Below are 288,358 nucleotides of genomic sequence, written 5' to 3'. Positions count from 1 at the left end.
TTAGCCAGGAACAACCACCGGTATTAACAATCAATGTACCGCGGCTGAAAAAAACGAATTCAATCTCGAGGAGAATATAGCGAGAAACCTGACTCTGTATTTCGTAACGTTTTCGTTAATGATACCATATCATTTTACAGTTTGTCCTGTGAATCACTACGTATTAAATGGAAACTGCATTCAATGTGGGAACTGTAGAGATGAAAGTCCATGTAACAGAAGAACAGGGGGATGTGGCAATGGTTGTAAAAACCAATGGTTTGAAGACACATGCAAGTGTATGTAATATTCATCGCACTGAAAGTATCATGATTTGCAATTTCCCCAAGTTCAAAAATACCAAAAAAAGTTTTATTTCTTAAAAATCGTTTGCAGTTTACTAAGTCGAAACATGATTTGTCGAAAGACTCATTCATGTTTTCAAAGTAACTATTCAACTGTTCAATGATCTTGATGAAAGGTGCTACTTTTCATTATTCAAAGTTGTGAGGCATTGCCTATCATAGAACATATCGGATGGTTACATATATGATATATGTTTTCATCCATATTGATCATTGATTTACACTGTTATCAGCACAACAGACTGATTGATAAGCTTACTACACTAACTGTTTTCCCCTAAATTTAAAATGTATTGTGGTTATAACATTCAATGTCACATTGCCTTATCGTCATGCTATATGTAGGTTTACTTGTTAGGATTAATTTACATGCAAACCTGAACGGGTTGATTTACTTTGGTTCAAATTTATACACAAATCATTGCTTTAGATTCGAATGAGATAGGAAGAAAGACTATCTGGAGGAAATTTCGAAAAAGAATGACCTCAAATATACCTGTTCACCCTTCCACCGTTCTCATCTCGACATATACTGTATAATGTAATGGCTTAACAGATTGTAAATACACCTTTTGCATCCTAGTTTGTAGGCCAGGATTATATGGAGGAGATTGTAGTGAACAGTGTTTGAAATGTAAATCAGGAACTGTTTGTCACAACATAACTGGGGTCTGTCAACAAGGATCCCAGGTGAACTGGAAGAGTACCAGATGCGATGGTAATACTAAACCCCACTAGATCATTCACATTATTTACTTAAGAACACTTGTTTCCAGCTAAATATGGATATATGGGTTGGTATATCTATATTTCGGCGTAGTTTTGTTCTAATATATACTATATATATATACTTGCAAAATGAAGAAATGCATTTTATATTTGAATGGGTTTTTTTTTTTTCATGATGGGGGTGACCTCAAATGATTTTTGTATTTTACAACAACTTTTAAGATGGTTCTTTGGGCAAAAGTGGATATAATGGCATTGAATTGCCTCAACCAAGTGTTGGGGTGTACATGCTTTGTATCACTCAGTCGTACAGTCTCGAACTCATTGAAGGGATTTTTGTGTGTGGAGAAATATGAGCCTGATAGAGGTGAGTGAGAGTGCGTGTGTAAATATGGGTACATAAGAGACGGTCTTTTTGAGGCATGACATATATATGTGTGTGTGAGAGAGAGGGGGATAAAGAGGGGGGGAGAGAGAGAGAGAGAGAGAGAGAGAGAGAGAGAGAGAGAGAGAGAGAGAGAGAGAGAGAGGTATTTTGACTTCAATTTTATTTCAGGTTTTTTTTTTATTGTACGTCCTTTCGAAAAACTTGTCACAAAAATTTAGAAATCACCAGCTGTATGTGAAGTAACACATACAATACCTATGCTTAGCACTTAAAGATATATAGCATTTAATGTTTAACGTGCTAACGCCTGTTGTGACACAGGACCTCCTTTTTTTAAGGTCATGAAAAGCTGAAGATAACACATAGTGATCAATCTGCATAATTCCTTTAAGGAATACAAAATAAAGAGTAGGACAAACACCGGCTCCTGGGCAAACTTGAAGAGGCATCAGGTGCCCATCTGAAAGACCCGTGAATCTCACTTTTGTCGAGCGTTTGTCGAAAAACACATGCATGTCTGCATCTCAGGTTTGATGTGGCCATGGTATGAGCGGGGTTCGAACTCACTATACCTCCCGGTTACGGAGCGAATGATCTACCACTGATCTCCGTAACCGTTTCATGATGATCTCCCCTTTGAAGTTATGTTTCTAGTTTCTCAGATACACTGCGCTTTTTCCTGAGTATACCTATGAAATGACATTTTGCTCCAAATACCACGCACATAACATTGAAAATATACATGTATGCTGTTTTACCAGCAAAGTTGATGGAATATTGCGTATATCAATCACAAACAGATACCGTTGAATCCATTGTGTTCCTATTCGTGAAGAATTACATCGGTGATAACCCAAAATTCGCATAAAATTCAATGATTTGAATTTGAGCCACCTTTGATGTCGTCATATTTTTTTTCGAATGCACGCAAGACTCTAACAAATATGAACATATTTTTTTCTTAAAATCCTTAAAAGTCACAATAAAGGAAGTTGGAGACAGGGATAAGACATCGCTGTTACCGATATATTGGTGTTCGGACTAGTATATTTCTGCACCAGAAAAGCTTTCCGCGAATACCTGTTGTTTTTGCCCCTGCCTGACATATCTGATGTGGTTTTAATTTCCATTTTTACCAATTCAAATCAGTACAAAAATATATAATTTCGCATTATTAAAATTTAATATTTCTATGTGTGATAGAATTTTTCATTTTCCTATTCAAAACAACGCTTGGGGAGAACTCTCGTATAATACGTCAAAATTAACGTCAAAGTTGATGACGTCGACACTTTCCCGTTGAATATATTACAGCTGCTATTGTAGATAAAGGATAGCAATGACCATTTTCATAAATGACACATATCTGATGGGTTTCAATTTCCATTTTTACCAATTCAAATCAGTACAAAACCCAATAATTTCGCATTCATTAAAAATTAATATTTATATGTGTGATACAATTTTTATTTTCCTACTCAAAACATCGCTTGGGGAGAACTCTCGTATATTACGTCAAAATTAACGTCAAAGTTGATGACGTCGACAGTGTTCCGTTGAATATATTACAGCTGCAATGGTAGATAAAGGATAACAATGTCCATTTTAATAAATGACACATTCTCAAATACCAGATTTAGTATTTTGGTGAATTTTCTTGACAGGGCAGATTTTGGCTAAAACCGTACCTTGTTCTTTATATTAAAAAAATACACAAACCCTTGGATACAACGGAGGCGAGAGTAGGTCCCTGGAGGAGTAAGCGATTCCTATTGAACTTCCCATTTTCCAATGTAACTGGAGTATTGATAAAGTAAATGAAGAAATTGGTATTAACTGCCATAGAGAGGTATACGGTTTGAAATGTCATGATACGATTTTGTATCAAGAAAACTTCTCTGGTATGCCCAGGGGTCCGTGTTCGCCCAACGCTCTATTTCGCATTGCTTATGGGAGTTATGAGATTGATCACTGTTCTTAACCTTCACCTTTCATTCTGATCACGACCATAAAAATTGAAACTATTTCACTTTACACAAAAATACTGAAATTGTTAAAACATCATCTAGGGTTAAAGTAGCCTGTCTCGAATAAAAAAAACAAAACAATACATGTACTTAAATTCTCCTTTTCCGTTAAGAGACATTAAGGTCATTTACAATATTGGACGGAGAATGCTATGATAGTGTACATTTTGCTGATAATGTCTGATAATTACTGTTATTGTGTTGTTGGTGCTGGCAATGTCTGATAATTACTGTTATTGTGTTGTTGGTGCTGGCAATGTCTGATAATTACTGCTATTGTGTTGTTGGCGCTGGCAATGTCTGATAATTACTGTTATTGTGTTATTGGTGCTGGCAATGTCTGATAATTACTGTTATTGTGTTGTTGGTGCTGGCAATGTCTGATAATTACTGCTATTGTGTTGTTGGTGCTGGCAATGTCTGATAATTACTGCTATTGTGTTGTTGGTGTCACAATCTATATACAAACCAATGCTTCAAATTTGAATAAGAGAGGGACAGAGGGAGAGTTAACCAGTTTGCGATGTGTTAATAGTCCCAAATATTGTTTCGCATCACCTCCTGTGCCCCCGGTGGGAAAGGTATAAATGGTTTCAAATATTATAAACTTATCTCTTGCATTACAGTTTGCAGACCAGGATTCTATGGAGGAGATTGTAACCAGCAATGTGGAAACTGTAAATGGGAACTGTTTGTCACAATGTCACTGGAATATGTCCACAAGGATGTGAGGATAACTGGAATGGGACCATGTGTGACGGTAATAATAAAACCCACTTCATTAGTTACATAATTAACTTAGGGATACGTAATACCAGTGAAATAGCGGTACATATGTTGTTATTAAATGTTGGCTTAGTTTAATTTAAAAAATCCCTAAAGCAAAAAAAGTGGGTTTTTTTTTTACAAGAGTTCAAATATAGTAGTCTTTACTATATAACGCTATAACAATTATCCACTAATACGGGCTACATTGATCAGTAATTTGGATACATGCGGGGATTTGTTAAAATTTTACTGTTGTCAAAACATGAATATAGTTTTTCATTTTCATCATTTTTGAAAAGAAAATAAATGTGTATAACGTGTCTCTGATAGGCACTTTCAATAACAGAAGGCACGTGTAACAACGAATAATCAATAAAGATACCAAAAAGCTATTCATAAATACCAAAAAACATAAGCTGACAGACATACCAGTTCATGTGCTTATGAAGTGTATTAAGTCGATGTTGACCGGTTACATCTGTTCTGAGCTATATAATGGCGAATCAGATAAGAAATGCCAAATAACGATGTAAACGTTGATATGTCATAAGGCGACTTCATAGCAAGTACGATGATTATGACGATCATGCAATAAAACAACTGGGCGATCCCATAGCTGCTGTGACAATTAGGTGACCGGGAATATATGTAAGCGTATGCAAACGAAAAAAACCCTTTTATTTCCCGATATTTCTTTAGGTTCGTGCATCTAGTCTTTGGTCCGTTTAAAGTAAATATTTAGCCAATTATTTGTAATGGAAAGGTGGAGTTATCAAAGAGAGATCAATCTGATAACTCCTGTAAGGAATACAAACTTAAGACTTGGGTAAACACGAACCCCTGGAAACGAAACATCTCTTAAATCACATTATCAAGGCACAAAGTGTAATGGGGTTTTATCGGATTTTAGAGCAAAAGTATTTTTATGCAAGACCGTTGCATATCATATATTTCGATAAACATTCCAGTCACCAGCAAAGTGGATTGAGGAAAACGTACTTTTGAAATGTATCAATATTTACAAACCGCGACTGGTTTTAGTATGTGTTTTGGACGTTGATTGTTGATTGTGATTATCTATTAGCGAAGAAAACTTCATGTTTCACTCTTCCCAAATGTTCCGTCCTACTTGAAGTCCTACATGTTTTATAGGCTTAACGAATGATTCAGCAATTAATATATGGCCTACAGTTTGTAATACATGCAATTGTTCTTGAATAGGAGATAATGAGAATAAAAAGCAAATCCACATTACAGTCACGCTTTAATGAATTTGGGATACACGGATCATTTAACTGGGTCTGTTTGAGGCTTGGTGCAATTTCCCTTCTCGTTTTTGAAAATCCACAGAAAAATAAAAAAAATATTGTTTTAATGATATTGCTGATTTTATGGGTTTATGATTACAAACACAATCATTGTGGTTATAGGTGACGAAATATGAGACACTGGTCCTCTGTGCTTCAGCTGAATAAACGAAAATATTCAAAATCCCTGCTAAAACATATTTGTGTTATCTAAATATAATTCGTCTCTTCTGGAGATACTTTTTCTTAGTTTTTAGATCTAAGGATCTTTACTCCCTGACTTACATTAAAGGAGTTTTGAGAGGGTTCTATGCAGGGAAAAATTAAATGTACGTGTACATCTACAATACCTAATTTACATCAGATTCTATTACATGTTTCCATGTGGAAAATGTTATGGGTTTTAATTTCAAACTGTACGTTGATGTTATGCAATTAAATGGTTATTTACATATTGAAGACCTTTTCTGAGACACCGATCATTTCACTTTTATTATAAAGTATGCCAATCATATAAATGTATGAAAATTTGAAAAGTTTTTTCAAAATAGTTTTTCTTTCTATTTTGGAAACTGTAAATCAGGAACTGTGTGTCACAATGTCACTGGAATATGTCCACCATGATGTAAGGAGAACTGGAATGGAACCATGTGTGATGGTAAAACACAGTCATACTTATGCATGGATGAAATGTGAAGAGTAATGCCAATAGACTCCGAAACTTTTGTTCCGTCTCTACCCATCGTGATTTTTATAGAGTGAACTATGTAAGCTGTAATTGAATTACATGCGTTTTCAACAAACTGTTTTCACAGAGTCAAAAGAAAGTAGTGAATACACTCTGTCAGATCTAAGCCAGTGATTTTTTTTTCTAGAATGGCAATAACAAATAACACCATGTGAAGTAAATTCGTAAATAGTTTGATTTTGATCTTCCAGACGAAATCAGTTTTCATAATTACTGAATGAATAAAATATGTCTGCTCGTTTCTACAATCTGTGCTTTTGGTCTTCAATAAGCCGTATGAAAATTTTCAGAACGAAAGATGATCAATTTGAAATATATTATTGAGTTAAACTATAAAGGCCATTAACAGCATGCATAATACTGATTTACCGTACCGACATGTTTCCCTATGATTAGCATATTCATCAATGCAGTAGGTGATTTCCACATCATTAGCAATATAGGTCGCCCGAAAACTCAAAGTCAATGGAACCACAAAAGTAGTTTAAATATCTAGAGTTTGAGCTTTTACAAAGTGTATAAAGCGTTCTTCCAGAAAACCTCAATATTCATATCACCTCATGTAAATGTACTGTGTAAATATTTCTGTAACAAAATCTGTCGATTTTAACTTACACTAAGACTGATGGTATCCCAATATTGATTTATCATTAAGAACATTACCTAAGACGAAAATCACTCATCTAAACGTCGTTCACTTCAATGCACCCATTAACATTCCGATATATCTACCAATTCCCTATAAATGTGCCTACAAACAAAACTTGTTAAAAAATTAATGTATTCCTTACTCTTTATGTCAGTCTTCATGTGAGTAATTCTTTAATTCCTTAGACATTCGGTTGATAAATGGGTTTCTGGCATTCTCCAAAATTCGTAGCAAAAATCCCTGTCACATATAAAATTGGATAAGGACGTCATGGATATTTTTTTTTCGATATGAATGCTCTGGAGTTTGTTCGTGTGGTGTTTCGATGAAATCTACCAAAAAATTATACATGCATATATAATTACGTATGTGTTACTGTTCATTGCAATGTTTTCTGATTCCTTTGGAAATTGTTTTGTGTAAAAGTATTGATTGATTGATAGTATCTTGCTTAACGTCTCGCTCGTTAATTTTTCACTCATATGGAGAAGTCACCAAGACCGATGAAGGGCTTCAAATTTAGGCCTATGCTCGGCGCTTACGGTCATTGAGCAGTCAGGGTTCTTTAGCGTGCCATACCTACTGTGACACAGGCCATCCGTTTTTAAGGCCATATCCGAGGACCCGTGACATTCACACTTGGTAACGAGCATTTGGCGATGGAACTGTCACTACCCGTTTTAACGACTTGGGTCTGTCGCTGCCGGGATTCAAACACCGGCCTACTGCATGCGGGGCGAACGCTCTAACATCGGCGGTTTGCATAAAAGTACAGAATTAACAAATACTATGTGTGTGTATGATTACCTGCATCAGTTTCATTTCCCATCGGTATGCCTCTGTTGTGGTTTCTCTCTGTCTGATATATGTAAAACTAAGAATTATTGTATGTCGTGATACTGCAATATACTAAACTATCCCCTCATTCCGATAAAACAAACAGAACGATACACGCATGTTTCAATAATCATTCCAGATTGTATATTGTTAATAGGGATTATCTGTATTTATTCAGAGTTTATCATTTTTAGTATCAGAAGATGAAGATAACGAACTGAAATCATTGTCATAAATTGTATAAAGCATACAAAATTAATCCTGAACATTCGAGAATGTAAAATGTATACTTAACATTAACGGCAAACTAACAACTCAACTGTATGACAAACGGGATGATTTCAGCTTCTCCATCGTCAACTTCCCACATTTATGTAGCAATATTCCATTATCACCTGCATATGGTGTTTATATATCTCAACTGATTCGATATGCAAGAGCTTGTTCTGCGTATAGTGAGTTTTTAAATCGAGGTAAGCTACTGACAAACAAGTTGATGGTACAGGGATTTCAACAGTCTCGATTGAAGTCAGCATTTCGCAAATTCTATGGTCGTTATAACGATCTAGTTCGTCAATACAACCTTGCATTGGGTCTAATGCTGTCTGACGTGTTTCATACCGATTGTTAAGCCGTTCTTGGCACACTGATTTTGACTGCGGATAACTCCGTTTACCTGATCAGGATATGGGGCTCACGGCGGGTGTGACCGGTCAACAGGGGATGCTTACTCCTCCTAGGCACCTGATCCCACCTCTGGTGTGTCCAGGGGTCCGTGTTTGCCCATCTATCTATTTTGAATTGCTTGTAGGAGTTATGAGATTGATCACTGTTCGTTATCTTCACCTTGCATGATTAATTGTGTTTGCAGTGTGCAGCCCTTTTAAGTGTGGACCTAACTGTGAGTTTGATTACGGACATTGTAAAGATAAAAGTCCTTGTTCAAGAGGCAGTGGAAGTTGTCTAAGTGGTTGTGAAGAGGGATAAAAAGATATATCTTGCTTGAAAGGTTTGTAATGTTCCAAATACTGCAAAATTTACAATGTTTGATTTCTACCAGTTTTATTATATAATCCGTTTGACACATTATATACAATATGGCCGTATTTCAAACTAGCAAACATGAGGTAAAACACATGATTATCCTGTTGATTAAAACGGAAGACATTATGTTAATGAATGAATATGAAGCATATCCCCACTTTAGCTGTAGCAATCGGATTGATTGAATATTGTTTAACGTCCCTCTCGAGAATATTTCACTCATATGGAGACGTCAACACTGCCGGTGAAGGGCTGCAAAATTTAGGCCTATGCTCGGCTCTTATGGCCATTGAGCAGGGAGGGATCTTTATAGTGCCACACCGGCTGTGACACGGGACCTTGGTTTTTGTGGTCTCATCCGAAGGACCGCCCCATTTAGTCGCCTCTTACGACAATCAGGGGATACTGAGGACCTATTCTAACCTGGATCCACACGGGATTCTGTTAAAAGAGAAATATATTTATTTATTACAGTTTTTGGTAAATATGAAACACTGGTTTTCGACATTGGATGTGATATTGTAAAATCCACGAAGACATGTACTTCATTTCTTAAATCAATGTTGTTTTTCAACACACTTTACCGTTACCTAGATTTCCAAGTTACGTTTGCCAAGTATTTTACATGTGACATATTTTAATTCACAAAGAGCTCTTTATTAATGTGTAGTGTTTTGAAAATTGTTTAACAAACCTGTTTCACAATAAAATGAAATAATTAAGTCAGAAAAATTAATATAATCAATATATTTTATATGATTTACATATGTACTCGACTTATATGAAGTATATTTTTCTATCTAGCATCATCCGAATCGGATAGACAGGGGTCCATCATCACTGGTAAGAACCTTGTTGATTTTATCTTTACCATTGGTATTGACTTATTCTAGTAGTGTGTGGTAAACAGTATTAGTATTAAGTTTAATATTGAATTTGTAATTTTTTTTTTCTCCGACAAAAGTCCCATCACGGGACTGTACGTAACTATTGGAGTTTTATCAACACTTCTCACTATAAGCGTGGTGGCGGTCATATTTCTGGTACATATAGTCCGCAAATAGAACCGTCAACCCTCCCAGCAGCATGATAACAATCCACCACAAAGCTTTGTTAATCAAATAGAAATAGAGGAAACACATGATTACGATAAATTAGGAGTCAGAGATACTGATGATTATCAGGAACTACCAAATGTTGTTGCAGACCAACTTACACAGGAGAAACAAGCGTCAGACTCAAACTACAATAACTCAACGTTGCAATAACAAGAATATTGCAGAGTTACCAAAGATGGAGTCTGAAACTTGCTATTGAACTTTGAACCATACATGCATTATTTCTGTCAAATGATCAAAATAAAGCTATACATTAATACAATATGGGGAATATTTTTATCTATAACAAATATTATTTAATATAAATTAAACTGATACGTTACCAATGTTGATGCACCAGATGTGCACTTCGACAAATAATGTCTCTTCAGTGACGCTCAACAGAGACTTTTGAAATCCGAAATAACAGTAAACTTGTAGGCCCTAAAAGCTATTTTAAAACAGAGTGCCAAAAAAGTGGAGTCAAATTCGTCTAAGGATAAGAGTTATGCATGAAGGAGATAATCCTTAATTTTGAAATGAATTTCTAAATATTATCACAACAATTGAATATACATCCGTATTTTCAAGCTAGTAACGAAGTACTTAGCTACCGGGCTTTAGAGACCCTCGGGGACTAACAGTCCACCAGCAGAGGTCTCGACCCAGGGGACATAATGTAAAACGTATACGGTACGAATTTTGATGTACCAGATGCGCATTTCGACAAATAATGTTTCGTCAGTGATGCTCAACCGAAATGTTTAAAATCCGAAATAACAGTAAACTTGTAGGCCCTAAGAGCTATTTTAGGGAAAAACAGAGTGCCAAAAAAGTGGAGTCAAATTCGTCTAAGGATAAGAGCTATGCATGAGAGAGATAATAAGATATGTTTACAACGGTTAACAAAATACACAAATAGTTTGACGTTTCTCAGGAAAATAGCATAATTTCGCCAACTTTAGTTTTGAACTTCGAATAGGTCATGCTTTTTACGACTCATTTTTCAAAAATGAAATCAAAATACAGAGTAAGATTAACATTTATGATACAACCTTTTAAACATTGTGATCTTTCCGAAAAAAAAGAACAAATGTCATAATCCCAAATATTGAGGTATTTTACTAGAATTGTATTTACTAGTTACTGAAAGCCTTATATGGTGTCAGTTCAGGAAGCGTATTATTAACACTTTTCTATATTCAACATATTGATATTGATGTTGAATAAAACAAATAAAAACAGATTTTGAATACTATGGTATGTCTTTTCAATCAGAGTTCGCTTTTATATTTCGAATCAATGCATGAATCGTATTGTTAGAGGATAAACACCCTTGATGTATTTAAGTTAAATGCCATAGCCTTGCAGAGGATTTTGAAGAATTCTGCCCCTTAAAAAGGGTCAGTTGATACTAACAGACAATTAGTGTCCATGGAATCCTCAACAGACTGTTCGAAAACTTCATCATCAAAGATTACGTAAGTACTGTAAATGAGGGATCATGGGAAAAAATCGTTATACATTGTTTTTGTACTGATAAACGTGGAAAATACTTTATATGCCTACTTTTTGAGTTATTTGTATTCGATTTTCTGTCTTTTTTATAGGTAAACCATATTCATGAAGTTGGCTATGACCTGGCTTCATTAGATCCAGTTATCTTTTATTAAAGAATTGGACAAATGATTCATAATCTGAAAGTGGTCAAGTGATTTTACAGTTATGTACTGTTCATTCCAGAACTGTTAATTATAAGTTGTCACAGAAAGGTTTCTGAAAAAAAAAAAATCCTGAACATTGATTGAATGCATATACAGATATATGATTGGGCCCTATAAGCATCGGTTCAAAATACCTGACAACGCATGAAAAATGTAATGAACAGTGTATGGAAATTGTTTCAAAAGAGGTTGAACAATAATGAAACATGAACACAAGCTAAGTGATGATTGATATATTGCTAAAACTGACTGAACTGTCGATAAAATTGAAAAGCTAGAATGTGACTGAATGGTCACTGAACGATAAATAAAGTGTTTTCAATGAAGACTTAAGGTGACGGAATGTCAGTATAATGCGACTGGATAATACATGGACTGTCAATATAACGTGCATGATGATTGAAAGACGACTGAACGGTAACTGAAAGGTTTGTAACTAAAAAATGAATGAATAATAACAGAATGACTACTAAAATGTAAAAACAGAATATCAAAACAACTTCCATTTGCTTCTACTAAGAATTTCTAAAATATCTAGCTGAAGCCTTGTTGTCTACAGACAAGTTTTGAGTATTAGTTTTGACATTTACTTCATGTAAATTGAATATTTGGGCGAAATAATGATTATGATTATGACTGGTTGATGCATTATAATTTCAATTCGTGCTAAGTTCAATGCTCTGAAAAGCATGTTCCGTCCATTATCTATGCCATGTGTTATGTATTTGAGGAGTGTATATCATCATTTTGTACATCATGAATGCATTATAGAAATGGTCATCACTAAAATCACCCATTTTTATATCGTCACTGATATCAATGCATTTGAGTTTCATTTTTTTTTCAAACATAAACGTGAATGTTATCTTAAATCGCAACAGCGATAAAAACACTTCCTGGATAATTTGTAATGCGGAAATTTTCTACAGACATACATGTGTGTGAGACAGAATGGTGGTAACTGTGTGTCATCTGTTCTTTGGAGTTCTGTTCATTTTTCTAACAGAAGGTCTGGGTACGATGTTTTACTTACATTCCATCTATTTTTGCCTAACATCATTTTGTCATTTTGCAATGTGTTATATACCTCTATATATTATAATCACGATATCTTTTGTTTTGTTCTGAGAGAGAAGGTCTAATAGTCACTGCAATGTATCTTTACACAAAATAATGGACTTCATGGTTATTTCAAATTTTAAAAAGTGTGTGAATTATATGTGGTACAGTATAATCTGTCTAAACTGGCTATGTGTGGTTCCAAAAAAATTGGCCGGTTTGCACAGAGTCCGGAGTGCAGAATGTTGACAAGAATGAGAGTTGCTTCCCTTGTATTCACTATATATGCATACGTGTGTAATGATTGCTAACGTTTTAATATATATTTATCACAAAGGAATTCAAAATGTAAAAAGATAAATGTTAGTGTTTTATTGTCGTGTTCATTTGAAAAAGTTTCATTTTTTATTAAACAGTTTAAAATCTGGGAATTATTCGCGCAATTTTCTGTTGGTAAATTGTCGATTTCGTCTACATCATCGCCGTTATCAAGTGCTACATTATGTACGTTCGTCAAGTTTGTGTTGTGTTTGTTTAAAATTTGTCTTTCCCAGCTTTCAATGTAAATGTATCGCTTTCAACTGTCTCAAGTTGTGAAACGGAAACTAATACAATGCCGAGTGATCGACCGGACATGGCGAGTTGTGCTAACTAATTGTATATCATCACTGTCTGACTCACCACAGAGCTCCGAGAAGTCCACGAGGGGAAACCCTGCTTTTGGAAAACATAACGGGATTGTTGCCGATTTTGCTTTATTCCAAGAATGTATCGAATTCATCGATTAATTGAACTTTGTCTTTTAATGTCAGTTCTCGTATCTGTCGTTAGAGGGAGGCCGCCATTACCTCGTGCGTGGTGCTGTTATAATTGAAAAGTACACTCCCTAAAAATCAGGTTTTATTTTAAACTGATCGCGACTCATCGCCAGTTGCACTCTTTTGCTTACATGTGGCTTCCCTTGAGATGCCCTTTGTGTACACCGCGTGTGATCGACCGAATACCGACAGGTTGGTCATCGTGGGGTGGCTGGTTTAAATGCGATAATCAGAGCTAATTACGAGCAGTTGGGACCTTGTGTACACCGAATACAATTGACCGCAACAATTAGGGTGGTGTATCATCGAGGGGCCGGTTTACACAAGATAATTAAAGTTAATTTATAGCAATTGGGACTGTGTAAGCCGGCCGATATACAGAATACGCAGTATCCGGAGTACAGGGAATTATTAATAAAGGATTTGTTAAAGAAATGTTAGGGACTATATTTTGTGGCCGGAATTGACAGAGCGCCGGAGTACTCAGAGGCCGGTTTGGACAAATTATACTGTATATGTGAATTACGTTTTCATGTATTTGAACTATGACATTTTCCGCTATATAATCTTTAATAGATAAAGTTTCATATCCATTAATTCAAAATATCATTACCATTCCATGATATACTTGAAATGAAGTAAAAAGCGGTAGGGGCACCAATTATGATTTTGTTTTATAATAAAAGGTATATCTACCATTACTATTAATGGTAGTACGTAGGCGACGTTCCATTGGTCAATGATTTGCCTGCATGATTCTTTGAGGAATTGTCTGCAACTCTTCCAACAACATGCTTCCCATGTTATTATAGATTCTGCGACCGAGGCTAGCGGGTGTACAAAAGTCTACCTGGTCGTTCCCAAACATGTTCAATTATATCAATGTCTAGAGACATGGCGTGTCTGTCAAAATCATTGATACCTTTTCCTCGAAAATGTCGACCTCACAACATGTGAATGATAAAAAAACTGATTTGTTGCCTTGTCTATGCTGTTGTATCAATGGTGACAACACAGGCTGCAGACAGTCGTCTATATAGGGATGATCAGCTACGTTTATGTGACAAATGACCAATTGAAAATAAAATAAAAACACGCCTTTGACCTCCGCCAAATTGCTCTCTTTTAAAGATGCAGTAGTATATGAGTTCATACACACGTCGATATATTTATATATTGATTTCGCAAGTGGCGTCGCCGTATGAACACACCCTGACGTTGTGTTGTCATAAATGGTTGAGTGGGTTATGGTCGAGCATTGATGAATCTTATTTGGCATTGACTTCGTATTAATCGATTTTCATGAAAAGATGAAGGTTGAACGTCTAGCTATCCCCCGCTAACTGACGACTGTTTGCATTGTGCCGAGTGTTTGATTTCGGAAACCACTGCTTAAGCGCTAAATTGTTTATCTTTCTAATGTTTTTAGTTGTAAGTGCATTTGCCATCGACGGTAGGGTTAACAGTTATGTATATGTTCATTGCTTTTAATCAGAGTCTGAAAACATTCCATACATTGTTTTTCAATATGTATAAACAATGAGTATGTGTGGCGTTGAGGACGATGTATGGTGGGATGGATCTAGCAATCAATTCGGTAAAAAAGAATACGTGATTGTTACATATTTAGAACAAAAAAAAAAAAAAAAAAAAAACCCACCGAGTCTATGCGTTGTGTTTTTGAAGTCCGCCAGAATATATACATCATTATTAATATCTGATCCTATAATATCATAACTTCAGAACTAGGAAATGGTGATCTATATACTGTGAAACATACTGAAATGTAAGTTTTGTGAAAACCTTTCTTAAAGTAGACATTAATGGGGATTATCGATAGCGTCTATTCTCTAAATGTATGTAGTTACCAACTTACTAATTACTACTAAGCATACCCGAAGTGGTGTAGATGTATCAGTTTGGAAGTGTTTTATTTTTTTCTAAAGGATGTGGTGATATATTTTGTAGATAATCTTGCAAGTCTCAATAACTATAAAGGCCAGGCGTCACAGAGTTCATCATACCTGGATAAATGGCATGCTGACAATGCTGTGGATGGCCAGTCTGATCCGGGGCATAAAGAATCCTCATGCAGTTTCACGAAAAGTGAAGAAGAATATCAGTCTGCGTGGTGGAAGTTGGCATTGAAATCCATGTCAAATGTGGCCTATTTACAGATTTTCTTCAGACCAGGCAGTAAGAATTAGAATGATAAACCAGGGTCGAAATTCCAATATAGCTATTCTACAAGATGGAGTTTATTATCAAGCGTTCTTTGCATAACTTTTAAGGATATTGTAATATGACAATGTTCAAATAATCATATCCTCTTCTTGTTAGCGATTTGTGGGAAATTCGTTGTATTGTTGTATCGTTGTATTATGCTTATAAACCATATACTGGGTGCATATATATTTCGATTTAAAAAGACAAATAAAGCAGATCTGACCTTATTCTCTGTGATTATATTCAGATCCAGATAAAAATATTTTGGTTGTTTGATAGTTTGGTCTAATAAGACGCCGTTAGTGTTATAGTACATATTATGAATATCTATTTTAAAAAAAAAAGATCAAAATATAGCATAGGTTTGAATTAAATGATGGTCAAGATAATGTACGCATATTAATGTCCGTGGCCAGAAAACTGTGACCAGTCTCATAATTTCATGAAATATTTCTTTCACATCAATAAAACTAAAATCAGAGACAAACAGATACATATAATTTCACCAACACATTCGTGTGGTAATATTCAATGCTACGGTAAGGCAGGTCATCAAACCCTGCATGGCTGGGGTAATTCTGTGAAACAACATGCGGTCATAATTGAAATAGTATGCACATTCTATTGGGATTGTTTCCCATTTTAATTTTTGTTTATACATGGAATAAACCGTTTAGCTACCAAGATCAAACGTTTAATTCATATTGATCACTGTTCGTTAACATCACTTTTCGTACATGTAACCTGTATGACAGTATTTGTTAATTGAAAAGGTGAAGATAAAGGACAGTGATCAACCTCGTAATTGTTATTAAAATTATGAGTAGAGCTAACACAGACCCTAAAAGATGCAAAGCTTTTTTGATTTTATTTCGTAAATATAAATTGCTTGCATCGCGCAATAGTTCACTTTGAAACAACTACGGACGAACATCCGTGGAAAAATCCATCTTGGCTCTTCGCATATCGGTTTATGAACTTTATTTATCAGATTTGAAAACATATGGTGGAGTTTGTAACGAATTTTGATGACATAAATTATGATTATGAATGTGTAGGTTATGTAGGCCTGGCGTTTACTTCCGTGTGTAAGATGAACTTTGGAGTTGTTCCTACCCCATGTGCTTGTTTCAGCTATATGCATAAATACGTCGCGTCATGGACCAGAACATACAAGATCATTTGTGATTCTAATTCAATAAAATATCTAAGGTATATAATGACTTATCGTAGCATGTAATATTGTCGCCAGTAAAATCCGACACAGTAAATCATGTAAGCGATTCATAGATTACTAGATAGCGATCCAAATGTTAAAATCGGTGAGACATGACGTCATCTGGTGTAAGACATTCATGAAGCATTTCAGGCTTCGATAGACGGGTCAAGCGCCACCCCCCCCCCCCTCCAACGTAAAAACAATGAAACAGCAATTTAGCAAATACTTGATACACCGGTTTCCTTTATTTGATATATGACATCCTAGCACATAACGGGGTGTGTTTTTTAATTTTTTACCCGTATTTTTAAGGTGAATTTACTTGTAATCAAAGGCTCTGCCTGTTGTTTGAAAATAATACAGGAATAGGTGTCAAATAGTACTGTATTTTATTGTGCACATTTAATTCCATTGATTTTCAATTCCATATGCTTATGTAGAAGACCTATCACCGTCACAGTCTTCCATGGTGCAGTGTACATTTAGAAGAAAAAAAACAGTACCATGGTGATTGTCAACGGGGTGTGTCCCAATACCAAGTTACGTTTATAATATCAAAATATCAAAATATGAAGAATATACGGTATTCTGCTGCTCAACCAATCAAAATGTGCGTTACAAGTAACATCAAATTATTTGTCAGTAGCCTGCATCGATTTAAAAGCTGATAATGTGCAGAACGTGTTCCTGTGCATCGATTCAATTTAGAGACATGGTTGATAATGTAATGTTATGACAGTGGACAATGAATAAGTAAAAGTTCATGTTCTGTTTGTTGAGCACATTAGTCGTTGGTTTGCCGTTAACATATATCTTCTATAAAATATCAAAATAGGAAGAATATGCGGAATTCTGGTGCCATTTATTTCCAGTTTATTAGGATATACCGAAGCCGTGTATGAACGGAAAGGTTTTCTTAAAAGATAAAAACATACTCTCTCTTTCTCTTTATATATATATAAAGTCAAGAAATAAAATCCAATACTCAAACTTTTATCTATAGCGCTTTCGCCCAGCGGATTCGTCAGTAGATTTTTAAACAATGTAAAGAAGTTCCAGTATGACGTCATCCTCGTGACGTTATGTGGGCAACGTTAAACATAATACAGTCCCGATTGTGATGTCAGAACATTATACAATGCTAATGTTAGGTACTTTTAAAAATACAGACATATTTTAAAAAGTTCAGTCTATAAGTTTTAAGCGTCTCTAAATTCCTCTACATTGAAGGAGACATTCTATGTAAAATGTACATGTCAAATAACATGAAGTAAAATATTAACAGTTTAGTATTGGCTTAATTAGTTTTATGAAATAGTTTTCCATGGCTTTGCGTAATTGTTCATTTTCCTCTTTTACTTTGTAAAATGGGAAAATATAAAAACTGCCTTCCCCGCACGAATCAAAATGTCCGCTACACGGTATGTTTCTTATTGAAGCATCTCTGATCTGTTGTGTACACGAACACGGTCAGTCAATTTGGTACCTGATTGTTCTATATATTTTTCTCCACATGTAGGGCACGTTATATGCTAAAGTAGATTTTTAGATTTACACGTCATAGTTGAATTTGCATTGGAGTTCATTCCGTTTTTGAAAATCTTTGTTGAAATGTTCAATGTTGAGGACGAATGTCCACCATATATACCATTATTCAGATATGTTTTTTTTTATTTCGGTGACATGTTTTCTTACTCCTTGGCATCTGATACCATCCCTGTTGTGTCCAGGGGTATGTGTTTACCCCACTATATATTTTGTATTGCTTATAGGAGTTATGAGATTGATCTCTGTTCGTTATCTTCGCCTTTTAGATGGAGGGTCGTGGATTTTTCATTGTTATGTATGCTTCTATTTCTTACAGGAATATGTTGTTTAAAAAGTTATCCAATCATTGTGTGTGCAGTTGATTGGGGCGTATCCCTGGTTCATTAGGTGCTTGCAGTTGGAAAGTTCAATTCCACTATATAAAGGGGGTAAATATGGGATACAAAAATTTTCCTCGCTTCCTAATGTGCACTATCGGCTTTTCTAAAACCCAAAACGATTTCCACAGGAAGGCATAATCAGTTATTATAAGGGTGGGGTCAATAGAACGGCTTTCGTTTTCAGTTTTACTCTAAACGATTTCAGTTAATATCATCTAGAGTGATTTTGTTATTTAATGTATGTTTGCTTTCTTACTCATTGAGAATATTTCACAATCAATACAAAACATGATCAGGGAGTATATGCAACACCGAGCTGCAGATTGTTGCACCTTTTTGAGACAATACCTTGGCATGTTTCTTCCCTTGGACGTAACTAATTACTTACTTTTGAAGAATTTAACAATATATAAGCCACCCTCGTCATTTTTTTTTGTTGCTGTTGACATTTTTCGATTATTTTTTCCCCACCTTCATTCAGTCCATATGCGCATTACGGCTCACCGTGCAGAAACACCTACTTTGTAATACGAATAATTTATCGCATGAGTAATATCCATAGGAAAAAGGGTAACGTGATATGACTATGGGGTAAAAAGCTTCAGCAAGAGGTATTTTCTTCTCGTGTAGGGAATTTCAAATACATTATCATCACAAGAATATAAATCAAGTCATTATTAAAGGGTATAATTCGTACCAATTAGAATTGCAACATAATGTTTGGAGCCCTGATCACGAAAGATTACGGAGGAATTGTCAGTCAGGAACTCCGGCACATTTTTGATATCAATTTCAGAGTGTTTGTGCATGGAAATTTATAACATCGTAGCTGCAAATCGAGGGCAAATATCAATGAAATATGGAATATTTAAAATGTATGCCATGGGATATATACATCGTGATACATTGGGGATTCATTGAATTCGTGAAGGTATGCCGAATGAATTGATTTACAATTTGTTGACAATGATCCGTTCAGCATGTCAGTAGAATCAGACCGACATGCTGAACGGGTCATTGTCAACAAATTCCGTCTTACATTGAGATAAAACTACAAACATATAACGATGCACCACATGCTTTTAATTGTAATGTAGTTACTTTAGGGTGTCTTTTAAAGAAATTTGTAAATCGTAGATGTAAATTGTAAAAACAAAAAATCGATAAAAAAAAAAACATAGCTAGTTTTCTGTTAAGATGTTCTATAATTATTTCTGAATGAAGTATAATTCTAACAATAGTTTTGATAAATTAAGGGTGTTTTACATACCGTCAATGTATCGATGGTTAAAAATGTGTGATATCCACAGAGTCGTCCACTTCTGCTTCATACTTCAACATTTTATTTAAAGTAGACATTAACGGTAAACTGACAAATCAACTTTTTGGCAAACGGGATGCTTTCAGCTTCTCAATCGGCAACTTCCCATAGTTATGTAGCAATATTCCATCATCACCTACATATGGTGTTTACATATCTCAACTGATTCGATAATACACCTTCACACTCACGGATTTTTCTTACGAGCCCTTACGGATATCCGACTCGTAGTCAATCGCAAGCAATCGTAAATCACTCGTTGGTATCCGTTAATAACTCGTCACAGCTCGCACACACTCGTAAGGATCCGTGAAAGTAGGGGCAACGTTTTTGAACATGTCACCAAAAAAAAAATCACGATTGTCCACGGATTTCATTTTCCGTAAATAACCCGTAAATCAATCCGTAAGTATCGTAAACTGGTCGCAAGAACACGTAAACTGCTCGTAAGAATTCGCAAAAACTCGTATTTTTTTTAACGAATCATTGGGGTTAGTTTACGATATGTTACGGATAGTTTACGAGCTGTTTATGGATTATTACGAATGACTAAGTGATATTCACGATTTCATTCACGTCGGGTTACAATCGCTTTACGGATTGTTCAGAGTCATTACAAGCACTTTACGTATATACACGATTACTTTACGAGTACATACTTAAACTTTACGATTAAGGAAAAATATAACAGACGCAAAATCTGACAGTTTCTTTTATTTGTTATCAAGATATCAAAGAAGTTACACATCTTGCTTGCACTATACATACATGCTGTTACAAGTAATGTCAGTTGTCGAATAATGATACAAAGCTAATTGCAAACACTTTTGAGTTAAAAACGTAAACAATCGTAACTAACTCTTAACTATTCGTAATAGCACGTTAACAACACGTTAACAGGTCGTGATTTACACGTAAAAGCTAAACTAAATCGCAAATGTCCGTAATATACTCTAAACAAACCCTAAAAAGGTCGTAAAATATCGTAATTTGCTCGTATTTATCCGTGCTCACTCGGAAAAAATCGTAAATGTGTGCCGTAAATGCATCGCAAGAACTCGTAATAAACCGTAAAAGGCGCGTATATACTCGTAAATACTCTTAAAACTTTCTTAAACAGCTCTTTAAAGTGCCTATATCATAACAATCCGTGTACTTTTACGGATTTGTGGAATACGTAAGGATGCGTACGAACAATCCGTGAGTGTGAAGGTACCATAAGCAAGATATTGTTTTGCGTATAGTCAGTTTTTAAATCGAGGCAAGCTGCTGACAAACACGTTGATGGTACAGGGGTTTCAACAGTCTCGATTGAAGTCAGCATTTCGCAAGTTCTATTGTCGTTATAACGATCTAGTTCGTCAATACAACATATCATTGGGTCAAATGTTGTCTGACATGTTTCATACCGATTGCTAGGCCGTTCTTGGCACACTGGATTTGACTACGGATAAGTCGGTTTACCTGATCAGGATATAGGGCTCAAGACGGGTGTGACCGGTCAACTGGTGATCCTCCTAGGCATATGGTCGAACCTCTGGTGTGTGCAGGGGTCGGTCTTTGCCCAACTATCTATTTTGTATTGCTTGTAGGAGTTATGAGATTGATCACTGTTCGTTATCTTCACCTTTCATTTATAAGAACCACGTGTGTACTCACTCAATGTTCAGAAGTTTCATCCCTTTCTTTCAGACGTATTTTAAAAACTTTGCTATTTAAATGAGTAAATTGGGTATCGCCTGCCTTAACATGTCGGCGTGGTACTCGTAGAATGTTTTCGGTGAAGTAGTGTTGGTTATAGAGTGATATATTTGAAATGCAACATGTATTATTTTACACCCAACATGACACGAAAAAATGCATGATTTTATAAACTTTTCACAGACCATTTGCATATGAAGACAAATACATACATTTACACGTCCATCCTCTTATACTATATGTAGAAATACTAATACCATATGTTATTTTTGCTCTATTTCAACTTTCACCATGAAAGCGGTAGATCGGCATACAGGTTTCTCCGTGTTTGTTTTCAACGACACAAACATCAAACCACCTAATGGATCCAAAGTATTCACACATAATCCTGCTACATGTCCACAGAATGTCATGAATGTCACGGTTAACAGAGTGACGACAGGAGTGGCGATATTCAATTCAAACAACGCTAGTCTGAAACAATATTGCAGAGACTATAAAACACAATTCGCATCAATCGAACTATGTGAAGTTTACGTCATGGGTATGTACTCTTAACATTCAAATATATAAAGTTTTATTGTTGTAAAAAATAAGATAATTAACAATGTCCAATGTCATATTCCTATAATATTTACATTTGCAACTGTTTTCTCCTACATAACACTATTACGAGCAATACGTATTTATTTCTGGATAAATCTACTACGGGGTCAACAGAGGTCACGGCTGTGCGTATGAACATTTGTTAAAAGTAGGTAACAGGTACAACTTTTACTAAGGCAATACACATCTAGCAATCGCTCTCACTTACTACAGAAATCTTTCAATAGATGAAATCAACATCACAAAATGTATTTACGGTTTTATTTGTATTCCAAGCAGTGGACTTTCATCAATAATTGATAAAAGCATTTCTGTAAACAATGTCTTTAGTTACTAGCCTACTAGGCCTAATGTATGTCTAAAATTTCGTCTGCTACAACTTCACCCTGGTCATCGGTGATGCGGAATTGTACCTACTGCTAGACGATGACATTAGGCTTTAGCAAAAAGGTCATTCACAGGATGTATGGCCGATAAGTCGTCAAAGTGCATTAAGACCTACACACCACACTGCTTCCGTGCCACAGCAGCCATAGTGCTTGATGTCGGTTTCCAAGTTTATGTCGGGACATCGAAGCGAGGGGTCGTTAAAAACCTATTACAAAAAATTATCGAGTCAAAAGAAGCGTTCAGTGAGCTCATGTTTATCAACAATTACATATCCAAATCCAAACCGTCCCTTACCTTCGTGCAGTTCCACATTCTCTGCGATGTTCAGTTCTTTCCGGAGATTCATCTGAGCTGCGTCCTCTGTCCTGTCTATAAATGATTTGCCTACACCTGACGACTGCCGCCCTGTTCTTCATGTTCCTCCATCTCAGTCTTCTGTTAACTCCGTAATATCCACAGAATATCTTTCAAAGTCGGTCTTCAACGTCTTCACTTTTTAATAGTCAAAGCGCATCACAACTCTAAGTGTAACACTGCGCATCCCCGTTTAAATCATAATTCCCCCACCCCCTAAAATTAGACATATGGAAGAGTTTTCCATTATATACTCCCGAGTTAATGTATAAGTATATGTTGATATACTTGCTTTCTAGCGTCTTAATAATTAAAACAGTTCTTCATTTTATAGAACTTTGTTTTGTGTTGTCGTCATTTTGAACATCTATGACGCTTCGTTGTGGACGTCAACAATTTGAAATGTATGGAAACGTGTTGTTAACACAATTCAGCAATGTTACCGACCAAAAATGTAAATATAAGTAATAAAGTATCATTTTAAAATATTTATCGGGATATAAATACGGGTTGGTACATGATTAAATTTTCCATAAAACCCTTCGGGCTTTATGGAATTTGATCACGTGACCAACCTGTATTTATATCCCGATAAATATTTTTAAATGATACCTTATTTCTTAAAAAAAATACACAGTTTGGAGTAAGACAGACACGGACCGCTGGTAACACGAGAGATAAGTAAATTGTTTAGGATGAGTGCTGTAATGTGCTATTGAAAACCTTGATGGTTAAGGGACGAGTCCACATACCAAGTTACATTATGGAAAATTTTCAGTGTGATTGATTGATTATTGTTTAACGCCCCACTCAAGAACATTTCACTCACATAGAGACTTCGCGAATGCCGGTGAAGGGTTGTAAATTTAGGCCGATATTCGGCCTTGAAGCAGGAATACATCTTTATCGTGGCCCACCTGCTGTGACACGGGACCTCGATTTTTATAGTCTCACCCGAAGTACCGCCCCATTTAGTCGCCAATTACAACAAGCAAGAGGTACTGGGGGACTTTTTTAACCCGGGTCAATCAAAGTGCGTGTTACAACTAAAAATAGAATTATAAGTATACAATACCGATTATCAATATTAAATATTTTGACGATATTTACACCTATATATCATAACATTCAACGTGTTAAAGGGCAATTGTGCGAAGTTAAATAGCATACTTGTTTCTCTTTTGGTTAAATGGGGACTAAACATTATACAGAAATATATATTCGTGTAACAGAACCTGTACAAACCGGTATCGGGTAGGCCAGAGCGCCTGTTCCTGTTTTAAACAAGTTACAAATTTCAATTTGTTACATCGTTTGGTTGGGAAAACGTAAACATGATAACCTGATTATCTTATTTTATGTCTTGCATGCAAACAAAACAAAATATTTGGCCGATGAAAAAAACTTAGCACACTGTTTTCTGCTCATCGATCCGTGTTGTAATTGTAATTGTAATCAATAGATTTATAAGCGTCCTATCAACATTAGTTCTCTAAAGCGCTTTATAAAAGTGATAGATAATATAAAATCGATGTACACATGTATCTGAATAAATATTCATAGTGTTAGAATTGAAATGCAAAGCTATTATCATTATTATACAGCGCCTAATGTATTGATATGATTACCCTGATGCCATATAAACAATTTGAAACAACACACAGTAATAATTAAATACAAATGAAGGACATAGATACAACAACAAACTACAATTTAAATAGCAACTGAAAGTATTTTTTAAATTTGATATGATATGATATAACGTCACAGTAGTAACAAAACCATCCCGTTTTTTTTAGAGGCTATTCCTTTTTTACTTTTAACCAGAAGAAAGACATTTCAATACCATTTTGATATTAAAGGTTGCCCAGCAGGACAGTTTGGATCTCTGTGCGACATGTGTGACATTAGATGTTTGAACGGACAATGCGATGCGTTCAATGGATCCTGCATTTACGGGTGTCATAATCCTTTGAAGACGCCTCCAGGCTGCAATGGTGAGTTTATTAACGCTTATAACCAGGTGTTCACATAGGTAACACATCCCTAATGATATAAAGAATTCCTTGACATCACTCGTACACTGTGTATTCTTTTTAAACTAACAACTCAATCCATGATCATCATCACGCTGTACTTGATTATCATCCGCAAGGGTATGCCATCATTTAAGTAACAAGGGCCACGATATAACTTCTTAAACTTATACGTACACAGCAACTTCTGAAATACGACAAAAAGACTGCCCCCCCCCCCCCCCAAAAAAAAAAGACCCATTATGCACAAATAATACCCAACAATTTTGATACAAATTAGCAAACAGATACATAAATAGATAAATCATATAAAATAAAACTCACCATTACCATTATCTTTTTAACAGTCATAATTAAGTGGTAATCAATTTGCACGTGATACTGCACTCTGGAATAATGAAAACCATACTAAGATATTACACATTCAATGCAATAATCCGACACTCTTATCTGTGAGCAATAAATACAATACACCCTTACAAATGCACCAGCGTACAAATCAAATGAATATGATTGTTTTACGAACTCAAATAAGTGTGGATACACATGTAATTTATGGAAAATAGTCATCGATGTATGTAATTATATCAAATCCTGCATGGTTAGAAAAATAACCATGAGGTGATCTTTAAAATCAATATGTTTAGATGCAAACATAATTGTCCCCTTTATTAACACCTGCTCATGTCGAAAATAAACTCAAATGACTACGTTTGGTTTAATTCCAACAGGCTTGATTTCTGTAGTCACATTGATCAGGTTGTTATTTTGAAATAAAGTAAAATTGAATAAAAATAAAAGCCAAAATATAGATAATCTTAGACTTTAAAATAGTGCTGTATATAGCTGTCAGTTGGAAATCTGTGGTACAGAAAAATATGCTTCAAATGGAATAGGTGTCGTTTTGAAAACGTTATGTAGTCATGGCACCCTGTCACGTTATCCCGTATCGACTATTGACCGGCCAAACAATCGGTATGATATATATGAGACAGCATCTTGTGAAAATAAAACTTGATTTTATAAAATCCTTAAAGCGGTTGCTACAACTTTCAAATGATGTAATTTTCTACTGCTCGTGGTACTATTTACCAGGTACATGAGTTCTATATATAACTTTTTTTTATTTTGTTTTTTTATATTTTGTACTGCTGTACTATTCGTTATCTTCTACAGGATATGAATGCATTATTCAATAACGTTAGATTAACAACGAGTAATGATCCACCGAAGATGGATGAACATATGTTAAAAAAAGATTCAGCGAAAAATTCATAATATGCTATTTTTTTGTATATATTCAAAAGAAATATAGCAAGGAAAGCCCTTATACGATATAAAAGTAAATCGTGTTTGATATATTGATAGTTAGGGTTTCCAAATAAAAAGGAGTATATATCACATTTAATGATATTTTTGTTCTGAAGATAGAGACGTTCGTCATCATAATTCCACGCATTCATTAAGACAATACGGAATATTTTTGCACTGATTTTGAATTTTTCCATGTGTGTCATTCTCTTAATTGTGTACGTTTTCTAAGATTGAAATGGTTAACTACTGTTCGTTATTTTACCTTTTCATAATGATAATGCTAAAAGTAATGTGCATCATAGTTCGTATTGAAGAACTATCTCAGTTTTCAAAGCTAAATATTTTAACTGAATTCTAGTTTGCATCGATGGCTATTACGGAGAATTTTGTGAACAGTGTGGTCACTGCGAGACTCCAAAAAGTTGCAACAGAGAAAACGGACGATGTGGGACCTGTCAGCAGCACTGGGATATGCCTGACTGTAAACGTGAGTACACTATACTTCGGATATCTCCGTCTACCTAATCAGATTATAAGGCTCTCGGCGGGTGTGACCGGTCAACAGGAGATGCTTACTCCTCCTAGGCACGTGTGTCCAGGAGTCCAAATCTGCTCAGCTATTTATTTTGTATTCCTTATAGAAGTTATGGGATTGACCACCGTTTTTTTTTGGTGTTCACCTTTCATACAGCAGTACCTAATCCCACCTGTAAATTGTCCAGGTTCCGTGTTTGTCCGGTTCTCGGCTTCAGTGCTTGAAAAGCCCACTTTTTTACACCAACGTATCATATAATTACACTTTGCAAACATCAGTTAAGTATATTTTCCTTCATTCAAAGATATGAAGACATACTGATTTTGACTACGGATAACTATCTATGTTGTAATTGAACTGTATATGAAAGGAGTCTATAGGGATAGGGATAGCAATATACGTTTTTGTTTTGTGTCTATATCCACATATAATGTTTAACCGTTCTTGGCACACTGATTTTACTACGAATAACCCCATTTACCTGGTCAGTATATAGAGCTCACGGTGGGTGTGAACGGTCGACAGGGATGCGTACCTGATCCCACATCTGGTGTTCCCATGGATCCGTGCTTGCCCAACTATTTATTTTGTATTACTTATATGAGTTATGGGATTAACCACTGTTCGTTATATTCACCTTCCATGAAGGGCATTTACCACAATACCAGAATATTGAAACATAACAAACTTAAAAGGATTGCCTATTAAATTTGATGTATTCAGTCAGGCAGTGTCAAATTTCATCTCTCGGTATTTGAAATGCGTTTCGACAAAAAGAACGAAAAACATTAACAATAAACAACACTATTCCATATGAAAAACTCAATAGTACAACTAAGTATATACCGCGTTAAAAATGCTGGATAGGTTCTTAATATGTGAACTGGAGTACAGCTGTAAACATAACGTTGTGGTAAATTAGAATACAAATTACCTGTACATTTTCTCAATAACTGCTTTGTACATATTGCATTAGAGCGATGCTGAGGTTCACCATCATAACGAGTTTTAAAGATTAGAACATATACTTTTCGCGTTCACACATATGTCCAGTGAATGTACTCCAGGACGCCCAATGATATCACCATCAACATATTATTGATTTTCATTCTATATATATATCTACCATTTTTTTCAGCGATGAATAAAGGAAATCACAAATAGAAAGCACTTTACTTGTTCTGCAACTCCCACCAAAAACAAAAACAGTAGCTATACTTGAAATATGTATGGGTATTTGGGTAGTAAACTGAATTATTTCCCCTCAATGGAAGCTTAGCTAAAATGTCGATTTATAATACTGCAGTTCTTGATATAATATTGACTGGTTGTTTAATGACTTATTTTTGTTCCTCTATGCAGAATGCAAAAAAGGTTATTTCGGAAATAATTGTTCATTGGAGTGTGGACATTGTTTGTCGGGAACTTTCTGTGACAACATAACTGGAGAGTGTCCAACAGGTTGTGAAGACCAATGGAGTGGGACCCATTGTGATGGTATGATTCTTTCTTGAATTAGTATTAGCACCTATTGTAATACATTGTGATATAAATTATATGTTCTGGTAAATGTTTTACCGTATTATCACTTAAATACACCATAAACTAACGCATTAACTAGTCATTGTTTGCATTAGTCAGTCATAATTTTAAAGTCTCAACTCAATAACATTCCCCCTTTATGCAGAATGCAATAAAGGCTATTACGGAGAAAATTGCGCATTGGAGTGTGGACATTGTTTACCTGGGACGTCCTGTAACAACATCACCGGACAATGTCTAGAAGGATGTCGAGATAAATGGAAGGGGACGAAATGTGACGGTATAATGTTTGTTTAAAAACTATTAGTAATGCACATCGTGATACATTGTATATATGTGTATATTGACAATCCTCGATAACTCACTCTTAAACCTGTATATCAAACTACAGAGACTATGCTCTAAGAATAATAAAAACACGTTATAATGGGCCGTTTCTGCAGTGAATACCATGGGGTGGAAGATACATCGCATGTAAAGGAACGTACATATACATGTATATAACGAATGATGCCTAGCATACCTGTTGTCGACTATAATGTTTTTCAGAAGTGTCACCATCTAACGTATACAATTTTAAATCCCCTGTGTTCTTATTTAACGTCTCTTTCGGTTTTCATATAGCATCCATTTTTACAACTACCTCAACAATGCACATATACGAAGTGTATATGTGGAATACACTCACAATAAAATAGTTGGCCTCTTTTTTTGAAGAGGGAAACTTGGTTTTAGTTGACGAAAAATTAAACCACAAGTTTTTGGTAAACATTTCGGAAATATAACAGGGATGAACAACGATAAATTTACTCACAGAAATTTTAAACGAAATAATGGATAAACAGGTTATATCTCAGAAGACTATAACTGCAGGTCAGCTAAAAAAGGAACATAATTCGTATCTCTAGGGATTCCAACATACTGTTGCAAAATCCCATCAGAAAGGATAACGAAGAGGAGGGAATTAAGCATATATTTGATATTAACTTCGAGAGCACGTGTGCGTAGAATGGGAGTTGTGTTTAAGAAAGTAATATTCCGAATGGCTTATCACAGGAAGTTTATTGCTCTGATTTGGATACATGTCGTTCAATTCAGCAACTTGCATATCAATTTTTGTTTACATACATCGACTTTTCATCATTTGATAGTTCTTGGAACAATAAACCACCTATTAGGTTTGTTAATGTCTAAGGATATATGATCAACCTAATATGTATATGCAGATAGTTATCAACAAACCTAATAAAGTGATGGTATTGAACTAATAATGACATATATCCATGCAAAGTGAAATATTGGTCACGGTGGGTATTATAAGGATTTTTTTCTAATACCAAAAACAATGTTTCTGTTGGTTACAGCTGTGTATAAGATGACAGATGATACAACGTTAAGCTTTCAATATATTTGTATATATGCGTGTCGTTTGATAAAAAAAAATCTATAGCAGTTATGTTCAATTGAAACATATATTAACAAAGTTAGGCAAATAGTATAGCCTGGTTAGTGCAACGATACATGAGGTTAAATCATTTTATTATACTGTCATATAAAATACTCGAACCTGATTGGTTGAGAAGCATTTGAAAAAAACATATTGTTACCCTCTGAGAACAGAAAACAAGCGTCCCAGGGTGATAGTATCTAGCAACGGGTAACAGTACTTGACAACGGGTGATATTATAAAAAAGATATCACTTGCGTCAAATTTATGCGCGTACGGTTCGCCGTAGATTGCTAGACGACGTCGTTTGAGCGTTTGTAATAAACGCGAGTACCCGCATCGAAATACGAAATATCGCACGACAGTGATTGATCAAATGTCAACAGACGTAAGTTTTTCTGCTTTCCAGTTTACATAACATTCAGTATAATAAAACAAATAATGCATGTATTTGAGGGTAACATTGAACTTTTCACCCCTCGATTAACCATTGTCAACCTCGGCTACGCCTCGGTTGACAATGGTTTTCACGGGGTGAAAATTTTTGAATGTTACCCTCAAATACATGCAATATTTATATAGCATCTCATTGTAGAATGTCAGGACGGATTATACGGTCATGAATGCAATTCAATGTGCGGAGCGTGTAATATAACAAACCCCGCCTATGTGAAGGACTCGGGGGTTTGCTTGTTTGGCTGCAGACCAAAGTGGAAGGGAACGAACTGCAACGGTAAAGTTGTTCATGCAATGCGAGGTGTATTTTAACGAAATAAAATACAAAAGTATGCTGACGGACATATCAAAACGCAACAGTAATATTTCATTTCTAAATATGTAAAAAAAAAAAAAAAAAAATACAGATGTCTTGCTGATTTTATTTCCTGATGTTTAAAAGCTCATTACTTGTATTACTCGTCTTAATTGTTTGGTACTAAATGGAAAGATTATGTAAAGAAACATCAACATAGCTACTTATAACATCACTTACATGGTCATTTAATTTATTTTTACTATCACTCAGAAGAAATATTTATTGAACTTATTTTTATTTGTACGACAGTGTATATATGTTATGCTCATGTCTACTAACATTCATTAAAAGAGCGACAAGGGAGATTATGTTGAGGCAATGTTACCATTGTATGAAGAAGATTTTCTCTGCGACAGCTTTATAATGAAAAGGCACTGTTGAGTCCCTAGTTACTAAGTTAGCTCCATACCTGAGCTTTTATCATCAACATGATTGTATGGAAACCACACTTGAATTTTGTCAAACATGTCTCTGCACAGCTAACGCTACAAATATTTGCAAATATATTTGGAGTGTGAAAGGCGACAGTTTTCAATTATGTGATACAGTCTGTTATATATTCTCAATTAATTTACATGATTTTTCTTTGCAATGATCATCAGTAATGTGCTCAATTCGACCAATCCTGTTGGAGACAAGTGCCGCGGTCCAGTCTCAAAATTTCTACAGTTGCCATGTTGAATAAAATTAAAACGGCCGTAACTGCATCCGGAAGTGGTTTCAAGTTTTCAAGAAATGAGTTTCAGTCTAAGACCATTAAATTAAAGAAAAACTGATTATGGATTAATACTGGTTCAAACCAGTTTTGAGAATAAATGGGCAGTTGAAAAACTATCGAAACGCAGATTGCATTATCCACAATACAAAACGTCTTTAATTACAAATAAAAAATAGAAAGATAATTAACGCAGTGTTTCAGGAATGCTTTGCGGAATCAAGCATTTTGTATGGTTCTAGCAAGCGTCAATCATCAGAAAGTAGCTAAACATTTGACGTTCACTATTGTGCGATTAGCCAGTATACGATACGGTCGTCCGGAGCCATGTTTGTTACAACGTCATATCAACAAGAAACTACATAAGATTGCAACGTAAGGCACAAAACCAATGTTACATAATGCAGCAATACAGGGTGAGGAATCTTGTTATTCGACGAGCCCAGCTTTAAAATTGGCTATTTTAACGATCAACCTAGTGTTTAAGGTTATGCACGAAACGTATAGGCGCTTGCGGTCTTGAACATGACAAATTCGGCGAAAGTAGCAACATGGTCTGAGATGTCTATATTTACACCAGTTGTCGCAGCATTTGGTTGGTTAGAGCTTTAGCTACTTGGCGGTTTGTAGAATATATTATACAACAACATAGGCGGCTCGATGAATTATATTTGATTAGAAACCTATGCTCACAGGCGATTGACTCAAAATATCCTTCAAACGATCGCCGTAAAAGGTTCTAGGTTGACCCGTCGTTTCCCTAACATAACTCAGATTGGGTATATGATTAATATTTCATGGAAGAAGCTAGGTAGAAGAGTTAACCAATGTTAAAAGTTGGCATACCCGGTAGCAGTGACAAACAACACGTTCTAAACTCACATTCCCTAACTTTCATTGTATTAATAGTCTCTTTGGGAAAGAAAGGGGCGTTGAAAATCAATGAGTATATGAAGTAGAATTTATTCAAAAACTTCTATGTGAGAAAAGTAAATCTTGCAGTTACCTTCAATACAACCTTTAAATGTATCGACGACGTATTATCAATTAACAATGTTAATTTTCATTTGCACATCCATTGCATATATCCCTATGATCTCGAAATGAAATAAATCACAGAGTCATATACTTCTTCGTCATACAAATATATTTTATTGAAAATAAATATTAACGGCAAACTAACAACTTAACGGTATCATAAACAGCTCCTCCTCAACACTCCATATTTGTGTAGCAATATTCTATTATCACCTACACATTTGTTTACCGTTGATATCTACTTTCAATAAAATGTATAATATAATACTAAATGATAAATAGAATATCATGTGACTTCAACACATTCAGAAGTCTCGATTAGGGTTCAATCCCTGTTAATCAGTTTAATTCTAGTTAGTTATACATATCCTGGAGTATGTCTCTACATACCTTCAAGGGAACGATTGTCTATCTTATACTGAACGCCGAACGGTTTGAATGGAACGATGACTGGTGTGCACGGGGCAGTAATCTTCATGGGTCAATGGATGGTCCAAACAAAATAGTCAACGGTTTTAACTCAAATCAGAACGTTTGTATGGAACTACAACCGCTTTGCACTAAGTGGTAGATATGTTTTGAGCGCTTTATGAAATATCTGCAATAAAAAGTAGGCATGCTATATGCTATGTTTTCGGTATTATTTTGTTGAGCACGATGCAATTTGAACATACTGTAATAATATGAAACAAAACTATAAAAGAAAGAATAATGATTTATTTGAAAAGCATGCTTATTCATGTCCTGCTTGTTACAGTAACCCTCATTCAAAATAAATCTTTCACTAAACCATTTTATTTTCAATGCTGTGAACAACGGACGTATGGTAAACATAGAGCGTTGTTTATTTTGACACAAGGAATTAAAAAAATGAAATTAAAATGTAAACATAAAGATCAAATTAGATGAGGACATGCACTACACCGTCATATTGCTCATGGACCTTGCATGAAGTATGGAATGGTTTTCCCGAAGCCCAAATGTGTTTCCTGAAGTAAGCTGCAATCCGTGTTCTCATGTATTGAAAATCTTTCTCTAATCGATCAATTGTAATTATTTGTCATCCTTTATGCATAAACATGTCATCATCATTATATTGACATGACCTTCGAGTAAACCGTTCAGCATTACTGCAAATCGTTCATCAGTCAGCGTTCAGTATATATGTATATCGTTTACCTTTCCATGCCGACAACTCAGTACTTCATTCAACATCCATTTCATACCATTTCCTGCAGGCGCGTTACTTGCAAGCTTCACTGTCGGTAAATTAAGGTAAATAAAACATTTCAGATCCAAATATACATTGAAATACTTGATTTTTCGATTTCAGTCGGGGCAGATCTTATTGAGGATCCTGAAAATAAAGATCAAGACAAATTATTGGAGGTGTTACAGCAGTGGTTGTGGTATTAGGGTTAATGGGGATACTGTTTGTACTGGTTTATAGGCATGCATTCTTAATTACGCATTTACCATCTACCTCTCTCTATTTCGTTCTGTGTCTCTCTCTCTCTCTCTCTATCTCTCTCTCTCTCTCTCTCTCTCTCTCTCTCTATCCAATAATAAAAGTCAAGAAACACAAAACTCGAACAGCATTTCACTGTTAGCGCTTTCGGCTTTAATGCCTCTTCAGACAGTTAGAAATGAAATAATATTGCTAAGTAACATCAACATATAACGACGTAAGTAATTGTCCTTTGTGACGTCATAATAAGTTACACTGGTAGTGGTATAATACACACAATATTAGACAATACTTGGAAATCAATTACAGAGTTCATTTCAATGTAGTTTCAATTATATATATATTCGGTTAGTGTTAATATGGTCTTCTTAGCCTCGTGCAAAAAAAAAAAATCAGAGATTTAAATCTTTACGATCAAAACATTATATGGGAATTTTGGAAAAGAGAAATGCAAGTGAATATAAATATTTCAGGAACCATTTCATTTGATTCTATAACAAATTGGCCATCATGCTTTTTGCTTTAACATAACGGGAAAATAAAGTCTATAATAAAACAACAAAGTAAATATGTCTAGCAAAAGAGCTAAGCCAGTGCGTTGTTGTTTTTTTTTCTAAAATGACAGCATCAAATAATACCATGTGAAGTAAATTCGTGAATGGTGGTTACATGTATCAATGTCTGATTTTACTATTGGAGACAAAGTTAGTTTTGATAATTACTGAATAATTAAGATATATGTCTGCTCGTTTCTTCAATCCGTGTTTGATCTTCAATAAGCCGTATGAAAATTCCAATAGCGAATGATGGTAAATCACATTTGGAATATATCATTCAGTCAAACCAATTAGACCATTAACAGCCCGTGTATTTCTGATTTGTCGTAATGATATGTTTCCGTAGGCTTATCATATTCATGCTTTGTGGTGGGTAAGTGTCACAACAATAAGAATATAGGTGACCCAGAGACTCGATGTCCATGGATATCTGTTAAAGATAGTAATCAATGTATCAAGCGTTCCTCCAGAAAGCCTTATAATTTGCATCACCTTATGTAAACGTATTGTGAAAATATTTCTGTAACAAAGAAACGTGCGGCGATTTTAACTAAGCATAAGACTGATGCTATCCAAATATCAATTTATCATTGAGCACAATACCTAAGACAAAAATCGATCATCTAAAAACCGTTCACCTCAATGCACCTATGATAATTCTGAAATATCTACAGGTGTGCTTACAAATATCACTTGTTTTTTCAAGATTAATTAATTTGTTACTATTTATGTAAGTCTTCATTTGAGTTAGACATTGTGTTGATAAATTGATTTCATGCATTCTCAAAAGCTCATAGGAAAAAACATCCTGATAGAAGCCAACATGGATAAAAAACGTAAGAATATTAGTTTTCATAGGAATGTCTTGGATTTTGTCGCTGAAGTGTTTCGTTAAATTCTGCTAAAATTACACAAATATATGTTGAGACAGGTATTACTATCCATTGTGGGTTTTTGTTCTGATTAATTTGGAAATATTTTTGTGTAGAATCACAGGATTGACCAAATACCATGAATGTGTATGATTACATGCATCAGTGTGACATACCATCGGCATGTTTCAACTTAGTGTTATGTCTATCTTGTATCTAATATATGTAAAACAAAGACTTATTATAAGTCGTGGTACTGCAATATCGAAGACACAAAAGTATCCCCTCATTCCTAAAAGACAAATAGAACGATACACGTATGTTTCCATAATTATTCCGTATCGTATATTGCTAGTAGGGATGCTTTGTAGCTTTTTAGTATTAAAGGGTAAAGATTGCGAACGGGGATCAATGCCATAAATCGTATCAAGGAAACAAGATTAAGTTTAAGTTAACCACGGAATCCTGGGCACAACATAATGCATTTCAAAATTCCTTTATTACACGGATGCACTTATTAAAGATAAATAGTCCTTATCATGCTAGGTATATTGCAAACTAATTCGCGTTCTTCCCCGTCATTGTGTATAAACTCTACAAGTATTAATCTAAATGTATGATTGATTGTGTTTACAGTGTGCAGTCCTTACAAGTATGGACCTAACTGTGCCTTTGATTGCGGACATTGTAAAGATGGAAGCCCTTGTTCAACAGGGAATGGAAGCTGTCTAAGTGGTTGTGAAGATGGATGGGGAGATATATCTTGCTTGAAAGGTTGACAATGTCCTGAAATACTAAAAGATTTACAATGGTTGATTTCTACCAGTTTTATCATATAATCCGTTTGACACATTATATACAATCTGGTCGTATTTCAAACTAGCAAACATGAGGTAAAACAGATGATTATCCTGTAAATTAAAATGGAAGACATTATGTGAATGAATGAATACCAAGCATATCCCACCTTAGCTCTAGCGTTCCGACCTTTTTTTAACACAACTCTTTTAAAATGAAAATATATTATATTGATAATGCATGTAGTTGAGGGTAACATTGAAAGTTTTCACACCGAGAAAACCATTGTCAATCGAGGCGTAGCCGAGGTTGACAATAGTTTCTCTCAACCACAATCAATATTTGTTTTATTATACTGAATGTTATCTAAACAACAAAGCAGAAACATTTACGTCTGTTTACAGTTGATCAATCACTATCATGCGATATCTCTTATATCACGTTTATTACAAATGCTCAAAAGACGTCGTCTAACAATTTACGGCGAACCGTACGCGCATAAATTTGACTAGTGTGGTATTTTTTTATAATATCATCCGTTAGCAAGTATTGTTACCCGTTGCTAGATATTGTCATCCTGGCATGTATGCTTTCTGTTCTCAGGGGGTAAACATATTTTAAAAAAATGCTTCTTGACCAATCAAATTCGAGTATTTTACATGAAAGTATAGTGAATATTGATAACACTTTTACATGTAGGTACAAATGAAATCTTGGTTTTCGACATTGAATGTCATCCTGTAAAATTAACGAAATCATGTACTTTATTTCTTAGGTATTTGTTTATCAACATTTCCATGTATCATGTGTGTTGTTACTTCGATTTTCATCAATCTAATTAAAATCAGAATTCTTATATCAGCATCGTATACTCTGCGTAAGAAGGTCTGACATAACCTGACTAGGGGTCATGTTCATTTGAACATTATGTTAGCCAATTAACCTGTCGCCTATGAAGTCGTCGGTGTTCACAATTCAAGGAAAATGGATGCGATTGTTTACTTTAAAAGAAAACACATTACAACTAGATGTGACATCACAATGTACTGTTTACGTCGATTGGCGTTATATTCCTAGCGTTTATTCAGTAAACAATCTTGAAAACTATCAAATTCGTACCCTTTTATATCCATACTTAATTTACATTCCACAATTAATTTAATTTGGATGTATTTTATATCGTACGTTTTGTTGTTTGAATGAAAGGAATAGATTAGGCATTGGTGCGAACGTTTGAAATTCCTTATGTGAGATTAAACAATATTACAAGGTGGAATATACTTCGTGGAAGAGAGGTTACTGCAATTGATTTACGAATTGCTGGTAACCGCCCAAATAACCATCATTGTATGACGCAATCTGACTGAGAGATAGTTCTTATAAATATTCCATGCGAAAGGTAATGCGGACATGACCTCCTATGGGGTTATGCCAGCTAGCATTTTAGCGATTGTATGCGGATCTTAAAATCTGATTTTAATTAGATTGGAATTTCATTTGCCGAAGTTATGTTTGCCGTGTAGCATTTTTAAAAAATGTGTAGCAAACCTGTTTGATAACAAAAAGAATAATCATCAAGTCAGAAAAATAAAGAAAATATATTTGATATGATATACATATACATGTATACTCGACTTACATGAAGTATGTCTTTCCATCTAGCATCACCCAGATCGGATAGACAGGGGTTAATCAGCACCGGTAAGAAACTTATTCATTTATCTCTGCCATTGCTATTGACTTATTCTAGTTTTATGCGATAAACAGTATTAGTATTAAGTTTAATCTTTCTACTCAGACAAAAGTCCCACCACAGGACTGTACGTAACTATGGGAGTTTTATCAACACTTCTCACTATAACCGTTGTCGTGGTCATAGTTCTGGTACATATAGTCCGCAAACAGAACCGGCAACCCTCCCACCAGCATGATAACAATCCACCACAAAGCTTTGCTAATCATATAGAAATGGAGGGAACACACGATTACGATAAACTAGGAGTCAGAGATACGGATGATTATCAAGAAATACCAACCGTTGTTGATGACCAACTTCCACAGGAGAGACATGCGTCAGACTCAAACTACATTAACTCAACGTTGCAATAACAAGAATATTGCAGAGTTACCAAATATGGAGTCCGAAAATTGCCATTGAACTTTGAACGATACATGCATTATTTCTGTCTAATGATCAAAATAGAGCTTTAACTTAAAACAGTGTGAGAAACACTTTAATCTATGACAACATACTATTGTTTGGGGGCGACCACTCTCTAATGTGTGATGTTTTAAGGGATCGCTGTGTGATGTTTTAAGGGGTCGTTCCTTGTTCTACAATTAATTACGAGATTTGCATTCATTTTTTATCTCTTTTGTAACAAAATAAAATTGCATATCCATGAACGTGTGTTTTCTATATTTCTTTTCTTTTCATTTGTATGACTATTTTGATGTATGTTCAAGCTGACTGGTTCTAGAGATTAGGCTCATACGATCCCTATATTCTTTATATTTAATCCCATTTTCCGTCGCCTCAATGGTTAGTGGGTTTGATTCCTTCTGTATGCTTCCATAAAATGAACTTCTTTGAATTCTCGTGAGTTAATTGATTATGGGGATTTACTACTCCTCGTTGCATTATCTCATACAGAGCTGGTATCATGAGTTTACTACAGTTTAAAATCGAATCAAGAAATGCAAGAACACCAAACCGTCAAATAAAACATGCCGACCGGTATTTCGGTTATCAAAACCGCCCGTTACATCAAAGCATTATCTTTACGTGAAATAAAAAAAAGCTTAAAAAAAACAACAAAAAACAAAAAAAACAAACAACCAACATGTGTTGTATATTTTTCTTTTCAACAAACTAGAGGCATGTGGCAGAAAGCCAACGTTGGAAGAAGGGAGACGCTTATCCCAGATTTTTACATGACACTGGCTAATGAAAGGTGAAGATAACTAACAGTGATCAATTTCATTACTCCTACAAGGAATACAAAATATATAGTTGGATAAAAACGGACCCCTGGACACCAGAGGTGGGATCAGGTACCTAGGATGAGTAAGCATCCCCTGTTGACCGGTTACACCCGCCGTGAGCCCTATATCCTGTTCAGGTATACTGAGTTATCCGTAGTCAAAATCAGTGTGCCAAGAACGGCTTAACAATCGGTATGAAACACGTCAGACAGCATTTGAGCCATTGGTAGGTTGTATTGACGAACTAGATCATTATAACGACCATATAATTTATGAAGCACTGCTTTCAATCGAGACTGTTGAAATCCCTGTACCATCAACTTGTTTGACAGGAGCTTACCTCGATTTAAGAACTAACTATATATTGTATATTACTATATTATATTAATCTATACATGCGCGCACGTCAATTCAGATACTACGTCATCCCGTGGTTTGTTTATTGGCACAGTATATTGTTTGATAAGAAGTTAGTGTCATGTACAGGTGTAGTTCCATTGTGGTATTGAGGCAACTATCTCACTACATTTTCAGCAACGACCCCCCCCCCCCTTGATCAAAATCAATGTATGTAATAACGCAAACACTGATGCAGATATGCTGTTATAAAATACCGTACATTGAACAAACAATTTTCTACCACCATGTAATCTGCACGGTTATTGATTTAATCATCAATGTACACGTACGGCTTTTAAATTTGAAACAATTATCTACCATCATGCAATCTGAACATAGATTTTTTTAATCATCCATGTATACATACGTATGGTAATTTTATTTGAATTATACCTCCCTTAGATATCACGGACGCGTTGTGGCTGAATGGATATACTGAACTCACTGAAAAAACGTAACAGACCGAAAAATAATGGTGCAGATTTTTCTTAATAGCTCTAAAATATATACCGATACTAGAGGAAATCACACGCAAGCGCGGTAAATCACTATTGAATATTATTACATAGAGGAAGGACTTGCATGTTCAAATTGTTGCGCACATGAATTGAATGTCAATAAAACTAGATTATTAGGAATTCCTTTGGAGTTCCAAATTTGATGTTCCTTATGTATCATGAATGATATCTCCGTATTGGAAATTACATTTTAATGATTTTACGAATGCAATTGCAATCCGTCATGCCGATAGTTGAATACAGATAACATGAATGGACGTTTATAATTTCAAAGTTCAAAACTCGGTATTGCCAATGTGTTTATAGTGTCATTGCTTGTCCATTGCATGTCGTCTCTTCTCGTCAAACGCAGTAATCGAAAACTTAAAGCAGTAAATGTATATTGGGGAGGATTCAGAGATTTTTGAAAGTAAAGAGGGTGGGGGGGTTCAATTAATTTTGGTTTAGAAAAGGAGGGTTTCACCCTCAAAATAGATTATTTTTACCCCCTTTTTAGCAAATTTTCTGACGAAAGGGGGCTCCCAGGACCCCCTTATGGATCCGTCACTGGAATGGTATATTGTAAACAGTGACCAGATTTTGTGTTTGTTTAAGTAGGGTGCAGTCTAATTTCGGTACAGGGCGCAAACTTCCCAGATCACTCCCGGAGCATTCGATATGTGACATATTGGACAGTTTTCGAATTATTACTTATTTCAAGATTTTTATTATCACAAAACATGCTCATCCAAATAGAAACTTCATTTGTGTTCATCAATATGTTTCAACATATCAAGAATTGTTAATAAATTACTTCAAAAATCTAGTCGTAACAGTGACTTCTATAATCACGGAAAAATTAAGAATATCGAAAATATCACACGGATATCGTATTTAAAATTGTAACGATGTGGCAGATCGTTGGTCTTGGGATGGGGTGTCCTTCGATGAATGAGATGTATATAAGTAATATAATCACGAATCTTCATAAAATTATAAATTTAGGCCTAGTAAACTTTGTTATAAGTATAACTAACACTGAACAGCTGTACACAACTTTATGCTGATTGCGATTTAAACCAATTGAAATTTCTCGGCTTGCCTGAAAGGTCCGTGAGTGCGATTGGTTGTAGACCTGAGCCTCGCTGAATCATTCGGAAAATTTCCATCTAAGGCTGATTCATACGGAAGCCGATAGGTGCCAGGGTATAGAATTAATATTCATTTAACTGGCGGCCGTCTCTCTCTCTCTCTCTCTCTCTCTCTCTCTCTCTCTCATGAGATTAATCACTATTCCTTTTTTCCACCTTTCATTGATACGAATTACACCCAAACAAATACTCTCTCTCTCTCTCTCTCTCTCTCTCTCTCTCTCTCTCTCTCTCTCTCTCTCAGCCCTTCGGGCTTTATGGAATTTAATCACGTGAACAAGCCGTATTTTTATCCCGATAAATATTTTATAATGCTACCTCGTTTCTTTAATACCTTCATATTATCTTCATAATATCATGATGACCCAGCCAAAAATTAAGTACTTATTTCTTGCATAACAGTGTATATCTTAATGCATTCATTCGTATGCAAGGTTAGTAGAACTCAATTGGCTATATTTCTTTCTAAATTAAAATCAAAGTTACCTAGGGTCACATGTGGTTATGTTTCTAAGCAACCTATCCTGAGTAATCGGGATTGATGCAACATTGAAAATATATGCTGTTCGTATGGTGTGTTTTTTCATCGAAATCGCTGTGTAGCTTAGCATGTGTCCTTGATATTACAAATTATAAATCCCAAATCAAGTTCTCGAATGATAATCTTAGTGGTTTGATATTGTTTAAAATCATTGAGAGGGACGATACCATTGTTATTTGTTTATTGACCAAAGGAGCCCTGTAGCTCATAGGTACACTGTATACAATACAGGCAAATGGCAGAGGATTCAAAATTATTACAATATGTAAACATATATTATCAGTATACATGGAAATCAAGGATAGAAAAAATCAGCAAAAGACACTTTAGATTTCACCCCAAGCATAGGCCATTACAGGGTGTTCGTGGCTCGAGTCCTTTAGAAAGAAATAAATCTAAGCAACCACAAAAGAAACATTCTTAATGACAGTTAACAGATAGTGCTTCTCTTTGTTTTGTAGCTTTCAATATATACTGACAAAGCTTATGAATAGTTTTAAAGTTATATACACTAAAAAGTTCTACAAGTTTGAAAAAGGCAAGTTTTTTTGTAATAATAAGGTTTGATATAGTTGTCACGTAAACCAAAAAATGATGGGCGTATTTAATGCGGGGGGGGGGGGGGGGGAGAGTTCTGAAAATGGCAGCTCAACTGTCCACGGATTATCGCAATTTATAATGGTTATTCTAGCATCCTGCGGCACCAGTAGAACTTATCTGACCTCCCATGTAAAACTATTTTTCCGGAACATTATACCATGAAAGCCATATATATTATTAAAGAATTACAAAGACAGGTTTTATAAATAATCACACCATCTACACCCCCCCCCCCCCCCACCGACTCTCTAATAATTCATGTAACTCTGTAGAAATTTAAAAATAACCTACACGCTAAGTGATATGACTTTAATTGACCTAAAAGTTAATGATCTAACCTCCGAATCAAGCAACCCCCCCCCCTCTCTCTCTCTCTCTCTCTCTCTCTCTCTCTCTCTATATATATATATATATATATATATATATATCTGAAAGAAACCGCCGCGGCTCTCTAATGATAAAATGGTAGAACGTTCGTCCAGCATACGGAGGGCCGGGGTTCGAAACAGACCTAAGTCATTAAAACAGGTAATGACAGTTCCATCACCCAACGCTCGACATCAGGTATGAATATTACGGGTCCTCGGAGGTGACCTTAAAAACGGATAGTGGAGGTAGCACGCTAAAGAACCCTCACTGCTAAATGGCCGTAACAGCAAAGGCCTCAATTTGAAGCCCCTCAACGGTCTTGGTGACGTCTCCATATGAATGAATTTTTTGAGAGGGACGTTAAATAAGATACAATCAATCAATCTCTCTGAAAGACCCTATGATATATTTATTATACAGGTTTTGATTGTTTATTTATCTTCTACAGATATAGTGGTATGTCATTAAAACGGTAAACAACTGTAAAGTGATTGTGTCTTTTTTTTTTCGTGATAGGAAAATAAGTATGCAATTAATAAGTATACACAAAACACACTGAAAAACGATAAAATGATCTTTTTTCGAACATTTCGTAAACGAACGAATTCAGCACAGGAATGGTAAACGGAGTAGATGATTATTGTATATACATGCACGAATCCAGGTATTTTTTCCTGTGGTAGTCCAACGTTTCCTTCCCACGCAAAAGTAAGAGCTCAGCGCAAAATGTGGCCTTTCGGGTTGACTGATGCGGTCCATCAGATAATTCAGGGGTTTACTTGTCCGAGTTCGGGGAAATATACCAAAGAAGGGGTGGGGGGGGGGGGGGGGGGGGGGGCGTCGTCAACTGTGGATCCGTTTTTTTTTTTTGGTGATATACCGGGTACATGTTTCATTTTTTTTTTTGGCTTTAAAAATAACTGTATGTATACCTTTGGACACTGTTTGCTTAGAGGGGAGACAGATGAATTGGTACAGATGTTCTTGCATATATGGGTCTTTTTAAAACACCGAACGGAAAACGGAACGGAAAGGACTCGAGCCACGAACACCCTGTAATGGCCTATGCTTGGGGTGAAATCTAAAGTCTCTTTTGCTGATATTTTCTATCCTTGATTTCCATATATACTATTTACCCAAATCACATGCCACCTTAATTTGTGAAACCGGATGTTGATTACTTGAAATTAAACGTCAAACCCATACATTTATTTGATTTTTTCCCGGATTTTACCACCTCTTTTTTTCACTTTGAGGCAATAATTTTTATATTGCGTATGTTTCGCTCTAAGATTTAATTCTATTGAATAAACATTGGTAATGAAAGGTATTTTTTCCAATGAAAAAACCTCGCAGCGACGTTCTAGTTGCTATCGAAAAATAACTTTTTTGAAATATCGCGAGAGGAAGAGGGATAGTCGTCTGAACAGCTGACATCAGTATATGTGATGCATTGTGATTACTGCGGATACAGGTGCCAATTAAAATGCTTCATTATGTTGATTCCTAAAAATTAGATACGCGAATATTACAGAATTTCCATTCTACAGCAAGTATTACCAATTATATAGCTGGGAGTTAACATTTTCAACCAAATCTTTTAAAGTTTTGCACCTCGAATCAGTACACTACGCGGGGTTATCACTAGGCTGACCACTCATGGGGACAGTGATATATGTAAGTGCATATGAATTGGAAGTGCGGGAATAGTAGTAAACACTTCTTGTACATTCACTTTTATTTGAAAATGATAAGTAATCTTTCTGATTTTGTCTGGGGAAAAACAACATACAATATCCCTCACACATAATCTTGCTCATTTACATAAAATGTCTCCAGTCATTCACCTATTTTGATATACTTTGAGGTAATATACTCCCGCACATGAATTTAATCAAACATCTTCCTTGCTTACATACATATGTTCTGTCATACTGAAATCCGTGTCAAAATTGTTACATATAGTGTTTTGTAATGCATTTTCTTTACTTTTAATTACAATGAGAAGTAACTATATGCATATTTTCAGACATAAAGACTTAATTCATTAAATTTCTTAATTTATTTTTTAATTAAATAGAGTAGTTGTTTTCACAAATGATCATTTTACACATTCAAATGACGGTTTTAAGGAGTGTAATTCATATTTGTAAAAATGCAAGGGAGGCCACTGTAAGTTAAAATAAGTGACGGATCCAATGGAAAGTACACACAATTTTCAATAGAAAATGGAGGACAAGAATATATAAATGGAATTTATTAATATTTTCATAGTATAATATTACCCCTTCATTTTTTTTAAATCAAGACATCCAAACCTGTGATATAGATCTACCATAGTATAATGATTATTGTACCAGTATTACATGTACTGGTCAGGGTTAAATAGTGCATTTCAGTTTAGAAGTACGTGGAACATATTGTGTTTATATTTCTACCTAGCCATTTATTATTGAATGTGAAGAGAGCGATGCCTTAATTGAAGGTCTAAGTTATTTATTATTATTTATTTTTTAAAAATATTATTATCCCAATTTTTTTTTACCTCTCTCATTTAAAGTTCTGCACTATTACATGTACATGACTTTATTATTATTCCTAATGAAACAAAATCCAATGATTTACATCCAGTGTTTTTCACACCAAATTCAGAAGCTACGATTATGCCTTACTGATTTGGGAAAATTATCAACTTATTTTGATATTAGAATTTTTTAAATATTGAACTCCTCCATAAATAAATATGTGGGTAAATGGGTGTGTGCGTGTGTGTTTGTGTGTAAACTATTGGAATTTTGTAACTATAGATTTTTAAAGAATTTTTCTTTTTACTACTTATTCGTGCGACATGGCATGCATCTCGATCATGAAATGGAAATGATACAAGGTTATCTTGATTTTGTCCAATATTCACTTTATGGGGATGTCATTAATGCAATAGTAGGCCATACGTAAAATATTTGTAACATATTGTTTTAAAAGTGCAAATAATTTTGACACGATTTGGGGGGGGGGGGGGGATTTGACAATTTTTAAGCGGAAACGGCCTGAATAATGTTTTAATACTTTAAAAGTATGTATGAATAACACTGACATAATTTACTTCAGCGTGCATTTGGAGAGGGTTAATATAGACAATGCCTGTTGTCCAATCCATTTGTGTTTTCTGCATATTAAGATTGGTATTTTGATTTATTTCCGTTTCCAAATTGATTTGTTACAGATGCCTAGAAAAAAGTCCTATAAGTGTTTTAACTGCCCTAGAATTACGAAACAAACTGATATATGTTATATATCAAAGATTCATAGGAATTTAATAAGCAGACTATCTGGAAGAACGCCTAGTCACCGTGATTTTCTGTGTGACAAATGCAGACATATATACAGGTCCTATGTACAGAAATACGGCAAGTCAAATCCAGAACTCAAGAGGAGTAATCTGTCATCTATAAACCAACCATTATTTTGTACGCCCCTTAGTCCTCCTTCTGTTCAATTGTCATTCCCATGTACAGCTAGAGGTCACTCTTCTTGCATACTTAAGATATTTATTTTAGTTCATACAAAAACTTTATGAGGTAGCCGAGAGGTTAGATCGTTCGCCCTACATGCGGTAGGCCGGGGTTCGAATCCCGGCCGCGTCAGACCTTAGTCGTAAAAACGGGTAGTGACAGTTCCATCGCCAAACGCTTGGCATGAAGGGATGTCCCATGTCGCAGTAGGTGTGGCACGCTAAAGAACCCTCACTGCTTAATGGCCGTAAGCGCCAAGCATAGGCCTAAAATTTGAAGCCCTTCACCGGTCTTGGTGACGTCTCCATATGTGTGAAAAATTCTCGAGCGAGACATTAAGCAAGATACAGTCAATCAATCAATCAATCAATCAATCAATCAACAACTCTAATATATTATGTATAATACCTTCTATTTAATGATAAGAAAAGGGTGATATCATGAATTTGTATCTGAATACCAATAGTACATAAACAAGTTTTTAAATGATTAACCCAGCTAATCTGCAATTCTGCATATATTTGCATAACAATAAGATATCATGAAATTATATAAATATATACAAGTCGCCGTTTTATATGTTTTAATTTTCACCCACTGATAACATTTCGCTTAGAAATTATTTCTTTTATTTCTTTGTTTTATCACACAGAGGTGCACGGAGGCACAAAGGAGGCACAGGTGATATCGACGGAGTTCCTCCGCGGAATTAAAAGTCTACTTCGCTCAGAAAAATGACTTCAGATGTGCCTATAATTTTAAAGGTCAACTGCGTTTTATAAAAAAAAATTGGTTCACGAGGGGGATGTTTAAAAAATCCATTTTCCTAATTAATTACTATAATTACTCAAGTTTAACCAAAATTATAGAGTTGTCTCTCTTTTTATCGTCAATTAATATCAATTTAATGGAAATTGATACAAATAGATATACAACTTTTAAAAAATAAACTCGTCTCTGAGGTAGACGGCAAAACAATATTGTTTGCTGTGGTCCTTTCACCGCAAGGAATTTTGATTTTTGATCACGATTTTTCAATTATGTCCAATACAGCGAAAAACAAAAATGTAAAGTGGGGGTAGGGGGCAATATATCTCAAATCTAAACGTCGTGATAGAAAATATACAAGTTCCTAGTATTTTAACAGTTCTGATTTACAATCAGAATAAGCCCCAAAAATATATATTAACCTATACGTCCATTTTTTGTTGTTGTTTGTGTTTTACACTGTGATTCTCATAACGTCAACACCATGACGTAAGCATCATGACATTATTTAGTTTCCATGCTGAAAAACAATTCAAAGTTTAAACGACTGTAAAACGATAACTAGAAAAGATATTGTTATAAAATAAATTGTTCTATGACCTATAAATCTTAGAGCATCAACTGTGGAAGTCTCATTGATTTTTGCGAAAGGGCCAATTTTAGTACTTTGTGGCTCTAGTCCTTTAAGAATTAGAACAATTTGTGTTGCTATGTTTCTTACACATACAAACACAAAATAAACAACTACGTTTTATTTTCATTCAAATGAAATAGAAAATTCTTCACAAACCAATTCTATTTAGACATTATGTATCATAAATTGATTTGGATAACTTATATGTTTGTGTTAAAGTTTTCAAAGCGTTTCACAATAATATTGTAATTTACTGATATGATGTGTAGCGAACAGAAAGTAGAGAATAAAAAGAACACACGACTCGTCGGTAAAAAGGCGGTTTCATATTTGCATAGGAAAAATATGTGGACGCTGTCGTCGAAATGGGGACGTTCTGAGGTAACGTCGTTGGTTTCTATAAAAGTACATGTTAGGAGTAGTGTTAATTTCTAAAAAAAAAAAAAAAAAAAAAGTTCACATTCTTTTCAAGATCGGGTGTTAAAATATAAAAGGGAAGTAAAAGTAGAGGTTAGTGACCATGATTTTTAATAAGGGGCAAAATGTTAAATTCTGATTCTTCATACAAAATGTCGAGAACATCAATTATTAATTCAAACGTTTTGAGAATCGGTGTTGTGTTTGAAAAAAATATATCAACTAAATTAATAAATTACATCATTTGAACTAGCACCAAGTCTCAACTACTTGTATCATAAAACTGAAATACACGTGTAGAAATATAATAATAGGAAATATATGGTATGGGACAGAAAGTGTAATATCATACGTATTAAGAACTTTGACAAATCAATCCTCCCGCCAAAAAATATAGTCCCTGCCTAACCCTTTCAAAATTTCATTCGATATATTTTTTTTTAAATCGTGGAATTGGATATGGTTCAGTAATATATGCGTAATATGTTTGCATCACTGGGATCAATTTTGAACCCGTATATACGTAGTTGTAGCATATTGCGTACTTGTGCTCAAGAGCTCAAGGGCTAACTTCCTTTATATACGTTCATACTACAATGTCGCGCAGCTTGAGGCTATAGGTGCGAAGTCTTGTTATCACATATCAGTTAATTTTTAAATGAAGATTTATTGATGGCCCCTTTACTTTTTTTGTAGTTCTAAACCGATTGTCCAAAACATTATCAAATATTCATGAATGATTCTGTTTATGTCCGTCTTACAACTTACAAACGTGAAGTGACCTATATACGTCATTTGATGATTGATAACTTTTAACTGTAATGAATGAATGAAATCAAATTCACTTTCGATACTGTTATCAGCGAATAATGCATGTACGGAGTTAATCTAAAACTTGCAAACGGTGAATTGTCAACATTGAAATTTATCGATATTTTTTTGAGGTATCTTTGACCTTAGTATATAAATATTATATTCTGCCTGATGTGTATCACTTTAAATCTGATGACATATTGCAATCGAGACTTGATTAAAATTGATAATGAATAAATATTATCTGTCAACATGTTTTGTCATCTCTCTCTCTCTCTCTCTCTCTCTCTCTCTCTCTCTCTCTCTCTCTCTCTCTCTCTCTGTTTCTTTCTTTTATTAAGTGTTATCATAAATAAGTGGTTTAAAATGTGTAAATATTACCCGTGATTTAATACCAACATTCTACCAACTACAGATAATGGAACATCCGCACATGGCAATTAGCTGATAACGTTTACTAAAGAGGTATCCATACTTATCGGATTCAAATTCAATTATCATCGATAAATAATGCATGTCGCAGTGTCTTGGTTAACAGCCTGACTTGTCGTAAGTATTACAGATTCGGTTTAAATGTTAAGGTATGCTTCAAAACTTAAAACTCAAAATTAGTCATGTTATTAACCACATGAGGGGAACATTCTCGAGGGGGGCGTTAAAAGATATAAAGATATATATATATATATTTTAAAATGTAACGCCTGAGGATTATAAAATGAAAGCGCTTGCGTTAAATTTTTAACTTTGTGTACTGTTTATTCTATTTCTTTTAATATTTTATACCGGACACTGTGATTTTTTTTAAAAACACAATTTGGATATATATATATATATATATATATATATATATATTTCTGAATTAGTTTTGAACATTATAAATTCTTTTATAACTATTATTTTTTTTCTGGGAACTTTTGAATTGATATATTTTTTTTCAATTTGCCAATATGTGAACCGTGTGAGTAATTGTTTTCCTATTTTTTTTTAGCCTTTTACCACTTCATAAAGTACACATACATGTTAACACACATGTATTTGTGTTGTCATTGGTTTGCTAGCTGTTTGCACCAGCATATATATATATATATATATATATATATATATATATATATATTATAGGATGGAGTATGTGTTTAAGTAGTGGTTTGTCTGTCTTAATAATTAATTTGTCTGTGTTCACTTGTACATGTATGCAGATGTGTATCACCCTCGATTTTGAGTTACTCCTGGGGACACCTTGATTATTTATTGTTCAAATTGATATAAAAATGTAGCCATTTTAGATTATTCTGTGGAATTCACATGCATGTAGCATGATGTACACTTATAAATGCAATATAATCCATGCAATTTAAAACTGCAGAGGTTCGTGATGTCAATGATGTATATATTCAATTTCGCATATACAAGGCGAAGATCTAACGAACAGTGATCGATCTCATAACTCCTATAAGCATTACAAAATAGATAGTTGGGCAAACACGAACCCCTGGACACATCAGGGGTGGGACCAGGTGCTTAGGGGGAGTAACACCCGCCGTGAGCCCTATACCCTTGGATATATGTATAGAAGTTGATTTAGGCCTATAATCTGATAATTAATCCTGCAAGATTGTACATACTAAACATACAAGCTCATTTACGTTGGCAGTCAACAATGTACTGCACAAAAAAATTGTAGATTATACTACTTCAGTATCTTAACATGAGTAATGCGCATATAATTATATAATTATAGATATATACAGTAAACTTATATGTATTTTTCATATCCTATTTCAAAGTTATTAAATATACCGATTTCTGAACTCCTATATCGGTGTTGTGTTATTATTCATGCTAAAAAAAGTCTACATGTGCATGTAAAGAAAAAGAACATTCGATACTTACTATTAGATGATTACAGTACTCTTGATTTAATCAGGTTTCACAGCAAATCTTTGTTCAACGTGTACTTCCGAGTAAATTCGAATCGAACGTTTTGATGAGACGCAGTGTCAACTTAATTCGGTGCCATTGGTGTCGATACTCGGTCATTGTAGTACCAAAACAGCATGGAATAGAATATCAAACAGAATTGTTCCACTGATTTACCTTTTCACCATGTAAATAGACTATGTACTATATATTTTTCTTGTTTTTAAATATTATATATTAAATCAAATCAGTATAGTTTAAAAATAGATTGGACGAATTTGGCTCCACTTTTTTGACACGCTGTTTTTGGGTATATTTAGCTCTAAAACTTCATAGTTATTTCGGATTTCAAACATTTCGGTTGAGCATCACTGAAGAGACATTATTTGTCGAAATGCGCATCTGGTGCATCAAAATTGGTACCGTATAACTTTTATATTATGACCCCTGGGTCGAGGCCTGAACTGGTGGACTGTTAGTCCCCGAGGGTCTCTACAGCCCAGTTGCTAATTACTTTGTTACTAACTTGAAAATACGGATGTATATTTAATTGCTGTTATAAAATTTAGAAATTCATTTCAAAATTAAGGATTATCTCCCTCATGCATAGCTCTTGTTCTTGGACGAATTTGGCTCCACTTTTTTGGCACGCTGTTTTTGGCTATATTTAGCTCTAAAACTTCATAGTTATTTCGGATTTCAAATATTTCGGTTGAGCATCACTGAAGATACATTATTTGTCGAAATGCGCATCTGGTGCATCAAAATTGGTACCGTATAAGTTTTATATTATGACCCCTGGGTCGAGGCCTCTGCTGGGGGACAGTTAGTCCCCGAGGGTCTCTACAGTCCAGTTGCTAATAACTTCGTTATTAACTTGAAAATACGGATGTATATTTAATTGCTGTTATAAAATTTAGAAATTCATTTCAAAATTAAGGATTATCTCCCTCATGCATAGCTCTTATCCTTGGACGAATTTGGCTCCACTTTTTTGACACGTTGTTTTTGGCTATATTTAGCTCTAAAACTTCATAGTTATTTCGGATTTCAAACCTTTCGGTTGAGCATCACTGAAGATACATTATTTGTCGAAATGCGCATCTGGTGCATCAAAATTGGTACCGTGTAAGTTTTATATTATGACCCCTGGGTCGAGGCCTCTGCTGGTGAACTGTTAGTCCCCGAGGGTCTCTACAGCCCTGTTGCTAAGTACTTCGTCACTAGCTTGAAAATACGGATGTATATTTAATTGCTGTTATAAAATTTAGAAATTCATTTCAAAATTAAGGATTATCTCCCTCATGCATAGCTCTTATCCTTGGACGAATTTGGCTCCACTTTTTTGGCACGCTGTTTTTGGCTATATTTAGCTCTAAAACTTCATAGTTATTTCGGATTTCAAATATTTCGGTTGAGCATCACTGAAGAAACATTATTTGTCGAAATGCGCATCTGTTGCATCAAAATTGGTACTGTATAAGTTTTATATTGAACAATCACAGCTTTAAGATTATCTTTTCCAAAAATGTTTTATTTCTAATTTTCTATTTCTCAAAATTGGCCATAAATGTTATAATTAATGCTTATTATGATAATTGAACAAGCCACCTTAGTTACTCTAGTGCACATAACTTGATACATTTATTAATATATAGGTTCACGATCATTGTACATTGTATTGGACGCTATTGTTGTGACATGTATCCCGAAAAGGCATTTTTTAAACATGCAATAGCCTGATATTAAATGTCATAGTAAGAGAAAAGTATAAAAGATATGGGAAACAGAAAAACATTTCTAGAAAGCCTATATCCCGAAAGTTATTATACACGGAAATCATCAATATCCCAGGGTAGGCCATTTTTCATGGTTCGTGGATCATGTTCTTTAGGCCTAGGTTCGGCGCTTATAACCTTTGAGCAGGGAGGAGTCTTTATCATGTAACACCTGCTGTGATACAGGACCTTGGTTTTGGGGTTTGATCCGAAGAACACAATGATTTGGTCACCTTTTTCGACACACAGGGGGTATTGCTGACCTTTTCTAACCCTGATCCCAAAGGGATAAAATAACAATGGTGAAAATAATAAAATTTATAAAGCGCCTTATATCAATCAAATTACCGTATCACGCTTAACGAGAGTTCCATGGAATTTGAAATGGAACAGAAACAAATACCCACATTCCGATACCTAGATGTTTTGTTTGGGCTATGTAGGATAAATCAGCCTCCATAGCAAATCAGATAAATACATCAATTTGCAACTCTCTTTTCGGAAGCTATCGTTACGGAATATCCACCAGGTACAATCAGAACCAACAAGCGAGTATTGCTAACTCATATTTGATTAGGAAAATGATCAGTTGCATTTTTTTTTAAACTTAGAAGAATATACTTGTAGTAAGTGTTTTAGTGATGATGAAAGACTATTTCTTTCGAAATATGAAGGAATCAAATAATCACTTCGCTGTGATATTTCAAAGAAATGTTGGTTTTTTTTTCTGTTTGGTAGGCTATCCTGCAAAATCCATGAATATCTGTATTTCGTCTCTTAATGCAATGTTATATTTCTATCAACATTTACGCATTGTTGTGCCCAAGTTATATGTGCCGAGTGGTTCATGTATGAACTGTTTTATTTTCCAAAACAGCTCTTAATAAGAATGTAGCAGGTTGAAAATTGTTGAACCAAAAAAAAAAAAGAATAATCACCAATTCAGAAACGAAAAAATAAGTTTCGTATAATATATACCAATGTACTGACATGGTATTAAGTATTTTGTTTTTATCTCTAGTATTGTCCATACTGGATAGCCAAGAGTTTCCTAACAGCGGTAAGAAACTCGTCAATTTTATCATTACTGTTTTAATTAAAGTCATTTTTATTATTGTGTGATAGACCGACTTACAGTTCAGTTCAATGTTTCGTTGACAATCTTTCTTCTCAGGCAAAAGTCCCGTCACCGGATTGTACGTAGCTATTGGAATATTATCAACACTTCTCATCGTAACCGTCACAGTTCTAGTATATAAATTCCGAAAACAGAGACAGCAACCCTCTCTAAGGCATGACAATAACCCGCCACAAAACTGTGTTAATCATATAGAAATGGAGGAAACACACGATTACGATAAACTAGGCGTCAGGGATATGGATGAGTACCAAGAACTACCACCCATTGTTGCTGAGCAACCTCCACAGGAGAGATATGCGTCATACTCAAACTACATTAATTCTACACTACGATAGAAAGGGAATTGCATGTATAACATACACGTACCCCCAACAAGAATACAACTACAATCTTGAATCATATATACCTGATATTTTTTTAACTATTACATTCTTATCTCTGGATATGACATATCATTATCCTCCGGTGTTTTCATTTGTTTAACAGTGAATCATGGGAGTTATATTCACTTTTGTTACTCAGTTGTAATGAAAAAATAAACATCCATGTCTTTGCACATTAAACAGCATGTACATGGATTTTTTTTATTTTTTTTTTTCATTTGCAGAAATGAAATATAATGTAAAACATACAAGGTGAAGATAACGAACATTGATCAATAGCATAATTCCAATTTTCAAATGGACCGTTTCTAAACATCTGCCTCCAGATGCTGATAAGTTCCATAAGATATTAGTTTCCGTTGTTTCCGTGTTTAGGGAATATTCTTCGATAGGGAAGTTTAAGTTCCTCCCTATCTATTAATTGTCCAGATAATGAAATAATTCGAATTTTTACGAGCTCATTTATAGTCAAAATATGTTAATCCCATCGTGGACAGTATGCAGAACACTTTGCATGAAATGTGAAGATGACGAACGGCGATTAATCTCATATTCCTCCAAGAAATGAAAAAGATAGTAGAACAAAAACGGACCCCGGATATACCAGCTATGAGAACAAGTTACTAGGAGTATCATGCATCTCCTGTCGACTGGTCATGTCCAGCCTGAACCCAATATCTTGATCAGGTCAAAGGAATAATCTTTAGTCGAAATAAGTGTGTTAAGGATCATTGATTGATTGATTGATGTTTTCCGCCACACTCAGCACTTTTCCAGTTATATGGTGGCGCCCAGTTTTTTATTGGTGGAAGAGAGAACCCAGATATAATGTAGTTGGGGAGAGACCGCTGACGTTCCGAAAGTAAACTGGGAAACTTTCTCACTTACCGGTGCAAGTGGGATTCGAACCCGCGCCGACCAGTAGTAAGCGGTCGTGTGTTTATCAGCGCGATGATATATCCACTCGGCCACCAAGGCCCCCAATAAGTGTGTTAAGAACGGCATAACAATCGGTTTGAAACATGTCAAACAACATTTGACGAAAGATAGGTTACATTGGCAAAGTAGATCGTTATAACGATCGTATCATTTGCATATGATTTTCGAAATTGGAATTTAAAACAATATCTCTGAGCAAGCAAATCCTTAAATGAAAGTCGTGTCGTTGCACTCCATTGTTTAATACTTTCAGGTTTACTGTTACATGCAGGTCATCTAAAAACAATCAAAATAGTGTGGGGAGGTAACTGGTTCCCTTTTTAAATGTCAACACTATATCAATACCAATGATGAACTCCTATGTTTATAGGTTGGACATGAAATGTAATTATGCTTGACAACTTGTGCTAAACTTTCTCTCGAAATATTATGAGGCTATTGTGATGAGCGTTCGAAACCGGCTTCCAATGCGGAAATGGCAAGTAAGAGTAAGGGACGCATGTGTGTAGTTGTAGGAAGCAACAGCAGGCCCTTGGACACCGTTTCCGTCCATGTTTTCCCGAAGGACGAGCGACAGAGAGCAGCATAGACTCGATTTGTGAGACTTACCCGTGCAGACTGGACAGGATCGTCCCAGTATACTGTTGTTTGTAGTGTGCATTTCACGGACGGATTTTTCGAGGCTCAGTTTTCACTGATGAGAGAATTTGTAATTCCTGCGAAAAAACGCCTTTGCCCTGGTGCGATTCTATCGCGTTATCCTAAGCGGAAAGTGGACGACCTCAACCTTGCCCCCCTCTCTTCGCCCGAGCCTAAACCCAAGCGCCAGGCTGTCGTCAACATGGAGAAAAATAGGGTAGGTCGTGTATAACTTTATTATGAAGATTCCATCGGTTAGAAAGTTGATAATTTTTATTGTAGTTTGTGACGTTTATTAACCTTTTTCACTTTATAAGTTACAATACACGTACCATATGACGAGTTTCTTGCATGCCCCCATCTGATCAGGACCCTGGATTAGATTGTCGTTTAAACATATTCTGTCATATTAATCCACTGACCTATCTTAGTAATGTTATCAAGAACTTTGCATAATTTAAATATACGTAGACTTCTATTACTATTTTAGTGGGCAATATTATTTTTCCAACACGATTAAATGTTAACATTGCAAATATACCAATTCTGATCAATCAAGTGAAGGCTGAGGGTGTGGAGTGGTTGGCCTGTAACCCCTGTTATAACTCCTACATGTACATCCTTTGGATTTATACGTTAATGAACATTAAATTAAATTAAATTATGTCCAAAATGACATGTGATGGAAACCCCTCTTCACTAATTTAATTTACACAAATCACGGGCAGATCCAGGAATTTTGGAAAGGAAGGGGGGTATACCATTATTAAATTTTAGTTGTTAAAGGGGGGTTCCACCATCTATATGTGTGGGTGTTTTTTAGCAACATTTTCTGATGAAAGGGGAGGGTTCCGACCTTCGGGATACCCCCCCCCCCCCCTCTGGATGATCAGGATCCCCCACTGCAAATTATTTCAATATTTACATGGGGACATTATATTTCAAAATAATAAAAGAATTACAGTAAATACATTGTAAAGCACTATCGTAACAATTATTTTATCCTTTTTTATTGGGAACGGTTGATGGTTGCTGCTCTACATTTTAATGAGAATTTCTCAAGGCTGCATGACATAAAGAAAGGGGGGGACCAACAATTTAAAATCAGCTTCCCGAAGTTCAAGCGTGGGGAATGCAGTGTTCGTAGGAAGTCTGTTGATCCAACAATTGGTAAGAATGTACTTCTAAAGATAATCCACTATCATAATTCATATCAAAATTAATTGGCATGGCATTTTTAATATTTTTGCATTTGTCACTTTTCTTTCAATTAAGTTTAAAACAGCAATAACAAAGTTAATGAATTTTTCTTTTATTATTTATCAAAATACAATACATATAGTAAAGAACAATTTATTTATAAGGATATAAAGCCTACATAAAATTTTAAATAGTGTCCATTTATTCCAGCCCATAAGTCCTGATGAAAGAGAGTTATTTGGTTTTTCAAGGGTCATCAGAACCATTACCATGCTCATTGCCAGCTCAACCACCTTCACTGTGCAGTGAATTTTTCCATCCTGATAAAAAAGAAGCAATGCTACATTTTACATCGAGGTTCAGTCGGAAGGAGACATCCGTGTGAATGTGAACAAAACGTAATACTAGCTATTTGGACATTCTAGGAAAGCAGATGAAAATATGTTGGTCATACAGATGTGCTCTATTTTAATCTTGTTTAAAAATGTTAAATCATTGTGAAACACTTTTATCTTTGGTTTTGTTTAAATCTGAGCCAAAGTCATATAGAGTAGTAGGTTGTGAAAACAATTTTTCTTATTTTTTACAAATAAAAAAAGACTGTGAACAACCATAATATAGGGTCTGACCGTTTGGTAACAATTTGTTTGGTCTTTCATGCAACAGTGTGTTTTTGCAAATAATTTATAGAATAAAATATTAGCATAGCATATGTAGTATTAGTTGTATATATAATAGTTGTAAGAGTTAGAAAATGGGAACATAAAAGCAGGATCCTCGTCCCGTTCCTGGGTGCAGACACATTTTATTTGAAATATTGTTTGTGTAGCTCATGCTTTCTAGAAAATTGATGTATTATTTCTGGGCCATTTCTGTTAGAATGTTGTGCTCGAATTTTTTTGTATACATCATGTATGAATCGTACATTTGTTTTCAAAAAAGTTGCTTCAACTAAATCATACCATCACTCAGGTGCATTGAATCCTTGATACTCCTCAGAGGCAAAGGAATTCTGTCACAGCACATGATGGTAGAGGGACTCGCACCTTGTGCCCTAGGTATCCTTAGCACCATCAAACAAATTACCTGTGTGTTATGTATCTGTTACGCCTGTAATTCCGGGAAATGTTTGGATTTATTCACTAATGATAAACTAGCAATCAGACCCAATGGTCATGTGAATTTTGTATTGATTAAATCAATAAAAAAATGACTTGCTCTTCAATTGTTGCCCTCATTTCTCCATACTTGGTATTGGTATTATGCCGTCTCGAGCTCATACACATCTAAACACACTGATGAAAACCCAGGGTGTTCAGTAAAGCAGGCCAGTTCCTTGTTGAATGACTCCCCTCTTCTCAGCAACCCTTGGCAATTCGGTGCAGTATACACTTTCCTTGGCAGCTGGAATATGGGGATATAATCCACATTGACACCTAAAATGATTTGTAAACCATGTGGATTTGTGAAAGAATAGAGAACTCAATAATGGGGAAAAGATAAGACAATTTTCCTCTAGATGATAATTTTTAAAAATTCCTAGAAAAAATGTAAGTACAAATATAACAGTATAAAGGGGGTGTCACATGAGAGGATAGGAAAATCAATGTTATTTTTCAGCTCATTCCCAATGAAGTAATGAGTGAAAATACGCCACAGGAACAAATAATTTTTTCTGTAATAATAGTAGGCCTATTGATAATGGAGGGTAAATACCATACCACTCCCTAATTACTAAGGGGTGGTACGGTACACACCAGTGCGACCACTAACATTGTTATTACAGACAAAATGACATATTCCTGTGAATACGACGCGGACAGGCGTAATATGGTGATTATACATCTGTAATGTTATCATTAAAGTAATTAAGAATGATGTACATTTAAAAATGATTGATCAATTTCGTATTTCCCAAAATTTATTTTATAAACAATCTAACGGCGCCTTACCATTCAGTGCTTCCGAGGCGAAGTTCAAGTTGTTCACGTTCAGCATTCTCCCGATTTAACTCGTCGAAATAATCGGAATCCATTGCAGCTGACTCTTATTGGTAAGGGACGATGTCCTGTACGTCCTCGTTACGATGATCTTAAAAGGAAGACGCAGCAAATGATATGTGGAGGTTGAATTCGTCCACAGAAACGGAGGTATCGCTCGCATTTGCCATACTGGCCTGTTCGAGACTGATGGGTTGTGACGTAACACGTCATTATGGCTAAATATAGTAAAACCGGAAGTTCAGCTGATTGGTTTCGGGCAGGTGCAAAAATAGCTAGCTTTGAGGGGGAATATCTCTGTATTGAATGCACGCACGATCCTCATTTTTTATTCTTATATTTTCAATTGTATTTCTGAACGAATTTACTATTTTTGCACCCATGACAATATCTGGATGTTTTATAGTACTTAGGGGAAGCCAAACAAGACCAAATATTATATGATAAATAATAAGTTTAATTATATGAGAATGAGTTATTTGCGGGAACTCTTTAGAAATGTGTATCGTCAAGCTATTGGGTTATGGTTTATTGGTGCAACGTTTGCAGTTTTGTGCAGTTCTAAATTGATAGCCCAGGTACTGCAATCTCATGAAACGATGCTGACGAGATGTAATTAATTTGTGTGGGTCAATACGATGGCAGTTGACGGTTTTTTTATAAAGTATATCCTTTATTTATTTTATTTTTAAAAGAATAAAAAACAGAAGCAAAAATTAAAAAGTGTCACGATATTTTAGGGGTTTTACAAAATTGTGATGACCTATACACGCTATTTGGTGATTTATTAGTTTTAACTGTAATGAATGTAAATAAATACAATGTTGATATTCCTATCAGACAATAATCCGAGTACGGAATTACCTTAAACTTTACTAGCAATGACTTGTCAATATTTAAAGTTATTGATATTCAATTGGTGTTTCTTTGTATCTTACTATATGCAGATTATATTCTGCCTGATGTGTATTCCTTTAAATTACATGATACTAATATTGACATATTTTCATCAAGAATTTACCAACACTTTATACTGAATCAAGATTACTTGTCAACATGTTATGGAAAAGGGCCATTTTCTAGAGTTAACGCGTGGTACCCTTTTCTCTCTGTGTTTATTTCTCATTAGATGTTATCATGGAAAAGTAACAGATAATGTGTAAATATTAACCGTGATTCAATACAATCTACAAACTACAAGTAACAGAACATCCGTACAAGGAGACTAGCTGATAACGTTCACTACATAATTATCCATACTTAGAAACTTTCAATTTCATCTCTTCTTTTTTCTTTAAAAGTTTGCAGGCATATATCCCACAACATATGCCCGGAAACATTCCGGCTCGCAATCATTACATCACATTCAAATTTCTACGCCGTTAATGTTCAAGTTTATCGTGTTTTTCAACTTTTAATTAGTTAAACCAATAACGAAATTGTTAAAAATAAAACTATTTGTTAATTTCTAAATGAAATTCAAAGTATATAATGAAAAGGTTATATACTTTGTATGGTGAATTATTACGACCTCTTTTTTTTTTGTCGCGAACGGACCTTGCAAGCTCGGTCCGTCTAAGCGCCAAAACATTCGGTCGTCATATTTTCCCATACGAAGTCTTTAAGCTATGATTATTGAATTTAAGCTCAAATATAATCGGGAAAATATGCCTATCACGGTATCATGGCCAACAGCCCAACATGTCGTAAGTATGGTATATTCAGTTTAATTTGTTTCTTGTTTAAGATATTGGATGCATACATTTGCCTCCAAAACCGAAACAAACAACCTGGAACACGACATGTATCCTTAATCAAATACAGGTGGTTTTCTTTCTTATACTTTGGAAAATCAACAGTTGAACATTGAGTGGGCAATATTATAGCATATTAATTCTTGTTTGAATGGCAAACAATGTAAACCCCTTTTTCATCGTTCTATTTGAATGTATTGGCTGTCTTATTTAGGTTTTGATAAATGTAAAAGCAATGCAAATATGCGTTCTGCACGGCAAGCCCGGAAGAGAACATATTCAGTGTTATTCTGTCCTACGCAAATGTTCAGATGTTCTCAGAATTAATTGCAGAGATTATGTTGATACAGTTTGTATCAAAGACAACGTGTTTCGGTAAATACCCCTCTCTCTCTCTCTCTCTCTCTCTCTCTCTCTCTCTCTCTCTCTCTCTCTCTCTCTCTCTGTGTGTCTCTCAGTATCTCAGTATTTCTTTTTCTAGCATTCTTTCTCTTACTTTTTACTTTCTCCCACTCTCCAAGGATCTATATAAATGTTAAAGTTCATGACAAGTTAATTTTTATTTGGAATCAACTTACTAGCGAATAACTGGATTCGGGACTTTAAAGATCGCTGTATTATCAAATTTCTATGAACTTTATGAACTTTCAGTTACTGTCCGAAACATTGATCTTCGTGACGATACATTTAACAGTGACGAATTTAAGGAATGAAGGGGGAACTGGTCTCACCTCTTAAAATATTAGTGGTTTCTAGTTTATAAAAATGTAAACGATAAAAGAAGCAACAATTTCTCCTTATCTCGGGGAGATGAATGACACAATATTTTGTATTTATCAAATTACTTATATTAAGAGAACGTTTACCCCCCCCTTTTTTTTTTAAATTACCTTAATACAACTGACATAAAATAATAAGAATTAACACATATTTCGAAACTATAAAATATGTAAGACCCCAGGCGGCCACCAGATACCTTGCATCATAAAGTTGCGCCCCCTCCCACAATTCGTGGATCCGTTCCTGTTAATTGCATGCTTCACTAATGACACTTTCAAAATATGTCTTTAACATCATTTTTTGTGGTGAATATTTTGTATATTATTATCTTCAAAAAATCTAGGCGTTTTCATAAAGATGGGTATTTTCTCGTAATAAACCTGGCTCACACCACTGCGCAAATCCTCCAGGGAAATGTGACAGTGAATAGATCGCCTTTTAAATCCGAGTGGAATGCTCAGCGTGCAGTTGATGGAAGTACAGCTCAGCTTTATTCATATAACTCTTGTGCAATTACTTCACTGTATTCTGAACCTCTGTGGTGGAAGGTGTGGTTACATAGGGGTCCGTGTTTGCCCAACTATCTATTTAGTATTGCTTGTAGGAGTTATGAGATTGATCACTGTTCGTTATCTTCACCTTGCATAGTAGATTTAATATTTCTTATTTAGAAATATACCTTAGATAAGATAGTAAGTATTTGTATTTACAGTGTATATGTTTGTTTCTCATGCTGAAAACAAAATGCTATATGTGACTTTGCATTAAAATTGACACCTGTCACCAAGATTGTTTTAGAGCCTCAGACTATTTAGTAGAAAGATTACTTAATGGTTGCACCATGGACTTTCAAAATTGTACTAGAAAAGTTTATCCCCATTATATATACACTGATATGTTTTGACTAGAAATAATCTGGTTATACAGTTTCAATTCAATTGGGATTTATTACAGACCCTGAATCGTGCTACTACACCTCCAAAGCGCTTTGTTTTGTTTCGTACAAACCGTTCACTGTTTCGTGCAGACCGTTCAGCGTTCCGTACTAACCGTTCAGCGTTCCGTACAAACCGTTCACCATTCCTTGCAAACCATTTAACTTCCCGTGCAAATCGCTTAGTGCAAATCATTTTCGCATGGAATTTAGGGCAGGTAAACATTGTTGGGAAAGTGAGCAATTATTTCAAAATGCATCTTAAAAGACAAATTTTCAACAGTGAAAATCTGCAAATAAAACGAATCACTTTATCATAAAACTACCAGGCAGAGGAACATATAATGCTGTTTTATTGTATCACCCTTGGTAGCTTATAGCAAAGGCAGAGACATGTATAGCACTGCCCTCGATATATTTTTTTCGTATCAATTTATTTGTCTTCTTTTATTTGTATGATTAAGTTTTTCCTTTTAAATAAAAAAAAGGTATGTACATCAAAATTGTTTATCGGAACTGTCTGAACAATTCAAAGACCGACCTGTGTATTACGTGTGTAATATACGTAAATTCGAAAGGTCCTTTTTGGCCACAACAAATGTTAGCTAATCCGGGTTTTGAAATTAACATCCGTTCAGTAGGTGTGAAAATCGGCGGGGATATTTAAATATCACAAAAGAGGAGTTTATATCTTTCTGTCTGTATGTTTATAAATTTATTGACATTTAATTGGGGTTTCTTTGTATCTTAGTAGATAAAGATTATATTCTGCCCGATGTGTATTCCTTTGAATTTCATGATACCTATTATTGACATATTTCATCAAGAATTTACAAACACTTTATATGATTCAAGATTACTTGTCAACATGTTATGGAAAAGGGACATTTTCCAGAGTTAACGCGTGATACCCTTTTCTCTCTGTGTTTATTTCTCTTTAAATATTATCATGAAAAAGTGACAGATAATGTGTAAATATTAACCGTGATTCAATACCAACAATCTACAAACTACAGGTAACAGAACATCCGCACAAGGATACTCGCTGATAACGTTCACTACAGAAGTATCCATACTTATTGAATTTAAGCTCAAATATAATCGGGAAGGTATTCATATCACGGTATCTTGATTAACAGCCCAACGTGTCGTAAGTATGGTATATTCGGTTTAATTTGTTTCTTGTTAAAGATATTAGATGCATACATTTGCCTCCAAAATCGAAACAAACAAAACGAAACACGACATTTATCCTTACTCAAATACCTGTAGTTTTCATTCTTATATGTTGGAAAATCAACAGTTAAATATTCAGTGGGCAAGATTATAGCATGTTAATTCTAGTTTGAATGGCAAACAATGTAAACCCCTTCTTCGTCGTTCTATTTGAATTTATTGGCTGTCTTATCTAAGTTTTGATAAATGGAAAGGCAATGCAAATATGCGTTTTGCACGGCAAACCCGGAAGAGAATACATTGAGTTGCAAATGTTAAGATGTTTTCAGAACTAATTGTGGAAATTATGTTGATACAGTTTGTATCAAGGACAACGTGTTTCGGTAAATACGTCTCTCTCTCTCTCTCTCTCTCTCTCTCTCTCTCTCTCTCTCTCTCTCTCTCTCTCTCTCTCTCTCTCTCAGGTTAATTTTCATTTAGAATCAACTTACCAGCGAATGACTGGGTTCAGGACTTTAAATATCCCTGTGTTATCAAATTTCTATGAACTTGATCAACATTCAGTTACTGTCCGAAACATTGATCTTCGTGACGATACATTCAACCGTAACGGATTTAAGGGGTGAAGGAGACATTTTGCAAACCCCATAAAATCTGTAAGACCCCAGACGGCCACCAGATACTTTGCATCTTAAAGTTGCGCCCCCTCCCGTAGTTCTAGGATCCATCCCTGTTAATTGCATGCTTCACTAATGACACATCCAAAATATGTCTTTAACAACAGTTTTTGTGGTGGATATTTCACATACAATATCTTAAAAGAAATCTAGGTGTTTTCATAAAGATGGTTATTTTCTCGTAGTTAACCTGGCTCACACCACTGCGCAAACACTTCAGGGAAATGCAGCAATGAATAAATCGCCTTTCAAATCCGAGTGGAATGCTCAGCGTGCAGTTGATGGAAGTACAGACCAGCTTTATTCAGATAATTCTTGTGCAATTACTTCACTTTATTCTGAACCTCTGTGGTGGAAGGTGTGGTTAACCAGGAAATTTAATATCGCTTATTTGGAAATATACCTTAGAGCAGATAGTAAGTATATATATATATATATATATATATATATATATATATATATATACAAAGCACTCGAATGACCAACGACACGAACAACGAGATTGTCAAATTTTCGGGACGACCCGTCCCTTCTTCAGGAAAAACGAATACAATTACATAATGTGGTCAATATCAACAGAGCATAATGACAAAAACTGCATATAAATACATCTAGCACTACAACTAAACTAATCTACAAACGTATTTACAACGCAGACTACATGTTTTTGGTCTTTAGGCTTGCCAATCAATGTTAAAAGTGGAGCGAATTAGGACATGCCTTATTCGTCCAAAGAGCTGATCCAAAATATCCGAAAAGAAAAACAATAAACTTAATTAATCTCAAGTGGAACGAGTTAACCCAATTACGTTGACAAATAGCAAAGCTAACTCGTACCCAGAGAGATTCTATTTTAATTGAATTGAAAAGAAAAAAAAATGTGTTCAAAAATGGTCATAGTACCACTGTTAGGGACATGATCAGACGAGTAGGTCTAGATGAAGCTTAAAATCTAGTAAGGGTTGAGCCCGTATTCATCCTGGTGAAGTCAGTAGGTTTGTTGATACCAGGTTGAAGTCATTTGAACCGCATGGTATCAACAAACCTACTGACTTCACCAGGGTGAATACGGGCTCAACCCTTACTAGATTTTAAGCTTCATCTAGACCTACTCGTCTGATCATGTCCCTAACAGTGGTATTATGACCATTTTTAACACATTTTTTCTCTTTTCAATTCTGTTTACAATCAGTCCATCTTTTTTAATTTTTTTGAACTTCATAACCGATTGCTTACATGTAAAACCCATTTATCAGTTTCCGTGATTCTATGTTTTTCTTACACATCTACTCTAGACATGATCAGTACGGGAATGTCTGATGTTGATTCAATTTCCTGCCTATTTTTTGTTTTTGTTTGGAGTTGGTCCATTTTGTTAACTTATTCAAACTTTTTGTTTACATTATCTTTCTCTCAAACTTTGTTCATCTCTTACTTCGTTTACAAAGCTTATTTTCATTTATTTATTTATTTATTATTTATTATTTTTTTTTTTGTAATTGTTACTTATTATTATCTTTTATAAATTATGCATGGTTAAAATAGAATCTCTCTGGGTACGAGTTAGCATTGCTATTTGTCAACGTAATTGGGTTAACTCGTTCCACTTGAGATTAATTAAGTTTATTGTTTTTCTTTTCAGACATTTTGGATCAGCTCTTTGGACGAATAAGGCATGTCCTAATTCGCTCCACTTTTAACATTGATTGGCAAGCCTAAAGACCAAAAACATGTAGTCTGCGTTGTAAATACGTTTGTAGATTAGTTTAGTTGTAGTGCTAGATGTATTTATATGCAGTTTTTGTCATTATGCTCTGTTGATATTGACCACATTATGTAATTGTTTTCGTTTGTCCCGAAGAAGGGACGGGTCGTCCCGAAAATTTGACAATCTCGTTGTTCGTGTCGTTGGTCATTCGAGTGCTTTGTATATTTTTTTGTATTTGACCTTGTATCCATGCTGTGCATCCGACACTTTGAGGTTTCGGGTGTTGTTGGAACTTTAGTGCTTATATATATATATATATATAAAAACGAGGCAGTTTATCAACATCTGTTATTGTTTCAGCTAGAACCAATATATATATATATATATATATATATATATATATATATATATATATATATATATATATATATATATATTGGTTCTAGCTGAAACAATAACATATGTTGATAAACTGCCACGTTTTTTTTTTATCTGTTTGACACTTATATATATATATATAAAAACGAGGCAGTTTATCAACATCTGTTATTGTTTCAGCTAGAACCAATATATATATATATATATATATATATATATATATATATATATATATATATATATATATATATATATATTGGTTCTAGCTGAAACAATAACATATGTTGATAAACTGCCACGTTTTTTTTTTATCTGTTTGACACTTAGGATCATTGCAGTGATATACCTTTAATTCACGAAGACTTAGTTTTAATTCGGACATTACAATCTAAGACATCATCCGAAAGTCATCACTTTTAAATGCATAACGTTTAGTGAATGGTCAACCAATGCTTATTCTACGTTATGATTTTAACGGTCATGATCCACTAGTACGAAGGTTCATTGATTCAAATGTCTACTAATTCGGAGGATTGTCTGCAGTGGGCGGCATTTTAAGGGTGTGGCTAAAACCACAGGCACCTGAAGTGTGGATAGCTTGTGTATAGTTTATGTACATACACCCTTTTTCAGAATGAAATTAATTTATACAGATCCAAAAATATTTCCAAAATATGTTATTTTCCCACCGACCACCCTCATACGTCGTTCTAGATTGTCAATTTGTATCTTCTCTAAGGTTTTCAGATGACCACTTGTGAGATACTGATACATGTAAAGATGTGCAACAAATAAAATAACCCCTTTACGGCTATCAATGGAAGTAAAAGCTGGGTAAGATGAAATAAATGGCAGAATATGACAAATAGAATGGATGACATGGGGTTTCGATGAAAAACATAAATAAAACGATATTAGTCTGACGAGATGTTCGCATAAATTTATTCGATTAAGTTCATTAATACCCGGTGAATCGGTCTCAAAGTAGGTAACCCCCTGTGTATTTATATGCTTTGTTGCACACCTTTACAAGCTCGCATTGGGTCAAATGCTGTCTGATGTGTTTCATACCGATTGTTAAGCCGTTCTTGGTACATTGATTTTTACTGCGGATAACTACGTTTACCTGATCAGGATATAGGGCTCACGGCGGGTGTGACCGGTCAACAGGGGATGCTTACTCCTCCCAAGTACCTGATCCCACCTCTGGTGTGTCCAGGGGTCCGTGTTGGCCCAACTATATATTCTGTATTGCTTATAGGAGTTATGAGATTGATCACTGTTCGTTTTCTTCACTTTGCATATATTAGTATCTTGCAAGTGGTCATCTTAAAAGCTTACAGAAGGTACAAACTGACAATTCAGAACGACTTGTGATGGTGATCGGTGGGGGAAATAACATATTTTGGGGTACATGTTTGGTCCTGCATCAAATAATTTCATTCTAAGGGGGGGGGGGGTGCGTATGATCTACACAAGTTATCTACACTTCAAGTGCCCGTGGCTAAAACGTGGAACGGAAAACGGAATGTAACAGAAAACGATCATAGTGTACGTAATATTATGATAAAGAGTTCTGCATCTTGTAAAATCAATGGTTTTCTTATGTACAAGGGAGACAGGAAATGCAAAGAGAACCGAGAGTCATCCTCAAAATCCACCATTCCATATACTTAATATAAATGTATATGCATTGTAAAACATTGCAATTTTTCTTAGAAAAAAATATTTAGCGATATTGTATGTGCATCATCCCTTTTTCCTGACGTTGTCCTTTACTTACCACCACCCACCTCCTCAATTGTGACATTATGTTGTTTCAAAAACAGATGATGGCGCCCAAAGTCTCTGAGAGACAAAAAGCTCGAATGTACTGCATATTTACAAAACATAAGTAAACAATCAGAAAAAAATATTTTTAAAAATTATAGGCGATATGATTTGGGCTGGGATGAAATGATTATGACTCCGCCCAAGTATATCTGAATAAGACTACGTACCCGAAGAAACCACTAACTAATTCAATATCTAGCCAGGCTATTTTGACAAAGCTTACTCTTGCAAAGTGTTCTGTCTCCTGCCTTAGCAACGTACGATAGTGGATAAATGTGGATTTTTCTTGCATAAGTCTTACATTTTATGCGCAATCTTCAATTGCACTTCGTATACCCTGTCTTAATATGTTCATTACGATAAATTCTCTTAAACAATGTTCATTTTAGTGAAATGATCAAATGAACGACAACAGGCATATAAGCTCTTAGTTTAGTAGAAATTGAAATAGATTTCCTTTTAGGCATAGTTTAATAAATATTCGAAAGGAAGTGGCCTGTTGTTATTTTCTTCTTCATTCAGGTTAACAGTGAGAAATGTAGGCTCATTGCTTTGTAAATTTTGGACTAGTGGGTATTTGGACTATTGAAGGGCATTGGACTGTGGATCTTTGGATAGGTAGTTGTTACCATTGTAAGACCCCAACGCATAATCTGGTCTCGAACATCCATTTTTCCAGCCATGACGTGAACGCATTAGACATGGTCCACATTCATAATTATAAAACATATGAGATAGAATTAACTGGAAACAGCAAAAAAAAAAAAAAAAAAAAAAAAACATAATTCGAGATGCATTACATCATAATGACAAAATAATGCTGATCTTTTTGTTCTACAATTCGTAGATATTTATTTACAGACCCTTCCTATTCGAAGATTATCTCAAAATGTGTCGTTTTTCAAACAAATAAGTTTGTTTCTATCTGCTTTATATTCAGTTGCGACGCTAAAGTGTTCAAGTACAACATTTAACGGTTGCATCTTTAAGGTGACTCCCAGTTAGGTTTGAAGGCGGAAATTTAAAAGTGAAGGTGATTGGAGCAGGTTCGTCAAGTCACCAATACGACTGCTTCGTTAAATGTTGTGAATGAGATATCCTAAATGTAAATCCAATGATATGTGATATTTGAAATTCTTTATCAAATTGACCGGTCATGGTAGGTCAGTGGTAAAGGGTTCGCCCCGCTCATGCAATTACTGCGTCAAACCTTAGAAATAAACACAACAAGTAGTTGCTCCTTCGCCAAGAGCTCGGCATTTGGAAGCGAGAATCACCGGCCTCTTGGATATGACGTTAAATACGGGGTCCCATGTCGCGACAGGCGCCATTACTTTGCCCAATCACACTGCTATGGTTTTGAGTGCTTAGCATGAGTCTAAGTTTGTAATATCCCATCTATAACTGATGGCGTTTCAGTATGAATGACAACTATTCGACGGGAATAAAACAAGCAACCAAAATACAAACTTTTTTTTCAAATCTAGAGATCACTGAGCCTAAGAAACTTATAAGATTGAATGCTTGTCCATCCTCCATATATTGCCACATGATTCTGATCACAGGGTTAAATTCACTATTATATATTGTTATTTGATAATCATATAACTGTATGATACCAATGTAATGTTTCTCAAGATTTCAGTAAACTAAACCAAACACAGTCAAACGAATGATAGAGAAATGTATACACTTTAATTGATTGTAGCGCATGATGGTTATGATTAACAATCATTTTGTCTTTACATGCAGCATATAAGAGATCTACAGGATTCCATATTTACACATATGACGATGAATCGTTTACGCCACCATATGGCGTTACAGGAAGTCTAGTGTATCACCACAATCCAATGTCGGACTGTCCGGATCCAATAATGAACATCACAGTGAACAGAGTAGCACGGGGTGTAGCATTTTACAACGAACGCCCACTGGGATTCTCCACATCATGTCCAGGTGTAGATGCAAGCAAGACGTCTCTGGATATTTGTGAAGTGAAAGTAATGGGTGAGATGCAATTTGCTTCCCTATTCTATAATTACTTCAAATATTCAGTTCATATCAGCTTTGATAACAGCGATACACACTTTAACGCTGTTTAAGAAACTTTTCCTAATGTTGGAAATAATTGATTAAATGGGACTTAATCAAGGTTTTTTTCGTTGAGTTAAGCTATATTAGCACCAATGCAGACGGTCAGTGTCCTCCTAAACTACTGGGATAGCAAATATAACTCTATTGGATAGGAAAGACCAGGGCTGACTAAAGCAGTGGGTTTTTTTTAAAATTAAATTTCCCATCGAAGGTATAACCTATGTTTTTTTTTTCCTGATATTGATCCAAGTGTTATACATTAACACGGACCTAACTCAAAACGAAGTTGCATATAATTTTCTCGTCCCGTCTTCAAATCCATGTGCAAACTCAATTTGGGAAAAGCAAAACACATGTCTCGATATAATATACCCATATGTATAATAAATATAGAGAATATTAAGTATGGTTTGGGAGTGATCGTTTTGAACAGTTTACATATATGCAACATGATAGATGAATTAACTTCTGATCTCACAAAAGAACTAATTTCTGATTGTTGTCAAATATATAAATAAAACGTCTATGTGAGAAGAAAAAAATATCTCGCCGTGACCTTCAATTCGACTTTTAGATATATCGATGACGTTTTGTCTATTAACAATGATAGCTTCCATTCATATGTCGATTTGATATATCCAGTTGAGCTCGAAACAAAGGACACCACAGAGTTGTCCACTTCTGCTTCATACTTGGATATTTTATTGAAAGAAAACATTAACGGCAAACTGACAACTCAACTGTATGACAAACGGGATGATTTCAGCTTCTCCATCGTCAACTTCCCACATTTATGTAGCAATATTCTATTATCACCTGCTTGGTGTTTATATATCTCAACTGATTCGATATGCAAGAGCTTGTTCTGGGTATAGTCAGTTTTTAAATCGAGATAAGCTACTGACAAACAAGTTAATGGTACAGGGATTTCAACAGTCTCGATTGAAGTCAGCATTTCGCAAATTCTATGGTCGTTATAACGATCTAGTTCGTCAATACAACCTCGCATTGGGTCAAATGCTGTCTGACGTGTTTCATACCGATTGCTAAGCCGTTCTTGGCACACTGATTTGACTGCGGATAACTCCGTTTACCTGATCAGGATATGGGGCTCACGACGGGTGTGACCGGTCAACAGGGGATGCTTACTCCTCCTAGGCACCCGATTCCACCTCTGGTGTGTCCAGGGGTTCGTGTTTGCCCAACTATCTATTTTGTATTGCTTGTAGGAGTTATGAGATTGATGCCTGTTCGTTATCTTCACCTTGCATCCATCTAATATTTTCGATATTTATTTTTTTTCTCTGTGATGATGAAGTCACTGTTACCATTGCTTTCCAATAATTAATTAACAGTTGCTGATATGTACAAACATAAGGATAGACACAAAACAAGTTTTTATGTTGAACATGTTTTTTTGATAATATAGATCTTGAAAGTATTCAGTCGAAAACTGTCCAATATATCAGATATCGAATCGCTCAGGAATTTTTTTTCTTGAAGTTTGCGCCTTATACCTTCAATTATTTTCCTAACATTAGGTTATATATTGCCAAAATATCCAGGAAATCAGGCAACTCTCTATAATGAAGCAGTGTGCATTAGGATTTTGAATATTGCGTTTAGCGAAAAACTAGAAACCAGGTGTCATCCTAATTTTCCCCGTGAATTGTGGTACTGGCCAAAACTACCATTAGAAACAAAGGGAAACTAAGTTTCAAATTTTGAAATTAAGAACGGGGTTCATTTTGTCTTAAGTCAACTATTAGGCATTAATTCAATACTAGTATCGAATGGTCCGGGGCTGCTCTGGGAAGTTCGCACCGTATAACATTAAAGTTAAAACATGTTACCGAATAAGGTTGTACAGTATATGATAAAGTCCAAGAAATTACGCCAATGTTTACAACATAGCATTTTTTTCTGTTTGTCATTCATATAGTGCATTCTTTTTTCGATTCTTTGCATTTGACGGGGCGAACCTATCTGTTTTCATAATTATGTCCTTAAATTGTCGCACAGGACAAAACTACTATGTAAAACACATTCGCAATACTGAGTTTTAAAATTTGAAATTATGAACGACCGGTCACTTTTTGGTATATGGTCAATTATTCGCTAGACGGAGTACAATTGTATTGGTAATATCATTATCTAATTATCAATACGGATCTCGTATGTTACATAATGAACATTTAATTTGGGATTACAAATGACTTCCTAAAATCATGTTTTATTCCTTGCATATGATATTAATGAATATAACACAATATGATACACGCAATAATTCCAAATAAATAATGAATTCTTCTGAAATTCATTTCGATTAAATGCATAGTTCATCCAATCCATGTGCTCAACCATTCAAACACGCATTACAGCAGTACCCCCCCCCCCTATGTACTATTATCTGATTTTGATTTTCCACTCTATACATTGCATGGATTCTGTTATTTAAACGTTTTTCCTGTAGTATATATATGAGAAATGATGTTGTGTATTTATTTCTGTGAACATTATTGTTAAAAGATAATGCAAAAATATTGCTTTGAATTGGGGCTGTGTTGCACACGTGCAAATGGTTCATAAAATGGTGAATGGCGTTCAGTTGTTATGGACACATTGAATATGTACATGTGTACATGTGTCATTTTGAAAGTGATCAGACATTCTTTTAAAAAAAATGCGTGTCGATTAACTTCGCATTTTTTTATCATATCTTACAATATTTATTTGACATCCTTCAGATCTTGTACAACTGTTATTGAAATATTGAAAATGTGGATGTACCGTATGGAAGTGATAGGACTTTCTATAAAAAAATACCTGCACCTGATGCAGTTGAACTATATCATTATTCTTAAGCAAGGTGCCTACCTTTTTGTAATCAACGCCATCCACAGCGATTACTTGACATTTTTCAGACCTTGTACACCGTTATGATATAGAAACGGGATCCGGATTATAATATGTCCTCAGTACCCCTTGTATGTAAAACTTATACGGTACCAATTTTGATGCAACATATGCGCATTTCGACAAGTAATGTCTCTCCAGTGATACTCAAGCCAAAATTTTGAAAATTCGAAATAACTAATAAACTTGTAAGAGCTAAGAGGAAAACTAGAGTGCCAAAAACTGGAGTCAAATTCGTCCAGATATAGCGCTATGCATGGAAATATAATCCTTAATTTTGATATGAATTTCTAAATTTTATACCGGCAATAAAAATATATATATCCGTATCTTTTAGCTAGTAACGAAGTATTTAGCAACTGGGCTGTAGAAACCCCCGGAGGCTAACAGTCCACCAGCAGAGGCCTCGACCCAGGGGTCGTAATGTAAAACTACGATACCAATTTTGATGCACCAGATGCGCATTTCGAAAAATAACGTCTATTGAATGGTGTTGAAGCCGAAAGTCTGGAAATTCGAAATAACTAATAAACTTGTAAGAGCTACACGAGTGCAAAAAACTGGAGCCAAATTCGTCCAAGGATAGAGCTATACATGAAGGAGATAAATCTTAATTTTGAAATCATTTTCTAAATGTTATCCCAGCAATTAAATATATATCCGTATTTTGAAGCTAGTGACGAAATACTTAGCTACTGGGATGTAAAGACCTTTGGGAACTAAAAGTCCACCAGCAGATACCTCAATCCAAAAGTCGTTATTTAAAACTGATACGGTACCAATTTTGATAGACCGTTTGATGCATCACCTTAAGAAGCGACAGTAAGGGACGGTCCTTCGGGTGAGACCACAAACACCGATGTCCCGTTTCACAGCAGATGTGGCACGTTAATGTAGAATGCAAAGATACACTTCCTCAAAATCTATATTATTCCAAATCCCAGATGCACATTTCCTTAATGATGCCATGTTTCTAATTCCCATTAAAGGTTGTGATGCTACTCGATATCATCCTGGATGTACCAAGGCATGTCCAACTAAATGTAAAGATTCCCATTGTGATGCCTTCAATGGATCATGTATTTATGGATGTGCTTCCCCCACAGCTGTTACCACAAACTGTACAGGTGAAGTCTGAATATATTTTTAATTCTTACATTGATAATTGTATAATAGAGCACTTATCTGATTACGGTTTCGTTGTTGTTGTCTCTACTGCGTAAGTTTCATCTTGTCGAGTCAAGGGTTATTGATTCGTTACCTCACACTACCCCTTGGTAATAATCAACATGAACAGAGGAAGACATAATAAGACATAATCATCCAATGATAGTCCTTGCTTATGATGAACGTTTGGTAAAAGCAAAACAGAAAACAAACATTTGGCTAATGCAAGGTACATTTATCAGCATCATGAGCATCGTATGTTGATTTTATATGTAGCACAATTGATAATTCACATTTTGCCTCTTCAAAGTTGTTGTTATTTATTAATATGTTTCTATTTGAAATATTTTGTTCACTTTCTTGAAACACAATCAACAAACATAGTTCGACAATTGATCGTTTCCATGCGGCTCGTATTTTAAAATTTCGTATAATTATTTCTTTAACAAAAATAAATTTCCGAAAAATCAATCGACGGCCATCAAATGTACACCATGTTGCCGTCATGCGTGTTTAGTTTCGTGTTTGACTGATTATAAAAGCTGTTGTCGCATTGACCCCACGCTACAGGCTGCAAACCAGTGATATGCTCCGTCTTGAGCCATTATTTGAATGGTGGCTGATACCAAGAGTTAGTGCGAGCGAACGAATCAATAATCTTTGACTTGCGTAAGTTTTTGCTTTTGTCAACAATGACAATAACTCAAACAAAGAATAGCAGGTTACTGAAGACTGTAGAGATGAAAAACAGGTTGGTGTATTACAAAATCGGATCAATTACAAAACTAATATATTTTCCTGAAATAACACAAATAGATCATTTGTATCCATATTGAAGTAGGGTATTACATGTTTTAAAAAAAAATAAACGGATATATTATTTGATATGTTTGCGAATCTAAAATCATTTCAAGAAACAAGAACATAAATTAAAATATGAATGGTAAATATAATGAACAGTGGCCAATCTCATAAATCCCGTAAGCAATAAACATATATAGTTGAGCAACCACGAACTCCATGGCACACCAGATGTGTGATCTGGTGCTTAGGAGGAGTAAACATCCATTGTCGACCGGTCGCACCCGCCGTGTGAAATGAAAGAAATGAAAAGTTTTCATTGCGATAATATTGGACCCCGTTCGTATTACTGTATTATCGCCATCCATCATGGACATATCAGTTTAGAATTTACACATTGTTTAAATATGCTACACCTCTAATGGTTTCGCATTAGATAAAACCATCTTAAAATATGATTGTTTACAATGTGTAAGCGATATGCTACGACGTTTCAACTATTTTTTTTTTCGATTGATGAACCTAACGTTTGAGAAATCAGCTGCGATATCATTAAATACCAAAAAGGGAAGGGTAAGGTGACTTTTTTGGGACATTTTTTTTTTACATTATAAGAACCCTGTCAAAAATAAATTAGAGCACGTTTACATAATTTGAGCGAATATTAGGGTACTTCATTTTCAAGAGCAATTTTTCGCCATCGCTATTTTACCATAATGTGAAATAACATTACTCTCATCAAGTACATTTACAGTTGAATATCAGGAATTGCGTAACTGTGAGGTTATTGTTATTTTCTGAGATGTGTATTTGTATATGTACGTAAGTTCCAAGCAATGATTGTAGCTTGTATTTCTGTTTTACTTTTTTCGCTTTCCCATGTATAGTATATGTATTGCCCAACTATCTAGTTTGTATTGTTTGTAGGAGTTATGAGATTGATCACTGTTCGTTATATTCGCCTTGCATGTAATGAGTCAACTGTATAGCATTGATGTGTCCCCTGATTCAAAAGGAAAGATAATGCCGAATCATAAACAAGAGAAGCATTGGTTTTACAGAATGTGCTGTGAATACCTATGTATCAAGTGGAACCTGCGTCCGTTGTGTAAACTGTAAAGGTGACATTCCATGTAATAGAACAAATGGACGGTGTGACAATGGCTGTGATAAACAGTGGATCGGGGACACGTGTAAACGTATGTAACATTATACAGGTATTGACTGGGTTCGAGGACAATAGCTGTTTTGTTTGACCCGAGAACGGGTCTATTGCCAGAAGCCATAGGCAGAGGGCAACAAATCCGTTCGAGGGTCAAGCAAAACAGCTGTTTTTGGAGGACAAAGTATATAACTGTTTTGTTATATACTTTCGATTTTTAGAATGTTTTACTAGATCCACATGGTTTGTTGACTTTGAACATTTAACAATATTTGTTATAAATTGTATACATTTATCAACTCATCCACTAGTTTAAAAGAAAGCGTACAAAATATCCTAATTAATAATCAATAATTACATTTTCTGTGTTTCTGTTCTGCGTTCCATCTAGTAAATTATGTATCTACATCACTCAAAGCAGAGCACCTCACCATTACGTAAAGCAAAACAAGACACCGAGAACCACGTGACTTACATAACCAATATAAATAAAGCAGACTATTACCAAGTCAACAGTTGGTAAACTGTTGACCGGTCAATAGACCACGAGTGTAAGAATTGGTTTAACAGTAAAAATGTTACTTCTAAATTGTATTAGTTTTCTATAAGATTTTTTTAGGCGTATAACAATTGATCTTATGATAGTGGTGTGAACGCTATCGAATGATGCGATGATTAGATAGCATTAACTGGCCGTTTATCTGTTATTACATGTCACTAATTATCAGCAAAAATTTGTTTACCGAGATGGAAATGGAAAAACTTATTACCAATTCAATTTCTAGAAATGAAGTGGAGATAATGAATAATTACCAGTTTTAAAAGCCCTGAATGTATAATTCTTGTTTCTACTTCGTTGTATGTCTCATCTAGATCTTTAGCTAATGTTCAGACGTAAAACTCATAACTCCTAGAAGCAGTACGAAATAGATATTTAGACAAACACGTACCCCTGCGCATACTAGAGGTAGGATAAGGTGCCTAGGAGGAGTAAGCGGCCCCTGTTAAACGGTAACAACCGCTGTGAGCGCTATATCTTGATCAGGTAAACGTAGTTATCCGTAGTCAAAATCAGTGTGCCAAGGACGGCCAAACAAGTGGTATGAAACAAGTCTAACTTTTTATTTTACCTTTTACTATTCGTTACATTCACCTTTCACGTTATCGGTAATGGTATGGCCAAATGGATAATAGGTAGAGGAGAACAATCCATTGATTGATATGTGTTCCCTTATATTGAGACGCCACCAACTGTAAATAAAGTACCGTACATTTTTACCCGATACCAAGCGCTCAAGGCTGTTGTAATGCTTGGTTTTTTTTTTAATTTGATATCGCCTTTTGCGAATAGTAGGTCATATATAAAAACCATTGACTCTTATATTGCTGAGCGTTTGGCTAAGGAGCAGTCACTGCCTATATTTACATGAATAACTTTTAAGACGAATTTGACTCCACGTTTTGGCACTCTGTTTTCCCCTAAAATAGCTCTAGCAAGTTTATCGTTATTTCGGAATTCAAACATTTCGGTTGAGCATCATATATTATTTGTTGAAATGCGCATCTAGTGCATTAAAAGTGTTACCAAATAAGTTTTACATTGCATCTGGTGTTTAAAGCGGTCATGACACAAATGGGACTCGAGCTCCTGACATCCGTAGCAAACGTTCTTACACTTAACTCATGTTATTTGTAATTTATCATATCAAGCAGAAATAGAGAGAAGGACAAACGATCCCTAACACAATAGGGTTTGGATCGTGTGCCTAAACGGAATCATTCCTGTTAACTATTATATCAGTTACGAGCATAATATCTAAATTATGCCTAAATCAGATAAACGGAGTAATTTGTTATCAAAATCGAAATGAACTGGACACTTATTATGAAAGAGGCTAGGAAGCGTTATATTTTGAAATTAGATCGTTATAGCGAGCAAATAATTTGCAAAGCTCTGAAATCGAAAAGAGACCATTGAATTTACTTGTTTGCCAGTCACTTGATTTAAAATTGAACATGCTCTGAACATTATGTTGTGTTAGTGGGGAGACATAGACACCATTTACTAAAATACTGTTACATTAATGCGGAAAGTTGGCGATAGAGAAGCTGAATAAATGTTGTTTCTTGTAAAGGTTTGATGCCAAGGATTACACATAAGGCTGTTGAACAAACTTCATGTGATTTGATATATAACCGGATATCTGGAGTAAAAACCACGCTTTCATATGCATTCCGTATTTCATTTCTCGCTGTGTTATTGTATTATGTAAGGTACCAATAATGTGTTTTTAAATATATTATTTCTGAACGAACAGAATGCATTTACGGCATCTAACAGCAATAACTGGTTTAACAGAATGTCCTACGAGTATTTACGAAATGAATGAAGTCAGTGTTTCATGCAATAATGGAACTGGACGATGTGAAAATGTCTGTGACAACCAATGCATAGGGAACACACGCAAACACGCGCTTCAAATTTATGAAAGGAATTAATAGAAAATCCAAAATTGTCACGTACCAACCAGACCCAACTTAACAGAAAGCAGTCCCAGAGCAGTCCCGGACCAGTCCCAGAGCAGTCCCGCACCAGTCCCAGGGCAGTCCCGCACCAGTCCCAGTAAACAAACCGAAAAGCAGTCCCAGCGGACCCAGCAGTCCCAGCGGTCCCAGCAGTCCCAGTAGACGGGGTTAAAATAAGTAGTGGAAGGAGCTAAGCCGAAAGTGAAACCATGAATAAACATTGTCGATAATCACTGGAGAGCGTCAATGCGGTAGTTGAAATCGAAGACAAATGACTTACAATGTACAATGTATTTAGAGAGAAAAACAATACATTATACATGAAAACAGCACATATTCGAAATACCTGTGTGACACTTTGTCATGAACTTATAACAAAATTATAGTTTATGAATACGAGTGAAAAAAGGTACATGTAGAGTTTATAAGTCTGATAATCACAATTTCACAATGTAAAATCAATTGATGTCCCAGGCAATTTTGTTGTTGTCTCGGTTGTGGCGAAATTAGTTTGCCCTTGAGATGTGTCGCTTGGTATAGTAGTTGTTTGATCCTGGGATGAATCTTTTTCTGTATACGTTTAAATCCAGTATAGTTAAACTGTATGAACTGGGACTGTAACTCCTATTTATTCGTTCCGTTGACAGGGATTTCAAATGTATTTAGAAATGGAACATGCTTTGAATTTTTTTTCTTCGAAATGGGAACTTTCAGTTTAAATCGGATTATCAAATTAATGTAGAATTAAAACCACGTTTGTAAAAGGTAATTATGATAATGATATGTACGAGCAAAAACACCGTTGTTAAAAGATATGTGTATAAAACCAAACACTGTCTTATGTTATGGTCAGTACAAAATAAACTTGCGAGAAATCAGATTGAAACGATTTTTAGATGACATAAGGAAGAATCAAATACTATTTGAACTAACATAATAGGGTGAAGTTGTTATATAACGAATGCAAGATTAAAGATAAGGCAATCATAACTCACATCAGAGGTGGGATCAGGTGGGTAGAAAGAGTAATCGTCATGTTGATCTTGATCAAGTAAACGAGTAATCCGTAGTCAACATTACTATGTACAAATGGTCTAAAGACTAGTATCAAACATATAAGACATCATTTGAACAAGGTACAGTTGTAATTCTTAGCTATATCACATATATATTAACATTGTTTTCCTTAGAGGATTTATAAGATCGGTAAATGTTCATTATCTTCACTTTTTAAGAAAACACCGATGTTAATTTTAATATATGAACTTATCGATACCTACATGTTCATTTTGCTGTTGATATGATCATGAATACACTTGCATTACGGGTATATATGTGGGCTTCAAAATTTAATCGCAGTTACCAACAACCGCCTTTCAGACACAAAATTTTAATTAAATATTCCCTGGTGTAATTAATAATGATAACACAATTTAGTTTGAATATACTTTGTAAACTCATAGGTCATAAGATCTACTATCACCATTTTGCAATACAGTTTGCAGGTCAGGATTCTATGGAGATGATTGCAACCAACACTGTGGGAAATGTAAATCAGGAACAGTTTGTCACAACTATACTGGACTGTGTCCACAAGGATGTCAGGAGAACTGGAATGGTACCAGATGTGATGGTAATACTAGTGATAATGCATATTTTACTCATTCACTGATAAAGACTAAATTAACAAATAACAGTGAACAATAATAAGCATATGTCTTGCATCCTAGTTTGCAGGTCAGGATTATATGGAGGTGATTGTAACCAGCAATGTGGGAAATGTAAATCAGCAACTGTTTGTAACAATGCCAACGGAAACTGCACACAGGGGTGTCAGGGGAATTGGGATGGTATCAGATGTGATGGTAATACTAAAACTCTCTTAACATCAATAAAAGGTGTAGATAACGAACAGTGATCAATATTATAGCTCCTATCACCAATACAAAATAGATAATTGGGCAAACACGGATCCCTGCACAAAGCAGAGGTGGGATCGGGTGCCTAAGAGAAGTAAGTATCCCCTGTTGAACAGTCACACCAACTGCAAGTCCTATATCCTGATCAGGTAAACGGGGTCAAAATCAGTGTGTCAAGAACGGTCTAACAATCGGAATCAAACACTTCAGGCAGCATTTGACCCCATGCTAGGTTGTATAGACGAACTGGACCGTTGTAACGATCATGACATTTGCCAAATGCTGACTTCAATCGAGACTGTTGGAACTCCTGTACCATCAGCCTGTTTGTCAGTAGCTTGCCTATACTTAAAATCTAGTACTAAGGTGACCAACGACACGAGCAATAACATCACATTGTTCATGTACAATCAATGAAACGTTCTACTTTACCAGTTATCCGTGCTTTCACTGATCACTCTCTGTGCGCTTATTGTTCAGTTTTTTTGTGTGCATCCTGCACTCAACATACAATTAACGTCCGTTTACTGTTCGTCTTCTGTTTTTGTATTATCATTCGGAACACCAAAGTGAAAGGATCGATTTTGATAGAGAGGTAGACATGAAAAATAACTCGTGCATAAGAGAGGAAGGGAACTTTCTTATTTTATCAGATATCTTATAGTAAAGCAGAAAATGTCGGGATTACCAAGCGTCAAAATTAAAGGAAAATCCCAGTCAACTGACCAATTGTTACACTAATGAACATGTATGCCTATATGGAACTTTAAACTGGTTTGACGGGGATTTTACACCTATATCTATGAAATACACTGTGAAGAAACGTATTTACTGCTTTCGTCAAATCTTAAAATTCTGTATCGTTTGTCTCTCATACAAATGTATCATTGTTTTTCTCGTACGCTTTTGTATTTGCCTTGGAAATAATACATTATTTAAACACGTTACGCGTAATTCAACACAGTAATTAGTTTGGTCTGCATCAAAGATATACAACTATTGAACGACCTAAATAAAATTATTTGTCTAACTAACAATAACAATAATACATTTTGTACTTAGATATAATCTGAGATCAATACTTTGGGTCGATATAGTCCCGGTAAAGTGAATGACACAAAATATGAATGGTTTATCTAAGCTGGAAACAAAATCGTTATACTGTTAGGTGCATTAAGGTGATGACACGGGCTACCTATGGAAATCGTGTTGTTTGTTTAATACATGTATCTTGACCCCCCTTTTTGGGTGTTTGTAAATTACATATATCCCAAACTACCGAGGTCGTAAAGTCTGATATCATACATGGACATATGTAAGTTCTTGATTTCACTACAGTGCCAATTGCTAGAGTATAGTAGTTCCTTCTCCACATGCATTGTGCATAAAAAAATAAATTACACTTATTATAAATCCAAATATAATAGTATCTCGATATGACACTTCATTATTTTAGATGTATCATGAACAGGTCAAACATTCTAAATAGTACACAATATGATTCAACACATGCACTTCTCCCTGCTTGTCCATGTATCCATGTAGATGTGTGTGCATTTGTATATTTAATACTGTACACAATGTAAACATGAAATATGCTTTTTGTTTTGCTGCGTGAATCAATGCGAAATTTCATGAAAAATATGTATTCAGTACTTTTACAAAAATACGCCATGCTTTATCTAGACTAAATATATTCAGAACTGTCGAACTTGAAGTTTCCTGATCCTGGTATATTTCTTTATCTATCGATTAATCAAATGTATAACTTTTTTACCTCATTATATAAAAAGTACAACCATAGGGAGAACATCCGAAACATTATAAATAAAAAAATTGTATTATGTTGACCGTGCGTTCACCATGCGCTCATCGTTAATATTGGACATACTATAAAACCTGGCCTGGCCCCATTGGCCTGGCCTGACGTCAACATTGGCCTGGCCCCAATTTTGGCCTCTAATTATGCTCCATTCTAAATTTTGGCCTGACCTAAAGAGTTGGACTGGCCTCAAATTTGGCCTCTAAAAATGTTTTGGCCTCAATCAAAAACTTTTCTTTTAAATTAAAAAATTTGATTGAATTCATTGATTTATTATTGGTTTTAGATTGGTGATAGTTTAGGATTATTTTAAAGTGCACATTTACAAAAGAACAGAAACATATCATTTATCTGCAATGACTTTGAAAAACTATAACCAATAATAAATCAATGAATTCAATCGAAATTTTGAATAAAATATTGTTTTGGTTGAAGCCAAAAGAAAATTTAGAGGCCAAATTTGAGGTCAGGCCAACTTTTGAGGCCAGGTCAAAATTTGGGATGGAACATAATTAGAGGCCAATTTTGAGCCCAGGCCAGGCCAGTGGGACCAGGCCAGGTTTTATAGTATGCCTTCATATTGCGCTCGCGTTTGTGCTCTTTTCCCGTTCTTCGTTCGCTCACCGCTCACTGTTTACAAACCGTTTACCAAATCGAACTCAGTTTTCGCTCTACATACTTTCATCGCTCGCTATGCGTTCACTCTGAGTGCATTCACCGTTCGCTCTATGGTCATTGTCCGTGTATTCACCGTTAGCTCACTGTTAAAATGAGAAAGAAGAAAGTTTAAAGGACTGTAGTTAGTAATTTTATCTAAAGATCGCTATTCAGTTTGCAGTGTATCTACATTCAGAATCAACTTGAAGAACGTTAAGTATTATTTTTTTTTTTGGAATTTAGCGATATATATATATATATATATATATATATATATAGAGAGAGAGAGAGAGAGAGAGAGAGAGAGAGAGAGAGAGAGAGAGAGAGAGAGAGAGAGTGTTTGGGTGTAATGCGTATCGATGAAGGGTGAAGATAACGAACATATGTTTCATCTTGAATCATCCGAATAAACATTGAATACTGGATGATTGGGGAGATGACTGGAACTTGAAACAATTATAATTAAGTTGAGATTCTATACAATGCATTTCTCTTTGGATTAAATGATTATCCTTCAATATAGAGTAAATGAACAAAAAAATTAACACCATATAATATAGCACGATACTCGGCCTCATGGCTATCCCGTTGCAAGTATACAAAACCAGATTTAAAATGAAAAGATTATTTTAACAGTGTGCCCTGTGAATCACTACGTATTGAATGGAGACTGTATCCAGTGTGGACACTGTAGAGGTGACAGTCCATGTAACAGAACAACAGGAAGATGTGATGATGGTTGTGAAAATCAATGGCTGGAAGACATATGCAAGAGTATGTATATATATCTCATTCAAAATTTTATGACTTATATAGAACAATAAAACATATAATCATATCCCAATTTCATCACCACGACATTGCTTTACTTTCTTAATATTTTTTTAGATTACTATTTTCAAAGGACATTGCACGTTGACCCTTAAAAATGAATTTTTCAATAATAGTTATACCATTTCTCCAGATCGAATGTTGTATAATGTATACCATACCACTGTTCAGGCCGTTTTGATCATTTTGAGTGTAGCTCCTAGACACATAGTTCCGTTTACCTGATCAGGATATAGGGCTCATAGCGGGTGTGACAGGTCGGCAGGAGATGCTTACCCCTCCAACCCCACCGATCCCACCTCTGGTGTCTAGGGGTCCGTGTTTGCCAAACTATCTATTTTGTATTGCTTATAAGAGTTATGAGATTGGTCACTTTTCGTTATTTTCACATTTTATTCAATGTAAGGTGAAGATAACGAACAGTGATCAATCTCATAACTCCTACAAGCAATACAAAATATAAAGTTGGGCAAACACGAACCCCTGGACACAAAAGAGGTGGGATCAGGTGCCTAGGAGTAGTAAACATCCCCTGTTGGCCGGTCACATCCGCCGTGAGCCCCATATCCCGATCAGGCAAACGGAGTTATCCGCAGTCAAATCAGTGTGCGAAGAACGGCTTAACAATCGGTATGAAACACGTCAGACAGCATTTGACCCAATGCGAGGTTGTATTGACGAACTAGATCGTTATAACGACCATATAATTTGCGAAATGCTTACTTCAATCGAGACTGTTGAAATTCCTGTACCATCAACTTGGTTTTTTTTTTGTAATTCATTTATTTATTTTTTTGATTTCACAATAAATAAACATTTACATATTAACAATACATGATCATATAGTATATACATATTTCAAGCAAGTACAAACATATATGTGTATATTTAGGAGTGCACATGTACATGTATAATGTGAAAGGTATTTAATTTCGAAAAGATGGGGAGATAGAAGGAGAGACAGGGAGAGAGAGAGAGATAAGGGGAGTAAGGGGAATAATTTTGTCTGGTCTACTGATCAGTCTCAATCATTTCATATAAAGCAATTGCTATTTGTTAACTATACATAATTAAAGCAAATCACATATATTCTGCCAGTATTTCTCATATTCAGTATATTTACAGCTTTTTAGCAACATAGATTTTTCTATATAAAATCTATCAATGATATGTTTTTGACAGCACAAACATTTAGTTTTGGAGCCATTTTATACCTACTTGCAAATATGTAATACTTAACAATAAGTATTAGTAAATTTTGTACTTTGTATAAGTTTCTGTTATTGTATTTGCCAAATAGTATGGCTTGTCTATCACATATAATTGGTTTATTAAATTTATTGAGAAACCAGTCTTCAATTGCACACCAGATCTCCTTTACTTCAAAACATTCTACAAACAAGTGATCAATTGTTTCTATGTTACTTTTGCAAAGGTACAAATGGGGGAGTTTATTAATTTAAGTTTAAAAAGATAATTATTGGTAGGAATTGTTCTATGAAGTATTTGAAATTGTAACCATTGATACTTTGACTCTTTTGTTACCTTAAAGGGGAGCTGAAATATTTTGGTCCATACTATCTCATTAAACAGATTACCATTCTCAACCCATTTTGATACTGAAGTAATTGGTACCCGTTTTTTATTAATTAAAACATTGTACATATCTTTGCAGCCCTTTTCAGTTTTAAAAAATATAGAAATTGATTTAGGGATAAAAGGCATATATTTTTTTAATTTCTTTTATATTTACATGTCTAGTTCTTTCTATGATTGCCTGTCTAAGACCTGCATATTCTACAATATTTGTTTTGATACCTGAATCACTGAGTGCCTTGAAACTTTTAAAGTTAACATCAGAATCAAAAAGATCAATTACATATATCATACCAGCTTTAAAATAACTCTTCAAGAAGATGGAACTATTGTTTATTTTGATGTTTGGGTTATACCACATATGCTCAAAGAGATCTAGCACTTTGTGAGGGGTTTCAATAATTTTGATCCAACTAGAAAACACTTCTTTCCTGAAATTATTATTTATTGTTTTACATATTGTGAGGACGTAGTCAGTCCCTCTTGACCATATATTACTAATATTTGTTTTCAACTCTGCCTCAAGTAATTGTACCCATTTTGAATTTGAGTGGATAATTCTTCTAATTCAACTTGATTTGAAAGCTGTAATAAATTCTGTATAATCTATCATTTTTAATCCTCCGTTTCTATATTCTTGTATAATAGTATTTTTTTTATTTTATGACTTTTACTTCCCCATAGGTAGCTGAAGATTTCTATTTCAAATTTCTTGATATATTCTGGGTCATGGTTTGGTATAGTAAGTACCAAATGGTTCAACTTTGGTGTAATCAAAGTTTTTATCACAACCAGTCTTCCAATAGGAGTTAGCTTTCTTAATTTTCATTGATTGATGAGGTGCTTAATTTCAGATAATTTTGTGTTATAGTTCATTTCAACTGCTTCGTTAAGGTCTACAGAAAATTTAATCCCCAACAAATCAAAGGTTGTATCTTTCCAGTCAAGTTTCCATCTGGAATGATGGAAAACTTCATCTGAAATTTTTTACTGCCAATCCATACCATTTTAGTTTTAGAGAAATTTATTTTAAGACCAGAGACATTGGCGAAGTAATCAAGTTCTCTGAGGATACCGTCCATGGATTCAGGTGATCCATCTGAGAACAATGAGGTATCATCATCATACTGTGATAATTTGTATTCCTCACCCTCAATTGTTATTCCTTTTATATCTTTATTATTTCTTCTGATTATCCCAAGGACTTCTGCACAGAGTAAGAAAAGATAAGGTGATATGGGGTCACCTTGCCTACAGCCTCTTTTTGGGTGAAAATACTCTGAGGTTATTCCATTTTGTATGACACAAGACTTTATGTCATTATAGAAGGTTTTTATCCAGTTTTCTTATTGATGTACCAAAATTGAAAAAGTCAAGGGTTTCATATATAAAGTTCCAGGAGATTGAGTCAAAGGCTTTTTCAAAGTCTATCAACATTAACAAACCAGGAATTTGATTATATTCTGTATATTGCATTAAATCATACACCAGCCTAATATTTTCCCCTATAAATCTTCCTTTTAAAAAACCTGATTGATCCCTATTGATTAATTTGTCTAAAAATATTTTTAATCTTCCAGCAATGCATCCTGAAGCTATTTTGTATAGAACATTTAGGAGGCTTATTGGACGCCATTTTTTCAAATACTGTTTAGGCTTTCCAGTTTTTGGTATGCATGTAATTATGCCAAGTTTATCAGGTTCTGTAAACTGCATAATATCTGCAGAATTATCAATGGCTCTTGTGATAAAGCAGCCTAAATCTTTCCAAAAGAACTTAAAAACCTCGGACGAGAAGCCACCTGGCCCTGGACTCTTATAATTTTTCATTTGTTTTAAAAAATTTAAAACTTCCAATTTTGTTACTGGACCTTCGAGGCTATCTGATTCTTTCTTAGTAAGTTTTGGGATATCATAATCCTTTAATCTTTTGTGAATATTTTCTTTTTCTATAGTTTCACTTTTTTTATATAGATTTTTATTAAAAAGTTTGGATTCATTTAGTATATCAAATTGATCAGTGCAAATTGTATCATCTTCTTTTTCAATTTTTGGTATTAGCTTACTAATGCAAGGTGAAGATAACGAACAGTGAGCAATCTCATAACTCCTACAAGCAATACAAAATAGATAGTTGGGTAAACACGGACCCCTGGACACACCAGAGATGGGATCAGGTGCCTAGGAGGAGTGATATATAATATAATATAATTTCTTGATTCTAAACTTACAAAGTACCTAGAAGGTTTTCTCCTTCTATCCATTTGACTGTTGACCTTATACATTGACCTTTAAGTTTTTTCATTCTTTTATCTTCAATTTCTTTTTGTTTGATAGTAAGTTCCTCAACTGATTGTTGTGTCATATTTTGTTCCAGATTGGAAATTTCTCTTTCTAACTGTAATTCTTTTTCACAAATTTTCTTTTTCTTAAATGTTGAATATGAAATAGATTTCCCTCTAATTTCCATAAGTAAAATATCAAGAAATGTCTGGTCACTAACCGTAAACTGTATTAAATCATTATCAATTGAAGGAATGCTTTCTACATTATAAACTAAACAGGAATATTGTATTTTGACTTCCTCAATTTTTTCCTTAATCAACTTAACATACTCTTTGTCAGTTAATAAAATATTATTGAACTTCCAAAAACCTCTGCCCTTTTTAAATTAATTTGTTTTATAGCATAGGATCACTGGTGAATGATCTGATCGATTACTATTTTCATATTTTATGCAAGGATTCATAGTTAACATTGATTCTGAAATCAGAAAAAAATCAAGTCTAGATTGCGTAATAGGGTTCTTCTTTCTCCATGTATACCTTTTTAACATTGGATTATTTTCACGAAAGACATCTTTCAGACAAAAAGTGTCCATTAAGTTTAAGACTGATTGTCTTGATTTTGGGTTGTTTAAGTGCTTATAGTTCATGGAGTCTAACTCCTTATTTAGAATAAGATTAAAATCACCCCCTATAACAATATGTTGAGAAGAGTACATCTCTTCAATCTTATTTTGGATGTCCATATAAAAGTCTGGAGTGTCAGAGTTTGGACCGTAGATATTGATCAGTAAGAAACTTATTCCTTCTACTGTGGCATCCAAAATGATATAATTCCCACTATCATCTGTGTATTGATTATGAATTTCTATCTCATAGTTATTATTAAAAAATATAGCAACTCCTCTTGAATTTGGTCTAAAGGAGCTAAAGAAGGCCTTATATTCCCATTGTGTCTTTATCATATTTTCGTCTATGTCAATAAAATGTGTGTCTTGAATAAAATATACGTTGTAGTTTTTATTTTTCAAATATTTTAGAACATCTCTTCGTTTGTTCGTGTCTCCTAGACCCTGCCATTTTACTGTGAGAATTTTTAATTCATTTGCATATGTTTGATAAACCATTGTCGTAGGGAATTTACCGAGACAGATCAGTACCCCTAAGTAATTCAATCTTTAGTAAAGAGTGAAGGGCGTTGAAGTGCGTGTATTTGAAAAACCTTCCTAAACATAAAAAATAAACACGCTTCAAATAGCGGCTTGAATGAGAGGTATAGAAGAAAAAAGAAAGAGAGCAAAGAGACAGAATACCTACAAAAAACATGATAAAACCGTCTCTAGTGATATGGTCATATAGACCAACAAAATAGCTAATTACTTGTTTACCTTATTCTATTTTTGGCCGATTCGCCACCGGAAACACAATACGATAGATAAAAGCTGAAGGAATAAACCTATCACAACAGCTCTACTTTTTCCGGATTTCATTTAGAAGCATTCGGAAATAGGCTTAGCAACAAAGAGGGGGGAAGCAGATATATATTGTCTGTATATCTATGATGATATATTAATTCATTTTTGAAAATTATGAAGACATGTTGCAAATTAAGATACATTAAATAAAAAGTGTTTCCGGTCTAACGAAACAAACAATGAAAACCATATATACACATGTTATAAATCAAAAGTATTTTCTATAGGATCGTAGTATCCAAATCAAGTAGAAATATAAATAATATCAAGTTATTTTTTGTTTTAAATATCAAATGTTCACAGTTACCTGCATTCAGCTGGGGTTCGGAGACGTGGAGCGTGAGCGTGTGCGTTTATGATAGTTTATTTAGTGCACCAAACAACATTTTTTCCATAATTTCGAAACGTTTCGGACCAAGATGTCTTCCCATCATACGTGAAATTACCACGGACACATTCACTATATTTTGGTCTTGTAAAAGTTTTAGCATTTTCCTACCAGCCCCGAATTCTCCATCATCACAATATCCTTCGTGGAGTATTCCGGTATTGTCCTTAAATCTGTATACAAGGATGTTGTGGTTAGCTTTCCCATAGACTGGGTCCATCGAAATCTTCTTGTAGAAGTTCCTAACATTAGCATAGGTGTCTGCTTCAACTGCGGCCGCACTGAATTGGTTTGTCAGTAGCTTACCTCGATTTAAAAACTGACTATACTCAGAACAAGCTCTTGCATATCGAATTAGTTGAGATATATAAACACCATATGCAGGTGATAATGAAATATTGCTACATAAATGTGGGAAGTTGACGATGGAGAAGCTGAAATCCAGTGGATTGTATTCATTTTTCTGATGTGAAACTAATTTTTTTTAATCACATTATATCAACTTTAATGTCGTTGATAAAAGTTATCAGTAAGAAAGGGTGAAGATATCGAAGAGTGGTGAATAAATAAGCAATCATAGCGAGCAGATATCAATGACATAAATAAACACGCAAATACCACTGTATGCATCAGAAGTGAAAGCGTAAGTATTACTAATGACCGGTCACATCCATCACGAACCTAAATAATTTGGTCAGGTAAATACAGTATTCAGCAATCAATGTCATTGAACGAGGTAACATTTAATAAATATTAAGACGACTTTATAGCAAATACAATCATTTTGAACATAAAATTTGCAAAATGCTGACTTTTAAAGAAAATTTTGAAATCACTGTTCCATCGTCTGATTCGCCAGTAGCCTACTCTAACGCAAAGAATTGTTCATGTAGTGAAAATGGTATATTTCTACATTTGAATATGTTCATCACAATTATGTCATATCGACAGACCAATTTAAAATAATCCCAATGTAGAGTATAAATAATGAAGGGTACATCACTCAACAAAGTTCATGTAGAATGGCAATGTAATTAATTCTACATAATGACAGAAACATTTAAAATGCTGAACATAATCCCAATATAGATTACCTTGCGATAGGTGGTATACGTTTTCACAACGTCTCAGACACGCAGAGCAAGAGGCCAAGGCTTTAAAATCGTACTTGCATAACAACCTCTCGAAACCTTTTTGGATTTCTCAATATGTTGGTACACGGAGTTGCACTTCGACACTACTATAAATGTTAGATGACAAGGTGTTCTTATTAGCACTGAATGTATTTGGGAACAAAGGAAATCCCTTTTTAGCACATTCTCTAAAGTCTTACTTGATTTCATGTCGATCTCAAGGAAGTTTGATCTCAATTATTAGACACAACTTTGCTATAGCATTCAGATATTGATATTACGATAACCAGTCCAAAGCATGCGATACTGTTCAAATCCCCAGTTGATCTTCTCTTTTGCCATGTCACATTGTCAATGGTTATCCTATAAAGTCATAGGTGATCGTAAGTGACCATACCAAAACGAGATCCACTTCCCTGTGTTCAAATTACCTTCATCTCTGTTTAAAAATAATTTTTCTCGATGGACTACATCTTCTTTCGTTATTTAACTGCGTATGCAATCGTGTCACTGCTGTTCAAGGGATATGGAATGTTGGTCAATCATATTCTGTAAAGGACAATCTATAGTAAAAATCCAAACTAGCATTTATTTAAGAAAATAAACTTTAGTTTTGATAATATATGAGGACATGAGTTGCGGTGCTTAACGCCAATATGCTTTGTAAATCGCGTTAGCGATTCATAAAAAACTATGCTGGCATGAAATAATCCTTCTTATGGTCTTCCTATTTTATAAAATTGATGTTTTATAGATACATTTTCCTGTCATATACTACGTACGTAATATCCCTATATACCGGTAATAAAATATTTGTAATATGAATATCAACATTGATTAAAATAATTTCTAGATTCATGCGAAAATGATCATCATTTCAATTGGTAAAGGTTTCGAAGGCAAACCGATTGGAAATGTTTATGTTTACAAAACACCGTGTATGGCAAAGAACCAATGTTTTCTCCTTAATGAAAGGTGATGATAACGAACAGTGATCAATCTCATAACTCCTAAAAGCAATACAAAATAGATAGTTGGGCAAACACGGACCCATGAACACACCAGAGGTGGGATCAGGTGCCTAGGAGGAATCATAAAGTGTAGAATTCGTTGCCGTATATTTAAAACATCTACACTGATATAGTTATACTCACCGGTAGAACATGTATTTTTAATGAACCGGCAATATCAAATCTAAACCACAGCTCATGTTGGGTGCCATCAATTCTTTCCAAAGGTGGTAGACACAAAGTTGTTACGCTTTCTTAATGTCGATTGTGGTTTGCATAACTATAACATTTATTCCCATTGCTCTTTTCAAAGCAGGTAATGACTGTTCGACATAATTCAATAAAAAATATGCTAGATACTAATTTCCAGATCGAATATTTTCTGAAATCTTTAATATCACTTCTTAGGCCGCTTGCGCACCTCTGGTTTGTTCAGGAGTTCATCTTTGTCCCACTCATCATTTTGTATTCTTTATAGCAACGTCATCTCGATGCTATAGTTCATTTTGCTTTTCTGAATTTGTTAATTTATTTGATTTAACACCATAGTTTGTAGGTCAGGATTCTATGGAGGAGATTGTAACCAGCAATGTGGAAACTGTAAATCGGGAACTGTTTGTCACAATGTAACTGGAGTCTGTCCACAAGGATGTCAGGGGAATTGGAGTGGTACCAGATGTGATGGTAAAAAACAACAACAGGGATATAATAAGACAACTAGATTAGATTTATCATAACTTCCTGGATTTTCATCATATTCACGTGATCCAGCACGTTGATTTAACCAAAAAAAATGCATACGTAATGTACTTAGTCGTAACTTCCCAATGTTTAAATTACAATGTGTAATTTATTTGAATACGTTTTACGTTTTTGAATACGAAGTGGAAGCGGTGATACACTTGCTAGTTTTGGAGTGAAATCAGTGTCCGGTCTTGAAACGTTTTTGCTCCTCTTAGCAACTTTTATTGAACTTTTTCATTTATAGAAAAAAAGAACGGAATGATGCTGTCAGATATTATCACTTGTGTCAAATAGAACCATTCATATTTAGTAATGACGATTTTTGCACGGTCAAATTATGTAAATACAACTATAATATCTAATCAAATATATTAAAATGGAAATAGCAAGGAATATCTTCAATTTGCAGTGGCAATTGGCTTCTTCATGATGACATATGCAAATTATGATTAATTTTGAATCGTACGCTATCAATTAAAAATCGAAATTTTACTTTTAACTGCAGACAAAGCAAACATATTTGAACTATATTGTAATGTCTCCATCTTTGATACGTCAAGTTTTGATTAAAGTTGAAATAGATGAATATTTATTAAGAATGTAGGGATGGTATGTATGGAGAGCATTGCTCCTCTACATGTGGTAAATGTGTAAACTCAACAATATGTAATAAGATAAACTGAACTTGCATCCACGGATGTCAGAAACGTTAGACTGGTCGTCTCTGTGACATACACATTCAGACTTTTCAACACATATTTTGAATTTCAATGAAAGTAGCACACACACTTCGCTAATACTAAAGTTTAGCCAGAATTAATGATAAGGATATGATTGTATTACATACAATACAACTAGCGAGGGTATATCCGCGTGATTCCGTATGGTAGAATATACACCAGGTTTTGAAGTTATGTTTCACTATGAGTTACTATTAAAAGAGAAATTGATTAAGCAGTAATTCTGAATAATGTAAAACTTATATGGTACCAATTGTGATGCACCAGATGCGCATTTCGACAGATAATGTCTCTTCAGTGATGCTCAATAATCCGTTGTTATCAATGTATGGCTACAGTAAATCGTCCAAAGCTTATCTATGCAAAATCGTTTTAGTTCTCCATATTTTTTCTAATTGACCAAATCAAAGGATCTATAGCCATTGATCATTACTAAGTAGCTTAAGTAACAATTCGTCAGTCGTGATGGTAAAAAACAAGCATGTATCATCAAAAGTATTGAGTTTTTAAAAAATCAATTGTTTTACAATATTGCAAAACATTTTCACTTATATCGATATGTCATTCATCTATTTTCATTAGAGTATAATGAGGAACAATCGTCTTTCAAAACGCTCCTGTTTTTCAGTTGAGAAAAAAACCCACTTGCTGCATTTATAGCATTCATGTTCAAATTGTCATACAAATCATATAGTAACTTGATGTGGCAAATCAACAAATTAAAGCTATGCCGTTTTATGGCATTCATTATTCGGATTCCGTATTAGCTCTGACTTCAATGAAGTATTAGTGTGTGGAATCGTGAAAAAAATGACATATTACCTTCGGAATGTTGTCGTCAAAACGGTTTGTCACAATGTGGCTGAAATTTGTCCTGAAAGATGGCTAGAAAACTGGAATGGTCCTTGATGCGATGGTAAAAATACTAAGAATGGGAATCATTTCGACAATTTAGAGATTAGTTTGATAAGTATTGAGTATGACTGTCAGAATGTAAACTTTTGATACTATTTTAAAACAAATGATATTTCCGCAAGTGGAAAGTACTGAAAACTGGTGCACAATCCGAATGAGAATACCTTAACTTAACGAATGTAGAATTACATGTACCGGTTTTGCCCGATTCCTATGGATAGTCCTTTCAAGAATGTAAAATCATATTTTCTTCTAGACAAGGGTGATGTGAATACATGGCACGTAGTCGATAGTATATATGTAGAAACACTTTGTATATTATAAGGAATATTTTTTTTCTGAAAACCCATTTCCTCGACATATGCATGTAAAACTTATATGGTACCCATTTTGATGCACCGGATGCGCATTTCGACAAACAATGTGTCTTCAATGATGTTCAAGCCAAAAGTTGGGAAATCCGAAATAAGAATAAATTTGGAAGAAATAAAAGGAAAAACAGAGTGCTAAAGACTGAAGCCAAATTCTTCTAAGGATCAGAGCTATGCATGAGGGTGAGCTAATCCTTAATTTTGAATGAATATCCAAAATGTATCACAGCAATCAAATATGCATCTGTATTTTCAAGCTAGTAACGAAGTACTTAGCTACTGGGCTGTAAAGACCCTCTGGGACTAGCAGTCCACCAGCAGTGGTCTCAACCCAGGGGTCGTAATATAAAACTAATATGGTACGGTACCAATTTTGATATACCAGATGCGTATTTCGACAAATGTCTCTTCAGTGATGCTCAGGCCAACAGTGTGGAAATCCGAAATAACAATAAACTTGTAAAAACTAAAAGGAGAGACAGGGTGCCAAATTGATAACATTGTCGTCTTCCGCGTCCTATGTCATGATGAGAAACGTTATACCGATCTAGTTCGTCAATTAAACCTAACATTGGGTCAAATGCTGTCTGACGTGTATGATACCGATTATTAAGCCGTTCTTGGCACACTGATTTTGTCTACTGATCAGGATATAGGGCTCGCGGTGTGTGACCGGTTGACAGGGGATGCTTACTCCTCCTAGGCACCTGATCCCACCTCTGGTGTATCCAGGGGTCCGTGTTTGCACAACTTTCTATTTTGTATTGCTTGGAGGAGTTATGAGATTGATCGCTGTTCGTTATAATTGCCTGTCATCCAAGACGCGCTATAGCCATAGTTTTTGCAGAATTATCGTGTATATTATAATAAAATGGATTTCATACTCATCAATATGGCATTTGCCTTGCTTCCGATCCAATCCCTCGTGATCCACAATGACGACATCTCGATTGAAACGATGTATACAATGGTGAAATTTATTTTTCATCAATGGAAGATCGACAAGGAAGCCCAGAACTTACTCAAAATATCGCACGTTTGAAACTCCGTTGGGACACTTTAAACATTAAAATATGGAACACATGTAATGCAAGACACTTTGGTCGTTATATTTTATAACAGTGTCCACCATCAAGTGTAGGAATTTTGGTGTTTTATTTTTCAAAGAACATTCTTTAACAGTTTGTCCCTTTAACCATTGCGTATTGAACGAAAGCAGAAATCATTGTTGACATTGTAGAGATGACAGGTCATGCAGTAGAACAATTCAAAGATGTTTTAATGGGTATGATATTCATAAGATCGGGGTACATGTAAATGAATTCAACAACCATGTCATTGACCTTATCTAAACGGTGAAAAGTATAAGTCGTTATCATTGTCTAAAAAATGCATTGTCTCTTCATTGATTAATTCATCACGACAAAAAAATGTAGTTATTCATTTCATTTTTTACTTTTCCCGAACGCTTTAAGGTGATCCATCCTGCAAGAAATCATATCTGATTTCTAAGTATAGCTTATAAAACAGCAATTAGGCCTACTTTGTTTATGCATAGTATTGACCTTGAATAAAGGACGTCAAATATGTATATTGATTACGGTGTACTGTGTATGCCAATGATGTAAAAAAAAAAAAAAAAAAATAACGAAGATTTGGAGGCTATTTCAAAGCATCTATTTTTTTAAATTTTGCATTCTAGTTTGTAGGCCAGGATTTTATGGAGGTGATTGTGACCAGCGATGTGGAAAATGTAAATCAAGAACTATCTGTAAAGATGATACTGGCTACTGTCCACAAGGATGTCGAGACAATTGGAGTGGTCCTAGATGTGATGGTAAAACACCCATTGTTGATAAACCATAGCGACACGTTTCAGTATTCTTATCATGATCATGCTATGTAGTAGATGAATGTTAGTACGACGACAATATAGTTGAGTATAGCTGATACAACAGCAATATGGCCTACTTTGTTTATGTATATCCTTGGGCTGGAATAAATGACGTCAAATATGCGTGTCGCTTAACTGGTACCACGGCCATACTCCGTTTGCTGTTTTCCGTATTCACCCAAATTTTTCAAAAATGCCTAGGTAAAACAGCTTTTTAGTAAATTGCAGATAATACAGATTCGTATTTGCAAATACATTCCTTGTTGTTTTTAGGCGGATAATGTTTGATGAAATTTGAGGCACAACCCTGCGTGCTCTATCTGCGTATCCCCAACTTTTAAAGTCCACAATATCTTCATAATGTCTGATAAAATAGATTTTGTTCATTGAAGTAAGATACGCTTCTTTTACAGATAGTATTTCTAACTGATTTAACCTAACGTTTTTTACTCCATGGTCTATAAAGAATGGGTTTCAACAGATTTTCATAATATTTACAATATTCATATGTACGTTTAAATCTTTAATACCAATTCACACAAGAACATATTTCACATATTTATATGAATGTATGTTATGGATTGTGTTCTGAAATTTAACTACAATATCTATATGTTGATGACCTATTCTGAGATGTGCATAATTGTATATTTAATATGGTGTACTGTGTATGCCAAGGATGTAAAGAAACGGAGATTTGAAGGCTATTTGAAAGCATCTATTTTTTAATTATGCATTCTAGTTTGTAGGCCACTATTTTATGGAGGTGATTGTGACCAGCGATGCGGAAAATGTAAATCAGGAACTATCTGTAAAGATGACACTGGATTCTGTCCACAAGGATGTCAAGACAATTGGAGTGGTCCTAGATGTGATGGTAAAACACCTATTGTTGATAAACCATAGCGACAAGTTTCAGTATTCTTATCATGAGTATGCTATGTAGTAGGTGAATGTTAGTACGACGATAATATAGTAGAGTCGAAAACTTGAAGTTCATTAGACCACAGGGATCTTTTTGAAAATCTTGAGATTGAGCTTTTAAGAAATTCATTAAACGTGTTTTTGAAAAACCTTTAATCTTCACATCACCGCGTTGAAAAGTACTTTGTAAATATATCTGTGTTAAAGAAACATGTGGCGATTTTAACTTATCCTAAGATGGTATCCTTATACTCAAATATCATTAAGTATGATGATAAAAACTTATTGCAAAACTGTTCATCTATAAGCATTCTCAGATATCTACCAATTCTACATTATTTTACATTATCCTCCGTATGGTGTAACCACAACCACAACTTTTTTGTTCAAAATTAATCCGTTCCTTACTTTTTATGTCAGTCTTTCGGTGAGTAATTCTACGTCCCTTTACATTAACTCTACACTGCGATAGCAAGCTGATTCGGTGTCATATATTGTCAATCCCTTATTCAAAACAGCATGATTAAAAACTTCAATGATATTTGTTTTGTCATTGTGATTGTCATTTAAATGTTATGATAAAACCTACTAGTAAATGATGCACATGTATGTTTAGGCATATGTTACTGTTCATTGCGTTTTTCTGATTCAATTTAAAATTGGTTTGTGTAAAATCACATGGATGGCAAAATACCATTAGTGTGTATGATTAAATGCATCAGTGAGGTATTTCATTGATATGCCTGAACTTAGTGTTTTGATGTTTTTTTTTCTCCATTTAGATATCAGTAAAGCTAGGAAGCATTGTTTGTCATGGTTCTGGAATATTGAAGACTTCCCTCAATCCGAAAAGATAAAAAGAATGATAAACAGATTTTCCAATCATTCCCCGATAGTTTCCTATCGTGTATTGCTAGTGGGTGATGGATTGTATTTATTGGGAGTTTATCATTTCTAGTATCAAAAGTTGAAGATAACGAACAGTGATCAATGGTATAAATGGAGTAAAGAACACAAAATTAAGCGAAGTGTAAACACAGGTCACTGAATAAACCAAAATGACTATAAAAATTCCTAGTTTGTTACCCGGATAAATTTGTTACAGATATCAGTAACCTTTACAAGTATATACTTACCTGTGTTTGGTTGTTTTTACAGTGTGCATTCCTTACAAGTATGGACCTAACTATGTTTCATTACTTTTACAGTGTGTATCCCTTACGAGTATGGACCTAACCATGTCTTTGATTGTTTTTACATATTACAACCCTTACACGTATGGACCTAACTCTGGTCTGATTGTATTTACCCCTTACAAGTATGGACCTAACTGTGCGTTTGATTGTTTTTACAGATTACAGCCCTTACACGTATGGACCTAACTGTGTTCTGATTCTTTTTACAGAATGAAGTCTTTACAAGTATGGAGCTAACTCTGTGTTTGATTGTTTTACAGTGTACAGTCTTTACAAGTATGGACCTAACTGTGTGTTTGATTGTTTTTTTACAGAGTGTATCCCTTACAAGTATGGACCTAATTGTGCCTTTGATTGTGGGCATTGTAAAGATGGACGTCCTTGTTCAGCAGGGAATGGAAGTTGTCTTAATGGTTGTGAAGAAGGATGGGAAGATATATCTTGTCTGAAAGGTTGGTAATGTCTTAAAATACACTGTTGACAGTGCTGCATTTCGATCGATTTCACTATATGAATCGTTTCATGTAATTTACTGAATTTTTTTTAACCACCAAACATTAACTATAATATATGATTATCCTGTAAATGAAAATATAGGACATTAGGTAAACTTAATAAATTTCATTATATGATATTTTCCATCAGGCTGAATTCAATAATGTTATCACGAAATCAACGATCACGGAAATACGAGCATAACTTCCGCTGGTGACATATATAAAAGACCAGATAGAAAATAAAGAAAGTATAGTTTTGACAAAATAATACATTTTGAAGTTGATGAGATTGTGTGAAATTATGGTTTAAAGTATCTACATAAAACCATGACAAACATCAAATCATATCAATGATAGTATATTTATTGTTGAGATAAAAGAAAATAACGCGACCAGTGTTATATAACATACATATCACATCACCAGAAAAAAAATGCCAGACTAGTGATGGATATGGAACTGCAACAAGTAAAATATATACCTAGATTTAAAATATAATACATATTGACACATAAACTTCAAACATTTCTTAAATGTAAATATATTCGTGATATATGTACTGTTTCATTCTTCATGTTTTGCTAATAAACCATTAGAATCGATAGCGTGTTGTTTGTTATCAGAAACATTAGACATTATATTTTGCAAACATGTGTACAATACTAATATTACTGACAATAACATCAATGATCCACTTGATAATTATTATTGATTGAAGACGTCATTATTACCATGGCGGACTGCAAAATGTAGGCCTTGGTTCAGCGCTTATAGCCTTTGAGCAGGGAGGAGTCTCTATCGTGCCACACCTGCTGTGATACAGGATCTTTGTTTTGAGGTTTCATCCGAAGAACACAACCATTTAGTCACCTCTTTCGACACGCAGGGGGTATTGATGACCTTTTTAACCCTGATCCCAAAGGGATAAAATAACAATGGTGAAAATAATAAAATTTATAAAGCGCCTTATATCAATCAACTTACCTTATGACGCTTAACGAGGGTTCCATGGAATTTGAAATTGAACAGAAACAAATATCCACATTCCGACACATAGATGTTTTGGATGGGCTATGTAGGATAAATCTGCCTCCATAACAAATCAGATAAATACCTCAAATTGATTGAACTCCCGAATATCTAATAATGGAACCTTGGTATATATTTCGATGTAGTTGCTATTTGCATCTCTCTTTTCGGAAGCTGTCGTTACGTATGGAGGGTAATCGTGTTCAAAAATCCAAGCATGTAAACTTGTTAATTGAAACATGCAACTGTGTTAATTTCTGTTTCAACTATGTATGTTTGCAATTCAGGGGGTGTACGTTATGTTTCTCAGAAATGTATACCTCAGTGTTGTACTCTTCATTTGTGTCATCGTTTGATTTCTGATTTTACATTTCTCTTTATAAAAATGCATCATTGTTTCTTAAGTTATACGCGGTCATCCCTTCAGTATTTCCGTTGGTAGACTTTGTATTTACATAGCTGTACCCTACAACATCACATCTTACACCTTACAAGTCAACAAATGCCAAGTTAACATGTTTGTCGAATTTCGATATGACCATATATGGAAAGACAACGGAAATCCACGATTTCTACCGAGAACCGAAAGAAAATCAATATGCTACACGGGCAGAACACAAGCGGTATTCTCGCTAAATTGTACGTACTTGGGTGAAACGTCACCAATGAACAATATATTTCCGGAATATATGTTAACGTATTTTTTAAAATTCAAAAAAATAATCATAATAAAGTCATATCTATTAGATCTAAAATACATATCTAATTACATAACGACTTTTACGAGGTACAACTGGACTGAAATTACATGTTAGTTTGGTAGGCTATTTTGTTCTTCAATCATATCTAGGGCTAAAATAAATTAAAATACGTATATATTTTTTTCATTATAGTATGTAGCAATATGTCCAGGGGTCCGTGTTTGCCCAACTATCTATTTTGTATTGCTTGTAGGAGTTATGAGATTGATCACTGTTCGTTATCTTCACCTTACATGTAAGGAAATAGTAGTCAGAAATTTAACTCAACTTAAGTTTTGTTGCACAAAGAATGACAACGAGTATCGGCCACATGACGTGACTTTTCTGAAAAGGGGGTTGGATTGGGGGCACAGGAGAAGTCGTCTAAAATTCTTGACAATCTAGCCAAAAAAGGGGACCCTCCACAAGAACTCCATAAAATATGTTGTCTATTCCAAACTAACAGCCTAAAGGAGGGGGAGGGGCTTAGTCCTTCAATTCATTACAATGTACATGCAATTGGGGGGGAGGTCATCCAATATACCTTACTTTCTATGTGAAAATAACTTTGCACGTAAAAATAATGGAAAATCAATTTTAACGTGCCTGAGTATAAGATGGACGAAATCAGGGATACCAAATGTGATCATCCACTCAAACAACTTCTTTGAGACTTTATCTCCCACAAAATTTATAAAGAGGAACACTTTAACAGAGACGGGATGCCCTTCATTGATTATGGAAAAAACTCTTTCTACCACATCATTCTTTCAGCCTTTTGACTGGCCCTGTGACGTGCAGTACCATATGACCTCTGCACTTTTGATATTACATACACATACGCATAGGCGCCCTCGGGTGATACCCCTACTAAGATGGGATAATTTCCGATGTCTGCCTGCTATAAACAGCCCATAATTGTATATTAACAAATAACGTTTTCAATTTTCATAGATATATTATACTAAAAAAGAACGTTTATATCTGAATCTTGTAGGCATGTTTGATTAGATATCCATATCATGCACCAAATCACAGCGAATTTTGGACTCTAGAATCCTTTATTTGCAAGGAAAAGATTTTTGTTTTATCATTTAGGGACGAATCACTAAAAATCATATAAAATAATTGAGAGCTTGTTTCACTCTTTCGATGGTGAAATCACACTTCATAAGAGGTGTTTTAACAAGCCATTAAATAAAATTTTAGTGTAATGAGCTATCTTAACCGGTGCAAAATATGGGTACTAGCATGTTGGATAGTTTTATCCATACATGAACGTTACATGTCTGTGCACATGCACATCAAGAAAGTATATGTTTATTACTAGGCGTTGGTGTAAATCCATTCTTCGTAACCTTATATATCATTTTCTGTGTGTAATGCGTAACGTCGAGAACTTGAGACTGTGACACATGCCGATTTGTCTTTTGATATAAAAACTTAGCAAATTCGAGATGCAAATCCGTTGTTAATTTTGGCGCATGCACAATAGCTTAGTCCTACAAGTGGGGCATTCTTTCGTTTCTCGGTAATAATCGTGGATTTCCGTTGTCTTTCCATATATGGTCATTTAGAAATTCGACAAACATGTAAACTTGACATTTGTTGACTTGTAAGGTGTAAGATGCGATGTTGTAAGGTACAGCTATGTAAATACTAAGTCTACAAACGGAAATACTGTAGGGATGGCCGCGTATAATTTAAGAAACAATGATGCATTTTTATAAAGAGAAATGTAAAATCAGAAATCAAACAATGACACAAATGAAGAGTACAGCACCGAGGTATACATTTCTGAGAAACATAACTTACACCCCCTGAGTTACAAACATACATAGTTGAAACTGAGAAATTAACACGGTTGCATGTATCGATTAACAAGGTTACATGCTTGGATTTTTGAACACGATTACCCTCCATAGTTACGGAATATCCGCCTCGTACAATCAGAAGCAAGAAGCGAGTGTTGCTAACTCATATTTGACAAGGAAAATGATGAGTTGTATTTTTTTTAAACTTAGAAGAATAAACTTGTAGTAAGTGTTTTAGTGATGATGAAAGACAATATCTTTCGAAATATGAAGGAATCAAATTATCACTTCGCTGTGGTATTTCAAACAATTTTTTTTTCTGTTTGGTAGGCTATCCTGCAAAATCCATGAATATCTGTATTTCATCTCTTAATGCGATGGTATATGTCTATCAACATTTATCCACATAGTGTATTGTTGAACCCAAGTTAAATGTGCCGAATGGTTTATTTATGAACTGTTTTAATTTCCAAAACAGCTCTTAATAAGAATGTAGCAGGTTGATAATTGTTGAACAAAAAAAAAAAAGAATAATCACCAATTCAGAAACGAAAAATAAGTTTCGTATAATATATACCAATGTACTTGCATGGTATTAAGTATTTTGTTTTTATCTATAGTATTGTCCAAACTGGATAGGCAAGAGTTTACTAACAGCGGTAAGAAACTCGTTAATTTTATCATTACTGTTTTCATTAAATACATTTTTATCATTGTGTGATAGACCGGCTTACAGTTCAGTTCAATGTTTCGTTGACAATCTTTCTTCTCAGACAAAAGTCCCGTCAACGGATTGTACGTAGCTATTGGAATATTATCAACACTTCTCATCGTAACCGTCACAGTTCTAGTGTATAAATTTCGAAAACAGAGACAGCAACCCTCTCAAAGACATGACAATAACCCGCCACAAAACTTTGTTAATCATATAGAAATGGAGGAAACACACGATTACGATAAACTAGGCGTCAGGGATACGGATGAGTACCAGGAACTACCACCCATTGTTGCTGACCAACCTCCACAGGAGAAACATGCGTCAGACTCGAACTACATTAATTCTACACTACGATAGAAAGGGAATTGCATGCATCACATACATGTACCCCCAAGAAGAATACAACTACAATCTTGAATCATACATACCTGATATTTTATTTTAACTATTACATTCTTATCTCTGGATATGACATATTTTTATCCTACGGTGTTTTCATTTGTTTAACAGTGAATCATGGGAGTTATATTCACCTTTTTTCTCAGTTGTAATAAAAAACAAAGACCCACCTTTGTACACATTAAAACAGCATGTATGTACATGGAGTTTTTGTTGTTGTTTTTTTGCATTTGCGGAAATGAAATATAATGTAAAACATTTTCAGATGGACCGTTCCTAAAGACCTGCCTCCAGATTATGATAAGTTCCCTAAGATATTAGTTTCCGTTGTTCCCGTGTTTAGGGGATATTCTTCGATAGGGAGGTTTAAGTTCCTCCCTATCTATTAATTTTCCAGATAATGAAATAATTCCAATTTTTACCAGCTGATTTGTAGTCAAAATATGTTAATCCCATCGTTGACAGTATGCAAAACATTTTGCATGAAATACGAAGATAACGAAAGGCGATTAATCTCATATTCCTTCAAGGAATAAAAATTATAGTAAGACAAACACGGACCCCTGGATATACCAGCTATGAGAACAGGTTCCTAGGAGTATTACGCATCTCCTGTCGACCGGGCATGTCCAGCGTGAACCCAATATATTGACCAGGTAAACGGACTAATCTTTAGTAGAAATAAGTGTGTTAAGGATCATTGATTTATTGATTCATCGATGTTTCCGCCACACTCAACAATTTTCCAGTTAAATGGTGGCGCCCAATTTTTTATTGGTGGAAGAGAGAACCCAGATATAATGTAGCTGGGAAGAGACCGCCGACCTTCCGAAAGTAAAATGGAAAATTGTCTCACTTACAGACGCGATCGGGATTCGAACCCGCGCCGACCAGAAGTGAGAGGCCGTGTGTTTATGAGCGAGATGATCTAACCACTCGGCCACCGAGGCCCCCAGTAAGTTTTTTTAACAACGGCATAACAATTGGTATGACACATGTCAAACAACATTTGACGAAAGATAGGTTACATTGGCAAAGTAGATCGATATAACGATCGTATCATTTGCATATGATTTTCGAAATTGGAATTTAAGACAATATCTCTGAGCAAGCAAATCCTTAAATCAAAGTCGTTTTGTTACACTCCATTATTTAATACTGTCAGGTTTACTGTTACATGCAGGCCATCTATAAACAATGGGAATAGTGTGGGGAAGTAACGTTTGAACGTCAACACTATATCAATACCAATGATGGACTCTTATGCTTATATATTGGAAATGAAATGTAATTATGCCTGTCAACTTGTGGTAAACTTTCTCTCGAAATATTTTGAGGATATTGTGATAAACGTTCGAAACCGGCTTCCAATGCGTAAAAGTTGGCGGATTAGGTGAGCTCATTGAAAATATGCTGGCCTGATGGTACTTCAGTGGTAGAGTATCCCCACTATTTCGTAATTGAAAAGTCGTGAGTTCTATTCCTTACCGTGTAATGATCACGTGAAACCTAGGAAGAAAACTCCGTACACATTGCCCCTTTGCCAAACACTTTGCATGCAGGTGTGATAAGCACAGGTTTTATGATATGACCTTAAAAACGAATCTACCATGACAGTTGAAGATAAAGTGATAAATCTAATAACTCCTATAAGAAATACAAAACTAGGAAGAGTTGTTTTATCCCACTAAAACTGATGCGTACCTTTCATGTTCCATACTTTTAGAAAACCATATTAAATGTCATCTTTAAAAGTGGAAAATTAAGACTTATGGTACATAATATTCGCCCAGATGTAAAAGTGTTGTAAACATAGGGTACAAATTAAACTTACCAACATACCAAATATCAAAGACCTATATCAAAAGACAAACAAGTTATGAAACAGGGAAACACACATGTTCAAAAGTATTTTATCTAACCTTAACATAAAATGTCAAGGGCAACATTAATCAGAAATGACACGCGACACTGTTTATAATGATATTTCAACATGCCAAATATGAAATGTATAATCCAAAACAAAATATATATTTTTGACCTTTGCGTCAAAGGTCAAGGTTAGATGTCATCATCACACACTGTCTTATCATCAAACTTTATGTTTCATTATTTAATTACCTGATCAGTAGGAACTTATTGTGTACCAGTATGTATGGGATGGGCTAAAGGATATTGCATTTATATACTGTTTTTCAAAAGATATTTCAAATGAGGCATTTATCATGTGTTCAAAAATTCCTGCATGCATTTTTAATCAACAGACTGTTCTCGCGCTTTGTCATGCTATTCCAAAATGAAAAATAACTATACTAGGTTCTTGAAGTTCCCAAACGATCTCTCAGATATGCCTCATATGTTTATATTAGTTCCGATTTTTTTTTATTAATAAAAACAATCACGTATATTCTAATAGCTGTTTAAAATGCTCAATGATAAAATCTTACAGCTTAAAAAATCATTCATGAAATTCTCGAGTTTTCAGAAAATATATGGTCTTCTTCAGAGTGTCTTAGTCGTGTATGTTCCTGTATCATACTCTTTTCAACTTATGCAAGGTGAAGATAACGAACAGTGATCAATCTCATAACTCCTATAATCAATACAAAATAGATAGTTTGGCAAACACGGACCCCTGGATATACCAGAGGTGGGATCAGGTGCCTAGGAGGAGTAAGCATCCCCTGTTGATCGGTCACACCCGCCTTGAGCCCTATATCCTGATCAGGTAACGGAGTTATCCGCAGTCAAAATTGGTGTGCCAAGAACGGCTTAACTATCGGCATGAAACACGCCAGACAGCATTTGACCCAATGGTAGGTTGTATTGACGAACTAGATCGTTATAACGACCATAGAATTTGCGAAATGTTAACTTCAATCAAGACTGTTGAAACCTCTGTACCATCAACATGTTTGTCATTAGCTTTCCTCGATTTAAACACTGAGTATACGCAGAACAAGCTCTTGCATATCGAATCAGTTGATATTTATAAACACCATATGCAGGTGATAATGTAATATTGCTACATAATCATGTGATCTAAATAAAGATGCATCAAACTCCCAAAAGCTAGCACATGTTCAAATAAATCCCATCTAATCTAATCTTTCAAATATTTCTAATATTCACATATTTTTAGATAGTTCTCATGTGTTCAACTAGTTGCCAAATTCTTCAATAATTATTAATATGTTTATAACACATTAGCTCTTTTTTAAGTAAAGTTTCAATCATAAATATGTTACCACAGTCAACAGTATATTGAAGTCTAATCGTGTGTATTCATGACTTCCTGTAAAATTCGAACCTAATTTAACCCATCTAATTATAAATTACCAATCATTAGGTATCCGTATCTTCAGATAGTTCACTGTCACGGAACCTTAAAATTGAATGAACACGTTTTCAAACAATATATGGATATGTTTCAAGTGCTTAGGGGACGGCAACCAAAAACAAATATTACATGCTAAATGATAGGTTTAATTATAAGATAATGATTTTTCATGCTATTATGTTGATATAAGGCCCATATAAACTTCAATACTAATTTAAAAACGTTAAAAATTGAAATTCCCGCTATCTTTAGAGGCTGCCATGATGTGCAAATCTTTTGTATTTAAGACCACAACAATGAATTATTTTGACGTCACACCGTCTGTTCCGGTTTTCACGAGGTTCTCAGATCATCAAAGATGTTCGTAACACTTATTATAATACAAATCAAACGAAAAATTCAATTCCCAAAACATTACTTGCAGAAAATAAAAGTAGTCATAAATCAATAGATACTAAGTTATCTAAATCACTTATACATACAAATTTTATGATTAATCAAACATTTGTTATGAGCTCTACTTGCATAGTAGATGATATATGTGGCGTTAGTATTCTAACTTTAAAACAGAATAAATCTTGTAGATTCAAGGCTGAAAGAAAAAACGCAACTTCATAATAACCGACTATTGGTTACAACGCTGTTCTAGTATGCATATGTATGAATCGAGAAATATAGTATACCTTAATTTTGGGGATTTCCTTCGCCTATATAACACCTAATATTATTGAATTGGCTCTACAATTGTTTACAATCATGTATATTCATTTTTTTTAAAATGAAAATTTCCATTTTCATGATTATTACTTGCAACATTCTGCCGCTAGGGACCCCGTGTATGTACAGTAGCGCCCACTGAAGCAATGCATCGTTCTACAAACTTGGAAATACTCAAGAAGGAAGTCAAAGACCTATACTAACACGCAAAGAGAATGCAAGACCCAGTTTTCATCTATTTTTCATTTATTCATTTTCATGGTTAACCATCGTCAATTCAGCAATATTTCATAATTGAGAAGATCGAACGACTTGAATGTTCGTACTCTGAAAACGAATGTGTCCTCAATTAATTTTACTTATTTCCCGAATTTTGTGCTGCGTATAGTTCGTTTTACGTTTATTTTTTACGGATGCTGTCGTCAATTTGGACATTCTGTGGTCACGTCGATTCTACAAGTATGCTGTATGAGCGGAGACTCCTTAGAACTGCATACCGTCAAATTATTTGGTGATGATTTATTGGTGCATCGTTTGCTGTTTGTGCAGTTCTAGATTGATTGTCCAAGTACTACAATCTCATGAAACGATGCTGACGAGATGCAATTACTTATGTCGGTCAATACGAGGGTAGTTCACGATTTCTTTGTAAAGTTTATCCATTATTTTATAGACTTTTTGTATATATTTAGAAAAGAAAAAAACAGAAGCAAATATTAACAAGTGTCAGGATATTGTGTTTTGTGACATTTTGATAATGCTTTTTAAGGAAAATACATACCTATGAACATAAAACATTGATGGATACTATATTCATAATTACCGCCACTGTGTATAAATGTCATTTATTATATTTGGTACTTGCGTATGTGCAACTTGGTAGTGTCACTCGCCATATTTTTTCGATGTTTAGAATTGTGTTTTGAAGATTTTAGTAATATCTTGATGTTTTCACGGATGCTTTATACCTGATGCAAGGTGAAGATACCCAACAGTGACTAATCTCATAACTCTTACAAGCAATACAAAATAGATAGTTGGGCAAACTCGGACCCCTGGACACACCAGAGGTGGGATCAGGTACCTAGGAGGAGTACGCATCCCCTATTGACCGGTCACACCCGCCGTGAGCCCTATACGACCAATACTATATTATCCCTGGATATTAGTTACGACGCATTTGAGGAAAATCAACTCTCTTATTTGGTCGTGCAAATCTACGACGACTCTACGTGGGCATCTTGTATACAGCTGTACGTCGTGTGTATTGTTACCCTAAAATCGGAACGCGAAAGATACCCCTTCTGTGACACTTTTTCTATATACAATTTGCAAAATTATCTATTTTTTTAACTTTATGTTTTTTCCTAGTTATAGTATTGTATTTATGATTTTTTATATTGTAGTTTTTAGTATTGTGACATTTTTGTAATGTTTTATTAGTCACGATTCCTTAGCATGAATTGCAGTATTGTGTTTTTAGTTTGTTATATTTTTAACTGTTTTATATGATTTTTTTTATATAATACTTTGTCATTTATTAGTTAATAAATGGCCATTCTAATTCCTCAAACCGTGATATGTGTTTAATTGTGTCAAACAAAGCACCACCCCATCAGTTATCCATAAATTGCAATTTCCTAACGTTGATGAATGATCGGTTGATCTACGTTTTGCGTCTTACAAAATTGTGATCACCTATACACGTTATTTGGTAATTTGTTAGTTTCAACTGTAACGAATGACCGTTGATATTGCTATCAGACAATAATCCGAGTACGGAGTTACCTCAAAACTTACTAACGACGAATTGTCAATATTGAAATTTATTGATGTTTAATTGAGGTTTCTTTGAATCTTAATATATACAGATTATATTCTGCCAAATATGGGTCGCACTAAACGTGATAATACTACTATTGACAATATTCAATGCAGGTGAAATTGATCAAAACTTGATAATGAATAAATATTAACTGTCAAATTGGTATGACAAAGATATATTTTTCCAGAGTTAACGCGTGGCACCCTTTCTCTATGTGTTTATTTCCCTTTAAATATGACCATGAACAAGTGGCAACTAATGTGTAAATGGTCCCCGTGATTTAATACCAACATTCTACAAACTACAGATAACATAACAGCTGCACATGGATACCAGCTGATAACGTTCACTACAGAGGTATTCGTGCTTATTGAATTCAAATTCAAATATCATCGGGAAATTATGTATATATATATATGGTTAATAGCTTAACATGTCGTAAGTATTACATATTTGATTTAAGGGGGCCGAATACAAACTTAAAATCAAGTATGTATTCTTAATTATTTACATGGTGTTGCCATATGAGTGAAAACTTCTCGAGAGGGACATTAAGCAATATATTTTGACACATACTGCGAAAAATCAAAAGTTGAGAATTGAGTGCTGAAGATCACTGCGTGTTGATTCTTACTCATGAAAAAAGTTAAAACCCTTCTACATCGTTCTGTTTGAATTTACTGAATGTCTTATCTAGGTTTTGATAAATGTAAAGGTAATGTAATTATGCGTTTTCAACAGCTAACCCGGAAGAGAACACAGCGGTGCCATTTTGCTTCTTATTAATGTTAAGATGTCCTCCAGCTTAATTGTGGTGGCTACGTTGATGCAGTTTGTATCCAACACAACATGTTTTGGTAAATATATATATATATATATATATATATATATATATATATATATATATATATATATATATATCTTTCCCTTTGTTTCTATCTCACTATCTCGCATACTCTCTGACTCTCTGTCTTGCTCTGTCTAATTTTCTTTCCCTCACATCTTCCTCTCTGTTTGTCTGTCTGTCTCTGTCTGTGTCTGTCTGTCTGTCTGTCTATCTGTCTCTCTCTCTCTCTCTCTCTCTCTCTCTCTCTCTCTCTCTCTCTCTCTCTCTCTCTCTCTCTCTCTCCACACTCTTTCTTCCTGTCAATGGTTGATATAGATAGGCGTTATATGATCTTACTGTGATGCGGCTCAGATTTTGTTTTTATTCTATATGATTTTGCTGAGCTATACAATAACACTACTAGTTTTTACGTGAAGACCAGGGGCAGATTTAGAGGGAAAGGCAGCCGTTGCGCCCCCCCCCCCCCCCTGAACTTTTCAAATTCAATGTAAATCCTGTTTTCTTGTTTAAAAGAATGTAAACGGTAAAGGAAGCAAGTATTTTTCCACTCTCGGAAACATAAATAATAAAATAATTTGATTTTTCAAAACATATTTGCTTGGAAAACCTACATTTTTTCCAAAACCCCTTAAAGTTTGGGACATTTTATTAACCCCACGTTTATAAACATGATTGAAAAGAGTAAAAATGACTACATGGTAGACATATTTCAAGCTCTATGAAATCTGTAAAACCCAGGAGCTTCCTGGGCTTTGCCTCCCGGACCACCCCATCAATGTTTCGCCTTGGTCCTACTTGGGACCTTAATGCGGCCCCTAGACTTCCTGTCTCATTAAACTGCCGCCCACCACATTCCTGGATCCGCCCCTGAAGATCACACCTGTATGCCTGAGAAAGATTCAATTGATTTACTATGATCATTAGTATGTAATCGGTGTGATGGATATGGCGTTTGAAATGCACATGCATTATCAACTCGGTGTTTACAAATCCCAGGTCCAGTTGTAAAAATGTTTTGAAGTGAAATTGACAGTCTAGGTTACTTGATTTATTTTACTCGTAGTAAACTTGGTTCACACCCCTGGACAAAGTCTTCAGGGACAGGCAAACATGAATATACAGCCTACTGACGCTAGGTGGACTGCTCAGCGTGCTGTTGATGGGAATATAAATCAGCTTTACTCAGGCAATTCTTGCGCAGTAACTCAACTTCATTCTGAACCTTTGTGGTGGAAGGTGTGGTTTAACAGGATATTCAATATCGCTTATTTGGAAGTATACTTCGGATCAGATAGTAAGTATTTGTATTTACAGTATACATGTTTGGTTATTTTACGTCCCACTCGGCCATACTAAAAGTATATCAGTTATGAATGTATTGCCACAGTTGTTGACCTTTGTTTGACGCTTAAGTTCATTACAGTGAGAAATACATAATGTGCGAGCACACTGAATTTGGACATTTGTTCTTTAAGGTCTCATCCGAGAACTCTAACTTTCAAATACAAAGCGTTTATCGAACGCACAATCAGTTTTTATTTCACGTCATAATCTGACGGTCATGGTAAACTAGTTCGAAGGTTTATTAGTGCTAACGTTCGCTAACAACGATAATGTATGTAATATTATTATGAGGAGGCCTGCATCTCGTAAAATCTAAGTTTTTATTATGAACAAGGGACACAAAAATAACAGAGGTAAAGAAAAGCCATCCTCAAAATCCACCGTTTCATATGCTCAAAGGACACAACGCATGTTTCGAAACTTTTTTTTTAATTTGTTCAGCAAAAATAATTCTCTGCATGCCTAAAACTACTTCAAATATGTTTTAATGAAATATTTGGCGTAATATGCCTATTTATTTTCGCTAATTTACGTGCCATTATGTGTGACGCCATATGCATTTTTTAGTTTGGAACCGTCCATTAGCGATTTCATAAACGGATTAGATGAAATCGAAAAAAAGTCACATTAACGACTTGTAAATAGCACTGCATTAAGGTGTTTTGTGTTGTGAAAGGGTGGACTAGTCTGAGTATTCTCATTTTTTTCGATGGAAGGTATGAGAAAATACAGGGGGATATTTTTTGTTGGAACACGAACTTTACCTTTCAAAAAACACCCAGTCAACTCGCTAAAACCGCTTCGATAGTACAGAAAACTAGATAAACTGCGAAAAATTGATATATCAAAGCTAAGCATTAGTAGGCTTACAGCATATACATATGAATTATGTTCTGCTCTTCAAATTCAATACACACTCGGATGAACTGACCTGCACCTTGTAACAGCATACAACTTATGCTCCCGGTTTCTACCAACTGGTATGTTTACAAAAAAAAAATAAAGATGCAAAATAATTGAACTATTGATTCTAACTGATATGATGTTGTATTTCCTACCTTTAACTAGAATTAAATGATTTTTTTTTCTTCATTGAACTCGTAACATCTTGGGTGCGTCAGTATAACACCGTGACCCCACTTCCTAACGATGTTCAGATCACAATTCAAAAATAATAAAAATACTGCTTTATTAAAACAAAATAATGTGACTTCCACTTAATTTTTTTTTTATCGATTTGTGTGCTTTTTTTCTCTCTCTCTCCGAAATGCACCCGTGACAGTAACCAGGCCTATAACTGTCAACAATGTTAAGTACTATCAATCCAAAATAAATATTAGTTGCACTGTTCATTTTAGAAAAAAAAACCCAGCGCCATTTAGGGATGTATAAAGGAATAACGTTACAAAATAGTTTGTAGACAGCGAGCCATATAAACATTATTTACTCGCAATATTGCCCATATCATACTCGCTTTTTTTGCTATATTTGGGTATTTATATCGTTATTTATATTCAAAGGTGGTGAACACATTTAATACTATGGGAAATTTGTCAACATCGATTTAAATATTGCCCATGGTGAATAAAGGACAAGGTACGCGTCCAAATTAAATGATATTCGTCAAAATTCTTTCATATGGTGTATACTTCCATGAAATGATTATGATGTCTTCGTAAAAAACTTTACTTATGTATAATATATATGTGAATACAGTATAATTTACGATAACGTTGTGCCATTTTGACGTTACTTTATGCGACGTCATGAACAAGAAAGCTATGTCATGAACTCAATATGAAAATAATCCAATTTGTGTCGCCATATGCTCAAAGTTTTATTAAACAAATGTGCACTATGATTTTTATTTGAAAAGTTTAATTCATTTTTTCCGAAAGTTTTAATCAATTGTAGATGATCCGATGCGGCGGATGCTGTGATTTGAAGGACGATTAGTGTAATTGTATCTAAGAATTGTAGAGCAACCCATATATATTCATTCAATTTTAACATTGCATTTACATTTACATCCAATTTGGAATGTTTTAATCTAAATTAAGAGAATATCATATATGTACGTAGTGCGTGGTTACCTTAAGTTATTCTTGTGTGTATATGTACACTTTGTTCTTTTTTTTTTCGAGCGCACTAAATGTTTTCAGCGAAGGAACACGCACTAGCCAATGCTACATTGGATTGTACATGTAGTAAAAAGAACATGAAATTCATTCAGAATATATGTGAAAAGAAATATTATAAAACGAACTTTCTTTTAAAATTCAACACATGTCAATGGAACCGAATCTGAACCTTATAAGATGTAATAAGATTTACAAACAATGTAATAAGTTCTACACAAGAGTTGACACTGACACCATGAAAACCCTAAAAAAAAAAAATAATCTTGTCGGTATTATATTCAATGTTGTAGCATATACACTTACATCTATTTTAAATTACACTCTTTATTTGAAAAAAAAAATATACAGGCTCCTGACAATTATCTTTATATAACAAATCTTTCAATGCATTAGCATTTACGCAAAGGAAAAAAAATGAATCATAAATCATATTCATTGTCTCAAAACACGTCCGAAGTCCGCATGAGAGAGGATCTTATATTTTTACCCCCCCCCCCCTTCTTACCTTTTGATACAGGCCGATTTAGTCGGAGATATAAAAACAACCTTGGTTTCCCTGTCTAATAAATCATTCAACAATTCCTTTTCGGCCAGTTTCTAATGATGACTGAAGCAGAGACTGGCTATTAACAGTACCAAAGTCAATCACTATGACAGTGCATCAGCATATATAATGCCGTCAGTCAAAGATATTTATATTTTCCAGCAATTGTCAAAATAATGAAAGGTGTACGATGTAATCAGTTTTTGACACTAAGTTTTTTCACTATACTAGTGAAAAGGATTACTAGAATATATGATTTACTAGTCCTGTTGATTTGTGATTAGTCCAGCTGCTGAAAGTAGACGGCCGAGTCGCGATGCGACGAGGGGAAGAGTGCGGGAGGGGCTTGTAACCTCTTAAAGAGGGTGGGGGTCTGGTGACAACATTCAAAATCTAGATGCAAATTGTTCATTTGAGACAAATAAATGAAAAATTTATGACCAAATCTAGCCTCTTTTTCCTCATTCTCTCATCAAATCATCATATTTATGCTTGAATATCATGAAGAATACGTCGATGTGTAGCATAGTACCGTATTTTGTCGAATATGATATGTACTTTTTTTCAAGGATTTTTGGTGTGTGAAAGGGTTGCGCATTGTTTACCAAATAGTTTTTTTTTCAGGTGAAACTCGGCGGTTAAATAATGTTTTACTAGGAGACATATCGTATGCTTGTTCACGTTGTTCACCTAATCGATCTCAAAAAAATTACTACAGAACGTAAAATTGTAGAAAATATTAGACTTAACAATATGTAAATAATTAAATTAATATAAAACAGCCAATTAAGTTTCATTCGATCTTGCATTCATATTAGATATTCATCATCGTGCAAAAGTGCCACGATATCATCAGACCGTGACCATGACCGGCACATGTTTTTCGAAGCCATCGTTGTGTACAAGGACTTCGTCACTTGATTTTGACAGACACCTATTCAGGGTACTTTCTGCATGCTGCACGATTTCCATGGATCTGGGAATATGCGATTTACTTTTGTAGTAAACGACACGCGACTGACGTACTTCATCTATCTAAATGCAGCGAAGTTTCGGAGAGTTATGTTTGAATTCTTCATTTCACTACCATCTCCAAATAATGGTAGTGTACGATTACAACACATTGAACAATTGTTCAATACTTTTACTTTATTTCTATAACGTCGGCTGTTTGAATGATTTGAAGTTTAAACAAAGAAAATATCGAGTGTTCAAACTTTAATGCTACAAAATATCATGCGTTTCTAAAATTAATATATTATTACCGCGCTGTATCTATATTCCTGTGCTTTGTTGAGAACTTACATTATTTCCACAAAGATTTCTAGTGAAATTGAAATTGAAAAAAGCCAAGAATACTGCTTGGTTAGAATGTTTACATTAATCACCGGTAATTATGTATATTGGGGAAAGGATATCAAACAATCGTTCCAGTTTTATACAAATGATAATATTGTGCTCTGGTTTAGTCCTCATTACTTTGCGCACAAATTACATGCAACTTTAATTCCGGACCTCCACTCTAGATCCGCGCATGGTTCGGATATAGTCATTAAGCGGTGTTTTGTGCATATGCCGCTAAATGCTAAGTGACCGACGGTGAGTGGGATGATTAAACTGTAAATGCAGGAAAAGAAAGTTCTCCTTATGTGTGAAAATCGCGTTCTAATACTTCAACACCAGTTCCACGATGTAATGATGAAAATAGTAACCAATGACTAGCTATCATGTATTTTTAAATAAGACTATGTCACAGAACACGTGGGTCAGTTATCGACAAATGTAAGGCGATTTTATAAACAAATAATTATTACAGCGACGTAGCAACAGGGGAATTTGGCCCAAACATTCTTTTGTTTTGATAATGTAGTCTTTCCATAACTTTTACATGCGAATTTTGATTTATCCCCCCCCCCCTTATGGTAGTAGTGAATGCTTGCGAATTTTTTTAAAAGCATGAAACGATTAGAGTTGTAGATCTGTTGACATTGATTGCAAATGCAGTCAGAGTTGTTCGATTCTACTAAAAATGTTTTCTTAAGAATTGTTTTTATCTATTTTTTACATGTAATGGTCAGAGTTCACTGGGTTTTGTCCTCTTGGAACACACAATACAAGCCTATACTTTATCGTTTAGCTTACAAATGAGTAATAATTTAGATATCTAGAAACTACATCGTTCATCTATCAACTATCAACATTCACTCTTATAGCAGGGTAGATGCAAATATTCCATTACCATATATATCATGGAGTAACCTTTTCTAAATGAGTTCGACAAATTTGTAATATAAACGACAGATTGATGAAGTTGGAATTGTTTTGATAGGAAACACGCATGTCATAAAACTACAGGTACTGCAGCATGTAAATAATGAACACTATATTGTAATGAATTGATTTTCAAGTGTATATAATTTTAAAAGCCTGTATTTTACGGGGAAAATATAACCGAATTTTGCATTCGAACTCTCGCACTATTATGCTATGGTATAAAGGTACCGATTAAGCTATCGCGCTTTCATTTTCGATATTATTAAACTTTATTTTATAAACAAAGATTGCATTCCGTTGCAGACGTGCATTTAAAAAAAAAAAAGCCAGACCAAAGCCATAATAAAATTCTTACTTAATAACATACATATTATGCATCATGAGTGGGTTTTTAATTCAGATGGACATCCATTAGATGTGTCTGACATAATGCTTAATACAATATTAGAATATCATTTGAAATTACATATGCAACATACCCAATACGTTATAATTAGCCTACATGTACGTTAGAATATCATGACTGGCAAGGCATATTTAGATATGTATTTAGATACGCATTGTAGCCGCCACAGTATATGCGCACCAATTTAGAGGGATAATTCATATCATAAACCATCTATGATAAAAAAGAATATGTGATTGAACTTTGCCATGTGTTACATTAATTGCGTTGATATCATTGTGTATCTATATCAAACATAAAACGAGTAAAATTGGAATCGAAAATATCTGTGTCGAAGATTCCAATTCTCTGATTACACACTATCTTCTTCAATGCAAACTACGTAGTCTTATAAAATTTATGCTGTACATATGCATACTATTTATTCATTACACTTGTATATATGAACACCATCAACGTTGAAATTTGTATTACAGATGAACGTGGGGAATGGTTAAACGTTAAATTTAATAGTCGGCTCATTTACCAACCAAGTCGAAATTTTGCTTATTACTGACTTTCAACATGATTAATTTGTACACAAAACATCTTTGTGGTTGTTGCATGTGCTCTATCTTAAAAATGGTTTCAAAGGCATAAAAATCGGCTAATTTCGGCGATTTCGATAAATCATGTCAATCGGATATAAGGAAAATGACGTCACAGAACATATTACGTCACTAATTTCCACATGTATCATCAGGGTCAATGCCGTAGTGCATAATCATAATGATTAAACCAAGTGAAACCACATTTTAAATTTATCCTAATTTTGTGGCGAAATTTGGGCCTTAATGTACCTTGCTCTTAGGTCCCTAAAAGCTGTACCACGTGAATACACAAGTAGTCAAGTAGAACGGAGGAAAGGATTAAACAGAATCAATGTAATTTAGGGTGAAGTTTAATACTATTGGCAGATTGATTTCATAATATTTACATCCATTGAATCTTTTCTCTTATATTACTTTTGAAATTGACATTGCTTTTATCTTGCAATAAATACATGTTTGTTGCACACTAGTTTGATCCGGTCTTTTAGTACCAACTGTCTCCAAAATCATTACCAAACACGGTGTGTCATCAAAGTCAAAGGGTACATTGGCTGTTCCATTTAACGTAACAAATGGGTCAAGCATATCGTATTTCAGATCTGAATTTTAGTTTATATTTTAAATAATGCATAACAATATCAATATAAACAGTAAAATGTATCTCAACCATTGCAGAAAAAATGTTGCATAAGGATTGGATTTATGTTCTCACTAAGTCTTTGAGTTAAAAGGTTTTACATGCAACACAAGATGTTCATTTTTCTGACTTAATAAGATAATGAATTATCATTGTTTTATGCATACCACACTCCCTATTGTAACATGAACAATTTTAGTGCACACATACTGAGTACACTGTACATGTGCATTACAGAGGTTTTGCCGCGACGAGAGTTGGGTGGGTGGGTCTGTGTCAAAGTATGTTTTGTTTTTATCATATTAAGCCCTGTTGTAAAACTGTTTGTAAAAATGTATACACATTATTTTGATTTTGCTTGATCAATTGATGATGTGTAATATGGGATAACGACTTCTACCCCACCTGGTTCAAACTTAGGCTGATTCTTTTACTTATTGCAAGTTGAAACATTGGATATGTATATACTAATAAATTGGTTAGACATTCCCCGTTACTCTCGTTTTTCAGTTACAATCTTAAACTCGCAAATATTAAATCATATCATTCAAATCACGCACAATTGACATCAATTTAGTTTTTGTTAAGTGGAACGTACAGGGACGATAACTCAGACTGGTGTTCAGAATTACATTGATCATTATTCGTTATCTTCATCTTTCACTAAGCAGACAATGACGCTCAAATCTTCCGAGAGAGAAAGGAAGCTCAAGTTTACAGAATATTTACAAAACATACTTAAAAAACGTAAGATCAGTAAAAAATATAATGTGAGGAGGTAGGGGTTGGGGACAATATCAGTATGACCCCGCCCCAAGTGTCAGTGACTACGACTACGCAGCCGAATATACCGCTAACAAAATCACCCTTTAGCCCAAAATACAGTGACAATGCTAATTCTTGCACAGTTATTTTGGTCGTCTGCCTTAGCAGCGTAATATAGTTAATAAATGTATATTTTTGCATAAGTCTTACAGTTTGTGCACAATCTTTAGCTTGATTTTTTATTTCCTGTCTTGATATTTTTATTTCACTAAAAACCCTAGCACAATTATAATTTTAGTGAACGGATCAAGGTAGAACACATCTAAGCTCTTAGTTAGTAGAAATTGAAATTTGATTCCGTTTAGGCACGCTTTGATCAATGGAGGAAATGAATTTTTTTCTTTTCTTTTTCATTCCTTTTGGAGATGAGGAATGTAAGCTCATTGATTTCTAAATATCTGACTAGCTGGTCTACTGGCTATTTAAGGACCTTCGGATAAGTGGTTTTTGAACTGAAAAACCTTCCGACTATTATGGGCCAATGGATTGGTGTTATTCATAATTTCAAGAGATCAGAGCACAATCAGGACTCGAACCTCCGATTTCCCAGCTATTATGTGAACGTTTTAGACAGGAGTTGCTTTCACAGTTATGTAACAAGGTTTCTTCCAACAGGAAAAACTGATGTAACGTCTGTATGGTTCAGGTCTAAATATTGTGATGGAATAGACAATTTATGGTAAAAAAAATATTCAGACGTTTTATGAAAACAAATTATATTGTTATTACTGCAACAATATAATGACGTCTCAATACAGAGGGAGCAATTTGGAGCGTATTATTGTGACGTAATACAAAGAATTTGCATTGACGTAATAAGCGTAAGTATAAATGAGCGAATGAAATATTTTTCTTCTACTCTCCTTTCAACTAATTGTCTGTGAAAAGTTTGTAAAAAGGAAAAACATTAAAATGTCCATTTTCACACACGTCTAAATGTTCGCTCAGTTTTATATTACGGCATTACGGTACTTGAATGTGTTGCTTATGTACACGAATTCTGGGTGTAAGAGTTATTCCATCTTTAATTGTGTTTTTAGGGTAATGTTGTTCTGTCAAATACATTTTAAGTTGCTGTATACGCTATTCTCTTGTTTGTTCATCACTGACTATGGTACATATCATCCTAGCTAGGTTGTTCGGAATATAACGCTCTGTGTGTCTGTGATGAGATGATCCAAAGTGAAAACATTGATGCGTATCTGTACTCTTGTAGTATATGTCTGTTGTTAATCTATCATGTTGTTTAGTAACCAGTACATCAAGGAATGGAATACTCGTGGAACTCTGGTCGACCGTGAATTTTATATCTAGATCTAGCTTATTTAGGATGTCACTGTTATTCCAAATAATGAAATAGTCATCTAAATATATGTTCCAGTGACGTTTGATATTTTCAGTAAGTTCTTCACTGAAGGTTTCGTGATTTTCCTCATACATAAGTGCCTCTAAAAATCCGAGCGTTAAGGTAGCGTATGTGGGGTTCATTTTGGTACCCATTGCGGTACCTTTGATTTGTTGAAAATGTTTGTCATCAAAATTGAAAGTGCTATTTTTTTAAAATTAATACTGTTTTCTCTATTAAAATAATCTTTAGTAAAGCGGCTATCAACCTTTTCTCTGTGTTTGTCGATCCAGAAATTGAATACCTAGAGTCCACGTGTGCTGGTTATGTTGGAATATAACTTTACGACATTCAGAGTAACTAAATCATCAATCCCCACAGTGTGTGGTAGATGCCGTAAAAAGTATAGATCATCTGATCGTGGCATATGTCATCACATTAATGCACTCACTGTTATGGCTCAGAGGGTCAATACTATGTCTAAATATGTGGTAATTCACCTATAACTAATGCTCTTTCAGTAGGAATGGCATATTCTCGACGGGACGTAAAACAACTAACATGCAAATTGTATTGAATCTAGAAATGAAATAGAGTAAAAATGAAAAGGTTTATAAATGATAGAATGGTAATACGGTTTCATTTCTAATGTATTGTAGTGCACAATTGTTATGATTTGCAATCCCATTTCATTTACCTTCAGCATATCCGAGATCAACAGGATTCTATATTTACATATATGACGATAAAACTTTCTCGCCACCAAGTGGCAATACAGGAAGTATTGTCTATCATCACGATCCCATGTCAGGTTGTCCGGTTTCAGTGATGAACATCACCGTGAACAGAATAGCTCACGGTGTAGCTTTTTATAACGAACGTCCACCAGGATTCTCCACAGTGTGTCCAGATGTAGATGCAAACCAAACGTCTCTGGGGATTTGTGAAGTCAAAGTAATGGGTGAGATACAATTATTTTCCCAATATTTTGATAATTCTAGACCTTCAGTGTATGTCATAACGTCAATAATAATACATGAAAGCAGCATTTGCACCTCAATATATAACGGAGGGCCAACGATAACAAAATTATCAATCCGTACGTCTTCATTCCTTTGCGTTTGTTGCCTGTTTTTCTTTTGGGCAATACGTTCCTTGTCCAACGAAATCCGCTGGAGAGTTTTGAGGCTGTTCTAAACTTGAAAATAGTACGGTAGCTATGCGTTCTTGTGCGTTTTAATCGAAACTTATGCTTTTCTTTTCCTACATTTGTCCAGTTTGTATTCGTTAAGGTCCACGGCATGTTTACGGATAGAAAACCCATGAAAACAGTGAATAACGGTTGCCAAATAGAAGTCAACAATCCCTGAAACGTTCTTCTTTCCCAATTGAACAATGGACGAATGGTAAGCGCACCGTGAATACACGCACAACGAACGATGAAAGCACCCAGAGCGAACGTAAAACGCACGCAGAGCGAATGCTGAGCGCAATTCAGCAAACACTTGATAAACATTGAAAGGTAAGCGAATGCAAAATTCGAACTGAGCGCAAACATGAGTGCAATGTTAATTGTGAGCACCCGTATAACGCACATTGACCGCAAAACAATTCGGAATGGTTGGGATGTTTTCCCTTTGGTTATACTTTCTTTCATAATTTAGATATATCAACAACTTAAACCTAACGACTCAACTTCATGAAAAACGGGATGATTTCAGATGTGAAGTCAAAGTAATGGGTGAGAGTTCTATTGAAAGAGCATTAGTTATAGGTGAATTACCACATATTTAGACATAGTATTGGCCCTCTGAGCCATAGCAGTGAAGTCAACTTCTCATATTTATGTAGCAATACTCCATATATCACTAGGTCAACTGCAATCTGATGTTTTACATACAGAATGCTAAGCCGTTCTTGGCACACTGATATTGACTACGTATAACTCCTTTTACCTGATCAAGATGCAGAGTTTACGGTGAGTGTGACCGGTAGACAGGAAACGGTTACTCCTCCTAGGCACCCGCCCTCACTTCTTGTATATCCAAGGGTCCGTGTTTGCCCATCTCTCTATTGTGTATTGCTTATCGGATTTATGCGATTGCTCACTGTTTGTTATATTCACCCTTCATATATCAACAATATTTTTTTTCATTCACATACCGATTTGATATTACCTAGTGAACTCGAAATAATAAAACACCACAGCGTCGTTCACTTCTGTTTCAGACTGAAATATTTTGTCGAAAGTAGATATTAACGACAAACTGACAACTCAGCTTTATCAAGAACGTGGTGATTTCAGCTTCTCCATCGTCAACTTCTTATATGTATGTAGCAGCATTCCATTATCACCTATATATGGTGTGTATATCTCTTAACTGATTCGATACGCAAGCGCTTATTTTGCTTATGGTTAGTTTTCAAATTGCAGCAGGCTACTGACAAACAAGTCGATTATGCAGGGGTTCCAACAGTCTTGTTTAAAGTCAGCATTTCATAAATTCTATAGTCGTTATAACGATCTAGTTTGACAATACAACTTATCATTGGACCAAATGGTGTCCAACGTGTTTCATAACAATTGTTAGGTTGTTCTTGGCTCACTTATTCTGACTACGGATGGCTCCGTTTACCTGACCAAGATATAAGGCTCACGGTGAGTGTGACAGTTCGACTGGTGATGTTTACTTCTCCTAGACATCTGTTTCAACCCCTGGTATATCCAGGGGTCCTTTTTAGTCCAACTTTCTATTTTATTCCTTATATGAGTTATGAGATTGATCAATGCTCGTTATAATTACCTTTCATAATCAAGTAAGAAAAAAGATAGATACATTGACTTAATGGATATATAATAAAAAATACCAGGATCGGGAAACTGTACATTCTACACTTCTGAAAATAGTCATTCTAAACATAGCATATTACATATTTGTAAAAGTACTAGCTATATATTTCTCATGAAATGATCGCAAAATTCACTCCAATTAACGCAGCAATCACACAAACAACAAGCAAATTGCATGTGTATATTATGTACAGTAATACATCTACATATATATATATATATATATATATATATATATATATATATATATATATATATACCTATTATAAGACTTCAGCGGACGCAAAATATTTATAGACCAGCGTTAGGCAGACGTAAAAATTAGGCTGCCGTTTTTAAGTCTGCCCAATTTTCTACTTGTAAAATGAAATTATGTACTTAACTTTTGAGTAAAATGTGTTTTCTTTCCTTAAATTTAGAATCTAAACTTTACATTTCGGGCAAAAAGATTTCATTTTATTCATAAAAGTGTAAATTCTAGAGTTGTTAAAAACTAGCGTGTATTATTTTGGCAATATACGTTTCAGGACTTGTGTAGACATTTTTCAAATGGGCATCACAAACGAAAGCGGGAATATATTTAAATTTCGTTTAATTTTTTCCTTATTCTGAACCACTAGGTGTCAGATTATCTAGATTAATATTTTTAAAGATGGTATTTAAAAATTTTGAATTTTCCAACACCGTGATTTTTTTTGTTGCGTTGTTTTGCTGTCATGTTACGGAAATGAACTTCGGGAACCTTCGGAGACACCCGGAAAGGATCCAGCGTATGCGAAGATGTTGTCACGTGTAAGTAAATTTTTCTTATTTTGGTTTCAAAAATGATTTCAAGGCACATTTCTCGCAAAGCATATATTGTTAGGTTTTAGGCTATTACAATTTTCCCCCAGGGGTACGAGTAACCGGGCTTCGTTTGCATGTTTTCTTCAGTGGGCAGCGAAAGAGGGGTCTACCGTCTCCGAGTCTCGTCACGCCATGACACTCGACTAGGACAATATTTGTCGTTTACTATGTTTTAGCATTGATATAAAGATTTTCTAGGATATAGAGAATCCCGAAAATGTGTCGTCATTATGCCCTACACTTAGCGACACAATGCAGGAGACGCCGTGCAGTTTGCAATGCAATGTGCATTGTCCTTATTTTGATTGTGTACGTAGTGCACCTCAGGAACCGGTAGTTTTGTCTGCAATAATAATAATAGGGTCTATTATGTTCCCTGCTATTATTACTACAGACAAAATGACTGGTTCCTGTCATAGGCGCCTCTTTCAAAGATATTGCACTACTGTAAACAATGGAGGAAATTCGAAAGATATAACTACATGTATTTCTCACCAATTTATTTTGTCCCTTTTTACGTTTTTCATTTCCATGTTTTAGGAATCTTAGCTAAATGTGTCATTACCACATAATACTAATTTATCCACGTATTAAAAATAGCTTGTCCCACTGATTCAATATTGAATCGCCTATATGGTTCCTGTGACTGCATATGCTTTTCTATAACTTTCTACTGAAATATTTAGTTCTTGATAATTTCTTCTGTGATATAGCTGTGGAAAAAATGTTTAATTCTGGGACATATAAATTGATGTATCTCTTGCCAAACGTGCCAATTATATGACATCTTTTTCATAACTCCTGTGGAAAACTGGGTTAGAATATGTCCTCAGTACCCCTTGCTTGTCGTAAGAGTTGACTAAATGGGTCCTTCAGACAAGTTCGCAAAAACAGAGGTGTCACAGCAGGTGTGGCACGTTAAAGCTCAAAGGCCGTAAGCACCAAGCATAGGCCTTTAAATACTGCAGCCCTTTACCGGCAATGGTGATGCATGTCTCCATATGACTGAAAAATTCTTGAGAGGGGCATTAAACAATATACAATTAATCTTGAAGGAGTAGGAGTAATTATTGTTCTTAGAGATTTATGAAATATAACAAATCGTGTAATAAGAATTTATAACATTTTTTTTTTCTGCATCCAAAATGAATGCATGTACACATTTTTTATTGTTTTAGAGGAGGAAAGTGTCGATTGGGTTAAGACTGATCTGTACAAAAGTGGTTTTTCTGTTGGACACATTTCAAATACAATGGTAAGCATATTGAGTTCCTATAATTGATAATAGATAGTAAATGATTAAAATATACCATTCTGATTTATTTTAACACTGGGTACATGCATGAATTTTTAGTGAATGATATAATAAATTATATATTTATTCTAGAGTGATACAAAATGCAATCAAAACATGACCTATAATAATCTATCTATTGATTATATTATGGATATCATGAACTATTTAGTATTGTTATAATAAATTACCTAGATTTAGAAAGAAGTGTAGAAATATGGGTTGCATTAAAATGCACTCTAAATCCAATGGAGATGTGGGGTTAATTAGACTAGAGTTCTAAGGGTTTAATGGTCCACTGATTTGTTTATTTTATCTACTTTAAATCCCTGTTGAACTAGAATTAAGGTTTTCAAATATTTGAAACGATGTCATGATGGGTTTTTTTTGTGTGTGCCTTTTAACTTCCTTGTAAACATGGTAAAATGACTTGTCATATACTGTAAGGGTCGACCTGTGATCATTTACATTTTGATTAAGCATATACTGTCGATTTGAAACAAATTTCAGAAGAAAAAAGAATTAGCATCTCAAATTACATTAGGAACATCCTGAGGTATAGATATGTGCATGTAACCATCCCAAAATCATTGTGTCCATGATTGTTCAAAATCTGCCTTTAAAAAAATTCCATGTGCAATCTTTGAAATATTGAATCAGATAACTGATGCTATCACAATCATATGAAATGATGAACTGTTTTAATTTTTTCTTGTTATTTAATTAAAATTCAAAGAAATTTTATCTGTTTTTAAAGATTTTCTTTTCATGAATTAAATGAATTCATTAAAAAAAAAAAAGGCACATTTCATTTCTTATTTGCTATACTATTTCTTGAAGCTTATTATTGTTTACCTATTATGTTGGATAAACATAGTAAGGAAAGTAGAAATATTTCAGCAACATTTGAATAAAAACTGTAGGAGTAGATAAAAATGTTTAAAAAAGATCTTCCATAATTTGTGATTGGTTTTTATCCAACAAGTTGTTTGTTTTTATTTTTTGTCTTTGTGAAGGCTTCAGGATAGAAAACACATGTACAATATCCAGCAGCAGTCAATCGGGCTGCTAACCGATGGCCTGATAGCCCAGTTGGTAAAGGGCGATAACTCCTATGCTGGAATTCCTCTACTGTATGTCTATTATACAAAGATTCCCCTAATATCAACTAACAGTTTATACATACCATATTCGTCCTATTGAGCACCCCGGGTGCTTAGAAAATTGGAGGGGGGGGGGTGGGTGGTTATTTAGTACTCTATGCTGAAATATTCCCATTAAATATACACATAAATTTTATTTCATTTCTTCTAACACTAATAATTAATCCATTCTTGTCTACATTAAAATATACAGTAGTAGCTATTACTTTCAATTTCACTTGGAACCGTTTGTCATAGACTAATACCACGTACGATTGACTAAACTTTCGGTTTCACTTTCGCAGCACAACTATGGCCGAGTATGAATATAGTTTAGGAGATTTCATGTTTACAGAAATATCTATAATCTGGGATCCATTCCAGGGAGAAACTCTTAAAAAATAGAAATCAACAATCCTATGCATACATATGCGATTGTTGTTGTAAAGGACGGTGCAGTAGTTGGACACGTGCCTCGAAAAATAAGTAAAGTTGTAGCATTCTTTTTAACAACATTGGGGGGGGGGGGGGCTTTGAAATACATTGTAAATGGAAACTATCACTACTCCTAAGATACCGGTATTGGTGAACTAGAGATACCATGTATTATGAAATTCAGTGCGGAACCAAGAGATTGCTAGAAAGATTAAAAACAAAAACTATGTTATCAGAAAGGTGAGTAGTACTCTATTTCAAAGTGGGGGGGGGGGGCTTAATTTTTGAGAGTTGAAAAAAGGCCCTGGGGTTTTTGTAGGGGTGGTAGGGGCACTCAATAGGTCAAATATTTATAAATTAACTGTTTTTCTATACTGTTGACATTAAAAATTTGTCATTTTAACACATTTTTCTCATGTTTTATTACTCTGCTTTACGAAAATGTGTGGGTTTTTTATGTTGACCTATACTTCTGTTCTGATATGTTTGACATCTTAAAAAAGGTGGCAACACATACATTTGCTTTGATTATTAATAAAATCAAACTATACCGAGTGGAAATTAATACAGTGTTTCCACTTTCAACCATTAATATTGATAAGTCGCATAAGGGTAGAGCTACCTTGAATTTGCATAAATGGTATTAAACATGCAGTATGCAGGTATACATTCCACTGATTTCTTGTTCCGTGTTCAGGTTGTGATTGCTGACTTTATGTTTTCCTAGTGTGTGTTTTACATAAAATCTTGTCTAAAGTATGCATGTACTTGCAGAAAAATTAATAAAAAAAAAACGTTTTATAATAGTTAACAAACACACACATGTACATAGCCGGGCCTCCAAAAATGGAAAATGCAGATGCTTGAATATGTTTTGGTAGATGATTGAAATGGAATTCACAAATAAAATGTTGATAAATTAAAAAAAAAATTATTGGCTAAGAAAAAGTAACAATGTTGAAAGTACTAAGGGCACAAACAGCATCTGTGTACATGTGTGTGCAGATGTATTATATTGTCCTCCTAAGAGAGGTAACATATATACATGTAAAATAAAATGGAGAAGATGACATGGAGACAAAGACAAAAAGGACTTTAAATCTTGTGTGTTTTGGGGGATTGTAGCCAAAACTCTTGCATATCATTGCAACATTACTGTGTTAACACCTGTAGTATGCATTATGTACAAGTATGTGTTTGATTTGTAAAATTTTGTCTCTAGGAGGAACAATCCTGCACATCATTTGTGGAAACGGAAGAGTTAGAGGCAGAACAGGTAGGGAACATAATTTTTATCTAAGATTATACCTCACCATCACATTGCAACAGTCTCTTTGAAATCAATCAGAAGTGACAATTGGGGATCAATGCCAAGTCTACCTAAAGTAGAAAATGTATATACATGTATATATGCATATATATTATAAGCATGTATGTTTTGGAAGATGAAAAATATGCATTGAAAAAATAGGTTGATGATATTAAGAAAGTGGTCTGTAATTGTATGTGTGCAAGAGTATATTGTCCTCCTAAGTGGGGTAACATATATACATACAAAATACAATGAGGTCCTCTTAAGAGGGGTAACATATAAGATAAAGTGGAGAATATGACACATAGATAAAAACTAAAATAACTTTTGATTAAATCTTGTATGTTTTAGGAGATTGTAGCCAAAGCTCTTGCTTATCATTGTAGCATTACTGTGTTAAAACCTGTAATATGCATTATGTACATGTATGTGTTTGATGTGTAAAATTTTGTTTCTAGGAGGAACAATCATGAACATCATTAGTTGAAATGGGAGAGTTAGAGGCAGAACAGGTAGGGAACATAATTTACATCTAAGGTTATATATCACATATCACCATTACATCACAACAGTCTGCTTGAAATGAAATATTTTAAAAATTAAAAAAATTCAAGGAGAATAACCATATAAAGTTCAAAGACTAATTCCAGTTATTGGTCCCCTACCGGTTTATAAAACGAAAGTCAAGTGGATTTTAGGTTTCCTCTCTGTCCGTCTCTCTGTCAATCAGTCTGTCCCATTGGTTTTCCAGATATTTTTGCATAATGCTTGCGAGAATTCATTGAAACTTGTAGTGCAGTAACTACAGATTGAGTTCAAGTTTCATATCGTTTGATGCATAAGTGTGAAAGAAATTAATTTTTATATTGTTATGTCTTTGTATTGATCAAGATTGGGATGTGTTCCAATGGAAAGGCTGTAAAAGTAGGAGATCTGAATAGATCGAGGCTGGGGTTGCGTAAATAATCTTTTAATTAATTCCACATTTCAAATTCATTAATCGAAAAAGGAAAATATCAATAACTAGTGATCCTAATTGTTCACGAACAATTAGAGGGATTCCCACCTTCTACCGGTTTTTCAGTAGTGTTCAAATGCTAAACAATTTGATTTGGATAGAAAAGAAATTCAAATTTGCCGCCTTGAGTGTTGAAGTGTTGGAGATTGAGGACTTGGTTTCGCACGATACTACCAGTCAAACATTTGAAAAAAGGGGTGTGGGTGTTGGATAGCTGGCACATATCGGGTAAAAGTGTAATAGGACTTGTGCAGGTGTTTGGGGGTGACTTTAGACCTGTTAGATATGATATTTGGAGGTGTAAAGAAACCGGAAGTGACATTTTCAGAGATTACACATGTAGTGCTGACACTCTACTCATGCATGCTGGGACTATGAGCCTCATGTTGAGAAGATGGTAGGAGTCTGTGCACTGGATTTTACCATGTGTGTTATCGATTGTGGAATTCGATATACAGTTTGTAATTGCTCATCCTATGTGTTCTAATTCACGGAAACAATGTCTTTCAGTCATTTCACCCAAGGAGGCATGCATATGGATTTAGGCTGTGAAAAAGAACCCAAAACAAAATGGCGGCTGGTGAATTAGATAAAATTTCTGACTGTAGGATCTGAACGGAGAATAGGAATACTGCATCCCATCTGACCCTGCAGGTAAGTGTTTATTTGTTTACAATGACAGTCGGGATGGAATGTCAAGGAGTTCAATTGTCGAGTAAAGTTGCATCATCATTATCATAAAAACAACAACAACTGAACTTAGTCTTTATGTTGATGCAGGCAGCCATTAATGGAATCTGACACATGTTTTTTCATGAATGCAAAATGGAAATATTTGATTTACAAGACAGTCAAAAAATGGAGAAAATGGGTGTAGGTCAGATGTGTATGTGTAGGTCAGATTAGCTAGAAACCTGTTGTTGGGCATGTGACCGGTCAAAATGGTGTAAACAGCTGATCTAACATACAGATCACTTGAAGGGTGGGGGATTTCTTCCTTTGGGACGATAGGCATGATGTGTGGGTTTGCCTTGCTCGTGGAGATTGGCCCCTTGATGTGTGGCCTTGACCTTTGACATTGACCCACTTTCAAGGTCAAACCTCGAAAACTCCATGTGAAGGAAATATTGACCTCGACCTCATTTTGAAGGTCAGAGAGGTCATAGGGCTTCGCACAAGTGGTCCCGCGTCTCTATATAGATCCGTGAAAAAGTTGTAGGCTCGAATGACAACGTCAGAGACTGTCGGGGCGAGAACCGTGCTTCAGGGTTCTCGGTTTCCCTGTCAACTTTTCTGTGCGAGAGTGTTTTATTGTGAATTCGTCGGCGAAGGTCTCGCGTCTCCACGACTTTCGGTCTAGTAGGAGTAGCGATAACAGGGTTTTCGATGCGAGTCGCCGACATTCGCAGTGTGGTCAAAGTTTTAGAGTTGTAATTCATGATATCGAGACCAATCGAGAATTCCTTGCTGACCCATGTGATATTTCGATGCTATCTGAAGAGAGAAAGAGAGTATAAAAAGTGCCATTTTCTCGCCAATCTGGATTACCTTGACCTTTGACCTACTTTTCAAGGTCAACGTCACACAACCCATTCCAGTGTGTTCCGTCTCTCTACGACGAATACTTTAGGAGTCGTCAATTTTTTAGGTAGAAATCGCGAAACATAAGGGGGCATTAACTCCTTTTCACAGTCAGCTAATCCCTTCATTTAAAGTTCTTCGATTCTACTAATTGACCTGTAAAGGTTTCAGCCTCCTATCATTTACGGTTAAAAAGTAGTAGCGTAGCGATAACAGTGATTTCTGCCAAAGGTCAGATAACTCCGTATGGGGTCAAAGTTCAATGACGCAGGTTGAAATGTATTCGTTTCTCAAGAAGTGCTATATCATGAACTTTAAAGTTTTCGATAAGTCTGAAGACGAAAAAAAAATTTGACGGTAGGAGAATAATAAACAGAACAATAACAATAGGACTTTCCACAGAAAGGTGGAAAGCCCTAAAAATATGAATGAAATCTGTTAATCACACAATAATTTTTCTGTACTCGGTGAGAGAGGTCTGAAAATTATAGAGTTTTGAATAAGATTATTTCATTCCTTAAAAAAAAACTATATGAGACAACTGTATGAACTGTGAAAGATCAAACTATTATACTAATATTCAATACTGGTATTAAACACGGTAACATGTAGGGGTGCAACGATACGCTTGCCTCATGATACGATACGTTGTATGATACAGACTTGACAATACAATACGTATCACGATACTTTTAACATGCTACAAGTGTATCAATATGAATGATAACTAATGAACAATGACACTGGTTTTGGTATCATTTAATTGCACCTTACTGTTACAACTGCATGTCCAAAATGCTCCCGTATTTGGGATTAATGGTTCACAGGGTGAGAAATAATTCACTGGCACCACATTTTTCCATTTCCGGAAACCATCTTTATTTGGACAGGGTGTATTATGGTAACCACCGTCCATTTGTCTGTCCAGACATTTTGCGTAAGATACATACTGAACCGTAACATCTAGGATTTTGCAACTTGGTACATTTGATCACCATAATGAGAGGAAGATACCTAACATTTTTCAAGGTCAGAAATCAATGGTTAAGGTCGTAGTATCACTAAGTAGGAAAACTTTGTGGGCAGGATACAGACCAAACCATAAACTCCAGGATATTACAACTTAGTACATTCGATCACCATGATGAGAAGATGTCTGTTGTTTTTCAAGGTCAAGTTCACAGTATCACTTAGTAAGAAAACCTTGTAGGCAGTATACAAACTGAACTGTTGGGGCTAAGACTGTCAAACTTGGTACACATACACCTTTTGCCATGTGGAGAATGTCGATTGTTTCTCAAGATCAAAGGTCAAGATAGTAGTAGCAGGATAAAGAATGAACCATTGGAGCTGGTACCATCAAACTTGGTACACATACACCTTATGCCAAATGAAAATATTACATAGAGAGTACATGATTGATCTGTTTTATGATGCAAAGAAAGTATGTCACACCCTGACATTGATTGTTGATACTACTTGAAGCCATGTTCTACAAATCATAATGTAAGGAAACACCTTATATTAGCTTTTCACGGGCATATTATGAACCATTGGTGGTACTCTTGTTACAACATACATGTAATCTTAAAGCCAAATTGGACAGTTACCGCATTTTGGTATTCTCTATTTGGATTAATTTGAACTGTCCATATTGTGAATCGAACCGTTGCATAATATTACAGTGATAGACCGTGTCTTGGTTAATCGTTGCACCCTTTGTGACATGATACCAATGTATTTAGTCACAGTTCAAGGGAGGGGGAGGTGTATTCTTCTGTTCATGATTTGAAATCAATCTAGTCTTACATTTCCAGTACTATTCACCGCTACTATATCAAGTGACCAGCTAATGAATCGATCTTTGCATGTATTAATAACAAACTTTAATATTGTATGTGATAATTTAACGCAATCTCAGGAAAACGGGTGGGGGGGGGGGGGGGGGGGCTACATGTTGCTGCATGTATATGTACATTTCTGGAGATATATTTATAAATAATTTATTGTGATTTATTATATCATTTCATAACGGTCAGTTGTTATAACTCAAGAAAATCTTATAAAGTAAATATCCATACAAGTGCATACGGTGTAGGAAATATACTTTTTCTTTTGTGTTTATCTCTGCTACCAATCATCAGAAATTTAATCCAATAACTCATGTTTTAGTACAAGGATATTCACTTGCAACATTCTGAAAAATAATTTTTAAACCAGGCATATATTTTTATATCAGAAATGAGTTGTCTTTAGCCATCACTAATATGTATACAAGAGTTTCCTAAGTGACGTATACTTTTCGTAACTTCTTTTTCTGAAGAGTTCCAAAATTTTCTAGTTCTGATATCCCATATTTACCTTTTAATAACATACATGTATAAATTATGTAATGTAGTTATATCAATTCAGATTTCGGGAAAGTCATCTTTTTGAAAGTGTTAAGCATATTGTACAGACACTTAGGTGTGATAAATGTAGCACATCTATATAATATTACAGAAAGAAAGACCTCTGGCAAAGACAAGAACAAAGGAGGAAGAACATTTCTGGAAATTTATGAAATCTTCAGTGTGTTTGAACACAGGAGCTATGATATCCATTCTGGTTGCCTCGGGATCGATTCTTGTGACTATAGAAAATTGGAAATTCAAATGTTGGTTATTTTACACTTTAAAAGTGCTTACTGTTTAGTCCAATATCTTGATAAATCTAGTCTTTTATGATTTTCCAGGCAAATTAAATCTCCAACACATGTATACATTTTTTGATAAATTACCCCAAGGACCCTATATTTTTTCAAAAGCAATATATATCTGAAGTAAATAAAACCATTTTTGTTGGGTCACACAATGAATAGAAATGACAGATGTAGTGCTTTTATCATGGAATTTCTGTAAACAGATGATATTTTTTACACAGGTTTTAGCTCACCTGAGCCAAAAGCTCAAGTAAGCTTTTCTGATCAAAATTTGTCCGTTGTCTGTCGTCGTCGTAAATTTTTCACGTTTTCGACTTCTTCTCAAGAACCGTTGGCCAATTTCAACCAAACTTGTCACAAAACATCCTTGGGTGAGGGACTTTCAAGTTTGTTCAAATTAAGGGCCATGTCCCATTCAATGGGAAGATAATCAAAAAATGCAAAAATAGGGTGGGGTCATTTAAAAATCTTCTTGTCAAGAACCACTGGACCAGAAAAGCTGAAATTTACAGGAAAGCTTCCTGATATAGTGCAGATTCAAGTTTGTTCAAATCATGGCCCCTGGAGATTGGATGGGGCCACAATAGGGGATTAAAGTTTTACATACTGATATATAGGATAAATCTTTAAAAATCTTCTTCTCAAGAACTACTGAGCCAGAAAAGCTGATATTTACATGAAAGCTATCTGACATAATGCAAATTCAAGATTGTTCAAATCATGGCCCCTGGGGTATAATGGGGTTGCAATAGGGGATCAAAGTTTTACCTGCAAATATATAGGAAAAATGTTTAAAATTGTTCTTCTCAAGAACCACTGGGCCAGAAAAGCTTATATTTACATCAAAGCTTCCTGACATAATGCAGATTCAAGTTTGTTCAAATCATGGCCCCTGAGGGTATGATGGGTCCACATTAGGGGATCAAAGTTTTACATACGAATATATAAGGAAAACCTTCTTCTCAAAAACCACTGAGCCAGAAAAGCTGATATTTACATGAAAGCTCTCTGACATATATTTCAGATTTCAGTTTGTTAAAATCATGATCCCCAGGGTAGGATGGGGTCACAAGGGGGATCAAAGTTTTACTTACAAATATATAGGGAAAATCTTTAAATATGAGCTAAGGTGACTCAGGTGAGTGATGTGGCCCTTGGGCCTCTTGTTTAAAGCCTTTCATAATTACCAAATTAAAAAATTGGTCTGCAACTGGAAGGTACAAACGCATCCATTATCATTTTGAATATTCATAACCTAGTATGTTCTGTTGCCATGTTTTGTTTAGAATTTTGTTCAGAGAAATGTAGTTCAAATGATCACAAAATATACACTGTCATTGGTTTTGGTATACATATAAAAGGTAAATCCTGGTTTACCATGTTCATAATATATGTCATGCAATAGAACTAAGTGCTCTGTTGTTTAAACTGTGTATTGTTATAGGATTTTTGTGTAGTGTTTATGACTATCTCATGTGAGCATTACTGCCTATGATTTTTTTTCTTTAAATATAATTGTTTTGAAAATATGTTGATAAATGACCACTACAGTTTGATTCATATGTATATTATCTGAGTTCAGAATGTTCTCTTGTGTTTTGTCTTATTGAGATGATATATTGTGCTCTTTGACTTAATGATGCTGCTTTAAGGCATACTTGTTGGACCTATAGTGTATTCATTTTCAAATGTATTGAAATATATTTTTTGATAATAATGAGGCAATGCTATACTTGTTAGGGTAGTAATGCACCAGTAATTCAAATGTACATTGATGTCTTACCCGAATGTTTTTATTTGGTTACAATTCTGGTTTTTGATAAGAATTTTAGGTCATATAGGTAATCTCTGGTGACCTGTCTTCTGAGTAAATTCAGGTAACAATTGAACATTTTGTAAGAAATATGTATGCATAGTCAGGTAGAGGAGGAAGGCCTTTACTAAAATGTAGATGTCGTAATCCATGGGGTAGGGTTTCTGACTCTGGGGTAAGACCAAGCTTGGTATACATAGTGCATATGTGTTAAAGGCATAGGATCTATCTTTTATCTCAAAAATGACATCACACTATTTTGCAAGAAGAACTCCAGAAAACAAATTTGTAGTATTAATTATGAGTTATCTATAGCTGCAGCGCTTTGAAATTGAAATCATTTTGACTTTTTAGCCCTATTTAAAATTTTTGTCAGGAGGACAATATATTAAACTGGTACCCTGCTGATTGCTGGCTACACACAAACATAAGAAATGCAAAATCAACAGGGTACCAAGGCAAACGAGAACAGGGAATTATTTTGTAATTACTATCGTTATCCAATGTGTTTGTAAACATTCTGAAGAACTTTGTGTGATTTTCTAGTTAATATGATCTTAAATTTCGCCATCTTTTTGGAACATGCAACATTTCACCAATATCTTAGACCCTATGCCTTTAAGGTAATTCCACCCCTGTAGAATTATAGGTTCAATCTTATATTTGATTAATGATTATCTTAGTAACAAATAAAAATGATAAGATAAGTATGTTGCAGCATTGATAAAAAGATTTATTAATTAGCACGCATATACCTGTTATTGATGTCAGAAAATTACAATTGTCCTTAAATACATTTCATTATCACAAAAACTTGTTAAAACAATATAATGGTATTCATAACAATTTCATGAAACTGTTTCTTAAAAAAAAATATACAATATGTGTGTGAAAAGTAAAATATATCTATGCATAAAAAATTGATAAATAATTTAATGAAAAAGGAGTTATTACCCTTGGATTTGGTATTTCGAAACTCATACGTGACTTTTGAAATGTCTTATGGTTAACAAGATATTTTACAATAACTATTGAAAAAGACTTCAACAAAATTTATGTTCCCATTATGCATAAATCTTATCAAATCATTGACTTTGCGAAATGGTATGACATCACAGGAGAGTGGAACTACGTTACACAATTATAAAATATTTTTTTAGCTCACCTGAGCTGAAAGATCAAGTGAGCTTTTCTGATCGCTTTTTGTCCGTCGTCTGTCTGTCTGTCCGTCTGTCTGTCTGTCTGTCAAACATTTACATTTTCAACTTCTTCTCCAAAACCACTGGGCCAATTTTAACCAATGTTTGCACAAATCATCCTTAAGTGAAGGGGAATCAAAATTGTTCAAATGAGGGCCAACCTCCTTATCCAAGGGGAGATAATAGCAAATCAGTGAAAATACACTGACATTTTTTAAAAATCTTCTTCTCCAGAACCAGTAAGCCAATTTCATTCAAACTTAATGCAAATCATCCTTAGTTGAAGGGAATTCAAAATTGTTCAAATTAAGGGCCAGGTTTTCTTCAAAGGGGAGATCATCACAAAAGTGTAGAAATAGGGTGGGGTCATTTAAAAATCTTCTTTTCATGAACCACTGTGCCAGTATAGTTGAAATTTACGTGGAAGTTTGCTGACATAATGGAGATTCAAGTTTGTTCATATCATGGCCCCCAGGAGTCGGATGGCGCCACAATAGGGGAAACCATATTTTATATGTATTTATATAGGAAAAATCTTTTAAAATCTTCTTCTCAAGAACCATTGAGCCAGAAGATTTCGAATTTACATGGAAGCTTCCTGACATAATGCAGATTCAAGTTGTTCATATCATGGCCCCCATGGGTCGGGTGGGGCCACAATAGGGGAAACCATATTTTATATGTGTTTATATAGGAAAAATCTTTTAAAATCTTCTTCTCAAGAACCATTGAGCCAGAAGAGTTCAACTTTACATGGAAGCTTCCTGACATAATGCAGATTCAAATTTGTTCATATCATGGCCCCTGGGGGTCGGGTGGGGCCACACTAGGGGAAACCACATTTTATATGTATTTATATAGGAAAAATCTTCTCAAGAACCATTGAGCCAGAAGAGTTCAAATTCATATCGAAGTTTCCTGACATAGTTCAGATTCAAGTTTGAAGCTTTATGACATAGTTCAAATTCAAGTTTGTTGAAATCATGACCCCCGGGGTGTCAGGTTTTGCCACAATAAGGGAAACCGTATTTCCTATGAGTAAATATATGATAACTCAGGTGAGCGATGTGGCCCATGTGCCTCTTGTTTAAAGGTTGATATTAACATGAATCTAAATTAATATGTGGTAGTCCTTAACCAAAATTGTAAAATACATGATTTCCTGGACAAGGGTTTAGTTTCCAGGATAAGGCCAAGATTATAGTAGCAACTATTGTCTTTATTGTGATATGGTAAATAACTAAATGCATGCTTATTAGAAGCAGAACAGGATATACCAAAGTGGTGATTTACACAACCCCAGGGTTTTGACTGTACACAGGTACAAAGTAGTCATATTATTTAATGTTGTATATATAACATCCCTTATTAGTGAAATATTCTCGAGAGGGACGTTAAACAATACACAATCAATCATCTGGACTGTATAGGCACTTTCGGGGCATTTAAGTTTTATGAACACATCTTGTTTTATTCTGTTTTGTATGTTAGGATTTAATTTAGGTATGCAAAACAGGAATTTTTCTCAAGATTTCATAATCCTTGGGGCTAGTGATACTTTCAATTAATTCTCATGTACCCAATAAGGCCTGTGGGCCTTTTATTTCATGAAATACATTAAATTCTGATTGATATGTCTTTTGTAATTTTTCATGAAATGGATGGAAATCCTGTATGTTTTATTAATATTTGACCAGTAACCATACTTGAAAATTATTTGTATGACATGCCAGTTTTTGCTACTAAGTAACAATTATATAATGAATAAATTTCATGTTAAAGTTAACTTTTAAATTGTCTTTTATGTACTGTTTTGAAAGTAATTATTTTGTATAACAGTATTCGTGTACAGTGCAGATGGTGGTTTTTTAAATGAATGCGAATAACATGATCAAAGTTAATTAACATTGCTATGGAGAATTTGTTGGACTATGTAAAGATTATGAATTAGTCAAAATTACTGCAGAAAAGCTGGTTGAATAGATAAAGAGATTTATCAGAGGCAAATGTTCTACAACTTTTTGTGGAGATTGAATGGATATGCATTGTCGGGTATAATTTCAGTGATAGCAAACTTGAATAATTAAATCGTATCCCAAGATAGGTTGTCCCAAAAAACAGTAGCCACACACAGGTTATAGATGTTTGGAAAATTGACCGATATTTCATCTGTGCTGGAAATCAATCGCATGCAGTTTTTGCATAATTGTAGTTTAAATGCCGTCTCTCTAAAGTCTTCAGCTGATTTGGAAAATACTGTCCACCTTCTGGTGGAATTGTATAAATGTATATGAATATACAATGTCTGCCCAAGGCCTACTGCGCATATAAAATATATTGTCTACCTTACGATGGAATTGTATAAAATTATATACAATGTCTGCCTAAGGACTACTACGGGTATCTGAAAACTTAGGCAGACATCATAAATTGTATATCTTTCATTCTTGGTATATTATCTTTAATTGATTTGAAAATTACAAATAGAGTGATAGCTAAACAAAATGATCGAATGCATGATGAAAAATGTTGAAGTTTAAACATGGACTATATATGACTGCCTAAGTATGATTTTATGGATGTGCCTACCTAATGCTGAAAGCAGATATATATATATATATATATATATATATATATATATATACTTCTCGATTGAAGTCAGCATTTCGCAAATTGTATGGTCGCTATAACGATCTAGTTCGTCAATACAACCTCGCATTGGGTCAAATGCTGTCTCACGTGTTTCATACCGATTGTTAAGCTGTTCTTGGCACACTGATTTTGACTGCGGATAACTCCGTTTACCTGATCAAGGTATGGGGCTCACGGCGGGTGTGACCGGTCAACAGGGGCTGCTTACTCCTCCTAGGTACCTGATCCCACCTCTGGTATGTCCAGGGGTCCGTGTTTGCCCAACTATCTATTTTGTATTGCTTGTAGGAGTTATGAGATTGATCACTGTTCGTTATCTTCACCTTGCATACATGTATATTTATACATGGGAAAGCAGGGGAAACGCATGTTTAGAATCATATTCTAGATCATTTAGAATACTTGAACCTTTCATTAAAAACAGTGAATATTGATGCGTCATCTTCAGATACTATTATATTTTGACTAATAATACAAAATGTTTACTTTTTAATGCACAATGAAAGTAAAAAAAGAAAACAATGCACTCTAGTAGTTAGCACTGTAGAGACATCTATAATTTACATGTGTGTATGTAATGCTTCAAACTTTGAGAACCCTGTCGTTCGGGATACATGCAATGAACAAACATCCACAAAAGAGGTCAAGTTGTTGAGTTGACTGGATTTTTCTATGAATTTTCACAGTTAATAATCCATATAAATTATACTTCACTATCAAATTTCTAATAGAATAAGAAAGTTTCCGTCCACTTTTGTGTACAGGTTCTTTTTTCATGTTTGCTTCTCAATCAAATTCGACCCTTTCACTCTGGCGTTCCGAAGGGCAATGTAAAGACAGAGGTCTGAATGTTGAACGAACGATGAACGCACGGTGAACGCATGGTGAGCGCATGAAGAACGCTTTGCGAACGGTGAACGCGAGCGGTTGGTGAATGGTGAACGCAAAACCGTGAACGTTGAGCGCACGGAAAACGTGCGGTGAACACGCGGAAAACGGACGATGAGCGCATGGAAAGCACATGAAAAATGGTAAAATAGAACGTTTTGAGGGACTGTGCAAGTCCCTTTGACTTACGTTGAAAGACTATTGTGTCACTTTCTCATGCACCCGCCGTTCGGTATTCAGACGGTAACATCCGTTAATAGAGGATTCAGAATCTCCAGATTCAAGCAGGCTTTATACCTTGAGTTTTGGGATATCCGTTCTCTCCATGCATTGTCAATGACAGAGAGAGGAACTGTGGCCTTGTAGCCTTTTCCTATGTCCTGTCTTTACCCTTCCCAGCATGTGTAGACCTTCCTTTTAGAGGCATCATGGAAATATGTCAGCGAGGGTGATAACTCTGCAAAATTATATTCACTTGCGATTTATACCATTTTTGTCAGTCACAGGACATGTGCAATTCCGTTCCTCTAACTTTGAAAGCGCGTTTGTCATACGTCCCACGTCCGTTTAATCCGTCAATTCACCGTTATTTAGAAGATGATGAATTTTAATCAACTGTTAATTGCCTGGTTCATGCTCAGAAAATGTGCGGTTATTATGTATTTTATTCGAGCCCCGAGCAGCCGCGGGAACATGTATGTTAATGGTAAATAATAATGTAATCAAAGAACTATAGGGAAAAACCCAAATTTCCATATGGTTGATCTGAAACACAATTTGTCATCTAATTCATCATAATAATAATCCATAAGCTGACGCTGAAATATTCAAATTAAAGAATTAAGATCGCCACGTTGTTAATTGACTTTGTTTCTAGTTCATGTGTTTTCTTTTCAAAGGTTGTGATGCTACTCGATATCATCCTGGATGTACCATAGCATGTCCTAATAAATGTAAAGACTCCCATTGTGATGCCTTCAATGGATCCTGTATTTACGGCTGTACTTCCTCCACTGCTGCTACCACAGAATGTACAGGTGAAGTATCTATATATTGTTAACTCTAGATTGATAATTGCATAGTAGAGCACTTATCTGATTACGGTTTCGTTGTTGTTGTCTCTACTGCGTAAGTTCCATCTTCACAAGTCAAGGGTTATCGATTCGTTACCTCGCACTAACCCTTAGTATCTGTCAGCATGAACAGAAGATGACACAGTAACTTAAAATTAAATCATCCAATGATATTCCTTACTTGCGATGAACGTTTGGTAAGATAAAAAAACCCAGAAAGCAAGCAATGGTCTTACATGTACGCAGGGCACATTTCTCAACATCATAAATATTGAATGTTGATTTTATATGTAACACAATTGATAATTCACATATCCGCCTCTTAAATGTTGTTGCTATTTGTCGATCTATTTCAATTTGAAATATTTTGTTCAATTTCTTGAAACACAATCAACAAGCATACTTGGACAATCTATTGTTTTCATGCGGCTAGTATTCTAAAACTTCGTAGACTAATTTTTCAAAAAGAAAATAAAGATCAAGGGACGTTTTTGGCTATATACCGCCTATATTTTTTTGTGTATTTTTTTTTAACTTTTATACTACGCTAAATATTATTTTTTTTTCTACACAACTAGGATCTTCTCCTAATCACACTTACATGGAAATGACGTAATATTTTATTATGAGGTTATGAATATACGCTAAAGATGAGTTGCTTAGTGGAATATGTTGGTTTGAAATAAATTATGAATACACTTGAGCAAAAACAAATATCTTTGCATGCAACAGCCATATTTATATTTTGCATCATTAATTATCCGTTGATATTCTTTTTTCATCATCAATATGGTGTCGGTTGTTGGCTGCAAACAATATGAATTTTAAAAAAGAATGAATGCTTGAATTGGCTGTTTTCAATACGCAAAGTTAATATTTTGCATGTTATAGAACTGGAAAAAAATCCCACTTTTGCATGCAACAACCAGATTTATATTTTGCATGTTCATTATCAACATGGATTTGTTTTTTTGGTTGTAAACGATATGAATCTTTAAAAAAAAAGAATGAATGCGGAAATTGGCTGTCTTCCATACGCAAAGTCAATATTTTGCATGTTATAGAACTGAAAAAAAAACCTATGCATGCAACAACCCGATTTACATTTTGCATGTTTGGTTATCCATTGGTATTCTTCTTTCATTATCAATATGGTGTCGGTTGTTGGTTGCACACAATATGAATTTTAAAAATGAATAAATGTGACAATCGGCTGTTTTCGATACGCAGATCCAATATGTTGCATGATATAGAACTGAAAAAAAAACCAACTATTGCATGCAACAACCAGATAGTTTGATTATCCATTGATATCCTTCTTTCATCATCAATATGGTTTCGGTTGTTGGCTGCAAACAATATGGATTTAAAAAAAAGAATGAATGCGGAAATCGGTTGTTTTCGATATGCAAAATTAATATTTTGCATGTTATAGAACTAAGCAAATTGTTCCATCGTCTAACCTTAAAAACGTTTACTTACTTTGCGATATAATAAGTATGTCCAGTCAACCAATTAACACTTTACCTAGTTTGCCATAAAAATGCACATAATGAATGCAGATGATGTCTGCCTTTCGACGCAAGGTGGATAAGAAATCTACCGCATGATGAATGGAAATTATTCTAGAAGGCCACGGGAATATGTTTGGACATCCTGTCTTTTCAAAATAAAATTATTTGAGAATAAATTCAACTTTAAAAAATCAAATCAAAGACACGCATAGATCTTTGATAAATCGAATTCATTTTATTTTTACAAAAATCAGATTAAAATTCGTTCATTATCAGCAAAAATGGGTACGGATACGTTATATCTCAAGACCTAGATAGTTGGGATCTCTGTTACTTTTTCGCTTTTTAAAATATCTTTAATACAAGTATATCAAATAGAATAAATCTGTATTCGCTTATGAAAATAACATATATTGATAATTTACAAAATCAACTGGGACCCCCCTTACGATTCTGAGGGCCTGGGAAAAACAGTTAAATATCCCACATTGTCTATGCACGTAACAACTTCCCATAATCCATTTGGAGAAAAGCTGGTACCTGTTCCGGATATATACATACACATTTGAATTGTTTACACCAATAAAACTAAGCAATGCTAGATTTAACCCACCGACGGATGCAATTTTCATTCATCAAAGATGAACAGTATTTTGAGAGAGAGAGAATGAGAGAGAGAGAGAGAGAGAGAGAGAGAGAGAGAGAGAGAGAGAGAGAGAGAGAGAGAGAGAGAGAGAGAGAGAGAGAGAGACTTTGTCGACGATTTAGGGGAATATAAAGATATAAACACGGACATATTTTTGTTAGGTTTTTAATTATATTTGCTATATGAAATATACCATCTGAAGTTACATGCATATTACTTGACGTGTTTTGCTTTACCCAAACAAATGATATCCTATTCATGCAACATAGATTTGTATCGGTTAGTATATGTACCACGCAGTATTCAATATATTTTGTAAATACCCACAGCAGACAGATATTTTATTCGTATGTACTGTAACATGTATGTTAAATACACTTGTGAGCAGACCTGTAATATAGTCCTTGATGTACATGGCATAACAAGTAATTTTATCCGATTCAATAGACGTTTTTAATCCAAGTATTTATATGTATGATCAAACAAAAACATGAACATTCAAGAGCCATTTCATTTTCCATAATTCGTTTGAATAGGAGGACATCGAACAGCGCCTTCGAAATTATGATTGAGTTCTACTCAACAATTATTGGTAAATACGCGCATTATTTTCCTCACTCTTATTGACACAATATTCTTCCGCAAAATGTATATGAACACGATAAAGTTACATTTAAATGCACAATGCATTTTCCATAGCATGCCAGTGTTTAATAGTCTTTGATCTCAATGAGTATTTCTATAGACAGAAGTTAAAATTGTAACTTTTATAAAAATATTCTAGAAGAACCAGGGGACTGTAAATCCCTAACCGTCGATGACGTTTTTCCGAAAAAGCGACCGTAGGAAGACAGCGTCAGAGTTAACAATGCGATCTTGTAAAGTTATTTTCTCAAAATATGCAACAAGTAAATGGTACATGTACATGTTATATATGAGTAAAACGAATATATTATCACCTGTCGACCTGCAAAGAATGATCGGCTTTAGAAGCACGGCCAATTTTGGCCAATGACTTCCATTGTTCTTTCCGAAAAAATCAATCGTCGGTCACAAATTCTACACCATGTTGCCGATGCCACGCCATGCGTGTTTACTTTCGTGTTTGACTGATTATAAAAGCCGTTGTCGCATGGGTCCCACGCTACGGACTGTCAACCAATAATATATCCCGTCAAGAGCCCACATTTTAATGGTTACTGATGTCAAGGGTTAGTGCGAGGGAACGAGTCAATAACCATCTACTTAAGAAAATGCGTAAGTCATTGATTTCGTCAACAATGACCATAACTATTACAAAAATAGCAGGTCACTAAAGACTATAGAGATGAAAAGCATTTGGATGTCTTAACAATTCGGATCAACTACAGAAGAACAAAAATAATCGATGTTTGATATTTTCCTGAAATAACATTGGATCGTTTGTAACCATATCCAAGTACAGTATCACGTGTTTAAAATTACTCAAGAAACACACACACACAAAATAAAAAAAAATAATAAAGCCAAGGAAAGGTAAATGTAATCAATCCCATAAATCCCACAAGCAATACGAAATAGAGAGTTGGGCAAACACGGACTCCTGGACACGCCAGAGGTGGGATCAGATGCTTAGGAGGAGTAAGCATCCCATGTCGACCAGTCACACGCGCCGTGTGCAATTAAAAAAGATGAAAAATTTTCTTTACGATTTATATCGGACTCCGTACATATTACTTTATCATCGCCATTTATTATGGACATGGCAGTTTAGAATTTAAACCTCATTTCATTATGCTACACACGTAACACTTTTGCATTGGATACACTTATCTTGGGATTTGATTGTGTACAATGTGTAAGCGATATTCTATGATGTTTCCACTAATGTTTTTTCGATTTATGAACCTGGTGTTTGAGAAAGCAGTATAATTAAATATCAAAAAGTAAGGGTTGGGTTTATTTTCACATTTTTAGATTCTAAGAACTCTGCCAAAATGAATTAGAATACGTTTGCAGAATTTGAGTACCTCGTTATTCAGAACCATTTTTTCGCCATTGCTAGTTTTACCATGATTTGAAATACATTACTCTCACCAAATACAGATTATATTTGTAAATCAGGAATTTCACAATTGTGAGGCTATTGTTATTTTCTGAGATTTGTTTTATATGTATAGTCCATGTACGCATGTTTCAAGTGATGATTGTAACTTGCCTATCCGTTTTACTTATTTCCTTTCCCCATATCTAGTTTTTCAAATGGGTCTTTTGTATAACATTGTTGTATTCCCTGGTTCGTGATAAAAGAGAATGCCGTATCATAAACAAGACAAACATTGGTTTTACAGAATGTGCTCTGAATACGTATGTATCTAAGGAAGCCTGTGCTCCTTGTGGAAACTGTAAAGATGGCAGTTCATGTGATAGAAGAAATGGACGATGTAACAATGCCTGTGAAAAACAGTGGACCGGGGACACATGTGAACGTATGTAGCATTTTATCTCATGAAAGTGGTATGAACTCTATCGGATGACACGATGGTTAGTTAGTTTTAACTGACTGTTGGTCTGTCAATAAATGTCACTAAATATCCGTAAAAAAATAGCTTAATGTCGTAGAAATAGACAAATCTATTACAAATTCAATTTATAGAAACAAAGTAGATATAAGGAACAATGGCCAATCTTTTTAAGTCTCATAAAGATGTTTAGATGATGTTTAGACGTGAAAGGTGAAGATAACGAACTGTGATCAATCTCATGACTCATGTAAGGAATACAAAATAGTTGGGCAAACACGGACCCCTTGACAAACCAGAGGTGGGATTAGGTACCTAAGGGGAGTAAGCATCGCATGTCGACTGGTCACACCCGCCGTGAGACGTATAACTTGATCAATTAAACAGAGTTTCTGTAGTCAAATCAGGGTGCTAAGAACGGCATAACAATCGATATGAGACAAGTTTAACTTTTCATTTAACTTTATACCGTTCGTTATCTTCACCTTTGACGTTATCAGTAATGACATGTCCAGTTGGATTATAGTTAAGAAAAAAACTGATCCATTGATTGCTATTTTTTCACTTATATTGAGACGCCACCAGCTGTACGTAAAGTATCACAGATTTAGAAACTATGCACGCACTTAACGTTCAGGGTTGTAGCAGTAAATGTTCTTCAACTTGATAGAACCTTGACTCTTATATTTGCTGAACGTTTGCCTAAAGAGCAGTCGCTGTCAATATTTACATATTATGTTAGAACCTGGTGAATCGAGCACCTACTGCTAGTGATTTATCCTATGAAGCAGAAATGGAGAAAAGGACAAACGATTTTTAAAATCAACTGAATTGGGATTGGGTGTCTAGAAGGAGACATTTCTGTTAACTATTACATCTGTTATGAGCTAATATCTAAACTATACCTGAATCAGATAAACGGAGTAATTTGTTGTCAAAATCGAAATGGATAGAACACTTATTATGAAACACGCTAGGACGCATTCAACAAAATGAAAGCTTATAATTACAAATTAGATCGTTATAGCGAACATATGATTTGCAAAACTCTGAAATCCAAACGAGACGATTTCATGTACTTGTTTGTCAGCCACTTGCTTTTAAAATTGATCATACTCTTCATATTATGTTACGTCAGTTGAGAGACATAATCACCATACACATGTGCTAATGGGATATTGCTACACACATACGGGAATTTAACGATGGAGAAGCTTAATTCATTTTGTTTCCTGTAAACGTTTGGTGTGAAGGATTACACGTAAGGCTGCTGAATGAGTATTATCTAATATACTATATAACCGGGTATCTGAAGTAAAAACTGCGATTCCATGTGCAAGCCGTATTTTATTTCTCGCTATGTATATTGAATACTTTAGAATACCAATATGTGCTCTTATAGATTATTTCTGAACAAAAGGAAACACATTGATGACATCTGATAGCAATAACTGGTTTAACAGAATGTCCTGTGAGCAGTTACGAAAAGAAAGTCTGAAGTTCTTGCGTTAAACCATGCACTGATGACCCTGGACGATATGAAAATGGCTGTAACAAACAATGGATAGGGGACACATGTAAGTGTTCGATTTCGATTCATTAACTGAATAAATACAAAAGCGAACAGTTACTATATCAATTTCATAAATAATATGGAAAATACAAAGCTAAGAGAGGACCCGCTACATACCTCTTAACAAGAGGTGAAATCAAGAGAAGTAGCTTTCTCTATGACCCGTGTATCTCTATAGTTTGTGAAAACCAGTCTAAGATTTGATTTGAGAACATGGACACAACAGTAACTTGTTCATTATACCGGCTGCACTATTGACTGACTTTAAAGAATACTGTTTGAACTTCTGAATTATCAACTTATTTATTAGTAGCGTTTTACAATTTAAAAATCGACTACACGCTCTTGTGCATCACACTTATCGAGATACAAACCCAACAAAAAGTGATATTATAAACGAATTTTGGAAATTGGTGATAGAGGAAGTTGGGGATTTCTCGTTTGTAATGAAGCCATATTTCCCTTGACATGTGTCGCTTGGAACAGCAGTTGCTTGATCCTGGGATGCATCTATTTCTGTATACGTTTAAATCCAGTATAGCTAATCTGTATGAAATGGAACTGTAACTCCTATGTATTCGTTCCGTTGACTGGGATTTCAAATGTATCTAGAAATGAAACATGTTCTGAAGAATTTCGTTTTCGAAATGAGAACTTTGGACGTGAATTGGATTATCAAACGTAGAATTAAAATCATGTTCGTAAAAGGCAATTGTGATAATGATTTGTACCAGCAAATCGCCGTTGTTAAAAGAAATGTGGTCTAGAACCAAACACCGTGTTATGTCATGTTATTGTCCGAATAAAATAAGCATGCGAGATCAAATGAAATTTTTTTTTAGATGTCACAAGGAAGGCGAAAATAACGAACAATGATCAATCTCATAAGTCGTATAAGCAATACAAAATAGATAGTTGGGCAAACACGGACCACTGGACACACCAGGGGTGGGATCTGGTGCCTAGGAGGAGTAAGCATCCCCTGTCGACCGGAAGGATCAAATACCATTTACACTAATCAAATAAATATTCATGTTTTTACCTGATTTGGTGAATATGTTATATAACGAATGCAAGATTAAGAATAAGGCAATAACAGCTCACAACATAGGTGGGATCAGGTGCGTAGAAGTAGTAATCACCGTGTTGACCTGCTACTGGCCCTCTATCGTGATCAAGTAAACAGAGTAATCCGTAGTCAACATTAATATGTGAAATCGTCTAAAGATTAATATCAAACATCTAAGACATCATTTGAAAAAGTTACAGGTGTAATACTTAACTATATCGCATCTATTTTAATATTGCATTTCTTAGATGATTTATGAAATTGGTAAATGTTCGTTATATTCACCTTTTCAGAAGGTGCCGATGTTACATTTAATATATGAATTTATCAATACCTACATATTCATTATGCTGTTTATATGATCATGGATATAATTGTAGTACAGCTATATATGTGAGCTTAATAACTGAATCCAGTTACAAACAATGTATCAATCGCCTTTCATACACAACATTACAATGTGTATTTGTAAGTGAAATTAATAATGATAAAGTAATTTAATTTGAATATGCTTTGCAGACTGATATACCATTAGATCAACTATCGCCTTTTACAATACAGTTTGCCGTCCAGAATTCTATGGAAATGATTGCAACCAACACTGTGGGAAATGTAAATCAGGAACAGTTTGTCACAATGATACTGGACTCTGTCCACAAGGATGCCAGGGACATTGGAATGGTTCCAGATGTGATGGTATTACTAGTAATAATACATATTTTACTCGTCCACTGATAAGGACTAAATTAACAAATAACAATGAACAATAATAAACATATCTCTTGCATCCTAGTTTGCAGGTCAGGATTCTATGGAGGTGATTGCAACCAGCAATGTGGGAAATGTAAATCAGGAACTGTTTGTAACAATGCCAACGGAAACTGCACACAGGGGTGTCAGGAGAATTGATATGGTATCAGATGTGATGGTAATACTAAAATTCTCTTAGCATCAACAAAAGATGTAGATAACGAACAGTGATCAATATTATAGCTCATATCACCAATACAAAATAGATAATTGGGCAAACACGGATCCCTGTACACAGCAGAGGTGGGATCAGGTGCCTAGGAGGAGTAAGTATCCCCTGTTGAACAGTCACACCAATTACTACTCCTATATCAGGTAAACGGGGTCAAAATCAGTGTTCCAAGAACGGTCTAACAATCGGCATCAAACACGCCAGGCAGCATTTGGCCCCATGCTAGGTTGTATAGACGAAATAGACCGTTGTAACGACCATGACATTTGCCAAATGCTGACTTCAATCGAGACTGTTGGAACTCCTCTACCATCAGCTTGTTTGTCAGTAGCTTGTCTATACTTAAAATCTAGCACTAAGGGGATCAACGACACGAGCAATAACAGCCAGTTATCCGTGCTTTCACCGTTCACTTTCTGTGCGCTTATTGTTCGGAGTTTTGCGTTCATCCTGCACCCAACGTACAATTAACGTTCGTTTACCATTCGTCTTTTGGCTTTTTTTATTATCATTCGGAACACCAAAGTGAAAGGATCGATTTTGATAGAGAGGTGGACATGAAAATTAACTCGTGCACAACAAAAGAAAGGAATTTTCTTATTTCATCAGAAATATTATAGTAAAGCAGAACATGTCGGGATTACCAAGTGTCAAAATTCAAGGAAAATCCCAGTCAACTCATCAAGTGTTACACTAATGAACATGTATGCCTATATGTCACTTTAAACTAGTTTGACGGGGATTTTACACCTATATCTATGAAAGACACTCTGAAGAAACGTATTTACTGCTTTCGTCAAATTTTACAATTTTGTATCGTTTGTCTCTCATAGAAATATATCATTGTTTTTCTCGACGCTTTTGTATTTGCCTCTGAAATAATACATTCTTTAAACACGTTATGTATAATTCAACACAGCAATTAGTTTGGTCTGCATCGAAGATATACACATATTGAACGACATAAAGAAAATTCTTTGTCTAACTAACAACAATAATACATTTTGTACTTACATATAATCTGAGATTAATGCTTCGGGTCGATATAATCTCGATAAAGGGAATGACACAAAATATGAATGTTTAATCTTAGTTGGAAACAAAATCGTTATACTGTTTAGATGCATTAAGGTGTTGAATATATGTCGAACTTGAAGTTTCCTGATTCTGGTATATTTTCGTTATCTATCGATTAATCAAATGTATATCTTTTTTGTTTTTCCAAAACATTATAAATAAATAATTTGTATTATGTTAAACGTAGATACTTTGCCGCTCTCACTATCCTCAACAGTGTAAACCTTGCAGTTGCTGTCGTCCGTGTTGCATTTATTCGTTGTTGTTTTTTTTAAAGACGTTAAGAATGACATCACAATGGCATGACGTCACAAACGTTACTGAACTCCGCACCATCGGACTTTCGTGTGACTATCGCACTTTGGCGTCCGTAACGTTAACAAACCATCGCACTTTGGCATGACCATAGTACTATGGAGCGACCATCGCACTTTAGAGTCTTACACACACACAGATATATATATATATATATATATATATAGAGAGAGAGAGAGAGAGAGAGAGAGAGAGAGAGAGAGAGAGAGAGAGAGAGAGAGAGAGCACAAACAAACAATTGTAACACCCAACCTTACGTTTACCCCTAGGATCTAAACGATACATGTGAAAATCAATTAATTAATATATAAAGCACTAAATAATCACAACTAGGTACTGAAAATTTTCGCCCCAGCCCGGGGTCGAACCAGCGACGTACGGAACCCACCGCCTAGCAAGATTGTCAAACCAGTGCGTAAGTCCACTCGGCCACAACGACTTCCCTATGAAAGGAAGCTTTGTTATGCTCCTAAAGCGCTACGTATACACACTGATGCAATCCCACACAGTCGCTGTGTCATTCAGTGTTTAAGATATTTTATAAGGAGAGTGGATCTCTCGATGCAATTGTATAGAATATTTAATATAAAGCACAAACAAACAATTATAACACCCAACCTTACGTTTACCCCTAGGATCTAAACGATGCATGTGAAAATCAATTAATTAATATATAAAGCACTAAATAATCTTGCTAGGCGGTGGGTGCCGTACGTCGCTGGTTCGACCCCGGGCTGGGGCGAAAATTTTCAGTACCTAGTTGTGATTATTTAGTGCTTTATATATTAATTAATTGATTTTCACATGTATCGTTTAGATCCTAGGGGTAAACGTAAGGTTGGGTGTACTTACGTACTTACGAGTGGACTTACGCACTGGTTTGACAATCTTGCTAGGCGATGGGTGCCGTACGTCGCTGGTTCGACCCCGGGCTTGGGCGAAAATGTTCAGTACCTAGTTGTGATTATTTAGTGCTTTATATATATATATATATATATATATATAGAGAGAGAGAGAGAGAGAGAGAGAGAGAGAGAGAGAGAGAGAGAGAGATAATGTGTAATGCGTATCGATGAAGGGTGAAGATAACGAACATCTGTTTCGTCTTGAATCATCCGAATAAGCTTTGAATACTGGATGATTGGGGAGAAGACTGGAACCTGAAACCATTATATTTAATTTGAGATTCTATACAATGCATTTCGCGTTGGATCAAATGGTTATCCCTCAATATAGAGTAACTGAAGATAAATTGAACACAATAGAATATGACATGATTCTCGGTCTCATAGCTATCCCGTTGCAAGTATACAACACCAAATTTAAAATAAAAAGATTATTTTAACAGTGTGCCCTGTGAATCATTACGTATTGAATGGATACTGTATCCAGTGTGGACACTGTAAAGGTGACAGCTCATGTAACAGAACAACAGGAAGATGTGATGATGGTTGTGAAAATCAATGGCTGAAAGACATATACAAGATTATGTATATATATCTCATTCAAAATTTTATGAACAATTTTGATCATTTTGAGTGTAGCTCCTAGACACCTAGTTCTGTTTACCTGATCAGGATATAGGGCTTATAGCGGGTGTGACAGGTTGGAAGGGAATGCTTACCCCTCCTACCCCACTGATCCCACCTCTGGCGTCTAAGGGTCCGTGTTTGCCCAACTATCTATTTTTTATTGCTTATAGGAGTTATGAGATTGGTCACTTTTCGCTATTTTCAAATTTCATTCAATCCAGTGGATTGTTTTCATTTTTCTGATAAAAAACTAAGGTTTTGGTTATCACATTAAATCAACTTTAATGTCGTTGATAAACGTTATCAGTAAGAAAGGGTGAATATATCAAAGAGTGGTGAATAAACAAGTAATTATAACGAGCAGAGATTAATGTCATAAATAAACACGCAAATACCACTGCATACATCAGAAGTGAAAGCGTAAGCATTACTAGTGACCGGTCACATCCATATAATTAGTTTGATCAGGTAAATTCAGTATTCAGCAATCAATATCATTGAACGAGGTAACATTTAATAGATCATAAGACGACTTTATAGCAAATATAATCATTATGACCATAAAATTTGCAAAATGCTGACTATTTAAGAAAATTTTGAAATCAATGTTCCATCGTCTGAATCGTTAGTAGCCTACTCTAACGCAAAGGATATTTCACGTAGTGAAAATGGTATATTTCTACGTTTGAATATGGTCATCACAATTATGTCATATCGACAGAACAATTTAAAATAATCCCAATGTAGAGTACCTTGCGATAAGTCTTTCTACAACCGACTTGGTCAGTTCTAATGAAATTATGGATGGAATGTGCATAAAATACCTCGTCTTGGAATAAATACATGTAGTTGACTGTGACAACATATTGTCGTCTATTTGATTCGTAGAAAGAACTCAATTTGTGTTTTAAGATAACTAAACTTTCATTAATTGATGCATACAACTATAAAGCTTTTTCATATCATCCAACATGATGAACAGAATATCAAGAAATTCATTTTTTTTAATTCCCTCTTTTTTATTGAACAACATTGAGCAATTTAATAAAAAAAAAATAGGTTCAACTTTGTGTATAAATAATGAAGGTTACGTGACTCAACAAAGTTCATGTAGAATGACAATGTAATTAATTCTACATAATGATAGAACAATTTAAAATGCTGAACATAATCCCAATATAGAGTACCTTGCGATAAGTGGTATACGTTTCCACAATGTCTCAGGCACGCAGAGGAAGAGGCCAAGGATGTAAAATCGTACTTGAATAACAACTTGTCGAAACATTTTGAATTTCTTAATATGTTGGTACATCGAGTTGCACTTCGACACTATTATCAATGTTATATGACACGGTGTTCTTATCAGCACTGAATGTATTCGGGAACAAAGGAGATCCGTTCTTAGCACTTTCTCTAAACTCTTATTCGATTCCATGTCGATCTCAAGGAAGTTTGATCTTAATTATTCGATACAAATTTCCTATAGCATTAATATGACGATAACCAGTCAAAAGCATGCAATATTGTTCAAATCCCCATTTGATCTTCTTTTTTGCCATGTCACATTGTCAATAGTTATCCTCTAAAATCATAGGTGATCGTAAGTGACCATACCGAAACGAGATCTACTTCCCTGTGTTTAAATTACCTTCATCTCTGCTTAAAAAATAATTGTCTCTTGCTGTCTTTATTTAACTGTGCATGTAATCGTGTCACTGCTGTTCGATGAATATGGAATGTTGGTCAATCATATTCTTTAAAGGGCAATATATTGTAAAAATCCAAACTAGCATTTCTTTAAGAAAATAAATGTTAGTTTTTATAATATATGAGGATATGAGCTGCGATTCTTAACGCCAATATGCTTTGTAAAGCGCGTTAGCGATTCATAAAAAAACTATGCTGGCATGAAATAATCCTTCTGATGCTCTTCCTATTTTATAAAATTGATGTTTTATAGATGCAATTTTCTGTCATATACTACGTACGTAATATCCCTATATTATAAAATAGTTGTACTATAAATATCAACATTGATTATAATAATCTCTAGATTCATGCCAAAATGATCATCATTTCAATTGGTAAAGGTTTCGAAGGCAAACCGATTGGAAATGTATTGTTTAGAAACCACCATGTATGACAAAGAACCAATATTTTCTCCTTAATGAAAGGTGAAGATAACGAACAGTGATCAATCTCATAACGCCTACAAGCAATACTAAATAGATAGCTGGGCAAACATGGACTCATGAACACACCCGAGGTGGGATCGGGTGACGAGGAGGACTCATAAAGTGTAGAATTGTTTGCCGTATATTTTAAACATCTACAATGATATAGTTATACTCACCGGTAGAAAATGTATTTTTAATGAACCGGCAATATCAAATCTAAACCACAGCTCATGTTGGGTGCCATCAATTCTTTCCAAAGGTGGTAGACACAACGTTTTTAACCTCTCTTAATGTCGCTTGTGGTTTGCAGAACTAAAACATTTATTCCCATTGCTCTTTTCAAAGCAGGTAATGACTGTTCGACATAATTCAATAAAAATTATACTAGATACTAATTTCCAGATTGAATATTATCTGAAACCTTTAATATCAATTCTTAGGCCGCTTGCGGTCGACTCCGGCAGATGTGGCCGGTCAATAGATAATGTTTACTCCTACTAGGTACCTCATCGCACCTCTGGTTTGTTCAGGAGTTCATCTATGTTCCACTCATCATTTTGTATTCTTTATAGCAACGTTATTTCGATACTATAGTTCATTTTGCATTTCTGAATTTGTTAATTGATTTGATTTAACGCCATAGTCTGTAGGTCAGGATTCTAAGGAGGAGATTGTAACCAGCAATGTGGAAACTGTAAATCGGGAACTGTTTGTCACAATGTAACTTGAGTCTGTCCACAAGGATGTCAGGAGAATTGGAGTGGTACCAGATGTGATGGTAAAAAACAACAACAGGGATATACTAAGACAACTAGATTAGATTTATCATAACTTCCTGGATTTTCATCATATTCACGTGATCCAGCACGTTGATTTAACCAAAAAAAATGCATACGTAATGTACTTAGTCGTAACGTCCCGATGATTAAATTACAATGTGTAATTTGTTTGAATAATTTTTACTTTTTTGGATACGAAGTGGAAGCGGTGATACACTTGCTAGTTTTGGAGTGAAATCAGTGTCCGGTCTTGAAACGTTTTTGCTCCTCTTAGTAACTTTTATTGAACTTTCTCATTTATAGAAAAAAAGAACGGAATGATGCTGTCAGATATTATCACTTGTGCCAGATAGAACTATTCATATTTAGTAATGACGATTTTTGCACGGTCACATTATGTAAATACAACTATAATATCTAATCAAATATAATGAAATGGAAATATCAAGGAATATCTTCAATCTGCAATGTTCATGGCTTTTTCATGATGGCATATGCAAATTATGATTAATTTTGAATCAAACGCTATCAATTAAAAATCGAAATTTTACTTTCAAATCCAGACAAAGCAAACAGATTCGAACTATATTGTAATGTCTCCATCTTTGATACGTCAAGTTTTGATTAAAGTTAAAATAGATGAATATTTATTAAGAATGTAGGGATGGTATGTATGGAGTGCATTGTTCCTCTACATGTGGTAAATGTGTAAACTCAACAATATGTACTAAGATAAACTGAACTTGTATCCACGGATGTCAGAAACGTTTGACTGATCGTCTCTGTGACATACACATTCAGACTTTTGAACACATATTTTGAATTTCAATGAAAGTAGCACACATGCTTCGCTAATACTAAAGTTTAGCCAGAATTAATGATAAGGATATGATTGTATTACATGCAATACAACTAGCCAGAGTATATCCGCATGATTCCGTATGGTAGAATATACACCAGGTTTTGAAGTTATGTTTCACTATGAGTTACTATTAAAAGAGAAATTGATTAAGCAGTAATTCTGAATAATGTAAAACTTATATGGTACCAATTGTGGTGCACCAGATGCGCATTTCGACAAATGATATATATTGTAGAAAGCTGGCTCATTGAACAAGTTAACTTTGCAATTGTTCTTTATTTATCATATTCTTTAAAAGCATGATACTTAATAGCAATTTCATTTTTACTAAGAAATATTATTCTGGAATATCTTCGAGGGAAGCACTTCTTCCTAAATATTTATTACCAGCAGAGGCCTCGACCCAGGGGTCATAATGTAAAACTTATACGGTACCAATTTTGATGCACCAGATGAGCATTTCGACAGATGATGTCTCTCCAGTCATGCTCAACACTCTGTTGTTATCAATGTATGGCTACAGTAAATCGTCCAAAGCTTATCTATGCAAACTCGTTTTAGTTCTCCATATGTTTTCTAATTGACCAAATCAAAGGATCTCTAGCCATTGATCATTACTAAGTAGCTTAAGTAACAATTTGTCAGTCGTGATGGTAAAAAACAAGCATGTATCATCAAAAGTATTGAGTTTTTAAAAAATCAATTGTTTTACAATATTACAAAACATTTTCACTTATATCGATATGTCATTCATATATTTTCATTAGAGTATAATGAGGAACAATCGTCTTTTAAAACGCTCCTGTTTTTCAGTTGAGAAAAAAACCAACTTGCTGCATTTATAGCATTCATGTTCAAATTGTCATACAAATCATATAGTAATTTGATGTGGTAAATCAACAAATTAAAGCTATGCCGTTTTATGGCATTCATTATTCGGATTCCGTATTAGCTCTGACTTCAATGAAATATTAGTGTGTGGAATCGTGAAAAAAAATGACATATTACCTTCGGAATGTTGTCGTCAAAACGGTTTGTCACAATGTAGCTGAAATTTGTCCTGAAAGGTGGCTAGAAAACTGGAATGGTCCTTGATGCGATGGTAAAAATACTAAGAATGGGAATCATTTCGACAATTTAGAGATTAGTTTGATAAGTATTGAGTATGACTGTCAGAATGTAAACTTTTGATACTATTTAAAAAAAGAAGAAGATATTTCCGCAAGTGGAAAGTACTGAAAACTGGTGCACAATCCGAATGAGAATACCTTAACTTAACGAATTTAGAATTACATGTACCGGTTTTGCCCGATTCCTATGGAAAGTCCTTTCAAGAATGTAAAATTATATTTTCTTCTAGACAAGGGTGATGTGAATACATGGCACGTAGTCGATAGTATATATGTAGAAACACTTTGTATATTATAAGGAATATTTTTTTTCTGAAAACACATTTCCTCGACATATGTATGTAAAACTTATATGGTACCCATTTTGATACACCGGATGCGCATTTCGACAAACAATGTGTCTTCAATGATGTTCAAGCCAAAAGTTGGGAAATCCGAAATAAGAATAAATTTGGAAGAAATAAAAGGAAAAACAGAGTGTTAAAGACTGAAGCCAAATTCTTCTAAGGATCAGAGCTATGCATGAGGGCGAGCTAATCCTTAATTTTGAAATGAATTTCCAAAATGTATCACAGTAATTAAACATGCATACGTATTTTCAAGCTAGTAACGAAGTACTTACCTACTGGGCTGTAGTGACCCTCTGGGACTAGCAGTCCAGCAGCAGAGGTGTCAACCCAGGGGTCATAATATAAAACTAATATGGTACGGTACCAATTTTGATGTACCAGATGCGTATTTCGACAAATGTCTCTTCAGTGATGCTCAGGCCAACAGTGTGGAAATCCGAAATAACAATAAACTAAAAAACTAAAAGGAGAGACAGGGTGTCAAATTGATAACGTTGTCGTCTTCCGCGTCCTATGTCATTATGAAAAACGTTATACCGATCTAGTTCGTCAATGCAACCTAACATTGGGTCAAATGCAGTCTGACGTGTATCATACCGATTATTAAGCCGTTCTTGGCACACTGATTTTGCCTACCGGTAACTTTGTTTATCTGATCAGGATATAGGGCTCACGGTGGGTGTGACCGGTGGACAGGGGATTCATACTCCTCTTAGGTACCTGATCCTGCCTCTGGTGTGTCCAGGAGTCCGTGTTTCCCCAACTCTCTGTTTTGTATTGCTTGTAGGAGTTATGAGATTGATCGCTGTTCGTTATATTTACCTTTCATCTAAGACGCGCTATTGAATATAGTTTTTGCAGAATTATTGTGTATATTATAATAAAATGGATTTCATATTCATCGATATGACATTTGCTTCGCTTCCGATCCAATTCCTCGTGATCCATAATGACGACATCTCGACTGAAACGTTGTATACAATGGTGGAATTTCTTTTTCATCAATGGAAGATCGACAAGGAAGCCCAGAACTTACTCAAAATACCGCACGTTTGAAACGACGTTGGGATACTTTAAACATTAAAATATGGGACACATGTAATGCAAGACACTTTGGTCGTTATATTTTATAACAGTGTCCACTATCAAGTGTAGGAATTTTGGTGGGTTTTTTTTTTCAAAAGAACACTCTTTAACAGTGTGTTCCTTTAACCATTGGGTGTTGAATGAAAACAGAAATCATTGTTGACATTGTAGAGATGACAGGTCATGCAGTAGAACAACTCAACGATGTTCTAATGGGTATGATATTCAGTAGATTGGGGTTACTTGTAAACGAATGTAACAACCATTTCATTGACCGTATCCAAACGGTGGAAAGTATAAGTCGTTGTCATTGTCTAAGAAATGCATTTTCTCTTCATTGATTATTTCATAACGAAAAAACTGTAGTTATCTATTTCATTTTTTCTTTTCCCGAAACACTTTAAGGTGCTCCACCCTGCAAGAAATCATATATGATTTCTAAGTATAGCTTATAAAACAGCAATAAGGCCTACTTTGTTTATATATATCCTTGGCCTGGAATAAAGGACGTCAAATATGCGTGTCGCTTAACTGGTACCACGGTCACACTCCGTTTGTGGTTTTTTTAATCACCCATATACATTTTTTTTCCAAAAATGCCTCAGGAAAACAGCCTTTTACTGAATTACTGATAATACAGATTCATATTTGCGAACACACTCCTTTAGGCGGATAATGTTTTATGAGATTTGAAGCACGAACCCTGCGTGCTTTATCTGCGCAACCCCAACTTTTAAAGTCCATAAGATCTTCATAATATCTGCTAAAATATTTTTTCTTCATTGAAATAAAATACGCTTCTTTTAAAGATATTATTTCTAATTGATTTAACTCTTTACTTCATGGTATATAAAGAATGAGTTTCAACATATTTTCATAATATTTACAATATTCATATGTATGTCTAAATATTTAATACCAATTACCACAATAATATATTTCACATATTTATATGAATATATGTTATGAATTGTGTGCTGAAATTTAACTACAACATGTATATGTTGATAACCTATTCTGAGATGCGCATAACTGTATATTTATTATGGTGTACTGTGTATGTCAATGATGTAAAAAAAACGGAGATTTGGAGGCTGTTTCAAACGATATATATTTTTTTTTATTTTGCATTCTAGTTTGTAGGCCAGGATTGTATGGAGGTGATTGTAACCAGCGATGTGGAAAATGTAAATCAAGAACTATCTGTAAAGATGATACTGGCTACTGTCCACAAGGATGTCAAGACAATTGGAGTGGTCCTAGATGTGATGGTAAAACCTCCATTGTTGATAAACCATAGCGACGGATTTCAGTATTTTTATCATGATCATAATATGTAGTAGGTGAATGGTAGTACGACGATAGTTGAGTCGAAGTAAATCCTATAAAACAAAAATATGGCCTACTTTGCTTATGTATATCCTTGGCATGGAATAAAGGACGTCAAATATGCGTGTCACTTGACTGGTACCACGGGAATGCTCCGTTTGTTGTTTTGTTTAATCACCCATATACATTTTTTTTCCAAAAATGCCTAAGGAAAACAGCTTTTTATTAAATTGCTGATAATACAGATTCGTATTTACAAACACACTCCTTGTTGTTTTTAGGCGGATACTGTTTTATAAAATTTGAGGCACGAACCCCGCGTGCTTTATCTGCGCAAACCCAACTTTTAAAGTCCACAATATCTTCATAATATCTGATAAAATAGTTTTTTGTTCATTGAAGTAAATTACGCTTCTTTTAGAGATATTATTTCTAACTGATTTAACCTAACGTTCTTTACTCCATGGTCTATAAAGAATGAGTTTCAACATATTTTCATAATATGTACAATATTTATATGCACGTCTAAATCTTTAATACCAACTCACACAATAATAAATTTCAGATATTTATATGAATATGTTATAGATTGTGTGCTGCAGTTTAACTACAACATGTATATGTTGATAACCTATTCTGAGATGCGCATAATTGTATATTTATTATGGTGTACTGTGTATGTCAATGATGTAAACAAACGGAGATTTGGAGGCTATTTCCAAAAAATTGGAGTGGTCCTAGATTGATGGTAAAACATCCATTGTTGATAAACCATAGCGACAAGTTTCAGTATTCTTATCATGATCATAATATGTAGTAGGTGAATGGTAGTACGACGATGATATAGATGTGTCGAAAACACGAAGTCCATTCGACAAGAGGGATCGTTTTGAAAATCTTGCGATTGAGCTTTAAAGAAAATCAACAAAGATTTTTTCCCCAAAAAACCCTAATCTCCACCACGTGCAAAAGTACTTTGTAAATATATCTGTGTTAAAGAAACATGTGGTGATTTTAACTTATCCTGAGATGGTGTCTGTATACTCAATTATTATTAAGTAAGATGATACAAACGTATTGCAAAACTGTTCATCTATGTGTATTATCAGATATCTACCAATCCCACATCATTATACATTATAATAGGTATGGTGTAACCACAAACACAAATTTATTTAATTTGTTCCTTACTTTTCATATCAGTCTCCCGGTGAGTAATTCTATATCCTTAGATAATTCGGTGTCATACATTGTCCATCCCGTGTACAAAACAACATGGATAGAAATTTCAATGATATTTGTTTTGTTATGGTGATTGCCATTTAAATGTTATGATAAAACCTACTAGAAAATTATACGCATATATGTTAAGCCATATGTTACTGTTCATTGCGTTTTTCTGATTCCTTCTAAAATTGTTTTGTGTAAAATCAACGGGATGGCAAAATAATATGATTAAATGTATCAGCGAGGTATTCCATTGATATGCCTGAGCGTTTTGAAGTGGGTTTTTTTCTCTCCATTTTGTATCTGATATCTGTAAAGCTAGGAAGCAATGCTTGTCATGGTACTGAAACACTGAAGACTTCCCTCAATCCGAAAAGATAAAAAGAATGATAAACACATTTTTCAACCATTCTCCGATAGTTTCCTATCGTGTATTAGTAGTGGGTGATGGTTTGTAATTATTGGGAGTTTATCAAAAGGTGAAGATAACGACCAGTGATCAATGATATAAATGGAGTAAAGAACACAACATGAAGCAAAGTGTAAACAGGGATCACTGAATAAACCAAAATGACTACAAAAATCCCTAGTTCATTACTCGGAGGTAATTGTTGCAGGCATATATTTATTATCATCTTCTGTATAGCACAAACAGATTCAGCTTCTTCGTTAGAGTGCCATATGTCCTCCTTCCCGTTATCTTTATTCCGTAACCTTTACAAGTATGGATCTAACTGTGTGTTTGGTTACTTTTACAATGTGCAGTCCTTACAAGTTTGGACCTAACTGTGCATCTGATTGTATTTACCCTTTACAAACGTGGACCTAACTGTGTTTGATTGTGTTTACAGAGTGTATACCTTACAAGTATGGACCTAACTGTGCCTTTGATTGTGGGCATTGTAAAGATGGACGTCCTTGTTCAACAGGGAATGGAATTTGTCGTAATGGTTGTGAAGAAGGATGGGGAGATGTCTGCATTTCGATCGATTTCATTACATGAATCGTTTTATGTAATTTAAAGATTTTTTTTAAACCAGCAAACATTAACTATAGTATATGATTATCCTGTAAATCAAAATCTAGGACATTAGGTACACTTAATAAATATCATTCTATGATATTTTCAATCAGGCTCAATTCAATAATGTCATTACGAAATCAACGATCACGGAAATATGAGCATAACTACCGCTGATGACATCTAAAAAAAATCAGCTAGGAAATAAAAAAAAAATATTGTTTTGACAAAATCATACATTTTCAAGTTGGTGAGATTATCTGAGATTATGGTTTAAAGTATCTACATCAAACCATGACAAACATCAAATCATATCAATTATGGTATATTTATTGTTGAGATAAAAGAAAGTAACTCGATCAGTGTTATACAACATACATATCACATCATCGGAAAAAAATGCCAGACTAGTGATGCATATGGAACTGCAACAAGTAAAATAGATATATATATATTTAAAATGTGACACGTATTAACATATAAACTTCAAACAGTTGTTAAATGTAAGTATATTCGTGACATCTACCCTGTTTAACTCTTCATGTTTTGCTAATAAAGCAATAAAATCAATAACGTGTTGTTTGTTATCATAAACAGTAGACATTCTATTCTGAAAACATGTGTACAATACTAATATTAATGACAATAATATCAACAATGATATATTTGATAATGGCTATCGATTGAAGACGTCATTATTGTCTTAAAGGACTGCAAAATTTAGGCCAATGTTCGGCGCTTATAACCTTTGAGCAGGGAGAGGTCTTTATCATGCCACACCTGCTGTGATACGGGACCTTTGTTTTGGGGTCTAATCCGAAGAGGACATTGATTTAGTCACCTCTTTCGACACGCAGGGGGTGTTGATGACCTTTTTTAACCCTGATACCCAAGGGATAAAATAACAATAGTGAAAATGATAAAAGATATATAAAAAAAATTATATCAATCAAATTACCTTATGACGCCTAACAAGGGTTCAACGGTATTTGAAATTCAGCAGAAAAAAATTTCCACATTCTGATACACGGATGTTTGGTTGGGCTATATAGGAGAAATCAGCAGCTATAGCAAATCATATAAACACATCAAATTGATTTAACTCCTGAATATCTAATAAGAAAATCTAATAAGAAAACCTTGATATATATTTCGATGCAGCTGTTATTTGCATCTCACTTTTCGGAACCTGTCGTTGAACAAAAATGAGAATAATCACCAATTCAGAAACGACAAATAACTTTCGTATAAGATATACACATGTACTCGCATGCTATTAAGTATTTTGTTTATTTTTTTATCTCTAGTATCGTCCAAATTGGATAGTCAAGATTTCACAAACAGTGGTAAGAAACTCGTTAATCTTATCATCACAGTTGTCATATAATTGATTTTGATAATCGTGTGATCAACCGATTTACAGTTCAGTTCAATGATTCGTTTACAATCTTTCTTCTCAGACAAAAGTCCCGTCACTGGATTATACGTAGCTATCGGAGTCTTATCAACACTTTTCACCATAACCGTTATAGTTCTAGTATATAAATTTCGAAAACATAGACAGCAACCCTCTCAACGACATGACAATAACCCGCCACAAAACTTTGTTAATCATATAGAAATGAAGGAAACACACGATTACGATAAACTTGGCGTCAGGGACACGGATGAGTACCAAGAACTGCCACCCATTGTTGCTGACCAACCTCCACAGGAGAGACATGCGTCAGACTCAAGCTACATTAACTCTACACTGCGATAGCAAGGGAATTACATGTATAACATGCATGTACCCCCGACGATAATACAACTACAATCTTGAACCATACACACCTGATGTTTTTAAACTATTACATTCTTATCTCTGGATATGACATATCTTTATCCTCCAGTGTTTTCATTTGTTTAACAATGAATCATGGGAGTTATATTCACTTTTGTTACTCAGCTGTAATAAAAAAAGCATCCATGTCTTTGCACATTAATACAGCATGTACATGGAGTTTGTATGCTTTTTTTTCATTTGCAGAAATGAAATATGATATAAAACATGAAAGGTGACGATAACGAACAGTGATCAATCGCATAATTCTCATTCTCAAATGGACCGTTCCTAAAGACCTGCCTCCAGCTCATGATACGTTCCCTAAGATATTATTTCCCGTTGTTTCCGTGTTTAGGGGATATTATTCGATAGGGAGGTTTAAGTTCCTACCTATCAATTAATTTTCCAGATAATGAAATAATTTCAATTTTTACGAGCTCATTTGTAGTCAAAATATGTTAATCCTATCGTGGACAGTATGCAAAACACTTTGCATGAGATGTGAAGATGACGAACGGCGATTAATCTCATATTCCTTCAAGGAATAAAAAAGAGAGCAGAACAAACACGGACCCCTGAATATACCAGCTATGAGAACAAGTTCCTCGTAGTATTACGCGTCTCCTGTCGACCGGTCATGTCCAGTCTGAACCCAATATCTTGATCAGGTAAACGGAATAATCTTTAGTCGAAATAAGTGTGTTATTGAACTGCAGAGAGTGTGTGTGGGGGGGGGGGGGGGGGTGATTCCCCATGAATCAATGATAAATTACAATCTTTATGTATCTTATTTAGTTTATTTAACTTGAACAATTTTTAAGATCGATGATTCAATGAAAAAAAATAATAAAAAAACCAAAAACTATGCATTGATTTAATTATCTGTTACAAATTAAGAGTGTTTATGATTGAAGAACATGCATGATGTATAACAAAATGAGATTTACTTGAAAAGAATGTGAACATCAAGTTTGCTGTTTTATGATATTTTGTTACCATAGCAACAATGTAATATGAATTATCTATCAGTATTAATATTTTATCAACTATAACATTGACTTCAGTTGAATCTGTCTATAGAAGCATATTTTATTTTGGTATAATTTTTTTTTATTTTGCATGGATTTCGAATTTGAAAAAAAATTAGCAATTTTCGTTTCCATGGCAACCAACATGAATTCTCATATTACACTTGTTAAAATTTAAAATCTAACATCATTAGCAATCGGTTATTAAGATTATATACTCTGAATTTATAGAAAATTGTATTTTGAATTACATTGAAAAATGCATCTCTACTGTCATATCATGACGAAATGCATCATTTTGTTTCCATGGAAACACAGCTTAGATGGTAGATTCCCAAACATGTCTCATTGTTATATGATAGTACTATATATAATGTATGTTGTACCAAGCATTTATAGATTTCAAGCTGAATGCGGGAATTTTTATCCATCATTCAAATTTGTCTCTAAATTAGCTTTTTCAGAATGTATCAAACAACCCTCTTTTCCAGACAGAATGAAAATATAACAGAATCATTCAAACCTTTAACTAAATATCAAACTAAATAATAAAAATGATATATAGTATCATTTGATAATGATTAAATAAGAACTCAAACAGGTTAATCCAGTATAGTTGAATAAAAAAGTCATTTTTCATGCGAAAATTGACTCTTTTGTGACCTGAATGGCGTGCACGTGTTACCATGGCAACAGAGTTACATAGCAACCAAATTATTATGGTTTTACATTACTTATGCAAGATTAAGTCGAGGTGCCAAATTTGAAAGAAATCGGTGACAGTGCGTGCAGGACCCCTTATATAAATGTTTAAGTGGTTACAGAGAATGGCTCTTAAGTGTTACTCTATGTTTATAATAGTTTAGATTAGGCATTGTATGAAGGTTTATAATTGCATGTATATACATCTCATTCAACAGAATACATCACCATCCTCTCCCGAAATTCGGGACCGTCGATTTGACAAATCCATAAAAAATAATCATAATATCCATCTAATATTTTCGATATTCATTTTGTTGTCTATGATGATGAAGTAACTGTTATCAAATTTTTCAAATAATTAAGTAACAGTTGCTGATATATACAAACATAAGGATAAACACAAAACAAGTTTTGTTATAATACAGATCTTGAAAGTAAGTACTCAGTTGAAAACTGTCCAATGTAAAAGTTATACGGTACCAATTTTGCTGCACCAGATGCGCATTTCGACAAATTATGTCTCTTCAGTGATGCTCAACCAAAATGTTTGAAATCCGAAATAACAATGCAGTTTTAGAGCTATTATAGGCAAAAACAGTGTGCCAAAAAAGTGGAGTCAAATTCGTTGAAGGATAAGACCTTTGCGTGAGGGAGATAATCCTTAATTTTGAAATGAATTTCTAAATTTTATAACAGCAATTAAATATACATCTGTATTTTCAAGCTAGTAACGAATTACTTAGCGAATGGGCTGTAGAGACCCTCGGGTACTAACAGTCCACCAGCAGAGGCCTCGACCCAGGGGTCATAATGTAAAACTGATACGGTACCAATTTTGATGCACCAGATGCGCATGAGATATCGAATCGCCCAGGGTTTTTTTCTTGAAGTTTGCGCCTTATACCTTAAATCATTTTCCTAAAGTTAGGTTATACATTGCCAAACCTTCCCAGGAAATCAGGCAATTCTCTATAATAAAGCAGTGTTTCTGTTTGTCATTCACATAGTGCATTATGATTTTGAATATTGCGTTTAGCGAGAAACTAGAAAGGAGGTGTGTTTCTAATTTCCCCCGTGAATTGTCGCACAGGCCAAAACTACCATTACAAACAAAGCAAAATTAAGTTTCAATTTTTCAAATTAAGAACGGCTGTTCATTTTGTCTTTAATTCAATACTAGTATCGAATGGTCCGGGGCTGTTCTGGGAAGTTCGCAGCGTATAACATTAAAGTTAAAACATGTTACCGAAATAAGGTTGTGCAGTATATGACAAGTCCAAGACATTAGGTCAATGTTTACAACATAGCATTTTTTTTTTCTATTTGTCATTCATATAGTGCATTTTTTTCCCGATTATTTGCGTTTGACGGGGCGAAACTATCTGTTTTCATAATTGTGTCCTTAAATTGTCGCACAGGACAAAAACTACTATGATAAACCCATTGGCAATACTGAGTTTTAAAATTTGAAATTATAAACGACCGTTCATTTTTTGGTATATGGTCAATTATTCGCAAGACGGAGTACAATTGTATTGGTAATATCATTATCTAATTATCAATACGGATCTCGTATGTCACATAATGATCATTTAATTTGGGGTTTCAAGTGACTTCCTAAAATCATGTTTTATTCCTTGCATATGATATTAATGAATATAACACAATATAATACACGTTTTTTTTTGTTTTTTTTTTTTACATTAGTTACCATTTCCGCAGCAGTGTTTCGTAAAGTTAGTAAAAATAATTTGGAATATGAAATAGTTTGAGAGATAAAGCGTACTTATATTTACATGAAAATGGTTGCCAAAATTAAACATTCCTAGTATGGACGTTAATATTTGACCAAAAGTAACGATTGTCGTCATAATGGGGGGGGGGGTATTTTTCGCAAACACTGCGTCTTTCATAATGTCTGTCCCCTGACAAAATGTGCATCATGGTATTAGTCGACAATGTGGAATGCCGAGGCAAAGCAATATATAACCAGCTGGATTAATGAATTGGTATTTGGTTTGGCTACAGTATAATATATAAATTACAGTAGCATTTTCTCTAAGTATTCTATGAGGGAGTATTTGGGACTAAATACGAATTTGATAAACACTTTAAAGAGAATATATTAGCTTACAAACGAAATCTTGGAACATTGCATTATATACGGTCATCTAAACGTTTGATTAAATGGGGGAATGTACACATTGACATTGCCAAACTCTAGCTCAGTTGTGATTCCTGGAAACATTTCCCGAAAAAGGAGACCAACCCGAAGGAAACGAAAAGGGAAGACGTGTTCGTGAAATGCTATCCCTTGCATGGTAACTAAGAACCTTTTCAATGTCGCAAACTTTAGTACCAATAGAAAGGTCTTGTTGAAAGAAATGCAGCTATGGAATATGAGAACCTGGTCATTTACCATTCAAAGCCGTAGTTGAATATAAAGTTTAAAACAGGGGAGTACTCCATATAAATTGTGATTTTCATTGTGTGGAAACTGTACTTAAACAATGCGGGCACTCACGGAAATAAATTCTTTGTACTAGGTTTCGGTTTTGAATCTTCATGATTACAAGGTTTTACAGGCTGTGTGAACTTTAGAAACCCTGATTCAAGTTGGTTTACGTAGCGGATACTTGCTCAAACCTTAAATTGTGTACACCGTTTCGTTACTACTGTAACCACTCGCCACCTTAGATTCACACAGATTAAACACTACTAAAACCACTCGCCACCCTAGATTCACACAGTTTAAGCACTACTGAAACTATCTTGCCACTAGCTTTACGCAGTGCGGGAAAATTGCAGACAATTCTTAGTGTGAATAACCAACCATTCTCAAAAATACCACAACAAAATTGAATCAAAGCTACACACACATTTTAACGTTAGTTTGTGCTCCTGGCAATTACAAATGGGTTTGAGAGATTCATTCTTTATTCACTGAATGAAATATTTGGAAGCTGATAGGTTACCAATCACATATTAAAACAAATAAGACCACATAACTTTTATTACAGATTCAATGACTTATGTAGAAATTATCGAATAACAACACTAACAATATTGATCAATATGCTTTATATATATATATATATATATATATATATAAGTACTAATATAAGCAAGGTATGTTGCAGAATCAGGTATGTCCCCATGGTGCAGAATTGACAAGGGTTATACATGTATATCATTTATTTCCTAGTGGTGCCTTAGTGTCAAACAATTCAAAATATTTAGCAGAGAGTATCACTCTATACCCAGAGTGGATTCATCTTTGATCACGTGGCCTCAAAATCAGTATGAATGACCTACTTTTAGTATGTACCAGTGTACGAACATTGACGTTTGTCAACCTTGAAATTCTCAAAATATGAATGTGACAACATGTTCCCTAAAATTCATTGGCTTTTTTCACTCATGATGATGTACCATTCCATCGAGTCTGATATTTGTCAATCAAATAGCTATTGAGATATTGAGCAGAAAACATCTTCACATGTCCAGTTGACCCTTGAACTTTTATTAAGTGACCTAAACATCAATAGGGGTCATATATTTGTATTTACAAAGTACCAGTGTACCGAATTTTATAGAAATTCAGTTTTGTATCTGTTACAAATGGTTCTCAAGCTATTGATTTGGTAGCATATTCCTATATCCAGTTTTACCCTTGACCTTCGAATATGTGACCTCAAAGCCAATTGTGGTTGATAACTTCTAAAGGTGTAATTGTTCGCAGGATGTTCGACGGAAATTGTCTTCCTATTTCTAGTTTGGTCCCTGCTCTTTGACCCTTTTACCCAAAACTCAATAGGGATAATCTAGTCCTTACTATGCACCATGGCCCTAAGTTTGTTGTCTATATGTCGAACGGGCAGTATCTCTATATGCCCAGAGTGGATTGATCATTACCTTTATGGCAAGAAAATGAAATACTATTATTTAATAAAGAAATACGAATAGACCAATGAAACCAAAAAAACCAATGAAATAAGAGAATAAAAGTTTAATCAGCAAACTCAATCCAGATGCGCAATAGAACTTACGGTAAGTTAAATTTTAAGATTGTATTTAGCAAAATGATACATTGAAGATAATAAAGCGAATAAATACATATGGAAATTCATATTTACAACATCGCAGTAGAACACATCAGATTTTAATATATATATAGAATTAATGCATTTTATTCATATTGACGGTTAATTCATAATGTTATAGTTATAGCAAAATGAAAGAAAAAAAATACTGCAAAACCCCTTTTTCATTTAAAAGTTAACAGTCAATGCCACATTGCCTTAAGAGCATGCTTTTATGATAACTTGTTGGTATTAATTTACAAACAGAACTATTTGTATGATTTATTTTGGTCTAAACTTATACACAAATTATTGCTTCAGGTTAGAATGTGAGGAACAATGTTATTTTGAGGAAATTATGTTAACAAATGACCCAAAATATAATGTTTCATCCCCACTATTCCAATCACGACATATTGTTTAATGAAAAAAAAATGATTTCAAAATTATATTTTGTATCATAGTTTCTACGCCGGGCTTCTATGGAGGTGATTGTAACCATCAATGCGGGAAATGTAAATTAGGAACTGTTTGTAACAATGATACTGTCGACACGGATGTCAGGAGAACTGGGATGGTATCAGATGTAATGGTAATACTAAAATGACAATACTAATTATCATTGTCGTTAATGTTCTCCCTGTGTTGTTCCTGTGGTGCTCTTGAGCAAATTTGGTTGTTATGACTTGATTGCTATGGCATTGGAATCTAGGGATTACATGCACATTGAATGTCATTCTGTTGTTTTTTTTAACTATTAGCTTCTGGGACATGTGATGCATAGAATTGCCATCTTTGAAATTGTAAGTGATTATTTAGAATTATCGAGATATATTTCACTGTGTTTAAACTACAACCAATGACAGATGAGAAAGGGGTACTTATTCCTATTGGGCACCTGGCCAGATCTCTAATATGTTTAGGGGTCCGTATTTGCTTAATGTTGTGGTAACAACACAACTTTGTGACAAATGCAATGGGTTCAGCTTCTCAACTTCCTATATTTATGTAACGATTTCTCATTATCACATGTAATATGATTCTGTCTCTCAGCTGCTAGATATACAAGAGCGTGTTCTATGTATTATCAATTTTCGAAACTGGGAATATTGTCTAACAACTAGATGATACAGGGTTTTCAATAGTCTCTTTTAAACTCACCATTTCGCAAATCACTTTTTGGGCATACTGTTTTTCCCTATAATAGCTCTAAAACTTCATTTTTATTTCGGATTTCAAACATTTCAGTTGAGCATCACTGAAGAAACAAAATTTGTCAAAATGCGCATCTGGTGCATCAAAATTCGTACCGTATAAGTTTTACATATGGGCGTTATGACGATTTAGTTTGCCAAAACAATCTGTCATTGGTCCGAATGCTCTCGGACATGTTTTGTACCAATTGTTATACCGTTGTACACTGATTTTGATTACCGTCTGGGTCGGGGAAACATTAGCAATGCACATTTCTCACGGCGGAGATGATCGCTCGACAGGGGATCTTACTCCTCCTAGGTACATGAGGGTTATATTCTTCTCTGAACTGTTCGTTCTGACGATGTTATAGGTATATTCTCAGTGTCATTGCATGATAGTGTATAAATAAATTGAACATCAACGCATTTCAGTATCATAAAAGTATTCAATCCATGATGATCAGGTATCGGCTATAGGCTAGACAGTGAATCATTTGTAGTCTGTTTTTGTTGAGGTTTTCTTGAATTCAATTTGTAGAAGAAAAAAAATTGACATTATATTTGACAAAATCATACAATGAATAGGAATACATTGATTCCCATTTTTTATATAACAACGGAACAAAAATTCGCTGTTATTTCTAGAAATTGAAAAAGAAATATCTTTATCTAATTTGTATAATGCATGCTATTTTATAAATCCAATCGGCTACTAACAAACTAGTTGATGGTGCAGGTGTTTCAACTGTCTTGTTTCAAGTCATCATTTTCCGAATTCCACGATCGTTTTAACAATCTAATTTGACAATACAACCTACCATTGGGTCTAGTGCTGTCTGACATGTTTCATACCGATTGTTAGACCGGTCTTGATATACTGAGATTGACTACAGATAACTGGTTAAATGATCACAATATAAGATTAACGGCGGGTGTGACAGGTCGATAGGAGTTGACTACTCCTCCTAGGCACATAATCCCACTTCTGGGGTACCCAGGGGTCCATGTTTGCCAACTATATATTGTGTATTGCTTATAGAAGTTATGCGATTGATGACTGTTCGTCAAATTTATTTTCCATTTAACTCTGACCCCTTAGGCATGAATAGTCTATTTTTTATACATTCACTGTATATACGATAGTAAGACAATGTATTCATAATAATGCCACGAGTGTTTGAAGCTGTCTTCGTAACTTAACATTTGCATATTTACAAGTATCAAATAAAGTTTTTGAATTATAATAATACATCTAGGCCTCACAGTGGTTTGACGAATTTTTTGGCTGGACATCTAACACTATCCTTTATAATTTGTATAACATTATCGAATATTACACATGTTAGTAAAAAGGGAATAGAGTGTATACGGTGGGTACTCGAATGACTGTCCTTTGTGTTCCACTTTAACCATTTCTCTACCGGCACATTTTAGAGGTTTTCAAAGACTAAACGACAATATTTTTAAATCGAGTTATATCTGCATGTATCACCGTCTTAGGTAGGCATGTGACATATAATTTTGTTAAGAATTGGACAGGAAACATTTTTTTCTATAAAGTTTGTCATGTTTTCCCATGACACCAAAGAATTAAACGGGGTTAAAGGTCATTTAAGTGCACAATTTTGCAGTCTTTTTTTCTCTGGGATATATATAATACGACCCCTCTGTCTATATTCGAGTCAAAAATATGAATTCTGAATGTATGAGCTGATTTGTTTTTTAAAATACTACAAAAACATCACAATCAAATTAATCAATTTTATTGACAAACAAATATTTTTGTTTGCTAAGTAACAACACTCATGGTATAATTGTGACCATAATTTGCCTTTCTAAATTCATTCGACACAATTCAAACATTATTACATTGCGTGATGATTAGTAAATGTCACATTATTTGACAAATATAATTTTTGACTAGATATCAATCATTTTAAAAGGTTTTTAACAAAAACGATAATGAGGAGAATTAAGGTCAAATGTCATAAAATGGAAATTTCGTACTTTATATACATATTCATCATTTTCTAATAATACGACGTGTTGTCATTATGTTTCACTAAATAGTATAACTATTGCAACATTAAAACAATGATCTTTACTGTTAAAATCTAAAATAATCTAATTTTTTGTATTCAAATATAGTTGGTTGCTAAGCAACAACACCATTATTATATCAAATGTTATGAAAAAGTACTGCCCGTTTTTCCTCCCCAAGTTCAATGTATGTGAATGTTCAAGTACTTACATGTACTTTCAATCACTAAATTTAAATGTACTTGTATCATATTTAACAAAAATGTTCTTTTTATATTTTACCTCTTAAAACCTATTTCTAAACATAGTTCTTGACACTGGGTTGTTCCCATAGGGACATGCGTTGACCAATATATGGCTATAGACTGGAACTTATCAGCAGATATGCATAAGATAATACCTAAAAAATCTGGAAAAAGGAAATTTCTTTATACTTAGCCCCAAATAATGATGTATTCTCAGAGCTTTTGAATATTCAACTGGCTCTGTAAATGTTTTCTATAATCGAGGCCCTCTGAAAATTATGCATTTAATTACTTATGAATTTTTATCAGAGGTAATTGTAGTATACATTTGATAAATGTGTTAGATGCACAGCCAGATTAATTTTGGTAAAGGTAATCTTATTAAAATGCATTTTATTATTCGTTTTAAACTGGAAATCACTGTTACAATATCATACTTTAAATCTAGTAATACCTGTACAGTTCCTCTTCTGTGACAGGCTGCGAAGTTCCTTGGGAAACATATGACAATCCTTCCCCCTAGATATGACCATCTCAGCATAATGGCTGGTGGCAACACCAATGGAGAAAACCAAATCTTCTGTAAAAAAACAGCTTCATAAAATCTGCAGTTCTTTGAATATTTGGGTCCCATATCAGAAAGGAAATTGCAAATAATCAGTATTGGCCATCATACCTTATTTGTCAGCATTTGAAACACTTATCATACCTTATAATTAGAAACAGAATAATGATTTTCCGTACCTAGGCTCCTTTTTGTAGTGCATGTTATATATCTAGTAATGCAACGATAAATAGTAAAATGGTACACGCATATCAGTGTACCATAATGCCATGATTCCATTTGTGAACGTATTGTCTGGATTCATTTGAATGTGAACCAAATGTATACGGATTTAACCTTGTATTCAACCTCAAAGAATAATACCAACTGAATGTCAGGTTGTCGCTCCGAATGAAATGTCACAGTTCTTGGATCATATGCCCCTGTGTCCTTTACATTAGCATCCTTCCAATGCATGTCTGGATTTGCCAGTAGACTGTCAGTTAGCGGAAGATACCTGAAAGCTTTCCACTAAAGATTGGGATGTCAATAACCTTTTTAAAGATGAAAAAATTACAAATGTTAAATAAGAATTATTGGTTTATGTTTTGAAGCAAAATATAAGCTCATGATAGCAAGGGACAGTTTCGCACGAAAGTACTTGTCATACTTAATTTAAGATAGAGATGTCCTATATTTGAAGTGTCATTTGGTAAGGGATTACACACATGTGTTAGAAATGAATGGAATATTTCAATATACATTGCGATTGTAGCAGAGTGCATTTAAAAAAAAAAAAGCATCATGGAGGTGTTAGCATTACGCTTAGCATAAACATGGGGACAAATAATGAAAAAAAATTCAGGTTAAAACATACAGGGTCCAGCGAAAATACTTTAACTCTTGAGGAAAATTGAATAGCCCCATATTTAAAGTAGAACTGAATTGGTTCTTTATTATACACAGTGTTTAAATCCCCTGGCATGATACTCTGATGGGGCATGGTCGAATTTAGAGAAAATTTAAGCAAGAATTGGGCACATGCACATCAGCTCATAGCACACCAACAGCTATGGATCACATGTAATTTATGGTCATAAGCTACTAAGTGTATGTAAGATAAAAGTTAAATTAAATCATTTTCAATAGCCTGTCATAACCATACTTTGATTAATGTTACCCCCCCCCCCCCTCCCCGACCTTTTGTCCCGAACACACATTTCGGATATATTTCTGTTACAATTAAAGAAAAAACGAAAATTACGGTAATAAATTATATTATTACGATAATACAATCATGTAATATGTGCTTTCCTAACATATTGCGTTTTCTTTTCATAGAAAGGTATTCTTTTTATAAACATAGAAACATTTTGGAAAATAGCCTCCGCACAAGCGGTCATGAATGCCCAATCTGGTTAAAACCACCCACCCCCTTCTTATCGTACACTAGATCTGACCTCTTCTTACACTCGCGCGTCAGGTAAGGAGATACCAAAATGGCGGTGGGGGGGTAATCAGACTGATTAATGCCGGGGCAGGAGAGATTAATTTATATCAGATATGTTCAGCTCTTAATAAACAATTGGGTGTTATACACTTGGTTTAGATATAATAAAATATAAATATTTTCTTTCATGAAACGACAAAGTATGGCATTAAATCGCGGTTAATGTATTAATTGTGAATTTTCCATAACATGACATAACCACGAACGTTCTTTTTATTCTAGTCGGCCTATGTGGCTACATCAACTAACATGTTTATACTGAATGTATGATCATTTGGGTCATCCTGCAACAGGAGATCCAGTACATCTTCTTCATATGACATCAGGTCGTTTTCAAGATGTAAAATGCATTACAAGCGCTCGCTGTGTTGTTTTCGTTGAAACGGAAACACGTGTGTTGCCCGTGCACAATTTCAGAAAACCTCGATACTGCAATCCGGATCATGGAAAAAAAGTATATAAAATATGCAGACTGCTTTTCTTCTTTGTTTGGGAGAAAAACATTACTATTCCCAACAAATGTTACTCAACGTTTGTATCTGAATTTGAAGTATTCTATTATTTTTTTAATTCACTCTACCGATGTGACATTCTCATTAAGTGGTTTATGGAGTTACAAGTAGGTGGTGTAACGCACTGTTATTCTCCGATAATATGGTTTTATACTAAAGCAGAGAATACCTGGCTAATTATTTCATACATATGTGTACATTGTTTTAGTGTATCAAAAAGTATTCAATTACCAATAGAGGACAATACAAATAGTTTTCACTACTATATTATACGACGCGCGTCGATCACTTTCAGCAACGACGTTTTCTCGCTAATTTTAAAGAAAACCGAGCAGTATGCCCAATTTCATTTTATCGTAATATAAAAACTACAAAGAATTATAACACGAATGATGGCCCATCAAAAAGAAAATATCCTCTATTTTTATAGGCTGTATTTACTTCTCCCTATTTTCAAATATGAATATTGGTAAAACGCCGATCTGTTTAAACATTGAGGAATGAAATGGTAAGAAAGCGTACATGTGCAAAAAAGTGCTATTTTATTATGACTTTGCCAGGCATTAAAAATAACTTTAATATGTTCTAAAAGAAGGGGATATATGCTTTTCAAAAATATAAAAAATAGTGCATTCATACTGAAAATTTCAAAAATCGTATCAAGGGGGAAAATGGCCTTGCGACAAAACGTTACGTCATATTCAGACGAAGCCATCTTGCACTTTAAATGCTTGTATTAATTTAATTGCAAATATGATATATAGATCATATATCTTATGACCGTAGTTTCAAAGATTTAGAGACACTCCTTTTGCGTTGCCCTGTTTTTTAGGCGCCACCGGTCAAATTGACCGGTACTGTAAAGAAGGGGTTAAGATAATCAATGAAATAGAGATGCCAAAAACTCTGTTTAAAGCCCCCCCCCCATATTGTGTTCAAATACTGAGCAAATAGCGAAAAAAAGGTGAATTATATCACGAGATAAATATAGCAGGGTACTTGACAATATTTCGTAACTGTCCATTCTGAAGTAAATTAATTCAGAATTGTAGTGAAGATGTCATCGTTTAACAGTATGTCCTGCGAATCATTACGTATTAAATGGAGACTGCATCCAATGTGGATACTGCAGAGGTGGAAATCCATGCAACAGAACAACAGGACGATGTGATAATGGCTGTAAAAATCAGTTGATCAGAGACACATGCAGACGTATGTAATTTTCGTCTCATTGAAAGTAATTTCACTTATACCTGATTCCTTCCCAACTTCATAAAAAGTCCTAAACTCAACCGTTTTTATGCTGGAAACACTTCTTCATTCAGAGTAGTCAATCACTAAGTATTACCATACCGTATGCCTATATATAAAATAGATTGATTTTCAATGTGACGCTATGCATTTTATACTGAAATTTCATGCATACTCTTGACATTAGAAGACATTTGGGGCGATTATTTCAAAAAATCCATTTTACCATTGTTACCATTGTAAACATATATTGTAGTTGCAGCATGCAATGTCAAACTACCATATTGTCATGGCATGTTTATGTTAACTTGGCTGGATTCATTTGTAAACTAACACACACAACTGATATTGTTTACTTTGGTCCAAATCTCTATACAAATCATTGGTTCAAATTTGATTGAGAGTGGTGAAGAGAAAGAAAGAGGGAGAGTCCACCAGGTGACAATGGTGTGTTTGGAAATTGTTTCAAATGTAAGTTGGCATCCAACCCCACCCCCACTTTCCCAGGTGACATATATATCAGTGATTTAAAAGATTGTAAACCTAACTTTTCAATCGTAGTTTGTTGGTCATGATTCTACGGAGATGACTGTAACCAGCAATGTGGTAAATGTAAATCAGGAACTGTTTGTAAAAATGATACTGGATACTGTCAAGACGGATGTCAGGAGAACTGGAATGGCACCAGATGTATTGGTAATACTAAATCCCACTAGCTCGTCCACATCATTAACATAAGGACGTCTGATAACAGCACAACATGGTTTCATTTCTTGTTATTCATAATTTGGTTTAAATGCTCATGATGATAAAATCCCTAAAGCAAATAAGAGTGTTCCAGCAAAAATGCCATAGTGTTCACAAGTTCAAAGATAATTATTATATACGTTTTTACTAATCCTCAATAACATGAACTATATTGATCATTGATTGGGATATATACGAGTATTTCTTATCATTTTTCGTATTAAAAAACACGGTTATAGTTTACATTTTCAAGGTTTTTTGGATAGAAAAAAATATAAATTGTTGTTGATATGTACTTGCAGTAACAGTAAGTCGCAAGTAACAAACAGTAATCAATGAATAAATAAATATACCGACAATATATTCATAAGTATATAAACAAATAAGCGTAAATACATGCAAGTTCAAGTGCTTAGGAGGAGTGTGCATTCGGAATTGACCCGTTTCATCTGCCATGAGTTTGTGATCAAGTGAATGGGGAATTCGGCGAGAAATGTTTACCATTGATTAATGACAAATAAGTTCATGTTAGCTGTGTTTTAACTTTGAAACTGTATCGATGATTAACAATAAGTTAATTATCAATATCAGTGTACTTTTCCCGACTAACGCAGGTTACTTTCCTGTACTTGTTGTCTTTTACCTTGTTTCAATGTGGACATTACTTGTGCTGTATATCAACGATGTCATGTATAGTTTTACAACAAAGGATATACATAATCGTAATTAAGATAGAAAATCTGGTTTTGTAGAATGTGTTCTAAATACTTATGAATTCAATGGAGAATGCGTTCCTTGTGGGCACTGTAAAGGTAACATTCCATGTGATAAAACAACTGGACGATTCCAGAACGGCTGTAGTGATCAGAGGATCGGGGACATATGCAAGCGTATGTAAATGCAATTTTTTTTTTCATTTCATGATATTCCTTTAAGGTTCTTGCATTTAGACTTTGATCCGTTTAAAGTAAATACCCAGCAAAATATTTCTACTGGAAAGGTGGAGATATCAAACACTGATAATCTCATAAATCCTGAAGGGAATAAAACTGAAGAGTTGTGTAAACATGGGCCTCCGCATATGAAACATATATAAAATCACATTATCAAGGCACAGTTCAATGGATTTCAAAGCCAATTGTTTTTGTAATGTCGTTATATATTATAGATGTTGATAATAATTAAAGTCACAACCAAATTGCAGAAAAGAACGCGTACTTTTCAAATATGCCAATATTTACAAACCGAGAATGAATATCAGTGTATGTTTTCGACATTTATTGTGATTATCTATTCACTGAAGAAAAACTGTTGGTAGTTGTCAACTTTATCTTTCACTCTTTCCTGAACGCTTCGGGATATTTCGTCCTACTTGATATATTACAAGCTATATAGGCTTAACGTATAACTCAGTAATTAATTTATACCCTACAGTCCGTAATGTTTGCCAATGCTCTCGAATAAGATGATCGGGATAAAAAGCGGATTCTCATTATAGTCCCGTTGTAATGATTTTTGATTTCTGCAACTCTCTTAACAGCGTCCATGTAGGTACTCCTGTTTGTGCCTTGGTGCAATTTCTCTCATCATTTTCGAAAATCTACAGCAAAAATAAATATTTTACTGTCATAGTTAATATTACGGGTTTGTAGTTTGAAGCACTTCCCTGCGTGCTTCATTTAAGCACACCGAAAATCTTCCCGATTCCTGCTAATCATAGTATTGCTATCTACATATGTTCCGTCTATTCTGAGGGTAATATGTCTTACTTCTTAAATCTAAGGATATTTACTCCCTGAATTATAATAAATGAATATTGAAGTAGTTTTATCCAGTGAAAAAAAATAAACACGAGTGTGAGTCTCCAATACCTAACTCACATCAGATTTCATTACATGCTTTCATATGAAAAAAGGGGGTTTGAATTCAAATTAAACACTAAGGACTGGATAGTAAAAGCTACAAAACTGGCCCCCATTGTACTTGAAAATTACACCTGTAAAAGTTATAATTAATGGATGAAATCATTTAACTTTCATCCTATCTTGCTGTAACCATATTTTTGTCCATTTTTTGCAGGATGTTTGGTTGGAATTTTAGCATAATTTGGAAAATATCGGAAATTGATCAATTTTCAAGCATTTGTATTGAGTTTCCTTTACTATGAGCAAGAACGTAAACCACGATGATTTTTGGACAATGAGTTGTCTAAATACATAAGATTTTTCTGTATAAAACTTTCCGTTGTTTATAATCTTGCTCATATCGAAAATTAATTAAATAGTTGTTGTTATGTAAACAATTTATAAAATCAAAATCGTAAACGGGCCGGATTCAACGGCACGAGGTTTTTCCAAACAACACACGAGAAATGTTTTTCTTCCCGAATTTCAGAGTTATATTAGGTAAAATATTACAGTTTGTTCCATAAAACATTATTCAAAGACGTAACTTTATATAAACAGATGGTCAACTAGGCCTATATTTCAGTTCCGTATTGCTTTAGATACGCCTACACGGTAGATTTCGTCTAGAAGTAGAACTAAACAATGACGTGTTTAAGCTTAGGGAATAGCTATTTTGAGGGATGGTCAAGGACCACTAGCCCCCATTTTTACCATAATGTACAAGAAATGCTGCGGAAAGGGTGCAAAATACAATTCTAAAGCCTTTAAACATGCATTCCCTTTAAAAAAAACTACCAGATCCGCCACTGTTTTGACAGATCGCCGATGCATGTAAACAAATGGCCGTGCTCAGTACATGGGCTAGTTTTATAATCATCGAATTGCATTTTGATGTCATGAGCAAAGTTCAATAGCGTATTTTTCACATGTTTAATACCCGTCCCCTGAATAGATCTATAACGAGTTGATAGGCTGTATACGACTTCGCAGACGATTGAAGGTACAAGACGGGCCTACTTATCACTAATCCGTGCAGATCAATACAAATATGGAATTTATGTTGTTTCTTCGTAGATAATGTCAAAATAATTGCTTACAATGTAATGCATATGCTACAAAAATGTCTTTTTGAATATTACACACTGTACCTTGTAACTTAACGAACAATTATATATAGCTTATACTGTAAGGTCGCAAAGTCACAGTAGCGAAGTGGCTAACGGACTCATGCTCGAATCCTCAACAGATGCTAGTAACTAGAAATGTATATCAAAGGAATTAAAGTTACGCGTATTTGCTGAACTTTTTTTAGTTAATGAATATCAGGAAATTAACAAAAATAATTACATTACAGTTTCGGTGATCTGCAATTACAGTTAGTGTTTGGCTTGAACTTTTGAATGAAGAGTGATAATATATATTATAAAAAACGACCAGCTATTGTACAATGTGTAAGATGTATATATTCACAATCTAAACTGTTGCTAAGGGATGTGTATAGTAGATAAGAAAATATGAGTATAGAACTATTAACAAAATGTACAAATGTTGAAGTTTGTTCAAATACAAGGTGATGAAATTTGAAATTGATAAACTGTTATCATACTAGTTTTGAAAATTGAACGTTCGGTCTTGCATGTGAAATATTTATGGAAATGAACAGTTTCATTGTTGATATGTTTGATACGTTCCTAGGCAACCAATATTGGATATAACAAAGTAAATCATATATCTTTTATTCATCTACTACTAGGAATAAGTGATTTTGAAAAGGGGGCCATAAATGGATATTGACTTATCTTGTCCTTTCTGAAATTTGAATGACCTTTTTTTCTGAATATCAATGGTGAAAATGAATGAGAATTGGAAGGTTATTTTATTTCTTTTTCCATTTTGGCATCACAGTTTGCAAGCCAGGATTATATGGTGAAGACTGTAGTCACCGATGCGGAAAATGTAAATCAGGAACTATTTGTCACAATATAAATGGAGTATGTCCACAAGGATGTCAGGAGAACTGGGATGGTCCTAAATGTGGCGGTAAAACACATTCATACTTGAACGCATGCTATCAATGAACTCCAAACACTTATTTTAGAACGACACTCTGTACCCATAATGCTTTGGTGTGGAAGGTGTAATTGAATTGCTTACCTTTTCAACAAACTACTTACTCCTCCTACGCACATGATCCCAATTATGGTGTGTCCAGGGATGCGTGTTTGCTTAACTGTGTGTTTTGTATTGCTTGCAGGAGTTATGAGATTGATCACTGTTCGTTATCTTCACCTTTCACTGCTCCTAATTAGTTAAACAAGAGTGGTGGATCTAAGCCAGTGCTTTTTTTATCTATAATGGCAGCATCAAATATTACCATGTGGTAATAAGTAAATTCGTGAATGTTTGATTTTGATATTGGAGACCAAATAAGTTTTGATAATTATTGAATGAATAAGATATGTCTGTTCGTTTCTTCAACCCGTGTTTTGGTCTTCAATAAGCCGTATGGAAATTCCCCAAGCAAATGATAGTAAATCATAATTCAAAAACATAATTCAGTCAAACCAATTAGACCATTAACAGCGTGTGTGTTTATGATTTACCGTACCGACATGTTTCCGTATGCCTATCATATCCATGCGTTGTGGAAGGTGAATGTCACAACAACAAAAATGTAAGTGACCCAGAAACTCGATGTCCATAGTTATCTCTTAAATATATTGAGTTTGAGATTTTAAGAAATGTATCAAGCATTCCACCAGAAAGCCTTGTAGCTTACATCACCTTATGTAAACGTACTGTGAAAATATTTCTGTAACAAAGAAACGTGCAGCAATTTTAACTGATCATCAGACTGCTACTATCCAAATATGAATTCATAATTAAGCACAATACCTAAGACGAAAATCGCTAATCTAAAAATCGTCCACCTCAAGGCACCTACGATAATTCAGAAATATGTGCAGACGTGCCTACAAAGACCACATGCTTTTTTCAAAATTAATCAATTCCTTACTTTTTATGTAAGTCTTCATTTGAGCAAATCTAAGTCCTTAAACATTGTGTCGATAAATTAGTGTCATGGATTCTCAAAATCCTGATACAAACAAATATGGATAAAAAACGTCAAGGGTATTTGTTTTCATAGGAATGTCCTGGATTTTGTTGCTCACGTGTTTCGATAAAATCTACTAAAAATACACAAATATATGTTGAGGCAGGCATTACTATCTATTGTGGGTTTTTGTTTTGATTCCTTTGGATATAGTTTTGTGTAGAATCACAGGATTTACCAAAAGCCATGAATGTGTATGATTACATGCATCAGTATGACATACCATCGACATGCTTCAACTTAGTGCAAGGTGAAGATAACGAACAGTGATCAATCTCATAACTCCTACAAGCAATACAAATTAGATAGTTGGGCAAACACGGATCCCTGGACACACCAGGGGTGGGATCAGGTGCCTAGGTAGGTATATCTTGTATCTAATATATGTAAAACAAAGACATATTGTAAGTTGTGGTACTGCAGTATTGAAGACACAAAAGTATTCCCTCATTCCTAAAAGACAAATAGAACTATAAGCGTATGCTTCCATAATTATTCCGTATCGTATATTGCTAGTAGGGATGCTTTGTAGTTTTTTAGTATTAAAGGGTAAAGATTGCGAACGGGGATCAATGCCATAAATCGTATCAAGGATACAAGATTAAGTGTAAGGTAACCACGGAATCCTGGGCACAACAGAATGTATTTCAAAATTCCTTTATTACACGAATGCACTTGTTAAAGATAAATATTCCTTATCATGCTAGGTATAGTGCAAACAAATTTGCGTCCGTCCCCGTCATTGTGTGTAAACTCTACAGGTATGAATTTAAATGTATGATTGATTGTGTTTACAGTGTGCAGTCCTTACAAGTATGGACCTAACTGTGCCTTTGATTGCGGACATTGTAAAGATGGAGTTCCTTGTTCAACAGGGAACGGAAGCTGTCTAACTGGTTGTGAAGAGGGATGGGGAGATATATCTTGCTTGACAGGTTGACAATGTCCTAAAATACTGAAAGATTTACAATGTTTGATTTATACCAGTTTTATCATATAATCCGTTTAACACATTATATACAATTTGGTCGTATTTCAAACTAGCAAACATGAGGTAAAATACATGATTATCCTGTAGATTAAAATGGAAGACATTAGGTGAATGAATGAGTACCAAGTATATCCCACCTTATCTCTAGCGTTCCGACCTTTTTTTAACACAACTCTTTTAAAATGAACATATTATACAGATATTGCATGTAGTTGAGGGTAATAATGGAATTTTTCACACCGAGAAAACCATTGTCAACCGAGGCATAGGAGGACATTTTCAAGGTTACCCTCAACTACAATCAATATTTGTTTTATTATACTGAATATTATATAAGTAACAAAGCAGAAAGAATACGTATGTTTACATTTAATCAATCACTAGCATGGGATATATCGTATATCCCGTTTGTTACAAACGCTCAAACGACGTCGTCTAACAATCTACGGCGAACCGTACGCGCATAAATTTGACTTATGTGATATTTTTTTTTTATAATATCACCAGTTATCAAGTATTGCTAACCGTTGCTAGATACTGTCATCCTGGGACGTATGCTTTCTGTTCTCAGAGGGTAATGATATTTTTTTTTAAATGCTTCTTGACCAATTAAATTCGAGTATTTTACATGAAAGTATAATGAATATTGATAACACTTTTAGGTAAATATGAAACCTTGGTTTTCGACATTGAATGTCATCCTGTAAAATCAACGAAAGCATGCACTTTATTTCTTAATTCAAAGCTATTTGTTTATTAACATTTTTAACATAATTTATCATGTGTTTTGTTACCTCGCTTTTCATCAGTCTAATTAAAATCAGACTTCTTAGATCGCATCGTATACTCTGCGTAAGAAGGTCTGACATAACTTGACTAGGGGTCATGTTCATTTGAACATTATGTTAGCCAATCAACACGTCACCTATGAAGTCTTCGGTGTTCATAATTCAAAGAAAATGGATGCGATTGTTTAATTTAAAAAAAAAAAAACACATCACAGCTAGGTGCGACATCACAATGTACCGTTTACGTCGATTGGTGTTACATTCCTCGCGTTTATTAAGTAAACAATCTTGAAAACTATTCAATTTGTACCCATTTATATTCATACATAATTTGCATTCCCCAATTAATTTAATTGAGATGTATTTTACATCGTACGTTTTGTTGTTTGAATGAAAGGAATATATTAGGCATTTGTGCGAACGTTTGAAATTCCTAATGCGAGATTAAACAATATTAAAGGGTGGAATATACTTCGTGGGAGAGAGATTACTGACACTTATTTACGAATTGCTGGTAACCGCCCACATAACCATCATTGTATGAAGCAATCTGACTGACAAATAATTCTTATGAATATTCCAAGCGAAAGGTATTGCGGACATAACTCCCTATGTTTTATGCTAGCTCGAATTGTAGCGATTGTGAAGCTATCTTAAGATCTGATTTTAATTCGATTGGATTTTCATCTGCCGAAGTTATGTTTGCCAATTGGTTTATATGCGAAATATTTTGATTTACAAAACAGCTCTGTGTAGCATTTTTAAAAATCTTTAACAAACCTGTTTGATAACAAAAAAAAAATAATCATCAAGTCAGAAAAATAAAGAAAATATATTTTCTATGATTTACATATATGTACTCGACTTATATGAAGTATATTTTTCCATTTAGCATCATCCAGATCGGATAGACAGGGGCCCATCACCACCGGTCAGAAACGTATTGATTTCATCTTTGTCATTCATATTGACTTATTGCAGTATTATGCGATACACAGTATTAGTATTAAGTTTAATGTTGAATTTGCAATCTTTCTTCTCAGACAAAAGTCTCACCACGGGACTGTACGTAACTATCGGAGTTTTATCAACACTTCTCACTATAACCATGGTCGTGGTCATCGTTTTGGTACATATAGTCCGCAAACAGAGTCAGCTACCCTCCCAGCAGCATGGTAACAATCCACCACAAAGCTTTGTTTATCATATAGAAATGGAGGAAACACATGATTACGATAAACTAGGAGTCAGAGATACGGATGATTACCAGGAACTACCAACCGTTGTTGCAGACCAACTTCCACATGACAGACATGCGTCAGACTCAAACTATATTAACTCAACGTTGCAATAACAAGAATATTGCAGAGTTACCAAATATGGAGTCTGAAACTTGCTATTGAACTTTGAACCCTACATGCATTATTTCTGTCAAATGATCACAATAGAACTTTAAGTTAAAACAATGTGAGAACCACTTTAATTTATGACAACATACTATTGGTTTGAGGTGACTGATATCTAATGTGTGATGTTTTAAGGGATCGTTGTGCGATGTTTTAAGGGATCGTTGTGTGATCTTTTAAGGAATCGTTGTGTGATCTTTTAAGGGATCATTGTGTGATGTTTTAAGGGATCGTTGTGTGATGTTTTAAGGGATCATTGTGTGATGTTTTAAGGGATAGTTGTGTGATCTTTTAAGGGATCGTTGCTCGTTCTACAATTAATTACGAGATTTGCATTCGTTTTTTTTATCTCTTTTGTAACAAAAATAAAATTGCATATCCGTGAACGTGTGTTTCCTTTATTTTTTCTTTCCATTTGTATGACTATTTTGATGTATGTTCAAGGTGACTGGTTCTGGAGATTACGCTAATAAGATCCCTATATTCTTCATCTTTAATCCCATTTACCGTCGCCTCAATGGTTAGAGGGTTTGCTTCCTTTTATGTTTCCATATAATGCACTTCTTTGAATTCTCGTGAGTTAATTGATGGTCGGAATTCGCTACTGGTATTGCATTCTCTCATACAGAGGTAGTATCATGAGTTTACAACAGTTTAAAATCAATAGTCAAGACTTCAAAAAGAAATGGGATAATACCATGCCGTCAACGAGAACATGTCGACCGGTATTTCGGTTATCAAAAACCACCTGTTACATCCAAGTCTTATCTTTAAGTGAAATAAAAAAGAAGAAGAAAAAAAAAACCAACGTGTTGCATATTTTTCTTTCCAACAAACTAGAGGCACGGAAAAACGCAGAGGCTTATCCCAGAGTTTTACATGACACTGTCTAATGCAACGAACAGTGATCAATTTCAGAACTCCTTTAATCAATACAAAATAGATAGTTGGGCAAACACGGACCCCTGGACACCAGAGGTGGGATCGGGTGACTAGGAGGAGTAAGCATCCCCCGTTGACCGGTAACACCCGCCGTGGGCCCTATATCCTGTTCAGGTAAACTGAGTTATCCGTAGTCAAAATCAGTGTGCCAAGAACGGCTTAACAATCGGTATGAAACACGTCAGACAGCATTTCACCCATTGATAGGTTGTATTGATGAACTAGATCATTATAACGACCATTTAATTTGTGAAGTACTGCCTTCAATAGAGACTGTTGAAATCCCTGTACCATCAACTTGTTTGACAGGAGCTTACCTCGATTCAAGAACTAACTATACATTATATATTACTATATTATATTAAAATATACATGCTCGGATGTCAATTCGGATACTACGTCATCCCGTGGTTTGACTATTGGTACAATGTATTGTTTGATAAGAAATTAGTGTCATATACAGATGTAGCTTCCATTGTGGTACTGAGGCAACTATCTCACTACATTTTCAGTAACGACCCCCCCCCCCCCCATTTGATCAAAATGAATGTTGTATGTAGTAACGCAAACACTGATGCAGATATGCTGTTATAAAATACCGTACATTGAACAAACAATTTTCTACCACCATGTAATCTGCACGGATGTTGGTTTAATCATCAATGTACACGTACGGCTGTTAAATTTGAAACAATTATCTACCATCATACAATATTAACATAGATTTCTTTTAATCATCCATGTATATATACGTATGGTAATTTTATTTGAATTATACCTCCCTTAAATATCACGGATGCGTTGTGACTGAATGGATTTACTGAACTGACTGAAAAAACGTAACAGACCGAAAAATAATGGTGCAGATTTTTCTTAATAGCTCTAAAATATAAACCGGTACTAGATGAAATAACACGCAAGCGCTGTAAATCACTATTGAATATTATTGCATAGAGGAAGGACTTCAATGCGTGTTCAAATTGTTGCGTACATGAATTGAATGTCAATAAAACTAGATTATTAGGAATTCCATTGGAGTTCCAAATTTGATGTTCCTTATGTATCATAAATGATATATCCGTATTGGAAATTACATTTTAATGATTTTACGAATGCAACTGCAATCCGTCATGCCGATAGTTGAATACAAATAACATGAATGGACGTTTATAATTTAAAAATTCAAAACTCAATATTGCCAATGTGTTTATAGGGTCATTGCTTGTCCAGTGCACGTCATCTCTTCTCGTCAAACGCAGTAATCGAAAACTTAATGCAGTAAATGTATATAGGGGAGGATTCAGGGATTTTTGAAAGGAAGGGGGTGTCCAATTAATTTTGGTTTTGAAAAGGAGGGTTTCACCCTCAAAATAGATTTTTTTACCCCTTTTTTAGCAATTTTTCTGACAAAAGGGGGTTCCCAGGACCTCCCTTATGGATCCGTCACTGGAATGGTATATTGTAAACAGTGACCTGATTTCGTGTTTGTTTAAGTAGGGGGCAGTCTAATTTCGGTACAGGGCGCAAACTTCCCAGATCACTCCCGGAGCATTCGATATATGACATATTGGACAGTGTTCGACTTATTACTTATTTCAAGATTTTTATTATCACAAAACATGCTCATCCAAATAGAAACTTCATTTGTGTTCATTCATATGTTTCAACATATCAAGAATTGTTAATAAATTACTTCAAAAATCTAGTCGTAACAGTGACTTCTATAATCACGGAAAAATTAAGAATATCTAAAATACCACACGAATATCGTATTTAAAATTGTAACGATGTGGCAGATCGTTGGTCTAGGAATTGGGTGTCCTTCGATGAATGAGATGTATATAAGTAATATAATCACGAATCTTCATAAAATGATAAATTTAGGCCTAATAAACTTTGTTATAAGTATAAATAACACTGAACAGCTGTACACAACTTTATGCTGATTGCGATTTAAACCAATTGAAATTTCTCGGCTTGCCTGAAAGGTCCGTGAGTGCGATTGGTTGTAGACCTGAGCCTCGCTGAATTGTTCGGAAAATTTCCATCTAAGGCTGATTCATACGGAAGCCGATAGGTGTCAAGGTATAGAATTAATATTCACTTAACTGGCGGCCGCCACTCTCTCTCTCTCTCTCTCTCTCTCTCTCTCTCTCTCTCTCTCTCTCTCTCTCTCTCTCTCTCTCTCTCTCAGCCCTTCGAGCTTTATGGAATTTGATCACGTGACCAAGCCGTATTTTTATCCCGATATATATTTTAAAATGCTACCTCATTTCTTTAATACCTTCATAATATCTTCATAATATCATGATGACCCAGCTAAAAATTAAGTACTTATTTCTTGCATAACAGTGTATATCTTAATGCATTCATTCGTATGCAAGGTTAGTAGAACTCAATTTACTATATTTCTTTCTAAATTAAAATCAAAGTTACCTAGGGTCACATGTGGTTATGTTTCTAAGCAACCTATCCTGAGTAATCGGGATTGATGCAACATTGAAAATATATGCTGTTCGTATGGTGTGTTTTTTTTCCATCGAAATCGCTGTGTAGCTTAGCATGTGTCCTTGATATTACAAATTATAAATCCCGCATCAAGTTCTCGAATGATAATCTTAGTGGTTTGATATTGTTTAAAATCATTGAGAGGGGCGATACCATTGTTATTTGTTAATTGTTTATTGACCAAAGGAGCTCTGTGGCTCATAGGTACACTGTATACAATACAGGCAAATGGCAGAGGATTCAAAATATTACAATATGTAAGCATATATTATCAGTATACATGGAAATCAAGGATAGAAAAAAATCAGCAAAAGACACTTTCGATTTCACCCCAAGCATAGGTCATTACAGGGTTTTCGTGGCTCGAGTCCTTTAGAAACAAATAAATCTAAGCAACGACAAAAGAAGCATCATCAATAACAGTTAACAGATAATGTTTCTCTTTGTTTTGTAGCTTTCACGAAATACTGACAAAGCTTATGAATAGTTTTAAAGTTATATACACTTAAAAGTTATACAAGTTTGAAAAAGGAAGATTTTTTGTAGTAATAAAGTTTGATATAGTTGTCACGTAAACCAAAAAATGCTGGGCGTATTTAATGGGGGGGGGGGGGGGGCGAGTTCTGAAAATGGCACCTCAACTGTCCACGGATTATCGCAATTTATAATGGTTATTGTAGCATCCTGCGGCACCAGTAGGACTTATCTGACCTCCCATGTAAAACTATTTTTCCGGAACATTATACCATGAAAGCCATATATATTATTAAAGACTTTGAATCCTTTTTTCACAAGGTATACGAGTAACCAGATATGTATATTTCATTTCCCTTTCTATTGTGACATCACAGTTTGCAAGCCAGGATTATATGGTGGAGATTGTAGTCACCGATGCGGAAAATGTAAATCAGGAACTGTTTGTCACAATATAACTGGAGTCTGTCCACAAGGATTGCAGGAGAACTGGGATGGACCTAACTGTGACGGTAAAACGCATTCATACTTGAATGAATATTGTCAATGAACTCCAAACACTTACTTTAGAACGACTCTCTGTACCAATAATGTGTTTGTATGTAAGATGTAATTGAATTGTTTACCTTTTCAATAAACTGTTTACTCCTCCTAGGCACATGACACCACCTCTGGTGTGTCCAGGGATCCGTGTTTGCACAGCTATGCATTTTGTATTACTTGCAGGAATTATGAGATTGATCACTGTTCGTTATCTTCACTTTTCACTGCTCGAACTTAGTCAAAAAAGGGTGGTGGATACATTTTCTCATATCAAAGCCAGTGCGTTGTTGTTGTTTTTTTAAATGACAGCATCAAATAATACCATGTGAAGTAAATTCGTGAATGGTGATTACATTTATCGATGTTTGATTTTAATATTGGAGACAAAGTTAGTTTTGATAATTACTGAATAATTAAGATATATGTCTGCTCGTTTCTTCAATTCGTGCTTGTTCTTCAATAAGCCGTATGAAAATTCCAATAGCGAATTATGATAAATAACATTTTAAATATATCTTTCAGTCAAACCGATTAAATCATTAACAACGTGTGTATTTCTGATTTGCCGTAACGAGATGTTTCCCTATGCTTATCATATCCATGCTTTGTGGTGGGTAAATGTCACAACAATAAGAATATAGGTGACCCAGAGAATCGATGTTCATGGTTATCTCTTAAAGATATTAAGAAATGTACCAAGCGTTCCTCCAGAAAGTCTTATAGTTTGCATCACCTTATGTAAACGTACTGTAAAAATATTTCTGTAACAAAGAAACGTGCGGCGATTTTAACTGATCATAAGGCTGATGCTATCGAAATATTAATTTATCATTGAGCACAATATCTAAGGCGAAAATCGCTCATCTAAAAACCGTTCACCTCAATGCACATATGAGAATACTGAAATATTTACAGGAGTGCTTACAAACACCACTTGTTTTTCAAGATTAATTCATTCATTACTATGTATGTAAGTCTTCATTTGAGCAAATCTAAGTACTTAGACATTGTGTTGATAAATTGGTTTCATGCATTCTCAAAGGTTCATAGAAAAGAATTCCTGATAGAAACCAACATGGATAAAAAATGTAAAGAATATTTGTTTTCATAGGAATGTCCTGGATTTTGTCGCTGAAGTGCTTCGATAAATTCTGCTAAAAAAATACAAATATGTTGAGGCAGGCATTCCTACCCATTGTGTTTTTTTTTCTGATTCCTTTGGAAATAGTTTTGTGTAGAATCACAGGATTTACCAAATACCATGAATGTGTATGATTACATGCATCAGTGTGACATACCATCGGCATATTTCAATTTAGTGGCATGTCTATCTTGTATCTAATATATGTAAAACAAAGACTTATCATAAGTCGTGGTACTGCAGTATTGAAGACACAAAAATATTCCCTCATTCCAAAAAGACAAATAGAACGATAAACGTATGCCTCAATAATTATGTCATATCGTATATAGTTAGTAGGGATGATTTGTAGTTTTTTTAGTATTAAAGGGTAAAATTGCGAACGTGGATCAATGTCATAAATCGTATCGAGGATACAAAATTAAGTGTAAGGTAACCGTGGAATCCTGGACATAGCAGAATGCATTTCAAAATCCCTTTATCACACGGATCTACTTGTTGAAGATTGATAGTCCTTATCATGCTAGGTATAGTGCAAACTAATTCTCGTTCTTTCCCGTCATTGTGTATAAACTCTACAGGTATGAATGTAAATGTATGATTGATTGTGTTTACAGTGTGCAGTCCTTACAGGTATGGTCCTAACTGTGCCTTTGATTGCGGACATTGTAAAGATGGAAGCCCTTGTTCAACAGGGAATGGAAGCTGTCTAAGTGGTTGTGAAGAGGGATGGGGAGATATATCTTGCTTGAAAGGTTGGCAATGTCCCAAAATACTAAAATATTTACAATGATTGATTTCTACCAATTTTATCATATAATCCGTTTGACACATTATATACAATTTGGTCGTATTTCAAATTAGCAAACATGAGGTAAAACACATGATTATCCTGTAAATTAAAATGGAAGACATTATATGAAGGAATGAGTACCAAGCATATCCCACCTTAGCTCTAGCGTTCCGACCTTTTTTTAACACAACTCTTTTAAAATGAAAATATATTATATTGATATTTCATGTAGTTGAGGGTAGCATTGGAAGTTTTCACACCGAGAAAACCATTGTCAATCGAGTCGTAGCCGAGGTTGACAATAGTTTCTCTCAACCACAATCAATATTTGTTTTATTAAACTTAATGTTATATAAACAACAAAGCAGAAAAAATTACATCTGTTTACATTTGATGAATCAATACCATGCGATATCTCGTATATCACGTTTATTACAAACGCTCAAAAGACGTCATCTAACAATTTACGGCGAACCGTACGCGCATAAATTTGACTAGTGTGGTATTTTTTTTATAATATCATCCGTTAGCAAGTATTGCTACCCGTTGCTACATACTGTCATCCTGGCACGTATGCTTTCTGTTCTCAGGGGGTAAAAATATTTTTTAAAAATGCTTCTTGACCAATCAAATTCGAGTATTTTACATGAAAGTATAGTGAATATTGATAACACTTTTACATGTAAGGAAATATGAAATCTTGGTTTTCGACATTGGATGGCATCCTGGAAAATTAACGAAATCATGTACTTTATTTCTTAATTCAAAGGTATTTGTTTATTAACATTTCCATGTATCATGTGTGTTGTTACTTCGATTTTCATCAATCTAATTAAAATCAGAATTTTTATATCCACATCGTATACTCTGCGTAAGAAGGTCTGACATAACCTGACTAGGGGTCATGTTCAATTGAACATTATGTTAGCCAATCAATCTGTCGCCTATTAAGTCGTCGATGTTCACAATTCAAGGAAAATGGATGCGATTGTTTAGTTTAAAAGAAAACACATTGCAGCTAGATGCGACATCACAATGTACTGTTTACGTCGATTGGTGTTATATTCCTAGCGTTTATTAAGTAAACAATCTTGAAAACTATCAAATTCGTACCCATTTATATCCATACTTAATTTGCATTCCACAATTGATTTAATTTGGATGTATTTTATGTCGTACGTTTTGTTGTTTGAATAAACGGAATAGTTTAGGCATTGGTGCGAACGTTTGAAATTCCTTATGTGAGATTAAACAATATTACAGGGTGGAATATACTTCGTGGAAGAGAGGTTGTTGCAACATATTTACGAATTGCTGGTAACCGCCCAAATAACCATCATTGTATGACGCAATCTGACTGACAGATAGTTCTTATGAAAGGTAATGCGGACATAATCCCCTATGGGGTTATGCCAGCTATAATTGTAGCGATTGTGAGCGGATCTTAAAATCTGATTTTAATTAGATTGGAATTTCATTTGCCGAAGTTATGTTTGCCTTGTAGCATTTTAAAAAAAATGTGTAACAAACCTGTTTGATAACAAAAAGTATAATCATCAAGTCATACAAATAAAGAAAATATATTTTATTTGATATACATATATACTCGACTTATATGAAGTATATCTTTCCATCTAGCATCACCCAGATCGGATAGACAGAGGTTAATCAGCACCGGTAAGAAACTTATTCATTTATCTCTGCCATTGCTATTGACTTATTCTAGTTTTTTGCGATAAACAGTATTAGTATTAAGTTTAATGTTTGGTTTATAATCATTCTTCTCAGACAAAAGTCCCACCACAGGACTGTACGTAACTATTGGAGTTTTATCAACACTTCTCACTATAACCGTGGTCGTGGTCATAGTTCTGATACATATAGTCCGCAAACAGAACCGGCAACCCCCCCCCCCCCCACCAGCATGATAACAATCCACCACAAAGCTTTGTTAATCATATAGAAATGGAGGAAACACATGATTACGATAAACTAGGAGTCAGAGATACGGATAATTATCAGGAACTACCAACCGTTGTTGCTGACCAACTTCCACAGGAGAGACATGCGTCAGACTCAAACTACATTAACTCAACGTTGCGATAACAAGAATATTGCAGAGTTACCAAATATGGAGTCTGAAACTTGCTATTGAATTTTGAACTATACATGCAATATTTCTGTCAAATGATCAAAATAGAGCTTTAACTTAAATCACTTTAATATATGACAACTTACCATTGTTTGGGGGCGACTGCTCTCTAATGTGTGATGTTTGAAGGGATCGTTGCTTGTTCTACAATTAATTTCGAGATTCGTATTCATTTTTTATCTCTTTTGTAACAAAAATAAAATTGCATATCCATGAACACGTGTTTTCTTTATTTTTTTCTTTCCATTTCTATGACTATTTTGATGTATGTTCAATCTGAGTGGTTCTAGAGATTAGGTCAATGCCATCCCAATATTCTTTATGTTTAATCCCATTTATCGCTTCATTGGTTAGAGGGTTTGCTTCCTTTTATATGTTTCCATAAAATGAACTTCTTTGAATTCTCGTGAGGTAATTGATGCAAGGTGAAGATAACGAACATCGATCAATCTCATAACTTCTACAAGGAATACAAAATAGATAGTTGGGCAAACAAGGACCCCTGGGCACACCGGAGGTGGGGTCAGGTGTCTAAGAGGAGTAAGCATCCCCTGTCGACCGGTCACACCCGCCGTGAGCCCTATATCCTGTGCAGGTAAACGGAGTTATCCGCAGTCAAAATCAGTGTGCCAAGAACGGCTTAACAATCGGTATGAAACACGTCAGAGAACATTTGACCCAATGATAGGTTGTAATGACGAACTAGATCGTTATAACGACCATAACATTTGTGAAATGCCGACTTCAATCGAAACTGTTGAAACCCCCGTACCATCAACTTGTTTGTCAGTAGCTTAACCTCGATTTAAAAACTGACTATACATTACATATTACTTTATAATAAACTATACATGATCGGATGTCAACTCGGATACTACGTCATCCCGTGGTTTGACTATTGGCACAGTGTATTGTTTGATAAGAGGTCAGTGTCGCTTATATGTGTAGCTTCCAGTATTATAATGAGGCCACTATCTCACTAGATGTTCAGCAACGACATCCCCCTTTCATAAAAAACAATGTTGTATGAAGTAGCAAATATGCTGTTATAGAATACCGTAACTTGAACAATTATCTATCATCATACAATCTGAACACAGATTTCATTTAATCATCCATGTATATGTATGGTAATTTCATTTGAATAACACTTCCCTTATTTAAGCCCCGTTCACATGCGCTCATTTACTCATGGGGTGCACATTTTGCATAAATGCAACACTCTGTGCAATATGATGTTTGCAGAAATACGGTGTATTTTATGAGAAAACATGATATATCATATTCGGTGATACTGCATTTGCTTTGCTTCGAATCCGAGTCCTCATGATCCACAGTGACGAGTCCTGGAGTGTGACGTTACTGTGTGTGCGTTCACATGGCGAAAAATATACGAGGAGTAAATATACACATATGCAAAAGTAAATTTGCATCTGGTCTGAGTAGGTGTAGATTTACACCCGGGTGTATATTTGCACATATGCATAATTACTTTTACATAGATGCAATTACGTTCATATGCTCAAATTTACATCCGGGTGCCGATTTTGCATATATGCATAATTTGCATCCTGTGAGTATATCAGGGCATGTGAACGGGGCTTAAATTAGACATCACGGACGCGTTGTGGCTGAATGGATATACTGAACTGACTGAAAAAAAACCTGAACAGTTCGAAAAGTAATGGTACATATTTTTCTTAAGGATGTTCTATCCTGGTTTGAATTTTTTCAGAAGTATTAAACTTTTCTGATAAACCATTTTAACTAATACATCATTATCCGATAGACATTTAAAACATTAGAAAGAGTATGCTAAACTCGCTTGTTTTGAATTGTCTGCCATCCGATCTCGTCAGTATGTCAACATGGCTGTCGGATGGCAGAAAATTCAAAACAAGCGACTTTATTGATCTGTAGTGACGATTATAAAGGATTGAGAGGTAGATAAAATATATAGGTTGGTAAAAAAATATGTTTACAATTAGGGAATGAAGGGTAGATGTTTGCCCAATGCTGGAAAGTGGATAAATACATCCCCAAACGTGCGCAGAAAATCTTCCGCCGTAAATTGAACAATATTTACGTTACAGGAACTGTAGCGTTATGGTCAAAGACAAAAATATAAAACCATAACGCCGCAGATCTGCAGCTACCTAGGGAGAATATCTGTATCAAACTTTTTCTGAAATTACTAATGTAGATTTGAATCATATTTTTGCTTAATTTAAATGAAAAAAATGCGTGGGGTAGTGTGCATTGGAACAGAGATTTGCAGCATTTTGTGTCCCCACCCCCTTTTTACACTGCCATACATTCTAAACAATAATAATATACGGTTTGTTATAAAATGTTTATTTTTCAATTCATATTTACGAATTCTTTATATTTATTTCATTATATGATAAATAATCTAAAATCATAAATAATATATACATATATACAATACTAATTCATTTATAGCTACAGAGTGTGTAAATCATATGCCCCTGCATCAGCATTTCCTAATTTCCATGCACTGTGTCCTAGATCTTTGACCTTCTGACCCCGAAATTGATATACATTTTTCCTTCTTTGTATGTATCCATATGTTGAACTTTGGTTTGAATAGAATGCAAAGTACTGGCGTTATTATCCAGAAACTAGTTTTAACAGTCAACTTCCATGTGGTCATGAGGAAGAAATCTGCACTCCCTGGTATGGTTCTTCATATGATGATAGCACAACTCATCCCTCTCAATGTGGTACCAAATGAATGTAGCTAAAAAGCAAACATTGGAATTCAATTGCTATCAATACTGTAAATTCTTAACAATAGAAGAGAATATAATATTAGATTTACCACCAGACTGCTGATACACCAATTTAAACTAACTCCATTTTTTGTCTAGCCAGGGATTATGTTTCAATACCTTGCTCAACAAATTGTTACTCTAAAAGAATTCCGTATGCAAAATATTATATATTAATTTGTTAGTGCATAAATGCCTGTTTATGAATATATATGCTGAAATTCTAATAATTTTTTTTTTAAATGTGCATTTTCAATATCCTATCAAAAAAATTTAACATTATAAAAACTTTTTGACAATTACACTTTGAAGAAATAATTAAAATAAAATTTTGATAAAATAATTTGATATTCCAGAACTGATAAGAAACAAATTATCAATCTAGTATCCCAAAAGAAACATATCTATACATGTATACATAGTCAACAAAATTATATTTTGCTTTAACTAATTTGTACACGAACGACACGCCATAATTCTCTAGATGGGAGACCCCCCCCCCTTTTTCTCTTTGAACTCTTTTTAATGAATTAAATCCGCTGTATACTTTTGCGATTTTTTAAAACATTGATGTAAATTACACATTTTAATCAAAATGATGCTTCAATAATGATACATTTAACGTTAGGAGCGAGATTCGCTCGTGACCGACTAGGCGGGATCGGGAAAATCGCAAATCAATTTAGGTACAGATCAACATAGTTTGTTCTTCATAAAAAATCCTTTATATTGAAAAACTTACCAATTCATTCGACACTATATCTGTAACTCTGGATCGGGCACTACATCGTTAGCATTCTTCCCTCTCGTCTGACACTATGTACAATACACGTACTATATCACCATGTGTGTGGCTGTGCCTGCTTGTCTGTAATTTCCTTTGTCTGCCACTCACTTGTGAGAATATCGAATGCAGCCTGATCTATAACTGCCGTTTTACTTCTAACGAATCGCCCAGCCATGTCTCTGGACTGCTTTAGAATAGACTTTAAATTCGACATCGTACAAGTCTTCGAGCTCGAGTTTGTTTACGGGCGGGTGTAAATGTAGTCCGGGACATATGTCACGGGACATATGTCCCGCGACGTCCAATATTGATATTTGCCGATTTATCGTTATACGTTAGTTTTTCTTCAATTATCTTACTGAAGGTGTTTTAAGACGATCACCAAGAGTCTTTATTGTGAATTTGGTGTGTGGAAATTGCCTAATTATTTAATAAATGGCTTTTATTTTTTCTTCAGGGTGTAAAGGTAGTCCCGAAGATTTTACGAAGAAAACGCATTTCCGGTTTTTGTTTCTACCTCGTTTAAGTACAAAACACTTATAATCTTTAAGTAGTGTGTCCTATTGATAATCATAATAGACTATTTTATCTAGTTATTCTAAATAATCTCACTAATCAATACCTTAAACGGGTTTTTATATCCTTTTTCTCGGGACATCGCAGTTAAATGAGACACTAATGAGAGAATCGGACTGATATGAAAACATTACATCCGAATTCATCTAAAGACTAATCTTTTTAACTATTATTATCCAAAAGCAATGTTAAATGTTTAAATTAAATGTACTTTGTAATCCATATACAATATCGTGGAGAGACCAATAAAATCATTATTGGGGTTGTTAGCCGTAAGTTAATTAAACATGTAAAGTTTAATTAAATTACGTTGCCCAGCTCTTGCTACGTTGAGGTCACCCCTCTAAAGAGCCATAGTTTTATTAATTTGATATTTTGCTAAATCTGCATCGAGTCATATATTTACTTTTTTCTAATACTTTATTTTTAAAATGAAATATATATATTATTGATTTGATTTGATATTTCGCTAAATCTGCACCGAATCATATACTTACTTATTTCTGCTGCTTTATTTTCAAAATGAAATATATAGATTTTTAATTTTGGCAATGTAATTAAAGATTTCTCTTATGTTTATAAATAAACCAGTGAGATGTTAATTTTGTAATTTAAAGCACATTAACTGTAAATAGTCCATACAGAGGGCAGTTTATATATATTTACATGTATTTCATTTTATTTTATTCAGGTATAAAATATCACAGAATGTCATGGCTGTAAATTTAAAATAACAAATTGAAACCTGGCATAATATATAGCACTATTCAGTTATAACAGTTAAAGAATAAATGATTGTATGAATAATATAACAAAATATATTGATACCAAATCTTATTATTTATGGTACTTTATATCAGTTGTAATTAATCTTCCTTACTAGATATATTACACTTCAAATCACGTGCATAGCTATTCATAATACGGGTTGAAACTGTCACCTTATTCCGGTTTTAATTTTACATTTTTCGTGTCGAGTAAACCACCGACGCGATGTCCCATTAAAAGAAGGACGAGCATTCATATAACATGCTGAATATTTCGTAAATCTTTCTATCACATTGACGTTATTTCCTTGTGGACTAGTCAAATTTCCCACATCATATACATTATCATTGCATCCATATGGAAATGCAGTGTCTAGGGTCCTGATCCAGTGATCTTCTCGTTGTCTACGAAAAGGGGTGCTTAATGTAGGATTGTTTCTGTGATGGTAGTTTTTTTTCTAAAATCCTTACCCTCATGGATAAGATGGAGTGGTCCGGTGCATTAAAATGCTTGTAAAGAAGTTGGTTACCACCAGTATTAATTTGAAATATGTGTCCCGATATTATTTTATTAACTATGAAGTTTTAAAGCTAAATATAGCCAAAAACAGAGTGCCAAAAAAGTGGAGCCAAATTCGTCCGAGGATAAGAGCTATGCATGAGGAAGATAATCCTTAATTTTGAAATGAATTTATAAAGTTTATAACAGCAATTAAATACACATCCGTATTTTCAAGCTAGTAACGAAGTACTTAGCTACTGGGCTGTAGAGACCCTCGGGGACTAACAGTCCACCAGTAGAGGCCTCGACCCAGGGGTCATAATATAAAACTTATCCGGTACCAATTTTGATGCACCAGATGCGCATTTCGACAAATAATGTCTCTTCAGTGATGCTCAACCGAAATGTTTAAAATCCGAAATATATACATGCATTAATCCAGGATTTTTTTTCCAGTGGTAGTCCAACATTTGCTCCCCACGCGAAAATATTAACGTAGCGCTTTTAGTCCTATGCTCGGCGTTTACGGCCTTTCAACAGGGAGGAATCTTTATCGTGCCACACCTGCTGTAACACGGGACATCGGTTTTTGTTGTCTCATCCGAAGGACGACCCCATGTAGTCGCCTCCTACGACAATCAAGGGGAACAAAGGGCCTTTCTAACCCGATTCATCACGTAACACGTATCTAATTGTGATAAATCGCATTGAGCACAAATAATAATAAAATACTAATTTGAAACGCAACATTTTTAATTCGGGAAACCTGAACAAACTCACGAACGAAGTCATATTCTGATATGAAAAAAAAAAAAAAAAAACAAATGTAACATCAAATTTTCGTTTATCTCCTTTTTTCAATTATATCTTAGAAATATATTGTTTGACTTTTTTTTTTTTTTTTTTTTTTTTTACAATTTATACAAAATATATTCACATTCTATTGAATAGCACACGGGATTTTGGGTGAGTCAAATAAATTGAACTTTTTTTTCTTCTTCAATAACGAATATGTCCTTAGTTAATATTAGTTGCTGTTCGAATTATGTGTTGCATAGAGTTCGTTATACTGTTTATGCACAATGCAAAACGAAATCGAAACGAAACGAAATACACTAAAACGAAACGACATTCATCGAGAAAAAACATAATAAACCAAATGAAATGAAAACTGAATGAAACAAAAGAAATCAAAACACATTGTGTAACCAAACTCTCTTTAATTATTATCATAATGATCATACATAAAATGGCATCACGGGTCCCTGTAAAAATTACCACAAATAGATGCAATTGACCTTTCTTTAGGTTTGGTCTTTAGGATTGACTGATGCGGTCCATCGAAACATTCAGGGGTTTACAGGTCTGGGGTCTAAGGAAATACACCAGACGAGGGGAAGGAGAGGGGGGCGCCGGTGTTATAGACCCAGACTTCCCCCATAGCGAGACTTCCCCCAGAGCCTGTCTTCCTCCCGCGGACGTCTGGCTCTAGAGTGAGCCTTCCCCTTCAGACATCTGGCTCTAGAGTGAGCCTTTCCCCCCAGAAGTCTGGCTCTAGAGTGAGCCTTCCTACCGGCAGTCTCGCTCTAGAGTAAGCCTCCCCCAGCAGACTTGCTGTAGAATAAACCTTACCCCTAGGGTGAAGATTCACTCTGGAGCCAAAACACCCTCTTGAAATATCGCTCTAGAGGGACACCCCCGTTTTCACCCCCTCCTATGAAAACTACGTCTGTATGAAATAAATTTTAGATTATCGGGCAGGGAATTACTTACCTACCTATCTCTCTACCTACCTACTTACCTACCTATGCCTACCTACTTTAAAAAAAGTTTTATTTTTGCATTCTCAACACATTTATACATACAAACATTCAAACTGTAATCTACACTCGCTCATTCACACTTGCAATTACTCTGTGCACCTTTTGTATCAATAATAACAGTGAATTGTATATAAGATATATACTTCATACTTAGATATTTTATTGAAAGTAGACATTAACGGCAAACTAACAACTCAACTGTATGACAAACGGGATGATTTCAGCTTCTCCATCGTCAACTTCCCACATTTATGTAGCAATATTCCATTATCACCTGCATATGGTGTTTATATATATCAACTGATTCGATATGCAAAAGCTTGTTCTGGGTATAGTCAGTTTTTAAATCGAGGTAAGCTACTGACAAACAAGTTGATGGTACAGGGATTTCAACAGTCTCGATTTAAGTCAGCATTTCGCAAATTCTATGGTCGTTATAACGATCTAGTTCGTCAATACAACCTATCATTGGGTCAAATGTTGTCTGGCGTGTTTCATACCGATTGTTAAGCCGTTCTTGGCACACTGATTTTGACTGCGGATAACTCCGTTTACCTGATCAGGATATGGGGCTCACGACGGGTGTGACCGGTCAACAGGGGATGCTTACTCCTCCTAGACACCTGATCCCACCTCTGGTGTGTCCAGGGGTCCGTGTTTGCCCAACTATCTATTTTGTATTGCTTGTAGGAGTTATGAGATTGATCACTGTTCGTTATCTTTACCTTGCATACATGTATGATATATACATACACACAGAGAGAGATATATACATACATAAACATACATATATACACATTCAAAGATAAAGGTAATTATTTTATTTTTCATATAAATGTATTATGATTTTCCACAAACTACTTCTACATTATATTATCATACAATACCCAGTTACCAAGCATTTTGGATTTGCTATGAAGTACATTTTGACAATATTTTTCTAAATTTCTATAGTATTTAAACAAATTAATTGCATCTGACAATTTGGGTTTTGAGCCTTGTGATCTGGAGTAATAGATGTGTTTTTTGTGCTAACAAAAGAAGACAATTTTGCAAACAACTTCCATCAATATTGCCAAGTAACATACTTCTTTTTGTGATTTTATAACCTTTGACAAATGCATTGTACCATTTCACAGAATCTCTCCAGAAGGCAGATACATACACACAGTCATACAAATTATGAGTGAGTGTTTCTCTTTCACTTTTGCAAAATGAACACAAGTCATTATCTACAAGTTTAAGTTTGCGAAGCAAAGAGTTTGTAGCTATATAACAAATACGAATACGGTATTGAAGATAAATTAATTTTGTTTCTTTTGTGCATAATGATGAATTCATATAGTGAAATTCCCAACATTTTTCTAAAATAGTTTCACTGAGATAAGATTCCCACTTCTCTCTTTTCAGTTGTGGGGCTATGCAGTCCTTTTCCTTCAAAACTTGATATAAAAAATTTAACATAAGAACTAGAGTTCATTTTCTGTACAATACACTGATTTGGACTCAACAATCCATGATGTACTTTGCATTGTTTTTAAAATCAACAATTTGTCTTTTAATTTCAATCCCAGGGTGTAATAACTTGCATCCCCAAAGAAGAAAAAGATAGACGCTATATAAAAAAAGATGGCGACCAATATCATTATTAAATGTTGATTACAAAATTGGTTTTAGTGTCATAGCAAATGGTTTAAAGAAAGTACTAAAAAGTATCATAAGTGACTCTCAAAAGGGTTTATGAAGGGATGGTTTATTGGTGAAAACACTCGTTTTTTCGTATGATTTGATTGACTATCTAAAAAAGCAAAATTAGCCAGGATTGTTATTATTATTAGATTTTGAAAAAGCATTTGATTCATTGGAATTGGATTTTAATGTAAAGGCACTCAGGTCCTTCAATTTTGGGGAATTTGTTGTAAAATGGTTTCTTACTCTATCCACCTCTAGTACCAGTTGTATAATTAAAAATGGAAACTTGTATAAATTCTTCAGTCTTGAACGAGGCTGTAGGCAAGGAGATCCATTGACACCATATATCTTTATCATTACAGTAGAATTGTTGGCAAAAGCACTTAAAGAAAATCGAAATATTATGGACGTAACTGTGGCTTGAAAAGAAAACAAATTAGGCCAGTATGCGGACGACTCTTTATTAACGTTAGATGGCAGTAAAAATCACTTAGAAAATCTATGAGAGTTATTGATATGTTTAGAATGATTTCTGGATTACGTTTAAATATTTCAAAATCACAAGCAATGTGGTTGGGGAGCAAATTAGGTTCGGCGGAAACTTCGTGTAATGATCTGAAAATGAAATGGGGAAATAGCAATTTTAAGCTCCTCGGAATAGTATTTACAAAAATATGGAAGACATGACTTTATGTAATTACCAATCTAAAATCAGTGTCATTAAAAATTGGTAGGTTTGTGGACTAAACGGGATTTAACCCCAATAGGTAAATCACAATTATCAAAACTTTAGCACTCTCAAAGCTTATACACTTATTTTCAGCATTGCGTGGAAGAGTTGAATAAAATATTTTTTTAAATTCATTTGGGGATACAAGGTAGAACAATTGAAAAGAAATACAATTGTGGGCAATTATGATGACGGGGGACTAAATATGGTACATTTGGCATCTGTTATATGTTATATTAAGCTGAAAAGGGTCAAAAGGTACCTTGCTGATAACGAGGGTATATGACAACATATGTTGCATAGTATTTTAAATCTTAGAAATGTGGATTTCATTTTTCACCTATCCAAAGAATAACTTAATGAATTTGTAAATCATATTGACAATGTGTTCTGGAAAGATGTGTTTAAAGCTCTATCAAGTGTTATAGAAAGCTCTCTTTCTGTTACAGATTATTTGAATTTAAATATAAGAAACTTAGTTGATATTTTTTTTAAAATGGAATTTTAATACAAATTGGGTTGACAGAGACATTAAGACCTTGAATGACTTAGTTTTGCAGAATGAAACATTCAAATACTTTACTGATGTAAAAGATGTGGTTGGTACAAATAACTTTTTGACCTATTATTGTCTTATTTCAAAAGTACCCTACCTACCAATTCACCTACCTCTCTACCTGAAGTTGTACAAGTTTAAAAGCATAACCGATATTTGTACGCAGATGAGAAGAAATATCAATTCGAAATTTCCTCATTTCATTTTCCAAACTTCTAAAACTAACCAGGGCATAGGTATTGTGTGGGTCAAAGTTCAAGGTCTATGGGTCAAACAAAATGGCTTATCATTTCCAATGTGTTTTATTCAACGTCTTCTTCTCTTGAGTTTGACGAACGACTTAAGCAAAATCATTTAATGCCCTGCTGAAAAAGGTCTTGCTATCTAAACAATCTCTATAAAGTGATATTAGTTTACCAGGAATAAATGGAGGGGGGAGTCCCGCTATTGGGGAAGTTTGACTCTACAATTAGTGATAGAGTAGGTCTACCCGCGGAAAGTCAGGATCTAGAGTGAGATTTCCTCGGGGGGGGGGGTATCCTGCTCTAGAGTGAGGCTTCCCCCAGGGGGAAGGCTCACTCTAGAGCCAGGCTTCTGGGGGAAGGCTCACTCTAGAGCCAGGCTTCCGCGGGGAAGTCTCATTATGGGGAACGGCTCACTCTACAACACCGGCTTTTGATCCGCCTTTGGACAAAATACATGTTTCGATATTTTTTGCTCTAACTACTGTGTGTATGACTTTGGACACTGTTTGTTTAAAACTTAGACACATGAATTGGTACCGTTATGAGTACATATATGGGCGTTTTTAACACACCGAGCAGAAAACAGAACGGCAATTTACGAATCAATCTTCCTATGCCCCCTCCCCCCAACACACACAAATGATGAACATATACGTTTTATTTACATCAGAATTAAATCCTAGGATTTTTTCACATGCGGTAAGACAATTGTATTTTGTTTTTAAAAATGTGCTATAGATTGATTAGGATAAATTGGATGTTGGTATAAAGGTTTTCAAACCGTTTAACAATAATCTTGCAGTTCTGATATTGAGTGAGATGAGGTGTAGAAAGCAGAAAGTAGAGAATAAAAAATATACCCAGGATTTTAACCCCCTACTCTTATGACAAAACATCCTTAACGGCCTTTTGATTTTACCAAAAAAAAAATGCCGACTTCTTAATGTCATTTTATACAATCATCATTTTATACAATACTACCCGGGAAACAGTCGACAGTATAGCTTACGACCTCTGACAACAAACAATTTCCCGGGTTTTCGCCACTACTGTGGGGTATTAGTTTTGACTGCTTCCCCAGTAGGCATTGGATCATTGTATAATCTGCTAATTGGACAATAATTTGTCACATGACCGGGAAACAGTTCGTCACGTGACCAGAGAGTAGTTCGTCACGTGAACGGGTAGTCGTAGGTCACGTGCTGAACTGTTTAACCCTTTGCTCATCTTGTGTACCTTTTTCTGCCAATTGAAGTTGGAAATCAGAAAAAAAGTAATATCGAATCATATAGTAGATTAAGTAATAAAGTAGTATATTATCCATTTTCCGTTCCGTTTTCAATTCCCTGTTTTAACATCTCCCCAGATATTTTGTTACTTTTAGAACTGCTATATATCAATAATAATTTCTAAGTGGTTTCCTAGACACCAGCTTCACAAAACAATGTTTTATGCTAACCGATGGACAGTTTTAAGATGAACAATGACAGAATACATCAAAGGGTGGGAGGGGGATACCTTTAAATGCGAAACGAACGAAATCTTCTGAAAGGAAACGAAATCTACCGAAACAAGGCGATATATACTGAAACGAACCCTACTGAAACGAAACAGATCGTAGAACTGAACTGTGTAATGATGATAATAAAAAAAATGGTGCGTCAGGTCCCTGTGGAAGTTACCACAAATAAATGAAATTCTCTTCCCTGTTGATGTGGTATTTCGGGTTGACTGGTACATTTTTAAACGGTCTGTATCGGTTAGCATCAAACATTGTTTGAAGAAGCTGGTGTCTTAGAATGTTGAAAGCAGAAAGACGTTTAACCGCTAATGTTATATATTATTGCTGATGTGCGAATGCTTTCAATAATTGGAAAAAGGTAGTAATCCATGTTATATGAATGCAATTCGGTAAGATATGTATACATGTGCTATTACAAGTTGTTATTGATATGTAGCGAGTCTAAAGATAACCGCGACTCTATAATAATTTGTCTTTAGAGCAAACAATACTGAAACATGTATTTATACCCAAAGACGGATGTAACTTCAGCGACCCCACCCTTTGTTTATTGTGTTTCCCCAGACTTCCGATACTGTGACTCTCCGTTCTGAAATTGATGTATCCAAAACTGATTGCACATTATACTCATAAGTTTATCAACTTCCGATGGGTTTTTATTGCACCATTTGTGCTTACTCATCCCCGCTTTTCCAACTTTGTATCAGTCAAACCGAAAGCCTATATCAAAGGGAAGCGAATTTTAGTTGTGGTAAATTTCACAGGGACCTGATATACCATTTTTAATTACCATAATTCAAGGAGTTCGTTTATGCAATGTGTTTTGTTTTGGTAGGTTTCGTTTCGTTTCGGTATATTTCGTTTTTGTCTATATCGTTTCGCACTTTACTGGTGCCCTCAACGGGGAGGCGACTTTCATTTTCACAGCGACTCCGGGGTACCATTGCTAATTATTATGATTTAACGAGTTCGGTTACATAATACCAGTTTTGTTTGTTAGATTTCGTTTCTTTTCGGTTAGTTTTGTTTTAGTTTTGGTAGATTTTGCTCGGTTTTATTTTCAATTTCGTATTGCGTTTTACAGATACCTTATATGTCGGGGTGTACTGTCACTCTTCCAGAAGCGTTGCAGCAAAGCGGGCACATACTCTTATGATTTGCGGCATATGCAAATGCGTTAGTTTAACGTGGTACACGTGTTTTCTTTTGGTAAGAAATCGACACTCCATAGGAACTAATTTATTTGCATTTTTTATGAAAAGAACAATTGCGCCACGTGACAACAGGTATTGCATTATTGTACATTTAAGTCGTGTTAGCGGATATAGGGATCTACGACTAGTTACAGAGCTATTATTATGTACCGTATATACTCACCTATAAGTCGGATTTTTGAGAGTCAATTTTTGGTCCAAAACTATATGTCCGACTTATAGGCGCGTCCTAAGAAGATTGGTATTTTTCTGGGCGGCGTAATGTAGTGTTTTTTAAACAAGTCCGACGATTATCATGGACTATCACCCAAATGATTATCGTTCACGAATATCTAGACATATTGTATTGTTTATGTATTTTAAAATTATGTATAAAGTACAAGTATTTACATATTTTTATCTTGTTAAAAATTATTTACATACCGGTAACTCATACTTTTAATTCAACTAATCTATCGTTTATCGGTAAAATTGAATTACGAACCCGATTTAATATTGAAATATTCATATGTATACCGGCTGAAATATATTTTCATAAAATATTGAATATTATTAACAGATAATTTAGATCATCATTCTTGACTCTTAAAAACTATATTGTTGATACATTGAATTATACCGGAGCCCCACCATAACCGCGAGTCGCGTGCCACTAAGTAAACACGATGTCAGGTACTGGTAATTAGGAAATCATAATTGGGTAGGTAAACACGCACCCATAATAGATCAAGGGGTGCGTTTAAACCCCAAACAGATATGGCTTGGATATTGAGCACCTCATAATTATTAATTTCTCAAAATATATGTTTTGAAACATAGGTAAAAACACTAGAGCCATTGACTTGAAATTGTCAACTGATTCCGACAAAAATTTGTACCGACTTATAAGCGGGTCAATGGCAAATTCCTACAAAATAACCTTAAAAAATACAACCGACTTATAGGCGGACCGACTTATAGGCGAGTATATACGGTAACGTTGGGGTTTGAATCGCCTTAAATGATGACCGTGCAGATTTCGTCGCAAACTGCAATGCTAACCTGTAACACCCCCTTCATATTTGGTCAAATGTTGTATGGAGCGTTTCATGCGAAATGTAAGTCCACTTTTACTAACTGATAACTAGTCATGATAATGGGATCAAGACAACTGTGATATCCAGCTCGATATCGGAAAATAAAGTAATGACCAGCTGACCATTACAGCGTCAGAAATATAATAATTGTAATGTTTGCTTAGGAAAAACACTCGAACGCTTCAGTCTTGGATTATGGTTCATTGGTGTTTCGTTTGCAGTGTCTATGTCGTTCTAAATCGATTGTTCAAGTACTGCAATCTCATGGAATGATGTTGACGAGGTGCCATGACATTTTGCTGGTGGTTTCTTTACATATATTTTTTTTACGTTTACAGGCATTTTGCATCTTTTTGATAGAAAAAAGTATCACGATATCGTTATGTGTACTATTATATGGTTATACTTTTGATAGTGTGATTGAGGAAAAATACAGCTTTCTGACGTTGATAAATGGTTCTTTTTATAAACGTCTTGCATTCTACAAAAGTGTGATGACCTACATGCACTGTCGATACTGTTATCAGACAATGATGCGAGCATGGTGTTATCTTAAATGCTGCTAACATTTTGATTGATTAAATTTATATTGTTTAACGTGTCGCTCGAGAATATTTCACTCATATAGAGACATCACCATTGCTGGTGAAAAGCTGCAAAATTTAGGCCTATGCTCGGTGCTTACGGCCTTTGAGCATGGAGGTATCTGTACCGTGACACACCCGCTGTGAAAAAAGGGGGCCTCTATTTTTACGTTATCATTCGAAAGATTGCTCCCATTTAGCCACCTTTTATGATAAACAAGGAGTACTGAAGACCTATTGTGACCCAGATCCATATGGGTTGTCATTATTGAGATACATTGATATTTGATTGAGGTTTCTTTGTAGCTTAGTATGTACAGATTGTATTCTCCCTGATGTGTATCACTTTAAATCTGATTATACTGTTCGTGACATGTTGCAATCCAGAATTTTCAAAACTTTATAATGAATAAAGATTAATTTTCAACATACTATGGAAAAGGAACATTTTTCCAGAGTTAACGCGTGGTACCCCTTTCTTTTTATGTTTATTTCTCTTTAAATATTATCATAAATAAGTGGCAACTAGTGTGATTTAATACCAACATTCTACAAATTACAGATAACAGAACACCCGCACATGACGACTAGCTGATAACGTTCCCAACATAGGTATTAACACTCATCGAATTCAAACTCATATATAATCGGGAAAGTATGCATATCACAGTATCTTAATTAACAGCCAACCATGCCGTACCTATTACATATTCGTTTTTCTTTAACAAAATTAGATGCATGCAGTTGCATCAAAAATCGAAACAAACAACTTGAAACACGACATGTATCGCTAACCAAATACATGTAATTTTCTCTCTGGTACATCGGAAAATCAGCAGTTGAAAATTGAGTGGGCAAGATTATTCCATGTTGATTCTTGTTTGAATGACAGAAAATGTAAACCCCTTCTCCATCGTTCTGTTTGAATTTATTGGCTGTCTTATCTAGGTTTTGATAAATGTAAAGGCAATGCAAATATTCGTTTTGCACAGCAAACCCGGAAGACACAATATTCAGTGTCATTTTGTCAAACGCAAATGTTAAGATGTTCTCAGATTTAATTGTGGGGATTATGTTGATGCAGTTTGTATCAAGGACAACGTGTTTCTGTAAATACGATTCTCTCTCTCTCTCTCTCTCTCTCTCTCTCTCTCTCTCTCTCTCTCTCAGTATTTCTTTTTCTCGCATTATTTATCTTTCTCTCTCTCACATCTTCCACTCTTTTTATATACTTTTAAAGCCAAATTGAAAACACGTTTGTTTAGACAGTTTTAATGTACATGTTTTAGTTTAGTATATGTACAGTGTGTTTGCATGCATATGATGCATTGTTTATTCTTTTAAAACTGTTTTATAGTATACATGTACAAAGCCATTGAGTAATTGTGTAAAATTAAGCGGTAAATCAATTAAAAGCAGTTTCAGTTTCTGTTTCTTTCAATGATTTGAATGTAAGTTAATTACAAATTAATTTCCATTTAAAATAAACTTATCATTGGGTAAATGGATTGGATATTTGAAGTTCCCTGTATTATTAACTCTTATGAAGTTGGTAAAATTTCAGTTACTATCTGAAAGCCTGAATCTCGTGACGAGAAATTTAATTAGTGGTCAATTAAAAAAAAGGGGGGGGCGCAGCTCCCCCCCCTCACATTTTCAAACTTCAGGTAAATTGTAGTTTGTTTTTTTTTGAAAATAGGTAAACGATACAAGAAGCAATATTTTTTTTTCCATTCTTGGAGAGATAAATCCCAGAATATTTTGATTTATTAAATTACTGTTAATGGGAGAACGTACTTGTTTTCCTCAAAAACCCTCATACTTTGCGTGATTTTTTTCAATTTCACCTTACTAAAAATGACGGATTACATAGGAAACATATTTCAAACCCTATCAAATGTGTAAAAAAAACACCAAAAAAACCCCAAAAAACCCAAAAAACAAGGCAGCAACCAAATTTCCTACCTAATTAAGCCCCCCCCCCCCCCCCGAAATTCCTGAACCAGCTTATGTTTATTATATGCTTCACTAATCATACATCAAAAATAAGTCTTAAAACAACAGTTTCTGTAATGAATATTTCACATACAAGAATTTTTAAATAATCCAGATATTTTCATGAAGTCGAATGTTTTTCCCGTAGTAAACCTGGCTCACAACAATCCGCAACCACTTCAAGGAACTGCAACAATGAATAAACCGTCTTTTAACTCCGAGTGGATTGCTCAACGTGCATTCGATGGAGATACAAATCAGAATTATTCAGGGAAGTCTTGCGTAATTACACAACTTCAACCCGGACCTCTCTGGTGGAAGGTGTGGTTAAACAGAAGATTTGATATTGCTTATTTGGAAATATATCTTAGATCAGATAGTAAGTATGTGTAGTTACAGTGTCCCGTGTGTATGTTTGCTTAAGTTGTTTGATATCACAGTGTCATATTGATACAATAGCAAATGTGGATAAACCGTCACGATTTCTATCCTGTTTCACAAATTACTATCAATCCATTGAGTGACTTTTAAGGTGCGAAAACATATATTGAATTGTGAAATTACATGTGAAGGTCTCATCTGAAAATACTTACGTTTAAATGTCAAGCGTTTAGCAAATGGTCAATCAATGCTTGTTTTACGTCATTGTTCTAACAGTCACGATCCATTAGTAAGAAGGTTCATTGGTTCAAATGTACGCTAATTCAACGGATTAGTAAAATGGAACGATATTTTAAGGGTGTTGCTAAAATGAGGACAGGAAAATGGAACATAAAACGATTATAGAGTATGTGAACTTATAATGAGGATATGTGCATCTTGTAAAATCAACGGTTTTATTATGCACAATGGAAACGGGAATTACAAAGTAAAACCGTATATCCTTAAAAAAAAAAACAGACCAAAAACAAAAATAAAAATAAACTTTATACTAATGAGTATGCATTCTATAATCATTATTTTGAAAAATAAAAATATTAAGGAAGGTCTTGTGGCCACCACCAAATATGCCATTTAATTTATCCCACCTTCCTCCTCGATTGAGATTCCGAGTAGAACTGTGTGTTGTTTTATTCTCTACTCATACGTCTCGCCTCTTGCTAATATTCTTGGTTTTATTTTAACTATGTTTCGTTCGGTTTTATGTTCCGCGTTTTCACAACACCCAAATTTTATTTAGGTGGAAGCTTGGTAGGAATAAATACGACCACAGACAATTGGTGCATGAATCCCCCCTTATACTTATGTTAGATTTCACGACGTATATCTCACCTGGTTCAAACTTTGCCTGATTCTTTTACTTACTGCAAGTAAAACATTGGATGTACATACACCAATACATTAGTTAGACATTCTTCTTTACTTTCGTGTTTCCCTTACATTTCTAAGCTAGTAAGTATTTAATTACATCATTCAAATATCGTACAGTTTGTATAAATATCGCTATTGTGTATCAGTCGGACCGAGAGTACAGGTATGATAGCCCAGACTAATGTTCCGAACAACACTAAGCAGACGATGACGCCCGAAGCTTAGATGATTTTCATTTGTATTGAAATGATCAAGTCATCGACAATAGATGTTGAAGATCTTACTTAGTAAAAATTGAAAAGTATTACTGTTGATGCACGGTTTAATTAATATTCAGGTGGAAATGCTGTTTTCTTTTCATTCAGATTAATGGTGAGAAATGTGTGCTAATTTGTTTCTAAATGTCGGACTAGTGAGTGTCCTGAATATCCTTCAGACTAGTGGTCCTTGAAATGCCTTCGAAATGGAAAATTTCCGACGATTGTAGGTCATTGAATACGTGATGGTTTCCATTGTAAAAGGCCAAAACGCAAGCGAAACTCGAACGTCAGGTTTTCGAGCCATAACTCTAAGGCTTTAGACATGAGTCACAATCACAGTTATAATACATATGAAATGGAATCGTCTGCAAACAGTGACCTATAAGATTCGACATGTATTATATGATAATGAAGGGACAATGTTGACTTTTTTCTAGAAAGCGAGGGCAATTGTTCCATTCAATGTAAACACATCGTTCTTACTCAAAGAATTTCTCAAAATGTATCCTTTTTCAACCAAATTATTTTTGTTATACCTGTTTGACATATAGTTACGACGCCCTAGTACCCGAGAACTACCTATACCGTATGCATCTTTAAGGTGACTCCTAGATAGAGTTGGAGATTGCGGTCAGTGATGCGAGCTCGTTGCGTCGACAATGACAATACTTCATCAGGTGTTATAAATGAAATATACTAAATGTGAATTTAACGATAGGTTATATTTCAAATTCTTCATCAAATTGACCTGTTACGACAGGTCAGTGATAAAGCGTTCGTTTCGTAACCAGGAGGTAGTGAGTTCGAGCCCCTCTCGTGTCATGTCCACGTCAAACATTATCCCGGTAAAGCCATGAGTTTAAGCCCTGTGTGTGCCATGACGGCGGCAAACCAAAAATGTAAATAAGAAAGGTGAAGATAATGGGCAGTGACCAATTGCAGAACTCTTATCAGCAATGCAAATTAGAGAGTTGGACAGAGACGGACCCCTGTCCACACCAGTTTCATCAGGTGCCTAGGAGGAGTAAGGATATGCATAGGTAGTGAGCTTTCCTTCACCAAAGGGTTTTCATTTAGAATTGAAAATCAAGGCCTCTCGGATCTGACCTTAAAGACCGGGCCCCGTGTCGCAACTGACGTTATTACGTTAACCTTTCCCCCACTGGTATGTCTCTGACGGTCGTTTCACTAAACTATCGTAGATCGTAAACGTAGACTTAAATGTGAACGTAGCACGTACGACCGTTTCACTAAAGATTACGACTAGCGATTTACGATCAATATTGATCTTAACTCCACGAGTGGTTTAGGGCTATCGTAAGTGGTCCTGCACGCATGTAAATAAGCAATATGATCGCCATACTGGCCCTGCCTGAGATGATTTTGTGGTTGTATTTACCTGACTAAGTTTGTTTATATTTTGTAGGAAGAAACAATCACAATGACTTGCAGTCTGCTTTCGCACAAGAATATTTGTATGTAATAATAACGAAAACAGTTGTTAGAAAAGTTATAGGGGAGGGGAGATGTTGCTACATGTGCCTGCATCACCGTTAGTTTACATGTATATTAAACATTAGGCATAATTCAAGACATTAAAATTCTCATAGACATGTTAAGAAATGAAGTTTCTTTAGTAACAGTTGATTTAAATCCGATTGGGATTCGACGTGCTCGGCTATTTTTCCCTGTCGGATCAATACCGTTCATGCAACTGACTATAATAACTGCATAATACATGCACATTCGAATGATAAGCATTAGAATTTTTTTTAGGAAAACATGACAGTAACATCATTTGGTAATGGGAGAGGAGTTAAAATCCTAATATTGCAAGTAGAACGTATCTATAAATTAAATGGAGGTCGTTAGAAATCAAATATACAAACTAGGCTTATATGTATCACTTCTCAGAAAAGGAAGGGGTCATTATCGGACCCTTGGGGCTCGTGCGACCCCTTGTTATAAAGTTCAATATCAATAATGATTTTAATAAATGATCGGGACTACGCATTGAGTTCAAGATTTGTATGCTATTTATACAAATAAGTGAATAAATATAGCAATTGTGTTATAGCGTATTAGCTGATCAAATGAATACCTGTATATATCCATAATTTGAAATGTGTTTGACGCAGGATAATATTTCCTATATTTGTGTGCAATTCTATTTTCATTTTCATCAATACTATTTAATTTTTTAATCCTTTGAATATAATTTACTTAGGGGTATATTGCTGGAAAATTGACTCACTAGAGCAGATCGATACATGGAATTGGAAATTCTATAAAATGTAGATCTGTTATGTTATCTTTTATATAATATTTTCCCCAACTTTATCTGCCTGACATAAAAGTCAATATAAATTATTATATCAATTGTTTAAGATTCTAGGAATTTTCTTTACGCTACACCAGAGATCGGACTCAAAATTTCCATTATGTTTGTTGACAACATGCAGATGATAAAGATAATTAAGTTTAAAACCATGAGGAAATAATGAATGAATATTTCTTTCCATGGTAGGATTATTTTTAAATCTACCTCCATAAAGAAAAGAGTTCGAAAAAGTCAGACGTAAATCGGAATCGTAAGCGTTACGACTACGATAGGTTTCGTGAAACGTTCGTATGTCATAAAATTTTATGACAGTTATTAAATATACATCCGTATTTTCAAGCTAGTAACGAAGTACTTAGCTACCGGGCTGTATATATACTTTAAAATGATCTTAAACGTAATCGTCAGTTTACGATCTACAATCGGTTAGTGAAACGGCCGTCTGGGCCCTAAGCATAGGTCTAAATCAACAGTGTTTCACCTATAACAGATGGTGTCTCAAAATGAATGAAACTTATCCGACATATTTGGTCACATTAATCTTTTTCACATGGTTATATTCACTGGTATACTATTATTATTATGATTATCATCGATCTGTACCATACTAATAATATGTTTACCAAGATTTCAATAAAGTAAAATAACTACAGTAAACACAAAATTATGTACGATTGATAGAAAAATAAACACTGTTTCAATTGATTGTAGCGCATGTTGGTTATGCTTGATAATCATATTTTCTTTACATTCAGCATATAAAAGATCCACAGGATTCTCTATTTACGCATATGATGATGAATCATTCACGCCGCCAAATGGCACTACAGGAGCTCTAGTATATCATCACGATCCCATGTCAGGTTGTCCCCATCCAATAATGAACATCACCGTGAACAGAGTAGCACAGGGTGTAGCATTTTATAACGAACGCCCACCGGGATTTTCCACATCATGTCCAGGTGTAGATACAAGAAATACGTCTCTGGGGATTTGTGAAGTCAAAGTAATGGGTGAGATACAATTCACTTCCCTATTCTATATTTACTTCAAATAGTCAGTTCATAACAGCTTTGGCAACAGCGCTACACACTTTAGCGATGCTGATTCAGATTTACCTACTGTTGGAAAATTCATTAAGTGGGACTTCGTTAAGAGTGTTCGATGCATTAAGTTATGTTGGTATTCATACAGACATTCAATGCCCCCGTAAAGTAGCAAATATACATATTTTGGATTGTGAAGACCAGAAGTTGACTAAAATAATAACGTATTAAACTAATTGTGTCAGGGAAAGTATTAGATATTTGTTTTTGATGTTGATCATAAGAATGTTTGACAAGGGATGCGTATTAATACGGTTCTAAATTCAAGCCAAGCTACAAAAAATTTACACACCCCGTCTTCAAATCCATATACAGTCTCATTTTTTTTTTGAGAAAACCACAAGTCTCGATATACTATATGTATAATAAATATAGAGGACGACAAATATGCAAGATGATAGGTAAACTTATGCTATTCATAAAACATATAGGGACATAGAAAGAATAAAATATTGACATTGAAGATGATTGCGTAGGAGAAATGTTCTTAACTAATAACAGTTGCTGGAATTTAGTATCCTATGTAATGTTCCAAAGTTGGGGTATTTTATCGCTTTGATTTTATCTGATATATCCATTCCTAATAAATCTTATATAGAGTTGATTATCATTATGAAAATTATGGTATAATTTACCCTATTTGGATTTTTCTCCCCTAGAATAATGAAATGATTCTTATAGGACAAAAAAAATATCTCCATTATCCTACAGTGTTTTGTCTTTAGGGGTTTACAATCCTGATCGCAAAGTTGTACTACGTTCACTCCTGAACAGAAGGACATTGCAAAAAAAAAAAATCCCATCAGACACAATTTATCTGTCTTCCGTATCTCTGCTGTAAATAGCAACAACAATCAGACTTTGTCGGGCCCAAAATTAGATGTCGCTCAAGATATGACACAAAGGAATATCCCAATGGACATTTTAAAGACAAAAAAGAATAAGTAATAAAAACAGTTATGTTTAGGAATTGTTGTGTTACGTTGCATCAACTGCGCGTCATTGATTTGTATTTCAAACTGATGATAATTTCTCATTATAAGTAACAACAGTGATACAGCTTAGCAACAAGTACTTCAATCAGTTTGAAATCCGGCAATTCAATAACTATACAATAAACAAAACAAAAATCCATATGGTTTAACTGGAAATATGGTTTTCAGTTATCATCGCATTCATAATATTCACAACCCACAAGTTTGTGCTGAAATATTTAAAGAAAGAAATTAGGTAGCTCCCAAGCTTATAGGTGAGCTGCCCAGGATGATGCCACTGAGTATTTACTGGTTCAATACTGACCCCCATTGGTGCAAAAATATTACACCATTCATATCTTACTGAACCCTATTCAGTTGAAAAAAAAAATGTCTCGATTCAATTTTTAAAAGGGTTTCATAGGAACTATATTTTGTAGTGGAGATATTGATTAATCAAAAATTCCAAATATTGCAGCACAGTTAATGTTCCACTACATGAGGCGTGTCCTAATATATACAGGAATGCATAATGTGGTATCACAAAACACAATAATGATACCCTTTATTCAGGAATACACAATTTGTTATACAAACCAGTTTACATAAATATATATCGAGAACATATATCACATAACATGGACATAGCATAGTTGATATACATACATATAAGAACTACATGAAGATAAGTCAAAACGCATGAGTATTGTTATGCCTCAACCCCTAGATTTTTCAAATTCAAGGGCTATCGTACTTTCTTGTTTAGAAAAAAATATTGTAAACGATCAAATAAGATACAATTTCCTCCATTCTCGGAGGTATACATTGACATAAATATTTTGGGTTATTAAATTACGTTTTATTGGGAGAACTTACATTTTTGTCCAAAATTCCCAAAAAGTGCGTCATTTTATCAACTTCACCTCATTAAAAATGACGCACTACAAAGGAGATACATTTCTAACCCAATCCAATCTGTAAAACCCAAGTTGACAACTAGATCATTTGCCTCATAAAGTTGCCCCCACTGCACTTCCTGAACCCACCGCTGTTGATTTTATGATTCACTAATGCTACATTAAAAATATGTCTTAAACAACAGTGTTTGTGGTGAATATTTTAGATACAAGAATTTCCAAATAAGCTGTAGGTTTTCATAAAGTCGGGTATTTTTCTTGTAGGAAACCTGGCTCACACCACTCTGCTAAAACTTCAAGGAAATGCAACAATGAATACATTGCCTTTTAACGACAATTGGACGGCTCAGCGTGCAGTTGATGGGAATTCAAATCAGCTTTATTTTAACAACTCTTGCGCAATTACAAAAGTTCAATCTGGACCTTTGTGGTGGAAGGTGTGGTTACAGAGCAAATTCAATATTGCTTATTTGGAAATATACCTTAGATCAGATAGTAAGTATTTATATTTACAGTATATATGTTTGTTTGTTACACATCCCGCTACCACACTGACCCCCCCCCCCCCCCCAGATATTCATGAATTACCGCAACTTTTGACCAGTTTGACACTTAGGATCATTGCAGTTTGGTGAATGGTCAATCATTGCTAATGTTTCGTCATGATTCTGACGGCCACGGTTCCCTAGTGTGAAAGTTCATTAGTTCAAATGACCACTGGTTCGAAGGGTTCTCTACACGGAACGACATTTTAAGGGTGTTGCTAAACATGGAAAGGAATGGAACATTAAACGTTAGGATCTACGTAACTGTAGTGCGTACAGGGGTTCATAATGAAAATAGCTGCATCTGCTAAAATCAACGCTTTTATTGTGAACAAGGGAGACAGAAATTACAACAAAACCCGAAAGTTATCCTCAGAATCACCCATTTGATATCATTAATACATACCAAAAGTGAAGATAACGAACAGTGATCAATCTCATAACTCATATCAGCAGTACAAAATAGAGAGTTGGGCAAATACGGACCCCTGGACACACCAGAGGTGGGGTGAGGTGTCTAGGAGGAGTAAGTATCTCCTGTCGACTGGTCACACCCGCCATAAGCTTTATACTTTAATCAAGTAAACAGAGTTATCCGTAATCAAAATCAGTGTGCCAAGAATGGTATAACAATCGGTATGAAACACGCCAGACAGCATTTGACCCAATGATAGGTTGTATTGGCAAAATAGATCGTTATAACGACGATAGAATGTGTGAAATGCTGACTTTAAGTTACACTCTTAAAACCCCTGTATCATCGACTTGTTTGTCAGTAACTTCCTTGATTTAAAAACTAACCATATGCGGAAGCAGCTCGTGTGTATCGAATCAGTTGAGAAATATAAATACTATATACAGGTGATAATAGAATATTACTACATATATCTGGGAAGTTGACGGTGGAGAAGTGGAAATCATCCCGTTTGACAAAAAAAAGTTCAGTTGTGTATGCATTCTAAATTCATTACTCTTTTGAAAAATATTCAGCCAGCTCTCGTGGGTATCATTCCTTTTCCCGACGTTGTCATTTACTTACCCCTCCCACTTCTTCCATTGTGACATTATGCTGTTTCACAAATAGACGATGACGCCCGAAACTTCCGAGATACAGCGAAATCGAATTAACTGCACATTTACAAACATATTTAAAAATCAGAAATAAAGATAACGTGATAAGACTGAAGTTAGGGTGAAATCATTACGACCCTGCCCCCAAGTGCCTGCGTACCTAAATACACTGCTCACTCACCATGTAGCCAATATACTGTGACAAAACTAACTCTTGTAAAATGTTTTGTCGTCTGCCTTAGCAACGTAAGATAGTTGATAAATTAGGATTTCTCCCATGAGTCTTACCTTTGATGCACACTTTTACTTTCCACTTCTTACCCCCTGTTTTCGTATTTTCACTAGGATGAATGTCCGTAGGTTATTTTCCTTTCTAGTGAAATGATCAAGTCATCGACAGCAGAAAGCAGTAATCTAACCTCTTAGTTTGGTAGAAATTGAAATTCATTTCCTTTTATGTACGGTTTAATTGATATGCCAAGGGAAGGAGTTTCTGTTTCCTTTCTTTTTCACTCGGGTAAAGCGGTGAGAGATGTAGGGTTATCGCTTTCTACATTTCGGACTTGTGAATCGCTGGACTATGCAAGGACGTCCCAATTATGTGGGTCATTGGATTAGTGGTGGTTAGTATTCTAAGAGGCTAAAGCACAGACGAGACCCGAACGTCCGCTTTTCTAGCCATGACGTCTTAGACACGAGTTACCTTCACAGTTATAACACATATGAGATAGAATCATCTGCAAACAGTAGCCTATAAAATTCGATATGTATTTCATGATAATGTCAGCACAATGTTGACCTTTTTTGTCTATAATCCGCGGACAGTTGTTTACATACCCTTCTTATTCAAAGATTATCTCAAACAAATAAGTGTGTTTATATCTGTTTGATATTCAGTTACGACGCCAAATTGCCGAAGTACAACATTTAATGTTTGTATCTTAAAGGTGACTCCCAGATAGGGCTGAAGACAGAGAGTTAAGACTGAAGGTCATTGGAGCAAGCTCGTCGAGTCGCCAATAGTATACGAATACTTCGTGAAATCTTATAAATGAGACATCTAATTGTGAATTTAACGATATTTAATATTTCAAATTACTTATCAAATTGACCGATCACGGTAGGACATTGGTAAAGCGTTCGCTTCATAATCAGGAGTTCATGAGTTCGAGCCCCACTCTTGCCTTGATCGTGTCAAACTTAAAACGTAAACACAGGTAGTGATAACTCCTTCGCCAAAATCTCGACATTTAGATGGGAGTATCACGGGTCTCTTGGATATGTCCTTAAAGACGGGATCTCATGTCGCGTCAGGCGTCATTATTTACCTCTCGCCCATTGCGGTTCTGGACTGGGTTGCTCAAAACCTTGGTTAAATTTAACCACTGGTTAAGCTAGCCACTGGTTAAATTTACTATCCACTGAGTAACTAACCACAGGTCAACATTCTGTTCCTCGAAATGAGTTTAGACCTGGGGCATACTAACCAACGGTTAAGTTCATTTAACCAGTGGTTAGTATCCCATAATTCAACAATGGTCGTCTGGACATGTAAACAATAATGGCTGCTGCAAATGATAATGAAGCGGACAAACAACTTTCCACCTAATGAGACACTATTCTTAGCTAAACAAGTTGTATTCTGAAGTTAAACGAAGCCGTAAACTTGGAAAGGAAAGGGGGCGTGTTAAACAGTTGAAAATGTGAAAGAGATGTACAGGAAGACTTTTAGAAAGCAAAAGGAGAAAAAAAACTGTATACAGAAAACTCACTGAATACAGACTGGTAGGGATCCAAATCCTTTGTCACTCGACCCCGTCTCATTGAGAATTATTTAGATCCACCGGGAATCAGTGACTTCATCGACATTTCAGGAGGAGTTGAGGATGGAGGCCTCAATATTCACGGTAGTCCTACATTATTGTATTATTTAAACTCCAGTAAACTTAAACTGCACTCTTCCTAATACAGACACTGAAAATTAAAATACATTTTAGTTAGAGGAAATTCGTAAGTTTAGTAGTTCGTCTACAAACCGGCTTTTTTTTCGCTCTGGTACACTAAACACGAAGTTGTAACTTTTAATCCAACGATATAATTTTTTCAGTGAAAGCATCACACAGAGTACATGTTGATGTCTGAATAACTTTTAAAACGAATCGATATATTCTTAGACCTACCTACAATGTGAATGTCACTGTAACCTGAAGAATCTGGGTCCTCAGTCTCGACAGGAGAAAAATAATTTGCATAAAAATTTAATCGACTGAATTCGATGTTTTTAAACTCAATTAATGATAATAATTTCACCTTGACATACCATAGATCTGCAATTAAACATTCTTCAGACAGTTAACTTTGGGATAACGGGGCTCAATCTACTCCCTCCCCTCCTCCGTGATCCCCCCTCCCCTACCCCCGGTGACTTCACCTATGTATCCTGTTTACCAATTTGTTAAATCTTTAAATTCCATCCATGATGTTAAAGAATGAGATGCATTGAATTACATGATAATTGTAACTCTTCTTAATGTTGTTAGAAATCAAACAATATCTTACAATGTAAACATTATTGAACGGCACAGCTTACGAGATCTGTGATGTACCTGACTGATTCGTTAGAACATTTTCAATTTTTTTTTTTACTTTATTTCACCGAAATCATGATTACAGTGTCTCCAAATTCCCCGTTTCCTGTGTTATTTACTTATATTTACATACAAGAGCAAACAAGCAGTCATGTTTAACCACTGGTTAAATGATTGTAACCCACGTCTGGAGATTGGTTAACCGATGGACAGGGGATGGGTTTAACCACTGGTTAAGCTTAACCAAGGTTTTGAGCAATTCAGTCATGAATCTAAGTTGGCGATATGTCACCTATAACTGATGATATCTCAGTATGAATGAAAAACATTCTACTGGAATAAAACAAACAATCAAAATATCACCTTGTTTTGAAAAAAAAAATCTAGAAATCACTGAGCCTTGAAAACTTATAAAATATTATACATATCCATCCTCCATATTTTGGTGAAATGATTCTTTTCACATTGTTAAATTCTCTATTATATATTATTACTTGATTATAATATAACTGTACCATACCAATGTCATGTTTCTAGATACATTGAAACGAATGATAAAAAAAAATCATCTATTTGATTGTAGCGCATGGTGGTTATGATTTACAAGCACGTTTTCTTTACATTCAGCATATAATAGATCAACAGGATTCTATATCTACACATATGACAATGAATTGTTTACGCCACCACATGACGCTACAGGAAGTGTAGTGTATCACCACAACCCAATGTCAGGATGTCCGGATTCAATAATGAACATCACTGTGAACAGAGTAGCACAGGGTGTAGCATTTTACAATGAACGCCCACCGGGATTCTCCACATCATGTTCAGGTGTAGATGCAAGCACGACGTCTCTTGGGATTTGTGAAGTCAAAGTAATGGGTGAGATACAATTCACTTCATAAAATGTGCCTAATGTTGGAAATAATTCATTAAATGGGACTTCATCAAGAGTTTTTCTAATGAGTTAAACTATGTTAGCACCAATGTAGTCGTTGGATATCCTCTTAAATAGTGAATATAAGTCCTTTGGATAGCGAAGACCAGATGTTGACTAAAATAGTTTCGCATTAAAATAAGTGTGCCAGCGAAGGGATTAGATATTTGTTTTCTGATGTTAATCCAAGTAATGTTTGACAAGTAATATGTATTAACACTCAATCAAAACCCGGGTAGATATAATTTACTCACCCTGTCGTCAAATTCATGTACAATCTCAACAACATCCATCGGTATGATATACTCGTATATATAATAAATATAGAATATATCAAGTTTGTTTTGGGAATGGACCTTTTGAACAGTTTTCATATATGCAAGAGAATATATAAATTGATACTATCTATAAACATATAGGCAAAGGAAAAGAAAACAATGATATCGATAATGATTGTATGGTTGTATAAGAGAAATGTTTTAACTAATAACAGTTGACGGGATATGATATCACATCCAATATACAGTTGAAATATTATATCATTTCGATTTTTATCTGGGGTATTTAATTCTAATGCATTGGATATAGGGTTGCTTATGTATGAAGAATAGCGATGATTAATCCTATTCGGATGGGTTTTTTTTTCATAGGGTAATGATAGGGAATTGTCAGGACAGGAAATCTACCATTTTTCTAACGCGTTTTGTCTATAAGAGTTTACAATTCTTATTGTACAAAATGTAGTACATTCAGTCCTAAACAAATATATACTGAAAAACATTCGACAATATACACACTATTTGCTTTCTGTATCTCTGCTGTAAATGGCAGCAACAAGTCCAGATGTTGTCGTGTTCAAAGTTAAATTTCGCACTTGATATGACTGAAAGGGATATCCAAATGACATTTTCAAGAAGAAAAAAGAATAAGCATGAAGAAGCAATAATGTCAAGTGGAATTTGTGCTACGATGCATTAACTGATGTGATCTTCAGAGTCATTGTTTTGCATTTCAACTGAAGATAATTTTTCAATATCGGTAAACAAAGAGACACAAAACAGCAGACAGGACAGGCAACAAGCACTGCAATCAATCTATAATCCTGAAATTCGGGAATGTTATAAAATGTCACACGTTTATGCCGAACTATTTTAAAAAAATAATATATATATCCCAAGCCTGTAAGCACAGCAACGCAAAATGCTACAACTAAGTATTTACTGGTTCGATACTGATCCCATTCGTGCAAAAATATTACATTTCCTCTTTATTACTGAACCCTTTTCAGTGGAAAAAAATGTGTCATTTCAAATTTTGAAAACGTTTGACAGGGCCTATATTTTAACGGAAAATGATTTATCAAAACGTTCAGGAGGCGCGTCCTATTATATACAGGAATGTATACAATGACATCACACAAAACAACAAAGAAATGCAACCGTCAAAATACCATGAAATAAAATAATCAATGGTTCTAAAATGCACAAACATTCATTACACTTTTTTGTCGTTAATGTAGTTTGACACCTTGAGATATAAAGAGAAGAAAAACAATATTGAAATATTGCGATACACTTGCCACCACAATGGCATCATGATAGTCTGTCGCATTTCATTTGCAATAAGTGACGGATCAACTGATTTTAAAGATACAATGAAATGAGGAAAAAAATGCAGATATGTATAACTCTATTAATTTTAGAGAAATGTTTTCTTATGAAGTCGGATGAATGGGTTTTACAAATATATTGTATTGCACATATATATTCTCAATACATTACAATTGTTTTCTTAAAAGAGATATTTCAGAAGTGCTAGGATTGTAGCGCATTTTTAGAAATGAATTTTCTATTTCAAATTAAAATGCAGTTAACTAACTTGTAAAATAACTTCAGCAAGCATTGGAGTATTATTTCGACAATTATAAACCGTAAGCTATAAATCTCAGTAGGATTTTATAACTACAAATGTTGTTTAGACCATTCAGTAATTAAAGCTTGAATTTCGACCTGATTATGCTCATGCAATATCGAAATTTATTGATTACCTCAACATCGCAGGTACATTTGTTAAAATCGCGTGATGTCAGATTACATGACCAGTCTGAATATATAGTAAAATCGTCTTTAATATACAGGTATGTGTTAGTCAATCATAGTTTGATCCAGTATCAGTAAAGTACCAACATGTTCCATCCACCCTAATACATGTTGTCTTCAATTGCCTATCTTCGACATCTTAACTGTGTTGCATATTGTTTTACAGTTTGTTTCATCCGATTTATATACTTATAAATCTTTAAATTTGCCCAATAAACTCCGAAACGCTTGCTCCTGAGATACTGTTTGTACCTTTAATATTGATTCAGATGTAGATACAGTTCGTAAGCTATAATAGAATCTTACTTTGTTAATTAATATTACAAGATCAATTGAAAATCTGCTTTCGTTTTCGAAAAAAAGAAACACCCCGAAATAGTAAAAATTATGGTAGATTGGCGGATAAAACACCCTCTTTCTGTTATGTTAATGATAACTTAAGATAATAATTCGATATGAAATAAATCCTTTCTTTATCAATGATTCATCGACAGAAAATGCTTACTCCTCCAAGGCACCTGATCCCACCTCTGGTGTGTCCATGGGTCCGTGTTTTCCCAACTGTTTATTTTGTAATGCTTGTCGGAGTTATGGGATTGATCACTGTTCGGTATCCTCACCTTTCATTGATTCTGTTCTCACAAAAGAAATTAGTTTAATAATTGTGGAATAAATAAAATGTGGATATTCGTTTCCTCAATCCGCGAATTTAGTGTTAAATTAGTCTTATGAAAATGTCCAGAAGGGAACGCTAAGAATATAACGAATCGCATATGCCCTTGCCTGTTCCGTAAGCTGAGAAGTTGCGATTGGTTTACAACATGATCGTAATGAAATTGTGTAGGCGTTTAATGTTAGTTTATATTCATGATAGATTTGACTAGGCATACATTCATCATTATATGAAGGTTTGTAACTACATACATCTCATTCAACGAAAAACAGCACCATCCTCTCCCAAGACCCGCGACCAACGATCTCACAATTCGATAACAAAAATAATCATGATACACATCCAATATGTTTGTTGTTCGTATTTTCTGTGATGATGAAGTAACAGTTAAGACCTTTTCAAACAATGCATTAACAGTTATTAATATGAATAAACATAACTTTTTATTTTAGTTGCACATGTTTTGTGATAATACATATTTTGAAAATAAGTAAGAAGTCGAAAACTGTACAATATGTCAGATATCGAATTGTCCGGGGGTTTTCTTTCTGGAAGTGTACGTTTTATGCCTTGAAACCTTTCTCTACCGGTACATTTTAGAGGTTTTCAAAGACTAAATGACAATATTTTTAAATCGAGTTACACCTGCATGTATCACCATTTTAGGTAGACATGTGGCATATAATTTTGTTAAGGATTGGACAGAGAACATTTTTTTCTAAAAAGTTTGTTATGTTATCCTATGACCCCAAAGATTTATACGGTGTCAAAGGTCTTTTAAGCGCTCAATTTTGAAGTATTTTTTTATCTGGAATATATATATATATATATATATATATATATTACGACCCCTCTAACTATTTTCGAGTTAAAGATATATGAGCTGATGCGTCTTTAAAATACTACAAAAGCATCACAATCAGATTAATCAATTTTATTGACAAACAAATGTTTTTAATTGAATTGACCCGTGGATGTCATCATTAAACATTTGGGCCGAAATGTCGTCGGACCGAAATGTCATTAGGCCGAAGTGTCAATTTACTATTTTTTGGACTCGCAATAATAATTGGTGATGTTAGCAAAATGAAAAATATGGGCCGAAGTGTCTCATACCAAAACAATGGGGGTCGAAGTGTCTTGGTCCGAAATGTCTTTGGGCCGAAGTGTCTCAAAAATTTGGGCCAAAGTATCAAATTTTTTGGGCGGAAAGTGTCCAACTTTTGGGCCGAAACGTCCCACTACCATATATAATACGTCAGAGGAAAAAATATGTTATACGGCCCAACTATGTAAGAAGAAAATAGTATTAATAAACATATAATTTTTTGACAAATTCTGTGCACACAATCCCTTTATACAAAAAAATATACATGTATAGATATGATTAAGTGCATATTGACATCCCATACAATTTTCACCAGACAGACAGTCTCTACATCAGTTATATATCACGTGATCATATATCAAGATACAATCGTACCATGTGTGTATAAATTGTTCCATTGGCACGATATCCAGATATCAATGCAAGTTGAAGTTAATATAACTTCAAAACATATAAATTTCTTAATTTGAAATGTGATGGGAGCAAGTTTATCGTGACTTGTAACATGTTTAATTTTTGTATTGAATATGCAAGATGTGGCGATTTTTGCATATACGAAGTTGAACCTAGCCTGAAAGCATGTTTTCTGTTGAAGTCACAACCTGTTTCCCTAACTTTCCTATTCCAGGGACCGTGTTTGCCCAACTATCTATTTAGTATTGATTATAGGAGTTACAAAATTGATCAATGTTCGTTATCTTCGCCTTGCATAGCACACCAGCATGTATGGATAACATGTAATTTATGGTCATAAGCTACTAAGTGTATATAACATAGAAATTTATATGATTTTTCAATAGCCTGTCATAACCAGACTTTTATTAATGTTACCCACACCCTCCAACCTTTGTCACGAACACACATTTCGTTTTTATTTCTGTTACAATATGAAGAAACACCTCAAATTACGGTAATGCATTCTATTATCACGATAATACAATAATGTTATATGTGCTTTTCTAACAGATTGTGTTTTCTTTTCATAGAAAGATAGTCTTTTAATAAACATTGAAAAATCTTGAAAAATACCCTACGCACCAGCGTTCATGCATGTCCATTCTAATACAATCCACCCCGAACTCTTCTCATCGTACACTAAATCTGACCTCTTCTTACACTCCTGCGTCGGGCAGGGAGATACCAAAATTCTGGGGGAAGGGTAATGTAAAACTTATACGTTACCAATTTTGATGCACCAGATGTGCATTTCGACAAATAATGTCTCTTCCGTGATGCTCAACCGAAATGTTTGAAATCCGAAATAACTATGAAGTTTTAGAGCTAAATATAGCCAAAAGCAGCGTGCCAAAAAAGTGGAGCCAAATTCGCCCAAGGATAAGAGCTATATATGACGGAGATAATCTCTAATCTGACTTATTAATGCCGGGGCAGGACATATTAATTGATGTCAGATATGTTCAGCTCTTAATAAACAATTGGGTGTTATACACTTCGTTTAGATATCATAAAATATAAATATTTTCTTTCATGAAACAACAAATTATGGCATCAAATCGCGGTCAATATATTAATCGTGAATTTTTCATAACATGACATAACCTCGAACGTTCCTTTTTACTAGTCGCCTTATGTGGCTACATCAACTTACATTTTAGACTAAATGCATGATCGTTTGGGTCATCCTGCAACAGGATATACATTGTATCTTCTTCATCTGACATCAGGTCGTTTTCAAGATGTAAATACATCACAAGCGTTCGCTGTGATGCTTTCGTTGAAAGGGAAACACGTATGTTGCCCGTGCACACATTCAGAAAACCCTGCGCCGCGATGCGGATCACGGAACAAAAAGTATATAAAATATGCAGACTGTTTTTTTTGGTTGTTTTTTTTTGTTTTTTGTCTGGGAGAAAAAAAAAATATTACTATTCCGAACAAATATCATATAACGTTTATATCTGAATTTGAAGTATCTCATTTTTTAAATTCACTCTACCGATGTAATATTCTCATTAGGTGTTTTATGGAGTTTCAAGTAGGTGGTGTAACTGTTATTCACCAATAATGGTTTTATACTTTTTTTTTTAAAAAAAGCAGATACTACTTGATTGATTATTTCATATATGTGTATATTGTTTTAGTGTATCGAAACGTATCTAATTACCAATATATGACATACACATTGTTTTCACCACTGTATTGTGCGACCCGCGTCGATCGCTTTCAGCGACGACGTTTTGTCGCTAATTAAAAAGAAAACCGCTCAACATGCACCAATTTCATTTCATCGTAATATACAAACTACCAAGAATTATACCACGAATAAGGGTCCATCAAAAAGAAATTTCCTCTACTTTTATAGGTTGTATTTACTTTTCCCTTTCTCCATATATGAATATTGGTAAAGCACCGATCTGTTTAAACATTGAGAAATAAAATCGTAAGAAAGCGTAGATCTGCAAAAAAATGCTATTTTCTTATAACTTTGTCATGCATTCAAAATAATTTGTATAGGTTCTAAAAGTTGGGAATATATGCTTTCAGAAATATAAGAAATGGTGCATTCATAAGGAAAATTAAAAATAATCGTAACGAGGGGGAAATAGCCTTGAGACAAAGCGTTGCGCTATATTTAGATGAAGCCAGCTTTCATTTTAAATGCCTGCATTAATTTATTTGCTTTATTTACTTAGCTGATTCTACATAGTTAAAAATAGAGCAAATTTCCAAATGATATATAGATCATATATGTTATGAAAACGTTCAAAGATTTAGAGACACTCCTTTTACGCTACCCTGTTTTTACGCGCCGCCCGTCAAATTGACCGGTACGGTATAGAAGGGATTAAAACATTTTCCCAAAATTAGATTATACATTTCCCCAAAACATGTCCAGGAAATGAGACTGCTTTTTACAATATTCCTTTGACATTCACATAGTGCATTATGATGTTGATTATTGCAATTGGTGAGCAACTAGAAATGAGGTGTATTCCTAGTTTCCCCGTTTACACTGGAGGAAAAACTACCATTAAATACACATTCGCAATACTGTGTTTCAAATTTTGAAATTAAGAATGACAGTTAGTTCTGTCTTTAGTTAAATATTCGGCATTGATTCAAAACTAGTATCGAACAATCCGGGGCTGTTCTGGTAAGTTTGCATCGTATGCCGTTAAAGTTAAAACAATTACTGAAATAATGCACAATGGTTGGCAATGTCCAAGAACCTGTTTACAATGTAACATATTGTTTTGTGCTTGTCATACATATGGCGCATTCTTTTTTTCGATTCCTTACCTTTGACGGAACGAAATTACTCTATTCATAGGTTTGCTCTTGGTTTGCGCACTGGACAAAAAAACTACCATAGGAAACCCATTCGCAACACCGAGATGCAAATTTTGCAATTATGAGCGACCGTTCATTTGTTTTTTGGTGTATTACCCGCATGATGGATTACAATTGCATTGGTAATATCATTATCCAATTTGCAATACGGATCTCGTATGTCACATTAAGGAACATTTAATTTGGGGTTTCAAGTTACTTCCTAAAAATCAAGTTTTATTCACTGCATATTATATTAATGAATATAATACAACTAATACACTCAATGATTCATTTGCATTAAAGACATCATTCATTCAATCCATTTGCTCAGCTAATCAAACACGCATTAAAGCTGTACTCCATATATGTAATATTATTCATTTTTGGTTTCCCGCGTTGTATATTGCATGATTTATGCTATTTAAACATTTTCCCTGTAGTATATGTATTTGCAAAGAAATGATATTCGTTCATTTATTTTTGTGAACGCTATTGTTTACGGCTAATGCAAACACATTACTTTGGATGTTGGCTGTGTTGGACACGTGCAAATGGTTTATTAAATGGTGAATTATGTGCAATTGTTATGGACACATTGAAATGTGCATTTTTTTTTAAAGTGCTCAAACTTGTTTAGAAAAAAAAATAACCTGAATAAGTTGAATTTGACTTTGTTATAGCATTTCTTGAATATGTGGTACCTAATTTGTATAATCTATCTCCCTTACACCTCCATCTTTACGTCTTCAAACTATGAATAGCTGTTATGGACACATTGAAGATGTAGATGTGTCTTTTGGAAAGTGGTCAGACAGACAGTGGGGTTAAGGTGTCCCGCGTACAATAACAAGTAATAACAGTATATTCACATTAAAGTAACATTTTTCCAAGCGTCGCGTATATTTAGTAAAAACTGTTTGTCAATACATAGAAAAACATCGTATCACATGGGGAAACTATTAAAACTTCATACAAGTGGCGTAGAACTATTGTTATGCGCTAGACTTTTAGTTGCTTATCATCTCGGCACTGGTGAAAGATGTACTCAAATAATTTGCAGTTTGAGCTTGAGATGCTTGATATGTCAACATTGATATGATAAAGTTAAAGAGTGATACAGATCGGTACAATATCCTCTCAAATATAGCAATTTCCATAATCTTAACTCAAATGTTGGGTATTTTCCACATTCACATCCAAATCGTATCTAAACGAGGCAAAATATTGTATCAAGATCCTAAATCTGCAACTATTTACCTTTCTGAATATGCCTTGATTGAAATAAAATATCGTCATTTTTCACCTGTATTGAGTCGGTATGTACATGCGTTGGTTTTCTTTATTCCAAGTGACTATATACATTGGGGGCGATATCAAGGTCACAAAGTGATGTAAATATCACTTTACAGTCTTTCGTGAACATACCCGATACAAATATAGACCTGTACGTCGTGACATACTTTTATATTGTGACGTCATATAGTATGAAGTGTACCGAGGTACATTTTATTATGTTTGTTTTAACTTTACTCGGGACACCTTAACCCTGCTGCGCTCGCACAGACGATTATGTACATCTTTTGGACTGATTGGTCGAAGTCCAGGAATGTTACGAGCAGCCAAACTTGTTGTCTGGAAGCGATTTCTCAGGTGCACAACTCTAATGTGGTTGTCCTGTCGACGTAACTTCACACGAGAACGCCCAGAACGTGGTCGATCCCGAGTGTTAACAAATTGTTGGAAACGTCTCCATAATGATTGTATTATGTTCCGATGAACACCAAAGTGTCTTGCTACGACATGTTGTGCCATTCTAGTTTGAAGCATCCCAACAGCACGATTACGTTGGTTTGCGCTTAGCCGTGGCATGACAGAAGGGTAAAGTTCATCAAAACTAATGTGCTTTCCTTAATGAATAGTGCCTAAACAAACCTTTTACACTTCTTACTTCAAACAGTTTTGGTCAGACAAATTCGTGCGAACGAACACTTCAATAAACAACATGTGTTCACTAACCATGAAAAAATCCGTGCATTTGAGTCGGGTACTATCCGATACTGTTAAAAACATCACTCTTATCGATTGTTTAGATTTTATAAATACAAACAATATATATAGGACAATTATACTTAATTTTATAATGCAGTTTATTTTCCCGCTAGTATATAAAAATATGAGACTTAAACATATACAGCTTGAACACTAGATGCCGTTAGTAAATCGCGAGTAAATTTTATGACATTTTCCCCGCGATACATCTGTAGACCTGTACGTGGTGACGTAGTTTTATATTGTTACGTCATATAGTGTGAAGTGCACCAAGGTATATTTTATGATGTTTGTTTTAATTTTACTCAGGACATTTTTTTTTTAAAAATACGTGTAGTTGAACTTCGTCATTTTCAGCATGTCTTGAATAGACGGTACCTATTTTTGTGATAATCTCATCTTACAACATTTACCTGACAACCGTCAGACCTTGTACAACTGTTATTGAAGAATTGAAAATGTACATATACCTTTATGGAAGTGATCGAACTTTCTGTAAATATTCCCATGCACCTGATGTAGTTAAACTACATGTATATTGTTTTTTTTAATCATGGTGCCTACGTTGTGCAATGAACTTCATTCACAGCTATTACTTGACATTTTTTCAGACCTTGTACACCATTATGATATATAAACGGGGATCCGGGTTAGAGTATGTCCTCAGTACCCCTTGTGTGTTGGCAATACATGGCGGTGTTTCGGGTGAGACCGCAAACACTGAGGTCCCGTGTCAAAGCAGGTGTTACACGATGATGTAGAAATCAAAAATACACTTCCCACAAAAATCTGCATTATTCCAAATCTCAGATGCACATCCCGTTAAGAAAGTCAGGTTTCTAATTTCTGTTAAAGGTTGTAATGCTGCTCGATATCATCCCGGATGTACCGATGAGTGTTCAAGTAAATGTAAAAATTCCCACTGCGATGTCTTCAATGGATCCTGTATCCACGGCTGTGCTTCCCCCACAGCTATTACCACAAACTGCACAGGTAAAGTATGATTGTACTGTATGACGTGTACATTTATATTTTCACAATTGCTTATAGTTTCACTGGGGTTGTTTTGTCTGTTACATAAAAGTTTCCTTCAGTCAACATCTACTATGGCCATTGCGAAGGATAATCATTAGAAAAGACAGGGGACTAGAGAGATACAAATATCATTTATCGATTTACAAGAGAACCAATTTAAAATATCCATGGGGATCCGGGTTCCTCGACGCCACTTCTTTGTCGAAAGAGGTGATTAATCGGGGTCGTCCTTCAGGTGAGAACTTAAAAACCAAGGTCCCATGTTACAGCTGGCGTGGCGAGATGAAAAAAAATCCTCTGCTCAAAGACTATTAGCATCCGATATTAATATCATTGCAGCTTTTTTTTCGAATAAGATCCCAGACTGTTTTATTTGCATACCATTAATGTGATCTATAGTTCTAAAGCAAATCAAATGCAGTATTATAAAGAAGAAACACGTTGGTTTTGCAGAGTGTGATGTGAATACATATGTATTGAATGAAACATGTGTTCCTTGTGGACACTGTACAGATGATCATCCATGCAATAGAAGAACTGGACGATGTGACAATGGCTGTGATAAGCAGTGGACCGGGAATACGTGCAAGCGTATGTAGCATCTGATTGCGTTTGAGCATTACCTATGATCATGGTAGTGATGACCAGTCTCATAATTCGTGTACTGTTTGATATATTTGTTTGTTTTATGCCCCATTGAAAATCTGCCATTGATATGGAAACGTAAGTACTTCAGATTTTCATTCATTTTTAACACTTGCGGTGATGACTGTGAGGGTTTTAACGTTTCAAAACCTACTACCGCAGTGAGCCGTTGTTGTTTTTTTTCAAAGTAAGTTCCAAAAGATTCATGATCATGGCTTTTCAATAACGAGTGTTTGGTGAAAGAGAAATATGTGTCTTTAATTCATCGCACGTAATGACTAGATATATTGAGTAAGATAGACACCAGATCCCACCTCTGGTATATTCATGGGTTTCGTGTTTGCCGAACTATTTATTTTGTATTGTTTATAGGGATTATGATATCGGCCACTGTTCGTTGTCTTCACCTTTCTTTAAGATATGATTAGATGACTGATGTTTAGTGTCATTAGTAGCTCCCTACCTATATGATGTTTAATTCCATTAATATTATCAGTAACGATCTGTAACGTTGCACCGTACCTAGGAACATTTCTTCATGGGCTATGCCTTTAGCTTTTTTGTCTGGAACAGCAAAGGCATTGGGTCCACAAAGAGGTCCTGGTAAATCTAAGACAACATAGACAAATGTATATCAGCCCCAGGTACTTTTTATGATGATCATAGCTGTCCTTGTAAAAGTTCAATAGGTTTTCTAAAAACCAAAATAACCGTTGGCGTCATGATATAATTTCAGAACAGTGATACTATAATGATATGAAACATGTATTCGGATTACCGGGATATGTTAAGAAGGCGATAATAAAACTCTAACTTTATCATTATTCATGTAAGTTTTTTTTTCAGTACTGAGTTTTTTCTATCCGTCCTCGTGGAACTTTAAGACGTTTGGAAGTGGTAGATTGATAGCGGCACTTGTAAACTCTGGATGTATACCGTCATTATCGCCAGTTATATCAATGATTAATTTCGGGGGTAGTGTGTTACATTTTCATTTCTAAGAAAGTATACTTGTGATATATCTATAGGATTTCATTTATAACAGCCATGCAATGACATCACCCGGAAGCGCGTTTTTGATGTTATTATGATATGAAAAACTTATACGGTACCAAATTTGATGCAGCGGATGCGCATTTCGACAAATAATGTCTCTTCAGTGATGCTCAACCGAAATGTTTGAAATCCGAAATAACTATGCAGTTTTAGAGCTAAATATAGCCAAAAACAGCGTGCCAAAAAGTGGAGCCAGATTCGTCCAAGGATAAGAGCTATGCATAGGGGAGATACTCCTTAATTTTTAAATGACTTTCTAAATTTTATGCATGAGGGAAATAATCCTTAATTTTGAAATGAATTTATAAATTTTATAACAGCAATTAAATATACATCCGTATTTTCAAGCTAGTAACGAAGTACTTAGCTACTGGGCTGTACAGACCCCCGGGAACTAACAGTCCACCAGCAGAGGCCTCGACCCAGAGGTCATAATGTAAAAATTATACGGTACCAATTGTATGCACCAGATGTACATTTCGACAAATAATGTCTCTTCTCTTTAAAACGCTCAAACAAATTTTGAAATAGTTAGTTGCTTCCTCCCTTTGTATGGTACCTATTTTAAAGGAATAAGACCATGTTTAGCTATATTGGCCTATTGTGTGTTAAAAAATAAAGTAGAATTAAGTGAAATAAAATTGCTATCATTTCAAGATATAATTTTTGTACCATCGCGACGTGCCATGATTTCCCCGCCAAAACGTCAGCTTGTTGAATTTTATACAAAACAAAACCGGTATCGGTCTGGTTTTCTGCAGAAATATCTACTATTTTCAAATTTAGTCATATAATTCATATAAATCACGATCCAGGAAGTGATTGTAGCCTATCAAAACTTATCAATATAAATACATTTTACACGAAAGATTTTTCGAATTGAAAGGTGTGTTGTTGATGAATATCAACTTTTAAGTAAATTGAGAACAATCCGGCATTATTTTTTATGAAAGTTGTGGGTATTTTATGCAGTTTTTTGCTTTGAAAAAATAAAACAAAGTACTTATTTCGAGTCAACATCGTTTTCATTCAGAATACACCCCTATGTCACGAGTATATGGTGTTTTTATTACAAGTTTGTATAGGCATTTGAAAAGCTATATAATCTTAATACGTAAACAAACGAATCTGCAGGCCTCCGAATCAAACCTTCAATGCTATATAACGTTTTCTTTTTACTTTACAACACACCATTATAATGACTAAGATCAAAATGAAGATAATTCATAGAACATTATATTCTAAAAATAGTATTAATACATCGGACGTATAACGTTAACTGGGTCTATTTGTATTGAGGATTTTGATTTTATTTGTCATTTCCTGAGCAAGAACTTTCCTGTTGAAACCAGCCCATGCTATATTGTTTAGCAAGTGTAGACATGTGTATTACACCCAACAAAAATGTCAATCAATCTCGGCCACTTCCTGAGACAAAGCCTCCACAGACAATTTCAATAACCTCTCAATAGAACCAGGCCTGGGGTAATGGTAATTATAACTAAATGACAGCCAGTTTAAGTGTAATGGGGGTGTAATGGCCTATTACAATGTATTACTTGTAGAAATAATACTGTATTGTACATTATATTCCATTACCTTTACATTATTTCAAATGTTTAATGATATTTTGAAGAATTAGATCAATTCATTATATTAGTGATTGACTGAAACATTTGAAAGATTGATTACGTGTTGTGTACTTATGTTATTTATAATGAAAAATCATTATCAGAAATCTTTTTCGACCATATCTGTAATATCAGTATGTTATGTAAATTAGTAATTTTGTAATGCACTCTCAGGTAATGCAATGCATTGCATTTCAAAATAAGACCAATGACAATATGAAATTACTAAGTAATGTTAATGTAATGCATTACATGGCTATGTAATTGACCCTATACCTGGATAGAACACCTTCTTCTCATGTATACCTGCAAGTACCTTGGACCCAATTATGAATTCTTTCGAAGATTATGCCAGACACTGGTCTAAATATGAAAAAGGAAGAACTTGATACATTGCCTGAATGGGTTAGAAGCATAAGGGGGTATTACAATTCCACATTAGACATATGAAAACAAAAGTACGTACCATCTATCCGTCTGTGTCTAGTAAACCAGAAGTGATAAAAGAATTAGATACGTTACATGAGGAATATGTTTTGGTTCCAGCTGACAAATATTGTAACAACATTGTCTTTGTTTGCAATGCTCATTATTACAACTGTATTTTAAACGAACTTGGCATTAATTCCACTTTTGGTAATTATACATATACTCCAACTGCCCTTTCAAAAAATGAAATTCTTCAAAACCATGCTTCAGTTCTAGACACATTTAATATCCCAGTCAATAGGTCAAATGAATATGAGTTACCGAACCTATACTGGATTCCTAAACTACATAAAAACCCATACAAGCAAAGATACATTGCTAGATCCAGTAAATGTTCTACGAAGCCCCTTATCTTTACTACTCACCAAATATTAACAGCTGTGAAGGAGGAACTTCAAACTTACTGTGCGACTACATATGCCAGAAGTGGTGTTAATCAAATGTGGATTCTAAAAAAAATCTAAAGAAACTTGTAATCGCAGAATTTTTCAGAAACCAATAACATTAAAATATATGACTTTTCAACACTCTACATTATCATTCCTCACGGTATATTAAATATTAGATTTTTTGACATCATAGACAGTTGCTTCTTCAATATAAACGGAAAACGAGAATATTCATATCTAGTGATCCGTCATTTGAAAACTTACTTTGTTAAACACCACTCTGATTCCACACACACACGTACTCTGAAGATAAAATAATAAAAAAAATATGCCAGAGTTCCTCATTGACAATATCTTTGTGGTCTCTGGTGTTCAGCTCTTCCCACAATCTGTTGGAATCCCCATTGTGCTCCTTTCTTAGTGGACCTGTTTCTATATCCATATGAAGCAGAATTTATTCAAAAACTTTTACGTGAGAGAAAAAAATTCTCAATGTGGGCTTAAATTCGACATTTAGATAAATCGATGACGTTTTGTCTATTAGCAATAATAACTGCCATTTCTATGTCGATTTGATATATCCATGTGAGCTCGAAATAAAAGTCACCACAGAGTCGTCCACTACTGTTTCATACTTATATATTTCATTGATAATAGACATTAACGACAGACTGACAACTCAACTGTATGACAAACGGTATAGTTTCAGTTTCTCCATTGTCAACTTCCAATATTTATGTAGCAATATTTCATTATCACCTGCATATGGTGTATATATACAGTACACGACACGAGTTTTATACACCCCACCGTGGAAAGACCACGGTGGAAAATCCACGGAGATACACCGTGTCCTCCGTGTTCCACGGTGTGTGTTATTTGCGAATATACACAGCTGCTAAGAGCTTTGTTCTGGCCACGGACGCCTTGCGGGAGATCTGAAAATGTGCCGCAGGCCAAATAATCAAGGTAAGGGTGGAATTTTAAGAAAAGAAAAAATGTCAATATCCCCCCCCCCCCCCATGATACTTATATTGTTTTTCAGCATTTTGAGCCAATTCCAACGACACCAAACACTACATATTATTTTTTAAAGAAAACCTGGTTTTGAAATTTTTTCTTTTAGTCTTCTTTCTTCATTAGAATATCCCTTAATTCTATGTTTAAATACTGCGTACTTGCAGGCAATTCCTGTTTTGAATGCGAATTAGTATATTCAGTAAATGAAAAACATACATGTACAAGATGTGATAGGGATATTTAATAATTACCGATGTGCTCTCTCTCTCTCTCTCTATCTCTCTCTCTCTCTCTCTCTCTCTCTCTCTCTCTCTCTCTCTGTGTGTGTGTGTCTCTGACAAATGCCCTGTTTAACATAATTACTTCCATCATATTGTGTTAATATGCATCTTGACAAATATAACTTGATCCAATATAGAAATCAGCGCATTGTCGATGATTAACAAATTGGAATTAATTTATTACGTAATTAATAGAACCAGAAATACAAACCAACGAATGATTTATTTTTAAAATCCCGAGTTCATTACATTTGACGGAGACTTATGTTCGATGTACTTTGATAGAGGTTTTCATTTAAAAAAATGTTCATCGGGAGTGTCTGGATAATGCAATGATTTTTGTATAAGTATATACCATGCAAATTCCTAGGGTATTTGTCACAGTATAACTAAATTACGGTTAGCTAGTTTGGGTTTTGACTTCTCATGAAAAGTGTGAAATATATTGGGTCGGCGCGATATCAGATCTAGTCTAAGATCACGGGTATCTTGTGCCGACCCAATATATTTCACACTTTCCGCAAGAAGCTAAGCACTTCTGTTGATTTCAAATACACGGATTAGCTGACCCCCATTGTTCTACTGAGGCGAAAACCTCTTCGAAATTGCATGGAATGTACAAGTTATACACAGGTCATTGTTATAGTCATACGTCATAGTACCGCTAACCCGACAAACATTTCTTAAAATTTTGAATAAGTTATTGAATGACGAAGTATGACCAAACTGCAGATTGAACTTTATAGAGCCCCGTGCTAACATTACTTATATTTTTCAATGTATCAGAAGGGGTATGTTGCCGGTTAAGTTGTGTAACTGTCTCAATTTCCCCTTCCGACTTCAATTTCTTAAATCGTGCAGTGGGTAGGTCGCTACAAGCTACGAGGCTAAATACTTAACTTTCAAGTTTTCAAAGTACACCCTCTCCGATTCTACATGCTTGTAATCAATATTTAAGGATGTAAATCCTCGGTGTCAAATGCAAGTAGTTCATTAAAAAAAACTAATATCAATATAAACAGAAATGACTTAACGATTATTGGATTTTATTCATATACGCTATCGATTATTAAAATCCTTAATTAAATCTTTAGATGCATTAGATAATGAAAGCAAGAGAGAGAGAGAGAGAGAGAGAGAGAGAGAGAGAGAGAGAGAGAGAGAGAGAGAGAGAGCATTGGTAAGCATTCATGAATGTATGCAGATACGGGAAGTTAAATACGTTCAGTATAAATCTTGAAAGTACAATTTCTTTCTGATTAATTATCCTTCCCCTTTCATTCTGATATTTTTTTTTAATTTCCCATTTTGTTTTCTTTACATGTTAAATTTTTCGGCTGGTCCGGGTTAGGACTAATGAATGAGCCCCCCCCCCCCCCCCTTCTAAAACGATGATACGTGCATAGCTGTATATCTCCCCTCAGTCAAAAATAAAATAAATACATGCTATATATACTGCAACATCATTGGATTTACTGGATAATTCTTCGATTTCACCTTCATAATACATGTTAATGCAAGCGGACAATCTAGGCTTTTTTTTCCATCTTCGCTAGACGAGATTATTAGTCCACAAAGGCACAGTTGACTCAAAACCCATTACTAGCGGATATTAGATGAATTTGACCCCCTTATTATGTTATAACTGACCAAAACCTAGTACGTTTATTTTACAACTTTCATTTAGAAGACGCGTAAGTTATTGAGTTACTTAATAAACGAGAAAACGTCTGCATTTTTATTTCAATCGTTGTCAACTCTATACTTTGTGATGTTTAAGACTACATGTACTCAATTCAATATATTGGATCTCATCACCAGTATTCAATGGTATACAAAAATATAAAGACAGAAGGCTGTTATATATACACTTAGTAAATAATACATGCGTGTAATAAAGTATTTATCAAGTTAGAAGAAAAAAACTAAAAAAAAAAAAAAAACCGTGTTATTATTATTCTAGGTAGGAGAGCACATTTTATTTTATTATTTTCTAAATGAAAGTACGGAGTTTTCTAAAGATTTGTTTAAAAGTAAAGATATTTTACATTTTTATTTGTTTAAGTGATGAAAATTTGATTCTTTGCTCACATTGCTTCACAGTTGAGTACACAATGAAATTCATATCCATTATAAACATGTACATGTATATAGCTGACCTTAATCACATACATGTATCCTAATTACTGTAACAATGAAAATTTTACGTAAAAATAAACCATTGCTTATGGTACACGTTTCTTTAAACTGCTATTTATCAAATTGAAATTACTGACATGTGATTGTCGTTGTTCATGACCTTCTTTTATTTGGTGAAATTGTGCTGCACGTGCCGTGAAACAATGTACCGACGAGTGGTGGGAATAAAACAGGTGTTTGTATACAGGATGTCGAAAATTTGGGCGTTTCATAAAAAGATGTGAACGTCTGCAGGGAAGTCAACATACGGATATGTACCAAAAAACACCAACGTATCATTAAACAACAATGACAAGAATTGAATGATTTATAGCTAATTTCTAAATAAGTAATGGGGTGGGGGCATGCATACTGGCCAAGTGAAAACGTTTTTTGGGTGAATCACTTCGGAAATTATTTCTTTGTTTTATCACACGAGGGTACACGGTGGTATCGACGGAGGTACAGGTGGCATCCACGGAGATCCTCCGTGGACTTCAATGCCTAGCTCGCGCGGAAAAAAATAGGACTTCAAAAAAACTTGCTTTCGATGACGATGGAATTCTCGCCACGCTGTCACACGCTACACGGTCATTGAGAATGGAAATGGAATACGGTTTCGAATGCACTGTGTATCATGTATGATCCTCTTAAATGTACGTTAAATACCTTTTTTTGACTTGCCTAGATGGTGGAGCGGTCTAGCGCGCTGGTTACATGCTGCTAGGAGATTTGGTTGCTCAGGTCGTGAGTTCAACCCCGGGTAGGGCCGGAAGTGGGTATCCACATAAAGTAAAATTTTCTGTGCTTTATATTAATCATTTCTTCACTTGGGCAGTTATGTTCATTTAAGAGTTCATTGCTATTTCTGTGCTTTATATAGAATATTTCGAATGCAGTGTGTATCATGTATGATCCTCTTAAATGTACGTTAAATAACTGTATCCCATTTCCCTTCTCAATGACCGTGTAGCGTGTGACAGCGTGATGATAATTCCATCATCATCGAAAGCAATTTTGTTTTGACTTGCCTAGATGATCGAGCGGTCTAGCGCGCTGGTTACATGCTGCTAGGAGATTTGGTTCCGCAGATCGTGAGTTCAACCCCGTGTAGGGGCGGAAGTGGGTATCCACATAAAGTGAATTTTTCTGTGCTTTATATATATATATATATATATATATATATGTATATATATAATTTAAAATCTTTACAATATAAAATTATAATACATACACAATAAATATATGTTGACACCCGTTACGTTAATATATTTGTGGGATTTCCAACAGCGCAAATCGTAAATACAATGTATTGAGTACAAGTGCACCAAACTATTCGCTCCTTGCGACTTGAGTATTATTCTAAAGATTAGTAATTACACCCATTTGGTTGTAAAGTTTAACGAGTACAGATGAAATATGTTCATGTTTTCTAAAATTTACGCTGAAACTTACGTTGAAATACGATGAACACATCCTCTGCAACTTCCACGAACTGCGTAAACAGCATGGGAAGCGTGTGAAAATGACTGAATGGATTGAACATATGGTGTGCCATTCACATTATAAGTAATATAACTTTCTTGAGTATTGGAAGAGGAAATTTCTTTTTCAAGATCTTATCATAATATTAAGTCATTGCATAATTATGTTTTACAATACCTTACCATTTCTAATAATATATAGCGACGTTGTATAACGCAACCATAAACAGTACCGCGAATTACATGTTTTATATTAGTAATATATACCTACAAATAGTGTTCGTTCACCAACTCATTATAAAAAAAAGTACATTATTGGAAACAAATGTCTTAAAGAATATTTTTAACAAGAAATTATTCAATTTGGACGTTCGACCGAATTTCGCTAAACAGGGTCTTTGTCCTTTCCTTTATTATTTTTATTATATGTTTCTCGTCAGTCTAATTTTAATCACTAACCACGTGCTTTCAGTATGTGATGGTAAGTTAAAACATGGACAATTGTTGTGATTATGTCAATTTTTAACTTTTGAATTGTGAGTCACTCAATTCTGATCTTGTAAAATTATACGTAATTATCAGTGACTATCTAGAAGTGAGGGGACGGCATTGCTATTATGAAGTGCATCAAACATCATGCTAGAGGACTGGCTAATTATGAAAAAAAAATATGTCGATACCTTGTCACAATAGATAGAAAGAATAAGACAAACATCAAAATCAAGCCCTAGATACATTAGAACAAAAATGCGTATTATCTATCCCTGTATTTTTCATAAGCTAAAAGTGATAAAAGAATTTGATAGGTTACAAAGCGAATATATTTTATTTCCAGAAGGCAAACATGTAAACGTATGCAATATTTATTTCGTTGAAAGTGTTATGACTTGTACCTAATACTAAACTATGTACTCCTCCTAAGTCCATGAATGCAAAATTGTTTTTTCTTCAAATTATTTCTAGCTTTCTGAATTCAAAGATGTTTGCCAATTCATCCTCTGAAAGTAATTATTCGATAATCGTTATAATAGAAAATGTTTTTTTTTAGTTCGAACGCAGTGCGACTTCGCGGGTAGGTTAAGGATTTTCTTATAGAATATCACAGTGCACGTTATGCCTTTACTTCTCTGAACTACCAATATGACGTCATAATGGAAAATGACGTCAAGTCACTCCAAACTTGAGCTGTTATGACGGGGAGAGTGTCAAAACCTCTAGACCTTATTTCAAACTGCCTATCAGATTGCAAAATTCGCGTGCCTGAATGTATTTTAATATCTTATATGTCCGAATATTTTTAAATAATTTGTTTAATTACCCTTGGTTTAAATTCAGCGTGTTTACACTACTTTCTAAAAATATACTTTCGAAATATATTCTGTTTTATACCACTGATAAGAGGTAGAATTTATGATGTGTTTATAAAAGAGTCTAGCGCAGGTAATTTATGAGGATTCATTTGAGATCTATTACAGAAATCGTAAGAGGAGTTTGTTCTGTATCCGAATCTTGCTTGGTTAAATGTATGATGGCTTTGTTTGAATACAGATTACCCTCAAATGTGTAGGTAAGTCTGTCAGTAAGTTCTCTTCATGAAATACATGTATTTTTGTACGCAAGTAATATTACCATTTTACCCAAGCACATTTCGGGTACACAAGGATACGGTGAGTTCATTTATCAAGCAAAAATTTAAAAATAATCGTTAAATGAGCTGCGCTGAAGCGGTTTATGTGAAATATTTCAAACAATTATAAATGACCGCCACGTGATCAACGAAATCATGTGATATCATAACAGATATGTTAATATATAACCGAGAGAATCTTCTATATAAATTGTCTGTACTTAAGTATATAAATTACAATTGAAAACCAAAAGCCGACCTCGCTATCCAATGTATGTTTTGAATCCATTTCAAACTCCGGGAAGCCTTAACATAGCTGCGTTGTTTTATACCAATTTTTGTCTCTTCTTTACAATTGGAAACCATTTCTTTATTCAAAATAGTGATGTATTGAATATCGTTATTTAAGCATGGAAAAATAATTGTGATACAATATCGCACTGTTTGCATATATGTTGCAAATTCATACAGATGGTTATAGTTCTTGAAACGTTCTGTTTTCCCACACAAGCTGTGAACAAACGGTGAAAAAGTTTAGGGCGAGCGTTGAAGTAACACTGAACACAATATGGTGAACGGTCAGCAAAAACAGAGCCGTAACAGCGCGGAGATGCGAGTGCCGTGTGAACAATGGACGCAAAAAAAAACACCATTTATTCGAAAAAAATCGGACGTTTCCCTACATGTACTTTTTTCATAATCAAGTGAGAATGAAATCTGATTCATGTTTATTCAAGAAAGAGATCAATTTAATAGACTACATAAAATGCTCTGAAATTTTTTTTTCGTGAAGAATATATACTCTTGTAATGTCTTCAGAAATATTATATACGTGGACTAGTTACTGCACAATACAGATTTGCATGTTATACAATGGTTGGGGAAAAGAAAATATTACAATATTTTAATATACATGGTAGTGCCATTTGCGGGCGTATATGCATGCCTTCAAAATGTACAAGATCTTTCGTTGGGATACATGCAATCAACAGACGCAACCCGTGTCAACGATGTCAACATACTCTTAAACATAATACACCAATTGAATTCCGTGTTATTCACTCTTTCACAACTGCAGGGACTAGAGATATTCATAAAACCATATATATCATTTTGGCTATGCGATATTTGCATATCTTTGATACCAAGAAAATATTCATCGTATTGCACTACATAAAGAATGTTTAAAGAATTAATTATGGGCTGATAAAAAAGGAAAGGAAAATCAATCGTATAATAAAAGTCTAGTATATTGTCACAGCCTATCATTGGGTCAAATGCTCTCCGACTTGTTTTATACCTATTGTTAAGCCGCCCTTGGCACACTGGTTATAACTATGGATGACTCCGTTTACCTGAACAGGATATAGGGCGCACGGCGGGTGTAACCGGTCAACAGGGGATGCTTGTTCTTCCTTACAACCAGATCCCACTCCTGCTATATCCAGAGGTCAGTGACTGTCCAACTCTCTATTATGAATTGATTATAGGAGTTATGACAGTCAAGGATCATTTCCCTTCCAAATCGCACCGCCAGTTCTGTAAGCTGAAATTTGCAAAGAAAGAAAGACACGCCCTCAACATAAGCAATATTCTTCGTCATAAGATAGTCCATTATTGTATCTTACATTCTTTCAAGTTCAAGTTCTGTATTTCCTACAAAATTACTTCTGCTACTGCATTCAAACGTCAATAATAAACATATTTTGTAGAACCTAGATATAGATCATATTATGCTTAATCTATCTATGTGTTCTTGTTCTTCATCGTCTTTAAACTATGATCAGGCTGGACATAACATTACTAGTGATGTTGATAAGATTGAAAATGAGCACCTCATATCACTTATTTTAAAAGGTCCTAGATACAAAGAACTTGGGTTTTTCAATTCGCCAAATAACTTAATTTCTATTATGAATTATGTCGAGCTGGGCTAAACCTGAAAAAAGAAGAACTTGATTAATTGTAAAAATGTATTTAAAATATCAGAGGAATATCAAAATCCCGTATTAGACATCTTTAAAGAAACCAGAACTAGAAGTGATAAAAGAAATAGATAGGTTCCATGTGATATGTGTTTTGGTTCCAGCTGACAAAGCTTGTAGCAATATTTATTATCTTGGTTTGTAATACTTATTATTGCAACTGTATTCCAAACGAACTTGGTATTTATTCCACTTTTGGTAATTGTATTTATGATCGAACTGTCCATTCAAACGACGAATTTTTTTTCAAAACCATGCTTCAGTTTTAAATATATTTCATATTCTAGTCAATAGGACGGATGAATATGAGTTACCGTACCTATACTGCATTCCTAAACTTCATAGAAGCCCTTACAAACAAATATAATTTGCTGGATACAGTAAATGTTCTACCAAGCCCCTATCGTTGCTCATACCGAATATTTTAACAGCTGTGGAGAAGGTTCAAACGTACTGTGCGACTACATATGCTAGAAGTGGTGTAAATCAAATGTGGATTCTAAGAAATTCTAAAGAACTTCTAGTAAACTTGAAATCGCAAAAATTTTCTCAAATCAATAACATCAAAATGCATGACCTTTCAATACCTCATAAGATCATTCCCCATAGTAAATTACAGACTAGACTTTTTGACATCATAAAAAGTTGTGTCTTCAACAAAAGCGCCAATAGTCCTATCTAGTTATCAGTCATCAAAAATTTACTTTGTTAAATGAAACTCTGATTCCATGCACAAGTACTCCGAAGTTGAAATAAAAAAATATATGCTGGAGTTCCTCATTGACAATATATTTGTGATCTTTAGTGATCAGGTCTTCCAACAGTCTTACTGAATCCACTTGGGTACGAATTATGTTCATTTCTTGGCTGTCATGTTTTTATATTTCTATGAAGTACAATTTTTTCAAGAATTTCTATATGAAAAAAAAATCCCTTGCTGTGGCCTTCAATTCCAAATTTAGATGTATCGACGACGTATTATCTATTAACAATAATAAGTTTCATTCATATGTCGATTTGATTCGATATATCCCTGTGAGCTCGAAATAAAAGAAACCACATATTCGTCCACTTCTGATTAATACCTATATATTTTATAGAAAGTAGATATTAACGGCAAACTAATTGATGACAAACGCGATTATTTCATTTTTTTCCAGCGTCAACATCCCATATTTATGTAGCAATGTTTCACAATGTAAAACTTCTACGGTACCAATTTTGATGCACCAGATGCGCATTTCGATAAATGTATCTTCAGTGATGCTCAACCAAAATGTTTGAAATCCGAAATAACTATGAAGTTTTAGAGCTAAATATAGCCAAAACCAGCGTGCCAAAAAAAAGTGGAGTCAAATTTGTCCAAGGATAAGAGCTATGCATGAGGGAGATAATCCTTAATTTTGAAATGAATTTTTAAATTCTATAACAGCAATTAAATATACATCCGTATTTTCAAGCTAGTAACGAAGTACTTAGCTACTGGGCTGTAGAGACCCTCAGGGACTAACAGTCCACCAGCAGAGGCCTCGACCCAGGGGTTATAATGTAAAACTTCTACGGTACCAATTTTGATCCACCAGATGCGCATTTCGACAAATAATGTCTCTTCAGTGATGCTCAACTGAAATGTTTGAAATCCGAAATAACTATGAAGTTTTAGAGCTAAATATGACCAGAACCAGCATGCCAAAAAGGTGGAGCCAAATTCGTCCAAGGATAATAGCTATGCATGAAAGTAGGCATTAACGGCAAACTGACAACTCAACTGTATGACAAACGGGATGGTTTCAGCTTCTCCATCGTCAACTTTCAACATTTATGTAGCAATATTCCATTAGTACCTGCATATGATGTTTATATATCTCAATTGATTCGATATGCAAGAGGTTGTTCTGGGTATAGTCAGTTTTTAAATTGAGGTAAGCTACTGATAAACTATTTAATGGTACAGGGATTTCAACAGTCTCGATTGAAGTCACCATTTCGCAAATTCTATGGTCGTTATAACGATGAAGTTCGTCAATACAACCTCGCATTGGGTCAAATGCTGTCTGACGTGTTTCATACCGATTGTTACGCCGTTCTTGGCACACTGATTTGACTGCGGATAACTCTGTTTACCTGGTCAGGATATGGGGCTCACGGCGGGTGTGACCGGTCAACAGGGGATGCTTACTCCTCCTAGGCACCTGATCCCACCTCTGGTGTGTTCAGGGGTCCGTGTTTGCCCAACTATCTATTTTGTATTGCTTGTAGGGGTGATGAGATTGATTAGTGTTCGTTATCTTCACCTTGCATGAGGGAGATGATCCTTAATTTTGAAATGAATTTATAAATTTTATAACAGCAGTTAAATATACATCCGTATTTTCAAGCTAGTAACGAAGTACTTAGCTACTGGGCTGTGGAGACCCTCAGGGACTAACAGTCCACCAGCAAAGGCCTCGACCCAGGGGTTATAATGTAAAACTTCTACGGTACCAATTTTGATGCACCAGATGCACATTTCGACAAACAATGTCTCTTCAGTAGTAACGAAGTACTTAGCTACTGGGCTGTAGAGACCCTTGGGGACTAACAGTCCACAGTCTAATTAAAATCAGACTTCTTAGATCCGCGTCATGTGCTTTACGTAAGAAGTCCTAGTCCGTATGGCGCAATCTGACTGCCTGATAGTTTCCTCAAATATTCCAAGCAAAAGGTCTTGTGGACATTAGCCCCGATGGGGTTATGTCAAATCCTATTATACCGATGGTAAGCGTATCATAGGATCTGATTTTAATTAGATTACAATATTCCATTATCACCTGCATATTGCGTTTATATCAATCAACTAATTCGATACACAAGAGCTAGTTCTGTGTATGATCCATTTGTAAATAGAAGCAAGCTACTGACACACATGTTGATAGTGCAGGTGTTCCAACAGTGTCGTTTAAAGACAGCATTTCACACATTATATGGTCGTTATACCGATACAGTTTGCCAATTCAGCCTACCATTGCGTCAAATGCTGTGTCACATGTTTCATACCTATTGTTAGACCGTTCTTTTCGTGCTGATTTTGACTACGGATAACTCCGTTTACCTACTCAGAATATAGGGCTGACGGTGGATGTTACCTGTCGCCAGGAGATGCTTACTCCTCCCACACACCTGATCCCACCTCTGGTATATTCAGGGGTCTGTATTTGCCCAACTATCTATTTTGTATTGCTTATAAGAGTTATGCGATTTATCAGTGTTCGTTATTTTAACCTTTCATCAAACCAGTTTGTCATTACCGGTACATTTTCGATCAAACAAAAATAGTGTTTTGTAACAATATACATTCTTTGAACTTTCAAAATTGTAACATAACTAAATTATGCTATTTACAGTCAGTAAGTTAGGTTTATCCTTACGTTGAAGAAACTAATTTATGAGAATGAGTTGAAGTTTCAAATCGACTGATGGCTTTCATGACGTTGAAGAAATAGATATCTTGATTTGATCGAAAATTATTAAAGCTGATTTTCGTGGAATTGATACAAGTACAGGCTTCATTTTTTCCTCGTGGGAAAAAAAACTTTTAACACGACTGCAGCCAAATCGCAGGAATGTTTAATTTGATTTAATGTTCTAGAAAATAAAGTAATATAAATTTTGTTTTTCTCGTTGACAAAAAAAACACATATGAAATGATATGCTTTCTTTGTTACAGCTTCAACTGCTCATATATAAATAGGAATTCACTTGAGAATTTGGCAAAAAGTTACATGTTTAATTATTTAATACCCCTATGTAATTTAATTTTTTTTTCAACTCTTGCACATTTTTCCCTTGTCCTCCTTATGGAAATCAATAGTTCTGATTGACTCTGCAAAGAAATAAGACTGAGCACTGATCGAACAGCGAGCAAATAGCGCGTTAACGACGAACGCTTTGTGAACGCTGAACACAAGCGGTTGGTGATCAGTGAACGCAAAATTGTGAACGGAAAGCGTATGAAGAGTGCACGCTGAACGCACGATGAGTGAACGAAAAAGTGGTAAAGTAGAGCGTTTCGGGTACTGTGTTATTAAGACAGAAGAAGTAACAAACCTATTTCAGAACGCCACTTTCTATCTTTAAAAGTTTATTGTAGTCAGGATATTCAGTGTAATGTAGTCATACAATGTTTATAGAACTTTAGTGTGGTCAATTCACAAAATAACGCAACATCCTTCTACGCTTTAATTTGGTCAAAGTGTGTATACAATGCACTACTTGAATGGTCAATAAATCATTTAAATATGTTAATAAATGGTTTCAAACAACATGTATCGTTTGCCTTTGGTGTCCCATTTGACATTGGTATAAGTGGTTTAAAGGATTATAAACTGACCTCTTGTATCATAGTTTGTAAGCCAGGGTTCTATGGAGGAGATTGTAACCAGCAATGTGGGAAGTGTAAATCAGGAACTGTTTGTAGAAATGCGAATGGAATTTGTCCACATGGATGTCAGGATAACTGGAATGGTACCAAGTGTGATGGCAATAAAAAAAATCTACAAGGTCATTTAGATCATTAAATTTGGAATACTTGAAAAAAAAAGCAAAACTGGATGAATGTGTTGATATGTGTTTGGTTGTTATGCCTACAACAATGTAATTCCTGAAAAATGGAGGCTTGGAAGTATACACAACCAGAGAAAACTTTGCCTTAACAGTATGTCATGTGAATGATTACATACTGAAATATTGTTTTTACAGTTTGTCCTGAGAACCATTACGTATTGAATGGAGACTGTATCCGGTGTGGACACTGTAAAGGTGACCATCCATGTAACAAAACAACAGGACGATGTGATAACGGTTGTGAGAATCAATGGATGGGAGACACATGTAAACGTATGTATATTCATCTCATTGAAAAAGGTTATGACGGGTGAAGATAATGAACGTTGAGCAATCTTATAAAACCCATAAAGAACACAAATATAGATTTGGGCAAACACGTACCCCTGGGCACACCAAAGATGGGATCAGGTGACTAGGGGGAGTAAGCATCCTCTGCTGACTGGTCAAAACCGTTGTGAGCGCTCTATCTTCATCAGCTAAACATAGTTATCTGTAGTCAAAATCAGTCTGCCACGAACGGTCTAACACTCGGCATGGCCACGGCAGCCAGTATTTTACTCAATTGATAGGCTGTATTGACAAACTGGGTCGTTATAACGACCATATAATTTAAAAATACTGACTTGAAACGAGGCTGTTCAAACTTCTGTGCCATCAACTTGTTTGTCAGTGACTTGCTTCGATTTAAAAACTGACCACACACTTAACAAGCTCTTCCGTATCAAATATGTTAAGATATAAAAAACACCATGTGCTAATGGGATATAGCTAGATGAATATGGGACCTTGACGACGGGGAAGCTGACGTCATCCCGTATATCATTAAGTTGAGTTGTTACTCTGCTTTAAATAGAATATTTAAATATATATCTACAAAGCATACGCGGACGACTCTGGAGAGCCTTTTATTTCGAGTTCACTGGGATATATTGAATCGACATGTGAATGAAAATTATTATTGTTAATATATATTGTCTAAATATCGGTTAAAGGCTACAGCAAGATGTTTTCCTTCTCACTTAGATGTTTCGGAATAAATGACTCGTGCGCAACAATGAAATATATATTTCTTTCCCAAATTGATCAGCACATAAACATTGTGCTACTTTCTTATTATTGTTTCTAGAGTACGAAGCCGAAAGGCTACTAGCCCACTAATTGCAAAGCCTTACCACTTAATTAGTCAATACATATTTCTCAATAGCTGTCACGTGCCGAATCAGTTGAAAGTGATAATGGAGTATTACTTCGTAAATATCGGTTAGTTTGTCATTACTATATAGTTTCAATAGAATATCAGGGTAAGAAACGAGTTGTCAAGATGGTGATATCTTTTATTTTCACTGGCATTTAACAAATTGAAACATCTGACGATAACGAACAGTGATATATTTTATAATTCCTATAAGAAATGAAGAATAAAGAGTAGGATAACCATTGTCACTTAGATATACGAGACGTTGAATCAGGTATCTTGGAAAAATAAGCATCGCCTGTCAAGCAGTCATATATGTGTCCGTTCGATCAGGCACACGGAGTAATCCGTAGTCAAACTTAATGTATAAAGAAAAACAAAACAATTGGCATGAGGGACTTCAGACAGTCGTTCTTTGCACACTAATTTTGACTCCGGAAAACCCCGTTTACCTGATCAGGATATAGGGCTCATGGCGGGTGTGACCGGTCGACAGGGGATGCTTGCTCCTCCTATGCACCTGATTCCACCTCTGGTGTGTCCAAGAGTCCGTGTTTGCCCAACTATATATTTGTATTGCTTAGAGGAGAGTTATGAGATTGATCACTGTTCGTTATCCTCACCTTGCATTTGACACAAGAATATGTGTATCGAATCAGTTGATTACTAGGTGATACTAGAACATTGCTAATATGAGAAATTGAGGCTGCGGAAGCTGACATGATATCGTTTCTGATAACTTTAACTTAGTTTGCCGTTAGCATCTCTACTTATAAATACCTAAGTACAAAACAGATGTGGGAGGCTGTGGTGCCTTATTTTGAGTTCACTGGGATATACTGAAACGACATATGCATAGAAATTGATGGTTGGTATAGATAAAACGTCGTCGGAATATCTTAATGTCGAAAAGGTCACAACTGGGAATTACTTTTTTCATGTAGAAACGTTTGGATATACCCTGCCTTATGATAATGGTAATATAAAACAGGCCACCTAACAAAGTAGCATAACTCGCGTCGATAAGAATCCCAACAAACTTTTGGGAGACCTGATCACCAAGAGCGATCTTGCTAATAGGGAACTCTCCAAAATCGTTTGCATTGTATTATAAACAAACCCCTTGCATCGTAGTCTGTAGGCCAGGATTCTATGGAGGAGATTGCAACCAGCACTGCTGGAAATGTGAATCAGAAACTGTTTGTCACAATGATACTGGAATATGTCCACGAGGATGTCAGAAGAACTGGAATGGTAGCAGATGCGATGGTAATACACATACGAGAATACAATGTTGCAGTTTATGCTGAATTATCAAATATTTCAGAATATGTATCTTACTTTCGCGATCCAACACATTGATTCAACAACACCATTCATATACATTTACAATATATATATACAATGTTTTGATTGCTAATTGATTTAATTTTGATTCTTTCTTTGGAATATTAAGCCTAAGGGGTGATAAAGTTTATGCCAGACTAACACTAATTTAGAAGTTGAATTAGTATTGGATTCGGGGATATTTTCTCCTGATAGCAGCTCTCAATTACCTTGCCCTTTTATACAAAATGAACTGAAGCGGAAATGAAACATGCTGTGGAGAAGGGGTATCGCTTGTATTAAATACAACCATATAATTATTTAGTAATGCTGGATTTTAGTTTTAGTCGTTCTATATAGATACAATTATACTAATTAATTAGCATATTTAAGAAAGTAGCAAGGTTATTTTATGCACATTGCAATATACACCATTTCCCTATGATAACGTATGTAAATGATGGGGACGTTTAGAGCATATTTATGATTCATGAATCGAAATTTTATCTTTCACTTTAAGCAATGCGTAAGAATAAAACAAGATAAATAATGAGGGCAATTATAACACATCAAGTTTTGATTAAATTAACAACTTAAAATATATGAATATTTATTAAGAATGTAGGGATTATATGTATGGAGAAAACTGTTCATCTACATGCGGTAAATGTGTCAACTCAACATTGTGTAACAAGGAAAATGGAACTTGTACTCACGGATGCCAGGCGCAATGGATTGGACCTCTGTGTGACGGTGTGTATCAATCTTTAAATTTTAAACGTTTACTTCTAATTTTAATCAGCGTCACTGACAAAAGTTAATACCACAATTCATTTAGCTAGTATTGGCGATGGGGATGTTATTTTATTTTATAATAACATTTATTACAATCAGTTCGACTGATTCCTCAGGGTTAAACATGCGTAATCTGTTGTAGGTTTATTTCAATATGAACATTAAAAAAGAAATTGATTATCTGTACCATTCAGGCAGTGCTGTAAATTTGTGTATAGTAAATCGCTCCTATAAGCTGACAGATGCAAGCTATTCAAACCATCAGCATATTTGTATCACGTTGTCATTTTGTCGGTTTCCTTAAGTATCCACTCACGATTTTTACAATTATTTAAACTCATTACAAAAAACAATTAACGACAAAGTTAAGAATTTTATCATGCAAACCTTTTCCTTCACAAAGGACCATTCATATTTTAAAAGGCCTGTGGCCGTTCGAATGTAATACTGCATATTCACAGAAGAAAATGTCACTACCCAAGACAACCGTCTAAATTGAAGCATAACACATTGTTATTTTCTTCAAGAATGTGAAGACGGACATTACGGGAAGAATTGTTCTTATGCATGCGGACATTGTGCAAACTCGACATTCTGTAACAAACAAAATGGAACCTGCACTCACGGATGCCTTCAACATTGGGGTGGTGAGCTTTGTGAAGGTAAAGGTGTAGTTAATCATCATAGTTGTTAAGAAGTATATGTACTTTTCCAACCAACGTTATCCTAAAAAATCAAAGGGAACGTGTCCTCGCAGGTGGTATTGTTCTGATTTGATTATCCATGTTGTTATATGTTTAGTTCTGAAAATCTAGAACACCATGGTGTGTGCTAACCTGCGTTCAGTCGATATTCTTGTTTGCTATTCAAATATGTCCATGTCTTTATACAATTCACATTATTTCATTCCAGAATATCAACTCATTGCATTGTACAATTAACCAATGCAACAAAACATGCTTTTGTATACATGTATGACTTATTTTTTGAAGAATGTGAAGATGGATACTATGGGGAAAACTGCTCCTCTGAATGTGGATTTTGTGCAAATTTAACAGCCTGTAATAAGGACAACGGTAAATGTTTTACTGGATGTCAAGATCACTGGGAAGGTGACCTTTGTGACGGTAAGAATAAACGTCATATGTCATTTAGGTGATAATACACCCGCCAAAGGATTTCATTTTTCCGAAAAAGATTCACCAATTCAAACCCATTTGAAATTTTGAACTTTTGTAATACCGTGGAAGATAGACATATATTTTGTTCATAATGCTTTTAATACCCCTGAACATGATTTACAAGACGAATTTTATAGAGCAAATAAAATAGAATCATTAAACTCCTGATTTTTAAAAATGTCCATAGATTTAGTCCTTGTTTTAATGAACGTAGTGGTTATGATACATATGCCATGAACAATTTGCTTAGCTTCCTTGTTGACTCTAAATTACTAAGCGTTCAAAAAGTTGCCGTCAGTCATTGTGAATAACCCCGATGCGTTATTACCTAAATATAGATAATTGCTACTACCACTTGGATTCACTAATGTTACTTGAAAAGGTGAAGGTAATAAATGCGAATTATATATTTCCACCGCATATGTAGGCATTATATATCATAAAAGTAATGTGCTCTTCGTATTATCCTGTGTTACCTATTGCATGGAAAGAGTGTAAAGATGGATTTTACGGTCAAAACTGTTCCACTGCTTGCGGAAATTGTGCAAATTTAGCAGTCTGTAATAAGGACAATGGGACTTGCCCAACCGGATGTCAGGAAAACTGGGAAAAGCCTCTTTGTGACGGTAAGAATGAAGTTTTAATTCAAACCTTTAGAAAAAAAAAATCTACAACAATGACATTGAAAATAGCATTTTTATTTGTCATTACGCGAGAAAACAAAGATATGTTGACTGTTAAATTCAAAAGGAATGAATGTATTATGTGGACATTGTTTTTCTACATTTGATGCTTGCTTCCACTCATTACGCCATTCAGCAATTCAATACATTGTGAATTGTAACAATTTCATTTCAGTTTTTATTCTGTAGGGGTGTGTATATACTGATCACCCCGTTGCTTCCTCAATTGATTTCTAAAGCTTAGAGAACAATAGAAAACATTGCTATGTCATTCAATCATCTGTACAAAATTGTCTTGATAAAAGAATCCATGGGTAAACAATGCCAAATGTGGCGACTAATTTCAAATATCACCGGCATGCGTAAGCTTACAGAGGATATAGTGTAATATGCTTGCAAAGTATTTTTAACATTCAATATAAGACATATAATGTGTGAACTCGGTATGATTTTAATACATTTTGCATATTCATACCCACAACAGATAAACCGAGCGCGATTTCATTAAAACAAAAAATGCAGACAGTACTGTGAAAATATAGTCTACAAATTGAAGCAAATATTTTCGAGAAACAACTTAAGACCTTCAACAATTCAAGTAATACCATAAAAAAAAACACAATTGCATATCGACAACTCGACTATATCTGAGATACATGATCTCATAAAAGCGCCTATCCATACCATATCCAAACAAGCTATATATATATATATATATATATATATATATATATATATATATATATGTGCGTGTGTGTGTAAATAGGACGCCTTGAAACCCGTTTCATGTTGTATCCAAGGTCCTTCTATCTGTTGCTTTTAATTAACATGATTATTTCACAAAGTATGCAAAAATGGATCTTACGGGTAAAGGTGTTCCTTCAAATGTAGAAAATGCGCCAATCCAACATTTTGTAACAAAGATGATGGCACTTGTTCTGCTGGATGTCAAGAAAACTGGGATGCCCCTCGCTGTAACGGTAACTAATCGTACACTTATACAAGCATAAAAACAGAATATCAACTTTTAAAACAAAGGTGTATACTAAATCTGCTATGTAATTTTATTAAATCCCTACCAGATAGGATATAGAGTTCCTTTCCATACAATTGTTCATCTCTCTGTCTGTCAGTAGGTTTGTTGGTTTTTTTCCGTTATGTTTCTGAGAATCTATTTAAGACTTGTAATGTAGTTTCAAAGGGGCAAATTCTGGATCAAGTTCGAATTCCGTTTGATCGACAGATGTGGAAAAATAATGTTGTTACGTTTTGATATTCATCGAAATCGGGGTCGTACTCCGATACAAAGGCAGGCAACGGATCCCAGTCGATGTTGGTGTAAATACTCGCTCCATCAACTTAACAACGCGATATTAATTAATCACAACGGGAACTTATCAATGAAACTATATAACATACATTGATTAACCATGCGAGTATTTTCTTTCTGTAGTCGATTTGTCAAAAAGCGGCAGTAATGAATTTACCGCATTCTTGCAATCTGTTGAACATCGCGGATATTCGAAAACGTCATTCGCATACTTGACAGTGAATAGTATTGGACACGTGACCTATCAGACTTGTATACATGTAAGCTATAAAAATGCAAATTGAAAGCTATGTCGATGTACTTTTTTCATTTTTACATCTGCACAATTATTTCCTAGAAGTATTATTTACAAAAAAACAAAAAACAAAAAACGTTCACCCATATTTGATCCTTTCATGGTCTTTGAACTGCATCGAAACTAGGCCAACATTATGACAGACGATGGCGGAGTTCTGGCTTTTTAAATTATTTTCATCGCTATATTATCAAACTCCAATTCATTATTTGAAGTTGAGGGCTTATGTGTCATGTGTGTATATTGAATTTGAGAATTATAAACTTTAGAATGAAACAATTTCACCCTAGGTAAAACTATATGTGTAAGATGCATGAACAGCAAAGCATCAAACTAATTCGATTTTGGAAATATATGGTAACTTAATACCAACAATTTTGGTCTCGCTTAGAAGTCAAACAACACTAAATGTATATTTCGATTATATTCATCAATCGAATAGGGCGCTGGTGGAGGATTTGCATTGCTTATACAATTCTACCAGGAGTCTTGTTTTATTCTAAAACCTTACTTTTTTCCATCGTGCAATCGTTTTCAAAAACATAATATTAGCAAGTGCAATTTATCTAACAGACCTTATTTTTTGAACATCAAACTATTCCTGACCTCAAACTATTCATTTATTGAATACAGGTTGCCAAAATGGATATTATGGAGAAAATTGTTCATCACAGTGCGGTGAATGTGAAGGTGAAACTTGTAACAAAGAAAATGGGACTTGTCCTGGAGGATGTATGGGGCGTCATATTGCTCCACTTTGCAAATGTACGTAATCTCGATTATATGTTGTATTTGAGTACAATGATGTAGGATATCTCGGCAACGAAAAGGTAAAGGTAATTGGTAACCATTGTGTAATGTGTAGCTCCCTTTTATTCTTGATAAATCAATAGCCCCGCGGGTACATTAAGGTAGGCTAAAGAAATCTTTACTGGAATAAAATTCCCGAAACAAGGTGACGTCATAATTGAAATAAGTATATCACTAAGTATATATTAAATCCGATTTTAATTTTTATGTAAGTTTTATATATGCATAAAATAAGCCATGCAACTACTAAGATCTAAAGAAATTCAAAATGTTATACTGCTCTCGTGTAATTTCTGTCTGATGAGTATGAAAGTAAATTGATGGCGTCATGACTATACATCGAGTGACGTTGACACAGGCAAGTAATTTGGTAATTTGTGTCATGCAAATATCGACAAGATGTGGAGTATTTTAAATATATGACATGGGATAATTTGCCAACTCTTGCCTTTTCGTTGTAGATAAGCCTGCGGATAATGTAAAGCTTATACGGTACCAATTTTGATGCACCAGATGCGCATTTCGACAAATAATGTCTCTTCAGTGATGCTCAACCGAAATGTTTGAAATCCGAAATAACTATGAAGTTTTAGATCTAAATATAGCCAAAAACAGCGTGCCAAACAAGTGGAGCCAAATTCCTCCAAGGATAAGAGCTATGCATGAGGGAGATAATCCTTCATTTTGAAATGAATTTCTAAATTTTATAGCAGCAATTAAATATACATCCGTATTTTCAAGCTAGTAACTAAGTACTTAGCTAGTGGGCTGTAGAGACCCTCGAGTACTAACCGTCCGTTTAATGATCAAGATATAGGGCTCACAGCGGGTGTGACCGGTCAACAGGGGATGCTTACTCCTTCCATGCTCCTGATCCCACCTCTGGTGTATCCAGGGGTCCGTGTTTGCCCAACTATATATTGTTATTACTTGTAGGAGCTATGAGATTGACCACTATTCGTTATCTTCAACTAACATTTAATTCTGATTCCTTGATTTAAATAATCACCTGTTTATGGTATTTACCTTTTTATTGACATTTTAATATTGATCATGCGATTGAATTTTTCCCACTTGATTGATAAATCCATTATAATAGATGAACAGTTCAAACATAAGTTTTGTACACAATGGATATTCGTTCAGAAGATCCATGGATGCATGCAAACATCGCTAGTGTCAATCATCTGGGTTTCCATGGTTTCCACTCCTTGATTGTAGACTAGAATAAGATTGACTATTCGCATGAAGTTTACCTCTGTTCTAAATGGTATATTGTGATAGTGTGTAGGTGTGTCAAAATCTCCATCCAACAATTTAACGAAGTAACAAACCCCTTGCTGTTAAGTCTCAATTTTACTCAAAAAATGGGGTATTTTTTTCCATATAGGGACTTTATTAAGTTCTTGTATAATAACAAAGTTATTGGCCCATTCATGATGTTTACGGCCGTGCATCCCATCATTGGGCCCAATGCTGTCTGACTTGCTTCATAACGATTGTTAGACCGTTCTTGACACACTGATTTCAACTACGGATAACGCCATTTACCTGATCAAGATAAAGGGCTCATGACGGATGTGACCGGTCGACAGGAGTGTTTCATCCCTTGGCACTTCATATAACTTCTGGTATAGCCAGGGGTCCATGTTTTCTCAACTCTATTTTGTATTGCTCATAAGGGTATTGGGATTGGCCGTTGTTCGCTATCTTTACCTTTTTATCACAGACAGTTGCTTCTTAAACAAACATGGACAACGGAATTATCCATATCTAGTGATCAGTCATCCAAATAATTACTTTATTAAACACCACTGTGATTCCACGAACGAGTATTCTGACGTTGAGCTAAAAATATACTAGAGTTCCTCATCGTCAATATTTCCGTATTCAATCGTGATCAGGTCTTCCAACAGTCTGTTGGAATTTTCATGGCACCAATTGTGGTATTCTGTTTCTATATTTTTATGAAACATAATTTATTTTTTGTTCAAAAAGTAATCATCACTATCATCTCTTCTTTCTACATTACAAAACGGGATAGAATTGCTGTGATAAATATTTAACCTTGAAAAATTTGCTCCACATTGTATCATTTTGCAAAGGGTATTGTAGCTCTTGACATTGTGTGTGCATCGTTTAGTAGTTTCTGTTGAGAGGCTTCACAGAAAAGTCCCCAAGAAGAAGTGTGGATGGTATACAGCCCGCAGGACAAATGGCAGTTGTCTTTTGATGTGCTATCCAAGGATTTTCTAGGAATTTTAATACACGTTGTTTTATATAGCTTTCAACATCACTCCTTTTTCATTCCGTAATGAATCTGCGTTATTAATTGTCATTCAGTTGAAATACAATTTCTTAGCATATACGAATAATTTGTATTATGACAGATCAAAACATGGAAAATGCTAATCCACAACAAACTGGAATTATTGCTGGAACTGTTGTTGCTGCTCTACTTGTTGCTATCGTTGGAATAATTTACAGGTATGTATGCTTTCCCTCGTTTGAAAACAGTGTGTCTTGCAACCGGACCTGTATAATATTTGTGAAAATCCATGAACTTTACAGACGACGGAGAGGTGGGAAAGGATCACAGAACAGAGGAGGAATGATATCAAGTTTGTTACCAAACCGAAAGAAGACACACAATAAATACGCGGACAATACTGGTGAGATCAATCAAGTTTCTGATTTCACTTTCAGCATTACTTTCAATAATGTTACTGGATAAAGTTGCACATCTTTAGTATAGTAACCATTCAATTCTTTCTTCAATGCAATTGATCTGGTTGTCAAATTGAGAATTATCTCCAGAGAATTAGAATTTCCCCTGAACTTTCTTTGAATGTGAAATAGTGTGTATTTATAGTACGCATTTGTACTATTGTATTTTACTGAATACACAAGTGTCATTTACAAACTCATGATAAAATGTCAATGTCAATCAGAAGTACTTGTACTTTTATCGATACAGATGTATTTTTAATTGCTGGAATAAAATTTAGAAATTCACTTCAAAGTTAAGGATTATCTCCCTCATGCATAGCTATTATTCTTGAACGAATTTGGCTCGCTGCATTTTTGGCACTCTAGTTTTCCCTTTAGCTCATACAAGTTTAGTTTTTATGTCGATTTTCCAAAATTTCGGCTAGAGCAAAACTAAAGAGACATTGTTTGTCGAAATGCGCATCTGGTGATTTAAAGCTGGTACCGTACATTTTTCGCAGTCCTACATGTTTAACTTTTCTTAGGAATCGAAAACTCGTCTGAGACTCAGCTTGCTGCAACAGTTGACGCTGATGGCAATGGGTACTATAACATTGCCCAAATCAACACATGTATTAAGGTTGAAGATCTTCGCCGTCTCATTGCTGAAAAAGTCGATGATGAGAATGAAATATTTATTTCGGAATACAAGGTACTAAAATGTCGTTTTTGTTTCGTGTAGATCCATTTTAACGAAGCACTTGGTATTCTGCTTATATTATTTTCAACTAACAAGCGTGCAAATATATTTACCGATTGGTAACACAATGGGGCATGTACTTTCAAATCCGTAAATCAAGAATATATGCATAAAATGTGTAACGTCACGTATTGCATTTACATGTACCTGGGTTATATCATATTGACTTGAAGTATTAATAGTAACTTGGAAATATACAAGTTTATTACCGTGAAAGTCAATTTGGTTGGCCTTTTTCAATATTCTCTTCTGTTGTTCAGAGACTTCCTTCCGGGAATCAAAGTATTTGTCATGCAGCACAAAAGACAGAGAACACTGCAAAAAATCGTTTCAAAACTACCTTTCCCTGTACGTAATTCTCAACCACTTGATGTCGTATATGTGGTCGTAATCACAGTGAACATAACTCCTTGCACTGAGATTCACATATGCTCTTTCTTCTAGATGAACATTCAAGAATTGTCCTTAAAGAGAAATGGAAAGACTTGGACAATGATTATATTAATGCAAATTTCATCAAGGTAATTCAATTGGGGTAATCTACACAAAATTTAAACATAACTAGCGATAAAAGAACGTATAAATTATGACAGCAATTAATGCATGACATCTCATTTCAGGATTATCATGGTGACAAGCGCTACATCGCAGCTCAAGGTATCATTCAACTTGCATTTATTTATAAACAATCATATATCATTCATACTACATGTAAGTAACTTTTTTCCATATTATATTGCGTATAGGGTAAAACATGGTTCTACGTAACTCAATTATTTAAGACATAATAGTGGCAACAATGACATTGTTTTCATAATGTTTCACATATTAATACTAAGTTGGCACACTATCTTATGTAGTACACTTTCGTTTTCTTGTGGTGCTATTCTTAACTATATAATTTGTGCAAGTGACAAGTTTAAAATAATCTTGAAGCAAGATACCAATGTACCTCTTTGTCACATTGTTCTCATCCATAGGGTTTGAACCATGCATGTATGAGACACTTAAACACTATCATAATAAATCAAATACCGTGGTAGATATAACTGATAAAAGCCCATTTTTATATAGGACCGAAAACAAATACTTTATCAGACTTTTGGAGAATGATTTGGCAGGAAAACGTTAAAGTAATTGTCATGCTCACCAATATCGTGGAAAATGGAAAGGTATGTATTTTAGATCAAAGTCAAATGATAGTGTAATGTTGCTCATTCAGAAATAATATACATTCATGAAATATATGATTAGCAATGTCGTTAATTCAATGGAGACATATGCTATCAGGATTATCAGTGTCGATTTTGATCAGGGTTTTGTGAACTGTGCCATGACTCAGATGTATGAATATAATCTAATTAATCTTTCACCAAATATTCAGCATAATCTTTGTTGATTTTATCAGACACATCTTTAAGAGGGGAGGTTCCGTGTCGAGACAGTTATTGGTACGAACAAACAAAAAAAACACTACCGCACTACTAAAGAACAATTGCTGTTATTAATATCAGAGTCAAACATGCATGCATGCTGTAGTTAAAATTTCTTCAGCACCTATCGATAAGTTAATGCTGTCTAAACTTGAACAAGACATTCATCTAAATAGGATTTAAACTCCCAAAGGTTATGGAGTCTCATTGCATTTATGCTTTGTATTTAAGCTAAAATCTATTATTCAACGCAAACGTTCTTAAGAATTACCACACTAGTGAACAAGTTTGCATCATATATATATGTATCATGAAATATGGAGATAATCCCACCTAGTGTGTCCAGAGGTCTGTGTTTGCCCAACTGTCTATTTTGTATTGCTTGTAGGACTTATGACATTGATCACTGTTCGTTATATTCACCTTGCATAACGAACAGTAATCAATCTCATATCTTATATAAGCAATACAAAATAGATAGTTGGGCAAACACGGACCCCTGGACACTCCAAAGGTGGGGTCATGTGCCAAGGAGGAGTAAGCACCCCTGTCGACCGGTCACATCCGCCCTGAGCCATATATCTTGATAAGGTAAACGGATTTAACCGTAATCAAAATCAGTATGTTAAGAACGGCCTAGCAATCTGTGTGAAACACATCATGCAGCTGTTGACCCAGTGATAGGTTCTATTGGCGAACTAGATCGTTATAACGACCATATATTTTGCGAAATGCTGACTGCAATTGAGACTGCTGAAACCCCTGAATCATCAACTTGTTTGTTTGTCATGTATTATCTAATATATCAACAGGCTGTGACTATTTTGGATCCACAGTTGAGTTAGAATCCCAAAGTTGTAAAATTCACAACGTGTTTACATCATTCTAATATGGAGTTGGTATCATACATGTAGCATCTTCCCTGGGGTCATGATATTTCCTTGGCGCCTAATAATATCTGCATGACCCTTGCTTCAAAGATATTTCTTACTGAATTTGAAATTGAAATGAACTGGTAGTTATCGAAGGAAGTTAAAAATGTTTATTGTTGATACATATGTTTAATGACTATGATCTTTTTTGGTCAAACTATGATATCATACTCCTATAGGATAATGACACTTATAAGTTTGAAGAAGTGCATCTTTGCAAGCCAAGTGTTCGATGCGTTTACTGTTATTTTCCCCTGGCATATGTAGTTGCATTTCTAGACATTAAAATATCGCGATTTGACTTTCCGAGTCATCCAATCAAATCGCGTCATACAAACAGTTTGGTTTGAGTAATGAGGAGTATCGTTTCTAGCCATTTTATACTTTTGTGACTCCTATCTTGTACACTGAATTTAATGAAAATGACCCCATATGCAAGTGTGGGACCAGAACGTTTTTCTAGTTCGACTGACCCATTTTACATTGCACACCGCAGAATTCCATTTTCAAATGAAAAACGCGAAAAACTGGTCATCAAAGAAAGACTTGGTGTCATTACTATTGGAGAAATGATGAGAAAAATGAGAGAAAATGTCCAGAGATTGCTGAATCTGGAAAACGCTTAACAAATACTAGTACCAGAAAATATTACGTGCAGAAACTGAGATAAAATGATATTGTCCCCACTGCCACAATGCAAGTAACCGGCCATAAGAATGTCAACTCTATCAATGATTACTCAGAAATTACAATCAGAAAACAAAAAGAGATGTCCACATTATTATCAACTACAAAGAATCAACAGTCTACTGGACAAGCCTCGTCTACAGTACCTCGACCTGCTGCGGTTCCCAGCATTCAACAAGCACAGTCTCTTTTCTCTGGAGCCGTATTAAATGTAACAAATTTCAACACATTTACTTACGAAAGTGCCTCACATGAATTCTTCTCGGCTTCAGATCCAAAGAAACCACTATATCAACGAGTTGGATAAATCAAATAGCAAAAGACGCAATTACATATGTTCTATTTATCTCATGTAAAACTTATACGGTACCAATTTTGATGCACCAGATGCGCATTTCGACAAATAATGTCTCTTCAGTGATGCTCGACCGAAATGTTTGAAATCCAAAATAACTATGAAGTTTTGGAGCTAAATATAGCCAAAAACAGCGTGCCAAAAAAGTGGAGCCGAATTCGTCCAAGGATAGGAGCTATGCATGAGGGAGATAATCCTTAATATTGAAATGAATTTCTAAATTTTATAACAACAATTAAATATACATTCGTATTTTCAAGCTAGTAACGAAGTACTGAGCTACTGGGCTGTAGAGACCCTCCGGGACTAACAGTCCACCAGCAGAGGCCTCGACCCAGGGGTCATAATGTAAAACTTATACGGTACCAATTTTGATGCACCAGATGCGCATTTCGACATACGTCTTCTTTTCACTTTTGAGAAGATCCCCAATATGTTAGAAACAGCTGATTGACTTTGTTTTGAATCCGTGGCTCAGACGTCATACTTAAATGTCTTCCTTACGTGGGAAAAAAATAGTGCGCTTATAATTCATTCATATACAATACAAAAGGGTATTTTTGTAAAAGAAACCATGGATGGAAATTGTGTTGTAAGGCATTATAGTATATAAGTAATAATGACTTTGCTATTCCAACAGAATATAACAACTATTGACCGAGCATTTATTTTCGACGTAGGCGTGACTTACTGATAAAAGTTTGATGTCGCCGTCTTTTTTTAAATAAACGTGTAGCAACGATCAATGAAAGTGATATTTTAATGCCGCGTTATTAGAAAGTTGAATAGTTTACAAGTGGAAATAGAAGTGTTTTTGTATTTGCATTTATAATCGTGACATAAGGTCAACAAAACAAAATCGTTTGGAAAATGGAAAGCATGCGAACAGTTGGAAGGATTTAAGTGTCTCTATTTGCTTATTTTAAAAATGGAATTATAATGTAATACTTGTTTTAGAATTTAAACTTAATAATGCATGACAGGTGAAGATAGCGAACAGTGATCGATCTCATCACTCCTTTAAACAATACAAGTTAGATAGTTGGGCGAACACGGACCCCTGGACCCACTGGAGGTGAGTTCAGGTGCCTAGGAGGAAGAAGCATCCCCTGTCGACCGGTCACACCCGCTGTGAACCCTATATTCTGATCAATAATTCAATATGGAAATTATTTTATTAGAAGTTTAGCGAGACGGACAGCTTTCTAATTTGACGTGAAAACGCAATGACAGAAAACCTTAGCGTCGAGAATAAATGTTTCATAAACAAAAACGAAAAAGTGTAAACATAAGCTAAAATATACAATTGAATTGGACAGGGGATAACCATATTGGCATATGTTATTTGCCATCATTATTGCTGATTTAACATCCGCCAGGATCCGTTTTACCACTAAATTGACCATTAAATCAGTATTAGCGGTGACAAATAACAAATAGTGAATTTCTAAGAAAATTCCAAGGCAATCCTTTACAATCTACAGAGTAGTGGAACAGTTCCCTGTGTCCGTCTTTAAACGCGACCTGGAAAAGAGTAATCAGGTACTCCCGGCGTAGAAATGTAACACATTGGTGCATATCTCTACACTAATCACATCCAAAATGTATGAAATATAGGTGTAGTGTAACGGAGTCAGTCAGAGGAACCGCGATTGGTTCTCCATACTGTTGTCGTTGTGATGACATTTTGTCTAAATACAAAGACGGACGATTTTCGGGGTTTACGATAATGTTTATAGATAATCGATCATATACCTCAACCAAATAGCAGTAGTGGGCGGTTTGTGCTTGAATAAACGCCACTCGGTTTTAATAGAGGACATAGATACATTTTCCGAATGTATCATCAAGGTTAAGATAAACAACTTATCAGTTGCGGCTTTCAATGTTTCATAATTAATAAGATATGAGTTAGGAGTTTTGAGATTGATTACTGCTCGTTATTTCACCTTTCATATGTCACATTTTCTTTCAGACCAAATGTATTAAATATTGGCCAGACGCAGATAAACCTTTAGATATAGGTCAATGCAGAATTGCCCTCTTGGAGGAAACTACCTATGCATTTTATACTGTACGCAAAATGTCGGTTAAGAAGAAAAGTGTAAGTTCAAATGAAAAACAAAAACCAAGCACTTATATGATTTATTCATATAATGTTTTATAGTTATTAATTTAATGCTAATGTAGTAAAGAATTGATGTCACATTTTTTAAAAACACTTCAAATGTTATATAGTAATGCAATCGATGAAAATGAATTAGTTAAACTGTTTTGATAATAAGTAAACGTTGCTTACTTTATCAGTCACCCAACAAGAGGACCGTCCTCCAGTTCCATTACAACGCCTGGCCAGATCACGGTACCCCAGAAGAGCTTGGATTGGTTCAATTTCATAGATCTGTCATCAAGAAATCTCAGTCTGAATCTTGTTTCTTAGTGCACTGCAGGTTGATATTCATGTATCTACGCTTAAAAGCTATATATAGTATGATGTGTTTGCCCAACTATCTATTTCATATTGCTTATAGGAGTTATGAGATTTATCACTGTTCGTTATAATCACCTTTCATACTAGATGTAGTTGATACTATGGGTTCTGCGTTCCTCTTCCAACAAAGAAGTCCAGTTTGGATTTTCATATCCGGCACTGCGTTCAAACGATGTATATATCACAACTAATCTTTTGCTAAGCGCCCGATATCAGAAGTGTAAATCATGTTGTTTTCTTAAATAACCTTAGAATGAGTCACAATGTATGTTGGTACGATAGGGAATTTTACCACTACGACACTGACCGTCATGCTTAGTCAAAGTTTGAGGTATTTTGAACTGGCGACGTAACTTCATCAATGTCAGATACTTGAATTATTGATTGGAAAGTAACATAGCTGACAAACATTTTTTTTTTTACCATTATATGATGTAGGGCTCAATGTGGATGCGACCGGTCGACATTGAATTATTACTACTCCTAAGGACCTGGGCCCACTTCTGGTATATCGAGGGGTCCGTGTTTGTGCTATTCTGAAGTATGCACCCTTTAGTAATTATGCGATTAATCGCTGTTCGTTATCGTCAGCTTTCATATGTACATCACTACCAATATATACCTCATTTGATCAATTTACCATTATAGAATTTTAATATTAATATCATACGTACTAATATTGAATTGTATTATCATTGTTATTGAATTCTTATTTTTATATTCAATGTTTCTGTAATAATCATCATCCATGTAATGCTAGTGCCGGAGTTGGCAGGACGGGGACGTATATTGGTCTGGATTCTTTGCTGAGGCAAGGACAGGACAAGGGGGAAATGGACGTTTTTGAATTCGTCAAACAGATGAGGGAGGACCGCATGACCATGGTTCAAACCCCCGTAAGAAAAAAAACCCCACGGATTACGATTTAAAAAAGAACTCAGAAAATAGAATCTGCAATACCGTTCAAGAAGTGAACTTACTTATATCTCCATATGCAGATCGAACCGCATATATGGATGAATTCATAATATAATGTTGATAGTTTTTCCTTCAGAAACACATTATGTGATATTCTCAATACAATATTCTGTGTTTAACATATAAAACATGGCTTGGCATGACGTTGTTAAACATGACAAAGCTGTTAGCAACTATCACGTTTAACAACAAGAATCAATTAATCAAATGGCATGATTAATTGTGTGGTTTTTTGTTGTTGTTTTTTTTCAGGAGCAATACGTATTTTTGCATAAAGCGCTACTGTGTGAGTATCAAGGCAAAGGAACTACAACGTCGGAAGCAGACTTCCCAGGGAAAGCAAATAAGCTGTTGAAAGATGATTCACCATTGAATCAACAAGAATTATATGAAGAATTTAAGGTAGACAGATATGACAATATGAATTAAAGGGACAATTACCAATCTAATAGAATCTCTACAGAATACAAGTTATTTATCAATGAAAGAATTTGGGTTTCTCTTCAAAATAAAAACAGGAAAAGTCATGAAATCAAAAGATGCGGAAGAAAAAGCCGTTTCGGATTATCCCATTTTATAATGCGAAATTGAGCTCACTACTCCTACGTGGATTTTTTCAAAAGTTATATAATGTACATAAAAAAACAAATGGTAAATGTTCATATTTTCGATAGTCATTGTCAACACTGAAGCCATCGTATGGGGACTCGGATAAAGAGGAAGCCACGCTGCCCGAAAACAAGTCCAAAAATGTCAGCATGAGTATTTTACCAGGTAAATGCATGCCCGACGAAAACGAATTTCACATTTCATTCATATGGTTTTAATAAAATGTGTCTTCACAGAAATTCGGGTCTCAAACAGCCGTTTCTGTTTTTATCAAACTGTGAGAACACCAGAAGCCAATTTTATGTCAAGCTACTGTATAAAACTGACCAAAATGCCCTGTTCAGAATTTCAGTTATCCTCTCTGAAGTGTAATTGGATTGAACGGCTCTGAAATAATTCTTGAAATTGCAAATAGTATATAGTTAGACGAATCATAACATGTTTACGTTGTCAATGTCATTGTATCTATTGCAGTGTCCAAATATAGACCATATCTGACATCACATGTTAAAGGAAGAAATGACTACATCAATGCAGTTATTCTACCGGTACTTTCTTAATTCATTTGCTAAACAAAACCCACATATAACAATTAAGAGATTGATCACTGTTCGTTATCTTCACCTTTCATATAACAACAAAAAATAACCCATCAACGATTTCTACAGAAACGATTATGTGTATCATGTTTGCTATTTTAAAAAAAAAAAATAAATTACTTTATTCTTTTTAAAATACACCATATCCCAGACATTTACAAATGCAGCTGGATTAATCATGACACAGGCGCCCCTGTCTGACACGGAGGTGGATGTATGGAGATTATGTATGGACCACGAGATTGATGCTATGGTGGTTCTACATCAGCTTGACGAGGTTTCATTAGCTAGATATTGACAGCTATTCATTCTATTCTTTAACTCAAACGAAACTGCTTACAGCACCCATTGTTCACGTTATTGGGTATGGATGCTTTTAATTAAAACATTTAAGTGGCGATTTCAGGGATTGTTTTACTTTTTTTTTTCGGTTATAAATCTTATTTATTCTATCGTGTATTTTAAATTCATTATTATGGTTGTAACTTATGTTTTGTTTATTTTCAAATAAACGGTGACGTGGTTTTGCATTTACAATCCTACTTAATGTATCGTCAGGAAAATAAGTGGCTCCCAGGAAGAGGGTCATCTTTGTCTTGTCCGCCATTTACTGTTACCATCGGAAATACAGGAAGCAGACTGGATGACGTAAATCAAGATAGGCTGGTTATTTCAAACAATGTACGCTATGTAACGTTTTAAAGAAAACAAGTGTATCGGACCTCTAGGAAACGTTTTATTATTTGATTGTGCATTATTTCATCGTATACCTTATTGGTAGTTTTGTTAAAGTAACTCATTCCATGGTGTTGACGGGTACAGATCAGATATGAATCGCAAGGCTGTCTGTGCCTGTGAATGGGAAATGGAATGTCATAATTAATCTGATTGTCCATGCCTGTAAACATGATATTTGGCATTAGGATGGGTGACCAACAATTTTGAATAAGACACAGCGGGATTTGCTCTCTGTAAATTAGATGCAAACCAGCCACATATACATATCAAGATATTATAAAACATATTCTAAAACAAGAGAACATGTTATAGAAAATCTGACACAATCTTGGAATTCAAACCCTTCAAGGATTTTCTTTAATTAGGAGCAAACGAGGAGAATGGATATCTACCAAGTACCATTTGAAAGTGACACCTCTGTTCTAAAGGGGGTAGAGCTACTTTTAGAAACTGAGAAGAACCCAACGTTTACTTTTGTCGTAATCAGCAAGTACGTGTTTTGTTTAAATTTCTTATGAATTCAGCCAAAATATAAAGTTCATAATATTGCACATGAAAATGTGAACATCTAGACCATACATGTAACTCGTTGAAGGAACGCAGATTTGAAAACTGATCATACATAAAATAACCTTTTGTATAACAAACCAGTTGAAAGGCAACTATAACATATGGTGACGAATGGATACCGCAAGAAAATACGTTTTCTGTTGTTGTTTTTTCGTGCTTTATTTTTTGGATTCATTCAATTTATTTGTTTCTTGAAGGGACAGTGCCGGACCAACGGGGATTTTCTGTGTTTTACACAACGCCCTACAACAGCTTCGTATCGACGGGGAAGTGGACATTTTTACAACGGTCAGGCAGTTACAGATTAGAAGAACGGAGGTCATCACAAAGCTGGTAAAAAAAAATAAAATGGTTATCTGGTTTAGACGTTATTGATGGAGACTGTGCTTTTTAACAGATACAACTACCTAATCAGAGCTCGTGGTAATGGCTATCCTACTCATAAAAGTCGTCTGCATTTTGGACAATCGTTGAGGTTGACAAAAACAAATTTGATGGTATGGATAATTATTAGATTTTTAAAACGTATTACTCCTTTAATTGTTGTACCTGTTGTAGGAGGAATATAAAAGGTGTTATCAATTAGTGTCACAGTCAACAGCTGCAGAAGGAATATATGCCAATATGTGAAGAAAACATTACTTGTTGTAATTTTACCTCGCATTTCCTAACAAAACTGATCTACAACCATTACAAAGGTCGGAAATCATACAAATCATCCATGGGGTGTCTTATATTGCTTATTTTTTTTCCTTACATTAACCACGTTACTAATATATATCGAAACATTACTATATTGAAAGAACAGACAAGAGGAGTATTTTAATAGCAATATGCATAGATAATTTATCGATCATAAGTCACTTTGAAATGCTTTCAGACATACATTCCGTACTTAAAACGTGAATTCTTCAAATATTTTATGTGATGTTTAATTTATTTTTCCAGATAGAAAATAATTAATCTTTTTCATTATTTCATTTTTATGTTTTAGCATGAAATATTCATCTTTATAAGATGCACTGCTGACAATGCATCTAGTTTTCAATAAAACCCAGATTAGTTAGAAATAAAGTAAAATGTTTTTCAAGACAGAATCGTTTTCTTTAATATGTCACAAAGGTTATGATTTCTTCTCCGTTTTCCTTCCGTTTTCCTTCAAACAATTTAAAAAACAATCTGAATTTCCGTTAATCGTTTGAATAAAAAACTTAGCAAGCTAGTATTAATAAAACCTACGTTAGATTACGATTGAATTTAGTCCACCGAGTGGACATATTCAGCTAACTCTAGAGGATTATATATCTGTCATGTCTTAAGGGGATATGATTGTGACGTTTTTGAAGTCACTACGCAACTCGAACTAACATACTCAGGTCATGATTGTCGTGACATACATTGATTATGACTTCCATTAAAGTTATATTTTCGAAATACATCATACATCATGACAGGTGGGGCCGTATTATGATTAAACAATTTTGTATGAATGCCGTTATGACGTGTGTTTTTTAATGAAATATAAGGTAACGACATAAGCGCGTGGTTTTCGACGCCATGTTTACGTTGTTTACGTTGACAGCAGACAGAGTTTGACATATGTCATCGTACCGCATTTCTAGACCTGTTTATTCTGTTCAAAATAGAAATGAAAGACAGGGGAGCAACACGTCGAACAGAATCTCTGAAAAATTTTGAAAGTACATATAGCCAAACTGAATGAAAATAAACTTGGGGCTAAAAGATTCTGCAAAACTCTTATCATGCCAGAGTAATGATAAACATTTTGTATTATATTCTGAGATTTCGTAAATAACAAACATATATGAAAAATATAGGTACATGTGGTACCGCTCATGAATGTACCTCTCTCTCTCTCTCTCTCTCTCTCTCTCTCTATATATATATATATATATATATATATATATATATATATATATATACAATGAACTTTTCCACACCGGCCCTACAGAAAACCGGTTTTCCCTGAATATCGGTCGATTTTCAAAGTTCCGGTAGAAACCTTAACATTTCCTTACAACGAAAGTCTCACAAAACCGGCCACCCCTTAAAACCGGACATTGGCCACTTTTTAAAGTACAATTGTTAACAAACATGTGTAATTTACCCTTATAATACCGGCCACTATTTGAAGACTAGAAATTTTGGCCAGAGGGGTGATTAAGATCGGCCAGGTGTGAAAAATGACTGATATACTGGCCAGGTGGGAAATTATCGACCGGAGGTGTGAAAAACACGAGTGGCCTCTATAAGTTCTATAGTTTACTTGTGCTGTCCCGGGTGTTAATTGGTGCTTGGCTAATCCAAGTGACCCTTTCAAATTTTTGTACGAAATGTTATAAACAGATATGCACATATTGAATGAATACAATCAATACGCCATATTGTTGCACCGTAGATATACGCGGTAGCTACAAAACAACAAACCCATGACTGTAAATGATAATTTTCAATAGATAAATGATTTTTGGGGGGGTTTCCATAGACTTAAAATTCCTAAGAAACATCAAAATTAAAATTATATATTTACTACTGTACTTTTCAAAAACGTCAAAACAAATTTGTTAACGATATAAGCAATGGTCGTAAACAGAGTGTTTATAGGTGAGATGAATTCCAATAATAGGCCTCTGCGTTTTCTTTATGTATCCTGTTATAATTTTTTAGTTAAAATTAGATGATTGCAGCAAGATTATTCCTCGTAATAATTACCTGTAAGTACAAGCGGGCTAGTTTGATCATAGATTCCCATATCAAAGTGAGCAGTACCTTCTCTGTGTATTAATTGCCACAATCAAATGGCTATGAGTTTGTTTTGTTTATTAAAACTTAAGCCGAAATTCTACATAAATGCTGCTAGTCTACAGATTTCTATACATATATCAAATACAGTTTTATTTAAAGGTAATGTTTTCCATTATTTATGCATGTCAACATAAAAATGTGTATTCATGTTTAATTAGTTTTCGTGTTATAAATTGAAAATAAACATGTTAGTAAATTATTTTGTTTTATTTCCAATAGTGAAATAATAGTCCTTGAACACCATATTAGATGGTTTGTGGTATGTCAATAAAATATCCGATAAAAATTGAGCTGAAATGTCTCAAGATGCCAAATTCTCGGTATACCTGTCACCCCTCTAAACCGGCCGGTTTTTTGTTGTTGTTTTTTTATCCGACAGCTGGCCGGTTTAGAGAAGTTTCACTGTATGTATATATATATATATATATATATATATATATATATATATATATATATATATATAGGTAAAACATAAAAATGAAACACGAAGGTGTTTAGCTTTACTAAACGTCTTTGTGTTTCATTTTTATTTTTTACCTATACTTTTACCGATCATTGCGAAAAGTAACTATTATATATATATATATAATACTCCAATGTGCGATGGGACTCCAAAGTGCGATGGTCACGCCAAACCCCGATGGTCTGCGCCAAACCCCGATGGTGTGTCACGCCAAAGTACGATGGTCCACACTCATGCGTCAAAGTGAGATGGTCTGACACGCCAAAGTGCGATGGTGTGACACACTGAAATCCATTGGTTTGTAAACGACACAGTGTTTTGGTACAGACTGTGCCAACCGTGTGTCGTTTCAGTAAAATATCAGTGCAAAATTCATGCATAAAAAATAAAAAGTTCAACTTATTTCATTACCATCTAGTTGTCGTGTTATTAAACACAAAATTTTCCAAAGCGAAATCGTTTAGAATGTTTTGCATTATAGCGTATCCCCAGGATTTTATTAAGTGTACGTCACAAGTAATAAATGATCATGAATTAAAGAATGTTTGGGCGAAGCAGATAATTCGACAACATATGTACTTTGCCGTTCTCACTATCCTCAACAGTGTAAACCTCGCCGTTGCTGTCGTCCGTGTTGCATTTATTCGGTTTTATTTTGAAAGACGTTAAGAATGACATCACAATGACGTGACGTCACAAACATTACTGAACTCCGCACCATAGGACTTTCTCGTGACCATCGCACTTTGGCGTCCATATCGTTAACAAACCATCGCACTTTGGCGCAGACCATCGCACTTTGGCGTGACCATGCATCGTACTTTGGAGCGACCATCGCACTTTAGAGTCTTATATATATATATATATATATATATATATATATATATATATATATATATAATGTGCGTTTGTGAATTAATTATGCATGATTCATTGGTTCAGCTATGATACATTTAGCATCAAGAAACATAATAAGTCGAGAAATACAAAGCAGGCTACGAATTATTTAGCAATGATTGCATATGCATGGCGGAATTTATTATCGATCGATTTACTCATCAGGGAAATGGCTCCAAATAAGGTGTACATGCATGCATGTATTTTGTTGCAAAAATAATTTAAATGTACGTAAATTACATTGCTTATTTGAATCAAAATTATATATTATTAGATGTTATGGATTCGAAATTCGAAATATATATATATATGTTGTTGAAATTCCACCGTGGATCAAATTTGCTCATGTGAACGTATGTGGCATACTCAATATGCTTGACCAAATCAAGAGTTTACTAAAATGTTGAATAGTTGATGTTTTTGCTGTCACAGAGAGCAAACTTGATTGTCATATTTCCGATTCTGAAATTAAAATCAAAGGATACACTATTATAAAGAGGGATCGTAATCGGCATGGAGGAGGTGTACTCGTGTTTATTAAAGAAACATGGATTGTAATGAACATATGCAACGATGAAAATTCAGAATTGTTGACAGTAGATATCAAACTTCTTAATTCACCAAAAATCAATGTAGAAGTTATTTACAGACCGCCTGATTCCAACTCACAATGGATACAGGATTTCGAGGAACGGATGGAGGATTTGTCAACTTCCTGTACCGAACAAGTTATCATGGGCGACTTCAATATAGACCAATTAAAGTCTTCAAGTTTTAAATCCGCGATGGAAACATGCGGTCTTACTCAAATCATAAATGAGCCTACCCGTGTGACGTGCGATAACAGTACGTTGATAGATAATATATATGTTAACCATCCCGTATTCTATAGCTCCAGGGGAAGAATACCAATCGGACTGAGCGATCATCACATTGTCTATTCGATACGAAAGAAATGTAAAGCTGTTTAACCACTTGACCACATTCATATAAAGTATAGATATCAAAAGAAACTAATTGAAAGAGGTTTTATTAACGATCTTAATGCTGTTGATTGGAATTCGCTGAAATCATTACCGGACATCGATAGCATGTGGACGTCTTTCCATTCTATGTTCATGACAGTTGTCGACAAGCATATGCCGATAAAAGAACGACGTATCCGGAACGACTCTGAGAATTGGATAAACGATGATATTCTTTCAGAAATGCGACAGAGGGATACATTACACCGCCGTGCAATAAAGTCACGTGACGAATCCGACTAGAAATTATATAAGACCGCAAGAAACAGAGTAGTGACCAAAATTAACGAGTTTGTGGAAAGTGCAATAACTTAAGCCAATACAAAACCAAAAGACATGTGGAAAAAATTAAAACAATTCTTACCAACAAAATCGGCAACCGGTACGCCAACCTATTTCGAAATGGACGGAGAACCCGTTACAGATACAAAAGACATGACCAGTACTTTTAAAGACTTCTTTTGCGGCATTGGACTCAAATATGCTGATAAATTTGACAGTTCATTGCCTGAAATGGAACAGTTAATGCCTTGGGGTTCTTTTAGCATTCCAAATATTTCTATTAATTTTGTCAGAAATAAATAAATGCTATGTCAGATTCGAAGGCTACGGAGTTAAATGCTATTTCTATAAAGTTGTTGAAAATTAGCTCAGGTGTTATTTGTGAAATTTTAACATATCTGCTAAACATGTCTATAAAAAGTGGTGTGGTTGCATCCGAATGGAAGAAAGCTAGAGTTACCACTCTTTTTAAATCTGGTGACAATTTTATGGTTAATTATTGGCCCGTGTCAGTTTTAGCCATCGTGAGCAAAATTATAGAAAGGCATGTTTTTAACTCATCTTACGAATATTTGGATAAAAACAATAGTTTAACTGAACATCAATCCGGTTTTAAACCAAAGTATTCTTGCGAAACAGCACTTCATAACATTATTGATAAATGGTTAAGTAATATAGATAGTGGCATATTAACAGGTGTTCTTTTTATTGATCTTAGTAAAGCCGTTGACACTGTAAACCACCAGATATTGTTACACAAGCTTTTATCACTTGGTATTTGTTAAAATTCTTTTAAATGGTTTCAGTCTTATCTTAGCGGAAGATGACAATGTGTTAGATGGAAAGGTGTTTTGTCAGATAAAAAATATGTTACATTAGGAGTGCCTCAGGGGCCATATTGGGTCCATTGTTCTTCATTCTATTTGCTAAGGATTATCCTAAATGCCTAAAGCTCTCAAATGTCAATATATATGCAAATGATACATATCAGGATCTTTCACATCAATCTATTGATGCTATTGTGCAAAGGTTACATGATGATCTTTTAAACTTGATGAAATTGGTGGAAAGTAATAAACTTACGATGAATTTAAAGAAAACACAATTTATGTTCATTGATACTGCACAAAACCCCTCAAAGTGAGCCCTATATCTTGATCAGGTAAACGGAGTTATCCGCAGTCAAAATCAGTGTGCCAAGAACGGCTTAACAATCGGTATATTTTATGTATATATTTTATATCATGTTATCTATTTTTCTATTCTATCATTTGTCTGTCTGTGAATATGTTTTATACAGGACCACAGTGTAAACTAGTTATTTGTACTAGTTGTGTTATCCTGTATAACTAACGAATTTATTATTATTATTATTATTATCACCATCATTATGCTATCAGTTATCAAGGAAATATCGAGAAATTCATTTATTTGTAATATAATTGATTGTATTTCATTTTGCTGTGTTATAAGTTTGATATACTTATTCAAACATAGCTCTGCGTAATAATTGTGGGTTTCTTTTTAACAATTTATGTAGATTTGAACAATCAAAATTAGTTCAAATGAAGTAATCATGTATCGATTATATTTATAATTTACATGCGACTACAATAAAGAAAGGTGACGACAACGAACATTGATCAATGCAAGGTGAAGATAACGAACAGCGATCAATCTCATAACTCCTATAAGCAATACCAAATATATAGTTGGGTAAACGCGGACTCATTGACCCAGAGGTGGGATCGGGTGCCTAGGAGGAGTAAGTATCCCCTGTCGACCTGTCACACTCACCGTGAGCCCTACATGTTCATCAGGTAAACGGAGTTATTCGTAGTCAAAATCAGTGTGCCAAGAACGGCTTAACAATCGGTATGAAACACTTCAGACAGCATTTGACCCAATGATGGGTTGTATTGACGAACTAGATCGTCATAACGAACATAGAATTTGCGAAATGCTGACTTCAATCGAGACTGTTAAAACCCCTGTATCATCAATTTGTTTGTCAGTAGCTTGCCTCGATTGAAGACTATCGTTTGATCAAAATAAATTTGAATTGGTATGCTCGTCTCGACGAAAGTCCTAAGATGATAGACAACTCTTATTATATATATATGGAAATAATCGTCCGAACTATCCTACATTTTACGAGGGAAAATTAAAGGGAAAGGCAACCCTAACCATATTGTTGCATTCATGAATACATTATTGCTTACTGATATCATGGATGATAGTCTTTAACAACAACAGTCCTTGCTTAGCTATTAAATCAGTATTAATTTGTCATATATTGTGAATTGACAGCCGGCAAGAGAGACAAGTCATGAGTAGTTATATTTGGGGCCGTATAGTTTTGAGTCCGTGTTTTCGCAAGAAGAAATTAAGGAAATAAGACGATCAGTAAAGTCGCAGACCAGGCAGGTGGTACACGTTTCGTCATACAAATGTCTCAAACCTCAATTTATCATTACTCAAATGATGGATCCACAGTTTACATAGCCCTGTCTTTTCAGATCACTTGGTTGGTCAGGGATTTGGAAAAAAAACCCACTTTTTTACATCTCCCTTTCGCCTTAGTGGAATTGAAAGCTAGACGGGAAGGTATTACGCTATTTATTAGTACAATGTACCCCATGTATATATTTGATGATCTTAAAATCTCATCAAAACCTGAACAGGCGGCATTACGTCTTTTTTTCATTGTTGTGGTCTTGAATACAAGAGATCCACATTATGGCAGCCTCTATTGATTGTGGAAATTTCAAGTTTTTGAATTAGTACTGAAGCTTATCTATGCCGTATAAAAACAGACTAGTATGACAATATTTTATCATGAAATTATTGTTACCATTTATAATGTAATTTTTAGGGTGGGGTGGAATTGCCTTCCCCTTTAATGTTATCAGTTCCGTTATCATTATCAAATGGATTATTCTATTTTACTGAAAACCAAACAGGTTTGAAATGAAATTGAGAAAGAAATAGCATACATGCAGGAGTTTCATAGATTGTTGGACATAACAAATTAGAAATAATGGGTTGTTGTTAGTTTTGGCTACTTCTGTTTCACAAACGAAAGTCGTGAATAAATAGACGAAGATAACGAATAATGATAAATCTCATAATTCCCATCGAGAATTCACCATTAAGAGTTGGACAAACACGAATCCCTGGACATACCAGAGGTGAGGTCAAGTGCCTAGGATTAAACATCCCCTGCCAACCTTTCACAACAGTCGTGAGTTATATACCTTTATCAAGTAAACATATCTATCGGTAGTCAAACCCACTCTATAAAGAACGGCCTGACCATTGCTATTAAATACTCCAGACAACATTTAACCAAATATAAATTTACTTTATTTTGTCAAAGAATAAAAGTTTAGTAGAAGTAATCTGAAAAAAATGAAAAACCTTGCTGGACTCGAACCTGCGACCTACAGTTCATCAATCGGTATGCTAACCTATTGAACTATTCGACTAGGTATCTAAATTGAAAAGGAGAAGTCAAATATTGCTGATATTAATTTTTTATCCATGTTTTAAAGGAAGTCAGCCATTATGACGGTGTAGAGCACCCCCTTAAAGTGTTTTGTTTGGATGGTGTTTTACGATTGCCACTCCTCATTTTTGTTTAACGAAACGAAGCTATTCCTTTCAGTAAAATTCGGGCACCTGCTAATAAGGAAACAGTTTCGAATGTATCAAATGAACTTCATTTGAAATGCATACGGCATTGAAAATAGCTATGAAATTAAACAAACAGCGGATTGTCGGGACACCTATACAAAATGACATAGCTTGTAACAACATGGTCTTTGTTTGTAACAACTGTGAAGGAAAAACTCCAAAGATACTATGCGACTACATATGCCAAAAGTGGTGTAAATAAAATGTGGATTTTCAAAAATTCAAAAGAAGTTTTAGTAAACTTGAATTCAGAAAACTTTTCTCAAATCAACAACATTAAAACGTATGACTTTTCAAATCGTTACACGACCATTCCTCACGATGAATTAAAGTTTAGACTTTTAGACATCATAGACTGTTGTTTTCAACAAAACTTGAAAACGTAAATATTTCTAGCTAGTGATCAATCATCTAAAAATTGATTTGTTAAACACCATTCTGATTCCACGCACAGCTACTCTATTGAAATAAAAAAAAACATGCTCTAGTTCCTCATTGACAATTTCTTCTTGGTTTTTGATTACCATGCATTTCAACAGTCTGTTGGAGTTTCCATGGGCACGAATTCTTCTCCTTAGCTAGTTGACCTGTTTTTATAATCTTATTAGGCATAATTTATTCAAAAACGTTTATATGAGACAGGGGATGCTTACTCTTCCTAGGCACCTGATCCCACCTCTGGTGTGTCCAGGGGTCCGTGTTTGCCCAACTATCTATTTTGTATTGCTTGTAGGAGTTATGAAATTAATTACTGTTCGTTATATTCACCTTTTATATATAAGGATGTGGACAACCCCTGTAATTCGCTGATGACTTTAGATATGTTGTTAAATTACAGCATTGTTAATTTGAGTATGCATTTGATCCCAACAATTTTCATGTTAAGGAGTTTTATTTTTTCTCTAATATATCAATAAAAAGTCAGCTGGTTTCCCGCATGAACCTGAACTTTTGTTCACAAGTAGGGCTTCTTGCTGATTTTCAAAAATAAAGTGTTATGTGATATTCAACTGACGTCACGGGAAATTACCATGAGGGGATATTACGGTAGCTTAGTCACAGTCAACATATGGGTAGTATCGTTTCGGTGTTTAACCGTAACAAGTGTAATGATACCTGTGAGTTTGAGCTGCAATTTCACCTCATGATTATTGTGCATTTTATTATGGAAGGCCTTAACCTAGTTGCGTATGCTTATCATATACATGCTTTGTGGTAGATAAATATCACAACAATAAGACTATAGGTGACCCAGAAACTCCAAGTCCATGGAACCACACCTATATCTTAACGATATTGAGTTTGGGCTTGTAAGAAATGTATAAAGCAGATAGCCTTGAAGTCTACATCACCTCTTGTGAAAGTACTGTGAACATGTTTTTGTAACAAAGAAACGTGTGGCGATTTCAACTTATTAAAAGACTGATGTTATCCAAATATCTATTTATCATTAAGCACATTACTTAAGACGAAAATCACTAGTCTAAAAACCGTTTACCTCAATGCACCCGTGATGGTTATGAAATATATACAGGCGTGCCTACAAAGATCACTTGCTTTTCAAAATTAATTCAATCATTACCTTTTATGTAAGTCTTCATGTGAGTAAATATAAGTCTTTAGACATTTTGTTGATCAAAATTAATGGTTTCTTGCATTCTCAAAAACTCATAGGGAAAACAAATCCTGATACAAACCAACATGGATAAAAAACGTCAAGGATATTTGCTTTCATGGGAGTATCCTTGATTTTGTTCTTTAAGTGCTTCGATAAAATTTGCTAGAAAAATACACATATACATGTTTAGATATACAACACTATTCAATGGTTTTTTTTTCTGATTTCTTTGGAAATATTTTTGTGTACAATACCAGGAATGATGAAATGCCATAAGTGTGTATGATTGCATGCATCAGTGTGGAATACCATTGACATGCTTCAACTCAGTGTTATGTTTTGTTTTCTCTCTATCTTGTATCTGATATATGTAAAACAGAGACTTATTGTCAGTCGTGGTACTGCAATATTGAAGACACAAAACTAGTCCCTCATTCAGAAAAGACAAATAGAACGATAAGCGTATGCTTCAATAATTATTCTGTATCGTATATCGCTAGTAGGGATAATTTGTAGGTTTTTAGTATTAAAGGGTAAAGATTGCGAACGGGGATCAATGTCATAAATCGTACCAAGGATACAAGATCAAGTGTAAGGTAGCCGCGGAATCCTGGATATAGCATAGCAGAATGCATTTTATAATCCCTTTATCACACGGATGCACTTGTTGAAGATAAATATTCCTTATCATGCTAGGTGTAGTGCAAAAAAATTGCGTTCTTCCCCGTCATTTTGTATAAACTCTACAGGTATGAATCTAAATGTATGATTGATTGTGTTTACAGTGTGCATTCCTTACAAGTATGGACCTAAATGTGCCTTTGATTGCGGACATTGTAAAGATGGAGTTCCTTGTTCACCAGGGAATGGAAGCTGTCTAAGTGGTTGTGAAGATGGATGGGGAGATATATCTTGCTTGAAAGGTTGACAATGTCCTAAAATACTGAAAGATTTACAATGGTTGATTTCTACCAGTTTTATCATATAATCCGTTTAACACATTACATACAATCTGGTCGTATTTCAAACTAGCAAACATGAGGTAAAACACATGATTATCCTGTAAATTAAAATGGAAGACATTAGGTGAATGAATGAGTACCAAGCATATCCCACCTTAGCTCTAGCGTTCCGACCTTTTTTTAACACAACTCTTTTAAAATGAAAATATTATACAGATATTGCATGTAGTTGAGGGTAACAATTAAAATTTTCACACCGAGAAAACCATTGTCAACCTCGACTACGCCTCGGCTGACAATAGTTTCTCAAGGAGAACATTTTCAAGGTTACCCTCAACTACAATCAATATTTTTTTATTATACTGAATGTTATATAAACAACAAAGCAGAACAAAATACGTCTGTTTACATTTGATCAATCACTCTCATGGGATATATCGTATATCACGTTTATTACAAACGCTCAAACGACGTTGTCTAACAATCTACGGCAAACTAAATTTGACTCCTGTGATATTTTTTTTTATAATATCACTCGTTATCAAGTATTGTTACCCGTTGCTAGATACTATCATCATGGCACGTATGCTTTCTGTTCTCAGAGGGTAACGATATATTTTAAAAAATGTTTCTTGACCAAGCAAATTCGAGTATTTTACATGAAAGTATAATGAATATTGATAACACTTTTAGGTAAATATGAAACCTTGGTTTTCGACATTGGATGTCATCCTGTAAAATTAACGAAATCATGTATTTTATTTCTTAATTCAAAGATATTTGTTTATTAACATTTCCATGTATGATGTGTTTTCTTAACTCGATTTTCATCAATCTAATTAAAATCAGACTTCTTACATCGCATCGTATACTCTGCGTAAGAAGTTCTCACATAACCTGACTAGGGGTCATGTTCATTTGAACATTATGTTAGCCAATCAACCTGTCGCCTATGAAGTCGTCAGTGTTCATAATTCAAAGGAAATGGATGCGATTGTTTAGTTTAAAAGAAAACATATCACAGCTAGATGCGACATCACAATGTACCGTTTACGTCGATTGGCGTTATATTCCTCGCGTTAATTAAGTAAACAATCTTGAAAACTATTCAATTCGTACCCATTTATATTCATACATAATTTGCATTCCGCAATTAATTTAATCTGGATGTATTTTACATTGTACGTTTTGTTGTTTGAATGAAAGGAATATATTAGGCATTGGTGCGAACGTTTGGAATTCCTTATGCGAGATTAAACAGTATTAAAGGGTGGAATATACTTCGTGGGAGAGATATTACTGCAACTTATTTACGAATTGCTGGTAACCGCCCAAATAACCATCATTGTATGACGCAATCTGACTGACAGATAGTTCTTATGAATATTCCAAGCGAAAGGTATTGCGGATATGACCCCCTATGAGTTATGTCAGCTCGAATTGTAGCGATTGTGAGCCTATCTTAAGATCTGATTTTAATTAGATTGGATTTTCATTTGCCGAAGTTATGTTTGCCAATTGGTTTATATGCAAACTATTTTGATTTACAAAATAGCTCTGTGTAGCATTTTTAAAAATCTTTAACAAACCTGCTTGATAACAAAAACAATAATCATCAAGTCAGAAAAATAAAGAAAATATATTTTGTATGATTTACATATGTACTCGACTTATATGAAGTATATTTTTCCATCTAGCATCATCAAGATCGGATAGACAGGGGTCCATCACCACCGGTAAGAAACGTATTGATTTCATCTTTGTCATTGCTATTGACTTATTCTAGTATTATGAGATAAACAGTATTAGTAGTAAGTTTAATGTTTCGTTGATAATCTTTCTTTTCAGACAAAAGTCCCAACACAGAACTGTACGTAACTATTGGAGTTTTATCAACACTTCTCACTATAAGCGTGGTCGTGGTCATAATTCTGGTATATATAGTCCGTAAACAGAACCGGCAACCCTCCCAGCAGCATGATAGCAATCCACCACAAAGCTTTGTTAATCATATAGAAATGGAGGAAACACATGATTACGATAAACTATGAGTCAGAGATACGGGTGAGTACCAAGAACTACCAACCGTTGTTGCTGACCAACTTCCACAGGAGAGACATGCGTCAGACTCAAACTATATTAACTCAACGTTGCAATAACAATGATATTGCAGAGTTTCCAAATATGGAGTCTGAAACTTGTAATTAAACTTTGAACCATACATGCATTATTTCTGTCAAATGATCAAAATAGAGCTTTAACGTAGTTCCACACTCCTGTGACGTCATAGGATTTTGAAAAGTCAATGATTTAATGATAGGAACATAAATTTTGTTGGAATCTTTTTCAAATGTTATTGTAAAAAATCTTGTTAGCCATAAAATATTTCAAAATTCTTAGTTATATTTGAATAGTCAATGATATGTTTCAAAATATTGAATCCAAGGACAATAATTCTGTTTTCATTCAATTATTTATCCAGTCCATAATGCGATATATTTCCTTTATTTTTTACAAACATTTTACCAAGGTGATAAGGAATCATTATCTGTGTCTTTTCATGAAATTACATAAAATTGTAATACCGAGTGATTTTAAATAGATCAGCTGTATGGTGCCAGACTTCAGTTTTTGATGGGGGTATACATGAAGCTATAGATTTGAAATTATTAAGGGAAGGTATGGATTTTTTCCCCATGAATAACCATAACAGATGTAACTCTACTAATATAAACAGAAAAAATGATATGTAAACCATGCTATAAGGAAAATGCGTCCACATTTGTGTGTTTTTTAACATTTTGGGGAATAACGCTAATTCAATAATTTTGCACATATTATTCTAAAACTTGATGAACATATTGAAAATGACATGTGTTTTAGTTATTGACATGTTTCCCGATAAATAAATGCAATTAAAAAAATATTTTGTTGTTTTTATATTAAAATAACAACAAATAACTGTTTCCAATGAATTTCATAAAAATCTACATCGGGGTATATGACTTTAGTGGTGTATGTAATGAAAATTAATATGGAAACCCTTAACTGTTTTGAATTTTTTCATTACTCTGAATGTTAATTTATTGATTCCAAACAAAAAAAATGCTACCTAAACCCCAAAAATCCAGGACTAAGGACCCACCTTAAGTTAAAACAATGTGAAACACACTTTAATCTATGACAACATACTATTGGTTTGGGGTGACTGATCTCTAATGCGTGATGTTTTAAGGGATCGTTGTGCGATGTATTAAGGGATCGTTGTGTGATGTTTTAAGGGATCATTGTGTGGTGTTTTAAGGGATCGTTGTGTGATGTTTAAGGGATCGTTGTGTGATGTTTAAGGGGTTTTTGCTCGTTCTACAATTAATTACGAGATTTGCATTCATTTTTTTATCTCTTTTGTAACAAAAATAAAATTGCATATCCATGAGCGTGTGTTTTCGTTATTTTTGGCTCTCCATTTGTATGACTATTTAGATGTATGTTCAAGCTGACTGGTTCTGGAGATTATGCTAATAAGATTCCTATATTCTTCATCTTTAATCCCATTTACCGTGGCCTCAATGATTACAGGGTGTTCTTCCTTTTATATGTTTCTATGCAAGGTGAAGATAACGAACAGTGATCAATCTCATAACTCAATCAAGACTTGAAAAAGAAATGCGAGAATACCATGCCGTCAAAGAGAAGATGTCGACCGGTATTTCGGTTATCAAAACCGCCTGTTACATTCAAGCCTTATCTTTACGCGAAAAAAAGAAAACGTGTTGTATATTTTTCTTTCCAACAAACTAGAGGCATGTGGCAGAAATGTCAACGTTGGAAAAACGTAGACGCTTATCCCAGATTTTTACATGACACTGTCTAATGAAAGGTGAAGACAACGAACAGTGATCAATTTCATAACTCCTACAAGCAATACAAAATAGATAGTTGGGCAAACACGGACCCCTGGACACCAGAGGTGGGATCAGGTGCCTATGAGAAGTAAGCATCCCCTGTTGACCGGTCACATCCGCCGTGAGCCCTATATCCTGTTCAGGTACATGTAAACTGAGTTATCCGTAGTCAAAATCAGTGTGCCAAGAACGGCTTAACAATCGGTATGAAACACGTCAGACAGCATTTGACCCATTGATAGGTTGTATTGACGAACTAGATCATTATAACGACCATATAAT

At 34.7% G+C, this 288,358-nt stretch overlaps 8 protein-coding genes and 7 long non-coding RNA genes across 21 annotated transcripts; all 15 read left to right on the top strand.

Moving 5' to 3' along the window:
• The first annotated feature begins 12,529 nt into the window (after positions 1 to 12,529).
• On the top strand, positions 12,530 to 38,826 carry LOC125660822 (multiple epidermal growth factor-like domains protein 10). 3 transcript variants are annotated; one of them, XM_056146749.1, is made up of 10 exons: positions 12,530 to 12,677; positions 15,508 to 15,735; positions 22,233 to 22,478; positions 25,147 to 25,281; positions 26,993 to 27,121; positions 28,532 to 28,666; positions 28,857 to 28,991; positions 30,754 to 30,891; positions 34,059 to 34,175; positions 36,259 to 36,345. In XM_056146749.1, exons 1-9 carry the CDS (start codon positions 12,614 to 12,616, stop codon positions 34,139 to 34,141), a joined length of 1,293 nt encoding a protein of 430 aa, XP_056002724.1. In that variant the 5' UTR covers positions 12,530 to 12,613; the 3' UTR covers positions 34,142 to 34,175; positions 36,259 to 36,345. The 3 variants fall into 3 exon arrangements, with proteins under 3 accessions (XP_056002724.1, XP_048748606.2, XP_056002723.1); XM_056146748.1 differs by lacking the exons at positions 30,754 to 30,891; positions 34,059 to 34,175 and adding exons at positions 38,083 to 38,121; positions 38,219 to 38,826 and having other exon boundaries at positions 12,539 to 12,677; positions 36,259 to 36,396; XM_048892649.2 differs by lacking the exon at positions 30,754 to 30,891 and having other exon boundaries at positions 12,532 to 12,677.
• A 14,906-nt stretch (positions 38,827 to 53,732) lies between these two features.
• On the top strand, positions 53,733 to 54,446 carry LOC130049330 (uncharacterized). Its single transcript, XM_056146771.1, has 2 exons — positions 53,733 to 53,861; positions 53,976 to 54,446. Exons 1-2 carry the CDS (start codon positions 53,792 to 53,794, stop codon positions 54,275 to 54,277), a joined length of 372 nt encoding a protein of 123 aa, XP_056002746.1. The 5' UTR covers positions 53,733 to 53,791; the 3' UTR covers positions 54,278 to 54,446.
• A 9,565-nt stretch (positions 54,447 to 64,011) lies between these two features.
• On the top strand, positions 64,012 to 104,307 carry LOC125660815 (multiple epidermal growth factor-like domains protein 10). The gene is made up of 14 exons (XM_056147748.1): positions 64,012 to 64,130; positions 64,610 to 64,840; positions 70,096 to 70,353; positions 74,346 to 74,483; positions 76,386 to 76,523; positions 80,511 to 80,645; positions 80,743 to 80,877; positions 84,047 to 84,184; positions 92,678 to 92,812; positions 96,601 to 96,735; positions 97,535 to 97,669; positions 99,227 to 99,364; positions 103,613 to 103,651; positions 103,766 to 104,307. The coding sequence occupies exons 1-14, from the start codon at positions 64,067 to 64,069 to the stop codon at positions 104,065 to 104,067; spliced, it is 2,121 nt and encodes a 706-aa protein (XP_056003723.1). The 5' UTR covers positions 64,012 to 64,066; the 3' UTR covers positions 104,068 to 104,307.
• Positions 104,308 to 110,741: 6,434 nt separating this feature from the next.
• Positions 110,742 to 122,314, top strand: LOC130049764 (uncharacterized). Its single transcript, XM_056147747.1, has 4 exons — positions 110,742 to 110,848; positions 111,902 to 112,132; positions 121,648 to 121,898; positions 122,237 to 122,314. The coding sequence occupies exons 1-4, from the start codon at positions 110,785 to 110,787 to the stop codon at positions 122,312 to 122,314; spliced, it is 624 nt and encodes a 207-aa protein (XP_056003722.1). The 5' UTR covers positions 110,742 to 110,784.
• Positions 122,315 to 124,115: 1,801 nt separating this feature from the next.
• On the top strand, positions 124,116 to 138,930 carry LOC125660852 (uncharacterized). 4 transcript variants are annotated; one of them, XR_008797835.1, is made up of 7 exons: positions 124,116 to 124,587; positions 125,820 to 125,896; positions 126,952 to 127,068; positions 128,735 to 128,788; positions 129,283 to 129,336; positions 130,353 to 130,496; positions 133,926 to 138,930. It is a non-coding gene; the product is annotated as an uncharacterized LOC125660852 (long non-coding RNA). The 4 variants fall into 4 exon arrangements; XR_008797833.1 differs by lacking the exon at positions 126,952 to 127,068; XR_008797834.1 differs by lacking the exons at positions 124,116 to 124,587; positions 126,952 to 127,068 and adding an exon at positions 124,761 to 124,950.
• Positions 138,931 to 147,843: 8,913 nt separating this feature from the next.
• LOC130049338 (uncharacterized) lies at positions 147,844 to 150,871 on the top strand. The gene is made up of 3 exons (XR_008797842.1): positions 147,844 to 147,987; positions 149,614 to 149,748; positions 149,846 to 150,871. It is a non-coding gene; the product is annotated as an uncharacterized LOC130049338 (long non-coding RNA).
• Positions 150,872 to 152,498: 1,627 nt separating this feature from the next.
• Positions 152,499 to 187,197, top strand: LOC130049763 (multiple epidermal growth factor-like domains protein 10). Its single transcript, XM_056147746.1, has 14 exons — positions 152,499 to 152,505; positions 152,775 to 152,876; positions 155,878 to 155,913; positions 159,493 to 159,636; positions 160,479 to 160,613; positions 162,750 to 162,875; positions 164,227 to 164,265; positions 164,380 to 164,644; positions 178,435 to 178,553; positions 179,357 to 179,494; positions 182,417 to 182,551; positions 184,424 to 184,561; positions 186,298 to 186,345; positions 186,449 to 187,197. Exons 1-14 carry the CDS (start codon positions 152,499 to 152,501, stop codon positions 186,757 to 186,759), a joined length of 1,743 nt encoding a protein of 580 aa, XP_056003721.1. The 3' UTR covers positions 186,760 to 187,197.
• A 5,747-nt stretch (positions 187,198 to 192,944) lies between these two features.
• LOC125660796 (uncharacterized) lies at positions 192,945 to 195,581 on the top strand. The gene is made up of 3 exons (XR_008797831.1): positions 192,945 to 193,174; positions 194,851 to 194,889; positions 195,001 to 195,581. It is a non-coding gene; the product is annotated as an uncharacterized LOC125660796 (long non-coding RNA).
• Positions 195,582 to 211,234: 15,653 nt separating this feature from the next.
• LOC130049762 (uncharacterized) lies at positions 211,235 to 235,804 on the top strand. The gene is made up of 7 exons (XM_056147744.1): positions 211,235 to 211,339; positions 212,374 to 212,604; positions 216,893 to 217,150; positions 219,399 to 219,629; positions 223,966 to 224,223; positions 234,357 to 234,494; positions 235,737 to 235,804. Exons 1-7 carry the CDS (start codon positions 211,276 to 211,278, stop codon positions 235,802 to 235,804), a joined length of 1,248 nt encoding a protein of 415 aa, XP_056003719.1. The 5' UTR covers positions 211,235 to 211,275.
• A 16,260-nt stretch (positions 235,805 to 252,064) lies between these two features.
• On the top strand, positions 252,065 to 255,904 carry LOC130049341 (uncharacterized). Of its 2 annotated transcripts, none has more exons than XR_008797845.1 (3): positions 252,065 to 252,196; positions 255,066 to 255,200; positions 255,770 to 255,904. It is a non-coding gene; the product is annotated as an uncharacterized LOC130049341 (long non-coding RNA). The 2 variants fall into 2 exon arrangements; XR_008797846.1 differs by lacking the exon at positions 252,065 to 252,196 and adding an exon at positions 254,319 to 254,390.
• A 6,975-nt stretch (positions 255,905 to 262,879) lies between these two features.
• Positions 262,880 to 263,532, top strand: LOC130049342 (uncharacterized). The gene is made up of 3 exons (XR_008797850.1): positions 262,880 to 262,962; positions 263,271 to 263,358; positions 263,455 to 263,532. It is a non-coding gene; the product is annotated as an uncharacterized LOC130049342 (long non-coding RNA).
• A 96-nt stretch (positions 263,533 to 263,628) lies between these two features.
• On the top strand, positions 263,629 to 268,519 carry LOC130049339 (uncharacterized). The gene is made up of 3 exons (XR_008797843.1): positions 263,629 to 263,667; positions 264,085 to 264,182; positions 268,393 to 268,519. It is a non-coding gene; the product is annotated as an uncharacterized LOC130049339 (long non-coding RNA).
• A 12-nt stretch (positions 268,520 to 268,531) lies between these two features.
• LOC130049761 (receptor-type tyrosine-protein phosphatase U-like) lies at positions 268,532 to 271,055 on the top strand. The gene is made up of 6 exons (XM_056147743.1): positions 268,532 to 268,549; positions 268,725 to 268,867; positions 269,669 to 269,804; positions 270,139 to 270,288; positions 270,561 to 270,660; positions 270,970 to 271,055. Exons 1-6 carry the CDS (start codon positions 268,532 to 268,534, stop codon positions 271,053 to 271,055), a joined length of 633 nt encoding a protein of 210 aa, XP_056003718.1.
• A 184-nt stretch (positions 271,056 to 271,239) lies between these two features.
• On the top strand, positions 271,240 to 273,032 carry LOC130049328 (receptor-type tyrosine-protein phosphatase alpha-like). The gene is made up of 5 exons (XM_056146769.1): positions 271,240 to 271,371; positions 271,653 to 271,775; positions 272,198 to 272,322; positions 272,600 to 272,735; positions 272,961 to 273,032. Exons 1-5 carry the CDS (start codon positions 271,273 to 271,275, stop codon positions 273,030 to 273,032), a joined length of 555 nt encoding a protein of 184 aa, XP_056002744.1. The 5' UTR covers positions 271,240 to 271,272.
• Positions 273,033 to 284,003: 10,971 nt separating this feature from the next.
• Positions 284,004 to 287,607, top strand: LOC130049336 (uncharacterized). The gene is made up of 3 exons (XR_008797839.1): positions 284,004 to 284,132; positions 285,869 to 285,907; positions 286,020 to 287,607. It is a non-coding gene; the product is annotated as an uncharacterized LOC130049336 (long non-coding RNA).
• Positions 287,608 to 288,358: the final 751 nt, after the last annotated feature.

Source organism: Ostrea edulis, chromosome 8 (assembly GCF_947568905.1).
Source record: "Ostrea edulis chromosome 8, xbOstEdul1.1, whole genome shotgun sequence".
Taxonomy (NCBI): Eukaryota; Metazoa; Mollusca; class Bivalvia; order Ostreida; family Ostreidae; genus Ostrea; species Ostrea edulis.
This window is presented reverse-complemented; position numbering and strand designations above follow the sequence as displayed.

Excerpts from the sequence above, each read along its gene's own strand:
- LOC130049330 (XM_056146771.1), top strand. The coding sequence starts at position 53,792 with ATGGTATTAAGTATTTTGTTTTTATCTCTAGTATTGTCCATACTGGAT. Across the intron at positions 53,862-53,975 it reads CCAAGAGTTTCCTAACAGCG|GCAAAAGTCCCGTCACCGGA; the intron begins GTAAGAAACTCG and ends CTTTCTTCTCAG.
- LOC130049328 (XM_056146769.1), top strand. The coding sequence starts at position 271,273 with ATGACACAGGCGCCCCTGTCTGACACGGAGGTGGATGTATGGAGATTA. Across the intron at positions 271,372-271,652 it reads TTCTACATCAGCTTGACGAG|GAAAATAAGTGGCTCCCAGG; the intron begins GTTTCATTAGCT and ends ATGTATCGTCAG. Across the intron at positions 272,323-272,599 it reads ACTTTTGTCGTAATCAGCAA|GGACAGTGCCGGACCAACGG; the intron begins GTACGTGTTTTG and ends TGTTTCTTGAAG.
- LOC130049764 (XM_056147747.1), top strand. The coding sequence starts at position 110,785 with ATGTCCTCCAGCTTAATTGTGGTGGCTACGTTGATGCAGTTTGTATCC. Across the intron at positions 110,849-111,901 it reads ATCCAACACAACATGTTTTG|TAAACTTGGTTCACACCCCT; the intron begins GTAAATATATAT and ends TTTTACTCGTAG. Across the intron at positions 112,133-121,647 it reads AGTATACTTCGGATCAGATA|CATATCCGAGATCAACAGGA; the intron begins GTAAGTATTTGT and ends ATTTACCTTCAG.
- LOC130049763 (XM_056147746.1), top strand. Across the intron at positions 162,876-164,226 it reads AGAAGGATGGGGAGATGTCT|TATCGTCCAAATTGGATAGT; the intron begins GCATTTCGATCG and ends TTTTATCTCTAG. Across the intron at positions 164,266-164,379 it reads TCAAGATTTCACAAACAGTG|ACAAAAGTCCCGTCACTGGA; the intron begins GTAAGAAACTCG and ends CTTTCTTCTCAG.
- LOC130049762 (XM_056147744.1), top strand. The coding sequence starts at position 211,276 with ATGTTCTCAGATTTAATTGTGGGGATTATGTTGATGCAGTTTGTATCA. Across the intron at positions 211,340-212,373 it reads ATCAAGGACAACGTGTTTCT|TAAACCTGGCTCACAACAAT; the intron begins GTAAATACGATT and ends TTTTTCCCGTAG. Across the intron at positions 234,495-235,736 it reads TATTACCACAAACTGCACAG|CTTTTTTGTCTGGAACAGCA; the intron begins GTAAAGTATGAT and ends CTATGCCTTTAG.
- LOC130049761 (XM_056147743.1), top strand. Across the intron at positions 268,868-269,668 it reads TGTTTCTTAGTGCACTGCAG|TGCCGGAGTTGGCAGGACGG; the intron begins GTTGATATTCAT and ends ATGTAATGCTAG. Across the intron at positions 270,289-270,560 it reads AATTATATGAAGAATTTAAG|TCATTGTCAACACTGAAGCC; the intron begins GTAGACAGATAT and ends TATTTTCGATAG.
- LOC125660815 (XM_056147748.1), top strand. The coding sequence starts at position 64,067 with ATGTTTTCAGAACTAATTGTGGAAATTATGTTGATACAGTTTGTATCA. Across the intron at positions 80,646-80,742 it reads GAATGGTACCAGATGTGATG|TTTGCAGGTCAGGATTATAT; the intron begins GTAATACTAGTG and ends CTTGCATCCTAG. Across the intron at positions 96,736-97,534 it reads GAGTGGTCCTAGATGTGATG|TTTGTAGGCCACTATTTTAT; the intron begins GTAAAACACCCA and ends TATGCATTCTAG.
- LOC125660822 (XM_056146748.1), top strand. The coding sequence starts at position 12,614 with ATGGTGGTAACTGTGTGTCATCTGTTCTTTGGAGTTCTGTTCATTTTT. Across the intron at positions 12,678-15,507 it reads TTTTCTAACAGAAGGTCTGG|ATAATCTTGCAAGTCTCAAT; the intron begins GTACGATGTTTT and ends TATATTTTGTAG. Across the intron at positions 22,479-25,146 it reads ATGTGAAGTTTACGTCATGG|GTTGCCCAGCAGGACAGTTT; the intron begins GTATGTACTCTT and ends TTGATATTAAAG.